The sequence below is a fragment of the Chiloscyllium plagiosum genome, unplaced genomic scaffold, assembly GCF_037043375.1.
Source record: "Chiloscyllium plagiosum isolate Xiang-an unplaced genomic scaffold, Cpla_swu_hap1 HiC_scaffold_25, whole genome shotgun sequence".
Classification (NCBI taxonomy): Eukaryota; Metazoa; Chordata; class Chondrichthyes; order Orectolobiformes; family Hemiscylliidae; genus Chiloscyllium; species Chiloscyllium plagiosum.
Genome location: NW_028270163.1, coordinates 51,224,134 through 51,512,491, shown reverse-complemented (window position 1 = coordinate 51,512,491; position 288,358 = coordinate 51,224,134). Strand labels below are relative to the sequence as shown.

General features: G+C 42.1%; 4 protein-coding genes and 1 long non-coding RNA gene across 19 annotated transcripts in view; 2 read left to right on the top strand and 3 right to left on the bottom strand.

Annotated features, from left to right (window-relative positions):
- LOC122562260 (platelet endothelial cell adhesion molecule-like) overlaps positions 1 to 73,487 on the bottom strand; it is an 85,002-nt gene extending 11,515 nt beyond the window's left edge. Inside the window, exons 1-13 of one of the 8 annotated variants that reach the window (XM_043715023.2) lie at positions 73,351 to 73,487; positions 72,910 to 72,939; positions 51,616 to 51,924; positions 47,681 to 47,971; positions 44,633 to 44,902; positions 43,478 to 43,774; positions 35,386 to 35,673; positions 17,124 to 17,405; positions 14,995 to 15,108; positions 14,866 to 14,887; positions 14,215 to 14,255; positions 10,772 to 10,831; positions 7,312 to 7,353 (exon numbers count right to left, since the gene is read on the bottom strand). In XM_043715023.2, coding sequence (XP_043570958.2) covers positions 7,312 to 7,353; positions 10,772 to 10,831; positions 14,215 to 14,255; positions 14,866 to 14,887; positions 14,995 to 15,108; positions 17,124 to 17,405; positions 35,386 to 35,673; positions 43,478 to 43,774; positions 44,633 to 44,902; positions 47,681 to 47,971; positions 51,616 to 51,924; positions 72,910 to 72,939; positions 73,351 to 73,390 — 2,086 coding nt within the window. In that variant the 5' untranslated portion in view covers positions 73,391 to 73,487. The remainder of the gene's footprint in view (positions 1 to 7,311; positions 7,354 to 10,771; positions 10,832 to 14,214; positions 14,256 to 14,865; positions 14,888 to 14,994; positions 15,109 to 17,123; positions 17,406 to 35,385; positions 35,674 to 43,477; positions 43,775 to 44,632; positions 44,903 to 47,680; positions 47,972 to 51,615; positions 51,925 to 72,909; positions 72,940 to 73,350) is intronic. The other 7 variants (XM_043715024.2, XM_088000722.1, XM_043715025.2 and 4 more) reach the window with 7 other exon arrangements.
- A 23,907-nt stretch (positions 73,488 to 97,394) lies between these two features.
- LOC122562262 (platelet endothelial cell adhesion molecule-like) lies at positions 97,395 to 127,522 on the bottom strand. Of its 3 annotated transcripts, none has more exons than XM_043715033.2 (6): positions 127,347 to 127,502; positions 126,816 to 126,845; positions 114,018 to 114,326; positions 105,583 to 105,873; positions 102,719 to 102,988; positions 97,395 to 97,862 (listed from the first exon to the last, which is right to left on the bottom strand). In XM_043715033.2, exons 1-6 carry the CDS (start codon positions 127,384 to 127,386, stop codon positions 97,774 to 97,776), a joined length of 1,029 nt encoding a protein of 342 aa, XP_043570968.1. In that variant the 5' UTR covers positions 127,387 to 127,502; the 3' UTR covers positions 97,395 to 97,773. The 3 variants fall into 3 exon arrangements, with proteins under 3 accessions (XP_043570968.1, XP_043570967.1, XP_087856851.1); XM_043715032.2 differs by having other exon boundaries at positions 97,395 to 97,865; positions 127,347 to 127,500; XM_088000725.1 differs by lacking the exons at positions 97,395 to 97,862; positions 102,719 to 102,988 and adding an exon at positions 103,000 to 104,897 and having other exon boundaries at positions 127,347 to 127,522.
- Positions 99,538 to 151,163, top strand: LOC122562263 (uncharacterized). 4 transcript variants are annotated; one of them, XR_015761435.1, is made up of 4 exons: positions 99,538 to 99,581; positions 108,424 to 109,036; positions 141,580 to 141,664; positions 150,333 to 151,163. It is a non-coding gene; the product is annotated as an uncharacterized LOC122562263 (long non-coding RNA). The 4 variants fall into 4 exon arrangements; XR_015761436.1 differs by lacking the exon at positions 99,538 to 99,581 and adding an exon at positions 103,860 to 103,980 and having other exon boundaries at positions 108,431 to 109,036; XR_015761437.1 differs by lacking the exon at positions 99,538 to 99,581 and adding an exon at positions 142,491 to 142,580 and having other exon boundaries at positions 107,959 to 109,036.
- rgs9b (regulator of G protein signaling 9b) lies at positions 146,344 to 239,028 on the bottom strand. Of its 2 annotated transcripts, none has more exons than XM_043715031.2 (19): positions 238,899 to 239,028; positions 211,935 to 212,031; positions 204,594 to 204,644; positions 201,658 to 201,764; positions 196,338 to 196,389; positions 196,012 to 196,070; positions 194,104 to 194,180; positions 184,102 to 184,183; positions 183,262 to 183,324; positions 174,347 to 174,376; positions 173,968 to 174,029; positions 171,007 to 171,120; positions 170,722 to 170,837; positions 168,433 to 168,520; positions 164,233 to 164,371; positions 163,502 to 163,587; positions 162,597 to 162,720; positions 150,304 to 150,803; positions 146,344 to 147,915 (listed from the first exon to the last, which is right to left on the bottom strand). In XM_043715031.2, the coding sequence occupies exons 1-19, from the start codon at positions 238,959 to 238,961 to the stop codon at positions 147,759 to 147,761; spliced, it is 2,067 nt and encodes a 688-aa protein (XP_043570966.1). In that variant the 5' UTR covers positions 238,962 to 239,028; the 3' UTR covers positions 146,344 to 147,758. The 2 variants fall into 2 exon arrangements, with proteins under 2 accessions (XP_043570966.1, XP_087856850.1); XM_088000724.1 differs by having other exon boundaries at positions 162,615 to 162,720.
- Positions 239,029 to 249,208: 10,180 nt separating this feature from the next.
- alyref (Aly/REF export factor) lies at positions 249,209 to 258,451 on the top strand. 2 transcript variants are annotated; one of them, XM_043715020.2, is made up of 6 exons: positions 249,209 to 249,750; positions 251,217 to 251,348; positions 254,355 to 254,502; positions 255,564 to 255,627; positions 255,925 to 256,087; positions 258,198 to 258,451. In XM_043715020.2, exons 1-6 carry the CDS (start codon positions 249,475 to 249,477, stop codon positions 258,210 to 258,212), a joined length of 798 nt encoding a protein of 265 aa, XP_043570955.1. In that variant the 5' UTR covers positions 249,209 to 249,474; the 3' UTR covers positions 258,213 to 258,451. The 2 variants fall into 2 exon arrangements, with proteins under 2 accessions (XP_043570955.1, XP_043570956.1); XM_043715021.2 differs by lacking the exon at positions 249,209 to 249,750 and adding an exon at positions 249,761 to 250,831.
- Positions 258,452 to 288,358: the final 29,907 nt, after the last annotated feature.

Sequence of the window (288,358 nt, the reverse complement as noted above, 5' to 3'; positions counted from 1 at the left end):
AATGGAGTGTCTACGTAGCATATGACTGTCAGTGGTGCCTATCCTTGGACGAGGATATTTTATTGATTGGAGTATACCACAGACCTGAACTGTGACCTGTGCAACTGGATCCAGAGTATGAGTATGTTTTTTAAAAATATTTTTATTAAAAACATTTTAAAATCTTATACAAAACATCAATTTCCAAAAAAGGGGATAACACCAAAAAGCAGAAAAGTAGAGGTCGCAAAACAAAGTCATAATGCGACTCTATGAGTAATGAACGACCGACTATTCCACCAGAACAAACATATCTACTCAACCTAAACTAAACTACAAACAAATTGAATGAATATTAAATTAAACTAAATTCAAATAAATTAAATCTCACTAGTTTATTCTATTTCACTCATCATTCACCTCCACTGAGGCTCCCATCCCTGGGAGCACCAGCTATAGTACCCGTATTCGTTTTCCCCAGCCTGCCCCTCCCAGGGCCACACAGGCACCCATACTGATTCCCACAGCTATACCATGGCCCTGATTAATATTGCTGATAAATCTGCGTCAATATAATTTAGAAAGGGCTGCCACGTGTTGTAAAACTGCTCTGTTTTGTGGTGCACCATATTTGTGAGGTGGTCTTGGGGGGAGATGCTCCATCACCAGCCTACGCCACCCCATAAGACCTGGTGGTTTTTCCGACATCCAAATCATAAGAATGTTCTTCCTCACACACTTGGTAGAACGTTACACAGTTTCTTTCCGTGTTCCCACAGAGAGGGCAAATTTGGCAACCCCAAAAGAAGAAATACCAGATCCATGTTAATTTCAATCCCCAGGATGTCCTTTAGCTCCCTTATTATAGCATTCCAGTATCTCTGGATCTTACAACATGATCAGTAGCAGTGTGGGAGAGTGTCTATACTAATGTTACATTGGGGACACCCTGATGACGTTTCTCTCTTAAACTTAGCTAACCTCTCTAGCGCCATATGAGCCCTGTCTAAGATCTTCAATTGCATGGCCTGCGCTCTGTTACATACTGAAATTTTCCTTATATTTCCCCATACATCTTCCCATACTTCCAATGAAATATCTTCTCCTAGCTCTCGATTCCATATCCTACAGGGTCCTTCCACATCCTCCAAAGCACGACCTTTCTGTAAATGATACAAAGTACTAACTGAAAGAGCACCTGTACACCGGAGTACTCCTTTCTCCACTTCTGACTAATACTGAGCCAGGAGTGAGGTCTTCCTCTGTATATAATCCCTTATCTGAAAGTACCAGAAAAGGTCCCTATTAGACAGTCCATATTTATGGCTTAACTGACTAAATGACATCAAGACCTCCCCCTCGAACAAACCTCCCAGGCATGAGATTCCCTTATTCTCCCATAACCTAAAGCCAGAGTCCATTGCCCCAGGTTTAAATTCTTGGGCTCCCACCAACGAAGTAAACGGCGAGGTCTTAGACCAATTGCCCTCGTCTTGCCTCATTATCCTCAGACTTTCACCTTATTTAAAACGATTGGATTCTTATACTGCTCGGTCACGGCTTTCATCTTATCCAGAAATAATAAATTAACTAGAGGACTGCGAGGCTTCAATGTCAAGCCAAATTGACTCTGAATCCCCCGTATCCCAGTCACCAACATATGCTAACAGGGTGTTTATTTGATATTTCTTCAACTCCATAAGATCCACCCATCCCTCTGCCCGCGAAAGCTGCAATTTAGTGAATTTAATTAGAGGGCGCCTGTGGCACCAAATACAGGATCCGAGCCAACTACTGAGCCTCCGTAACACTCGTCTGGATAGCAACAACGGGAGCATTCTCTTGGGGTACAACAGATGATCATCTTAATCAGCGCTATTTGGCCGAATCATGATAACAGTAATCCCCCCCACTGCTGCAAATCCTGTTTTATCCTCTCCAGCAATTGTACGTAGTTAGCTTTATACAGCTGGTGGAAGGAAGGAGTAATAAAAATTCCCAAATACAAAAAACCTTTTGATGACCATCTCAACTGGAACTGCATTCCATCCTTCAGATCAGGTGCCTCCACTAATCCCCCCCACCAGCATGGCTTCCGATTTTGTAAAGTTGATCCTGTAGCCCGAGGAATCGCCAAATAAATTAATTGTTTGAATCAATCGAGGAACAGACTTCTCCAGATTGGCCAAGAACAAAAGGACGTCGTCAGCATATAGGGTGATCTTATGCTCCCCCATTCCCACCCTTGGCGCCACTATTTCAGGATCCCTCCTGATAGCCTCAGCTAATGGTTCAATTGCCAAGGTGAATAACAGCGGTGAAAGAAATCACCCCTATTGACTATCTCACCCAATACTAAGTTATCTGACTTAGCACCGTTTGTAATGACTGCCTTAGGACTGCCACCCATCTGGCAAATAATATCCCCCCCCCCCAGACCAAAGCGCTCTGGGACCCCAAACAGATACGGCCATTCTATTCGATCAAACATCTTTTCTGGGCCTAGAGAGACCACCAAACCTGAAATCTATCTTTGTTGGCATACCTGCACTATGTTCTGTACTCTCCTGATGTTGTTGGATGAGCTACGGCCCTGAACAAAACCCGTCTGATTTTCTTTTGGGGCAAGACCTTTTCCAATCTCAGAACCAGCATCTTGGATAGAATTTTAAAGTCTACATTCAACAGTGAAATTGGTCCATAAGAAGGACATTCATCGGGATTGGAGTATAAAGTAAAGTCTCTTCCATTAGGGTGGAGATACCTCCACATGTCCACTAGTCCCAACTCTTCACACATGTCCCCCAACTGCTTAGATTGCGCGGGTGTTCTTGCAAGGCTCCTTGGCACCCTATCAACTTCGGAATCCATTAGGTGACTAAAATCCCTTCCTATGATCGTGTGACGCACACCAAGATTCATTAAATTTAGCAGCTGCATCAATTAGAAATTTAAGAGGGTGGGGGACAATATACATTCAAGACTCCATATTCTTCTCCATGTATTAGAGCTTTAAGAATGATAAACTGTCCATGTTCATCCTTAATCGGCTCTGTTACCTGAAAAGAGAGGTTCCTTCTTACCAGTATAGCCACTTCTCTACTCTTAGGGCTGAAGGAGGAGAAGAATACCCTGTTATAACCTCCCTGCTGGAGTTTCAGATGTTCCTTATCAGTTAGATGCATCTCTTGAAGTAGGGCGATGTCCACCCTTTCCTTCCTAAGGCTTGACAACACCTTCTTTCTTTTAATAGGGGAATGGCTCCCTTTTATGTTCCAGGTGCATCACCTGAGCAAATTACTAGCCATGGTCATCCATGGTAGCCTGTGGTTTCCCAAGAGGATGAAGCTAATCTGAGGTGTGATGAGCAATAAGGACATTAACTCTATGAAATTTAAAAACTACTCCTATAAAAACTACTACAACTAAAAAACTAATCACTACATTTAACTGAAGCAAACACCCAAGTAACTCCCAACTCACTAAAGATCTTCTTCCTTGCCTATAGGGAGCACTCCTCCCAATCCTTGCTACCATCTGAACTCCCTCTAGCTGAGGCCATGCCCTAGCCCCAGGAAAATAACAGGTTTTCCTCATTTGTGAATTACATTCCAAGAGTTAACAATGGATACCCATCCCTCCCTCCCTCCACCCCCCCAACGCCCCCCCCATCCACTTATCTTAACCACAGATATAGCCACTCCAATACAAAATCAAAAGAACAGCAATAGAAAGGGGCCTTAGATAATACCCAACCGACCGATATATAAAATAATTCTGGTTTTACATCAAGGCAGTACATATAAAGCCAATAACCACAAAAGAAGGGGAGAGAGAAGAGAAAAGAAGGAGCAATAAAAAAGACCCATACCATTGTCTGCAATGATGCCCTCTCCCCTCCCACCCCGACTCAAGTCCTTTAATTCAAAGAATTCACAAAGTCCTTCACCTTTTCTGCGGAGTTGAAGTTATATATCGTTCCCCCCCATGGGCGAAACGCAACATAGCTGGGTACCTCAAGGATTATTGAATGTTCAGGCCCCTTAATTCTTTTTTGACTTCATCAAATGCCCTTCTCTTCTTAATTAGGGCTCCTGAAAAATCCTGAAAAAACATTATGTTTGAGCCTTTGTACATTAAAGCCTGTGAATTTCTTCCCAGTCTTCTTGTTGTTTCAACTATTAACTGTTTTTCTTTATAATACAGGAGCTGCACTAGGACCGCGTGGGGTTGCGGGTCCAACCCCAACTTGCACATTGCGATCCGGTAGGCCCACTCCACACTCACCAGGCCTGACTCCAACTCCAACTCCAGGAACTTTGGGAGCCACCTTCCAGGAAGCCGTTCCTCCCCTCCTCGCATTCCGGAAGACCCAACAATTTTTATTCTCTAGGTCGTTGACTTGTTCCTGAAGGACCAAACCTGGTCTTCCACCGTTCTGATCCTTCCTCGCGAGACCTCTGCCACGGTCTCTGATGCTGCGGTCCTTTCCTCTACTGCCTCCATTCTTTGGTCCAGTAATTGAATTTCCTGCTCATGCTTTCTTAGCATGGCAGATAGTGATTCTACTGCTGCTTTGATCTTCTCTTGGAGTTTGTCAAACTCCGAGAGTAAATGCTGCTGTCCTGTTAGATCCAAAGGGGCCACCACAGGAGTCTAAGCACTGGCTGCAGGCACTCCCAATGTAGTCGGGGAGTGCCCTGTCTGCTGTACTCCTTTAGGCCCTTACCTTTATTTGATTTCATTCTGGCCTTGAAGCTGTCAAACACAATTTCAGCAGCTCCACATGATCAGCAAGTTTAAATTAGTACTTTTTTCTCCTGGGGGTGGTCAATGAGGGTTGTGGGGGGGTGGAGGGGGGGGGGGGGGGGGGGATGGTGTAAAGGTCCAGGTCCACCTTGCCCAGGGGTATGGCACAGAGCCCAGCACAGCAGACCATTCAGACCGCCACCATCTTGGATCTCATGAGTATGTTTAAAAGCCTAATTGAGTGAAATCAACAGTGAAAGATCAAGATTGATTAGGACTGTTGGATTAAGTTTAAGGAGCTCCTCACTTATTTTGAATTATTATCTTAATTGTTCAGTGTACCTATCTAAATATGATTGCTTGTATGGTAAAGATTCTCTTGGTTCCTCCATACATTATGTTCTTTAAGGGATTATATCCTACCAAGCCAGATTCTAACAAATACCGTGCCTGTATTCTTGTATCTAGGTGAACTTTGTTAAATTCAGAACACAGCCATTGTCTATATCATTTTGCATGGCAGGTTAGGTGCAATGTTCCTAGAAGACTGTGAGAGTCTGTTGCACACATTATTCAAATATGGTCTTTTTAAAATTTCTAATAGAATCAGTTTTCCGATTCTTGCATTGTTCTTTCCATCAGGCGTGCCAGACCGAAATAAGCCAAGTTCATATGATTTTGAAAGCGCCTATATGCAAAAGCACTTAGACTCAAGCATATACAGTATATTTATGTATAGCAAGTAATTAACTACTTTTTGCCCTTCTGAGGAATAGTAGTTGGCCATTCAGCCCCTCGAGCTTGTTCTGCCTTTCAGTTAGATCACAGCTGATCTGGGGTCTAACTCCATATACCTGCCTTTGGTCCATATCCTTGCTTAATAAAAAATTATCTATCTTAGATTTAAAATTAACAACTGATTGAGCAGTTTGTGGAAGACCATTTCAAACACCTATCATCCTTTGTGTGTAGAAGTGCTTTCTAACATCTCTTCTGAACAGTGTGGCCCTAAATTTTTGACTATGTCCCATAATTCTAGAATCTGAAATCGATGGAAATAATTCATCATTATACACCTTGTCTTTTCCTGTTAATATCTTGAAGACTTCGATCAGATCAACCCTTAACTTTCTAAATTTTGGAGAAAACAGGATTAATTTGTATAATCTCTCCTTATTATTTAACCCCCAAAGTCTAAGTATTATTCTTGTGAACCTACTTGTATTCCCTCCAAGGTGTAATGTTCAGATCTGCGCAAGTATCCCAAGTGAGGTCTAACTAGGTTATTGTACAGCTGCAGTATTACTTCTACATTCTTGTATTTCACTCCTCTAGATATAAATGGCCAGCATGCCATTAGCCTTCTTGATTATTTTTTGCACTTGTTTGTAAGATTTTAAAGATCTATGTACCTGAACCCCCTCACCCCTCAATCCCTTTGGACATCCACTATAATTAACATCATACCATCTATCCTTTCTCGGTCCAAAATGGATAAACTAACACGTCCTTGTGTTGAAACTCATCTGCCACAGTTTTGCCCATTCACCCAGTCTATCATCCTTTGTAATTTTATGCTATCATCTTCATTGTTCACAATGTTGCCTAACTTTAGCTCATCAACAAATTTAGATATTTGACTTTCTATGCCATTATCTAAGTCATTCATAAATAATGTGAATAACTGAGGCCCTAACAGATATCCTTGCAGAACACCACTGGTCACATCCTGCAAATTTGAGCACCCATCCATTATTCCTACTTTCTGTCAGCAGCCAAGTAACCAATTTTCCAGCTATCTGAGTAATTTGCCCTCAATTCTGCGGCATTCAGAGAAATATATTTGCAAGGACAAACCAGATGGTTTTATCCTGTTGTTTAGCACATCTCATAATAGCTAGAGCTGGTAACGGAGTAGATTAACAGAGCTGGAACAATGCAATTGCATGACTAGTTTATTGATAAAAACAGAAGAAGTATTCAGCGCCTTTCATATAGTTCACTTCAAATGCATCCTGACTATACACTGCAACTCTCTAATTTTGATTTATATAGTTAAAAATCACACAACACCAGGTTATAGTCCAACAGGTTTAATTGGAAGCACTAGCTTTGGAAGCTAGTGTGCTCCAATTAAACCTGTTGGACTATAACCTGATGTTGTGTGATTTTTAACTTTGTACACCCCAGTCCAACACCGGCATCTCCAAATTTTGATTTATATGTTATTGTTTTGCAAAAATGGAGAAAACTTTCCTAAAGAAACAAACAAGATTGCCTGTGAGCGAGGAAGAACTTTAGATTTCTAGGAGTGGAAATTGCCATTTCTTTCTGTCACATTTGTACGGGCCATCCTGAAAATTGACATTGATTTTTTTTTGACAAATACAGTTTTGTTAAAGCTGTAAAATATTACCTGTCGAATGTAACCGTACTAAATGTTAAGTTTAAATGGAAATACTTTAGGAATGTGAGGCAGCCCTTTGTATTATTTCTTGTGTATTCACAGTTAATCTAAGGGTGTTAAGGTAAACATTTTCTATAATTTCTGAAGATCTTAACTGTAAGATGTGATCCATTTACCTTGCTGTTCTATCAGCATGTCAGAATCTGGTTGGTTGAGCTCTGCAAATGTAGAATTTCAGTCAATGCTATTAGAGGAACATTGAAACTCAGTTCGCAATAATTCAAGATCAAAACTAAATATGACTTCTTTTAAAATATCCTGATTGCAGGAGGTTCCACAACATTGCAATACAGTTCAATGCAAAAAAACTTGATGTAGAATTTTAAGTTAAGAACGATGAACCAACCATGCTCTGAATGGAAGACTGTTAAGAAAACTGAGGAACACAGAAACCCAGAGCTTCAGACAGGCACACAAATCTTTAAAGGTGGAATTGTAGATAGAAAAGACAATGAGTATTATATTTGACCAATGTAGTTGATGAAGATGGCTATGATGAGACTCATTTTCCACCAACTGTTTCTTGAATGTCTAACCATATTACATTGAAACGGTTGTTCAAATTCTAAAGTCTGTTTTTTTTTTCAAATCTTAGGCTACTTACATGCTTGGTGGTTTGAAATCTGGTACTCTAACCATGCAGCATTTTGAAACAAAAATAAATTGAACGTGAATGGGAAACATTGAGAAAAAAATATTCAGTTTTCAGTATTGGGAGATGGTGGTCTCATGGTAGTCATTGGACTAACAATCCAAATGTCCAAGCCTGGGGCATGTGTTCAAATCCAATCAAGGCCACTGGTGAAATTTAAATACACTGATAAAATCTGGAAATGAAAGTTGTCTCATGGTCACCATTGTTATCAGCAATCGTAAAATCTGATGTCATTTAGGGAAGGAAATTTGCTATCCTTCAGGTGACTCTTAAACTATTCTGAAGTGTCCTAGCAAGCCACTCGGTTCAAGGGCAATAAATACTAACTTTGCCATTAGCATCTCGATCCCAAGAAAGAAATCTTAAAAATAGCTGTGTGATAACATTATATTTTGTAGGTTTGAATTGGTTGTTCATGGACATCATTAGGCTGCTGCAAGTTGTATCCGGACCAAACTGTGCATTCATTGTAACATGCTACATTATTCTCTTCACTTGTTTAAATATATGTTTATACATTTAGATCAGCAAGTAAATGTAAATTATGAATTCACTATACTGTCCATGACAATCAGTAACAGTGACCATTGCAAAATCCTTATGGAGACAAAGTCCCACCTCCACAGTGAGAATACCCTCCATCATATTGTGTGGTACTATCACTGTGCTAAATGGGACAGACTTTGAACAGATCTGGCAACTCTAAACTGGGCATCCATGAGACGCTGTGGGCCATCAATTGCAACAGAATTGTACTCTGGCAAAATTTGCAATCTTATGACCCAGCATATTCCTCATTCTACCACTAACATCAAGCCAGAGGACCAACCCCATTTCAGTGAAGAGTGCAGGAGGGCATGCTAGCAGCAACACCAGGTGTACCTAAAAATAAGGAATCAACCTTGTGAAGTTACCAAACACGACTATTTGCATGCCAACAGCTTAAGCAGCAAGTTATAGACAGAGCGAAGCAATCCTGCAACCAATGGATCAGATCTAAACTCTGCAGTCCTACCACACCCTGTCCTATGATAGTGGACAATTCTACAATTCTCTGGTAGAGAAGGCTCCACAAATATCCCCAGCCTCAGTGATAGAAGAGCCCAGCACATCAGTGCAAAAGACAAGTCTGAAGCATTCGCATCAATCTTCAGCAGGATGTGCCAAATCGATGATCCATCTCTGCCTCCTCCAATGGGCTCCAGCATCACAGATGCCAATCTTCAGTCAATTTGATTCACTCCACATGATATCAAGAAACAGTTGGAGGAACTGGATACTGCAAAGGCTATGGGTCCTGACAACATTCTGGCAATAGTACTGAAGACGTCTCCTCCAGGTCTTGGCATTCCCCTAGCTAAGCTCTTCCCGAACAGCTACAACACTGGCATCTACCCAAAATGTGGAACATTGTCCAGGTATGTCCGGTACTCAAAAGACAAGACAATTCCAACCCGGTCAATTACTGCCCCATTAGTCTACTCTTGATCATCAGTAAAATGATGGAAGGTGTCATCAATAATGCTATCATGCAGCACCTGCTCAGTGACTCTCAGTTTGGATTCCAACAATAGCACTCAGCTCCTGACCTCATTACAGCCTTGGTTCAAACATGGACAACAGAGCAGAATTCCAGAGGTGAGGTGAGAGTGACAGCCTTTTTGATATCAAGGCTGCATTCGACTGAGTGTGACATCAAGGAGCCCTAGCAAAACTACCAACTAGTTGGACTCATAACTGGCACACAGGAAGATGGTTGTTTAAGGTCTTGTATGAGGCTAGTTATCTCAGCTTCAGTACATCTCTGTAGAAGTTCCTCAGGGTGGTGTTCCATGCCCAACTATCTTCAGCTGCTTCATTAACAACCTTCCCTCCCTCATAAGGACAGAAGTGGAGATGTTCACTGGACCACGTTCAGCACCATTCGCATATATTGCGAATATATCATCAGATATTGCAACAATCCATGTTCAAATGCAATAAGATCTGGACAATATCTAAGCTTGAACCGACAAGTGGCAAGTAACAAGTAACAGTCACACCACACAAATGCCAGACAATGACCATCTCCAACAGGAGACAATCTATGCACCACCCCTTGACATTCAATGGTGTTACCATCACTGAATCCCCAACTATCAACATCCTGGGGGGTTACCATTGACCGGAAACTCAACTGGACTTACATAAATATAGTGGCTACAAGAATGGGTCAGAGACTAGGAATACTGCAGTGAGTAACTCACCTCCTGACTGCTCAAAGGCTGTCCTCCATCGAAAGGCACAAGTCAAGAGTGTGATTATTCCCCACTTGCCTGGATGGGTACAGCTCTGACAACACTCAAGAAGTTTGACACCATCCATGATAAAGTAGCCTGCTTGACTGGCATCACATTGACAAGCATCCACTCTCTCCACCACTGATGCTCAGTAACAGCGGAGTGTACCAAGATGCACTGCAGTAATTCACCAAAGATCCTGAGATAGCACCTACCTAACTCACAACCACTTTCATCTGCAAAGTCAAGGGCAGCAGATACATGGGAATTCCACAATTGGCAAGTTCCCTCCAAGCCATTCACCATCCGGATTTGGAAATATATTGTCGTTCCTTCACTATGATTGAACAAAATCCTGGAATTCCCTCCCTAATGGCATGGGGGTCAACCTGCAGCACATGTACAGTTCAAAAAGGCAGCCCAACAGCACCGTCTCAACAGCAACTAGGACGGGGCAACAAATGCTGACCAGCCAGCAATGCCCACAAGTGAATATAAAATAGACCAGTTATAAGCATTTATTTCCTTCAGTATGTTTAAAAATGATCATTTAACACATTTTTATATTTATTTGGCAGCAAGAACTGATTTTACAAAATCTACTCTTGTGAGGAAGTTATGAACAGCTTGTTATATTCTTACTTGGATGCGTAATGTTTCCAATTTTGCTATAAATAACCTCCATACTTTTTTTCAGAGACCCTGGAAATAAAATGCAAACACATTAGGGTTCCTGCAAAGGAAATGTTTTTGTGCAAGAAGATCTTTCACTGTCATTTCCACAATGAGATTATAAAATTACTTTGACAGTATTCAGTGGATTTTAAAATGTTTTCCACTTGTGCAGTCTAGTTATATTTGTGTTTCTTGGTATCATGTTCCTGTGTGCACATCTTGTATGACCAACGTGCTCAAAAATGAATTGTTCTGTATCATAGAAAAGGATGGTGGCAAGCTGTGCTCATACTGATGTTCCATACTGGTTTCCTTGTCAATTGCACACAATGTGTGCCTCTTCACGACAGGCTAAGTTATATGTCTGGGGACAAGAATGTGAAATATTCACAGAACCTGTGCATCTTTGTCTAGCTTTTTTATTTACACTTTTTTGGTGATATATCATTCACATATATGGATAATGTACAGTGCTGAGGATCAGCTATGGTCAAAAATTAGTGTGTGTCCCCTTTTATTTAATATTTGCTTTTTCTCTGCTGTCACCTGAGTCATACAGCATGGAGACAGACCCTTCGGTCTAACCAGTCCATGCTGACCATAATCCCAGACCAAACTAGTTCCACCTGCCTGCACATTTCTTAATCATCTACTTATCTAAATGTCTTTTAAATTGTACCTGTACCCACATTCACCACATCCTCTGAATGTTCATTTCACACACAAACCAACCTCTGTGTAAAAACAAATTGCTCCTCATGGGTTTTTAAAACCTTTCTCCTCTCAACTTAAAATTATGTGCCCCTAGTTTTGAAATTCCTCCATCTGAGGGAAAAGACATCTGCCATTTACCTTATCTATGCTCTTTATGATTTTATAAACATCTATAAAGTCACCTCTCAACCTCCAACATTCCATTGTAAGTAGTCCCAGCCTCCAATCTCTCCCTTTAACTCAAACCCTCCATTCCCAGCAACATTCTGGTAAATCTCTTCTGAACCCTGTCCAGCTTAATAATATGCTTCCTGTAGCAGGGAGACCAGAAGTGCACACAGAAAATGCCTCAACCAATGCCCTGCACAATCTCAAACTGACGTCCCAACTCCTATACTCAAGTGATGAAGGCAAGCATGCTCAATGACTTCTTTACCATCCTATCTATGTTTAAAGAATTATGTACCTGAACCCCTAGAATTACGTTCTACAAAACTTTCCAAGGTCCTACTTTTACTTGCATAATTTCTTCCCTTGTTTGTTTTATCCAAATACAATATCTTGCATTCATCCAAATTAAACTCCAACTGCCAGTCTTCAGGCCAGTGACCCAAGTGATCAAAATCTCTTTGTAATATTAGATAATCTTCCTCACTGTCCACTATACCACCAATCTTGGTGTCTGTATTCTCATCTAAATAATTTCTCTAAAAGACAAGCAGAAGTGGACCCAGCACTCATCCCTGTGGAACACCACTGGTCAAAGACCTCCAGACTGAAAAACAACCTTCCACCAACACTCTCTGATAAAAACAATTGACTTAAATACAAGAGACTAATTGGCAAGCTCATCCTGAATTCCATGTGATCTACCTTTGCTAATTAGTCTGCCATGTTGCACCTTGTCAAAGGGTTTACTAAAGTTCAAGTAAACACTGTCTACAGCTCTGCCCACATCAATCTTCTTAGTTACTTCCTCAAAAACTCAATGAAGTTTGCGAAACACTATTTCCTTCGCACAAAATCAAGTTTCCTAATCACTCCTAGCCTCTACAAATGCATATAACTCCTATCTTTCAGAAGCACTTCCAACAGTCAGACTAACAGGTCTTCAATTCCCAGGCTTCTCCTTACATCCCTTTTTTAACAAAAGTACAACATTAGCCACTCTCTAGTCAACAGGCACCTCACTCGTAGTTATAGATGATGCAAATATTTATGCCAGGGGCCTTGCAATTTCCTCCCTAATGTCCCACAAAGTCCTACCTGTAGATTTGTCCACCTTCATATTTTCTATGACCTCCAGCATTTCCTCTTCTATAATGTGAACTGTTTTCAAAGTATCAATATTTGTTTCTGAGTTCTCAAGCCTCTATTTCTTTCCCAGCATTAAAAACAGATGCAAAATATTCATTTAATCTCTCTTCCATCTCCTGAGGTTCAACACAAGGACATCCTCTTTGAACTTTAAGGGACCTTTTTTTTTAGATTAGATTAGATTACTTACAGTGTGGAAACAGGCCCTTCGGCCCAACAAGTCCACACCGCCCCGCCGAAGCGCAACCCACCCATACCCCTACATTTACCCTTTACCTAACACTAGAGGCAATTTAGCATGGCCAATTCACCTTACCTGCACATCTTTGGATTGTGGGAGGAAACCGGAGCACCCGGAGAAAACCCACGCAGACACGGGGAGAACGTGCAAACTCCACACAGTCAGTCGCCTGAGGCGGGAATTGAACCCGGATCTCTGGCGCTGTGAGGCAGCAGTGCTAACCACTGTACCACCGTGCAGCCCACTAACTCTCCCTCTAGTTGCTCTCTTGCTCTTAATTACTTGTAGAATCTCTTTGGATTCTCCTTAACCTTATTTGCCAAGGCTATCTCATATCTTCTCTTTGCCTTCCTTACTTCCCTTTTCAGAATGCCCCTATACTGCTTATGCTGTTCAACAGATTCATTTGAACCCAATTGTCTATATCTAATGTATGATTCATTTTTATTCTTGACTAGATTCTCCATATCTTTATTAATTCATTGTACTCTAATCCTATCAGTCTTACCTTTCACTCTAACAGGACATAATGACTTTTGTGAAATTCTGTTTGTACCAACAATGCTTTTCCAGTGAAAAAAGCTTATTTGGACAAGTGTTTTGCAGGAGAAAATGGAAGCCTTGAAGATGTGTCAGGAATCCAGCTATGTCAGAAGTATTCTGCAGGTTCTGTCTTGGTAGGTAGCAGAAGGTCTGGATTCAAGTCCCGCACCAGAATCCATATCATTCCTGACATGGCTTAATGGATTGATGATCAATCTGCTAATCTTGCCAACACTTTCCCACTATTGCCCAAGGGAAGAAAAGTGCATGTTGATATGAAATAAACAAACAAGGTATCCTGTTCTTCGTCCCTTACAACTGTATCTACAGAAGAAGATAGAGATAGTTCACTTCAGAAGACAATCAGTACTCCTGGTGTCTTCTGCTCCAGTTTGTTCAAGAGTAATAAGAGAGTGACAGAAATCTTCCAGGGATATGCAGTGATTCACAGTTCGTCATTCATCACTTCCTCATCACCAATTTTTACACACTGTTTTCATTTTGCATTAAACTCTAGGCCATTATAACCCTTGTCCCACAGCACTTTATGGGTGTTATACAACAATATCACATGAATAAATATAAGTAGGTTTACCTTGATTATGTTGCAAAGGCCCTCTCTGACTTGGTTTAGAGCTGTAATTAAATTTAAAACAAAGAAAACAGGTGATATTTATTGAACTGCTTGTAAGCCCACTGCTTTTCAAGAAACTCCAAAATTTTTGTCATTGAAAACCAAAGGGGTCCGGGTGGGTTATTCTTCAGAGGGTCGGTATGGACTGGTTGGGCTGAAGGGCCTGTTTTCACGCTGTAGGGAATCTAAATCTAAATCTAAATCTAAGTAAGGTCTCTAGTTAGAATGTGGAACCTCAAGGCAAAAGATAAAATGGAATTGACTTTTTAGATTAATATTGATCATGGATGAATACTGGCACAATGTCTCCATTTTTTTTCTCCATAAAATATTTTGTTCTTCCTGTTGCTATATTAAAGATTATGAATTGAAATTCTCTGACTTTCATCTTTTGTGACACCCATATCATCATTTGAACACGATGAGCAGAGAGCAACTTTGCCTGTAAGAATACTGAAAGAGCACAGATTTGCCTTGCTTCTTTGAACAATATATAGAATTCTGTTCATATATCATTCTTCTTACTTTGTTTTTTTAAAGAAATAAGAATACAAATAATTGTTTGAAAAAAATGGACAAAAAGATTCAATATGACTGTTTAAGAAGTCCTACCTTTCATCCTCCTGGTTTATACCTGTTGTTGATTTTTAAAAGAATAGGCAGAATTATTAGACAATCAAGTTGGCAAAGTATTTGAAATAACAAAGAGCAATAGCTGTAACAGTACAAAGAAGCACTCACCTTCATTATTCTTGCACCACTGCTTACAATGTTGAGCTATTAATATTGCCAGTCCTATTATCATTAGTGAAATTACGACTATTATTATGTAAATCCACCATAGAAATCCACCACCTGGAGTTAAAGAAACATGTTTTATTTCACAAGCTTCTCATAACTTCTGTTCAGCTACGTTTTATATTAATAACACATTTGTGGTTGCAGGAACATGTATGAATAAATGAAGAAAATATTGTCTTGTGGCTCTTTTCTCTGTTGCAGACTGAAAATCCAAGGCATATATTTTATACAATTTAATATTACCTATCTATTGTATTCAGTACTAATTTTTTAAATCAAAAAAATGTTGTATATTAGGTCACTTGTTGATCGTTCAGGGATAAAATACTTGAAGCAACTGAGTGGTACATTCAGTAGGACCATCATGGCTAAACAAATAGTCCAACTGGTAGCTTCTGTGAGTACTAACACAAATATTGTTCAAAACAGTTGGAGAAGTTGCAACAAACGTTCATCTCATCAATTGTTATCTTAATGGTCCATTTCTTATTAATATGCAAAGCGAGGCTCCAGTTCTTCTGCCCCTACCGTAAGATGTAGGGGCAGAAGCAGGCCATTCAACCATTTGAGTCTGTCCTGCCATTCAATGGCTGATCTGATATTCCTTCTTTCCCACTTTTTCCCTGTAACCTTTGATTTCTTTACTGATTAAAATTGTCTCTCTTGGCATTGAACATACTTAATGACCCAGCTTTGACAGCTGTCTGCAGTAAAGAATTTCACTGATTCGTTAACCTTTGAGATAAGAAGTCCCTCCTCATCTCTGTGCGACCCCTTACTCTGAAATTATGTCCTCTGTTCTTCCTTATAGGAGAGTACAGGACCAATCTTTCCACATCTGCCCTGCCAAGTCCCCTAAAAGTCATGTACGTTTCAGTGATGTTGCCTCTCATTCTTCAAAATTCCTGGTTAACATTCACTGACACACCTCTAAGTTCATTCCCATTCTCCATAATGCCTGTAATTAAATTTATTCTTTCAAAAATTCTCCTCCCTGTTTCTGTTTACATCCACTCCACTTTTCCTGGCTTCACCATCTCAATTCCCTCTGCCACTTTACTTGACATTCACAGGCACAGTTGTAATACTTAAAAGAAGAGGAAGAAATAAAACGGAGGTGAAAAGCAAAAGCAGAAAGAAAGGGAAAATTAAAAGACAGTGGTACAAATCAATAAAAGATAAAGGGAGAGAACTTTCTGCAGTAGGAGTGAAACCATCGCGAAAATGGAAAGGAGCAAGCAAAGTAAAATAAACTCCAGATGCTGAAGGTCTGAAACCAAAGATAGCAATTGCTGGAGAAGCTCAGCACATGTGGCCAAATCTGGAGAAAGAGTGGAGAACACCTTTTCCAGAGTCACTGGACTAGAAACATTAACTTTTTTTTTTACCCTGTTTCTGCCAGAGCTGCTAAGTTTGTCCATTAATTTCTGTTTTTGTTGTTTTAGATCTCCAGCATCTGCAGTTCTTTGTTTTATTTTGATGCCTCTGAGTCATTGGGCTGTGTGTTTGAATCACATATCAGACATTTGAGTACAAAATCTCAGCAGACTCTGAGACTGTGCTATAGTTCTTGAGGTGCCGGGTTCTAGCTGAAATGTTAAGTAATTTCATTGTGACCTTTCTCAACTAGTATTTTAAGAAAGAGACCAGAAAATTCTACCTATAGTTCTGAACAGTATTTATTTCTCAATCGACATCATTAAACACGATTAACTGGTCCCTATCACATTGCAGTTGATAAAACCTTGTTATTTGCAAATTGGACATTGTATTGCCGAAATTAAAATAGTTTGCTGAAATTGATAGTCTAAAGTCTTGGATGAAGAATGTCTACTTGGGGGAGATGGTAAAGAGTCACCAGGACCACAAACATAATTGTGTCATCATGGTGGACAAAGAGAAACACAAAGGAGAAAACTTAAGTAATTACTTAAGTAATCTAAATATTATTGCTTCTTTATGAACTGGGAAAGCTGTGTTTAAAATGTGAATAAATATTATAGAATGAACACTTCAAATGGCACCTATAACCCAGAATGAAGATAAAGTTACATTAGGCATATACATACGTAAAATACGAAAGGATAATCCATTACTGTGTTCTGAAGAAATTTGATTTTCAGCTTTACAGCTGTACACTCCAGAATGCTCCACTGAATCTACTGTTATGTTAAAGCCTGCTGGTATTGCCTGCATTGTAGTAGCTGATTGGAGACTTGATTGATTCCGATACAGTGTATAAGTGATTGGTAGAGTTCCTGTGCTTGTTACGCAGTGCAGTGTCACAGTCTCCCCTAACTTCACCTTGGTAGAATTCAACAGAGGATAAATCAGTGGTTTGGATACAGGAACTGCAATGAAAAGAAGTTATTGATATGATATATTTTAAATGATATTTCTGTTAACTAGAAAAATAAATTCAAACAGCAGTTGTCACTTAATTACCCCATTAGCTTGGCAGGCCAAATTTATGATATTGTTCGCCAATGGTACAAAACAGGTCATTGTTAAAATAAATGTGTTTAAACTACAATAATTCATAATATGTCATTAAACCAGTTGATGGTCTAATGTTGCTGAGCAAAAAGCATTTATAAACTTGCATTTTTCTCATTGCATTGTTAACACTAAGTCTGTAAATACATGGTTTTATAGCAACAAGAAAATTAATTATTCTTCATCTGCTAAAATATAGGCATCTGTTCCTTTAAGACCAGAAGTATTCTGGTTCGTACTGCATGCTTCTCTGGCTTGTATTAGGAAGCCTAGAGAAGGAAATGTCCAAATACAGTCTGGGGACAACCAAAAGGAATGTAATGAATGTGACAATGTTGTGAATCAGAACCCAGTTCTGACTGCACAAACTAAACAAGTATGCTGTTAAACAGCAGAGGTTCCTTTAGCCTTGCAGTGTGTACTTGCGTCTAACTCTTCCTATTGCTATCAACAATGGCTTCATCCATAGTCCTTAACTACCAAGTGAATCCAAAATCATTTTTCAATTTATGAAATTTGCTCAAACCTTCAGAAGAACAATAGGCACACAGGACATAATGTGAGCAGAATCAGATCTTTAAGCTGTGAGTCCATGTTATGTATGCCAGTGCCAGAGCTATGGTGTATTATCTTTGTGCTACACTGTCCAGTTCTAGGCTTGTTAAACTTAATCTGATGCTTCCTCAGGCTGGTGTTTAAAACATAGAGGTTCTCAAATGAGTTACTGACTGTATCTGTAACTTGGCATGTGAGTTTAGCATTGCCTTCTGACAGTGCTGTCCAGAGTTGGACCAAGTGCACACAAGGCATGATTGTTATAATGTACGTGCCTCGGAACTTGTGTTTTCTAATTCTAAGTAACCGCTGGTATCTAGTGAAGAAGTTAGTCCTTTTGCTGTTGTGAGAGAACACCATCATCAGATCCCCCAGAATGTTAGGGTTAACAGTGGCAGTGGTTCCTCTGGTAAAATTGGAGGAGCAGGGCTCAGATCAAACTTAGCAGCAGGAGAGAGCAGATCGAATTCAGTCAGAGTGGGAGAGGGAGTGGGAGAGGGAGAGGGAGAGGGAGAGGGAGAGGATTGAGCTCAGTCGGAGAGGGAGAGGGAGAGGGAGAGGGAGAGGGAGAGGAGAGGGAGAGGGAGAGGGAGAGGGAGAGGAGAGGGAGAGGGAGAGGGAGAGGATTGAGCTCAGTCGGAGAGGGAGAGGGAGAGGGAGTGGGAGAGGGAGAGGGAGTGGGAGGAGAATTGAGCTCAGTCGGAGTGGGAGAGGGAGAGGGAGAGGGAGAGGATTGAGCTCGGTCGGAGTGGGAGAGGGAGTGGGAGAGGAAGAGGGAGTGGGAGAGGGAGTGGGAGAGGGAGTGGGAGGGGGAGAGGGAGAGGGAGAGGATTGAGCTCGGTCGGAGTGGGAGAGGGAGTGGGAGAGGAAGAGGGAGTGGGAGAGGGAGTGGGAGAGGGAGTGGGAGAGGGAGTGGGAGAGGAAGAGGGAGTGGGAGTGGGAGTGGGAGTGGGAGTGGGAGGGGGAGAGGAAAGGGAGAGGAAGAGGAAGAGAATTGAGCTCAGTCGGAGTGGGAGAGGGAGAGGGAGAGGATTGAGCTCAGTCGGAGTGGGAGAGGGAGAGGAGCGGATTGAGCTCAGTCGGAGAGGGAGAGGGAGTGGGAGAGGAAGAGGGAGTGGGAGAGGGAGTGGGAGAGGGAGTGGGAGAGGGAGTGGGAGAGGAAGAGGGAGTGGGAGTGGGAGTGGGAGTGGGAGTGGGAGTGGGAGGGGGAGAGGAAAGGGAGAGGAAGAGGAAGAGAATTGAGCTCAGTCGGAGTGGGAGAGGGAGAGGGAGAGGATTGAGCTCAGTCGGAGAGGGAGAGGGAGAGGGAAGAGAATTGAGCTCAGTTGGAGTGGGAGAGGGAGATGGAGAGGATTGAGCTCAGTCAGAGTGGGAGAGGGAGAGGGAGAGGGAGGAGAATTGAGCTCAGTCGGAGATGGAGAGGGAGAGGGAGTGGGAGAGGAGTGGATCGAGTTCAGTCAGAATTGCAGTAGGAAAGGTGTGGATCAAACTCAGTCAGAGTATTGAACCTGAATCCTAAGGTGAGGCTCCTAAGGGTCAAAAAGTAACACAGGGCAAGTGGATTGGCTGTTTGGAAACCAGCTTTAGAAACTGAGTGAGTAATACCGGGAGGGAGACACAGTATTGTTTGTAGTTTATAAAGAACTGAGAGGGGGAGAGAGAGAAATCTGCTTTGGTGACTAATGGACAAGGTTGAGTAATTGGTTCCTAGTTTATTGTCTGTAGCAATAAGGTTCACAATGGCAGGTGACCTCAGCTTTGTGAAATGCTCCTACTGTGATATGTCGGAAACCAGGGACGCTTCCCATGTCCATAGTGACTACATATGTGTGTCTGGTGTGTCTGGTTGCAATTGCTGATTGACTTCATGGAGCAACTGGAGCTGCGGGTGGACTCACTATGGGGACATTGTGGTTAGGATGTTTAGCAAATTGGTCACACAATTAATAAGGGCAACATAAATGGAAAAGCATGGTGTGGTGGGGGGGGGGGGGGGGCGGTTGGGAGGTGTATCCACCAGAAAGGTTAGGAAGTGTGGGCAGGTAGGATGAGAGCCCCCTATAGTCATTTTCCTCTCAAACAGAGATACTGTGTTGGATACTGGTGGGGTGGATTCTCAACAATCAGATTTATGGCACAGCAGAGGAAGAAAAAAACTGGAAAAGCTTTAGTGATGGGGGGCTCAACTGTAAGGGAAGCCAAGAGATGGTTCTATGGTAACAAATGAGATTGTTGAATGCTATGTTGCCTCCCTAGTGCCAGGACTGGAGATGGCTCAGAGTGGCTACAGGGCATTCTGAAGGGGGGAGCGCGAAGAAAAGAATTAGGTCCTGCAGCAGAATTGACAGAGTTAGTTAGTTGATTTAAAAAGTTATAATCACCAGCTTACCTCCAGGGTCATACACTACCTCGTATACGAATAGGAAGAGAAGACAGAAGAAGACGTGGCTAAAGAGATAGTGTAGGAGGAAAAGCTTTAGATTTTTGGATCACTGGGACAGCCTCTGGGGAAGGTGGGATCTGTAAAGCTGCTATGGCTGCAACTGAACCAGAATGGGTTCAATATCCTTGCTTGGGAGGTCTTAAACTGATCTCAAGTAGAAGGGGCACAGAATAGATGTAAGTTCGGGAGCAAGGTCCAGTCAGATGTAGGAGGAATGCTAGGACAGTCCAGTATAGGAGAGCACATGGGAGGTCTAGAAAGCTAAATTATATCTATCTAATGCAAGGAGCTTGACTGATAAAGTGATGAACTTAGAGTATTGATCAACGCATGGGAATGTGACATTGTTGTAATCACTGAGACATGGTTGAAGGAAGCACAGGAATGGGAACTCAACATTCCAGGGTATATAAGTTTCAGGTGCAATGGGAGAGAAAGTTATGAGGTGGAGGCATTTCATTATTGATAAAAGAAACCATCACTGCAATAATAAGAGGATGTTCTAGAAGGTCTTCAAATTAGACTATCTGGGTAGAAATGGGCGATTTTGCTGCTGGGATTGTACTAGAGGTCTCCCAATAGTCGGGGGAAGATAGAGAAGCAGATACACATGTAAATCACAGAAAAGTTTAGTTGAAGGAGACTTCAGCTTTGCTAACATTAACTGTGATCACTTTAGTGTGGAAGTGTAGAAGGGGTGGAATTTTCAAATTGCATCCAGGAGAGAGCTCCTCGGATGCTGCCTGAACTGCTGTGCTCTTCCAGCACCACTAATCCAAACAAATGGGGCAAGGCTAAACCTAATCCTAGGCAATGAAGCTGGTCAAGTGGTTGAAGTTTCGGTGGGTGAGAATTTTATGGATAGTGATGATAACTCTGTAAGTTTCAAAGTTATCATAGAAAGGGATAAACATAGTGTAGACGTTAAGTGTCTAAACTGGGGAAAGGCTGATTTCAATATCATTAGACAGAATCTGGCAAACAGACTGGGAGCAGCCATTTGTAGTTAAGTCTACATTTGGGAAGTGAGTGTCTTTTAAAAGTAGTTTGAGAGAGTTCAGGGCCTGTGTGTTCTTCTTAAGAGCAAGGGTAATAAGTCCAGGGTACCCTGGATGTCAAGGGATTTTGAGAGTTTGATAAAGAAAAAGAAGGAAGCATATGTCAAGTGCGGGAGATTAAAAACAGGGAAAGCCTTTCAAAAGTACAGTGTGTAGGAGGTTGCTTAACAAGGAATTAGGAGGGCAGAGAAAGGCCAGGAAATATCATTGTCTGATAGGTTCAAGGAAAACTCCAAAGCCTTTGATAAGTATGTTAAGATTAAGAGGATTACCAGAGAAAAAGTGGGACCTATAGAGACCAAAAAGGCAACCTGTGTGTGGAGACAGTGAACATTGATGAGGTCTTAAATGAAACTTTCTCATCTGTATTCACGGAGAGAAAGGCATTGATTGTATCCAAGGATCTGAGTTGGGATGGTGAGATTCTAGATCACATTAAGATTAATAAGGAAGATATATTAGATGCTTTAGCTGGCATACAAGTGTATAAATCCCCAAGGTCTGATGAAATGTATCCTACACTGCTATGGGAGGCAAGGGATGAGGTTGTTGGATCCCTGACAGATATATTCAATACTTCACTGCCCACAGATGAAGCACCAGATGACTGAAGGATAGTTAATGTTTTTCCTTTGTTCAAGAAGGGCAGCAAGGATAGGTCACGTAAGTATAGAGCAGTTCGTCTGATGTCAGTGGAAAAATTTCTGAAGGAGGAGATTAATCAATATTAGTAAAGCCATTGATTGAACAGGGATATTCAGCATGGATTTGTCAGAGTAGATCCTATCTGACATAGTTTATTACGTTTTTTGAAAAGGTAATTAAATATATTAATGACGTTAGTGCAGTCATGAATGTTAGGGACTTCAATGGGAACCAAGGCATATTGGCAAACTGGATCTAAAATTGACTTACAAATAGGAGGGAAAGAGTGGTGTAGGATTTCTTTTTGTAATTGGAAGCCTGTGACCAGTGGTATACAACAGGGATCAATGCTGGGACCTTTGCTGTTTGCTATATACATTAACAACTTGGATGTGAATATAGAAGGTATAATCCACAAGTGTGCAGATGGCATGAAAATTGGTGGTGGTATTAATGAGGAAAATGGTCTCAGGCTACAGGTTGATATAAATTAGCTGATAAACTGGGCATAGGAATGGCAGTAATCCTAGTAAGTGTGAGGAGATGTGTTTTGGGAGGTTTGATACGGAACAGATATGCACAATATATGCTAGGTCATTAGGAAGTACTGAGGAACACAGAGACCTTGGTGTACATGTACATCGATTCCTGAAGATGTCAGCACAGGTTGATAGCATGGTGAAGAAGGCATATAGGATGCTTGCCTTCATTACCCAGCCATATAATATAGGAGCAAGAAAGTCTTGTTACAACTTTATAAAACATTGGTTAGGCCACAGATGGAATCCCATATACATTTCTGGTTGCCACACTATTGGAAAAACATGATTTTACTGGGGAGGGTGCACAGGAGATGTTGTTAGAAGAGGATTTGTTAGGAGGAGACACTGGATAGGCTATGTTTTTTTTCCCTAAAGCAGAGGATATTGAGGGGGGAATCTGACTGTGGTATACAAAATTATGAGAGGCAGAAACAGATCATGAGAATTTCTTCTCCATGGCAGAAGGTGTCTAAGAGCAGAGGTCATAAGTTTATAATGATGAAGAAGTAGTTTAGAGGAGATCTGAAGAAACAATTTTTCACCCAGGAGGTGATAGACATAAACAGAATGCTGCCTGAGGGAATGAAGAGGCATGTGCTCTCACAACATTTTAAAAGCATCTGGATGAGCACTTAAAATGCCGGGGCATTGTAGGCAATGGACCAAGTGCAGGTAAACGGGAGTGTAGTTTAATATTTGTTGGTCAGCATATTCATGGTGGGCAGAAGGGCCTATTTCTATGCTGTATGGCTCTAAAAAATAGCTAATCTAAATCCTCAGATTTCATTCATAACCTGTTTACAACATTTCTCAGGACGATCTCTGCACTTAAAGATTCTAAAACATTGAGAGGTATAAGGAGAGAGATCGCCCCGAAACTGTCAAATGCTGCTAAAAGAAGAAATACAAAATTAGCAGATAAGGTTGGACATTGATATTCTATTCTTGGAAGCTACCATCTGTAACATTTTGATTGAAAATCTGCCAATGTCTGCACCATCACACAATGCTAAAATTACATCTATCTTTATGAAAGCTTGAACTCTTGGTTCATTAACTGAGTTGGTTCCCCTTATGCAATACATTTCCACTGCTCAAGACCTTTGCTTACTTGTACTCTACGTCTCACTCATTACAATCCCCTCTGATTACTATCTAAATTTCCCTATCTATGTTTCTGTAAGCTGATGATTAAAGGGGACTAGAATGAGTTATGGTTATGACATGAAGTCATTGCAGATCCACAGGCTAAATTTTTGTCACTTGTCATACATTGGGCAAGAAATAGGTGTTTGGAGAACCTGGAAAAAATGACAATGGGACTCATAAGCAGATCTGGGAGACGACTGCCTCTTCAAGGACTTCCACTCCAGTTAGGGATAGCAGGTGGGCTCCTGAGCTTAAAGATCCAATAGGAAGTCATCTGGTGCTAAACAATCAGCCCCATTATCAGATTGTGGATGGCGGTGAGCATGGGGGGCCATGCCACTCAGTTGATATAGGAGCCAAAAGAATTAGAGCCATCTGACATGAGGGAATGCTTCCTTACTATAAGTTGCAGCCGATTACTAGCATGGAGCCTTGTACATGAATTGGAGCATCTAACATCTAGCTGGGACGTCATTACCTATTTGCGGATGACTTACTGGCTTGATGAGCATTCCATTTGACAGTTGGAAATCCTAGTTGGCATTGGGAGACTGCCCATTGGCTTCCCAATCTGTCAAATAATCCAGGTGAGACCACATCTGGATTACTGTATATTGATCACTAAAGTTAAGAAAAGATATAATGTATTGGAAGCAGTGCAGAGAAGGTTTACTAAACTAATATGTGGAATAGACAGGTTCTCTTATCAGGAAAGGTTGGACAGGTGAGGCGTGTATCTGTTAGAGTCTAGGTGAGTAAAATGTCACTTGATTGAAACATTAGATCTTGAGGGTTCTGATCCCTTTGAGGAATAGTTGCAATGAACAATCACACTGTACAGGTCAAAGACATCTTCTGATCTCACAGAATTATCATTGTGAATCTCACGCACTGACCATGTCAACCAAAATTCCTGGGCACAAGTAATCTTGACCATGTCATTGTACAGTACAAATTAATCCTAGTAATGGCTGTGAAGCAGAAATTATGTCAGGTGAGCTATAAATTTTCAAATAACCTCTACAATTCACAGGCACAATTGAAGGTCTTATCGCCTGCATGATGTTCAGGTGCTGTTCGCCTTACACTTTGAACTATAAAATGTGCACAGTGCTGCCTTTTATTGGTAATGTGGAGGCTGGCAATAGAAATTCTTATTCTTCCTACGACGCTTACAATCTCCTACTGCATATGTGCCAAATGGCTTGTGTAGCATACAACTGAATCAGGTCTACGATGTAAAAAGTACATATAGAGGCATCCCATTGACTTCCTTGTTGGAAGCCTCACTGACTCAATGTTTGGAGATGGATGTTGATATGTCATTTATAGATGCTGTGATCACATTATTGAAAAGTTGCTTTGTTCTTAATACTACCTGGATTAGTTCATTGGAATTGATCCATATCAATTCAGGCACACAAATTCAACTCTCAGCAGATATGGAGTGGCCTCCTAACGTAGAGTTGACAACCAAAGATGCCCTCACGATACGGTGAAAGTGGAGACCTATTGTTGTTAATCTATCATGGAATGCCATACAGATGTGAGAAGTACAAACAGGCTGTATACTCTGTATAGAGGTAAGCATCAGGACACCATGTCACAATGTTCAGTTTATACACAATACGATACTTTCATGCACAGGGGCTGAGGGGGTCATGAAGTTCCCATGCTTGTCAGGACTGGGGATTCATTACAGTACGTTACAGACAGAGGGCACTGCTTAATCCTTGGATGCTTTGCTCCAGATAACAGAGCACACAAATCTAAATGATGGGTCATAAAATTCTGTGAGAGCCACAGCATTGTGACAATTAGGAAAATGAGGCTGTTTATCAGAAGGTACATCACCTTCACCATCCTACAACACAACAGTGTCAGCTGCAGTAACCCAGGCAGAACCTCTTTGGCAACTGCTTTCAATGGATCTGCATTGCATTAAGGGCTTTTGCCTGAAACATCAATATTCCTGCTCCTTGGATGCTGCCTGACCTGCTATGCTTCTCCAGCACCACTCTAATCTTGGCTGAAGTCATCCTTCACTGAATGTAAATGCTTTGAAGGTGCAGAGGGCTGCAAACCTCCATTTTAGTTTACTGATTTATTCGTTATTCATTTTTCCTGTTTTATTAAATTCACAATTATAAACTCAAGGAAGCCTTCACAACATGTGATACTGCCTCATCCAATCACATCAAAGTTTCATACTATTATTGTCAAGAGAGGGCTACCTCAGATTACAACAGGATCTGGACCAGATGGGCCAATGGGCTGATAAGTGACAGATAGAGTTTAATTCAGATAAGTGCGAGGTGCTGCATTTTGGGAAAGCAATTCTGAGCAGGACTTATACACTTATACCCCCTAGGGAGTGTGCTGAACAAAGAGACCTTGGAGTTCAGGTTCATAGCTCCTTGAAAGTGCAGTCGCAGGTAGACAGGATAGTGAAGAAGGCGTTTGGTATGTTTTCCTTTATTGGTCAGACCATTGAGTACAGGAGTTGGGAGGTCATGTTGCAGGACTTTGGTCAGGCCACTGTTGGAATATTGCATGCAATTCTGGTCTCCTTCCTATCGGAAAGATGTTGTGAAACTTGAAAGGGTTCAGAAAAGATTTACAACGATGTTGCCAGGGTTGGAGGATTTGAGCTATAGGGAGAGGCTGAACAGGCTGGGGCTGTTTTCCCTGGAGCGTCAGAGGCTGAGGAGTGACCTTATAGAGGTTTACAAAATTATGACGGACATGGATAGGGTAAATAGGCAAAGTCTTTTCCCTGGGATTGGGGAGTCCAGAACTAGAGGGCATAGGTTTAGGGTGAGAGGGGAAAGATATAAAAGAGACCTGAGGGGCAACTTTTTCACGCAGAGGGTGGTACGTGTATGGAATGAGCTGCCAGAGGAAGTGGTGGAGACTGGTACAATTGCAACATTTAAGAGGCATCTGGATGGATATATGAATAGGAAGGGTTTGGAGGGATATGGGCCAGGTGCTGGCAGTTGGGACTAGATTGGGTTGGGATATCTGTTCGGCTTGGACGGGTTGGACCGAAGGGTCGGTTTCCATGCTGTACAACTCTATGACTATGACTCCATGTGTGGCACTGGAAAAGCACAACTGGTCAGGCAGCATCCAAGGAGCACGAGAGTCAACGTTGAGCATAAGCTCTTCATCAGGAATTGCTTATGCTCAAAATGTCGATTCTCCTGCTCCTTGGATGCTGCCTGACCAGCTGTGCTCTTCCAGCATCCCACTTTTTGACTCTGACCTCCAGCATGTGCAATCCTCACCTTTTTCATGCTAATACGTGTATTATAGAAAAGTAACTGTGTTTCTGACAGGGTTAGAACATCATGTAGTGCTCATGATGGCTATCCTGCAGCTAAAATGTCAATTGCTTACACGGTAAACTTGATAATCTGTTTGCAATCAAATTTCACCTGGTGCATCATCAGGCCCTCTCCCAATTTTTATTTTAATCTTCTTTCTACTATACCTAGGTGCTGTCCCAGGTTCCACAACTGGGATGAGAATGTTTACCCTATCCCCTTTTGGTGTTGGAGTTTTGGATGGGCAAGCCTGGATTGTTTGTGGCTAGAGGGCTCAGTAATGCTGTGAGTGTAATAGCCAGAACTAGGTTCATCCTCATCAATTTTAACTTCCACCAGGGTTAGGGATTGCAGGCTGGGTGGAACAGGAGGGGCCAGGCACTTCCAAGAGGAGACTTGCGCGAGCCCTGTTTGTATTTCTACCTCAGACTGGGTATCTCCCAGCACCGGCCTGTGAGCAAGAGGCACCTGGAGTGTGGTCAAGGTCTGTTGTACCCTTATTGCCTTGATATAGGCAATGATTTCAGTGATGGAGTGCAAGTCTATGCACATATCTGTCAGACACTTGGTGTGCTCAACCTGGCTCTTTCATGGAGAGTCAGACACGTGCATCTGCCAGAACCAGCACAGTTCAGATGACATTGGTAGACCTCTCCATCCTTCAGTCCAGTTTCCAGAGTGTCTCTGATAAGCTTCTTGCTGATTCTGTATCAGCTTGTGCATTTTGGCAAAGATATTAATGGCCGACTCAACAGGATATTCTGTCTGCGGCTGAGTAGGCACTTGGTCTGCGGCAGTCCACTGAGTACTAGGGACCTCAGACATTTCTTCCACAGCCAGCACAGAGAAGATACCCTTGCAGAACACAGAAGGACTGTGGCAATTCAGTGTGGCACAGTCTGGTGCTATGGTCTCTGAGACCACCTGTTGGATAGTTGTCTTCTTCACAACCCCATCCACCAGGACCCTGTCTGCAAATCAGAGTGCCAACGTGCCCTTATCAGGAATTTCTGGGGCAATTCCTAGCTGGCAGTATTTGAACTTACACAGCTAGGATTTAAACATAGTGCTAGCAGTGAGAAAACAGGAATGTCCTGGCAGAAACAAGCACTGGTGAGCATGAGAGCAGCATTGAAATTAGTGTTTGGGTAACCTGGTAAAAAAGGACAACGGGACCCATTAATAGTGGAGGAAATTTTCAAGTAGATGGCATACAACCAATTATTCAATGGCATTACTTGACTTTTGTCGAGTGTACCCAAATGAGATATGAATTATTGCTAATCCCAGCGAGCAGATTTCACACAACAATTTAATGGTGAAACTGTTCATCGCATTTATTGCTTGTGGTCCTTCCAGTCCAAGTTGATTTTTAATATAAATTATTGAAAATATTCCTTCTCAAGCCACATACTACCCTGACTTAGAAATATATTGCCATTCCTTCATTTTTGTTGGATTTGGACCTTCCTTTCTAACAGCTTATCTCCAGTCTAAGAACAGCAGCAGTTCTAGAAGGCAGCTCATCACAGCCTCTCTGGGGCAATTAGGGACAGACAAAAAATATTGATATAACCCAATGACACCCACATCTCCATGATCAAATTGAAAAAAAACAACGAACACTCAGAACTCCCGAATTACAGTGTGACAGATGACATTAAAGAATGGAATGGCCATTTTTAAATTTGGATATTGTTTGACTAATGTGACAAAAACGGACATAAGACGTACCCACCCAACATTTTAAGAATACGCTCTGCTAATCAATCTCTCTGCTTCTACACAGGGGGATTCATAATCAAGGGGAGTCTTCAACTTAAATGGCAATAAAGTGAGCTGAGAATAACTGAACTGTAAATTTCAGCTATAAATCTGTCAGGATTTGGATATACATGATATCCAAAATTTATGATATTTATCTTTTTTCATTTTAATATCAGCAACTCTATCTTTGTGTTAATGGCCTAATTTTACTACAATCTATGCTACCCTGTATACTGTAATGATTACGGCAACAACCAGTGATGGTGATGCATTTCACATTGCCGTCATACCTAAATATTCTTGGAATAGCTGCAGACTAATTTGTTAATACTGCTATGATTCTTCTTTCCAACCAAAGTAAATGAAATTTGAAATTAGTAATAACCATCTCTTCCTAGCTACTGTACACTGGACTTGCTACTGTACAAATGCTTGTTTCTATTAGTCAGATGTGTATTACTGGTACTGGTCTCCAATTGTCTCTCCAGTCTCTGTGGCTTCTCCTCCTATTGACCTTTGTATCCTAATTGTTTTTTGGACATCAGAGACTTCAAATAATTGTTTTTCACCCAATGATCTCTCTGAACTTCTGCTTTTACTCCAATGATCACTGAACTGTTGACAATGCATTTTATTTTTACTTTACACAAGTTCTTAAATTCCATTTCCTCTGAAGTACTTTATAGCTGACTGAGTGATTAAGCAATTTGATTAAGGCACAATTAAAGAAATGGCTCTATATAAAGGTGCTTTGGTTCCTTCAGCTGATTAGATCTGAGAATGTGTACAATAATCTGAGAATTCAACAGCACAGAAATACACTTTTGAAATCAAGGCAAGTCCTAAACTACTCTTAAGATTATCCCCTTCCAGAATATTCTTCCTTTTCCAGCTCAAAGATTCCAAGGCTAGAAACCATCAAATAATGCAAAATAATGATTTTCTTTTAGTACAAACAACAAACTAAATCAGGGCACCTGGCCATTAACACTTCAATTTAATGCTATTTTCTGTTCAAATGTAAATGATGTATTGTACCGATTTCCCATTTGCAGTTAACCACTTTACAAAAGTGTTTTACTTGTTATCGCGACATTATCGGGGAAAACGATTGAGATTGTAACCATTAAGTGGCCAGCTCCAATACAATTCATGTGTTGAGATCTAAAATGTACAAGGTACAGCCTGAAATTGAAGAGGTTACTGTGGTGTGCACATAGGAAGCCACCAAAGATCAGCAATAGATTCCCAAATATGTAACCCATGTTCCAAGAATTCACAGCCCAGTTCCCTAACAAGAAGGAAATCTGGCAAGAGTGAGCTAGAATGGTTGAAAGTTAGGGTCAGGTCTGTTCACAATAGATTCTGGTTTAATGTCGAAGCCACAGAGATTTAATATTGTGGGCAGAGATTCTAATAATTACCAAGCCTTCTGGGTGTAAATATAAGTGGGATAGAGCTGTGAATTTCTGCACCACACCCCTCAGATTTCTAAGCAAAAGGTTGATGTTAGTACCAGGTGAGACTAATCAATGCTATATGGAACCAGGGGCCAACTTCTCTGGCTGGAACATCAGGCCTGGATCCCTCAAATTTCTTTTGCATCTGTTTCCTGGGCCACTCCAAGAAAGGTGTTTGGTCACAAGAAACAAAAGGCAGCACAGTGGCACAGTGGTTAGCACTGCTGCCTCACAGCGCCAGAGACCCGGTTTCAATTCCCGCCTCAGGCGACTGACTGTGTGGAGTTTGCACGTTCTCCCCGTGTCTGTGTGGGTTTCCTCCGGGTGCTCCGGTTTCCTCCCACAGTCCAAAGATGTGCAGGGTCAGGTGAATTGGCCATACTAAATTGCCCGTAGTGTTAGATAAGGGGTAAATGTAGAGGTATGGGTGGGTTTCGCTTCGGCGGGTCGGTGTGAACTTGTTGGGCCGAAGGGCCTGTTTCCACACTGTAATCTAATATAATCTAATCTAATAATCTAATCAAAAGTATAATTTTATAGGCAGATGATGGTGGGCTCCTGCATGGTAGAAATCCCACCAGAAGTTATTTGTGTATGGACATGGTGGGGTTTGGGAGGCAGGTAGAATGGTCATCTTGTCTGGTCAGATTACCACTCGTGTGAAGATTGTCATAGTTGGTTTCCCTGAGTAGTACATTCCAAAATAAAAAAAGTACCTTTGATAGCACTGCCCTCAGTTCACAATGTTGAAGTACCTGCAGGAGACTGGAGGAGCAAGCTAAGGGAAGGAGGTAGTGGTTACACCTTCTCCTGGATAGGAAAGTCAGAGGAACAATCAGGATGCATGGAATTGGATTTGATTTGAAGAACAAAACCATCAACTGACTCTAAGCTCCCTGCTGGCATCAATGATTGTCTCATGTCCTTCCATCTACAACTTGCTAAGCACTAGCCGGCGATGGTCATGAGTGCCTCTGCTCCAACCTTTGATGCCAGTGATGACTCCAAAGGCGGCTTTAACTCCATCCTGGTCACCACAGTCACCGACAAAAATCATCATCCTTGGGGACTGCAGTGCCAGGCTTGGAAAGGACTCCCAGCTCTAGAAAGGAATCATCCAAAAAGGAAGGAGTTGACAATTGCAGTCCAGCATGAGCCTCCTCAATAAATGTACAGAACACCTGCTGGTCACCCCAACAAAAAGACAAGTTCAAGACTTCTTGGAGGTCTGGTAGCCCTGTATGAAAGATCAATTGTTCCTCAGTTAGAAGTGGGTGGTGCTGAAGTATATAAAGAGATGCAGACCACCATTCCTGGTGACTATGCACAGATGGAGGATATATGTAGGGCCAAAAGCATTGGCCATGTGGGGGGAGAGGTGAATGTAGCCTCCATCTCTAAAGGCTTCCCAGATGGCCTGTTGACTGGAGAATCCACATAGCATGGAACCCTGAAGGGTATCATTTTCTCACCACAACCAATTGAGCAACCATTCCTGCCATCAACCATAACTTTCCCCATTCACAATACAATGTTTTCCAGTTTTCAGTTCTAGGAGTTTTGTCTCAGTTTCACAAACTATACTCTGGTATATACAAGGGGCTGCGCACTTATAAATTTAAGATTTGAACTTACATTAACCACTTCTGGAAAGGCTTATGTATGGTGTCTGAATTGGAACTAAGTTACCATCACTGTTCTGCCCTAATTTTTACTGCTAACAGGTTGTCACAGAAAACATGCTACAATCTATTTCAATTCAAAAGAAGTTCAGTTGACTGTAAAATAATTAAGCCTTGGTGGTCAATGAAACTATCAGTCACTATTGCTGTGTGAATGATTTAACAACTGATTTCGATTCCACATGGCAAACACTCAGGCTTCTTCTTTGGCAGTCCCTCAGGCTCAATGATTACTTGCTTCCAGTCTGATGAGGAATGGGTTCTGCAGTAGGTGAATAGGTAAAAACAATGACTGCAGATGCTGGAAACCAGATTCTGGATTAGTGGTGCTGGAAGAGCACAGCAGTTCAGGCAGATTTCGAAGCTCCTTGGATGCTGCCTGAACTGCTGTGCTCTTCCAGCACCGCTAATCCAGTAGCTGAATAGTTCAATCCTGGCGTCAAAGATTCTGCCTCTGGTGTGGAAGGTGGTGTTTGATGAAGTAAGTGAATGGAATGCTCTGGATTCTGAACACACTCTCTACTACTTGCACTGGCCTCCATATGCTCTACTTCATTACACTTGGTATGTTCGTTGCTATGTTTGTACATTCAAGGGAAACCCCATACATCAATGGGGATGTTGCATTTGTTTAGGGGGTTTTCAGGGTGTCCTCTGCCCTCTTAGTCATTGCTTCAAGCTTCACAATGGTAAGCAGAGTACTTGTTTACAGAGTATTGTGTCAGACATGCAGATAAGGTGGCCTGCCATCACAAATGGTTGTTCATGACCAATGCCTTTGAACTAGAAATTTTGGTCTGGGAAAATACGCTATCATTGATACACTGATCCAGCCAATGGATTTGCAAGACTTTGTGACAGCAGTTTACTGGTAACTCTCCAAGGATTGGGGGTCTGCTGCACATCATCCATATTTCTGAAGCATCCAGGAGAGTTGTGACCATGGCTGCTCTACAGACGATGAACTTGATGCTTGTTTTGAGGTCTCGGACTTGAAACACTCTGTCCCTCATGTGTCCAAAACAACCTCAATGGCACAGAGTGGATATTAGATTTCATAGTTAACATCTGCTCGTACTGAGAGGAGGCTCCTAAGATATGGCAAACAGTTCATGTCGTCCAGTGACTTGTTGTGGAATTTGAAGGTCAGGGTTTTGGTTGGGGGGGGCGGGTAATGGCAGTGTTACATTAGTCTGAGTTAGTGGTGCTGGAAGAGCACAGCAGTTCAGGCAGCATCCGAGGAGCAGTAAAATCGACGTTTCGGGCAAAAGCCCTTCATCAGGGCTTTTGCCCGAAACGTCGATCTTACTGCTCCTCGGATGCTGCCTGAATTGCTGTGCTCTTCCAGCACCACTAATCCAGAATCTGGTTTCCAGCATCTGCAGTCATTGTTTTTACATTAGTCTGAGGCCCATTCTCACATGCCTTGGTGAATGCATTGACGATGGTTTGTAGCTCAGCCTTTGAGTTTGTGCATATGCAGGTGTCATCTGCATACTGCAGCTCAATGACAGGAATTTGGTGGTCATAGTTCTGCCCTGGAGCTGCTATCCATTCAAGTATTAAATACCACAACTTGCATTTTTGTCTTGTAAGCTACTTTTAAGCAGGTGTTGATTAGAATTGAATGAATTATTGCTAAGCATAGATGGCATATCTGAGTCTGCAGCAATTACTTTATGTTCCTGAATTTCTGGCTCAAATATTTGTAATAGTAATCATTTTAACAGTAGTACTATTATTAATATAACTAACTGAAGATTTTTAAAACATGTAAATTGGTGATGAAATTGAGGGGCTTTATGAAATTCATTGTGCAGTCTCAAATTAGTGACCAGATCCTCAAAATAGCATTGTGGCAGTATGTAGTGTGTTTGAATGGGAAACATTGTAATTGATTATGCCATTGTTAAATTTTGGTAGAAAAATGTGATAGCAGAAAGTTGGATTTGTGGAAAGCATGTCTCTCCTATTCAAAATGTTTACAATTGTTTACAAGTCAAACTGCTATGGGCTTCTGCATAGGGTTATCAAAATCTAGTGAAGTATTCAGATATAGTGGTAAAAGTGGAGGTTACTAAACTAGGATTCACAGGTTATTATCCAAACAACATATACAAGTTATAGCATCTTAGATTTATATAATTGATGTTATTTAACTCTAAATAATACTATTCTTAAACAGCAAAGTAGAGCTGGTTGAAGTTTAGGAGTTTTTGTGGAGTGTTGGTTAAGGTCCAGGAAGATGCAAGCAGAGGTGTATTACTGTATTACTGCTGGTGTAAAATGTACATAGGTGTTTATAATAAGTTTTACACAGACTACTTTCTGTTATAAATGTGGACATAGCAATTTATAATAAAAAATGGACATGTAGTGTTTGCTCTTGTGGGATTTATAATAGATTGCCAGAGAAAAGTCATCTCTGGAAATGATTGGAGGCATTAGTTCAAGGAGAAAATTGGGGCACACTTTGATTATACATTTTGTAAAATATTTCTTCCAGCACTTATTTTCTATTGGATTGAATGCCTTTGATTGTCTTCTAGTCAGTGACATGCCTCCTTCCAGGGAAATATTTGGATTTAACTTGGACAAAATAAAAATTTTGTGCTTTTACTCGAGATCTACAACAATTTATTGCACTTAAGACCTAGTCTTGCTATGACACCTCAACATTACCCAACTATCTAAGTCTGGAATTGAAATTTCAAGTTTGTCATTGTTGGTATTTCTTTCTTTCACTCTTTGAAAGTTTACGCAGTACATAAGATAGTTTCTTGTAATACTCTATAGAAAATATGCAAGTGTCAAAACTTTTTCTGTATTGCCTCATTCCAATTGATGTACTGATCACCAAACATATGCCGCATCCCTTCATTGCGGAGAGATTAACAGCAACCAGCAAAAGAACTCCTTTCCCCTCGTGTTTCCAGGACTGCTAGAGTTTTTAATCACTTTGGCTGGACAGCTACTGGAACAAAAAGAGAATGTGCAAATAATTTTGACACCATAATCCATGTGATGGTAAGATGTACACTATTCTAGAATCTGTTTTAAGAACCCAGTAAACCAGTTTCATGTTGCTGTTCGGACAAACAATGTATTGAGTGCATTGAGGAGGAAACAATTGATCAAAAAGAGAGGAAACCTAGTTGCAATCTCTTCTTTGCATTCTAACAGCTCTGATTGGAAAAAAACATACCTTTTATTGTAATGTTTATTCCTTTGCTGTATTTGGACAAGTTTGGAATTTCATTCTCAGCTTTGCACTTGTACTCCCCGCCATCTTTGGTTTCATTTAAGAGAACTTTAAAAGTTGCAGGCTCTCTATCAGATCTCGAGATCAAGTAGATGAGTCTTTTATTTGAGAACAATGAATAAGTTATAGGAACAGTTCCATTGGTTGACTGGCAAAGCAGGATTACCCATTCTCCTGTTTTATATACATCTTTTAAAGAATTGCATTTTATTGTAGGGTTGGATACTGGAACTGAAACAAAAGCATTGTAAGATATACTTTTAGGAGAGAAACAAATCAATACTTTCTTATAATTTAGTAGCACATTCCATTGCCACAGGGATTAAGAAGACCAGCAAACCTTTAACCACATTCAGTCAATAATTTTCTATCTATTCTAAGGATAAACTATAAGAGGCTGACTTCCCCAAAGGTTTATAGGTAAATACATTTGAGTCATAGATGAAGAAAGCTTCAGATTTGATTCTTGGAGTTTATGAAAATAGATAACCTTACTGAGATAATTTATTAAATCACCACAATATTCTTAATTGTTAAGCAGGGCAAGTATGTATTTCTAATCATAAGGAAAGTCATTGGTGATAGATAGAGAATAGGCTCACATGATATTTCAAAGGCTCTAATAGGCTGCGGTTACTCTTTGTTTTCATTAACATAATGAAGAGTCACCATTCTCCAGAAGATTTTTATTTGGAAAATCATGCAGTCTGTGCCCAAACCTCTAGTTTAGGTTCTAGATTAGAGTGGTGCTGGAGAAGCACAGCAGGTCAGGCAGCATCGGAGGAGCAGGAAAATCGGCGTTTTGGGCAAAAGCCCTTCCTGAAATGTCGATTTTCTTGCTCCTCGGATGCTGCCTGACCTGCTGTGCTTTTCTAGCACCACTCTAATCTAGACTCTGATTTCCAGCATCTGCAGTCCTCACTTTTGCCTTTAGTTTAAAGTTAAAAATCATACAACATCAGGTTATAGTCCAACAGGTTTAATTGGAAGCACACTAGCTTTTGGAGCGACGCTCCTTCATCAGGTGATCAGATGAAGGAGCGTCGCTCCGAAAGCTAGTGTGCTTCCAATTAAACCTATTGGACTATAACCTGATGTTGTGTGATTTTTAACTTTGTACACCCCAGTCCAACACCGGCATCTCCAAATCATGCCTTTAGTTTAGGTTGACTATCCTGATACTGAAGTTAGAATATTGTGCTTAATATATTCATCTTTTTTTCTTTTGATATCTAATCAAATGCATATATGATTCCTTTGCAGCCTCAAAATGTTCCAAGTCAGTTTGTAGTCAATGAACTTTGTCATTTTTGTACTATGGTAGAAATATGATTGGCTTTTAACTGCCCTCTGAAATGGCTGAGTATGTCACTCGGTTCAAGGGAAATGAACGATGGGCAACGAATGCTGGCCCCAATAGTATCTACATCCATCAAAAAGTACAAAAAAGTACTCACACAAACAGCAAATGAGACAAATAAATGGACGACTGTTTTGATGCTGATTATAGGATTAATATCAGACAGAATAATTCCCCTGCCCTCCTTCTATAATTAACTAGGATCTGTTTTTAAAATCCACCTGGGAACACAGTTGAGGTATTTTATCATTTAATTTGAAAGTTTGCACCTCAAGACTCCACTGTGCAGCATTTCTTCTGTGCTACACTAAATATGTCAGCCTAAATTACATCTCTGGAGTGGTGTCAGAACACTCAATGTTCTGACCGAAAGGAAACAGTGCCAAGGCAGACTTGTAACACATGTTGACCAATGATTCAAATAGATCTGTTATTTTAGTACATTAACTGGGGGAAAGAAAGGGATAATTTTCCAATTTGAAGCATTTCATACTATAAATAAACATTTGGAGTATAATATTCACCTGATAACCTGATGTAGAAACTGAACAGAAGGATTACACAGAACCTGCAGATAACCTTGACATATGAAACATTTAAAATAAATGATAATTTATTTTTATTATAAGTGTTGAAATAACATACTAAAGGACAGAAGTACAAAGGATCATACATTATTATGTATATAAAAAAAGGAGCTTGCCACCCTAAATCCCCATTGTTAAAGTCTGAGCAGTTAGTATCATGATTTGAAGCTACATTGAGTGCGCTGTAATTAAATGCGTAACAGAAGTTACTTCTTGAAGCAATAACACAGAACTCCAAGGCAAAACATTGACAGCATGTTAGAATTCACACAAGAATGGCACTCGTTACTTGCTATTGCTTTATGTGATGGTGAATTGGAGAGAAATTGTTTAAGTTGAAAGGAATAATTTAATTTCGGGATGAACCTTTTCCATGCTTTTGTTTCTGATGTAAATGTGATTTATTCTCCCTTTTATCAAGTCATATTGACTGGTAGGGAATCTTCAATAACAGGAAATGACAGTCATGGTTAGAAATGTCATCTCATTAAAAATGAAATACTTGCACAACATTTTTATTTTGTAGCCAATTAGGTTAATTAACCTATATACCATTTGTATTTTGCTGTTAATAAATTCGTATGGTGCACAATGTAGTCTTACAGTAGAGATGGTTCAAGGAGCATGGTTAGAATTATGTTTTTTTTTCAAAAATGTACAATAGTCCAACTACTGAATGATTAGTTTTCAAATATTCTTCCTGGACCAAAGTAATTACAACTTCTATTGTGCAAGTCCAGTTTTTCAGTTGGGTGATGGTATAGAAGATACATCAGTGATATTTGAATATCTATTTAGAAACACAGAAATTAGGTGCAAGAGTAGACTGTTTGGCTAATCTGCCTAACCTGCATATTTCCTGGACTATGGGAGGAAACCAAAGCATCTAGTGGAAACTCACACAGACACAGCGAGAATGTGCAAACTCCACACAGATAGTTGTCCAAGGGGGGAAATCAAACAATCAAGCTGATCTCTTCTCATAGGCCAGTCCTAACAGCCTAGTGAACCTCTGCTGCATTCGCTGTAATGGCAACTAGGAGGCTGAGCAAAACTACATGTAACATTTCAGGTGTGACCTCACCATGGCTCTGCAGTAAAACATCCCTATTTCTGAACTCAAATCCTCTTGCAATGAAGGCTGACACAACATTTGCCTTCCTAACTGCTTGTTGCACTGGCTTCTCAACTTTCACTGACTGGTGTATCGGTGATAAAGATCGCTTTGCTGCTTGCCTACTTATAAGAAATTAGGCCATTCAGCCCATTAAGTCTGCTCTGCCATTCAATCATGGCTGATAGGTTTCTCAACCCCATTCTCCCGCTTTCTCCCCATCACCCTTGATTCTCCTTGATAATCAAGAACATATCTATCTCCATCTTAAATATACTCAATGTCCTGCCCTCCAAAGCCTTCTGTAGCAGTGAATTCCACAGATACACTCTAGCTGAAGACATTTCTCCTTATCTGCATTCTAAAAAGGTCTTCCTTTTACTCTAAAGCTGTGCCCTTGGGTCCTAGTCTCTCCTACCAATGGAAACATCTTCCCAACAGCTACACTGTGCAGGTCATTCAGTATTCTGTAAGTTTAAATCATATCTCCCCTCATCCTTCTAAACTCCATCGAGTATAGACCCAGAGTCCTCAAGTGTTCCTCAAATGTTATATTTTTCATTCCTGGGACCATTTTCATGAACCTCCTCTGAACGCACTACAAGGCCAGTACATCCTTCTTGAGAAATGAGACCCAGAACTGTGCACAATACTCCAAATGTGGTCTGACCAGAGCCTTCTAGAGCCTCAGAAGTACATCCTGCTTTCAGATTCAACTCCTCTCAAAATAAATGCCAGCATTGCATTTTCTTTCTTAACTACTGTCTCAACCTGCAAGTTTACCTTGGAAGTTCTAGTCCAGGATTCTTTCATGTCTCTTTGCACCTCAGACTTCTGAATTTTCTTCCCATTTAGAAAATAGTCCACACTTTGCTTGCACAATTTGTATAGAATAATTAAATTAGGCTGCATACTTGGTCAAGGTGATTTACATAGCTGAAAAGAACTGCGGAAAATGCACCAGTTTCTTGGCTGTGTGCAATCTGCAATAACACAAGAAGTTTGATACCATCTAAAAACAACACTGCATGCTTGTTCAGTTCCTCTGTCATGAATCTCTACGTTCAGTCATTTGGTTACTGAGGCACTGCAGCTGGCGTAGATACACTATCTACAGGATGCAATCTGATAAATTATCAAGTTTTCTGATGCATGATGTTACTCTTAACATCAAACAGTATTGATGTTAAGAGCAGCACTTATAAATTCCCCTCCAGGGCACACATCATGTCGTGTTACGATGCATAATAAAGAAATAGTAGTATATATCTGAATTTGGAACTCCTCATCTGACACCATCATGATCTTTTACAATAACTTCACCCAAGGCTTACTAACCAAGTTGCAACAAGATTCCTATTTAAATGGTTATAGGAATGTGCTTCCCAGATGTATCTGTGCTACTTAAATTTCAGCCAGAAAAATATATGTTTATGGCATGGATCCGATCTTAAAAGACAAATGGGCTGCATTTTTAAACAATATCTTAATGGCAAACCAATGAACCACTCAATTCAATAAGTTAGTAAATCATGTATACAGTCAAATAGAAATGCTTTATCTGCAAACCATTTTAAATTTCCAAAAGTTGTAGAAGCCCATCTAATAGCTGCTAAAACAATACCTTGTCACCAAGTAAATAAGATCAGAAATCAGACGATATCAGGTTTTAGTCCAATATGTTCATTTGAAATCACAAGCTTTCGGAGTGTTGCCCATTCGTCAGAAAGCTCGTGTTTTCGTATAAACCTGTTGGATTATAACCAATTATTGTCTGACATCTGACCTTGTTCACCACAATCCAACACAGCACCTCTACAATCAAGTAAATAAAATGACCTTTAAATTAAAATCAAATCTTAACAGTGCAAATTTAACAGAAAAAGGTTATAATTAAAATAATAACAAACAATATCTGAAACAAGAATATAAAATACTAAAAACATTCATCAAATCAGATAAACGTCTTGGGAAAGGATTAAAAGTTGCAGATGTAGCCCATCAGCATAACCAAACTGAAGTGCAGAACGAGGGCCATGGTGCAGTGGTAGTGTCCCTACCCCCTGCACTGAGAGTTCAAGTCCCACCTGCTCCAGAGGTGTGTAATAACATCTCTGAACAGGTCATTAGAAAAATAGGTTTTCTTTAAAATAAAGGACAGAAGGATGAGCTCTTGTGGTGCAGAGTAGTGCCCCTATCTCTGGTAGGGAGGCCCAAGTTCCAGTCCCACCTGCTCCAGAGATGGGTAAGATCATCTCTGAACAGGTTGATTAGAAAAATAAAATTGTTTTAAAAAAATGTGCAAAAGGATATATCTACTGGGAGGATCGAATATCAGAGCCAGAATTTTAGATTAGATTAGATTACTAACAATGTGGAAACAGGCCCTTCAGCCCAACAAGTCCACACCGACCCTTTGAAGAGCATCCCACCCAGACCCATTCCCCTATATTTACCCCTTCACCTAACACTACGGGCAATTTAGCATGGCCAATTCACCTAACCTGCACATTTTTGGACTGTGGGAGGAAACCAGAGCACCCGGAGGAAACCCACACAGACACGGGGAGAATGTGCAAACTCCACACAGACAGTTGCCTGAGGTGAGAATTGAACCCGGGTCTCTGGCGCTGTGAGGCAGCAGTGCAATCCACTGTGCCACCGTGCCACCCCTTTAATTATTTCAGTGGCATCTGTAAAGATAATTTTGATTCTATCCCAATCCAGGCAGTAAAGATTAAAATATATTTTAAATGAGCTATATATTTTACTTTGAGCTATCAGTATGATTTTCAGTAAATAGAAGCCCACAATAGATCTTTATGTTTGGTCTGAAATCTGCTCTGGTTTAGCTTTGTCATTAAATAACAGATCCTTTAGAAACCAACATGTCCCAGCGCTGCAAAACTGCTATGAGTTCAGGGTTAAAAAGTCGAGGCAGGGGGAAGCTTTAACTATATTTTGTGATACTGATGTGGAAGCTAAAGAGAGAGATAATTCAATTCAGTGGGAATGCTACAATTCATTTGACAACTACATGTTAATTTAATCAGTATTCTTATACAGTTCTTCATCTGGCAATGCATTATACATTGTTCTATTTGGAATAGAGGAATCATGGATCAATTCAAATATCATGACCTGGTATTAATTAAGAGAGGAGGGCATTGTGGAGAAGGGACAAATGTTGGGAGGATAGTAGCCTGTGTACTATCTTTCAAAGTATCAACTGTATGTTGAGCAGAAATGTAGTTGTTGAGAGTTCTGTGTTTATAGAAGCTAGAGTTAAAGAGCAGTGTAGTGTTAGAATTACAAGACTTTAGAAACATTGCAATTCAGTTATTAATTAAATATTAGTAATAACATATGTACATTTTTGCATGGTATTCATGGAGAAATAAACATAAATAAACCCTTTCCATATTCGAATTCTTTTGAAAATCAAATTCTTTGATAACCAACACAGGTATTCCAACATCAGATTGTGAAATATTACCATGCAGTAAATGTTGCAAGAGTTAGATATTCAATTACAAAAGCTCCTCTATTACTGCTGGTAGTAGGCATAATCGTCTTCAATATTAGAAACAGGCTATTAATTTGTCTTTTGCTCTATATATGAAAATACTCAAATAAGTACATAGCTTCAGAATTTCCTGGAATGTTTTAGCTCAAAACTGCAAGACTCCTTCTTTTGGTAAATCTGCATGTATGTAACTGATGTATGTCAGTCTTACATTGAAATATTGTTACTCCCACAATTGTTTGTGCTGCTTCCAAGATAACTTTGTAGAAATTCTCTATCATTCATTTAATTGTTCCAAAGGAACTGGCATAAATTTCAGCATTACTTCTGTGCAAGTACAATCCAGGAAATAACAGACATAAATATTTAACACTGACATTGTTTTGCACTTAATATCAAAAACTCTCTTTTACAACATTCCCTCTTGAGCGAGCGTTCAGAAGTATTTTTTTAAAATACTGCGTTTTCACTTCAGCTGCCCTTCTTAAAAAATATTCTAGGATATATAAAACTCTAATGAGAAAGGACAGCATCATCTCACCTTCTTTCAGAGGCCAGTGATATTTGGTACAAGAAAATTGTTTTTGCTCAATGTTAGTCCCTTCCTACACTTTATTATCTTAGACTACCCAAATGTCATCTCTAGTTACTGTCAACAAACACTGCTCTTCTGCTATTTGAAATTAAATCTAAAAATTAAATAAACTAGTAGTTGCAGACTGTGCTGCTTGCTTGGCAAATTGAGTCTGATTGCTTTTTCATGACAATGTTTTAGGCAATGGGGAACGACCAGCTGCACAAGTTGCAAGCTAACCCAAAAAAAAGGAACAAGGCTTAAATGTATTCCTTTTATTTGCAGAACATGGGGCCCACTTTAAGAATGTACATCAGTTCTAGCAAGAGTAAATACCATACATTACAATTACTACAAAACCTAATCAGATAAGATAGTTTGTTGTGAGATCTTGGAGTAAAAATCTTTTAATCTGTGTACATCAGTGTTGAAATTGGTTGATGTATTGCGACTTTACACACCAACATCTCAGGAATGGCAATGAAAGAGGTAGGAATTTTTAATCCATTTTTGTACAGGCACAAGGGCCAAACAGCTGACTATTTTATATTCATTTTATAAGGTCAACTGGATTATCTTAAATTTGGCTAGTGTAGTTGTTCCCATTGACAAGACATTGCCATATAGAATGCAGAATTCACTTGCTAACCAGTCAGTCCCTTTTTTGTGTACAGTATAAACTGTTGTGATTGTTGAAATTTGGCATTCTTGCATTTGTTCTGATGAATACAAGGCAAAAAGCTTTCACAACACATCTCTCCTTTCAGTAGTACTCATGTGCTGAGCTTCCAGGGAAATATTTAACTTAGTTACTTCAAAAAGATTATCGATACCATTTCTATACAGAAGAAATTACTGAAAAAATTGACCTTACCTCTTACAATTATAGTAACATACTGACTTTTTTTTGTTCGAGTGATTTGATTTGCAGAATTTGATACCTCACAGGAATACTTTCCACTGTGCCCATTCTTAACTGAAACAATATGATGGACTGCTGTGGTCGCATTTAATGTTATTTGATGCAGAGGAATTTTTGATGTATCTTGGTAAAACTTGTAAGTTATTGGATAGGATCCGCCCAACACAGCACATGAAAGATCCAAAGAACCGTCTTCTACCACATTACCACCAATGGGTGTTGACATTAAAGTTGGTATGGAAACTGGTACTGTTACGAAAGAAAACAAATTTCAGATACAGCGATCTTGTTATCTAGTATTAAAAAGAGCCAGTTTTTGTGGCCCAAGATTACCTGGTTAATGCAAAGCTAGCCAAACCTGTTACTACAGCACTTTCTCTCAATGATTGTAGCAGTAGTCTTTTTAGCTTTGTACAGCTTTGGAACAACTCGTGGAGGGAGCTATCGGAAATTATTCAAAACTGCACACAAGCTGCAATTTAAAAAGCATGCAGCCATTTAGAATGCACATGGAAGCAAAAACTCCTTCATTTGAGGGGACTGTCTGAGCAGTTGAGAAGCCAATCCCAGCATTCCTTCCAGTCTGCAGGGATCTTGGCACAAATCAAAACACCGTGTGAAGAAACATTGAGCTGTTGAAATGAGGCTGGAAATTGGGAAAAGGTCCCTTCACTTTTCACCAAGTTATTACTAGGAATAGCACAAAATCTTACAGTTGCGCATTGGGTGGAAGAGCTGATGCAACATGGGCCTGTGACCCTTCATCCTTTTCACTGCATTTGCGATTGACATTCCACAGTTGCCAGGAACAGAAATATTATCTGCTCTGCTGCAGTTATTTGCTTCAGTTTTGTTCTATTATAAATCTTATTTAAAAGTTAACAGTAGACAAGATACAAAACCTCTGGCTGGTGATAAGCCAAACAAGGTAATGTTCTAGGCATGCAGGAAAATTTTGGTGTAAATCGGAAGAAATATTGAGGAAACAAAACCTGCAAATCCAGCTCCACTATATTCTGATTGCTGACACCAAACACCTTAGTTTAGAATCACTCCAGACCATATCTAGGCTGTGTATTTCTCAATGCAAATAAATATCAGTCTTACCTGCCACAGTCACTTGTCTTCTTATAGCTTGAGATACACTGTTCCATCTCGCCATGCACCCATACTTTCCTGTATCAGTTGCATTTGCTGTTTTAGAAAATACCACTGAGCTAGTATTTCCTGTACTTATTGGAGTTGTATCCTTCATAATGATTAATTGAGGTTTTACATGAGGAAGCAAATGCGTAACCCTGCATTTAATGGTGAGTTTATCTCCTTCAAATATTTCATTTGACGGTTCAATTTCAAACATTTGATCTGAAAATGGATCTGAAATAAAAGGTAGATATTGTAAGTAAACAATAGTAGCAGTGTCTGATATCAATATAAATTTTAACGTCTTTAAGACATTGCTATCCCATTAGCTCATTCTGTACCACTTCCTGATCAACAGTACCACTGGTGAGCTTTTCTCACAGTTTACCAGCTGAGGTGAGCTGCTGATTTTTCTTTTAGTATGAGGAATGATACTAGGCCCTGAAAATTAATGTCAACTGCCAGTTTATAAGGTAAGTAGGGGGACATTTCACGTGTAGGGACCACCATTCTGTGACCACTGGTGAGTGACAGGTGAAACATAGAGTGCATGGTGCAAAGGGACATTGAGTATGGGGAAAGATAACCTACCATTCTCCACAAAGTGTGTAGTGTTCTCTCTGTTTACATCTGTATTCACAACTGTAATGGGTCTAGACACGGTAGGTCAGGAAAAGCTTTGCACTACTGAAGGTATGAAGAATAGGGCATAGGTTTAAAGTAATGAATTTGGTTAAAAGTAAAGTAAAAGAGACATCAGGAGAGCCTCATGGAGGTAGGAATGGGGTTGTCAGGCTAAAATTCCAGGTTTTCCCCTTTTAATTTCCTTCCAGTTTCATTGACGAATTGCCAAATAGAAGGTCACCAGACATTCCTTGTGCAAGGAAGATCTGAATGGACAGACAGCATGAAGGATCAAAGCAAAAGACATCTTCAAAATAATCTACTTCATGAATCATTATCCAAGGTCCTGCTGAAGGCAGCTTTCTATCTGCGTACCTTATTGCCTGACTAATGCCCTAAACCCACAAATTCAGAGTTGTTAACTTTTGGTTACCCTATGGTATGTAAGTAGGCTGTAGCAACATTAGCAACTCACACAGAAGCTTAAACTTGGAAGAATGTCACAAAATGGCACATGAAAGCTCAAACTGAAATAATGAAGCGATCAAGAGGGAGATCTCCAAGAGAGTTTGAAAATGTACGGTTGAAGAACAGATATAGGTAAGGAAATGAGAGTGAGAATCGTAATTTGTGAATGTTTGGGAACTAAGAATCAAATAGATTAACAATTCCAGGAGTAATGGGCAAGAGGACTTGGTGCCAGGTAGCATATAGCTAGTGCTTATCTCAAGATGGGAGACCAGCCAAACGGAGTATTGGAGTAATTGATTAGAACAGCTAGAGATGACTCAGGATTAAGGTTTAACTGGAAGATAGGTTGAGTTAAGGAAAGAAACACAGGGAAAACAAAAGATCTAATCGTAGAATGGCTGAGAAGGGAAAAAAAATCAATTTGGAACCAAAAAGGACACTGATTTTGTGAGGAGAAATTCCCGGTGGTGTTCCAATGCATCTGCTGTCCTTATTCTTACACATCTTGGAGGCTGTAGGTTTGGAATGTGGGGTCAAAGGAACCTTAGGGAGTTGCTGCACTGCAACTTGTGTTGGTGTCCAAGGGATGAATGTTTAAGGTGGTGGATACGGTGCCAATCAAGTGAGCTGCTTTGTTCTTGATGGGCTAAGCTTTGAGTGCTATTGAAAAGTATTCAGTCATACTCCTGACTTGTTTTATAGATGATGGATTATCAGCAGATTGGTTATTTATAGTAATAGAGCTGTATAACATGAAAACTGACCCTTTAATCCAATTTGTCCATGCCAACCAGATATCCTAAATTAATCTAGTCCCATTTACAAGCTTTTGGCCCAAGTATCTCAAGATCCTTCTTATTCATATACCCATCCAGATGCCTTTTAAATGTTGTAATTGTACCAGCTTTACCACCTCCTCTGGCAGCTCATTCCATATACACACCACCCTCTGCAAGAAAAAAAAATGCCCTTTAGATCCCTTTTAAATTTTTCCCCTCTCACCCTAAACCTATGTCCTCTGGTTTTGGACTCCCCTACCTGAGGAGTTATTCACCCTATCTAGGCCCCTCATGACTTTATAAACCTCTATAAGGTCACCCCTCGGTCTCTGACGCTGTAGGGAAAATAGCCCCAGCCTAGTCAACCTCTCCCTTTAGCTCAAACCCTCCAGTCCTGGCAACATCCTTTGAAATCTTTTATGAACCCTTTCAAGTTTCACAACATCCTTCCTATAGCAGGGAGACCACAATTGTACATAGTATATCAAAAGTGGACTGCCCAATGTCCTGTACAGCCACAACATAACCTCTCAACCCCTATATTTAATGCACTGACCAATAAAAGCAAGCATACCAAATGCCTTCTTCACTATTCAGTCTATCTGCGACTTCACTTGTCCCAGAATTTACCATCTTTGACCTGCTTTAGTAGCTGTGACATTTATATGACTAATTGTTAAGATTATGATCAATGGTAACTGCAAGGATGTTGACAGTTGAGGATTCAGCCATGGAAAGAGTCAAGAGAAGATGGTTGTATCTTCTCTTGTTAGAGATGGTCATTACCTGGCACTCAATATGAAGTATAAAACAGTCATTAAGTTTTTGCTGGTGCTTAGTATGTCAGGAGTTGCAAAAGGCACTGAACTCTGTACAAGCAGAAAACATTCTCACTCACCACGTTTACTACTCTTTGATGATTCAACGAATTTCCTGTTAGAATTATAGCAAATACAGTACCTGCAGAATATTTGGGGCCATCAAATGTAACTTTAGTGCATGGTTCTCCTGGGTTACATATCTTTGTTAGGTTTGCCCCTGGAGGAGACTAGGAGGACGATTGTGGGAACTTTGGGTGTTTTGCTGTACATAGATTTACAATAATTGAAGATATTTCACGATACCCAAACTAACTTACTTTGTACTGAGAGCTGTACTACTTCACTGTGCTTTGAGACACTCCTGGCTGCAGGCACTTCGATTGTACAACTATAGTTTTTCTCTGTATCTGTTGTCACCCTCAGTTGGTGTGTCGCAGTTTTGTTTTTGCTTGAAGTTTCATGGAGACGCACTGGGTTCAGTCCATTTTTATATGTGTAGAATATGAATGTCAGAGGAGGAATTTCCTCAGATGTACAGCACAACTCAGTTAAATCTCCCAAAATCACCTCTATTGGATGTACGGTGAGTACAGGTGTCTGTAAATTTCCTGAGGTATACAAACAGGGAATAATGAAATAATTTCTATAGACAAATAAGAAAGAAAAAAAATGTTCATCTAGCCTCTGCACTTCCATGAATCATTGTCTCTTTCTATATGACAGTATCGTGTTTTTGCTTCTCAAACCTTTTCCATTTTTCATCACCTGACCTCCATCAACACATTCCATTCCTTTGTGTATCTACTTCGCTTTGTCTTAAGATCATCCACTGTATTTTTCTCTGTGATAGACAATTCCACATTCTTGCCACTGTCTGGGTAAGGACATTTATCCTGAAATCTCTATTGCAAATTTAGTGATTTAGAGTCATAGAGTCATAGAGATGTACAGCACGGAAACCGACCCTTCGGTCCAACTCATCCATACCAACCAGATATCTCAACCTAATCTAGTCCCATTTGCCAGCACTTGGCCCATATCCCTCTAAATCTATCCAATTTCTATGCCCATCCACATGCTTTTTAAATATTGCAATTGTACCAGCCTCCACCATTTCTCCTGGCAGCTCATTCCTTACACACACCACCTTCTGCGTGAAAAGGTTGCCTTTTAGGTCCCTTTTACATCTTTTCCGCCCTCACCCATGCTCTCTAGTCCTGGACTCCCCCACCCCAGGGAAAAGACTTTGTCTGTTTACCCTAACAATGCCCCTTGTGATTTTATAAACCTCTATGAGGTCTCCCCTAAGAGTCCAACGCTCCAGGGAAAACATCCCAGCCTATTCAGCCTCTCCCAATAGCTCAAATCCTCCAACACTGGCAACATCCTTGTAAATCTTTTCTGAACCCTTTCAAATTTCATGACATCCTTCCAAAAGGAAAGAGACCAGAATTGCACGCAATATTCCAAAAGTAGTCTAACCAATGTCCTGTACAGCCACAGCACGACCTCCCAACTGCTGTACTCAATGGTCTGACCAATAAAGGAAGCACCTTCTTCATTATCTTACCTACCTGTGATTCTACTTTCAAGGAGCTATGAACCTGCACTCCTGTTCAGCAACACTCCCTGGGACCTTACCATTAAGTGTATAAGTCCTGCTAAGATTTGCTTTCCCAAAATGCAGCACCTCGCATTTATCTGAATTAAACTCCATCTGTCACTCCTCAGCCCATTGGCCCATCTGATCAAGATCCTGTTCTAATTGGAGGTAACCTTCTTCGCTGTCCACTACACGTCCAATTTTGGTGTATCTGCAAACTTTCTAACTATACCTCTTATGCTCGCATCCAAATCATTTACATAATTGACAAAAAGTAGTGGACCCAGCACCGTTCCTTGTGGCACTCCACTGATCACAGGCCTCCAGTCTGAAAAACAACCCTCCATCACCACCCTGTCTTCTACCTTCGAGCCAGTTCTGCATCCAAATGGCTAGTTCTCTCTGTATTCCATGAGATCTAACCTTGCTATGTTCCCTAGCTCTAGATTCTGCTTGCAAGGGAAACAACAGTACGTCTAGCTTATCAAACCTTTTCATAAAAACCTAATGGCTTCTATCAGGTAAACTATAAGCCTTTTTCTGGATAAATAAATGCCAGCCTGTTCAACCTTATCAGAAATGAATATCATCTCATTTTTGATTATCATTCCACTAAATTTTGTTTTGTTCCTTCTCCAGTGTCTTTATGTCATCTTTTACCATGGAGACCAAAATTGTTTAGTTACACCATCTTTGGATACAAGTCTAACAAATTTCCTTAAAACGTTAGAGAAGTTTCCCCTAGAAAAGAAATTGTCTGTTGTGTTTGCTGTTCCTTATTCATGGGATTTGTGTAACACTGACAAGGTTAGCAGTTTACTGCCTATCTCTGATTGTCTTTGAGAAGACATAGCAGACGGACAGTGTTGTTTAGAGCTGCGTACATCCAAGTAAATGGGGGTGCGCCATCAGACACCTGACTTATCCCTTGTAGATAGTGGACAGGCTTTGGACAGTCAGGAGGGTGTCATGCTATAGGATTCTTAGCCTGAGCCACTGTATGTATATGGTTAGTCCAGCAGTTGCTTGCTGATGGTGAGCCCCAGATGTAGAAAGTGGAGGGATTTATTGATAGTAGTGCCATTGAATGTCAGGTGATGATGGTTAGAATCTCTTGGTGGAAATGGTCATTGTCCAATTGTCATTTTTATGTTGTATGAATTCAATAAAAAATCTGGAATTAAAGGAAGTTGGCCTAATGATGACGATGTAGCCACTTTTAATTGTACTAAAAACACATCTGGCTCACTAATGTCTTTTAGAGAAGGAAATCTCTCATCCTTCTTTGGTCTGACCCAAGTGTGACTCCATATTCTTAACTACCCTCGGAAATGGCCCAAGCAAGCCACTCAGGTTAAGGGGTGATAAGGGATGGGCAATTAAAGCTGGCCCAGCCAGTGACATCCACATCTTATGTACAACAGCAAATGTCATGGATACTGTGTAGATCTTGCTGCATTTGGACTTGGACGGCTTTAAAATCTGAATCATTGTAAATGATGCCAATATCTTGCAATTATATGCAAGCCTCCTCATTGCTGATCTTATGATAGAGGGAAGGGTTACTTCATGGCCACTGAAGAGTTTCAACCCCCCCCCTCCAACATCCCCAATCATTTGCCTTCCTGAAGGGTGAGAAAAGTTGCTAGTTTTCTGACTGACTGCCAGATTCCAGGGTAGGTATTGTCTGAAAGACTGGTGCCGTGGCCCAAGGCAGACCAGGAAACTTAACTATTCTCTACCTATCAACTCATAATTAGCTGACTGACATCAAAAGGTCCAAATTATATCTAGGAGGGAGTGGTATGTCAATCACTTTGTAACATTTCTGTTCCCTCTTTGGTGAGAAATGGGAAAATCCATCTTTTGCTTTGGAAGGATGGTATCCTCAGTTTATTGTGTGTATCAAAGGTAATAATGTCCTACTTATCAATAATTTGTTGTTTAATTTAATATAGTCCAAAGGAGTTCTCCATTTCCATATAACATTCTCCAATAATAATAGTCCAAGATACCTATTTCAAACACCTTGGTTGAAACTGATTTATTACTCACAAAAGTGCCAGCAAAAGTGGTATTGCTCTTACGTCTGGGACAGATGGTAATATGTACCAGCTCAACTCCAAAGTTTGAGGGCACAATCTATCACCAGTGTAACACCAAGATAATGCTGCATGTTTAAATATGCTGTCTTTTACAACAGAAGTTGTGAGATCCTCCCTGCCTTCTATTTCATGACACAATGAAGTGAGCACTTCTCTCTTGTGCCAAGACATAGGAGCAGAAATTGGCCATTCAGTCCATCATGTCTGCTCCATCAGCCAAGGCGATCCTCAGCTCCATTTTTCTGCATTTTCCCTATGACCCTTGATAGATCTTTAATCAGTAAAGCAATCTCAGCCTTGAATACACTTAATGACCCATGTAGATAGGCCTTCTGTCATCTTCCTATAACACAACAGTTTGTCATCACTACACTATCTGTAGGACCTTATGGTGTACTACTTGGCAGTCCCATTGCTTGTATTACAACAGTGGCATAGGTGCCAAAAAATACTTTACTGACTATAAAGTGCTTTGGCACACACTGAAGTCATGAAACTAAACTATACATCTTTACATTCGGTGTTATTAATTATTTCACAGTACCTGTAACTGTTATGAATGTGGAAGCACTTTCCTCCCTTTGACTTCCTGCTGCCACTTCACAACTGTAGTATCCAGAATGTGAGGGTCGAGCCGATTGGATTAGATATTGAGATTCTTGCGCCTGAATTGTAACAGTTTTCAGCAGGACATCTTGTGTCTGTCCCTTATAGAATAAGTATGAAATCTGAGGTGATTGACCAGAAGGTGTCAGGATATCCACAGAACAAGTCAGGGTAATGTTGCTTCCTTCTTTAATGCCACCAGCATCTGCAGGATTATATTTTAGTTTTACACTGTTTATAATCACACCTGAGAGAGAAGAACAGATGCAGAAATTAAGTTCAATTTGTGCAACATTTTTACCCTGTACTACCTGCACAGAAACCATTGTTAAGAGATCATTGTGTATTCATTTTTGGCTACATATTTTAGAGAGAGATTCTTCAGAAAGTTTGGGATTTGCTGCAACAATCAGACTGCTAAATCAATTTACAAGAAGCAAAAGAAAACTACAGATGCAAAGATTCTGAAACATATAAGTTTGGTTGGTCTAGATGAGAGATTATTACAAGCTGATTTTTCCCATTTTTAGTTGACACGTTTATTCCAGTAAGATTCATGATGCACGGTCCACCACAGCTCAGAACGGATAAAAGCAAATTACTGTGGATGCTGGAATCTGAAACCAAAAGAGAAAATGCTGGAAAATCTCAGCAGGTCAGGCAGCATCTGTAAGGAGAGAAAAGAGCTGATGTTTCGAGTCTAACTGACAAAGGGTCAGTTAGACTCGAAATGTCAGCTCTTTTCTCTCCTTACAGATGCTGCCAGAACTGCTGAGATTTTCCAGCATTTTCTCTTTTGGTTACAGCTCAGAATGGTGCAGGGTGACCATAACTGTACACAGGGTTCCAAAAGTGGAGTCACCAACATCCTGTACAACCGCAACATAATATCCCAACTCCTATACTCAATGGTCTGAGCAATGATGGCAAGCTTGCCAAACACCTTCATCTCATTAATTACGCAACAGGGCTCTTTGGCTCTTTTCTCATGGAAAGACACTATTGCTCACCATAGCCAGAACCTTCTGCCATTTGTGCCACTGGTGCCATATTTAAAACCCAAAATACATACCAGTTCTGATGCCATGATTCAGGAACTGGTCTTCATACTGTGGTACTCAGAGGACATGGCTCAAAGGAAAACTGGCATCCTGCTCTGATTGACAGAGATGTGGTGGTATTGGTGGACAATGGGGTAGAGAGGAGGGCAATGCTTTATCCAGGTGACCACCATGGGAGGCTATGTCACCAAACACAGCGAGTGTGGACTGGGATAACAACCTTGGTCAGTTCGATGTCATGGGTAAAAAGGAAAATGCTTACAGGACCAGAACTTGCTTGTACTTTCCTACTACACATACCTCTCACTAAGACTTACAGACTACAATGACTCTCACTATTAATTGCTTCACAAAACAACACATAGAACTGCAGATGCTGGATCAGAAACAAACAGAAACAGAAGTTGCTGGAGAAACCCAGCAGGTTCCGACAGCGTGAAGGGAAAAAAGGAAAGCTAACATTTTGAGTCTGGTGACTCTTCATCAGAACTAATAATAACCAAAATAAAGTTGTAGTTATGCTGAAGGTGAGGTTTGGTGGGGTGGGGAATTGGTGGTGCGGGGAATTGGTGGTGCTGGTGGAGAGAGAGGTGCATGGATAAGTGGAGATGGAGCCCTACAATAAAGAGATGCAAGAACTCCATCCCATTCTCCTAGTTTCTTCATTGCCATTGCATCTGTTCTGATGATACCACATTCCGTAAGGGACCTCAATGTCCACCTTCTTCCTATAGCCCTTCACTTCCCTTCCACAACAATGATAGAGTCTCCCTCATCCTCACTCCCCCATCCAAATGATTGTAAGTTGCCATTTCTATTAACTCCAATTGGATTCCACAACCAGACATACATTCCCATCCCCTGTCAGCATTTCACAGGGACCATTCCCTCTGGGACACCCTGGTCCATTCCACCTCCCATCCCAATACCTCCTCACACTCCCATGTCATCTTGCCATGCCATGTCTGTTTACCTCCTCTTCACAATCCAAAGCTCCAGAACACCTTCCAGCTGAAGCAGTGGTTTGTCTGTACTTTTTTCAATCTAGTCTACTGTATTCGCTGCTCACTGGCTGGTGTCCTCAAGCCTTTTACCCACCACTACACCTGGTCCTGTGACGATGTGGTTACTTTCAGTACAGCCAACACGTTCTCACCCACTCTCATCCCATTCTCACATTACATGGGGTCACTGGTAGCACAGCCTACCCATTCTCTCCTACTTTCCAGTTCTCATTTTCACTTACTTAGCTTCTCTTCTGTCCTTGCTTATCAATAATCCCCTCATTTGCCTACCCCTTTTATCTCTCTGGGCTGTCTCCACTTATCCGTTCACCTCTTCCCATCACACACACACACCTCTCTATCACCAACTCTCCACTTCTACTGCAATCCATTCTGAAGTGTCAACATACTCGAAACATGAACTCTGCCTTCTTCCCACAGATGCTACCAGAGCTGCTGAATTTCAACAACAATTTCTGTTTACATTGTATGCATCATGTCCATCCACCTTCTCTTATCCATCTCATACCCCCCAAAACTGCTGGGTCTTCCTGCTCACTGGAGACACCTCATGTTCTTGTATCACCACTTGTTACTGTTCTACCAGTACCATCAAACTCAATCCCTACCTTTGCCTCCTTGCAAGAAAATTTGGCTGAAGACGAGGCCAAGGGGGCTAATACTAGTGGCAAATGTCAGGATTCTCTATATCCAAATCGATCCAACTATGAAACAGGCTCCCTTAATCCCAGCACAGAAACAGACCCTTCAGTCCAATTTTCATCCATACCTACCAGACATCCTAAATTAATCTAGTCCTGTTTGCCAGCATTTGGCCCATGTCCCTCTAAACCTTTCCTATTCATATACCATCCTGAAAATGTTGTTTCCAGCACTTCCTTTGGCAGCTCATTCCATAGACACACCACCCTCTGTGAAAAAAAATGCCTCTTGGATCCCTTTTAATTCTGTCCCCTCACCCTAAATCTATGCCCTCTAGTTTTGGACTCCCTCACTCTGGGGAAAAGACCTTAGCTATTTACCCTATCCATGCCCCTCATGATTTTAATCCTCTATAATATCACTCCTCAGCCTCTGATGCTCCAGGGAAAACAGCCCCAGCCTATTCAGCCTCTCCCTACAGCTCAAACCTCCAGTCCTGGCAATATCCTTGTAAATCTTTCCTGAATCATTTCAAGTTTCACAATATTGAACACCCTTTTCCAAAAGTGACCTAACCAACGTCCTGTACAGCCACAACCTTCCAATGCCTATACTCAATGCACTGACCCATGAGAGGGAGAGGGGAAAAAGCAACATACTGAGGGCTTATGGTAGGACAGCGACACAATTACATTACAAACAAGAAAAATGAGTAGGCCATTCAATCCTTCGAGACTGCTCCGCCATTCAACAACTTCTCGAAGTATGTCTTCACTTATACTCTTAAAGTTCCTGCTCTGGTATCTTTTTCACAGTTTTATCTGATTATATCACACCGCTGAGATACGTGAGCATCCTGAAATGAACAAGTGTTGCTCCTCTCTCAAAATCAACCGACTGTTTGATTTCAGATCGTCTCAGATGTTACTGTTCTTGAACTGTGATATTGAGAACCACAGCCAAGGCATTACACTTTCATGTGGAGACCAGTGAAGCTAAACAAAATGTAAGGAATGTATGAGCACACATTTTACACCCACAGGGTGAGTGAAAGTACTGTTTTGGTGTTGATCCCACACATCTCAAGATGAAGAGGTTCAGTCTATCTAGCAGTTTTTCCAAGGGAGCATAATGTAATTCAAATTTTGGAGATGTATAATGGGCATGAGTACTCTCCCTCAGAGCACACTGGCCTGCCGGGAAACACTGTACAAAATGCTGCCTCTCACACATTCAACTAGGAGAAAGTGAGGACTGCAGATGCTGGAGATCAGAGTCAAAAAGTGTGGTGCTGGAAATGCACAGCCAGTCAGACAGTATCCGAGAAGCAGGAGAATCGACTGGAATGATGAAGAGCTCTTGCCCAAAACACCGACTCTCCTGCCCCTCGGATGCAGCCTAACCAGCTGTGCTTTTCCAGCACCACACTTTTCAACTCTCGCACATTCAACTCTGTTTTAGGGGATGCTCAAACATTTGAAGATGACTTAGCAATCCATGCGCACCCTCAAAAATTAAGATGTTCACCAATGATGGAACACTCTAAAGGAGATGCCTCAGGACTTCAGCTGCCTATCATGGGAGATTTCACTGCACAACACTCTGATATCATATATTGACTGAAGTCTTAAGAACTAACTAATCTTAGCTTCATGCAATATTAATACAGTGTCTCACTGACTGTTGCATTTTCCTCATGGTTGTGGATGTTGTGATGATACTTGAAAAAGGAAGATCATGCAAAGATATCAAGCATGCAATCAGACAGATCATAAATTTATTCAGCAACACAGAGAGGTGAATGGACTGCTACAACAGCAATGTCTATATGTCCGTTGCACTAAACAGGAGCTGGTTACCTATGTTACCTAAACAGTTAAAAAGTAAGTCCAAACTTGGCTCATGCATAATAAAGAGAAAGCTAGAGAAATTCAGTTGGTCTGGCCGCATCTGAGGAGAGAGAAACCGTATTAACATTTTGAGTTCAATATGTTCGTGTTTGTGTGTGTCTGTGTGTCAGTATGTGTCTGTGTGTCTGCTCGTGTGTGATTCTGTGTGCGTGTGTTCATGTTAAATACTTTCAAACTGTATTGATGCTGCCAGTCTCTTTTGCTTTTCCCTATTTATAAAGTCAATGTTGGTGCTGTGCTAATATAAAATGGTGACTGTTGACAAATCTAAGATATCTGCCTGATGTGGGTCAGGAATGCTTTCAGCAAGGGAGAGGGGGGAATGTGTCAAAAGCCAATTTCCATTCATAGATCCTTGCAGAGGTAGGAAATGGAGACAGCTCTTTGAAGGTGATTAAAATGCCCAAAACATCAATTTTACTGTTCCTCAGATGCTGCATGACCTGCTGTGCATTTCCAGCAGCACTCTAATCTTGACTCTGTTCTGAAGAAGAGTCATGCCAAACTCAAGAATATAAACAGCTGTCACCTGGAGAAAACGGCATCAACGACATCCTAGATGCATTAATGTACAGGACTGCACAAGTTCCCAGTTGCTCCTTGAACCAAGCTGCTGGTTTAAAAATTCAGGACACTAATGACCTTTGGTGTCTACCAGAGCATAAATCTAGGTCTGGCAGAGGTCAGAGTTCGGTGACAGTGGCCTGGGGCATCCTTCATTGGCGCCTGCATTGTTTTTCTGAAAGCTATAGAAAACGACAGTGAGGCCTGTAAATACAGCTTCACATTGTCCTCCTCCACTTCCTTGGTGGATCGTCACCTGGTGCTTCTCCCTCTGGAGGCTGTGCAATAGTTGCTGGAGGTTGCTGTTCTTGCTGACAAAGTTATAATTGCTGTCTCCTGCTACAGCATCTTCACATCTGAAGCAAGGCCATAAGGAGTCCAGCCATGATAAATATCCACATCAGAAGTGTGATCAGATATTCTTGTGGGGAAACGTCAGAGATTGAACTCCTGACCACTGAGATCACAAAGATGTCTCATATTATTTCTGATAGAGAGTGCCATCATTTCATCCAGGAAGTCAATCTCATATTTCGATAAGAAGCTCTGAGATATGTACCTCAAAAAATTGTACACTGTACAAAGAGTTCCTTCTACATTCTGTAGAACTCACCATGATAGAACTTCCATCAAAGTAAAGGAACCCTTGCACATCACAGACCAGGTCATTGCATACCTATAGTTTGGTGTGTGGATGTGGCTAGTGCAAAACATTGTCTTCCAGCAATAAATATGTCTCTGAAATGCCAAATCCAAGTACTGCCTTTAAGTTAGCTTGTTTAATTACAATTGCTTCACTAACATAATAAGGAGGCAATTAGTGTGCACAATATAATAGTCATGATTACTTAAGGCTATAATTTGTACTGTGCACTCTTGGAACTGGGTGCTCTGGTTTCCTCCCCCAGTCCAAAGATATGCAGGTTAAGTGAATTGGCTATGCTAAATTGCCCATAGTGTTAGGTGGATTAGTCAGGGGTAAATATGGGGGGGGGGGGGTTCTCTTTGGAGGGTCGGTGTGCACTTGTTGGACCAAAGGACCTGTTTCCACGCTGTAAGTAATCTAATCTAATTAATGATCTGCTGATGAAGTGCAATGATGTCAGATGGTGAAATGACTAAATCACAGGAGGAATGGTGACTCCAATTTGCCCTGACAGACCTCCAAGTCCAGGTTTTACTTTGACCCTAAAGAAAACATTAGGTTACTTAATCCACTCTGCATGTGGTGGCAGCCATAGAGTCATAGAGATGTACAGCACGGAAACTCATCCAAGCTGACTAGTCATCCAAACCCAATCTAGTCCGATGTGTCAGTACCTGGTCCATATCCCTCCAAACCCTTCCTATTCATATACCCATCCAGATGCCTTTTAAATGTTGCAATTGTACCAGCCTCCATCACTTCCTCTGGCAGTTCATTCCATACACGTAACACCCTCTGCATGAAAAAATTGTTTTTATATCTTCCCCCCCCCCCCACCACCCTAAACTTATGCTCTCTAGTTCTGGACTCCCCCACCCCAGGGAAGAGACCTTGCCTATTTATCCTATCCATGCCCCTCATGCTTTACAAACCTCTATAAAGGTCACCCCACAGCCTCCGACGCTCCAGGGAAAACAGCCCCAGCCTGTTCAGCCTCTCCCTATAGCTCAAATCCTCCAACCCTGGCAACATCCTTGTAAATCTTTTCTGAACCCTTTCAAGTTTCACAACATCTTTCCGACAGGAATGAGACCAGAACTGCACGCAATATTCCAAAAGTGGCCTAACCAACGTCCTGTACAGCCGCAACATGACCTCCCAACTCCTGTACTCAATATTCTGACCAGTAAAAGGAAAGCATACCAAAAGCCTTCTTCTCTATCCAATCTACCTGTGACTTCATTTTCAAGGAGCTATGAACCAGCACTCCAAGGTTTCTTTGTTCAGCAACACTCCCTAGGACCTTATCATTAAGTGTATAAGTCCTGCTAAGATTTGCTTTCCCAAAATGCAGCACCTTGCATTTATCTAAATTAAACTCCATCGCCACTTCTCAGCCCAATGGCCTTTGTTATCAGGCAGATGACTTTAGATTGAAAATTCGAAAAGTTTCAATTTTGTTCTTGAGTGACTTGCAGACTTTGTCTAATGCAAGAACCCCCCTCTGCCATCCTGTACGTTCCCTTTTAAATTGGTATCACATGGTCCCTATGACCTCTCAGCCTGCTCCATTTCCAATTAGCCCCCTTTATATAACTATTAATGTCCTCAATTTGCCGCCAGAATCCATGGTTTTGTGAATTGCCATGCCCTTAATGGCTCTTCACCCTTCCCATGTTGAGGCCAGGGCGATTGTTATCTGTGAGAACTTACCGTTCCAGAGCTCCGATCTCCTCCGATGGTCTGAGGTTCCACATGGTTATTCCAGGAGTTTGGGTATTAATGGTGGGCAAACTTATCAGGGGTCAGTTAATGGTTTCCAAGAGAAAGGAGGCAATTCGAAACGGAGGATAGGGTTAAGTTGCCTGGTTTGGAAGTAACAAGCACGATAGACAAAGGAGAGCTGGTGGATGTGATCGGTTTGGATTTCCAGAAGGCTTTAACCAGGTGCTGCATAGGACGCTGCTAAATAGTATAAGAGCCCATGGTGATAAGGGCAAGGTACTGGCATGGATGGCGGATTGGGTTGATGTGTATGGTGCTGGAAAAGCATAGCCAGTCAGCAACCGAGGAGCAAGTGAATTGACATTTCGAGCATAAGCTCTGGATAGCAGATTGGTTAACTGGCAGAAACGGAGAGAAGGAATAAAGGGGTCTTTTCAGGATGGCAACCAATGACTAGTGGAGTTGCACAGGGGTCAGTTTTGGGGCCACAACTATTCACATTATGCATTAACAATCTGTACAAAGGAACAGAGGGCTTGCTGCTGAATTTGCAGATGACCCAAAGATGGATGGAGGGACAGCTGGTGTTGAGGACAGGTGGAGGCTGCAAAAGAACTTGGACGGGAGAGTGGGCAAAGAAGTGACAGATGGAATACAATGTGGGAAAATGTGAGGTTAGGCATTTTGGTAGGAAGAATAGAGCTGTTGACTATTTTCTAAATAAGAACAACTTCAGGAGTTTGAAGCACAAAAGGATCTCTAAGGGTTAACATGCAGGTTCAGTTAGCAGTTAGGAAGGCAAATGCAACATAAGCATTCATTTCGACAGGGCTAAAATATTATAGCTGGAATGTAATTCTGAGATTGTACAAGACTGCATTTGCAATATTGAGAGCAGTTTTGGGCCCCATATCCAAGGAAGGATGTGCTGGCGTTGGAGGGGGTCCAGATGTGTTTACAAGAGTGATATGGGGTTGAAGGGTTTGTCATATGAGGAGCAGTTGAGGATTGTGGGCCTGTACTCGATAGTGTTTAGAAGGATAAGCTGGGATCTGATTGAAGTTTACAGAATATCTGGAGACTTGGATAGAGAGGATGTGGAGAAGATGTTTCCACAAGTAGGTGAGACAAGGATTCAACAGCACAGCCTCACAGTGTAGAGACAACTGAGATGAAGAGGTATTTCTTCTGCCAGGGGGTGATAAAATTGTGGAACACCTTGCTGCAGAGGCTAAGTCATTGAGTATAACTAAGACAGAGATAGATACGTTCTTTATTAGTAATGGAATCAAGGCTTATGGGAAGGAGGAGAATGGAGTTGAGAAATAGATCAACCATGATCAAATAGTAGCACAGACTCAACAGGGCAAGTAACTTAATTCTGGTCCTCCATCTTATGGTGCCAAAGGATGAAGTGGTGAGAGAGTTGGTCTAAGAACAGGCATGATAATTAGGCAAGGCTAGTGGTTTGCTGCTGCCAATATGATTTTGCATGGAGAAAAGGTCACAGAGGCTGGTGTCCATGACACATGTAGGGACATTGTGGTCTAGGCAGAGTCGAGTGACAGTTGGGACAAGCCTTCAGCGAGTTGCAGCCACCAAGTTCCCACTCTGATCTGCATATTGGGAAGTTGCACCATGTAGTTGCTTGTGAAGGAGAGAAGTGGCATACAAACGATGCAAATTGTGGGGTCTGATGAGATGCAAATATATGAAAATAAAGATTCCCATCACTCAGCGGTGAGATTCGGAAGCCACATTTAAAGGTTATGGAGAAATTCACAATAAGTTTTGCTCTGCAGTCAGAGTCATACAGTGCAGAAACAGACCCTTCAGTCAAACCAGTCCATGCCAAACATAATCCCAAACTAAACTAGTCCCACCTGCCTGCTCCTGGCCCATATCCCTCCAAACCTTTCCTATTCATGTATCTATCCAAATGCCTATTAAACATTGTACTTGTACCCACATCCACCACTTTCTCAGGAAATTCATTCCACACGCGAACCACCCTTGTAAAAATATTTAGTCTCTCATGCCTTTAAAAATCTTTCTCCTCTCACCTTAAAATGTGCCCCCTAATCTTGAAAGCCCCCATCCTAGGGGGAACATAACTACTGTTAACTCTATCTATACCTCTCATTATTTTATAAACATCTACCAGATTGTCTCTCAACCTTTTAAGCTCCACTGAAAAGGTCTCAGCCTCTCTTTATAACTCAAATCTTCCACACCCAGCTACATCCTGGTAGGATTCAGATTGTTTCCAATTTGAGCTGTATAACCATTGCACATGTTTCTTCAGGAAGGGGAAATATTCGACCCTACTCCTTCAGTAGGTTTGAACACTAAGTAATTTAAAGCATATTTAGGAACTATATACAACTTCACTGACATTCATTTTGGCTTCTGCCAGAGCCACTCAGCTCCTGATCTCATCATATGCTTGGTTCAAACATGGACAAAAGAGCTGAATTCCAGAGGTGAGATGATTGTGGTTACTCTGGACATCAAGATTACATTTGACCATGTGTGGCTACAGGAATCTTTGTGGGCGGCATGGTGGCTCAGTGGTTAGTACTGCTGCCTCACAGGGCCAAGAACCCAGGTTCATTTCCTGCCTCGGGTGACTGTGTGGAGTTTGCACATTCTCCCAGTGTCTGTTGGGTTTCCTCCAGGTGCCCTGGTTTCCTCCCAATATCCAAATAATGTGCAAGGTTTGTGAAGGTTTGTAGCTCAGGTTGAGGTTTAGGGTGTAGGTTTGCTCGCTGAGCTGTAGGTTTGATATCCAGACGTTTCATTACCTGGCTAGGTAACATCATCAGTAGTGACCTCCAAGTGAAGCGAAGCTGTTGTCTCCTGCTTTCTATTTATATGTTTGTCCTGGATGGGGTTCCTGGGGTTTGTGGTGATGTCATTTCCTGTTCGTTTTCTGAGGGGTTGATAGATGGCATCTAGATCTATGTGTTTGTTTATGGCATTGTGGTTGGAGTGACAGGCCGCTAGGAATTCTCTGGCATGTCTTTGCTTAGCCTGTCCCAGGATAGATGTGTTGTCCCAGTCGAAATAGGTCAGAATTCCTAGAGGCCTGGCACTCCAACCACAACGCCATAAACAAACACATAGATCTAGATGCCATCTATCAACCCCTCAGAAAACGAACAGGAAATGACATCACCACAAACCCCAGGAACCCCATCCAGGACAAACATATAAATAGAAAGCAGAAGACAACAGCTTCGCTTCACTTGGAGGTCGCCACTGATGATGTTACCTAGCCAGGTAATGAAACATCTGGATATCAAACCTACAGCTCAGCGAGCAAACCTACACCCTAAATCCAAATAATGTGCTGGTCAGGTGAACTGGCCATTCTGAACTGCCCATAGTTTTAGGATCATTAGTCAGGAGTAAATATAGGGTAAGGGAATGGGTCTGGGTGGGTTACTCTTCGGAGGGCCAGTGTGGACTTGTTGGGCCAAAGGGCCTGTTTCCACACTGTAGGGAACCTAATCTAAAAAAAATGGAGTCAGTGAGAATCAAGGGGAAAATTCTCCATTGATTGGAGTCATATTTGGCACAAAGTTAAAATCACACAACACCAGGTTTGAAGCACTAGCTTTCGGACCACCATTCTTTCATCAGATGGTTGTGGAGAATAAGATAGTGAGTCACAGAATTTATAGCAAACATTTACAGTGTGATGCAACTGTATATAACTGTAAATATATTTAAAAAGACCTGGATTGTCTCTTATCTTTCAGAATGACCATGTTGGTTTCAGTTCTTTCATAAGTAAATCCCAGAATTTACTAAATGATAATCATGCTTGACAAAATCGACTGAAGTTTTGAAGGGATGTAACTAGTATAGTTGATAAGGGAGAGCCAGTGGATGTGGTTTACTTGGAATTTCAGAAGGCTTTCAATAAGGTCCCACATAGGGGATTAGGACGTAAAATGAGTAAATTGCTGCTTCATCTGAGAGGAGTGTTTGGAGCCTTGAACGGTGAGGAGGTAGGAGATAAAAGCAAAGTAGTTGCACATTCTGCAATTGCATGTGACGGTCTCTTGGGAAGTGAATGAGGTGTTTGGGTATTGTAGAGTGGACCAGGGTCTTGTGGAGCAATTGATTTCTTTGGAATGCTGCCAAGTGATCAGGGAGTGGAAAATGTATTGGGAGGTGACATCACACTGGAGATGACAGAAATGGGTGCCTCACAGCATCAGGGACCTGAGTTTGATTCCAGCCTTAGGTGACTGCCTCTGTGGAGTTTGCACATTCTCTCCTTTACTGTGCGGGTTTCCTCCAAGTGCTCCGGTTTCCTCCCACGATCCAGAAAATGTGCAGATGAGCTGAACTGGTCATGTTAAATTGCTCAAACTGGGTGGACATGAAAAATATAGGGTTACAGGGATGTGGGGTGTCTGGGTGGGATGCTCTTTGGAGGGTCAGCATGGACACGATGGGCTGAATGGCCTGCTTCCACACTGTAGGGATTCTATGATGATCATTTGAATGTGCAAGTTGATGGTGGAGAAAGAGAGAGCAAGGGGAACCCCATCATGATTCTCTAAAAGGAGAGCGTGTAGAAAACAAATTAGGCAAGATTGAGAGATTGCTGACTACTGTGGGAGGGGAATCCCCAACTTAAAAAAATGTTTCAGAAGTGCTTGTGGAAAACTACACCATCAGAACAGATGGGACAGAAATAGAGAAACTGGGTGAATAGAATGGAGTCCATTCTAGGCTTTGACTAGCAGCTCAATGTTCTGGGGTGTAGAATCTTTCGGCAGGCAGAGGTGATAAGAGTGAAAGTAGTGTTGCAATATTCAGTAACTCAATTATTATAATAAAGGGAGACAATATCTTAGAAATTAGGTCATGTAGATCAAACTTAAAAATGAAAAGGGAACAATCACATTGGGGCTTTATAATACACTCATGCTAGTCAGCGAGAACTAGGAACCACAGCAATGAGAGTCATGCAGAAAAGGAAATAGCGAGTGTGTAGAGCCAACATTCTCCTGTAAACGTCAATGGTGGGGCCAAGAAGTCCATAGAATTCTGGATGTCAATGGATGTACAGGACTGAGTAAGGAGAAAAGCAGAAGCTTATGCCAGAAAGAGGTTCAAAATAGCAGAAGCCCACGAGGAGTATAGAAAATGAAGGAGTTACTCAAAAAAAAAGAAATGAGTAGAGTGTAGAGCAGGTATGAAAGGAAAATCCAAAGACATTTTAAGGGGGAAGGGTACCCAGGGTAAGAGTTGACCCCAAAGTGGCAATGCATGTGTGAAAATGGAAGACATAAGTGAGGTTGCAAATGAGTACATTGCATCTATATTGCTACAGAGAAGGACAACGTACTATAGAAATTAGGCATAGGGTCTGTTATACAGGTGATAAATTAGCAGAAAGGCTATACATACTTGTAGTTTTTGCAGGCTTAAATGGATAAATTTCCAAGCCCGGATGAGATGTCTCTTAATTTGTTTTGAGGGGGTCTGTTTGATTCATAACAGGCCTCAGCTGGAGAACTGGGGCAGCACGGTGGCTCAGTGGTTAGCACTGCTGCCTCACAGCACCAGAGAGACGGGTTCAATTCCCGTCTCAGGCAACTGTCTGTGTGGAGTTTGCAGATTCTCCCTGTGTCTGCATGGGTTTCCTCCGGGTGCTCCGGTTTCCTCCCACAGTCCAAAAATGTGCAGGTTAGGTGAATTGCCATGTTAAAATTGCCCGTAGTGTTAGGTGAAGGGGTAAATGTAGGGGAATGGGTCTGGGTGGGTTGCTCTTCGGAAGGTCAGTGTGGACTTGTTGGGCCGAAGGGCCTGTTTCCACACTGTAAGTAATCTAATCAATCTGTGTGCAGTTCTGCAGGAAGGATGTGATTGCACCAGAACATGCAAAGGATATTTATCAAGATGTTAGTTGGAGCTGGTTCAATACAGTTATGAAGAGAGACGAGATAGGCTGGGATATCTCAGCAGGTCTTTTCTCAGCAGAGAGCGGCGCGAGCTGGGCGGAAGTGAGGTTGGAGCGCAGAGCTGGTCGGGAAGGTAAGTGATTGATATTTGAGTGAGTGTGTTCTATACCCCAGGCCTCCCATCCTCCCTCCCATCCTCCTCCTCTAACCTAACTTTAAAGTTCACAGGTAAGCTACTCAGTGTTCTTGCTTTGGAGACGAAGTGTAGAGTAATGGCAGCGCAGGCAGTGGAATGTTCCTCCTGCCGGATGTTTGAGGTAGGGGTGACCACCGATACTCCTGCCGACTTCATCTGCAGGAAATGCAGTCAGATTCTGCTCCTCACAGAACGAGTTAGGGAACTGGAACTGGAGTTGGATGAACTGAGGATTATTCGAGAGGCTGAGAAGGTGATAGATAGAAGCTACAGGGACATAGTTACGCCAGAGAACAGAGGTAGCTGGGTAACAGTTAGAGGTGGGAAGGGGAGGAAGCAGGCAGTGCAGGGATCCCCTGTAGTCATTCCCCTAAACAATAGGTATACCGCTTTGGATACTGGTGGGGGGGACAGCCTAACAGGGGTAAGCTGCAGTGACCGGGTCTGTGGCGTGAGGTCTGGCTCTGAGACTCAGAAGGGAAAGGGGGAGAGGAGGAGAGCGCTAGTTATAGGAGACTCTCTAGTTAGAGGGACGGACAGGCGATTCTGTGGGCATGGGCGAGACTCTTGGATGGTTTGTTGCCTCCCGGGTGCCAGGGTCCGTGACGTCTCGGACCGTGTCTTCAGAATCCTTAAGGGGGAGGGTGTGCAGCCAGAAGTCATGGTGCACGTTGGCACCAACGACGTAGGTAGGAAGAGAGGTGGGGAGGTCATTCAAGAGCTCAGGGAGTTAGGCTGGAAGCTGAAAGCTAGGACAGACATAGTCGTCATCTCTGGGTTGTTGCCGGTGCCATGTGACAGTGAGGCAAGGAATAGGGAGAGAGTGCAGTTGAACACGTGGCTGCAAGGATGGTGTAGGAGGGAGGGCTTCAGGTATTTGGACAATTGGACTGCATTCTGGGGAAGGTGGGACCTGTACAAGCAGGACGGGTTGCACCTGAACCAGAAGGGCACCAATATCCTGGGGGGTAGGTTTGCTAGCACTCTTCGGGGGGGGTTAAACTAATTTGGCAGGGGGATGGGATCCGGACTTGTAGTCCAGCAAGTAGGCTAGCTGTTTGTCAGGATGTCCAAGTGTGTGGGGAGGCTGTGAAGAAGGTAGCACTGACAGGGTATACTTGCGGACACAGAGATGGGTTCAAGTGCGTATACTTCAACGCAAGGAGTATCAGAAATAAGGTCAGTGAACTTAAGGCATGGATAGGTACCTGGGACTACGATGTTGTGGCCATCACGGAAACGTGGATAGAAGAGGGACAGGAATGGTTGTTGGAGGTTCCTGGTTACAGATGTTTCAGTAGGATTAGGGAGGGTGGTAAAAAAGGAGGGGGGGTGGCGTTGCTAATTAGAAATGGTATAACAGCTGCAGAAAGGCAGTTCGAGGGGGATCTGCCTTTAGAGGTAGTATGGGCTGAAGTCAGAAATAGGAAAGGTGCAGTCACCTTGTTGGGTGTTTACTATAGGCCCCCCAATAGCAGCAGAGATGTGGAGAAACAGATTGGGAAACAGATTTTGGAAAGGTGCAGAAGCCACAGGGTAGTAGTCATGGGCGATTTCAACTTCCCAGATATTGATTGGAAGCTCTTTAGATCAAGTAGATTGGATGGGGCGGTGTTTGTGCAGTGTGTCCAGGAAGCTTTTCTAACACAGTATGTAGATTGTCCGACCAGAGGGGAGGCCATTTTGGATTTGGTACTCGGTAATGAACCGGGACAAGTGATGGGCTTGTTAGTGGGTGAACATTTTGGTGATGGTGACCACAATTCTGTGACTTTCACCTTGGTTATAGAGAGAGATAGGTGCGTGCAACAGGGTAGGTTTTACAATTGGGGGAAGGGTAATTACGATGCTGTAAGACAGGATCTGAGGAGCATAAGTTGGGAGCATAGGCTGTCGGGGAAGGATGTCGTGGAAATGTGGAACTTTTTCAAGGAACAGATACGACGTGTCCTTGATATGTATGTACCGGTCAGGCAGGAAAGAAATGGTCGTGTGAGGGAACCTTGGTTGACGAGGGAGGTTGAATGTCTTGTAAAGAGGAAGAAGGAGGCTTACATAAGGTTGAGGAAACAGGGTTCAGACAGAGCAGTGGAGGGATACAGGATAGCCAGAAGGGACCTGAAGAAAGGGATTAGGAGAGCCAAGAGAGGGAATGAAAAATCTCTGGCGGATAGGATCAAGGCATTTTATGCGTATGTGAGAAACATGAGAATGACGAGAACGAGGGTAGGTCCAATCAAGGACAGTAGTGGGAGACTGTGTATTGAGTCGGAAGAGATAGGAGAGGTCTTGAATGAGTACTTTTCTTCAGTATTTACGAATGAGAGGAACCGTATTGTTGAAGAGGAGAGTGTGAAACGGACTGGTAAGCTAGAGGAGATACATGTTAGGAAGGAAGATGTGTTGGACATTTTGAACAACTTGAGGATAGACAAGTCCTCCGGACCTGATGGGATATATCCTAGGATTATGTGGGAAGCAAGAGAGGAAATTGCAGTACCGTTGGCAATGATCTTTTCATCTTCACTGTCAACGGGGGTGGTACCAGGGGACTGGAGAGTGGCGAATGTTGTGCCCCTGTTCAAAAAAGGGAATAGGGATAACCCCGGGAATTACAGGCCAGTTAGTCTTACTTCGGTGGTAGGTAAAGTAATGGAAAGGGTACTGAGGGATAGGATTTATGAGTATCTGGAAAGGCACTGCTTGATTAGGGACAGCCAACATGGATTTGTGAAGGGTAGGTCTTGCCTTACAAGTCTGATTGAATTCTTTGAGGAGGTGACCAAGCATGTGGATGAGGGTAGAGCAGTGGATGTAGTATACATGGATAGAAAACTGGCTAACCGGTCGAAGTCAGAGAGTGGTGGTAGATGGTAAATATTCAGCCTGGAGCCCAGTTACAAGTGGAGTTCCGCAGGGATCAGATCTGGGTCCTCTGCTGTTCGTAATTTTTATTAATGGCTTGGATGAGGGAGTCGAAGGGTGGGTCAGTAAATTTGCAGATGATACGAGAATTGGTGGAGTTGTGGATAGTGAGGAGAGCTCTTGTTGGCTGCAAAGGGACTTGGATATGATGCAGAGCTGGGCTGAGGAGTGGCAAATGGAATTCAACCCTGCTAAGTGTGAGGTTGTCCATTTTGGAAAGACAAATAAGAATGCGGAATACAGGGTTAACGGTAGGGTTCTTAGTGAGGTGGAGGAACAGAGGGATCTTGGGGTCTATGTTCATAGGTCTTTGAAAGTTGCCACTCAGGTGGATAGAGCTTGTAAGAAGGCCTATGGTGTATTAGCGTTCATGAGCAGAGGGATTGAATTCAAGAGTCGTGAAGTGATGTTACAGCTGTACAGGACTTTGGTTAGGCCACATTTGGAGTACTGTGTGCAGTTCTGGTCGCCTCACTTTAGGAAAGATGTGGAAGCTTTGGAGAGGGTGCAGAGAAGATTTACCAGGATGTTGCCTGGAATGGAGAATAGGTCGTACGAGGATAGGTTGAGAGTGCTAGGCCTTTTCTCATTGGAACGGCGAAGGATGAGGGGTGACTTGATAGAGGTTTATAAGATGATCAGAGGAATAGATAGAGTAGACAGTCAGAAACTTTTTCCCCGGGTACAACAGAGTGTTACAAGGGGACATAAATTTAAGGTGAAGGGTGGAAAGTATAGGGGAGATGTCAGGGATGGGTTCTTTACCCAGAGAGTGGTGGGGGCATGGAATGCGCTGCCTGTGGGAGTGGTAGAGTCAGAATCTTTCGTGACCTTTAAGCGGCAATTGGATAGGTACATGGATGGGGGTGCTTAAGCTAGGACAAATGTTCGGCACAACATCGTGGGCCGAAGGGCCTGTTCTGTGCTGTATTGTTCTATGTTCTATATTTTCCTTATGGAAAAGGCTAAAGAGGGGGATCTAATTGAGGAACATAGGTAGAATAGGAAGAAACTTGCCCCCTTAGTAGTGAGGTCAATAACCATGGGGTATACATTTAAGGTAAAAGGCAGAAGACTTTGGAGGGATTTCAGGACTTTCTTTCCATCCAGAGGGTGGTGAGTATCTGGAGCTCACATCCTGAAAGGGAAGTTGACATGGGAACCATCACAGCATTTAAGAGGTTGTTAGATGAATGGCTGAAACACCATTGCATACAAGGCTTCAAGCAGAGTACTAGAAAATGGGATTAGAGTAGATAGATGTTTGATAACTGGCAGTGACACAGTGCTGCAGGGTCTCTTTTTCTTGCTGTAAAACTTTATGACTAAGTAGTTGAGGTAAGCGATCACTGGTGGGATAGAAGTTAGATGGAAAGGGGAAATATTGTGGTTCTGGGGTGGAATGGAAAGAATAATATCTGAATTAAGGGAATGAAATGGAAATGATCATGGGTGTGTGGTTAATCATAGTAAAGAATAATCCACAATTATAGGATAAAGGAAAACACTCAACAGCATCATCTGAACAGATATAATGGAGGCAGGAGGAAATGGAAGAGCATTTGTTTTGGAAGTGGAGCAGAAGGAATTGTAATCCAGTCAGTTCTTAGGAGTAGCCTTTTGGTGACTGTTAGTCGATAGTCTATCCCCAGAAGTACAGTCAGACAAGTCAAAGACATCAAGAGTGAGAGATGGTCCATTTGAAGGGGGGAGAAAAATAGAAGTTTGAAGCGAAGTAGTTAAAAGTTTCTAGCTCTGGTTTAAAACTGGAAGCAGCATCAATGCAGTCATGAACGTGGCAGAAAAAAAAAGTGAGGGAGGGGAACTGTAAAGAATTGGAACAAAGCACGATCCATGTAACCTATAAAAAGGCATGGATATCTAGAAACATGTAAGTTCCCCAAGTGACAACCTGAAAGAACTAAGTGGTGTCAAAGGACTTGAAGCTTCATCCAGGAACCGGTTCAGCCAGGAGACTTATGTGGTGGATGGTAAAAGAAGCAAGCAGTCTTCAGGTCTTCCTCATGGTGGATGGAGGTAATGGTGTTCCTGGTGAAAAAGGAAATGCTGAGGGAATGAAATAGGAAAGCTGTTGTGGAGGAAGACATCATGGACATACATAGAATGATGGGGTGCCGGATGGAGAAAAAGAATCAAGATTAGAATAAAATCAGTTTGGTGGGTAAACACATGCTGAAATGTAAATTTAGCAGGACAAGCTGCTTGTGGATCCTGGGAAGGAAACTGAAGTGTGGCTATGCAATATTCCGTCCGTGATGTTGGAGATTGTGGAGAGGAGATTATGTCGGTCTGAAGAACGAGATTGTGGTACATGGGATAAAGGATAGGATTCCAGAAAGTTGACTCCTAAAGAACAAAGGACTTCTTGGCAAAACAAAACAGAGCATTGCCTCTGTCAGCAGTTTAATGAAATTACTAGAGTTAGACCCGAGAGAAACAGACTGCTGCAAGATCAAAAATAGGTAGTTTAGAATACACAAAGAGGTGAAAAACTGGAACACTAGTATGGGAAAACAATTGGAAAAATTGCCCATAGTGTGAGGTGAATTAGTCAGGGGTAAATTTAGGGAAATGGGTCTGGGTGGGTCACTCTTCGGAGGGTCGGTGTGGACTTGTTAGACCAAACGGCCTGTTTCCACACTGTAAGGAATCTAATCTAATCCAATCTAAACATAATTTAAGACGTTCAAGTTCATGGAAAAGAAATCTGATGAAATCTGATCCTCCGCTACATCAATGACTGTATCGGCACTGCCTCGTGCTTCCACGAGGTCGTTGAACAGTTCATCAACTTTACCAACACCTTCCATCCCGATGTCAAATTCACCTTGTACATCTCAGAAACCTCCCTTCCTGTCCTGGACCTCTCCATCACTGTCTCTGGCAACCAACTAACCACAGACATACACTACAAGCCCACCGATTCCCACAGCTACCTGGACTACACCTCCTCCCATCCTACCTCCTGTAAAAATGCCATCCCTTATTCCTAATTCCTCCGCATCTGTTCCCAGGATGACCAATTCCACCTCAGAAAGTCCCAGATGGTCTCATTCTTCCATGATCGCAACTTCCCTTCCCACGAGGTTGATGATGCCCTCCAGCTCACCTCCTCCATTTCACACACCTCCACCCTGGAACCCTGCCCATCCCAATGCAACAAGGACAGAACACCCCTGGTCCTCACCTTCCACCTCATCACCCTCCACAAACAATGCATCATCCTCTGCCACGTCCGCCACCTCCAAATGGACCCCACCACCAAAGATAACTTTCCCTCACCCCATCAGTGTTCTGGAGAGGCCTTTCCTCTGCAACTCCCTCGTCAGGTCCATACCCCCCACCAACCCACACCCCACTCCTGGCACCTTTCCCTGCCACCACAGGAAGTGTAAAACCTGTGCCCACATCACTCCCCTCACCTCTGCCCAAGGCCCCAAGGGATCCTTCTGCCTCCATCAGAAATTTACCTGCACCTCTACCAATGTCATCTACTGCATCCCTTGCACCTGTTGTGGTCTCCTCTACATCGGGGAGACAGGACGCCTTCTTGCAGGTCGTTTCAGAGAACATCTCTGGGACACCTGCACCCACCAACCCCACCACCCCGTGGCTGAACACTTCAACTCCCCCTCCCACTCAGTCAAGGACACGTAGGTCCTGGGCCTCCTCTACCGCCAAACCATTACCACCTGACACCTGGAGGAAGAATGCCTCATATTCCGCCTCGGGACCCTGCAGCTACACAGGATAAATATGGATTTCAACAGCTTCCTCATTTCCCCTCCCCCACACTTTATCCCAGTCCCAAGCCTCCAACTCAGCACCGATCTCCAGACCAGTCCATCACTCCCCCTCCCCGACCTATCACCATCTCCCTCACCTTCATCCACCTATCGCTTTCCCCATCCCCCCTCCCATTCACCTCTCAGCCCAGACCCACAAGCCTCATTCCTGATGAAAGGCTCATGTCCGAGATATCGATTCTCCTGCATCTCGGTTGCTGCCTGACCTGGTGTTTTTCAAGCACCACACTCGACTCAAGGAGCTATAAGGCCTTTTTAAATAGTTCGGGCATTTATAATTAATTAACACCCACTTCAATTTAGATTTTGTCTGACGTATGTATTTAAATTGCAGAAAATTTCTTTCAATTCTTTTGTCGTTGATGAAAACCACAAAAATGATAAAGGTACCGGTAACTAACTATATGGTGAAACACTTAATTGATGGTTAAACAAATAATAATTCTCCAACATTTTAAAAATGTCAAGACTGTGTAAAATGGATAATTGTGAGATGGTAACTCAATTCGTAACTTTCACCATTTTATTTTCATTGACTTTCTGTGAAAGTAAACATCTACCCCAATATTTTAAACTCAGCATTATACCTAACAGACGAAAGCAAGAGTCTCAGAACACTGGAATCCTTCATGACCCAGTTTCTTTAATAAAGCAATTGATTTTACACATCTGTAACCGATTCAAACATAGATAAAAATTGCTGAAGTTAAACATGCTACCACGTTGTTTTGGCAGTGACCAAAGGTGAGATAAGAACATTAAAGATTTAGTTTTTAAAATTTCTTACCATTTTCTGACTCTGTTTTACTGGCTTCAACTGAAATAATAAAAACATAAAAGTTTAGATATTCTATTTGCATTTATCTTTAACATTTTAAAAACTAAAATGCTTGTTTTATTTTAAAAAATGATTTTCCTGTATGAACGGCTAATTGTTCAAAGAGCTTTTAGGGTTATATTCTCTGTTGCAAACACTGAAGAATGTTCTAAATTGCACACGATTTACCTGTAAATTTCACACTAATCTCAAAACAAATGTAGGAAATCTGCATAACTATTTGGCGCTTTGTTATGCCTAACGCCCTTGAGGGAAAATTTTCATGCGCCCCTAAATATTAAGACATTTTAAATGCATCTTAATAAAATGGTTCAGTACATAGAAGAACTTTTCTGTCCACGTTCACTTTGTAAAATTCTGGGAATAAAAAAACCTTTATCTTTTACTTACGTAGTAAAAATGACAGAATTGGAAAGATGACTTTCAACATCTTTATAGCTATTATCAAAGAATTGTTTTCCTGTCAGAACACAACCAAGTCACTAACCAAACATCTGAACCTGCTTTGAAACTTTGTTGAAAATCGCAAATAACATTGCTCTAAAAGGGGAACAAGAATACCGTATTTCTCAGACTAAACGCAGACCCTAAATTAGAAGGCAGAAACTCAGTTTGATGAACCCAAGTCATTCAGTTTAAATAGGGATTACATTAGCGCGGTTTTTTGTACTGCACTTGCAATCAACCAGTTGTGAGAGATGAAGATATTTATGGGTTTATTTTATAATATGCTTTACTTTTCCTGGGATTCTGTTTTACTGCTTTGACTGAAATAATTAAAATGCAATTAAGTTTAGACGTTTGGATTTACAGGGGCTAGTATTAAAACAGCATTGCTGTCCTGCGTCCTGGAGGTTAAGACATAAAATGGCAAAGCTGACAGCAAATTGATTATAAAACAGCTCAAATCAATTTAAAACAATTATGAAGCAAACATTGCAGAGAAACAATCTGACTGTGCAAAGCAGTAATAGTGTTTTGCCCCAAGAGATAGGAAAGTAAGCCACCCCAGCTTCAATACTTATACTGAAGCATTGTCTCCAAAGATTAAGTTCTGCGTAATAATGAAGTTCACAGATTTAGAAATTATTAGAAATCAGAGATCTATAGATCTCTAATAGTTTTGTAGTTTGAGATGACTGCCCTAATTTTTTAAAGTTAAAAAATCACACAACACCAGGTTATAGTCCAACAGGTTTATTTGGAAGCACTGGCTTTCAGAGCGCTGCTTCTTCATCAGGTGATTCACCACCTGGTGGAGGAGCAGCGCTCTGAAAGCTAGTGGTTCCAATTAAACCTGTTGGACTATAACCTGGTGTTGTGTGATTTTTTTACTTTGTACCCCCAGTCTAACACCGGCGTCTCCAAACCATGACTAATTTTCAACTCCTACTTGCATTTTTGTTTTGATTTAAAATGCAGAGAGTAAAATGTCCACACCTATACAGAGTATTGGACTAACCCTTGCTTAAAAAGCAGCAGTGTGTCACATGTTGTGAGTCCACAAGTCGCCCAGGGTGTCAGGGGACTGGGCGTACACCGTGTGTTTTATGAATTAAGAGGAAACAGCCAAAGAGCTAGTCACCAAGAGCCACTGATCTGTATCTCTTGCTCATGAGGTTTCAAAGTAACACTTTTATCTACCACACGACTGGTTGAAAATTGGGGAACTCCAGTATTGAATGGCCTACTCCTGCTTCTGTATTCTCTGCTTCTAACTGGAAGGGGAGATACAATATTGGAAAAGGTTGTCAATGGCAGGTGTTTAGAGGAGGGACAATGAGTGAAGACGATTGTTGCAGGTGTCCATGCAGTTTGAAGATGAAAGCATGCAAAAGGATGTTGCTCACATTGAACCAAAGATTGTCATAAAGTTGTAATACATGAACTATCAATTTTTATATTGGCTGTTTTCATACGGAGACTGGTTCAAAAGAAAATCCTTTCAATGAGATTTTACTGGGTTTTACATTGGGTTTTAAAGTAGTCACAGCAGCCACCCAATCTGGAAGCTGGTCAGGGAAGGGAATTTAAAAATTATCACCTGAACAACTACAATCTATCCCCCACCACAATTTCAATAAGATCGAAATAGTTTTGACAATGGCAGATCAAAGCTCCTTCATTACAATGCCTCCATCCTGTGCCAATAGCCAGCTGTTTCATGTTCAAACCTGATCGATTAATTCCTGATGATTTTCCTGCTCCTCGGATGCTGCCTGACCTGCTGTGCTTTTCCAGCACCACACTCTTGATTCTGATCTCCAGCATCTGCAGTTCCCACTTTCTCCATGTTCAAACCTTGTCTGGGAAGAACTAACATAATTATAATATAACTAACATAATTGTCTGTTTGTTACAGGCTCGCAGGAACATCAAAAAGCCATGAAGCATGGGATAATAGCTCAGTAGCTTGCTCTCAATAGTTTTGTCATCATCGAGCATTGAATTTTAAAAAAAAGGAACCTCAAGTTCCACAACACCCATCCTGGGAAAAGGACCAGTTGCAGTTTAAAAGACAGTTGTACTTCTGCTAACAAGCCTTTGTGGTGCAATGATATTGTCCCTATCTCTGAGCCAGGAGACCTGGATTCAAATCCCATCTGCTTTGGGTGTGTCAGAACATCACTGAACAGGTTGGTTAGAAATTAATCCACAATAGTCTCACCACCACCAAGCTTCCAGAAAACTAAAGGAACTTTGGAGTGTAATCTCTTTTTATTACTTTTAACAATCCCATTTCCCTCACACTATAGCATGTTTGTGTCTGCATATTGCAGGCTTTGGGACAGGTTATACCTCTTAATTTTGTTTACACTTTCATTTGCGTAAGCTTCTTTTAAATAATAAAACAGTCTCTTTGTTTCCTAACTTAATAGATCTGGCTTGGTTGTTTCTTCACAGCTTTATACATGGTAAAGCGTATAATAAGTTGAAGAAATGCACATTTAAAAAAAAAAATCTAATTCTGTTATAGTTAACCCCAGCAGTGAAATTGAGAAATTTATTCATACCTCCAGACTTGGCTGTAACTATGTTCTCTGTGTTCCCTCTTGTGGCCAAACTTATTCATTTAAATAAAATTGGCAAACAATTTTTATAATTCTCATGGGAAGAAAAAGCTTTTGATTACTGATCAATAAGTAATCTACTTGTTTAAACTATGCTGTAAAACATAGCTACTGGGATAAGAGGATAACTTGCTGCGAAAAGATGGCTTTTGATTGAGGATTTCTAAAGATTTTGGTTTTGTTTCTCTGCTTTGAGCTTGCATTATCAGAATGTTGTAATTCATTCCTCCTGTGAGCATTTGAGACATTCAATTCCTAGTTCAGAATGAAAGAAATAACTTCTGGCTTGAAGAAGCCAGATAAATGTTTTATCCCAGTGTTGCACATGAGAAGATGCATCTGGAATGTCACAGAAACGTTCACCTTTCTCCATTTTTAAAGTAAATATGTCAATCTTGATGTAGACCTTTCAATATTTGTTAATGCAGGGAAATTGTTGCAACATTCCTTGAAATGACAAGACTAAGGGATATTCAAGGGCTACCAAAATACTATCATCACATCACGGTCAATCCGGTACCAAATAAAACACATGCAACATGCCTCAATGACACACCTCCAGGCAGCTCTGACATCCATAAATAAGAAGTACTTTGAGAAGTTAGTCATGGCTCATGTCAACTCAAGCTGCTTTGACCCTTGATTCACAGAATGTCTGGAAAAGCACAGCAGGTCAGGCAGCATCCGAGGAGCAGGAAAATCATCAGGAATTAATCGATCAGGTTTGAACCATGAAACAGCTGGCTATTGGCACATGATGGAGGCAACCCATTAATAAGGATACCTACATCAGGCTTTAACACTGTAATCCTAACCAAATTCCAAGATGGGTTAGCCATTGTAAATTAGGGTTTACAGGAATAGGATAGAGGAATGGGTCTGAGTGGGCTGCTCTTCAGAGAGTTGGTGTGGACTTGATGGGCTGAATGCCTCTTTCCACACTGTAGGGATGCTATAATTACAGACATTGACACTCAATGGGGATTAAAATCAACTTTCTTCCTGTCTTCTCAATGTAAACGAATGTATTCCTATGGCGAGTCATGATTGAACAATCGAAACCAAATCATTCAAAGGCTAATTGCTTTTGCTAATTGGACTTTGTTTGGAATAGTTCCCAGATCTGATTTAATTACATAATAATTGGAATAAACAATAACTTGAATTACTGGCCATTGGTGAAAGAAGTCACATGACAAACCAAGTTCTTTATGCGTGTTCAAGCATGTAGTTTTAAGTCTGAACAGAACTTACAAATGAAACAAAGCCCCTAAGACATAGGAGCCGAAGTCAACTATTTGGCCCATCGAGAAACTGGAGTGGAAGCTCTTCCTAAACTCTTTTCCTCCAACACAAACTTAGATCCTGTGTTTCCATTCTACAGTAGACAGAACGTCTTTCATAGGAATACTTCATTTCCAAGTTAGTAAGTTTGCAGATGACACAATAATTGGAGTTGTAGTGGACAGCGAAGAGGGTTATCCCAAGTTACAATGGGATCTTGATCAGATGGGCTGAGAAGTGGCAGATGGAGTTTAATTCAGATAAATGCGAGATGCTGCATTTTGGGAAAGCAAATCAGAGCAGGACTTATACACTTAATGGTAAGGTCCAAGGGAGTGTTGCTGAACAAAGAGACCTTGGAGTGCAGGTTCATAGCTCCTTGAAAGTGGAGTCGCAGGTAGATAGGATAGTGAAGAAGGCGTTTGGTATGCTTTCCTTTATTGGTCAGAGTATTGAGTACAGGAGTTGGGAGGTCATGTTGCGGCTACACAGGACATTGGTTAGGCCACTTTTGGAATATTGCGTGCAATTCTGGTTTCCTTCCTATCGGAAGGATGTTGTGAAACTTGAAAGGGTTCAGAAAAGATTTACAAGGATGTTGCCAGGGTTGGAGGATCTGAGCTACAGAGAGAGGCTGAACAGGCTGGGGTTGTTTTCCCTGGAGTGTCGGAGGCTGAGGGGTGACCTTATAGAGGTTTATAAAATTATGAGGGGCATGGATAGGATAAATAGGCAAAGTCTTTTTCCTGTTGTAGTGGAGTCCAGAACTAGAGGGCAAAGGTTTAGGGTGAGAGGGGAAAGATATAAAAGAGACTTGAGAGGCAACTTTTTCACACAGAGGATGGTATACGCATGTGTGGAATGGGTTGCCAGAGAAAGTGGTGGAGACTAGTACAATTGCAACATTTAAACAGCATCTAAAAACTGGATGGGTATATGAATAGGAAGAGTTTGGAGGGATATGGGCCAAGTGCTGGTAGGTGGGACTGAAGATCTAAGACCCCTCATCAAGAGGGACCTCTTGATTCGAGATCGGTCAAAAGAATCGACAAATGCAGTCTGTTCAAAAAGCGAGAGTCATTAATTTATTGAATTAATGTACCTTGACTCAATTCTATGCAGCAACACAGATGTTAAGGCTTCTGTGTTCCGTGGTGAAGTTGCGCAATTACATTTGAAAATTACATTATTTATATGTTTTTTAAGAATAGTACAGCCTTAATTACAAGAAAGACCAATCACATATAATAAGGTGTCATGATTTACAGCAAGTCAATCCAATGATATTTCCTGGGAAAGGATTCTTAATTACAAACTAAATCCAATTAACTGTAATATGGTGACATGATTGACAACAGGCTAATCCAATGGTATTCCTTGGAAAATAAATCTTATTTACATAAATTGTCATGCCGTGTATCAGTTCAAGGTTAGTTTGAATGGTCAATTAATGTGTCAGTATTCATTTTATGAAAACTCTATTGTCCTCTTATCTTTGAATTTCAGTTTAATTCTGCAAATCAGCAGTACAGGGTCACAGGCCATTTTATAGTATTCTTTTAAATTGAGAAACCATTTTGTGGTGAATAAAAATCCACTTATACTTGTTGCCTAAATTCAAATTTTAGATCCTCATTCCCCCCTTTGGTCATTCTATGACCACACCATAAAGGCATGGATCAAATTAATCCAATTCAATGGCAGCAAAAGACTTAACTATAGCAATACCAACAAAAAGACCAATAAAAACAATGGCACCATACATAGCCATATTAATTAGCCAGTTGTACCATGAGCCAAAACCCCAATCTCCCCATCCCACACTTTCGTTCATTTGGTTGACAAAAGTGCAAATATTATCAATATGTCTAGTAATGTTTTTGATAAGATCAGTGACCCTCATTATCAATCAGTGACTAGACTGGATTGGGATATCTGTTCGGCATTGACGGGTTGGACCGAAGGGTCTGTTTCCGTGCTGTACATCTCTATGACTCTATGACCTAGGTTTCTGCTCTGCCCTCTGCAGCTGCATCTTTAACTTCTTGGCCTACAGATCACAATAACTGAAGATAAGCAGCAGTACCTCCTCCATGACAATCCTCAAAACCCATGCCCTGTGAGGCTGTGTACTCAACTCCTTGCAGTATTCCCTGGACACTCTTGGACTATGTGGCTAAATTTCACCCTAACACCATCTGTAAGTTCACTGACGACACCACTGTTGTAGGCCGGATATCAAACAATGGCGAGATAAAATACAGAAAAGAGATAGAGTGCTTTGTGGTGTGGTGTTAAGATAACAATCTCTCCCTCAGCAACAGCAAAACTAAAGAGCTGATCGTCAACTTAAGGAGGGTGGAGCTGAGGTGGAAATGGCCTAGAGCATCAAATTGCCAGGAGTGACAATCACCAGGACAATCTGTCCTGGACCCCCCCATGTTGCTGGGACGGTCAAGAAAGCACAACAATATCGCTTCTTCCTCAGGAGGCTATGGAAATTCAGCATGTCTGAACTCTCACCAACGTTTATATCTGCACCATAGAAGCATTCTATCTGGATGCATCACGGCTTGATACAGCAACTGCTCTTCCAAGGATTAGAAGAAACTACAGAGGGTTGTGAACACAGCCCAATCCATCATGCAAGCCATCCATTGACTCCATCTACATTCTTGCTTCCTCGGAAAGGTAGCCAATATCATCAAAGACCCCTCCCACCCTGGTTAGATTGTCTTCTAACCTCTTCCATCAGGCAAAAGATACACAAGCTTAAACACATGCACCAATAGATTCAAGAACAGTTTCTTCCCCGCTGTTATTACACTTTTAACGCACCTCTTAAATTTCAAATCTAATTTTGATCTGAGTTTTTGTGCATTCCGCGCTCTGATCTTTGTATGGCACAATCTGTCTGTACTGCACACAAAACAAAAACTTTTCACTGTACCTAGGTACATGTGACAATAATAAATCAAATCATACATATCATCATGTATTAGTCATCTCCCCCTCCAAGAGGAAAGTTAATTTTTAAACATTTTTTTAAATTTCTTTTTTTTATTAACTCCCATACTACCACCTAAGTGCGGTAGTGCTTATTTAGGAAAGTTAATATGTGTTTGTTAAAACTTGACCAGCCTCACTTTGGATATATTTTTCTGCAGCACTCAGATAGTCCTAATTAAATTAATGAATTGAATGCTGATTGGATGTGATTTTATGATTGTTCCCTTGAACTCTCTCCAGTTTTGTTATAGGTGGAGCTTAAATCATTTTATACCTGTCCGCCTTTGTCCTACTACATTGACCTGTCCTGTCTTTGGATCACTCTTTCTTATTTGGTTATAACTATAGCATCTCCAATATTTAAGAAAATTGCAGGTGGATTTCCTACAATTTTCATGTGTGTAGTATCTTCTAATAAAGTTCTTCACCACAAGTGGGTTCTTGTAAAATTTCACAATATTTAATTGGCAAGGCTATATGCAAAAATGAGGAGTATAACAACAGATGTTCGGACTTCCTTCTGTGCTGTTACTGTTCTGATCTGTGATTGTGATCTCACATGGGTGAAAGTGAGGTCTGCAGATGCTGGAGATTAGAGTTCAAGGTTAGAGTGGTGCTGGAAAAGCACAGCAGGTCAGGCAGCATCCGAGGAGCAGGAAAATCGACATTTCGGGCAGGAGCCCTTCATCAGGAATGAGCCCTCATTCCTGATGAAGGGCTCCTGCCCGAAATGTTGATTTTCCTGCTCCTCGGATGCTGCCTGACCTGCTGTGCTCTCACATGGGTGGACTAGTTTACCTGAAATAGAATTAGGTCATAAAGACAAAAACATAGTGTTGCAGAATCATTCGCAGGCACAGACAGAAAACCTCTTGATTTTCAATTTAATCAGTCTGTCCCCAGTTCGTAATCAAAACTAGCATTGTTAACTTTTGCACCCACCTTGATGTGAATTATTTCACTAAGAGTCTGATTGGACCTCATAAAAGGAAATAATTCTAATCAGCTGTAGGCAGTGTCTGTCCAGAATGTGTTGGCTTCACTAGAGCTCTTGTGGTGTAGTGACAGTGCCTCTACCTCTGAGCTAGGAAGCCTGAGTTTGAGTCCCACCTGCTTTAGGGTGTGCCATAACATCTCTGGACAGGTTAATTTTTTTTCAAATATTGACTGCATCCAGTGATCCAAGTTAATTTTGTGGCCAGGTAGCCTTTGATTCAGCATTTTTTGTTTGATATCTAGACTGAAAATGATGCTTGGGCTTTGTGGATTTACACGTTTGAATTCTGAACGAGACTTTATATTAAAAATACTATTTGCCTGGAAATTCTGCTGAAAGTGTTCCAAATTCCCACTTTATTGATGACAACAGAATTGCTTTTAAATAGGGGAGATTTTACCCCTTTAAAGCTGCAATCACAAGCTCTTCTAGGCCAGAAGCCTCTTGGTTTGAAACGTGACAAAGTGCCTTTACTTGTCAATGTAGAAAATTCAGATTCCTTTCTTCTAACTGTTCAGTTTGGCATGTCTCCCTCATCCCCTGTGGAAGACTCTCTTGGATAAACCCATTGAACTAATATAGTGGATAGTTCAAACAAAAATTAATTCAAAAGCATTTGGTTCAAACTAAATGACCAACTAACTGCTGATGGGGGAAAGAGATAAAAATATACCACTAAAAATAAATGGAGCTTACACACGCTTTGTTCAAGCACTTCTGAATGTAATGTATGCCTTCTTAAATGGATTGGTACTGAAATCTTTTGCACAACATAACAGTGACAATTTGGTCTCATTTGCATTGATCCACTTATTAACTGATGTACACTAATAATGCCTTGAAAATCTGTATTTCAAACTGAGTCATGGAGAAAATTGGATCAATGGACCATTATCACTGATCTCACAACCTTTACAAATCAACTATTTCCATTTTTGGCTTATTAATGAAACATAACTAATTGAACGTTTGCCTCAGGCAGGTGAAAACGTCATGCCTGAATCAGAGCCAGATTAAGATTTCTTGGGTAAGACCTTCATAGCACCATTGCCTCACTCCAACTTTTCAAAAGCTGTGTAGTAAATTATGTGAGACAATGAACCGTGAACATACCATAATGGTTCAGCAGAGAAGGAGACAGTCTTACTGATCGGAAATGCACCAACTCTTTCAAAGAGCAATACAATTTGTCTGCTGTTTACCCATATGCCTGCATTTTTTCTCCTTTAAGAACTTAACTCAATACTCAACATTGGAGCCCTCCAGGGGTGCGTACTACTGTACTTACTGTATACCCATGACTGTGTCGCCAAATACCAGACTAATGCCATTTACAAGTTCGCTGATGACACCACCATAGTCGGTCGAATCTCAGAGGTCGATTAAACAGACTAACGATGGGAGGTGGAAGACCTGGAAAAATGGTGCACTGAGAACAACCTAGCTCTCAATGCTGGCAAAACTAAGGAATTCATTATTGACTTTCAGTGGGATGTTACTCATGCCCCCCTACACATTAACAGCAGAAAGGTGGAACTAGTGGAGAGTGTCAAGCCCCTGGGAGTGGTCATCCACAACAAGCTTTCTCGGACTCTTCATGTGGACGCACTGGTCACAAAGGCCCAACAATGTCTCTTCTTCCTCAGGCAGCTGAGGAAATTTGGCGTGACGGCAAATACCCTTGCCAATTTTTATAGGTGCACCATCGAGAGCATTCTGTCTGGATGTATCACTACCTGGTATGGCAACTGTACCATTCAAGATCGGAAATGGTTACAGGGAGTGGTGAACTTGGCCCAGACAATCACAAAGGCCAACCTCCCAGCTATAGAATCCATCTACCAGGCCCGCTGTCAAGGAAAGGCCACCAGCATTCTCAAAGATTCATCCCACCCTGGCAATGTTTTTCTACAACCTCTACCATCGGGGAGAAGGTACAGAAGCCTGAACACACGCACCAGCCGGTTTCACAACAGTTTCTACCCTACTGCTGTTAGAATACTGAATGGACTCACAAACTCTTAACATTCGCCTGCACCCATGTTTTCGTTTTTGTCACTGTTTACCTATTATTTACTATCTATGCTACTTAAGTCTGTGATCTGTCTGTATTGCTCTCAAGACAAAGCTTTTCACTGTGCCTCGGTACACGTGACAATAAATTCAATTCAATTCACTTACCTGATTCTCTGTTGATGGCGACTATTGAATTTGTAGCCGTCACTCTAATTGAATAGTGTGTTCCAAACCTTAACCATACTCTCAGATCTTCATATGGCCTCTGATTCCTTTCTCAATTATCTTGAATTGTTATCCACTTGTTAACAATCAAGTGTTGGAAAAATTATTATTTACTCTATTTAAACTTTTCATGATTTTAAGCAACTCTATAAAATTTCCTCTTAGCCATCTCTGCACTGGGGTGAAAAATCCATATTTTTCTAGTTTGCCCATGTTGCTGTAATCTCTAACTTCTAGAAGCAATCTAATAAATCTCTTCCACATCCTTTCCAAAATCGTAACAGCTTTCTGAAAGTGTGATGCCCATAAATTGATACAAAAACCAGATGAGGCTGAACTAGTGTTTTATATATTTATCTAACATACCTTACTGTCTTTTATACTCCTGCCTCCAGTTCAGATGCCCAAGATCCTGTTTCTTTATTAACTGCTTAACCTTTAAAGTTGGTAATTAAGTGTCTCCAGGTTACTCTTCTCACATTCCTTTAAAATTTTACCCTTTAACTTTTAGTGTCCCAACAAAATGAATCACCTCACAGTTTACTACATTGAATCTCATCCATGTTAATCCACCCCCACCAAGAGGGTTCTCATGATCCCCTGCTAAAAGTCCAGCACAAGTGGAGACCGTCAAGCTCCTGGGAGTGGTCATCCACAACAAGCTTTCTTGAACGCTTCATGTGGACGCACTGGTTACAAAGGTCCAACAACGTCTCGGCCTGGACAATCACAAAGGCCAACCTCCCATCTATAGAATCCATCTACCAGACCCTGGGCAGAATTTAATGCTGTCACTGGTGGTCCCATGCACCTGTTGGAGAGTTGATACCAACCCTGGCCATTTCATAGCCATTCTGGATCCCTATACCACCATGTCTTAATACCAATTAGGCACTCAGCTGAAGTCCCTGTTATGTTCAGAGAAATTTCCCACCTCCAAGACCTGGTTCGAGTCAAGGATCAGCATCACTTGGAGCAGAGGCCTCTGTGACTACAACAAGAGTGCAGGCTGTGGGGTCATCACTGGAAACTTGGCAGGAAGCGACTTCACCAGGGTCAGTCAAGATGGCCCTGGGGACGGGGTGTTAGTTTTCAGGCTGATGTGAGCATACTTGTGACTTTTGCTGTTGGCCAGTCTCTCTGTTGAGCATAGGTTGCGAAGGAACTGCAAACCAGGCCAAAGCTTACCAAACAGCATTAACCTATCAGGCTGCCCATATGGGCATATTCCCTGCCTGTCACTAGGCAACCACTAACAATAGCTGAATAAGGAGGCCGTGGTGGTCTTTAAACTGCTACTTAATTTGCCTCTGGTTGGGAAGGCTGTCTTCAACCCTTCCTGTTCAGGATTTCATTGGAATGGGTAGGGAATCTGACTTGACCTCTATTGGTCCACCCCATATTTTCCTGCCTGATTATACAAGTCTGCTTCACCTTCCAACTTACCTCTAGGGAGGGTGCATTAAATTCAGCCCTCCTTTTCGAAAGCATGAATATATATGTACCATAAGGTGGTGCTGGAGTATCATGTAACTTGTTAAAGTAGTTGTCCAAATCATTTCTTGGTATCACGATCCTGTAAATAAATGTATCATGTCAATAGGTAGTTTAACTTAGATTGAAGGAAGTTGGAAAAATAAAGAATTATGTAAATTAAAGTAACTAAGTAAATCTTGGTGAATCGTATCTTTCATTTAATATGGGCTTTAAATAATAGTAGAATCATAGAGATGTATAGCATGGTCCCTTCAGTCCAACTTGTCCATGCTAACCAGATATCCTATATTAATCTAGTTCCATTTGCCAGTGTTTAGCCCATATTCCTCTCAACCCTACCTATTCATATCTCCATCCTGATGCCTTTGAAATGCTGTAATTGTACCAGCCTCCACCACTTCCTCTGGCAACTCATTCCATACATACAACACCTTCTACATGAAAAAGGTACCCCTTGGGTCCCATTTATATCTTTCCCCTCTCACCATAAAGCTACGCCCTCTAGTTTTGGACTCCCCCACTCTGGGAAAAACACTTTGGATATTCACCTTATCCATGCCTCTGCTGATTTTATAAACCCCTATAAGGTCACCCCTCAGCCTTCGACGCTCCAGGGAACGAAAAACAGTCCAGAGACGAAATGAAGTTGAAACCTAGAACTTATGATCAACACTTGTGTTAGGGTATCCAGCTCTCTGTCACCTTGTTGTAATGGCCTGAATAGAGAATGTATAGAGACCGATACTATGGGAGAATCTCAGCAACAGCTTTATCAGATTCAATGCTCATCTGACATTTACAGTGAAGCATCTTCAAGTGAGGCCCTAAAAATTGGTCAGAAGGTTTTTAAAATATTTTAATGGAATATTGGCATTGCTGACAAGGCCAGAACCTATTGCCTATCCATCATTAATTGCCCTTTAGAAGGTGATGGCAAGCTGCCATTTTGAATTGCTGCAGTTATTTACTCTGCTAATAGAAGCTGAAAGCTTAGCTGCGATACAAAATAGACTGGAGATCTTTACATTTAGACTTCTAGCTGTAGCCCACACTTTTTTAGGAGCAGTTCCCAAAATCAATCTGCTTGCAGCTTGTTTGACCTTCATCCGGCCCCAATATTTCTTCTCATAAGGGCTTCTCGGTATCATGTCCTATGGGCACAAATTCTTGCAGTTTTTCTAGGTGCCACGTATCGGCCAGACTTACAGGAGGGAACCCAGCAACTAAATAAGAGACTTGACAAAGTGAAACTGAGGTTGTTCTTGTCTTGGCTCAACTTCCCCTTGAGAGGTTAGTTTTAGTACCACTAAGACAGCTGGTGGAAATGCTGCCACAGCCATGGCCAGCGTGCAAGATGCTGAATTTCAGTCTTCGTATCGTATCTGGGAATATTTGGGAATCTCTCTGGAAGGTTACTTCAAAACCTATTGTTCACCAAAGGGGATTTCTACAGTTTTGGAATCCTGGGATTGAGGGAATTAGTAGTGTCAATGCCATCGTCCTCCAGGCACCCACCTACTGTGTCGCATCTACACTCACAAGTCTGTTCTCTGCATCTTGAGCACCTTGTAGGATACCTTAGAAGTCAAAATGACTGGTATTTGAATGACAATACTCTGTGGCTTGGTGATATTACCACCAAAAAGTGACATCAAGCTAAAGTGTAAAATGACTAGCTAATCTGTTACCCTGTCCTACTCTCTTCCTTTCTCTATCAGGGGAGAAAAGGTCACAGATGTTCATGAAGATGCAAACATCTTCAGCTCCAGGCTGGAAGGTGCTAGAAACATAATATTCATTCATAATGATTGAAATAACTCCACAGAGGGCAGTATTCCATCACCAAGTCACTCTTTATTTACACATGCATGGTACTTGTCACTGATCCAGCCCTCACAGTGACACTCCTGTTCTTATCAGTCAGCCAGGGCTCTCTGATTGGACTAGATTAACAGCCCCAATCAGGGAGCTCATATTCTATAAAGTCCACTTGGCTGACCTATTTACATCCCACCCCCTCTGAGTCCTGGAGTATAGGCCCATTCATTTTCTTGTAGCCTCTCCTGGGCCATTTTTGCGTTGGTTCCATTTCTTCCAACTTGGCCTCAGATACAAGCGCTGGGTACCAGACAGTAGCTCGCCTCTTGCACCCAGAACGTCTCGGAAGAAATTCATCATCTTCTTCAGGCGGTAAAGGCTGCAACATCCACCATGTCGATCTCAGACTCCGAGGTTTCTTCAATACAAAATGCAGGAGAAGAACCCATGGGTTCCCACAGCCTTCTGGCTGTTCGGAGAGGCCAAGTATGTTTTGCTCCTGTCCTGATTACGAGGTTGCAGCTTTCAGGTGGTCCACATGTTTGTTCAGGACCCTCTCACTTACCCAAACTTTGTATGTTGCAGGACCTGACCACACGTCACCCATGCCTCTTACTGTGCAGGAGCATTTTGGCACTAAACGTCATCTCCTGAAGTAAACCTAGTAGAATCTTGTGTCTGGCATTGATGTTCCTGATGCCATTTTAACTTCCCCTCACACGTCCAGGAAGATCAGATTTAACCTGTGCAGAGTCTTCTCCCCATTAGCAACTCTGCTGGAGCTGTCCTGCATTGCATGAGGAGTGATCCGATCATCAAACAAGAGCCCGGAGAGTTTAGTATCTCATGAAGCTGTAAGCTGTTTCTTTAACATTGAAACATGCGTGACTGGAAAAACACAGCCGATCAGGTAGCATTCGAGAAGCAGGAGAAACAATGTTTTGGGCATAAGGCCTTCATCAGAAATGTGGGGAGGGAAAGGGGCTGAGAGATAAATAGGAAGTGGGGGTGTGTGGTATGGGGGGGAAGGTAGCGGAAAGGCGATAGGTGAATGCAGGTGGGGGGTCATGGTGATGGACTGTTTCTTTAAGCCTGCCTTCAAAGTTTGGACTGCTTTTTCTGCCAGACCATTGGATGATGAGTGGTATGGACCTGTTCTTACATGCAGAATTCCATTTGACATTAAGAAATACTCGAATTCCTTGCTGGTAAATGATAGACTGTTGTCTGTGACCAACACCTCCAGGAGACTGTGTATTGCAAAAGATGCTTGCAGCTTTTCTATCATCACCCCTGTGTTTGATGATTGAACTCAATGCACGTCAACCACTTTGAGTGGGTGTTCACAATGACTAAAAACATTAAGCCCATGAAAGGATAGTCGACGTGTAACTGAGTCAGGGATTTACCCAGCCATTCCCATGAATGCAGGGGAGCTGCTAGCAGTATTTTTGAACTTTCTGGCACTGTGGGCACTGCTCCACTAATGTGGCTATGTCTACATCCAGCCCTGGCCACCAGACATAACTTCTCACCAACATCCTCAATTTGGACAGCCCTGAATAACCCTGGTGGAAGTCAGCCAGTATCTCGTGGTGACCTTTCCTCAGGACTAGCACTCTTGATCCTCACAATGAAATGTCATCCACGACAGTGATCTTATCTCGCCTCATCCAGAAAGGTCTCAATCCTGGCAGTGATGGCTCTTTTGTTTCCCCCATCGCCACCAGCTGTTTTAGTTTTGGCAGGGTGGGATCTTTTTGCATCCACGGTCTGATATTGTCAGTGGTGACTGGAAGGGTGTGCAGAAAGTTTAAATGTGGAGGTGCCAGTGTTGGACTGGGATGGACAAAGTCAGAAGCAATGCGACAGAATTATAGTCCAACAGGTTTATTTGAAATCACGAGCTTTTTGTCAGGTGAAGTCATCACTTCAAGTAACCCTGTTGGACTATAACCTGGTGTCATGTGACTTCTGACAGAAAGTTTAAAACCAAAACGGCTCAAGGCAACCGCATTTGCTACTTGACCTCCCGAACGCCATTCCAACTTGTAATTGTAAGCACTTTGAATAAGCGCCCACCACTGAATTCGATGTGATGCTATGGGTGGCACCGCCTTGTCCTTTTTGGGTACCTCTAGCAGTGGTTTACGGTCTGTAACTATCACAAATTTACATTTGTACAGTATTGGTGGAACTTTCTTACACCAAAGATGACTGCCAAACTTTCCAATGATAGCTGCTTCTTCACTTCCTTAAAGGCCACGTCTTGGCTACAAGACCATTTCCAAAGCTGACCCCTTTTAATGAGCAGGTGTAACGGTTCCTGGATGGAGGGCAGGTTACATATGAACTTGGAGGAGAAAGTGAGGTCTGCAGATGCTGGAGATCAAAGTTGAAACTTTATTGCTGGAACAGCACAGCAGGTCAGGCAGCATCCAGGGAACAGGAGATTCGACGTTTCGGGCACAGGCCCTTCTTCAGGAATGAGCAGAGAGTGTTCAGCAGGAGAAGATAAAAGGTAGGGAGGAGGGACTTGGAGGAGGGGCGTTGGAAATGTGATAGGTGGAAAGAGGTCAAGGTGAGGGTGATAGGTTGGAGTAGGATGGAGGCGGAGAGGTCAAGAAGAAGACTGCAGGTCAGGAAGGCGGTGCCGGGCTGGAGGGATTCGGCTGAGACAAGGTGGGGGGAGGGGGGATGAAGAAACTGGTGAAGTCCAAGTTCATCCCCTGTGGTTGGAAGGTTCCCAGTCGGAAGATAAGACGCTCCTCCTCCGACCGTCGCGTTGTTGTGGTTTGGCGGTGGATGAGTCCAATGACCTGCATATCCTCGGTGGAGTGGGAGGGGGAGTTGAAATGCTGTGCTACAGGGTGGTTGGGTTGGTTCGTCCGGGTGGCCCAGAGGTGCTCTTTGAATCGCTCCGCAAGTAGGCGGCCTGTCTCCCCAATATAGAGGAGGCCACACCGGCTGCAGCGGATGCAGTAGATGATGTGGGTGGAGGTGCAGGTGAATCTGTGGCAGATATGGAAGTTTCCTTTGGGGCCTTGGAGAGAAGTGAGGGGGGAGGTGTGGGCGCAAGTGTTGCACCTCCTGCGGTTGCAAGGGAAGGTGCCGGGAGTGGAGGTTGGGTCGGTGGGGGGTGTGGATCTGACAAGGGAGTCGCGGAGGGAGTGGTCTCTACGGAAAGCTGATAGGGGAGGGGAGGGAAATATATCCTTGGTGCTGGGGTCTGTTTGGAGGTGGCGGAAGTGACGGCGGATGATGCGCTGTACATGGAGATTGGTGGGGTGGTAGGTGAGGACCAGTGGGGTTCTGTCCTGGTGGCGGTTGGAGGGGCGGGGCTCAAGGGCGGAGGAGCGGGAAGTGGAGGAGATGCGGTGGAGGGCACCGTCGACCACGTCGGGGGGGAAATTGCGGTCCTTGAAGAAGGAGGCCATCTGTGTTGTACGTATTTTGAACTGGTCCTCCTGGGAGCAGATGCGGCGGAGACGAAGGAATTGGCGCTACCTCGTGCTCCCACGAGGAGGTTGAACAGTTCATCCACTACACTAACACCTTCCACCCCGACCTCAAATTCACCTGGACAGTCTCGGACTCCTCCCTCCCCTTCCTAGACCTTTCTGTTTCTATCTCAGGCGACCGAATCAACACGGACATCTACTACAAACCAACCGACTCGCACAGCTACCTGGACTACACCTCTTCCCATCCTGCCCCCTGTAAAAACGCCATCCCATTCTCCGAATTCCTTCGTCTCCGCCGCATCTGCTCCCAGGAGGACCAGTTCAAAATACGTACAACACAGATGGCCTCCTTCTTCAAGGACCGCAATTTCCCCCCCGACGTGGTCGACGGTGCCCTCCACCGCATCTCCTCCACTTCCCGCTCCTCCGCCCTTGAGCCCCGCCCCTCCAACCGCCACCAGGACAGAACCCCACTGGTCCTCACCTACCACCCCACCAATCTCCATGTACAGCGCATCATCCGCCGTCACTTCCGCCACCTCCAAACAGACCCCAGCACCAAGGATATATTTCCCTCCCCTCCCCTATCAGCTTTCCGTAGAGACCACTCCCTCCGCGACTCCCTTGTCAGATCCACACCCCCCACCGACCCAACCTCCACTCCCGGCACCTTCCCTTGCAACCGCAGGAGGTGCAACACTTGCGCCCACACCTCCCCCCTCACTTCTCTCCAAGGCCCCAAAGGAAACTTCCATATCCGCCACAGATTCACCTGCACCTCCACCCACATCATCTACTGCATCCGCTGCAGCCGGTGTGGCCTCCTCTATATTGGGGAGACAGGCCGCCTACTTGCGGAGCGATTCAGAGAGCACCTCTGGGCCACCCGGACGAACCAACCCAACCACCCTGTAGCACAGCATTTCAACTCCCCCTCCCACTCCACCGAGGATATGCAGGTCATTGGACTCATCCACCGCCAAACCACAACAACGCGACGGTCGGAGGAGGAGCGTCTTATCTTCCGACTGGGAACCTTCCAACCACAGGGGATGAACTTGGACTTCACCAGTTTCTTCATCCCCCCTCCCCCCACCTTGTCTCAGCCGAATCCCTCCAGCCCGGCACCGCCTTCCTGACCTGCAGTCTTCTTCTTGACCTCTCCGCCTCCATCCTACTCCGACCTATCACCCTCACCTTGACCTCTTTCCACCTATCACATTTCCAACGCCCCTCCTCCAAGTCCCTCCTCCCTACCTTTTATCTTCTCCTGCTGAACACTCTCTGCTCATTCCTGAAGAAGGGCCTGTGCCCGAAACATCGAATCTCCTGTTCCCTGGATGCTGCCTGACCTGCTGTGCTGTTCCAGCAATAAAGTTTCAACTACATATGAACTTGCCATAATAATTCATCAACCCAAGGAAAGACTTAACCTCTGGTACAGACATTGGACTTGGGGAATTTTTGGTCACCCTCACTTTATCTTCCAAGGCGTGTAACTTGGTTTTGTCAATACTGCAACCCCAGTAGGTCACTTTCAATGCCGTGGACACACATGTTTTCCCTTTTAAGGGGTACACCCACCTGGGAGAAATATCTAAGGGCTATGCCCAAATTCTCGAAGTGCTCTTTCTTAATCTTCCTTGTTACTAACACTTCATCTAGATAAATAGTGACCTGGGGTGGACCTTGTAAAATGTTCTCCATCATCTACTGAAAAATTACACAGGCTGACGATACCCATATGGCAGACTGGTATATTGGTACAAACCCTTATGGATATTAATTGTGGCGTTCTCTGGGAATCATCATCGAACTGCAATTACAGGTACTCTTGGCTCATGTCCAGTTTCATGAAGCACAGCGCCTCCTGCCAGCTTTGCATATAAATCCTCTCTGTGAGGGATCGGGTCTTTACCCAGCTGTGAAAGGCAGCTTACCTATTGTTTAAAATCCCCACAAAAGTGAACCGAGTCATGTAATGTCCTCCAAGCTCACCGGGCTTCACAGTATGATCACTGCCGCTCAGGATTGGTTTGATGATTCCTTTGCTTCCCAGCCTACTGAGTTCTGCCTCTACATTTGCCAGTCAGGCAATGGCACTGAGCGGGCCTTGTGGAATCATGGAATTGCTTTCTGGTCAACATGTTAGGTGGCCTTGGCTTGTTTGATAGTCCCTAGACTTTCCTGAAAGCTTCAGAGTACTTAATTAGGAATTCACTAAGGTAGCCACCTTCTAATTGAAAATGTCAAGTCAATCAACGTGAATCTTTCTCAACCAAATTCACCCAATCAGGTTTGGGCCCAAGCATTTTACTCCAGTCAGTGGTATCTGAACCAGCTGCTTCTTATACCAGACCGGAACCTAAGTTGTACCCTTATTCAGTCGGGGTTCCCTGGTATAAGTTCTCACTCTGGCTGAGGTCTTGCACAAACTTAAGGATTGGAGTCCACAGTGAATTTAGTTAAAGACTAGTTCTGCAATCACTGATATAACTGCGCCAGTATCAACCTTCATTCAAAACAGGTAACCATTTAACCAGACACTTATTTTGATTTGTTTTGATTTGGATGTTGCTGTTCCATTTTGGACCTTGCTGTTAAATTTAACTCCTCCAAGCCAGACGTAGATGGGCTTTCCAGGTTATGCACTCTCCCGGATACCAGTCAATGAGTTCTCTTACTCAATTCAGGCCTAGTCGGCCTCTTTTGCTGTCTCGAGTCCGCATACTGGCAGCAACTACAATGGCTTGCTAGCTCGATCCTGAAGAAAGTGTTGACCATTTGGCTGAGGCTTGGCTTCATTTTGGGATTTTGCTGTGAATTGATCTGGAGTTCCTCTGTTCAAGATGTGTCCTGAGTGAGGCTATGCAATTGCCTTCACTCATGTAATGTCCTCCAAGCTCAGTCAGACTGATGAGAGTGTTCACTTTCATTAGAATATCCTGGAACTCATATGCTCAACTTGTTGCATTTTCTAATGACAAAGTCAGTTTTGGTTCCTGTTTGAAGTCCAGTTGGGCTTCAACTAGTAGGCGCTTTTGCATTGTTACATCATTAATCCCACATACCAAATGGTCTCTCAGCATCTCATTAAGGGTCAGACCAAAGTCACATGCCTCTGCCAGTCATCTTAACTCGTCAAAAATTCTCTCATGGATCCGCCTGGTTCTTGAACTGCTGCGTAAAGTCAATAGCATCTCAAAATTAGAGGAGGCTCGGGACTGTAATATTTCTTAACTAAATTCACCAACTCTTGAACGGTTTTAATGATGGGTGCCTCAGGAAACATCAGACACCTAATAACTGAAAAAGCTGCAGGTCTACAAGCTGGTGGTGATGGGGAAACCAAAGGGTCCCACAACTAGAATTGAGACCTTCCTGGACCCGGTGAGATCAGATCACTGTAGAAGATGGCATAATATTATTGGGAGCAAGGGTGATTGTCCTGAGCAAAGGTCGCTGCCAGATACGGGCTGAATTTCACCAGGGGTTTCCAGAATGAAGCTTAGCAGTAAGTTATGTCTGCTGGCTAGGATTGGATGCTACATTGGTGGGACAGTGCCCAGAGTGCCAACAGGGACAAAAGTTGTCTCCTACATTTGTGGGAATGGCCGGATAAACCCTGCCAGTCCTTTCATGGGCTCTATGTTTTTAATAATTGTGGACGCTCATTCGAAGTGGTTAGACATGCATAGACTTCATTTGTCATTCCTGAAGAAGGGCTTATGCCTGAAACGTCGATTCTCCTGCTCCTCGGATGCTGCGTGGCCTGCTGTGTTTTACCAGCACCACACTTTTCAACTTCATTTGTCAAACACAGGGATGATGATTGAAAAGTTGTGAGCATCTTTTGCAATAAATGCACTCCCGGAGGTTTTGGTCACAGATAACGGGCCATCTTTTACCAGCAGGAAATCTGAATATTTCCTAAAGTTGATTGGCATTCGGCATGTAAGGACAGCTCCATAATATCCATTGTCCAATGGTCTAAGCTTTGAAGGCAGGCTTAAAGAAACAGCCTACAGCTTCACTCATTACCAAACTGTTGTGGTTCCTGTTGACTGTAGGACTACCCCTCACACAACTACAGGGACAGCTCCAGCATCCTTCCTGCTTAGGGTGTCTAGTCCTGTCTAGACCTGTCTAGTCCTGCTCGAATTTTGTAGGTTTCTATGAGCTAATCCTACATTCTCCTAAACTTCAGTGAACATAGTGTGAACTGATCAAGTATCTCTTCATACATCAGTCCTGCCATGTCAGGAATTAATCTGGTAATTAGTCTTTGTTGCATTCCCTCCATAGGCAAATCATCCTTCCTCGGATAAGGAAAACAAAACTGTGCACAATAGATTAGATTAGATCACTTACAGTGTGGAAACAGGCCCTTCGGCCCAACAAGTCCACACCGACCCGCCGAAGCGCAACCCACCCATACCCCTACATTTACCCCTTTAACCTAACACTACGGGCAATTTAGCATGGCCAATTCATCTAACCTGCACATCTTTGTGACTGTGGGAGGAAACCGGAGCACCCGGAGGAAACCCACGCAGACACGGGGAGAATGTGCAAATTCCACACAGTCAGTCGCCTGAGTCGGGAATTGAACCCGGGTCTCTGGCGCTGTGAGGCAGCAGTGCTAAATACTCCAAATGTGGTCTCAACAAAGTTCTTTACATTCCTGATGAAGGCCTTATGCCCGAAACATTGATTCTCTTGCTCCTTGGATGCTGCCTGACCTGCTGAGCTTTTCCAGCTCCACACTTTTTGACCCTTTAATACTGCAGCAAGACATTCCTGTTCCTGTTATAAAGGAGTAATTATCACTCTCTTAGGATCAACGTAAGAGAAATAGTGGTGGAGTTAGCAGGTTGTGGGGAGAGAACAATCTATGTTTGGTCCCTATATGGAAAACGTCTGCCATTACCAAGTCACCCTTTATTTATCCGTGCATAGTACATGACACTGACCCTGCCAGCTCCAAGCTGGATCCTACCGTGAATAGAACACCTGACACTTTTTTTTATCAGTTCTCCAAGAATCCCGGACTGTGCCAGATTAATAGCCCCAGTCAGGGAACTCTATTCTACGAGGGTTACTTGGCTGAATTCATTCTAATCACTACATCAGGGCAACAGTCTGGTAAATCCTTCTGTACTCTCTCCAATTTAATATTATCCTTCCTTTAGTATGGCGATCAGAACCGCACACAGCTCTCCAAAAGTGTCCTCACCAACATCCTGTACACCCATAACATAATGTCCCAATTCCTATACTCAATGGTCTAAGCAATGAAGGCAAGTGCACTAAATGCCTTTTTTTTTAAGATTAGATTACATTACAGTGTGGAAACAGGCCCTTTGGCCCAACAAGTCCACACCGACCCGCCGAAGCGCAACCCACCCATACCCCTACATTTTACCCCTTACCTAACACTACAGACAATTTAGCATGGCCAATTCACCTGACCTGCACATCTTTGGACTGTGGGAGGAAACCGGAGCACCCGGAGGAAACCCACGCAGACACGGGGAGAACGTGCAAACTCCACACAGTCAGTCGCCTGAGGCGGGAATTGAACCCGGGTCTCTGGCGCTGTGAGGCAGCAGTGCTAACCACTATGCCACCGTGCCGCCCTTCTTAGCTACTCTGTCCAACTGTGATGCAGCTTTCAAAGAACACCTAGGTCTCTTTGTTCAACAACATTACCTAGGGCCCTACCATTAACTGTATAAATCCTGCCCTAATTTTACCAAAATGCAATACCTCGCATTTATTCTAATTAAACTGTATCTGCCACTCCTCAGCCCATTGGCCCAATTGATCAAGATCCCTTTGTAATCTTAGATAACCTTCTTCACTGTTGACTAAACCACCGATTTTGGTATCATCTGAAAACTTACTAACCATGCCTCCTAAATTCTCATCCAAACAACAGTGGACCCAGCCCCATTTCCTGCAGAATGCTGCTGGTCACAGGCCTCCAGTCTGAACCTGGAATCTAAAGTTTCAAAAGAAAAGGATAATCCTGACTAAATCTAAAGCCTTCAGGAGATAAGGTATGGGCCCAGCTTCGAGGGAATTGAAGCCTTTCTAAGGCCTTTCCTGTCAAGCAACTACTTCCCATAATCCTCTGTGACCTTCTACATGTAGTGAACTCTAAGAAGCAGTAGGACATGGGAAGGTGGTAGAGTAAACCAGGACCATTTGCTGTTCTATCTGTTCATTTCCAGTGAGCAGGGAAGGAGTTGTTCTGAAGGAAAATTCCAGTTTGAGCCAGTAATTGGGAACAGACCTTACCATTAAAACCGCCCCTCAGTCTCAGTCGTGATCCAGCCTGAATTTGGATGAGATTGTGAATTAAATTCTCGGCTAGGATCTTTGAATCGTGGCTACGTTGGGGAAATGTTTGCTGTAGCAATTCTGTATTATGTAGAATCCTACTCCCACTCCACAGATTTTGCAGCCATGATTTAAAGATTAATTAATTATCTGTTTATTGTCCCCTGCTATCCCTGTCATGTCAGGTCACTACTATACATTCTCCTGAAAAATATCATTTTCCACAGAGAGTATATTGTAAGTGGCAATATTTTTATAACATTTCTGAGGCAAGTATTGTTACATGCTTGTCCAAAGTAATAGCACAGTTTTTCAAAGCATCTCAAAAACATAATAGTAATTTGTAAACGGTAGATCAGTTGGGCCAATCAGCCAAGGAGTGGCAGATAGAGTTTAATTTAGATAAATGTGAGGTGTTGCATTTTGGTAAGGCAAACAAGGGCAGAATTATGCAGTTAGTTATAGGGCCTTGGGGAGTGTTGCTGAACAAAGGAACCTAGGGATGCAGCCACATAGTTCCTTGAAAGTGGAGTCGCAAGTAGACAGGGTGGTGAGGAAGGCGTTTGGCACGCTCGCCTTCATTGGTCAGTGCACTGAGTATAGGAGTTGAGATGTCATGTTGTGGCTGTACAGGACATTGGTTAGGCCACTTTGGACCAGTGTTCAATGCTGGTCTCCGTGCTATTGGAAAGATGTTGTCAAACTTGAAAGTGTTCAGAATAGATTTATTTAAGATTATTTAAACATTATAAAAACAACATTTTCTTGATAATTACAAAGTAGCTTTTACCTGCAGTGGAACAAAAGAAAGTATTTCTGTGACTATTTCATAAAAGCTGAATGTTCCCATTGCCTTACTATAGTCCTTCTGGATGTGACCTTTTTTCAGAAAGTTGCGGTCCATCAAATTTAACTGATTGCATTTCCAGATGATTTCCCACGCAGCAAAGGGAGAAGGCCTCCAAATTATAGCAATGCAAATATGTAAGGAAACTCCATTTGGTACTGCTCCTTGAAATATTCTCCACATCATTGACATGTTATTCTCTTATCCTTTCAAAATGACCAAAGGTTTGTCTGAGCTTCTTTAGTTGGAGCAGACGGTGCTGACACTGAGGAACAGTGCAGTAGCTAAAATCCAAGCCACCGGGACTGGTATTTCAACTTGAGATGTCACTGCTTAAAGAGAACACAGTAATTGTCATTTTGAACATCCATGATTAGACAAGTGAAGTTGTGATTTAATTATTGACAGAGTAAACAACTTCGCAGCAAACTAAGATGAAGGGAGGGACTTTGTGGTGGCAATTAAAGTCTGGATCACTGGACGAAATCTTTGAGGAGAAAGTGAGGTCTGCAGATGCTGGAGATCAGAGCTGAAAATGTGTTGCTGGAAAAGCGCAGCAGGTCAGGCAGCATCCAGGGAACAGGAGAATCGACATTTCGGGCATAAGCCCTTCCTGAAGAAGGGCTTATGCCCGAAACGTCGATTCTCCTGTTCCCTGGATGCTGCCTGACCTGCTGCGCTTTTCCAGCAACACATTTTCATCACTGGACAAAAGGTTGGTGAGATCCCAGCATTGCATTGTTTTCAAGAGGGCCTGCTGTTTCAAGCACCATCAGGCACTTTATGGAGAATTCCTGTCTACAATTAGAAGTAGATAGGCAGGAAGCTGGAAGAACTCAGCAAGCCAGGTAGGAGCAGGAGGTAGAGAAGTCAACGTTTCGGGTATAATGCTTTTTCAGGACCTGAAATGTTACACCTGAAACGTCGGCTTCTCCGCCTCCTGGTGCTGCCTGGCTTGCTGTGTTCTTCCAGCCTCCTGCCTGCCTACTTCGGATTCCGGCATCTGCAGTGGTTTTGTCCCTCGCCAATCAGAGGCCAGCAGCTCTTCTGTTCTCAGCAACACTATAGCAAAGCGGTGGCTGCTGTTGGGACTGCACTGCTCCTAGCCTCAGATTGTGGAGTGATGCCAGGAAGTGGGACCCATCTTCTGATGTCAAAACCTTCACAATGGATACTGAGTACTATAAAACAAGGGATCCCCGCCCTCCTAGGAGCATAACAGCAATAATGCCACAGTTTCCTGTTTTCAACATGCTGATTCCCCTGTCCACCTCTGGGTTAAAACCAGCAATAGGATAAGCCCTTAAGGATCTCATTTGGCAGTGAGGCAGGAATGCCATTTGTGCCACAGTCTCATTTCGGGTGAAGGTGGGTGTCCCACTCGCCAATCCCCACCTGATTAAATAATCCTCACCACCGCCAAAATCATGAGAGTACTCAAAATTTCCACCCGAAGTGGTGATTAAAGAGCAAATGTGTTGTATATATTGGTAAAAGTTAGAATAAGCTACAGGGAAAGAAAAAAGTCATTTTAATTCACACAACCCTTTTGATGATGTTAGGACATCCTAAAGATTTTCACAACAACAAGGGGCTTTTGTTGTAGTCTTTGTTCTAATCTGGAGAATCATACACAAACGCATTACTGGTCAAGAGTTATGGATATTTGGAAAATGTCTTTTGTCTCGCTGGGGCCATGTTTTCAACTTATTGTAAACTTTTCAAAGTATATTTATAAAGTAATAAAGTATGCACATTCAGGAACTCTTCATAAGTTTGAATGTATAACATGTTGAAATTAAAATAGAACAACATTTTCTATTGTGACCAATCATTGCTATTTACTTTTCATTGCAGTCACACAGTTAAAAGTTTCAAGTGCTGATAGTTGTACTGTGGTAAGTACAACTGTGCTATGCTATGCTATGCTGTGCTATTTCATTCACTTCTAATCTGTATAATTTACACTTCCTGTGTGAGAAGGTGGTAGCATCTGCTAAACATCTGAGGTTTCACATATGCGCTATTAACCTTCTTTCAAAACCACAGTAAGTGCACCAAGTTTTCTTTATTTGAACAATTCTATGAATTTATATTATGTATATTGTTCTCTTCACTGTTCAATTAATGCCACTCATCTGCTCTTGCATTGTTTAGAGTCATAGAATCATAGACGTTCCAGGGAGTTGGGAGGTCATGTTGCGACTGTACAGGACATTGGTTAGGCCACTTTTGGAATATTGTGTGCAATTCTGATCTCCCTATTATCGGAAGATGTTGTGAAACTCGGAAGTGTTCAGAAAAGATTTACAAGGATGTTGCCAAGATTGGAGGGTTTGAGCTATATGGAGAGGCTGAATAGACTGGGGCTATTTTCCCTGGAGCATCGGAGGCTGAGGGATGACCTTATAGAAGTTTGTAAAATCATGAGGGGCATGGATAGGCAAATAGACAAAGTCTTTTCCCTGGGGTAGAGGAGTCCAGAACGAGAGGGCATAGGTTTAGGATGAGAGGGAAAGGCTTTAAAAGGGACCTAAAGGGCAACGATTTCATGCAGAGGGTGGTGCGTGTTCGGAATGAGTTGCCAGAGGAAGTGGTGGAGGCTGATACAATAGCAGCATTTAAAAGGCATCTGGATGGGTATATGAATAGGAAGGGTTTAGAGGCATATGGGCCAAGAGCTGGCAAATGGGACCAGATTAGGTTAGGGTATCTGGTCATCATGGATGAGTTGGACCGAAGGGCGTTTCTGCGCTGTACATCTCTATGATTCTAAGTACTGCTTTTGTCCTTTCAGCTAATGCATTTCACATTGCATAAAAAACAAAAAATATTATCTTTATTTATCTCCTGGAACTTTTTTTTGCCAATTGTCTTTAATCTGTGTCTCTGGTTACTGACCATCCTCCAGGGAAAGTTTTCCAAATCGATATTGTCAAAACTGCATAGAATGAGCGTTGGTCAGTGGGCAGGTAAATGTACTCAAGCAAGATGTCGGGGTCACTGTGCTCAGGTCAGAGGGCAGGGTCACGGTGCTCGGGTCAGAGTGTGTGGTCACTGTGCATAGGTCAGAGGGTGGGGTCACTGTGATCAGGACAGAGGGCGGGGTCACTGTGCCCGGATCAGATGGTGGAGTCATGTGCACAGGTCAGAGAGTGGGGTCACTGTGCTCGGGTCAGATGGTGGAGTCATGTGCACAGGTCAGAGAGTGGGGTCACTGTGCTCGGGTCAGATGGTGGAGTCATGTGCACAGGTCAGAGAGTGGGGTCACTGTGCTCGGGTCAGATGGTGGAGTCATGTGCACAGGTCAGAGGGTGGGGTCACTGTGCATGGATTAGAGGGTGATGTCACTGTGCTCAGGTCAGAGAGCGATGTCACTGTGCTCGAGTCAGAGGACGGTTACAATATGTTGGTCAAAGGGTGGGGTCACTGTGCAGGGTTCTGTGTGTAGGTCAGGGGGCAGGGTCACTGTGCTCTGGTCAGGGGCGGAATCACTGTGTTCAGGTCAGAAGTCAGAATTATCTTTCTCGGGTCAGGGTGCGGGGGTCACTGTGCTCAGATCAGGGGGTTGGGTTACTGTGCTTGGGTCAGGGAGTAGGGTCACTATACTTGGGTCAGAGGGGAACATCGTTGTGCTCAGGTCAGGGAGCAGGGTTAGTGTGCACAGGTCCGGGCAGGGTCACTGTGCTCTGGTCAGGGGGCAAGGTCACTGCTCGGGACAGTGGTCAGGGTTACTGAGCCTGGATCAGAGGGTGGGATTACTGTGCATGGGTCAGATGGGTGATGGTCCATGTCAGGAGCATCACTGTGTCCGTGTTTCCCTTATCTGGCCCTGAGGATCAGCAGGAAAGGCCTCAGGCAGCCTGCCTGTATTTTAACCTAGTGTGATCCATAAGTTGCCAATTAATGGCAACTTAAAGGCTTCATTTTGTCTGTGCTGTCATTTTACCTGCGTCAGGGCGTGCTGCACCCAGGCTGGTAGCTAGCTGCAGGGGTTGGGCAAGAAGTGGAACTGTGGAGCCATGTGCCCTTCGGAGCAGCTTTTAAAGTCAGGTGTTCCCCTCAATTTGGGGGGGAGGAGGGGGTGGTGGGGGTAGCGGTGGGACGGGGCACGCCTCTCACTGAAGCAATTAAACCTGCTCTTTGCAGTGGCAGACCTTTGACATAATCATTCACAATTGCTTGGGCAGCTTTGCCTTTGTAGAAAAAGCTTAAGAAAAAAGAATTACTTAAAACTACATATAGACTGCAATTTAAAGGGATGAGCCATTTAAAGGTAAATAATGGAGGCAAAAATTCCTTAGTTTGCACAGAATTTTTGAACAGCTGAGAACCCAAGCAAGGTGCCAGTCAATCCTTCTGGTGGGCAGGGACCTTGATATAAGTCCCAATACTTTGAGCTGTTGAATAGGACTGAGAGTCTGGAAGTTGGGAATTTTCCTTCTCACTTTATACCAGGTTAACCAGAATCTTATAGTTGCACATTGGGATGGAGAGCTGAAATAGTGCGAGCCTCTGACCTTCTCACTGCTTTGAATTGACATTCAACAGTTTCCGGGAAGCGAAACTGCACCGAGCCCGCTGCAGTTATTCACTCCAGTTTTTAGTTTGCATTACAAATCTCATTTAAAGGATATCTGGCTGGTGATAAGCTAAGCAGCAGGTAATGTTCAGGAATATTTATTGCATGCATGAAAATAGAGGAAATTCCCTTCAGTCTTCGCCTGCTCCACTGCTATAACTTCAGTAGGAATCCAGAGACCAGGCGAAACAATGAGGAAACATGGTTGGAGCAAATCCAGCTCCACTATACTCTTTGGTTCCTGACTCAAACAACAGCGCTCAGTTTAGACCATTTTTAGGCTACGCATTTATAGATGGTTCAAAGTTAAACACAGTGGCTGTCCTGGGATGGGGTGGGGAGAATTTCGGGGGGAGGGTGGAGTGGGCTAAGGTGCATTGGTCTTTAAAATGCCACAAACAAGTACGGAAAATTACCCAGCACCCTAATGGCATGCTGGCCTTTATATCTGGAGGACTGAAGTGCAGTTAACAAAACCCTGGTTAGATCCCACTTGGATTACTGTGAGCAGACCTGGGAACCACACCTTAGGAAGGATGTATTGACCTTGGAGCAATTGCACAAAGTTTACGAGAGTGATGTCTGGTCCTATATCAGACTTACCTGTTACTGTCACTTGGCTTTTTATATTTCGAGATACACTCTTCCATCTCGCCATGCACCCATATTTTCCTGTATCAGTTACATTTGCTGTTTTAGAAAATACCGTAGAGTTTGTAATTTCTGCGTGTATTGGAGTTGTGTCCTTCATAATGATTAATTGAGGTTTGACATGAGGAAGCAAAAGTGTAACTCTGCATTTAATGGTGAAGTGAGCTCCTTCAATTATTCTATTTGATGGTTCAATTTCAAATTCTGGATCTGAAAATGGATCTGAAATATAAGGTAGATGTTGTGAGTAAATAATGAAAGCGGTGTCAGATATTACATAATTAATGCCTTTAACACATTGCTTTCCTGTTAGCTCATTCTGTACCACTTTTTGGCTGGTGAGCCTTTCTTTTGATCTTTGGTAGCTGAGCAGAGCTGCTGATTTTCCTTTCTGTGTAGAAATGAAGGCATTCCTAGGCCCTGAAAATTAATCTGAGCCATAACACTTATGGGTTAAGTGGAAGGACACCTAATTTGCAATGGCACAGATGGAGCTGGAAAATCTGGTGAATGGTGGGGTTGGCATGGGAGTGGGTCTCAGTCTGTGGGGGAAAAGAAGTCTGCCACATTTATACACCCAGTAGCATTGTTATAGTTCCTCTACCCTCTATGTCAGGATCTCTATTGCTAACCTGACCAGCTCCAACCTTGCTGGGGCTTGCTTCTGCATATGTACATTTAACTTGGTGAATCACTACAGGCACATTACGAGGTAGGGTAGTGGAAAAGGTCAGTGCAGTGTGTCTTCATGTCTGGAGCTGCTTGCTACCACAAAAATTAAAAAAAGAATATTACCTGGGAGAAATAGTGGAGAATTAGAGAGACATTTCTGCATAAAGCAGAGAGAAAGAATGGGATTCTTGGACTGCAATCCTCGGTTTTCCCAATAAATTTCTTCCAGATTCATTGGAACAATGTCAAATTGAAGGCCACATTGCAGGACTAGCACAAGGCAGATTTAAGTTGGGCAGACCACAAAGCAAAGGAGGTCTTAACAGTATTTTTAATCAAAATGCAAAGTCTTGCTGGTGTTAGCTTTGTATCTGTGGCATGTTTGGCTGCACTAATGACCTGAAATTCTGTAACACTTCAGGTTACCATCACTCTCTAAATGTGCATACAGCAGCAACAGGAGCTGCATTCATCAAAACAACTGGAGTATTTTCTATCCCACTTCAGATTTCTGCCCTCGATGATGGACAGTCTCTGTGGAGGTAGGAGGTGAATTACTTGCTGCAGAGCCCTTTGTCTCTCACCTACTCTGACAGCCAGTGAATGTATATGGATAGTCCAGGTGACTTTCTAATAAAGGGATACACCAAAATGTTGACAGTTGGTATTCAACATTGGTAAACCTGCTGAACATCAAAGGGAGATGGTTCCATCTCTTGTTGGAGATAGTCATTACCTGGAGTTTATATGACATGAACGTTAACTCCATTTGTCAGCCTAAGCCTGAATGTTTTCCAGGTCTAGTTACATGCATTGACTGCTTAAGCATGCAAGGAGTTAAGAATAGTCTTGAACTCTGTACAAACATCAGATAATGTCCCAATCCCACATCCTCTATTCTTTGAAGATTCTATCAATTTCCTGTGAGAATTATAGCAAGCAGAATACCTGCAGAATATTTGGGCCATCATATTTAAATACTTTAATGTACAGTTTTCTTGGGTTTTATTTCTTTGTTTGGCTATTTCACTGTCTGGAGTATAAGGATGGAGTTATACAAACCCTGGTTAGATCCCACTTGGATTACTGTGAGCAGATCTGGGAACCACATCTTAGGAAGGATATATTGACCTTGGAGCGATTGCACAAGGTTTACAAGAATGATGCCTGGACTACTCCGGTTCCTATATCAGACTTACCTGTCACTGTCACTTGTCTTTTTACAGTTCAAGATATCTCATCATGCACCCAGATTTTCCTGTGTCAGTTACATTTGCTGTTTTAGAAAATACCACAGAGCTAGTATTTCCTATTCTAATTGGAGTTGTATCCTTTATAATGATTAATTGAGATTTGACATGAGGAAGCAAAGATGTAACTCTGCATTTAATGGTGAATTTATCTCCTTCAACTATTTTATTTGATGGTTCAATTTCAAATTCTGGATTTGAAAATGGATCTGAAATATAAAGTAGATGTTGTGAGTAAATAATGAAAGCAGTGTCAGATATTACATAATTAATGCCTTTAACACATTGCTTTCCTGTTAGCTCATTCTGTACCACTTTTTGGCTGGTGAGCCTTTCTTTTGATCTTTGGTAGCTGAGGAGAGCTGCTGATTTTCCTTTCTGTGTAGAAATGAAGGCATTCCTAGGCCCTGAAAATTAATCTGAGCCATAACACTTATGGGTTAAGTGGAAGGACACCTAATTTGCAATGGCACAGATGGAGCTGGAAAATCTGGTGAATGGTGGGGTTGGCATGGGAGTGTGTCTCAGTCTGTGGGAGAAAGTAGTCTGCCACGTTTATACACTGCCACATAAATAAAAAAAACAAGAATATTAACTGGGAGAAAGAGTGGAGAATTAGAGAGACATTTCTGCTTAAAGTGGAGAGAAAGAATGGGATTCTTGGACTGCAATCCTCAGTTTTCCCAATAAATGTCTTCCAGATTCATTGGATCGATGTCAAATATAAGGCCACATTGCAGGACTAGCACATTTCACTGGCTTGCCCCTGGAGTTACAGGAGGAGACTAGGAGGATGATTGTGGAATTTTGGACCTTTTGCTGTACATAGATTTACAATAATTGAAGCAGTATTTATAAATCTTCAGATATTTCACGATACCCAAACTAACTTACTTTGTACTGAGAGCTGTACTACTTCACTGTGCTTTGAGACACTCCTGGCTGCAGGCACTTCGATTGTACAACTATAGTTTTTCTCTGTATCTGTTGTCACCCTCAGTTGGTGTGTCACTGTTTTGTTTTTGCTTGAATTTTCATGGAGACGCACTGGGTTCAGTCCATTTTTATATGTGTAGAATATGAATGTCAGAGGAGGAATTTCCTCAGATGTACAGCACAACTCAGTTGAATCTCCCAGAATCACCTCCATTGGATGTATGGTGAATACAGGTGTCTGTAAATTTCCTGGGGTATACAAACAGGGAATAATAAAATCATTTTTATCTATAGACAAATAAGAAAGTAAAATAAGTTAATCTAGCCTTCTCAACAGTCCATATTCTGCACTTCCATGAACCATTTTCTCATGCTATATAGCGGTAAATGCCATTCAGCCTAGCTGATCCATGTTAGTATTTTTGCTTCTCACAAGCCTTTTCCATTTTTCATCACCTGACCTCCATCAACACATTCCATTCCTTCATGTATTTATTTAGTTTTGTCTTAAGAACACACACTCTACCTTTTTCTCTGATCTGGAGGTGCCAGTATTGGAGGTGCCAGTCAGAAATCACATAACACCAGGTTACAGTCCAATAGGTTTAATTGAAATCACAAGCTTTTGGAGTGCAGCTCCTTAGTATAGATAATTCCACATTCTTACCACTCTCTGGATAAAGAGGTTTCTCTATTGGAATTTTTTTGTACTACATTTTAGTTTAAAATGTAAGGAAATTTTAATATTAAAAATAGGATTTTTAATGTTCTCCAGTTCTAGTTTCTGCTTACAAAGGAAACAACATTATGTCTAGTTTATCAAACTTTTCATAAACTTAATAGCTTCTATCGGGTAAACTTTTTCTAGATAAATAAATGCCAGCCTGTTAAATCTTTTCGGAAAGGAATGTCATCTCATTTTTGATATCACTCCATTAAATTTTGTTTTGCACTTTCTTCTGTGCCTTTTTGTCACAGTATTCCAAGAATGATCTAACCAAGAGCCCATACTATAACTTCTCTGCTTTATAATTTGATTCCTCTAGAACCTAACTCGTCTATTTTGTTTGCTTTTTTCTTATTCATGGGATTTCAATGGTGTATTGCCTGTCTCTAATTGCCTTTAAGAAGATAGACCTAAGTCACCACCTTGAATGTAAATGAGCAGCTTGGGCACTTCAGAAGCCAGTTAAGAATCAATCACATCGCTGATGGTTTTGAGTCACATTTAGGCCAGGTTGGATAAATAAGACAGATTTGTTTTCATTAAAAATATCAGTGAGCAACAATCTGGTATTTTCAGGTCCACCATTATTAAAATTAGAATTTGTTCCAGATTTATTTCATTAATTGAAATTAAATGGAGTTACAATGTTGTTCTCCTTTACATATTGGTAAGGATAATAGTCATAGAGATGTACAGCATAGACACAGACCCTTCGGTCCAACTCATCCATAGCGACCAGATATCCCAACCCAATCTAGTCCCATTGGCCAGCACTTGGCCCATACCTCTCTAAATCCTTCCTATTCATATACCCATCCAGATGTCTTTTAAATGTTGTAATTATACCGGCTTCCACCACTTCCTCTGGCAGCTCATTCTATACATGCACCACCCTCTGCATGATTTGTATGAAATGAAAAGGCTGATCCCTAAACTGCTCAAAATCGCGAGGTGTTTATATGAAGCAGTTGAGAGGGAGAAATTGTTCTTATTGGCAGAAGGATTGAGAAACAAAGGGCACAGATTTAAAACAATAACAAAAAGAACCTAAAGTAATTGAAGAGCCATTTTAAATTGCAAGAAGTCACGTTCTGAAAAGTACTGCCGTTCAAAGCTATGAACTGGAAAAAGATCTCAAGGGCAACATACTGCAGGGCTGTGTGGAAAGGCAGGAAATGGAACTGTATAAATTATTTCTACAGTGAACTAACTTGGGGGAATTCAGAAGATTTTGTTCAATTACAATTTCATTATTTCAACAGGCTGATTGGCCTCCATTTGTGCTCTAACATTTCTGTTTGTGAAACGGTTATTTCTCTTTGTTCACTGCTTGTAGCAAAATCATGAACACGCTATTTATGAATGATTTATGATTGAATATAATATAGTCCACAGCATCCTCCCTTCTGTCATATGTATCTACAACAATAGTAAACAAAATTATCGATTGTGAAAGCCTTACTTAAGGTCATGTCATGGATCACGGAGGTGTTAGCTGTGGCTCAATCCAAAGTCTGTGTTCATTGTCAATGCCATCACTAAACAGTGCTGCAACAGTGCACGTGCAGATTTGAAGTGCCGTGTTACTGCAGGATGGAGTCAAACACCTCAGTGTTGGCACACTGTAATCAATTTTCTGAGCATCGTTATAGTATGGCAGATTGGAATGTTCAAATCCATGCCCAGTCCAATTGCTGACTTTTGATTGCAGCTGGAATAACAGTTTATATGAATCAGGAGAAAGATTTCCTTCACCAATGTCATCTTGACAAATGCATCATGGTGAAGAAGGCTCTGTTGCAACAGTGTGATGTGTGCACGTGCAGACAGTGACATCCATCTCTGCCAGCCACATTCACATTAGCAACACACTCTCCACAATCCAAAATGCGAAACCTCCAAACTTCAGCATTTTATCAGCGATTACTTTCCCCAGTGTTGGGTTCAAGCCCACTCCAATGCCTTGGACACACTATGTTGCTGGCAGCAGTGCAACACTAAAGAAATATTGTGTTTTGGAGTTGCCCCATTTGGATGAAATGTTAAATCAAGACCCTTTCTACCCTTCTGAGGTATCAGGTGGATATAAAAATAATCCTATGGCACATTCAACGAAGAGGAGAGGAGTTCTCCGTGATGTGGTACCCATCAACTGACAGCTCCAGCAGATGTTCAGCATAATTGGTTTGTGTTTTGATTCCACTTTTGGGTCCTATTTCAAAGTCTCTTCTGGTAAATTGTGGTCTGGTATATATTAGGAAGATGACAGACTGTAGTCTGACTCTGGTAGGTTTCTGCAAGGCTTATTTTATTTACAAATGTTACTGTGTATAGTATACTATAAAGGCTGTATGACTCTCTGGTTGACTGCTGCTATTTTATTCTCAGAGTCTAGTTGTTACAGCATCATTTATATTACTACCATATTATTCTACATCTCTCACCAAGTAGAGTCTCAATTTTATAGTAACATTGTTAAACCATTTTTTAAACTGTATTTTTAATTATTTGCCTTCTTACCATTAGTCCTGCCCATAAAGTCTGAACTTCATAAATCAAATGTTTGTGCTACTTCTCTCACTGATCTTATTCTTATGGCCACTGATTGAGGGGAAAGTTGTTCACTGACTGGATCACTGTTCTGACTGGCAATTGAGTGGAGACTTCCTGCTTGTATCATCATGGGTAAGTCCATGTGACAAATTACTATTTTTTTTTCACTGAAGAACGTCTTATTTCAAACACCAAAGTTCATATGTTGAATTAGGCGTCAAAGACTGTCAGAGCTATAGAAAGGTTTTATTGTAAATCTTTAGGACAGTACAAACATCAGTTACCATCGTTCCCTTCTGGTCATTTCTCTGTCATGATGTCTCCCCCCATCTCACAGAGCTGCAGGGGAAGAACTCAGCTTTTCCTTGTATAAAGAAACCCACTACCAATTGACCAATCATCAAGTGAACAAATAACAAACACTGCCTATGGGGGCAGTTAAGCAATAACAAAAAAAATCAAAAAACTGAGAGGAAAAGTTTTTTTTAACTTTAAGTGTTAGCCAATCACCCAATACAAACACCACCCACCAGGGGCAGTGTGACGATAACAACATCTAAGAAAGGGGAGCAAACAGGAAAGGGGATAAAATCAAAATAAGTTGTTGGGGGAGGGGGAGGTTGGAATAATGGACCCGAGCCCCCATGGTGCCTACATCTCCCTGAATGCTTTGTGGCTACTGGTGGATACTGCCTGCTCCCAACCTAAGGACAGCTGAGCACAATATAAACATGGAACAGAGGGAGATAACTTTACACCCACCATCAAGTTATCTAATCAGCCAGTGGAAGATATAGTATAAACTCAATCAGATGTGACTGTCCCAGGTGGGTCTTGAACCCAGGCCTTCTGACCTGAAAAACTCAACTCTATTTTTTTAAACCCACCACCAAATCACCCAGTTAACAAGTTTTTAAAAACCAACAATTTACTAGCAGTGTCCACCAGGTGTGGTGCTACAATAATGACAGTGAGGAAAAGGTAGGACAAGAGGTAGGGGACTGAACCAAAATAGTGTGGAGGGGGAGATAACGTACTCCAGGCCCTGTGGTACCCACTTCTCTCTAAATGCCACAAGAGTGTTGATGGACATCACTTGCTCCCTCTCCAAGGACATCTAGACACGAAGATAGCCATGGAAGAGAGGCAGGGTTAGAATTTGTGACCGTTAAGAACTTAGCGTTTTAGATTGTTTTAATCAACCTGTTCAGATATATTATGACAGACATGTGGGGCAGGTGGAATTTGATCTACAAGTAGGGACACTACTACTGACCCAAAGGGCCCTTACGGACTCAGCTCTTTTCTTTAATATTTTATAATCAACTTGTTGAAAGATATTAATACAAACCTCTGGAGCATGTGGGACTGGAATCCAGATTATCTGACACAGAAGTGGGGACACTATCACTGTATTCTTGCTCAAAGAAATATGAAGTTCAATGAGCATCACCTATCTGTCTCAATTCTGAAACTGATCCCTTTGATCTTTAAAACGTCCTGTATTTCTAACTCTGACAAATATGGTCCACTGGAATATCTCTGGAACTGATGAACTGCCAAAGGGAAGATGGTTAAAGCAGAATTGCTTCAATGGTGAAATGAATGTTGTTAACAGCCTGGCCTTCTGCTTGAGGAGTATCTGCCAAAACCTACTATTTGTGTCAAACTTGGTGAAGGTGCTGTTGGCAAGTTTTGCCAAACTGAAAACAGTAGATAGACTTCTGTCTGGACTGTTTCATTTAATTGCGTCAGGTTTACACAAAGTCTGAAGTGATTCATTCTGAGTCATTCAGCTTGGGATCCATCATGAACTTTGAACCTCAGCTAATTGGCTCTGTGATTGGTGGTACAATGCCTCCACGTAATTCTGTCCAGCTCTTCCATAATTCTGTCCAGTAATTTGTGTGGTTCCATCCTGGGAGTGTATATTTGTTTAGCACGTGGAAGCAACATAATGTAATATTCACGGTTGAGCCTACCAAACATTTGAAAGAGCTGTTCGAATTTAGACGAGATACTGTCCTATTATCTTGTTGCCAAATGTCATCTACTACTTCCAGTAAACATAGTTGTATACATGGATTTATGCTAAGGAATGGTGTTCTTTGATTGTGTAAAATGTCAAGTCTTACTGATCTCATTCTCCTTGTGACTGAGTGTGATGGTAATCTCACCCTTTACTTGAAGAGGTTGCCACATGAAACTGGCATTTTAATTCTTGGTGGCCTAATAGCAAATGAGGTTACCATGAAGGACTCTCTCTCTCAAGCTCTCCCATTGCCTGAGGTGTGATGAACCTAAGGTTAAAACACCATCAGTCATCTGGCTCTTTAATGTGACAGCAAGCCTATGAGTTGTAAGACTCGGATGACTTTATCTTTTTACTGCTTTAAGCCATTTCAAATGGTCAGCCAGGACTGTAACACCTGAACTTTGAATTATGTTTTGAATTCTTTAATATCCAGACTAATGAGACAGAATTTTTGATCTGGATTTTTTTAACTTAAAATCTGTATTCTTGATTGCTTCCTCATTTGCATTTCCTGAATTTTATAGTTTTCAAAGACATTTTCTTTGGTTTATTCCTTTATGTGTGTGTTTAGATTTGCAGGGCTATTTGAAGTGATTTGTCTTTTCACATTAGAAACACTCTGCATCCATGCTGGGCAATTGTGTCCTGTGTGGTGCTTTCGAGCTCCACAAGGTGAGTAACTCAAAATGGTGACTGCAGATTTTCCTAACTTTTTCCCCAAGAGTGTGAGAATGCTGCTTTTTGGCTTCCCTGCTAAAAGGCCCATCTGAAGCCTCAGTATTTCCAAAGATTATTGTCAAATTTTGTACATTTTATTCAACTTGCTTATTGTGCTGTAGTATTAGGCCAATGTTTATCTGCAAAAGCTCTGACAGCTTTGTATTGTGTACTCTGATGACAATTCAGTTATGATTGAGTTCATCCTTCCATGCTCTATACCCACAACAACTAACCTATGGATGTCTGTAAGAAACAACTTGATGGACCCCTCTGGCCTTTGGGATGTCTGGTTATGTCATGCTCACACAATTATGAGGTTCCATTTTGGGCAGAAGTGAGCATTGAATATAGGACAGCTTCAAAATCTGGAAGGTCTCTTCTATCACTCGTTATCTCATGAGGACATCATCTGCAATGCCCATTGCATGGGGGTATGTACTAATCTGGTGCTTCTGCTCATTGACATGTATAGCTGATGCAGTTCACTACCTCTGGAAATGCTTCTTCCACAATCCAACATTGTTGTCTCCTTGGACCACTGAAGTTCTCAATGGCTGTGGAAGGGACAGTGACACAATTAAGCAAAGCAGTTTCAGGGAAGATTTCATTATATTGTAAAATAGCGATTGTAACTTCTTTATTCAAAAAGATCTGTTAGTTTAACATCTTTCATAGGGAAGATATTGGAAGCTATTTTGAATCAATATTAGATTGGCACTTCATAACATTCAATGTAATCAGGCAGAGTCAACATGGTTTTCGGAAAGGGACATCATGCTTGACCGATCTGTTAGAGTTCTTTGAGAAAGTAACAAGTACTATGGATAAAGGGAAACAAGTGAAGGTCTTGTACTTAGATTTCCAGAAGTTATTTGATAAAGTGCCATATAAAATGCTATTGCATAAAATAGTTTATAGTGTATGGGATAACATATTAGAATGGATCGAAGCTTGACTAGCTAACTGGAAAAAAATGGACACTTCACTGGTTGGACAGATGTAATGAATTAGAGATTAGTGCCAGGGTCTCAACTGCTTACAATTTATATCCATGGCTTGGATAAAGAAACCAAAGTTCTGGTTGCTATGTTTGCTGATGACACAAAAATAGGTAGGAAAGCAGATTATGAAGAGGACATAAAAAGGCTACAAAGGTTGAATGAGCAAAGATCTGGCTAATGGAATATAAATGGAAAAATGTGTAATTATCCATTTTGCCAAAAAGAATAAAAAAGCATATAATCTAAATGGTTAGATATTACAGAGCTCTGAAATTCAGTGGGAACTGAATGTCCTGGTGCACGAATCACAACAGATTAGTGTGCAGTTTCAGCAAGTAATTAGGAGAGTCGATGGAGTGTGTAAAACAAATAAAAAAATGAATACAAAAGTTGGGAGGTAATGCAGCAGGGCAAAATATACAGGGCATCGGTGAGACCACATGTGAGACACGTACAGAGCTGGTCTCCTTATTTAAGGAATAATTCAAATGCAGTAGAAGCAGTTCAGAGATGTTTCACTGGAGAAATATATGCAATTGGAAGGTTGTCTTATGAATTAAGGTTAGACTTGCTAAACCTGTATATATTTGAGTTTGGAAGAGCACAGATGACTTGATTGAAACATGCCAGATCCTGAGGGGTCTTGACACAGTATGTGTGGAAAAAGATGTTCCTCTTGTGGGTGAATCTAGAACTAGAGGTCACTGCTTAAAAATAATAGGTAGCCATTGAAGACAGTGATGCATAGCATCTTTTTATCACAGAGAGCCCAGTGTCTTTGGAACTCATCTTAGAAAGGCACTAGAAGTCTTTGAATATTTTCAGGCAGAGGTAGATAGATTTTTGATACACAAAAGAATGAAAGGTTTATGGGGACTAGGCAGGAAAATGGAGTAATCAGATTAGCCATAATTCTATTTAATGGTGGAGTCAGCTTGAGGGGCCAAGTGTTCCTAGTTCCTCTGTTCACAGGAGGAGTCTTTCCTATGGTCTGAGTCTAGTAGTTTCTGCAAAACATTAGTACCTGTACATACTATTCCGTTAGCTAGTACCTCTCTCTTTGGTACACAGTGATGCTGCTCTCCACTCAGAATTTAGCTCATAACTGCTGATGTCAATGATGCATAATCATTTCCACCATTCTATCATTACTCCACAATTAATACATTACTGTTTGTGGGATTTGCTGTGTATTAGATGACAATCTCACTTCCTACATTACATCAGTGACATAGGCTCCAAAAGGTACTTCACTGATTATAAAGTGCTTTGGCAATTGCTGAAGGATTTAAAAATAAACTATATATCTTTCCTTTTATTCAATGCTATCAGTTATTTGGTTCATTTTTTACAGTACCTGTAACTGTTATGAATGTGGAAGCACTTTCCTCCCTTTGACTTTCTGCTTCCACTTTACAACTGTAGTATCCAGAATGTGAGGGTCGAGCCGATTGGATTAGATATTGAGATTCTTGCGCCTGAATTGTAACAATTTTCAGCAGGGCATCTTGTGTCTGTCCCTTATAGAATAAGTATGAAATCTGAGGTGATTGACCAGAAAGTGTCAGGATATCCACAGAACAAGTCAGGGTAATGTTGCTTCCTTCTTTAATGCCACCAGCATCTGTAGGATTATATTTTAGTTTTACACTGTTTATAATCACACCTGAGAGAGAAGAACAGATGCAGAAATTAAGTTCAATTTGTGCAACATTTTTACCCTGTACTATCTGCACAGAAACCATTGTTAAGAGAACATTGTGTATTTATTTCTGGTTACATATTTTAGAGAGATTCTTCAGAAAGTTTGAGCTTCACTGCAACAATCAGACTGCTAACTCAATTCACAAAAAGTAAAAAAACTACAGATGCTAACATTCTGAAACATATATTATACGTTAGGTTAGTCTAGCTGAGAGACTATTATTGGCTGATATTCCCCATTTTTAGTTGACACGTTTTATCCAGTAAGATTCAGAGCACACAGTCCATGAGTGACATTTTCCATGCAGTGTCAAAGACCCTTACCATTCATCTTATCTGAGCCCTCGTGATTTTATAAATTTCTCTACAACCAATGCTCCAGTGAGGAAAAATCCCAGCCTATCCAGCCTCTCCTTATAACCAAAACCTCGAGTCCTGGCAATATCCTGGTAAATTTTTTCTGAACCAATTTAATGATATCCTTCCTATAGCAGAGCAACCAGAACTGTGCACAGTATTCCAGATCAGGCCTCACCAACATCCTGTACAACCTCAACATAACAATCCCACTCGTATAATCAGTGGTCTGAGCAATGAAGGGAAGTTAAATGCCTTTTTTTAGTAAATATTTTTATTGAGAAGAAGATTTTGAATTTTTTACAGAAAATATAAAATTACTACAAAATAATAGAACAATCTTGCAATATAACAACAATAACAGTAAACAAACTACTCCACAAACAATTTAGGAGAAAGAAAAGGCTACACAAACTACAATTCAATAAATAACTAATTCAAAACAAAAAGAAACTAAATGAAACTGAGTTGAACAGTTAAAGGCAAATTAAATTAAATTACGTTAAGTTACAACACTCAGCGCAATCCCACCAAAGCTTCCCATCACCAGGAGCATCAGTTGGCATACCCATATTTGTTCAGAATTCCTCCTCCCAGGGGCTTCCAGGCTGGCAGACACAGCTCTCATGGTTACACAGAGGCTCTAACCAATATAGGCAATAGCTCCGCTTGTATATAGTTCAAAAAGGGCCGCCACATCCTAAAATAAAGTTCCTTTTTCTGGTGCCCCATACTTGTAAGGAAGTCCAGGGGGATGTGCTCCATAACTAACCTACGCGATCCCGAGAGTCCCTGGGGATTCTCTGACACCCAGCTCATCAGAATGTTCTTCCTCGCACAGAATGAAAGAATACTCAGCAATTTCTTCCCAGGCACGTCCAAAGAGGGGAGATTCGGCAAACCCAGGAGGAGGGTCACCTGATCTACCTTGGTTCCCAAGATCCCTTCCAAAACACCCGCTAAAGCTCCCCAATACCTATGAAGCTTGTGGCATGACCACAAATAATGAGTAAGAGTACAAACATCTATTTTACATTTGGGGGACATTGGTAATGCCCCTGTCTTAAATTTCGCAGGCCACTCCAGTGCCAAATGGACTCTGTAGAGTACCTTCAAGTGCATAGCCTGCATCTTATTGCAAATCAAAATCTTCCTTACATTCTCCCAAATATCCTCCCACTCCCCTGGTGAGATCTCTATCCCCAATTCCTGAGGCGAGATTCCACACAGCCGCTCAATGTCCTTTGGGACACTACCTCCTAATAAGTGACAGAGTGTGCTGACCAAGAGAGTGTCTGTGGACCAAAACACTCTCCTCCCATATTTGACTAACCATTAATGTAGAGTTTTTCTGAATAAAGTCCCTAATCTAAAAGTAACTAAAGAGGTCCCTCCAAGATAGCTCATATTTCTGACTCTGCTGCTCGAAAGACATTATGACCTCCCCTTCAAATAAATCTCCCAAACAGGAAGCTCCTCTGGACTCCCAGAGCCTAAAGCTGGAATCCGTCGATCCCAGCCGGAATCCTGGCATCCCTACTATGGGAGTAAAAGGGGAGCTTTTTTGTAAATTGCCCTCACCTTGTTGCACTATTCTCCATGCTTTAAGGACAATCGGACTTCTGCAATGGTCCATAGCAATCCTCAACTTTTGTCCATGAACAACAGATAAATGAGGAGACATTTTGCCTGGGAGGCCTTGGTGTCCAGCTAAATTGACAGTGGGTCCTGGCAGGCCCAGTCAGCCACATAGGATAGCAGGGAACTTAGTTAGTTTTTCTTAAAGTCTGGAAGACCCACATGCCCCAAACCCTGCAGAAGCTACAATTTGGCGAGCTTAATAAAAGGCTGCCTGTGACGCCAGATAAAAGAGCCAAGCCAACTGTTAAGCCTCCGTAGTGCTTGCCTGTGCAGCATCAAAGGGAGCATTTGCAAGAGGTATAATATATGAGGAAGATCATTTATTTTAACCAGAGCTAATCTACCCAGCCAAGATATTAGAAGATCCTCCCAGCACTGAAGGTCCTGTCTTATTTCCTCTAGCAACTGCACAAAGTTAGCTTTATGTAACTGGTCGAAGGTCGGGGAGCTAAAAATGCCTAAATACAGGAAACCTTCCTGTGACCACCCGAAAGGGAATTGGATTCTACCCCCAAGATTGGGTACTCCAGTAAGACCCCCAACAGGCATGGCTTCCAATTTTGTAAAGTTGATTTTGTACCCCGAGAAAGAGCCAAATCAACTGTATTAAAAGGGGCACAGGTATCGTCAGGTTAGTTAGAAAGAGAAGAACATCATCTGCGTGATCTTATGCCTGCCTGACCCCACCTCTGGGGCAGTTATATTGGGGTCCCTCTGGGTGGCCTCTGCCAATGGCTCAATCACCAATGTAAATAGTAACGGTGAGTGGGGGCACCCTTGTTGGCTGCCTCTGCCTCTGCCAATGCTAAAATTGTCAGACCTTATACCATTAATGAGAACTGCTGCTTTAAGATCAGTATATAACACTGCCGCCCACCTGGCAAAAACCCCTCCAAGGACAAACCACTCCTGGACATAAACGAGGTATAGCCATTCCACCCGGTCAAATGCTTTCTCCGGATCCAGGGAGACTACCAAGCCCAGAGTCGATCCTTGCTGGCACATCTGGACCATATTTAGCACTATCCTAATATTATTAGAGGGACTGTGACTCCTAATATATCCTTTCTGGTCCTCCTTTACGATGGAGGGCAACGTCAGCCTCAACATCAGCATTTTTGACAAAATTTTAAAGTCCACATTTAATAATGGGCCTATACGAAGTGCAATCCTCTGGGGCTTTCCCTCTCTTGAGAATAAGAGAAATATTTGCTTCTCTCAGAGAGGATGAGAGGCAGTCCTGTTGTACGAGTATTTGTTTATATCCAACATTGGCCCGGTCAGCATGTCTATAAGCCCCTTATAAAGCTCACTCCAAAATCCATCTGGACCGGGCACTTTGCCACTCTGGATCTGCCTCACCACCTCCTTGGATTGTCAGAGGGGCATTCAAAAGAGACGCTTGCTCTGAAGTTACAGCTGGGAGGTCCAAGGTCTTAAAAAAGGACTCCATCTTTGCCAAACTGTCCTCACAGCCCTCCGACTGATAAAAACCAGAGTAGAACTTCGTGAATGCTGTGTTAATCTTTTTGGAATCACAGGTGATAGTACCAGCACACCCTCCAATGGATGTGATAGATTGAGGGGGCACTCTTCTTTCTGGCCAAGTATGCAAACTACCTACTTGGTTTGTCACCATACTCGAATAACCTCTGTTTTGCAAAGGAAATCTCCCTCTTTCTGTCTGGGTGAGCGCATCATTCAAAGTAGCCCAGAGGGCTGTAATCCGCTGCAATTTAGTTTCAGACAGTCTGTCAATCTATGTTGTTTCGGCTGCCTTCAGCCAAGCCTTGAGCAAATGCTGCTGCTCTCCCCTCTGCCGCTTCCGAGTCGCCAAGTAAGAAATAATCAAACCCCTTACTTAGGCCTTGGTAATCTCCCAGAGCACCGACGAATTACTGGCCATACCCGAATTAATGTCCCAGAAAATTTTAAACTCCCATGAAAAATACTCAATGAACTTGCTATCCTTCACAAGGAAAGGATCCACGTGCCAACACCGCAAGCCTGTCCCATCGGCACCGACCTTAACCTCCATGTACACTGCCCCATGATCGGAAATGGCTATGTTCTCAATTCTGCAGGACAACACCGAATTCAAAAAGGTCGAGGGGGCAAAAAACAGCAATCCTAGTATAGCATTTACGTTGGTTAGAAAAAAAAGGTGAAGTCCCTACTCTCAGGGTGAAGACATCTCCACACATCCACCACCAACTCCAGTTCCCTGTTCAGGTCCACCAGCTGCCTGGATTGCGGAGATATCGTCGCGGGACTCCTAGGTATCCTTTCCGCCTCAGGGTCCACAAGTGGTTAAAGTCTCCTCCTATAATTGTATGATGCGCCCGAAGGACCATCAATCTGGAGAGTGCATCCGGGAAAAATTTGAGGCGGGGGGAGGTGTGCCGGGGGGAGGGGAGCGCAATATACATTCAAGATCCCATGTTCCTCTCCATGTATTAAAGCTTCATTTGGTCTAACAACTGAAATGTCTTAATTTGGTCTAACAACTCCTCTGCTTTTCGAATTAAAGGATGAAGAAAACATCAGGCCGAACCCACTCTGCTCTAACTTTAAGTGCTCCTTATTGGTTACATGTGTTTCTTGCAGCAAGGCCACATTGACCCTTTCCTTTCTAAGGATTGAAAGTATCTTTTTTGTCTTAATCGGTGAATGACTCCCGTTAATGGTCCAGGTGCACCCATTTAAATGAGTGGCTAGCCATAGCCATCCAAAGCAGCCCGTGACTCCCAGGAGGAAGAACCCTACTCATAGTGTGCCGTGTGAAAACAGTAAGCCTTGAAATTACAACTACAAAAACTACCAAATCAAAACTTCTAACAATTACTTCTGCAATGACCCAACATATAAAACAACTCAGAGGTGACTTCCCCCCCACCTTGCTCATAGGGGGCGCTCATACAACCCACGAACCCCTCAATACTCCTTCCGGCTGGAGCCACACCCCAAACCCAGACAAAACAAAATACAAAAAAAGTCACATGTGTATAACAACAAGAAAATTAAAAGTGGGCACTCAACCCACCCCAGACATAGTTTGACTCTAGGCAGTCCGGGTGAAAAACAGAAGAGCCCCCTCCACCCCACCACACCCTCCCGGTACTAAGAGAAATGAAAAGGGAATGATAGAAAAAAAAGGCTAACGGGAGGGGAGAACGAAGGGAGAGGAGAGAGTAAAAGAAAAAGGGAGACCCCCACATATTAGAAAGACAAAACCAAGTAAACCAGGCAAACTACAGGAAATAAAAACCAAAGCAAACACTATTGTCCACATCATTTGAGCCAGCCGGTCTATTATAAGGTTGCAGGAAGTTGTTTGCCTTTTCTGATTAATCAAAATTAAACACGGACCCTCTGTGGCTGAAATGTAATATTGCCGGATATCTTACAGAGTACTGAATATTCAAGTCCCTCAGCCTCCTTTTTACCTCAATAAAAGGCCTTCCTGTCATGGATCACGACCGCAGAAAAGTCTTGAAAAATATAATTCTTGATTGTTTATATATCAGAGCCTGTGGATCCTACCCCAATGCTCTAAAAGCTTCCAGCACCATTTGTTTATCTCTATAATGCTGGAGTCACACTGGGACCAGGCAGGGGCACTGTTCCAATCTGGACCTGCACACTGCGACCTGGTGGGCCCACTCCACCCGCATCCGGCTTGCCCCGACTTCCAGCTTCAAACACTGTGGGAGCCATTGCTCCAAGAAGCTGATAAGCTGGCCTTCTTCTTCCTGTTCCGGCAGCCTGATCAGGCGGATATGCTTCCGATGGCCTTGATTTTTGAGGTCAGCGATCTTCTCTACCAAGGCCCGTACTTGCCGTTCCAGGCCCTGAACCTGGCCCCCACGGAGGATTCCGCCATGGTTTTGGGAGCCGTGGCCTGCTGCTCCACCTCCACGATGCGCTGCCTGAGTCACTGGATCTCCTGGTCATGTTTCTGCAGAATGGCTGAGATCGGTTCCAACCTGGTTCGGGTCTCCTCCATCGCTGAATCAATCTTCTCTCGGAGTTTTACGAATTCCAAGATCAGGCTCTGCTCCACAGGTAGGACCCCAGAGTGATCAAGGAGGCCGACCCCGCAGCCACAAGTGTGTCCTGTACTGTCGGGTAGTGCCCTACTTGTTATGATCCTCATGGTCCTTTTTCCTTAGTCTTTTTTTTACTTACCTTTGAAAAAAGAACCACTGAAACTAATAAATAGCCGTTGTAGGGTCTAGAACCAGTGAATTGCACCACAATGGGAAGAAAGGGAGTTGCACTTTCTCTGGGACTTTAGGCAGAGCCCAACAGGACAGACCTACTGGATCACCGCCATCTTGGATCTCCCTAAACGCCTTTTTAACCACCCTGTCTACTGTAGTGAGCATGTACCTTCCGTGCACATCAATAGATTTGCAAAATCAAAGGAACTTCTGGAAGATGACTGCCACATTCTCTTGCATGGCTTGGCACTTCACAGATGTTCTACCTGAATTAAGACTTTTTAAGTATTGATGGAACTGTGATTATTAGATTTAGTCACTGTCAAACTAAATAATCAAGCAGTGAAAATAAAGGTAATAATTAGAAATGATGGGTTACCCAGCGTTAACATTTCAGGTCTGCCTGAACAGGACCAGAAAGTCCCTGTGAAGCTGCGGGAACAGCTGGTGGATCAGTCTTGTCAAATAGTGAACTTTAGAAAGTTGCCACCCAGGTAAATAGTGCGGTGAAGAAGGCATATGGCGTACTGGCTTTTATTGGTAGAGGAATTGAGTTCCGGAGTACTGAGGTCATGTTGCAGTTGTATAAGACTCTGGTGCGGCCGCATCTGGAGTATTGTGTGCAGTTTTGGTCGCCATACTATAGGAAGGATGTGGAGGCACTGGAACGGGTGCAGAGGAGGTTTACCAGGATGTTGCCTGGTATGGTAGAAAGATCGTATGAGGAAAGGCTGAGGCACTTGGGGTTGTTTTCATTGGAGAAAAGAAGGTTTAGGGCTGACTTGATAGAGGTGTACAAGATGATTAGGGGTTTAGATAGGGTCGACAGTGAGAATCTTTTTCCACGTATGGAGTCAGCTATTACAAGGGGACATAGCTTTAAATTAAGGGGGGGTAAGTATAGGACAGATGTTAGGGGTAGGTTCTTTACTCAACGAGTCGTGAGTTCATGGAATGCCCTGCCAGTAGCAGTGGTGGACTCTCCCTCATTATGGGCATTTAAGCGGGCATTGGATAGGCATATGGAGGATAGTGGGCTAATGTAGGTTAGGTGGGCTTGGATCGGCGCAACATCGAGGGCCGAAGGGCCTGTACTGCACTGTATTCTTCTATGTTCTATGTTCTATCATTTGGAGGTAATGACTTACAGGCAACAGTTCTGAGAGTCAACTGATCAGTTTATCAGTAATGTAACAGTGATAAGGGTTGGGATTGTGGTTTTGCAGAGGCTGAGCTGTCTGAGGAGATAATAGGATTTCACCACCAAAGCTTCTAAAAAAAGATTGTTGGAGAAGAGAGAAGTTGCAACATTAACACACTGCTGCAAGATGGCAGGATGTATGAAACCATTGCAGGTGGCCTGTAACATCTGCAAGCATTATGTGCAGCTACTGGTATTGACATGATAGCCAGAATATAAACAGTAAGCAAGTTTGCGGAAAATGTGTCTGCTGCACCTATTGCAAAGTTGTTCTATGTTCCAAGTTCTTGAAAGAAATGTCTATGCAAAAAACACGGTTCCAGAGCTGCAATCCCAGGGTACAATAGGATGCAAGCAAACAAATACACCATGTTGGTGACAACACCGAGTGTGAGCATGTATATAAGGCCTGGATCCAGTTGCAGCTCTTCCAGGGGTGCCTCATGAACAGGTTGATTAGAAAATATTAGAAGGATGGCTTGTCACAATACTTGAGATAACAGACACTTTCAGATACTGTTAGCCATTCAGAGATGAAATAGGTACTTCAAGAGACGTAATTTTTAAAGTGAAGCAAGGGCTTCTACCTGAAACTCTTTGCACAAGATTTCAACACACTTCTAAGACAAGAACACCCAAGTGAAAAGTCTAGATCTCAGGAAGGTTATGCAACCATGAGATCTGGGGGAATTGTCAATAGACAATTGTCTGTGTAATACAGACTCGCAAACTTGTAAATTCTTCAGTTCTTATTTCTACATAAATAATTTGCAGCTACTCTAATGAACATGTCTTTTTATTCTTAATGCATGTGATTTTACCTTTGGAAAAAAATTGATGTTTTAATATTAGCTTAAAGAGTGAATACATTACTAGACCAGTAACCAGGATGTAGACCATGTGACCAATAGTCACAGTCAATTCAGGTTCCAGTAAAGATGTGTAACTATATTTTTTTGTGACTACAAGTATTTAACTCCTGTATCAAATCTATCAGATGCGTAAACATACCTACAATCTTTATATGAATTGAACCTATGTCATTTACAAATTCTGTGAAGAGATTGGCAACTTTGCATGAGGAAAATACATGAACAAAATCCATTCCACCTTATCTCTCAGTCATTCTTCAACTTTGCAGATGTAATTTGTTAGGGGGCTTCATGACTCTCCCTGAACGTGTTCTTATTGAACTTGGAAGATCAGTCTTGTTTTTTTGTTACTCTTGATTCTTCAGTTGGACGTCTCAGATGGCCAAGTGCATTTTCTCCATTTCATGACATCTGTGTGATCTTCACGAAGTTTTACAAAGATATTTTTGCCGAGAATGAAACTGGAACAACTAACCTCTAGTAAGGCTATAAACCACATTAAAGTCTTGATAAAAGATTTTCATGGCTACACCAAAATGGCCATTTTAGTCAAACCAAGGAGCTAATTTTCATTTAGGTGACTGAAACTAATTATATCACCAGTTACTTTGTCTGCAGCACACTTTATAGAGAAAGCTTTATAGAGAAAGCTTTATAGAGAAAGCTTTATAGAGCTTTATCCTATTTATCTGAACATTCTTGTGATGAGCAAACAGTTGGAAACAGTATATTAAAGTTGAATCACTTGGGGCGAGGAAGTCATGGCTAAAACAAGTTGTTTAGATATAAGCTCAGCAAAGCTCCATTCGCAATAAACTACTGATTCTGAAGCTCCTGATCAGAATTGGATAGAAACCATGTGACCAGTCAAACTTGGTTTGTGGTCACTGAGGACAGTGTTTTGCTGAAGAGCACCAGCAACTTCAAGAGGAAGCCATTGAGGATGGCACACTATCTGCTGAATTTGATTATTTCTACATTCTGCAAGCAGACAGAGAACTATTAAATGTGGATTTCAATGCCCAAAACAGATTTTTGAAAAGATGTTATTGGCTGTGAACTTAATCTGCAGGTGAAGATCAAAACCTTTGGATAGCTACAACCAGTCACTATATCTAGGGAACATTCACTTAGAACATAGAACATAGAACAATACAGCGCAGAACAGGCCCTTCGGCACTCAATGTTGTGCCAACCTGTGAACTATTCTCAGCCCATCCCCCTACACTATCCCAAAATCATCCATGTGCTTATCTAAGGATTGTTTACATCTCCCTAATGTGGCTGAGTTGACTACATTAGCAGGCAGGGCATTCCATGCCCTTACCACTCCCTGCGTAAAGAACTTGCCTCTGACATCTGTCTTAAATCTATCATCCCTCAATTTCTAGTTATGCCCTCTCATACAAGCTGACATCATCACCCTAGGAAAAAGACTTTCACTGTCTACCCTATCTAATCCTCTGATCATCTTGTATGTCTCTATCAAATCCCCCCTCAGCCTTCTTCTTTTCAATGAGAACAGACCCAGCTCTCTCAGCCTTTCCTCATAAGACCTTCCATCCAGACCAGGCAACATCCTGGTAAATCTCCTCTGCACCCTTTCCAATCCTTCCTGTAACGGGGTGACCAGAACTGTACACAATATCCCAAGTGTGGCCGCATCAGCGTTTTGTATAGTTGCAGCATGATATTGCGGTTCCGGAACTTAGTCCCTCTACCAATGAAACCTAACACACCGTATGCCTTCTTCACAGCACTACCCACCTGGGTGGCAACTTTCAGGAATCTATGCACATGGACTCCAAGATTCCTCTGCACATCCACATTACCAAGAATCTTTCCATTGACCCAGTACTCTGCCTTTCTGTTATTCTTCCCAAAGTGCATCACCTCACATTTAGCTGCATTGAACTCCATTTGCCACCTCTCAGCCCAATTCTGCAGTTTATCCAAGTTCTCCTGCAACCTGTAACATTCTTTCAACTGTTCACTACTCCACTGACTTTAGTGTCGTCTGCAAATTTACTAATACATCCACCTATGCCTGCGTCTAAGTCATTTATAAAAATGACAAACAGCAGTGGTCCCAAAACAGATCCTTGTGGCACACCACTAGTAACTGGACTCCAAACTGAATATTTTCCATCAACCACCACGCGCTGCCTTCTTGCAGAAAGCCAGTTTCTAATCCAAACTGCTAACTCACCATCAATTCCATGCCTCTGCATTTTCTCCATCAGCCTACCATGTGGAACCTTATCAAAGGCTTTACTGAAGTCCATGTATACCACGTCAACTGCCCTACCCTCATCTACATGCTTGGTCACCTTCTCAAAAAACTCAATGAGGTTTGTGAGACATGACCTGCCCTTGATGAAACCATGTTGACTATCTGAAATCAAATTGTTGCTTGCTAGATGATTATAAATCTTATCTCTTATAATCCTTTCCAAAACCTTTCCTACAACAGAAGTAAGGCTCACTGGTCTATAATTACCTGGGTCATCTCTGCTGCCCTTCTTGAACAATGGCACATTTGCAATCCTCCAGTCCTCAGGTACTAAACCTGTAGACATTGACGACTCAAATATCAAAGCCAATGGCTCTGCTATCTCCTCCCTAGCTTCCCAGAGAATCCTCGGATAAATCCCATCTGGCCCAGGGGACTTGTCTACTTTCATTCCTTCTAGAATTGATAACCTCGATCCTTTCTAGTCTAATATCTCGTACCTCATTCTTCTTCTCCACAATATTCTCCTTTTCCTGAGTGAACACTAATGAGAAATGTTCATTTAGCACCTCTCCGATCTCTACAGGGTCCATACTCAACTTCCCACTTCTGTCTTTGATTGGCCCTATTCCTACCCTAATCATTCTTTTATTCCTCACATACCTATAGAAATTAGTTTTGCAACTGAACTTTAAGTTCACCGAAGTTATCCTCTTGGCTTTGTAATTAGGTTTTATTTCATGTGTTTGGGTTAAATATTTTTGGGTTTGCATGGCAATTTGGAAGTCAGAACATATTTTTACATTTTTAGTATTTTTACTAGGATGAGTTTTAGCCTAAAAGTATAACCCCTTACTTTGTTAAGCTCAACCTATCTGTCTAGTTCTGTTTAAACCACAAATAAACAGATAGGGAAATGATAAATTGACAAATATATCTTTTCAAACTCATAACCCTTTTGCAATTAAGAGTGAAAACAGAGGATTTATTTAACCCTTCCTTAGCTGGTCAATACAGATGTCTAAGCAAGGTTAACATAACAGCTCTCCTTTTCAATGTAATTTATCTAAATGACTTCAAACTTAAAAAAACAAATTGCTTTTTAAGTTTTGTTTTCTTTTTTATTACTTAACTAACCTGTATCACTATTTTTATTGGTCTGTATAAAGGTCTTCACTCAAATCCTTCTGTTTCTTTAGATACTCCGTTTTCAGGGATAGTATGGACTCCTTATTCTTCCAACTGAAATATATTGCCTCACATTGAAGTTCCTTTGCCAATGACAGAGCAACAACTGCTCATATTTACATAGCCTCTTTAACATAGTAACATTTCACAAAGTGTTTCACAGGGGCATTATTAAATAAATTATGGCACTTGAGACAAATTACAGCAGATGACCAGAAATTAGGCTAAAGAGGTAGGTTTTAACAAGTGTCTTAAAGAGGGAAAATATGGTTGAGAAGGAAAAAAGATTGGAAAGTGAGTTCCAGGATTTAAGGCCTTGGCAGCTGACCACCATGGCCACCAAATAGAGCTGTTCAAGAAGTTGGAATTGTAGTGCAGATCCTGCACTTTTGTTAATGTTTTCCAATATTTTGTCACAGACCTCTACTATGCCAACTATCTCTCTCAATTTTGGGTCATTTGCAAGTTTTGTAATTTTACTTCCCAGATTAATTCCCAAAGATACACTGTGCTTTTCTGTGAAGCTTTGTCAAACATCCTGTGCATTTCTTCTTTTATTATTATTAAAGCACATACAGAATACATGGGAACAATGTATATTCCCTTTTTCCAATTTACAGAGAGCATGTGCTTTCTACAGCATAAACTTTCTTGCACACTCTTTCCATTATTCTCCAGTACAACTTTACAGTGAGAGTTCAGAGAATTGAAGGATTAATGTTAAACATGTTCTTACCTGAAGCCCCCATTGTCTTAATAACGTGAACTGAAACAATGAAAATACAGTAAAAGTTAGGCACAGGAGCTTCAAATCTAAAAGTAAACTTTCATGATTATCCTGAAGATATATATTCTAATTTTAAAATTTCTTTGTGTTAAACTCATAATTAATACAAACTTCCCAAATTAGTGTTAAACTCTCACATTTACTGTGATATTCAGTTTAGCTTTACCATGTTCTTTGTGGAATACTGATTGTACTGTCACAACTTAAAACATATGTCAGATATTTAGGAGCAATGTATATCCTTTACTTGCACTCCGTGTTCCCCTCCCAATTACATCCTGTTTTCACCACAAGGTTTGTGGCCCAAGCAAGATCCTGCGAGCTTGCTTAAAGGGAGAACTCCCTTTAGAAAAATGTCACCCCAAATTCTGTAATCCTGCATACAATCTAAGCACACTGATATCACATATTCTGTCCCTGATTCTAATGTACACCTCATAGGTTGTGGTTCATGAAAATTGATTAAAGATATATACTTACATAGCAGAATAATCCAAAGGAAAAAGTTTGCTTTCAACATATTTGTTTTGCTGAACAGGGTTGATCTGAAAGAAAGTTGTTTTCTCAGTAATATTACTTAGCTGCAGATAAGCATATGTGTATAAATTACAGCTAGTTTAGATTAGGGTGTTCTTGCCATTACGTCAAAATTTCCTTCCTCATTGAAAGTGGAATCAACAGCGGTAGTACAACATCGTGAAGTATTGCACAGTAGTCAAGCCAAATTGATACCAACCATGCATTAGATCAAATAGAGTCATAGAGTTATACAGCACAGTAACAGATCCTTCAGTCCAACTCATGCAGATATCCTAACTTAATCTCGTCCCATTTGCTCGCACTTGGCCCATATTCCCTCTTAAACCCTTCTGATTCATATACTTATGTTTGGTCAAAGAAGCAGATTTTAATGATTGTCCTCAAGTGAGGCTAAATTTTGTATTCTGCAAGAAAAGAAATTTTTTGGTTAGATTAGAAAGATAGGAGACAGGATTAACCGGAATAGGCTGGTTTTCTTTGCAGGTATTTGTGATGTATCAGTTTTTCCCAAACCGTTTCTCGATATGACCCCACTTGAGTGATGGAAAATTGCAATCAGCCCAAGTCTCTGAGAGCAGAGGTTGGAGAGAGGGGATCCTCTGGGAGTAGAGGGGAATGGGGTGTTAAGGGATCTCTGACAGCAGGAGAATAGGTAATGGAGGGGGTCAGAGGCCTCTGAGAGCTGGAGGGAGGAAGATGTTTATTCCACAGAGTTTTAATGTAAAACATTCTTACTGTTCTGCTGTTTTTCAGGATGGAAATCAGACCTGGGAATCAGCAAGATAGGAAACTTTGACTGTTCAAAAAAACTGAAAGTAAATGGGCCACACAGCTCTCAGTCAGAACTGCACAGCAACCTGTATTTGTAATTGTAATTTAGTTTAATATGGTTTCTACATTTTTTTAATCAACGTGTTACAGCACACACCTGGAGCAGGTAGGGACTGTATCACAATCCGGTTTGCTGGAGAGGAACTGAACACAGCTCAGCAAAGATCTGCCAAGCTTCAGATAAAGCAACTGCATTAGCGCAAACACACAGAGAGGGCAGGTTTTTAACCGCGGCCTGCCCACTGAAGTGCAAGACTGCTGTTTACCATTGAACAATATTTGAAATGGCCATGGATGGCAACATCAAACTGGTTTGAAAAAGTTCAACTTCAGGCCTGAGTATCCTAGCTAGGCAAGAGTGATCTAGATCTGCAACTTAACTCCGTGAGGTACAGAAGCAGCAGGAGGCCATTTGACACATTGACTTTTATTAGATTACTTACAGTGTGGAAACAAGCCCTTCGGCCTAACAAGTCCACACCGACCCTCCGAAGAACAACCCATCCAGATCCATTCCCCTACATTTATCCCTTCACCTAACACTACGGGCAATTTAGCAAGGCCTATTCACCTAACCTGCACATTTGTGGACTGTGGGAGGAAACCGGAGCACCCAGAGGAAACCCACGCAGACACGGGGAGAATGTGCAAACTCCACATAGACAGTGGCCTGAGGCAGGAACTGAACCCGTGTCTCTGGCACTGTGAGGCAGCAGCGCTAACCACTGAGCCACCGTTCTGCCATTCAATTATATTATGGCTGATCTGATTATCGTCAACTTCACTTACCTGCTTTTTCCACATAACTTTGCTTCCCTTAATTTGTCTAGGTTTTGCCTACTCACATAACCTCTCTATATCCCTCATCAATTGCCTTCCCATATATTTTTGTGTCATTGGTATTCTTGGCTATAGTACACTTACTTTCATCATCCAAGTCCTGATTACATATTGTACATAATTGTAGCACCAGCTCTGATCCAAGTGGCACTGTACTGGTTTCAGGATGTCAGTCTGAAAATTCTCCCCTTACCCTGACCCTCTGTCTTCTATTAATTAACTAATCTTCTATCCATGCAAGGAGACCAGCTCAAATATATTACAGCTCCTGCAACAGCAGCAACACACGCTGCCATCACTATCAGGCTTTACAGAACATATTGTAGTCCTGAAAGAAGACAGCATGTCCCTTGCCCGTTGCTGTACCTCAGTGTTCCCAGTGCTCTAAACAAGAGCCTTAGAGTCATTTGCACAGAAGGAGGCCAATTGGTCCATCGCATCCATTCCAATTCTCTAGAACAGGTGGTTAGCACTGCTGCCTCACAGCGCCAGGGACCTGCGTTTGATTCCAGCCTCGGCCGTCTGTCTGTGTGGAGTTTGTACATTCTCCTTGTGTTTGCGTGGGTTTCCTCTGGGTGCTCTGGCTTCCTCCCACAGTCCAAAGCTGTGTAGGTCAGGTGAATTGGCCAGGTTTCAGGGATGTGTAAGAATAGGTGCATTATTCAGGGGAAATGTGAAAAGTAATAGGGTAGGGGAATGGGTTTGGGTGCAATACTCTTCAGAGGGTCGGTGTGGACTTGTTGGTCCAAATGGCCTGTTTCCACACTGTAGAGATTCGGTGAACAATTAAGTTAATTCCATTCTGCCATTTTTTTCTCTGTTGTTCTGTAACTTATTATCTTCCAGTGCCTATCCAATTTTATTTTGAAATCATTGATTATCCTCCCATTCCATTAGCTTCCTAGGCAGTGAATTTTATGATTACTCACTACACAACAAATTGCTTCCTCACATCCCGCCTATATCTCTTACTTAAAACCATGCATCTATGTCGCTACAATCCTTGTAATAATAAACTTTTCGTTGGTTACTTTATCTAAACTTTATCAGTGGGCGGCACGGCGGCACAGTGGTTAGCACTGCTGCCTCACAGCGCCAGAGACCCGGGTTCAATTCCTGACTCAGGCAACTGACTGTGTGGAGTTTGCACGTTCTCCCCATGTCTGTGTGGGTTTCCTCCAGGTGCTCCGGTTTCCTCCCACAGTCCAAAGATGTGCAGGTCAGGTGAATTGGCCATGCTAAATTGCCCGTACTGTTAGGTAAGGGGTAAATGTAGGGGTATGGGTGGGTTGCTCTTTGGCGGGTCGGTGTGGACTTGTTGGGCCGAAGGGCCTGTTTCCACACTGTAATGTAATCTAATCTAATCTAAACTTGTCATAATCTTCTATATTCATGAATTCTCGTCTCAAAAGCAAACTGCAGCAACACCTCTGAATGGAGATTACAGAGAGTTAGGCAGAAAATTTGAAAGGAGGTCCTCAAGGATTACTCCCAGTGCTACAAGCTAGTGAGGGCAGGAATAGGAGGATAGAGCAGATGAATGCATGGCTGAGGAGCTGGTGTATGGGAGAAGGATTCACAATTTTGGATCATTGGAATCTGTTTTGGGGTAGAGATGACCTGTACAAGAAGGACAGATTGCACCTAAATTGGAAGGGGACTAATATACTGGCAGGTAGATTTGCTAGAACTGCTTGGGAAGATCTAAACAAGTAAGGTGGGGGGGGGGGAACCCAGAGAGATAGTGAGGAAAGAGATCGATCTGAGACTGGTACAGCTGAGAACAGAAGTGAGTCAAACAGTCAGGGCAGGCAGGGACAAGGTAAGACTAATAAATTAAACTGCATTTATTTCAATGCAAGGGGCCTAACAAGGAAGGCAGATGAACTCAGGGCATGGTTAGGAACATGGGACTGGGATATCATAGCAATTATGGAAACATGGCTCAGGGATGGGCAGGACTGGCAGCTGAATATTCCAGGATACAAATGCTACAGGAAGGATAGAAAGGGAGGCAAGAGAGGAGGGACAGTGGCATTTTTGATAAGAGATAGCATTACAGCTGTGCTGAGGGAGGATATTCCCGGAAATACATCCAGAGAAGTTATTTGGGTGGATCTGAGAAATAAGAAAAGGATGATCACCTTATTGGGATTGTATTATAGACCTCCTAATAGTCAGAGGGAAATTGAGAAACAAACTTGTAAGGAGATCTCAGCTATCTGTAAGAATAATAGGGTAGTTATGGTAGGGGATTTTAACTTTCCAAACATCAACTGGGACTGCCATATTGTTAAAGGTTTAGGTGGAGAGAAATTTCTTATGTGTGTACAAGACAATTTTCTGATTCAGTATGTGGATGTACCTACTAGAGAAGGTGCAAAATTTGACCTACTCTTGGGAAATAAGGCAGGGCAGGTGACTGAGGTGTCGGTGGGGGAGCACTTTGGGGCCAGCGACCATAATTCTATTCGTTTTAAAATAGTGATGGAAAAGGATAGACCAGATCTAAAAGTTGAAGTTCTAAATTGGAGAAAGGCTAATTTTGACGGTATTAGGCAAGAACTTTTGAACGCTGATTGGAGGCAGATGTTCGCAGGTAAAGAGACGGCTGGAAAATGGGAAGCCTTCAGAAATGAGATCACGAGAATCCAGAGAAAGTACATTCCTGTCAGGGTGAAAGGGAAGGCTGGTAGGTATAGGGAATGCTGGATGACTAAAGGAATTGAGGGTTTGGTTAAGAAAAAGAAGGAAGCATATGTCAGGTATAGACAGAATAGATCGAGTGAATCCTTAGAAGAGTATAAAGGAAGTAGGAGTGTACTTAAGAGGGAAATCAGGAGGTCAAAACGGGGACATGAGATAGCTTTGGCAAATAGAATTAAGGAGAATCCAAAGGATTTTTACAAATATATTAAGGACAAAAGGGTAACTAGGGAGAGAATAGGGCCCCTCAAAGATCAGCAAGGCGGCCTTTGTGTGGAGCCACAGAAAATGGGGGAGGTACTGAATGAATATTTTGCATCAGTATTTACTGTAGAAAAGGATATGGAAGATATAGACTGTAGGGAAATAGATGGTGACATCTTACAAAATGTCCAGATTACAGAGGAGGAAGTGCTGGATGTCTTGAAATGGTTAAAGGTGGATAAATCCCCAGGACCTGATCAGGTGTACCCCAGAACTCTGTGGGAAGCTAGAGAAGTGATTGCTGGGCCTCTTGCTGAGATATTTGTATCATCGATAGTCACAGGTGAGGTACCGGAAGACTGGAGGTTGGCAAACATGGTGCCTCTGTTTAAGAAGGGCGGTAAAGACAAGCCAGGGAACTATAGACCTGTGAGCCTGACCTCAGTGATGGGCAAGTTGTTGGAGGGAATCCTGAGGGACAGAATGTACATGTATTTGGAAAGGCAAGGACTGATTCGGGATAGTCAACATGGCTTTGTGCGTGGGAAATCATGTCTCACAAACTTGATTGAGCTTTTTGAAGAAGTAACAAAGAAGATTGATGAGGGCAGAGCAGTAGATGTGATCTATATGGACTTCAGTAAGGTGTTCGACAAGGTTCCCCATGGGAGACTGATTAGCAAGATTAGATCTCATGGAATACAGGGAGAACTAGCCATTTGGATACAGAACTGCCTCAAAGGTAGAAGACAGAGGATGGTGGTGGAGGGTTGTTTTTCAGACTGGACACTTGTGACCAGTGGAGTGCCACAAGGATCGGGCCCCCTACTCTTTGTCATTTACATAAATGATTTGGATGCGAGCATGAGAGGTACAGTTAGTAAGTTTGCAGATGACACCAAAATTGGAGGTGTAGTGGACAGCGAAGAGGGTTACCTCAGGGTACAACAGGATCTGGACCAGATGGGCCAATGAGCTGAGAAGTGGCAGATGGAGTTTAATTCAGATAAATGTGAGGTGCTGCATTTTGGGAAAGCAAATCTTAGCAGGACTTATACACTTAATGGTAAGGTCCAAGGGAGTGTTGCTGAACAGAGACCTTGGAGTGCAGGTTCATAGCTCCTTGAAAGTGGAGTCGCAGGTAGATAGGATAGTGAAGAAGGCGTTTGGTATGCTTTCCTTTATTGGTCAGAGTATTGAGTAGAGGAGTTGGGAGGTCATGTTGCGGCTACACAGGACATTGGTTAGGCCACTGTTGGAATATTGCGTGCAATTCGGGTTTCCTTCCTATCGGAAGGATGTTGTGAAACTTGAAAGGGTTCAGAAAAGATTTACAAGGATGTTGCCAGGGTTGGAGGATCTGAGCTACAGGGAGAGGCTGAACAGGCTGGGGCTGTTTTCGCTGGAGCGTCTGAGGCTGAGGGGTGACCTTATAGAGGTTTACAAAATTATGAGGGGCATGGATAGGATAAATAGGCAAAGTCTTTTCCCTGCGGTTGGTGAGTCCAGAACTAGAGGGCATAGGTTTAGTGTGAGAGGGGAAAGATATAAAAGAGACCTAAGGGGCAACATTTTCACGCAGAGGGTGGTACGTGTATGGAATGAGCTGCCAGAGGATGTGGTGGAGGCTGGTACAATTGCAACATTTAAGAGGCATTTGGATGGGTATATGAACAGGAAGGGTTTGGAGGGATATGGGCTGGGTGCTGGCAGGTGGGACTAGATTGGGTTGAGATATCTGGTCGGCATGGACGAGTTGGACCGAAGGGTCTGTTTCCATGTTATACATCTCTATGACTATGACTCTATGACCAGCTCTTTAAACCTAACTTTGTGGTTTAAGCAGAGTGCAGAAGTAAGGTTACAGTTTGCATCCAGTTTGCAGCTTATCTTCAGACTGAACAAGCTAGAACCCAGAGTCTACACCACAATGAACTCAGCTTCCACTACAAGGTCAATTACCTAGAGCCCTACTACTATAAAACCATAAGATTTTGGAGCCGAATTAGGCCATTTGGCTCATGATATCTGCTCTATCATTCAATCTTGGCTGATATGTTTTCCAACCCCATTCTCCCACATTCTCCTTATGACCCTTGATTCCCTTACTAATCAAGAGCCTATCTTTGTCTTAAATACACTCAATGACCTGATCGCCACAGTCTTCTGTGACAATGAGTTCTACAGATTCTCCACCCTCTGGCTCAGTTCTAAAGGGTCATCCCTTCACTCTGAAGTTATACTCTCAGATACTAGTCTGTTGTACCAGTGGAAACATTCATATTTGTTCTTTCCAGTCTGCTCAGTATTCTGTAAATTTCTATCAAATCCCCACGCTCTTATCTTTCTAAATTCCTTCAATGTAAGACCCAGAGTCTTTATCCACTCCTCATATGACAAGCTCTTCATCCCCAAAGTAAATCTCCTCTGGATCCCTTCCAATCTCAACACGTCTTTCCTTAGATATGTAGCCCAAAACTGTGTGCAACATACCAAATGCAGTCTGACCAGAGCCTTATTCAAGCTCAGCAGTCCATCGCTGTTTTTGTATTCTAGCCCTCTCAAAATTAATGCTAACATTGCATTTGACTTCCTAACTGCCAACTGAACTTGCACTTTAACTTTGTACTTGCAAGGACTCCCACGTTCTTTTGTGCTTCAGATTTCCCAAGCCTTTCCCCATTTAGAAAATAATCTATGCCTCCATTCTTCCTACCAAAGTGCACAACCTCATGCATTCACACATTTTGTGTATTGTGTGCAACATTTTGCTCACTCTCCTAGCCTGTCCAAGTCCTTCTGCAACCTCCTCACTTCCTCCACCTATCTTTGCATCATCTACAAACTTAGCAACTATGCCCTCAGTTCATTTGTCCTGATTGTTAATGTATAGTGTGAATAGTTGTGGTTCCAACACTGACCCCTGCAGAACTCTACTAGTCACCAGCTGCCCTTTATCCCCACTTTCTGCCTTCTGCCAGCCAGCCAATCTACGATCCATGCCAGTACCTTGCCCCTAACAACAATGGCTCTTAACTTCTTTAGCAGCACCTTGCCAAAGGCCTTCTAGAAATCCAAATTGATCACATTCTCCTTTATCTAACTTGCTCATTACATCCTCAAAGAATTTGAACAGACTTATCAGGCGTGACCTCCCCTTGACAAAGCCCTACTTTATCAAACACTTCCAAGTACTCTGCAATCTTGTCCTTAATAATGCACTCTAAAACCTTACCAATGATCGAGCTCAGGTTAAACAGCCTATGGTTTCCTGTCTTTCGCCTCTGTTCCTTCTTAAACAGGGGTGTTACACTATCCATTTTTCAGTCCTATTGGAACTTCCCTGTCTCCAGCAATTCCTAAAAGATCACCACCAATGCATCTACTATCTCCTCAGTAACCTCCTTTGGAACTCTGGGGTGTAGTACATCTGGCCTGGGCGATTCATCTACTTGCAGACCATTCAGCTTCCCCAGCATCTTCTCCTTAGTGATGGCCACTACACTCACCTCTGCCCCCGACTCTCTTGAAGTTCTAGTATGTTGCTGTTGTCTTCCGCTGTGAAAACTGAAGTCCCTGTCCAGTTCCTCTACCAGTTCTTTGTTCCCCATTACTACTTCTCCAGCCTCATTTTCCAATGGTCCAATGTCACTCTTACCCTTTTCTTATCTTTTATATATCAAAAAAACTATTGCAATCTCTTTTTGTATTACTAGCTAGCTTACCCTCATATTTCATCTTTTCCCTCGGTAATTTTCACTACATTGCGTGCTTTTCCTTTCGCTCTTACGCTGTCCCTGACATCCCTTGTCAGCGATGGTGGCCTGGTCCTCACCTGAGTATGTTTCTTCTTTCCTGGGGATATATACTGGGGATTTGGAGTTGACCACATCCTCCATGACTGATTGATTCAATGCCACGTGAGATGACCTCACAAATAGAAGGTGGAATCCTCCAGTACCGTACACAGACCTCCTGGTAGACAATCAAACTCTTTGACCATTTGTAGGTGACCAGCCATCAGTCTTTTTCAACAGAATCCTCCTATTGGATCCCACATGAACACTCATACACTTCCACTACAATAATAGGGCCAGCCATGGCAGTTTTTTGATTAGATTAGATTACTTACAGTGTGGAAACAGGCCCTTTGGCCCAACAAGTCCACACCAACCCTCCGAAGAGCAACCCACCCAGACCAATTCCCCTACATTTACCCCTTCACCTAACCACTACAAGCTATTTGGCACAGCCATTCACCTGACCTGCACATCTTTGGACTGTGCGAGGAAACCGGAGCACCCGGAGGAAACCCACGCAGACACGGGGAGAATGTGCAAACTCCACACAGACAGTTGCCTGAGGTGGGAATTGAACTCGGGTTCTGGTGCTGTGAGGCAGCAGTGCTAACCACTGTGCCACCGTGCCGCTCATATTTTCACATCCCTGTAATTATCCCCAGGGATGGGGAGTTATTGTCATGCGCCTCTGCCCATCATTTCTCTTGAAGTTCTTCATAACTCAATGAGGAGGCTGCTGGAAATGGTAAAGACCTAGAATCAGAGAACCATAGAATCCCTACAGTGTGGAAACAGGCCCTTTGGCCCAACAAGTCCACACCGACCCTCTGAACAGTATCCCACCCAGACCCATCCCCCCTACCTTATTACTCTTCATTTACCCCTGACTAATGTACCTAACCTACACATCCTGACCACTCTGGACAATAGCATGGCTAATTCACCCCAACCTGCACATGGTCAATTCACCTGACCTGATGTATCTTTGATCTTTTCGGGGCCAATATATCTCAAACAGGGCATTCATGGACACATAGAAACTCAGAGTAGAAGTAGGTATTCGGCCCTATGACCCTTCAAACCTGCTTGGTCATTCAATGAGATCAATGCTGATCCTCCATCTCAATGCTATATTCCTACTTTCTCTCCATTCCCCTCCATGTCTTTAATATATAAATTATTATCAGTCACTTTCTTGAATATACACAATAACGCAGCCTCCACAGCTTTCTATGATAGCAAATTCCACAGGTTGATGACCCTCTGATGGAAGAAATGTTTTCTCAACTCAGTCCTAAGTGGCTTACCCGGTAGGAAAATTACATGTCAAGCCATACGCTGGCACCATCAGTAAAAAGCAATTATCCCAGTAACGTGCCATGGAGGGAGAGAAAGCGGAGAGTGTGGAAGGGAGAGGTGATTGCAGGCAGTGAAGGAAATGGTACAGTGGAAACGGATTCACCAGTAGCATTGAAAATGAAATTGGATGAGTGATTGAGAAGAAAGATAATTACAGGGATGTGAAGAAAGAGCAGAAGATTGAGATGAACTAAACTGTTGTTTGAAAGAGCCAGCACAGCTTCAATGAATTTTTTCTCTTATGGCAACCTGTGTCCATTTTCTTTTTGTAATTTTTGATCATTTTTATGTCCTTTCGGGAAGAATTGATAAATTCAATCTTTCCCCACCCACGTTTGACAAAAAGAGTGAGTTCCTCTTTATAAGTCAGCTGCTACTTGCTATATTAGACTGTCTACATTAATAGAGTGGTAGAGTCATACAGCACAGAAACAGACCCTTTGGTCCAACTCGTCCAAGCCGACCAGGTTTCCCAAACTAAACTACTCCCACTTGCCTGCATTTGGTCCATATCCCTCTCAACCGTTTCTATTCATGTACCTAAATGTTGCAACTGTACCTGCATTTACCACTTCCTCTGGCAATTCCTTCCACATACAAATCACCCTGTCTGTGAAAATGTTGCTCCTCAGGTCCATTTTAAATCTTTTTCCTCACCTTAAAAAATATGCCCTCTACTTTTGAATTCACCAACCCTAACCATGTATCACATAACAGGCTGCTGGGGTTATTTGGCAACATATCACTGACCACACTCTTTCCTCCTACTAGATCCAGCTCAAAGTATTTAAAGGCTTAAGGGCGGTAAAGGTTTAAAGGCTTAACCCATTTGCTGTAACAAAGGCTGATATCTTGTTCAGTTTTTTTTAATGGTACTTGCCTGCACCCTATCGGAAATATCCCCTAGTGATAGGGGATTCTTCAATCAGTGGAGCAGTTTCTGCAGAATGGTGTTGTGGTTCCAGGGTCAGGGATATCACTGAATGGCTGCAGGGTATTTTGAAAGGAGCGAGTAATAAGTTAGAGGTCATGGTACATATTCATATCAACAATATGGGCAAAGTGAGGAATGAGGTCTTGCTTCAAAAATTCAGGAAGTTGGCAGTAGATCAAAAGCAGGACCTTGACGGTTGTAATCTTTGCATTACTCCTGGTGCCATGTGCTAGAAATAAGAAAATAAGACAGATGAATGCATGGCTCAAGAGTTGGTGCAAAAGGGAGGGTTTGAGATTCCTGGATCACTGGGACAGTTTTGGGGAGGGTGGGACTTGTACATATGGAACAGTCTACGCCTGAACCACATTGGGACCAACATCCTTGCAACTAGTGCTGTTAGGAGGAGTTTAAAGTAGTCTGGCAGGGGGAGAGGATGCAGAATATTGATGAAATAAAGACTCATTTTGCTGCAGCAAAGGAAGCAAGTTCAGAGTGAGTTCAGCTATGTTGAGTGTCAAGAGAGTAAGGCAATGGTGGATGGTCTTTACTTTAATTATACATGTGTAGTAGGTAAGATTGGCGAGTTAAAGGTTTGGATTGATACATGGGAGTGTGATGTTGTTCCCATCACAGAAACATGGTTGAGAGAAGAACTGGACTGGCAACTCAACATTCCAGGGTATAGGATATTTAGGAAAGGGAGGAGGGTGTAAAAAGGGTGGTGGTGCAGCACTATTAATTAAGAAATTAATGGGCGGCACGGTAGCACAGTGGTTAGCACTGCTGCCTCACAGCGCCAGAGACCTGGGTTCAATTCACGCCTCAGGCGACTGACTGTGTGGAGTTTGCACATTCTCCCCGTGTCTGCGTGGGTTTCCTCCGGGTGCTCCGGTTTCCTCCCACAGTCCAAAGATGTGCAGGTCAGGTGAATTGGCCATGCTAAATTGCCCGTAGTGTTAGGTAAAGGGTAAATGTAGGGGTATGGGTGGGTTGCGCTTCGGCGGGTCGGTGTGGACTTGTTGGGCCGAAGGGCCTGTTTCCACACTGTAAGTAATCTAATCTAATCTAAAAATCAATTAGTGCAATAAGGAGAGATGATATCTTAGAAGGTCCTCAAATGAGGCTTTTAGGGTGGAATTTAGGAATGGTAAGGGGGCAGTCACATTACTGAGAGTGTATTGTAGGCCTCCAAAGAGTCAGTGGGAAATAGAGGAGCAAATATGTAGACAATTCACGGAGTGTACAAGAGTAAATATCAGGTAATTATACTAGAGGATTCAACTTTCCTAACATAAACTGGGATAGTCATAGTACAAAGTGTTTAGAGGGGCAGATTTATTGAACTATATGCAGGGGAGTTTTTTTGTATCAATATGTAGGAGGCCCAACAAGGGATGGCACAGCGCTGGATCTGGTTCTGGGGAAAGAAGCCAGACAAGGGTTCAACATGGCAGTGGGGGATCATTAGCGATCACACCACAGTATGGTTTAAATTTGTTTTGGACAAGGGAAAAAGATAGCTTTGGGTTGAGAGAAGGAAGATTTTATTAACATAAAGCAGGGTCTGGCCAAAGTTGACTGGGAAAATCTCCTTGCAAGTACATCTACAGCAGATCAATGTGGGGGTGAAGATCTTGACCCCCAGGTGGGTTCTCTCAGTTCCGTGATTGGTCAAATAATCAACAGGAATGTAGTCTGCTCCAGCAAGATTTCACCATTTATTTCAACGCTGGGCACACGTTTGTCCAGCAACACAGAGGTTAAAAGCTTCTGTGTTCCTTGGAGAAACTGCACAATTTTACTTCGAACAAAGGCAATTTTTAATATGTTTCTTAAGAAATAGTACAGCCTTAATTACAGAATAAATCCAATAAAATGTGATAATTGACATAATGGACAGCAGGTTAACTCAATGATATTTTCTGGAAAACAAAGTTGTTTACTACACATTTATCTCTTCCCACCTGCATTTCAAGGTTAACTAAAATAGTTAGTAACATCCAATCTAGCTTAGTTAATTCCATGCTGTGAAGGCTCCGTTGTCTGCTTTATCTTTTATTCAGTTAGTTCAGCAGGGCAGGAATGCAACCTGAAGCCATTTTGTTATATTACTTTGTATTGAGAAGCCATTTTGTTGTTAATAAAAACATGCATAAAAAAATGATTACTCCTGACAACAGTCTAATTCCAGATTTTAGATTCTCATCTCCCCACTTTGGTCATTCCATGACCACACCATAGGATGTGAGGGCATGGGTTAGATTAGTCCAACTGAATGGAAGCCCAAGACTGCCATATTTCCTCCTCCTCCAGGGAGGAAGCAGGGATAGGCAATGACACCTCCTCATCTTCAACTGAATGGAGAAGAAGCATTTTCTGGGTAGGACCGATGCTGTCAATAGATGCTAATATTTTAGCAGTAATACTTTAACAATAGCAATACCAACAAAAGACCAACTAAAACAATAGCAGCATATTGATCAGCCAATTGTACCATGAGCCAAAACCTCAATCTCCCCATCCTGCACCTTCAGTCATTTGGCTGACAAAAGTGCGGATGTGATCTATATGGCTAGTGATATTTTCGATGAGGTCAGTGACCACCATGATGCATTTGCCTTTGACGATGGTGCAAACTCCTCTTTTCTTTGCCAGTATGTAATCGAGGGGTAATAGGCGTAGTTCTGAAAGTATGTCCCTAATTCCTGCCAGGGCAGCAGCAATCTCATTATTCGAGAGGGTGAGACCGCAGATGAGATCATTTCAATTTTGATGGCTGGTAATTCCTGCAGATCCTCCTAAGGTAAAGGTACTAAGGAATGCATACCCCAGAGAGTCAGTCTTAGTGGAGCTCAAAGTCTTAGCTTTTCTCCAATGTGCGCAAAACTCAGGTCAGACAGGACGTTTAACAGGGAAATCCCAATCCCATTCCCAAGTAATCAGACAGGGAACCATGGTCGGAAAAAGTGTTCCTGCATTTACAGCACAGGGAGTGCCTATTTCATTAAGGACATCTTTGCCTTGGCTGAAAAAGATTAGTAACCAGGTTTAGTATAGATAATGGAGGGAGCTTCCCAATAAGAAGTGGCCCTGTCTTTGTGATTTCCTTGAACATATGGGTAGTCCATGGCTACAAAATATGGCTGTCTTGAGTGTTTATAAAGTCGTTTAATAGAAAGAGGTGGGTCTTTCACTAAGAGATGTGGTTATTATCCCACAATGGTTCCTTCCCACAATTGGGAAGATGTGGGTACCAATAGTGGTCTCATAATGAAGGTGGGGATAGATAATAATCAAAAGAAATATTATGTCCCGTAAATGCTTTAGTAGCCTTCCATACTCCTTCATTGGGATTCGGGAGGGGAAAAGGGGCCAAAAAGTCTTTCGCTGAAGTCAGGGCGTAACAGATCACTTCACCCTGCCAAATATTATATTGTGACTTTGGAGAAACAAATTGTTAGTTAAAGATAACTTTTCCTCTTTTGCTCTTTTGCAGTGTGACCTATTTGAAAGGGGGCAAGGCGCACCAGGGTCGCCCATAGCACAACTGAAATCAAACTGGCACACAACACCTCGACCGGGTAAAGACCATTTAGACTTGTTCTGTAAATGAATTGTTCAATCTTTTTGATGCAGTTGACCACTGCAACAGTAATTCTTGGTAACGTTCAGTTTCTCGGCACACAAGGGTTTTTTTTGGCATAGTTGGTACACAGTTGCTGGTTGCTCAGGATCGCACAGGTAAACTGTCCCTTCTTGTGCACCAATGCTGGCAATGGCAAGTCCACACAGCAGGACAATTTCAATCTTCATCATCTCCCCCCTTGCAAGGGGCTCATCTGATGAACTTGCAATGATGGAGATGAACACAGGTGGAATATTCGGCGATCTTAGCAGCAGTTGGGGTGGTGAGGAGGACCTGGAAGGGTCCTTCCCAACGAGGTTGGAGACTCAGAGAGCCCATTGTAATAAAGTATAAACCATTTCCCCCTTGCCCAAGTGTATACAAAATACACATAATCAATTAAAATAGGCAGCAGCAAGGAAGGAACACAAACTTGTCCAATAGGGGTCATCCACATTCTGTTTTATGTATTGAAGAAGTACCCTATTTAAGGCCATAGTTTGTGCTCTTCAGCAGGGGCTTCCCCTGTGAATTCTGTACCTTACCCAGGTCTGGCATACCCATCCTTATACTGTGTCTAACCGGGTTTTGCTGGGGGACTAGAAGTTTGGGGTGTAAGGCTGCCTGCTTTGTAGCTGCATTTACTTGCCCACTACTTTAGAAACAGTATCAGTTTCATCAGCATGAGCCGAACACCTTGATTACTGCCAGATTGATTGGACAAAACAGCATTACTATAACGCTGCCCCTCGGTGGTTAAAAATCTTCAATGTTCCCACAAGGTTCCAAAATCGTGGATCATATTAAAAGCACGATGAAGAGTCCCTTTCGCTAGGATGAAAGACATGTTGATTCCCCACATCAGCTCCAAGGTAACATTAAAGACACGTCACTCCCTAGTGGCCACATTTCAAAAGTTAAAGCAAGGGCCATACATTTGTCCCTGGGGGATTTTGCTGTCTTATTCCCAGTCTCAAAGGTGAAATGATGGGGCCTGCCTGTCCCCATTCACAGGGTCCCCTCGGGAAAAGGTTGCCCAGCAGTGGTCTTCGGGTGGGCCCTGAGGTAGGTTCCGCCCCCAGTGGATATCCTGGTTCAAATCAATCATATCTGATCCGGGAAACGGCATTTGGGATCACGAGGGCACTGGATATAATCAGTTTTACCTGTAACTTGCATTGTGGTTCAGTCTGATTCTGGCCATCCCAATAGAAAATCACTGCTCATCTCATTTGCGACTGGAAATTCCTGGACTGGTTCGTACTATTGGTCTGGATCATGTCAGCAACTCCAGGGGGAAAACATTGCAGTAGCATAGGGCTAAACAGAGGTAATTGAGCTTCTTGATTATTGTTCAGTTGTATATCACTTCCGTCAGGCAGATAGCCACATATTTCAGTCTTGCAACACAAGCCACTCGTACTCAGGCTACTGCCAGAATTTCACTGCATTTACATTTATATTACCTTTGGACATATTGAGCAAATTGGGCCGGTTTTATCGGCTATGAAGAATGGATGCTTCATTGTCAAAAGAAGGAAAGGTTTGCAATAAGTGGATGGTGTTCTGGGGACAATTAGGAGATGTTAGAGGCTCAGTGGGTATCCAGGAACAAAATCCCCATCCTCAAAAAGGGTCGGTGTGCCAGACATAGGCTCGGGATTCCTCGTAGAATCTAAGTTCTCTATTTTACAGTATTGTTGCTTTAATCCTGTTGGTGTATTTCTCAACCTTAATGGCCTTACACATTTTCTTATGTTGCTTTTTTTTTCGTATACCCATTCACAGTCACCTTCCAGCTTTTGGGAGTTCCATTTGCTAATATACCTCTATCCACCAATCACACGCAGAATTTCTTCAACTGGCCAGTAAGGTAGCTTTCCATTCTTTAGTTAACAACAAATTAATGCAGCCATGCTTCAAATTAATCATGAGACAATGAGACAGGTCACTGACAATGTGTAAAGGAATAAAAACGAGCGATCCTGCCAATTAATTTTGATTTTGTGATTCGGGCTAATACAATTGACTATTAAAAATAATAAATAAATAATAATCTGTAATTCAGAGCTGGAAAGTGAACAAGCAACTAAGACATTTTAAAAGTCATCAATATAAATTGGAAATTAATTTATTCAGTATTCAATTTTTAAAATGTAAAATGTATACAGTTTCCAACTTTGAAATCTACTATAATTACCCAGTTCTAGTCCCTTAATTCAAATCCAAGATTAGGTTCCTTAACTGGTCCTGACCAGTCATTGCTCATTTACAATGCTATAGATGGTAACAAAAAAGCTTCTAATGCATGAATAACGGCTGAATCCAAAGACACAGATATTTATCATAGGATATTAATTTTATCACATGATTTAACATAACCTAATGTTAAATTGAAACTTCAATTGTCATTGAGGGAGGGGGTTCCCTCAATAAAGCTATGACTCGCACATCATAATCATCAATGAAACACAGCAGTCTTAAAATTAATGAAACAAATGAATCTGAAACAAAAAAAAGGTTATAATCTTGTCTTCCTCTGTATGAAACTGATTTGAAATTGAATAAGGTAAGGATCCTTTCATGTAAGGATAAAAGAGATTAGTTAGAAACTGACAATAGGGCAGTCATGGCCTGGAAGAAGAACAGGAGTTAATATTTAATTTCATGATCACTGAAGGGTCCTTACCCTTAAAAGGAATCATGTTAAATTTCCAAAATGTAAATCAAATCCAAAACCTTCTTCATATCTCAGGTTTTAGCTTTTGTTTATTCCTTTGTTGTAAGGGTAATGAGGCCCTCACATTCCAGAACAGTCAATGTTAGGGCATTTAGTCTCATAAATCCTGGCTGTGGCACATAATTGCTTAACCAAGTGTGCAAAATCTAAATACCTCTCAGCCTTTGCACTTGCAATTCTAACAATATTTTCAAGGCAAGTTTTTCATGGCTCTACATTCGCCCACAACGCAGGGGAAATACAACAGAGTCTTTAATAGTTGCCCAATGTGTCATGTATGCCAAGTTCATTAAAGTCTGGACATCCTGAAGCAAGCAACTATAATTACAGCAGATTTGTGCTAGCCAATTAAAACTAATGTTGGGCACTCGAATGGATCGGGAGCATCTTGAAGCATGATGCGGATCTCAGTGTGGGTCCAGAGCTTATCAAATGGGGTATCACTTGTCATAACCCTGGGGCAAGCAAATTCTCTACTACTAATTTTGTAAAGATGCTTTCAGTAGAACTTTCTGTCCGGACACTAGGACCCTGTTGAGTACTTTGTGGCCGAGTAGCAAGAATTGTATCTGCATTTCTAAAAGCATTTTTGTCCCTGGCCAGCGATCAGTCAAATAATCAACAGGAATGCGGTCTGCTCCAGCAAGATTTCACAGTTTATTTCGACGCCAGGCACAAGTTTGTCCAGCAACACAGAGGTTAAAAGCTTCTGTGTTCCTTGGAGAAACTGCACAATTTCATTTAGAATAAAGGCAATTTTTTATATGTTACTTAAGAAATAGTACAGCCTTACAAGAAAAGGGATTGTGAGGATCATTACACTGCTTGACATAGGAAATAGGAGAGATCGGAAACTCTGTTGGACTTAAGAATGGACAAATCTTCTGGCTTGGATAAATTGCTGTGGGAAGCAAGACAGGAAATTGCAGAGGCTCTGGTCCAAATTTTTAATTTTTCTCTGGATGCGGGGGGAGTGCCAAAGATGGCTAACATGGTTCCACTTTTCAAAAGGGGTGGTAGAGATAGAAGATAGAACATAGAACAATACAACGCAGAACCATGAAATTAAGACCAGTGAGTCTCACATCAATAGTAGGAAAACTGTTGGAGAAAATTATTACCCATATAGAAAGGCATAGTTAACTAAGGACAGTCAGCATGGCTTTGTCAGAGAATTTGTTAGAATTTTTTGAAAATGTGATCAAGTGCATGGATGAGGAAAGTTCAGTTGATGTAGTTTATGTGGATTTTAGCAAAGCTTTTGACAAGAACCCACATGGAGACTGATTGAGAGAGTTAAAGCACATGGAATTCAGGAAAACTTGGTGAGGCAAATCAGAAATTGGCTTAGTAAGTTTGCACATTCTCCCCATGTCTGCATGGGTTTGGTCTGGGTGCTCTGGTTACCTCCCACAGTCCAAAGATGTGCAGGTTAGATGGATTGACCATGCTAATTTGCTCATAGTGTCCAGGGATGTGCAGTTTAAGTGGATTAACTATGGGGGATTCTGGGTTACAGAGATAAAGGCGGGGGGGGGGGGGGGGGGGGGGGGTGGATTTGGGTGGGTTTGTGTGGACTTAAAAAACTGAATGGCCTGTTTCCACACTGTAGGAATTCTATAATTCTAATAGGCAGCCGAGACTGGGTGAATGTTGAATGGGAGAGAGGCTGGAGGTGAGGGATGGACAGGCAGAGTCTGTGGCGGGGAATGGCAGGGGCTGAAGGCACCTGGCTACCTTCATCCTGTAAGGTATTCCTCCATGTGAGGTCTCCAGGAAATCTGGCTTCACAATATATCAGATGTCTACATGGTGGGTGAGACAGAATATTTAATAGTTCCACTGATTTCAATAAAATTTGTCAAAAAACATGAGACCCACACTGAGATCACAAACACTTTGAAATAATACTTTTTAATTTATCACCAGACTACCTTACAAACAGGAACACTTTTAGGAGCAACTCAATCTGAAGTACTTGCACTCACACTGATTAAGAAATAAAGAGGATATAAATTTACTAAAATCACAATAAATAAACTCTCTGTTTAGGCACTTGTACAATAGAATTACAGCATCAGGACTAGTAACAGAAAGCATAGTTTACATTCTCAAATTCATTCATAAAATTTGGACTAATTGATGCTTACAAGCATCTTCCAGATGTTAATAGATATTTAATTATGCTTACAAATGAGTAATCTTGTCAATACATTCACATGATTTCATAAAGATCTATTGTTTTGTTTTATTTCTACTAATTATCACCTACTATATCAATATCACATCATTGTATAATGTAATCGGTGGACTTCACAGGTAGTGCTGTTACTAACTACGTTTAGACTCATACCTTTTGCTTTCAAATAAAGTCAGAAAATAAACTGTGCATAATTTTGCTTTTGTAATTCAGATTATTAAGTGTCGCATGTATGCTAGAACATCCGAAAGACTCTGGTGTCTTAACAAGTTACAGCATTGGTCAATGCCAAGTATATCATGTTCATACACTTTCACATATTATTTGCAATGTTACAATAGTGACTATCCTTCAAAGCACTGTGTTAACTGGAAAGCTCTTTGGAACATCCAAACATTGTGAGCTATATAAGTGCAGGTCTTTCTTTTTATTTATAAAAGTAGAAATGTATATAATAAAAATGCATATGACTTAAACAGTGCCAATACCAGCAAGATCATAACTGATCCCTTTATACAGGAAGATTACAAATACATAGCTGGAACCAAATCTTTTAGTTCCATGTACATTCAGAGCAGGTATAATCCTTAAACAATAGGGCACTCAGGATTATTATTATCCAAGAAATACTGTGATATATAAATTGAACCTCAAAGGAAAATAAACAAAGAAATGAAACTATTTTTATTGCATTGCAACATTTCACTCTGCAATTATTATATCCATCCCTATGCTGCTAGACTGTCCAGGTTACAGTGACATTCTTTTCTTGGGTGGAGTTTTCCAATTCTTATTTTTAAATCTCACTTCTATAGGGTCAATGTTCTACTTTGCGCCTATAGTTTTAGTTCCCCACAGCTCGTGGCAGAATTCAGGCAACCTGAATGGTCTAAGTGAGGGAACAGAAGTGCTCTACTAAGAGAAATGGAAGTGAAAATTTGTCATTAATAAAAGAAGGAATTTAAGAATGTGACAAACAAAATACCACTATCACGTTGAGTGTTTCTTTAACAGCTTTTGCTAAATTAGCAGAATAGCTGCTTTCTTCACACTAAGACAACTCAAGTACTTAGGTATCTCATAGTCCATTGGTCTTAAATTGAACTCCCATTATCCTGCATTACTTTCCTCTGCCACGCTCTCCCAGGGACAAATGACTTCATTCACAGAATCCTTGTAGGTACGATGACAATCTTCATCCTCGTCCTCAGAATCTATGGGGTAAATTCTGCACTCGGATGGCATATCTACTTTGATTTGGAAAAAACTAAAAGAACAGAATAAAATATAATAAACCACTTAAATTTATTTTTAAAAGGTCATTGTTGTTCTAGGCTTTTTAATTGTTTAACGATTTGCCTCTAATTTCACTATGTGATCTTTTCAGCAAGCACTAACTCATGCTGAGAAACTGTTAAATGGGCACTAATGCTTTCCAAAAACTGAACCAAATCTATTCTTCATTGTTCAGTCAGATCATGGTAATGGATGTTGGTACAGTGCCAAACACAGGGATCACTGTTCAGACCATTTCTGTAGACCAGCTAGACTCCTTTGTTATCACTCTGAGGGAGGATTGTGTGGGGAATCAAGCCTCATGACTTCACAAACTGTACCAAAAGTGTAAATATTTTATTTAATCACCAAAATGGTTACTGGAATAATTGCACAGTAGACAATATCCCATCACCAAGTTGCCCTTTATTTACTTATGCACAATACATTGACTGTAGCCAGCCAGCTTAGAGTCAGTCCCCTTAACTGAGGGGATGCTAAATTCACTGTTAATTTTTTTTTCTCTGCGGGTGCAAGGGACACCATACGTTAGACAACAGGCAGGGCAGAGGCACTGTCCAACTGGACAGGGCAAGCGGACGGATGGAGGCTGAGTGGGGTGGGAGGAGAAAGACAGGTATGGGGGGAAACTGGCGCGAGGGGAGGGAGGGGGAGAATTCACTGTTATTTTTTTTTCTTCTTTTTTTTTAGTGAAAGACACAAAGTGCACCAATCTTTATTCAATTTCCACCACCAGGAAGATAGGAAATCACCCGGGTGGCCAGTGACAAACACTGCCCTTCACATCAAAGGGCAGTGCTGTGTGATCAAAACAGTGAAGGGGAGGGTAGGGACTAAATCAAAATAGAATTGGAGGGAGAAATTCACTGTTAATTTTTTTCTTTTTTTTTCTTTTTTTTTAAATATTAACCCCCTCACTACCACCTAAGTGCGGTAGTGCTTATTTTATCCCCAGCACCCATGGTGTGTGTGCGCAGGTGTGAGACACAGTGAGAGACACAAGGTGCACGAATCTTTATTCAAATTCCACCACCAGGAAGATAGGAAAACACCCGAGTGGCCAGTGACAAACACTGCCCTTCACATCAAGGGACAGTGCTGTGTGATCAAAACAGTGAAGGGGAGGGTAGGGACTAAGTCAAAATAGAATTGGAGGGAGAAATTCACTGTTAATATTGGTCAGCCAGGGCTTCCTGATTGGCCTGGGTTAACAACCCTAATCAAGGATCTCATAGGCAATAAGATCCAGCTGGTACCAATCACTACAGTTACTTCATGATTGTAACCTAGAGCAAAGGACATTTCTCCAAGTTTGTTTAATAAAGTCAGAAATAACTCATGTATTAAAAAGGGCATATTCTTTAAACAAGTTGTTAGCACATAAGCCACTGGTCAGAATTAAACTTAATCCTAAATATACACATTCACACATGATAAGAAGATAATGCAGCTCTGTAGAAATTTTATGGGTTTTTAAAAAAGGGTGCTAATGTCTTTCCATTTTCAGTTGTAAGTCAAAGAATTTAAAAAAAGAAAGACTTCTCATGACTCAGACAACTTCCTGTTATCAAAGCTGCAACGTGACTGTTGTAGAATTTAAATGTTGTTCAAATCAGACTTCAACTCAAGTCGAGTTGGTTATAAATGTTTCAACCGTAAGAGATCTTTGCAATTGATTCTGTTTTTGATTTTCTGCTATTTTCCAGAAGAATTAGAAACCAGCTTTTGCAGCCTGGAGTCTTTCTTCAACTTTCCCAACACAATTCACTGGGAAACATAGGAACTGCAGTTCAGAAACTGTTGCTGGGTAAACTTACACTCAGGGCCCTTTCCACCAGTCTGTCTAGTAATTAAATTAATAAAACCTGTCTTGTCTCTCAAAAGCTTTGATTCTCCACTTGATGTTTTGTAAGCATAAAATGAACTAAATTCTCATTGACCTTTGTGATGTTTTGGTTTCGAGAAATCACATGATAAAACATCTTGAACCAGATATGTCTAAACAGGTCTATATTCCAGTTCCTCATAGTCTGTAAATAAAACGTATTTATAACACTTTCTTAATCCAGAAATGCCAATGACATTTATAATGTCTCCATCACTGATTTCCTTTGCACGTGCTAATTTATTATCGCATGTGCCATCCCAACACACTACCCTGTTTTCACAGGATGGACTAGAGATTAGGATATCAAGGTTAATGGGACAAATATGAAGAAGTTAGATTGAATTATAGATCAGCCTTGATTTAATTGAGTAGGAGGAACAGATTCAATGATCTGACTGGCTTACAATTATTCCTAAAACTCTTCAAAGTGTCATCATTAGCTGAGAGCGGTTGAAAAGTGAAATTGCTTACTTGGACATTCTTCTTGTCTTTTGTTGTAGCTGCTTCTCTGCCCCATTCAGAGGTTGGATTTTTCGATTGTTCAATGAGATGCATTTGGGAGACAATGTTGCAAAGACTGGTGAATTTGAAAATCCCCGTTTCAAAAACCTGCTGAAGGACAGAGTCATTTTGGATTTCTGAGAAGGTTTGGTTTCCACGGGCCCAGGTATCTGGTTGCAGGTGCTTGATTCAGATTCAACAGACAACTCAGTATTTTCAGCAACTGAGGAAAATTGATTAGAGACCAAATGATTTTGCTGCCATTTTCTTCCCGTTGTTGGGGTACTGTCTAATGCGACACTGATCGGTGAGGGGCAGAAGGCACTATTTGCTACTGGGATGTACCTGGGTGTGCGGAAGGGCAGATCACTGTTGGCAGGATTGGATAAGGATGGACTCAGGGAACAAGGTGAGATACATAGGCCTGTGTACACCGTCAGGTGGGAAACAGGTGCAGTAAACCTACATATCTATAAAAATATAAGAAAAATGATTTAGAGCACAAGAACATAATAATAGCAGCAGTAATAGTCTATTTGGCTCCTCCAACCTGCAAGGCCATTCAGTAAGATCAGGGAAATATATACTGATCTCAGTCTTGAATTTACTCAATGACTGAGCATCTCTGAGCCTTTCTTGTACCATTTTCTGGTTGCCACCAGCACAACCCTTTCAATACAAAAAAACCTTGAAGCCTGACAGACACCAGGATTATGTTGAAACTATAAAAGAGAATTTAGAGAATAATGCATTGGATCACACAATTGATTCTTTTTGTCTGTGTAGCGAGTAAATTAAATAAAAGAAACCATTTTTTATTTGGAGTTATGACATTGCAGGAATAAATTTCCTTTCATTTGTTGGGGGACTTGTTGGCCATAAGATCAAATTGAAAATGTGTTGCTGGAAATACGCAGCAGGTCAGGCAGCATCCAGGGAACAGGAGAATCGACATTTCGGGCATAAGCTGCGCATTTCCAGCAACACATTTTCAGCTCTGATCTCCAGCATCTGCAGACCTCACTTTCTCCATAAGGTCGAATTGTTTTGAGAAGTTGTTCACCAGTAGCTGTTGTTCATGGTGTACTCCATAGTGCCTTTTATGACCTGTTGCCATAGCTGCAGGGTGAGGAAATCGTGATCATACTTTGTATAGAAATATATTGGGGGTTGCTAAATCTACATCCATTTTGTCATTCTGCTGTCGTGAGCATAGTGAGAATCCACTAGAAATGCCTGTTTCCACATTGCAAGCCTGGAATTCCAAACATGGTCTGTGCATTCCAGTTTGCAGAAGGCCGTGTGTTACCAAGAGAAGGCCATTGCTATAAGAGCGGGGTGTTGAATGTTACTGTTACCACTGCCTCAGTGAGTCGTCACTATAGATCTTTCTGATCTCTATATCCTGTGAAAGCTGCTAAAGCAGCTGCTTGCACGGTGCCGAAGAATGGTTACAGAGAGAGAGGCCATTTGTTCATCAGGTGTGTGTAAATTCTCTACAACAGCAACTCATTTAATCCCACTTCCTCATCTTTTCCCCATTGCCCGACAAATGATACTCTACAAACAGCAATCGAATCCTGTTTGAACTGATTCTTTTCATACGCATCCTTTGTGGGGATTCTGGGTGATTTTTCTTTCTCTCTATAAATGGAAGATCTCGCTATGATAAGGTCAGAAACAGAGTACTTTTCATGATCCCAAAATGCATTGGAAAATTCAGTATGAATATGACCCAGTGTGAAGTCAAGAGAGATGATTGACAAGCAGTGGTTGTGTACTTTGTCATATAATAAGCACTAACTACTGATGGACATTTATGTGTTCCATCACGTGAGGTTTCTGGTCAGAAATCCACTGAACGTTAAAATGGGGGAAAATATATAATGAATGTTACCATCACTCATTTCACACTATCACATAAAGTCCCTCCACTGGCAATTGAGCTCTATTGATACGTAATTCTGAAAGCAGTCTGAATAAAAAGAAGAGAAATGTAATGGATTTGAATGTTGGTTTCTAACATTCAAATAATTACAACATCCTTCTGGACTGTTTATGTAGCATGTAACCTTCTGTAGTGTTAATCTACCAAAACTGATCAGTAACTAGGTATTTGTAATTGATCCAAAGATTGTAAATTAATGAAGGAACTCAAACATCATAATCTGCCTATAGTATGTGAAAGGATTATGAATTCCGAGAGAGAATTGTTACTCTGCACTCAGTATCTATGTATTTTGTCAACAGTTAGCTATGAATTTGCTATTACTTTATATCGCACCAGAGTAGAGCAGTGGTGGAGGTTCATGAAGTGTAGAGATGCTTAGGAGGAGTAGGGAGGTTGTGGATCATTGGAGGAAGGCTTGTGAAGGACTTGGAAAGGTATTCTGAAAAGGGTTAAGGAGATTGAGTAGTAGTTAGGGAGATTGAGGAGTGTTGGGGATTTCAGGAAGAGTGAGGAAGTTGAGGAACTTTGGGAGTTGAGGAGAACTATGGAAGCTAAGGAGCTTTGGGGGAGGAGGTAGCAGAAAAGTTGGAATGTTGAGGAAGAGTGGGGAGTTGGGGAGTTTTGGGGGGGTTGGAGGAGCATGGAGATGTTGTGGAGGAGACAGCTAGTTAAGGAGCATGTCTCAACTAGTGAAAACATCCTCTCTGCATCTAGTCTGTCCAGCCTGTTAGAATCCCCTCTCATCCTTTTAAATTCCAGTGAATACAAGCCAAGTCGAACCAATCTTTCCTCAAAGGGTAGTCCTGCCATCTATAGTAGCAGCCTAGTGAACTTCCACTGCACTCTCTGTGTGGCAAATATATCCTTTTTTACACAGGGAGACCAAAACTCTGTGCAACACTCCAAGTATAGTCTCACCAAGGTCCTGTCCAATTGAAGCAAAACCTCCCTACTTCTGAACTCAAATCTTCTTGCAATGAAGGCCAACACACCTTTCTAATTGCTTGCTGCACCTGTCTATCTATTTCCATTTACTGGTGTGCCAGAACACCCTAATACCTTTGTACTTTCACACTTTCCAATATATTATCATTTAAATGATACTCTTCCATTTACAGTATTCTGAAGTGTACACCTGCATGTAGCCATGTTGTACTGCATCTGCCATGTGTTTCTCACTGACTCAACTTGTCTAAATCACCATGACGTCTCCTTCCAACCTCCTCATAACTCATAATTCTGTCCAGTTTTATGTCATCGGGAAATTGCAATTTTCAAATATATTATGAAAAGTTTGGGCCCAAGCACCGATCCTTGTAGTACCCCACTAGTCACTGCTTGCCACTCAGGAAAAAAACTATTTATTTCCCACTCTTTGCCTCTTGCCTGTCCACCAATTCTTAACCCATGAAAATATATTACCTCCATTCCATGTGGAACATAGAACATAGAACAATACAGCACAGAACGGGCCCTTCGGCCCACGATGTTGTGCCGAACATTTGTCCTAGCTTAAGCACCTATCCATGTACCTATCCAATTTCCGCTTAAAGGTCACCAATGATTCTGACTCTGCCACTCCCACAGGCAGCGCATTCCATGCCCCCACCACTCTCTGGGTAAAGAACCTACCCCTGACATCCCCCCTATACTTTTCACCCTTCACCTTAAATTTATGTCACCTTGTAACACTCTGTTGTACCCGGGGAAAAAGTCTCTGACTGTCTACTCTATCTATTCCCCTGATCATCTTATAAACCTCTATCAAGTCACCCCTCATCCTTCGCCGTTCCAATGAGAAAAGGCCTAGCACTCTCAACCTATCCTCGTACGACCTATTCTCCATTCCAGGCAACATTCTGGTAAATCTCCTCTGCACCCTCTCCAAAGCTTCCACATCTTTCCTAAAGTGAGGCGACCAGAACTGCACGCAGTACTCCAAATGTGGCCTAACCAAGGTCCTGTACAGCTGCAACATCACGACTCTTGAATTCAATCCCTCTGCTAATGAACGCTAATACACCATAGGCCTTCTTACAAGCTCTATCCACCTGAGTGGCAACTTTCAAAGAGCTACGAACATAAACCCCAAGATCCCTCTGCTCCTCCACCTCACTAAGAACCCTACCGTTAACCCTGTATTCCGCATTCTTATTTGTCTTTCCAAAATGGACAACCTCACACTTGACAGGGTTGAACTCCATCTGCCACTCCTCAGCCCAGCTCTGCATCATATCTAAGTCCCTTTGCAGCCGACAACAGCCCTCCTCACTATCCACAACTCCACCAATCTTCGTATCGTCTGCAAATTTACTGACCCACCCTTCGACTCCCTCTTCCAAGTCATTAATAAAAATTACAAACAGCAGAGGACCCAGAACTGATCCCTGCGGAACTCCACTTGTAACTGGGCTCCAGGCTGAATATTTGCCATCTACCACCATTCTCTGACTTTGACCGGTTAGCCAGTTCTCTATCCAACTGGCCAAATTTCCCTCTATCCCATGCCTCCTGACTTTCCGCATAAGCCTACCATGGGGAACCTTATCAAATGCCTTACTAAAATCCATGTACACTACATCCACTGCTCTACCCTCATCCACATGCTTGGTCACCTCCTCAAAGAAGGTGTTTTAACTTTGCTCATTAACATCTTATCAAAAGCTTGCTGAAAATCCAAACAGATCACATCCGATGGTTCTCCCTTATCTATTAGACCTTACATCTTCAAAAATTTTTGAAGTTATATCCTCAAAACACTCCAGTAGATTGATTAAGCATGATTTGCCTTTCATTAACGTTTGCTGCCTTTATCCATTTTAGCTTCTGTTTTCTTACGCATTGACAAAGATTATATTACTTGATACTACGTAAAAGGAAAATCCCTTGCATTCTTTCATTCTCTAGTTTAGTTTTACATTTTTAGAGGAAATCTATTTCTGGCACAGCCATTAAAAGGAAAACAAGTTACACACAGCTCAGGACAACATCAGCTCACCAAATTGTGAACAACAGGATATAACAGCAAAAACCACTTCCTACAAAAAAAACCCATTGTGGCAGGACAGGGCCACAAGTGCATCTGATTGTAGAATGGCATAGGCACATTCTTAGCATCAGGCGTCCTTCCTTCCTTAAAGCCAAGATATTGGGTCCCAAAACAGTCCAGTCACTCACCATATCATCAGTTGGAGCTTTCTAATCATTTCCAGCTTAGTGCAAGATGAAGGCATACTAAATACTAAGTCAACCACTGATATAGGCAATATCAGAGCCTGCACAAAAGGGTTAGGAAAATGTTTCTGCTAAGAAAAATGTAGGTGTTAGATTTTCAAATAGAGATGCAAAAAGGCATCAGATCAAGATCAACTACAATGGTGGCATTCATGGAATGAAAAGAATCTTTGATCACCAGTGCGTGAAAGACACAATGAAAATGAAGCAGATTTGAAGTGATTTAATGCAACACACAACAGCAAACGTGAATAAACCTGAGTTTGACGCAACATCATCCAGACGTAACAGAAATCACACAAAGCAGATGTGCAATGATTGATACGACTTTATTTTTATTAAATGAACATGAAATAAGATCTGCAGACAAGAGACGTCATTCTGAAAATCCACCTCACACTCTTTCAGAGGAGCTCTAATTTGTGGAATTTAGTTTTTAAAAGTACCATGTGTAGCATACGTCCAGTGTTTATCACATAATGTCATTTAGGACCAAATAAAACAGAGTGCTGGAGAAACTCAGCAGGTCTGGCAGCCTCTGTGGAGAAAGCAACAGAGTTAATATTTCGAGTCTGGTCTGACTCTTCGTCAAAATTCAGTTCCCAAATTCAAACCTAAAGAAGAGTCATACTGGACTCAAAACGTTAACTCTGTTTCTCTCTCTACAGAAGCCGTTGGACTTGCTGAGATTTTCCAGCATTCTCTGTGTTTCTTTCAGATTTACAGCATTTTGTTTTTAGTTTTTAAGACCAGAACTAGGTTAGATGTCAGAAGGTGTTTCTTTTGTCAGGGGTTTGTGGGCCTGTAATTTGTGGAATTTCTTCAGTTGAGGGTTGTTCCTATTGTTGGCTGGGTCAGAGATCATCTTGGATGAATACAATAATCAGGCCCAGACTGCTCTCTTGAACCATTTGCTATTTCCTAAGAGAAGAATTTTCCACATTTTTCAGCTTTGTTGAACTAAGTTTATATCATTATTTTGCCTCCCCCATATATATATACGTAGTGAGGCACAAAGCATCATAGTTACATGGGACCAGTATTGACCAGTTGATCTTTCGTATTCAGTGTTTGTATATTGAACTCGAAGGGGGGGGGGGGGGGGGGACTGCCTCCTTCTACATCATTAGGTCTCTGGGATGTTTTCAGATTTTTGATGAGAAATTTCAGCTTGTGTTACTGTCACTAATCACTATAGTTATAAATACTCCTTCAGTTCTGATGAAGGGCTTTTGCCCGAACCATCGATTCTCCCGCTCCTCGGATGCTGCCTGACCTGCTGTGTTTTTCCAGCACCACACACTCGACTCTAAACTGCAGCATCTGCAGTCCTCACTTTCGTCTATTTTACCTTGTTGCTGGAAGATGGAGCCTTTGATAACAGTGGTTAGATTGTTTGCAGCATACCCGTGAAAATAACTGCAATGTCATTTCTTGTTTGCAACATGCAATGAAAACAAGAAATTACCATGGCAGTTTGAAGGATATATCACAGTAGCAATCTGTTTCAATAACCTTGTGTAACTGTCACTTTGGTATGAATCATGTGGGATACTGGAATTCCAGTTACTTGTCCAAACCCTTCATTCTCCTATTTGTTTTACTAATGCCAATTTTGGCTTTGAGGAAACCTGTCCCCAGGTGGTTGCTCTGGTTAAATTGGGCTTTGCAAGAAAGCAACTCAGGGACTGGCTACTCTCCAATCTCTCTGGTACGGTGGGCTCTGCGGCTCCCTCCCACGCCACAGTGACCCAGCTGTAACCAGCAATTACATGGTATATGGATCACAAAACCAACTTCTCCCTGTTCAATAACACCCTGATTTAGTCTCATACTCCAGCACGTCATCACTGCAGCTGAACCAGTAATACAAGCTGGATTGACTAGTTTAAAACTATAAGATTGTTTACTGCACAGACAATTAGACTGGAATAAAATATCTCCAACACTATAAGTTCAAACTTGCCTCAAAACAGGTTGTAATGATGCAGGTAAATTACTTGAGCCTGTTTCTGGAGTTTGTAAAACTGAATGGATGCATTATAACAGACTCTTATCTGATAAATAGCCTCCCACATCTTTTGTTGCCTTGTAGGAAGCTGTTTGCTGTATTGTATATAAAGCTCTTCATGACCTATGGATTATACTCTATAAAGCCTCCTATTACCACTGTGTTATCTTATGTATAGCTTCCTTATGTGTTTTCTTAGAGGCAATTCATTCTTACTGCATGTTCTGTAGTTTGTATGTGGGACAGTATACTACCCTATAATTTGATTTACTTTTATTTTAGTGAATCAGTATCATGGTGAGCTTAGTTTACTTTGTAAAGTTTGCAGAACCTCTTAACTATGTTATATGATATTTTCAGAGCAGATTGTGACTGAGAAACTAACAACATTGCACAAAAAGTAAAAAACAAAGATGTAAGACTGTTTATGCATATCCGACGGGAAGATGACAGGGCTACCTAAATAACAGCAAGGGACAGAAATGAGACCAACACAATGACCTTTTCAAAACAGAAGCATGAGAGAGGCTGCTGAAGCCAGAGAGTCTTTCCTACTGATGGTGAATAATGTGTACTGTCACGGACTACCCACGGGAATATGCTTGAGATGAAAAAACTTGATATAACTCTTTCCAGACCCTCTTGCTCCCAACCAGATGTTTCAACCACAATTTCAGGATACCCAAACCAACGTCATATTCAAGTACAAAGATCTTTTATAACAAGAATAAATTATTTTAAACGATTTCCAGAAACAAAACACAATTGCGATTTGAGGTGGTGATTTGATTCTATCAAACAGAAGCCCCCTGCTTTCTCTAGAACTAGTCTATTTATATACAATGGGTATAAAAATTATTGGATATTAGGCAGGAGGGAGAAATAAACAAATTAAATTCCCTCAACAATTATATATTAAAGACTTCAAACATTCAGGGCTGTTGGCTTACAATTACAAGATAATTTAAACTGTTCTCAAGCCATATCTTTTATTAGTACAACCACTTATATAGTAATTACTGCCTAAATAAAAGTATTCATAGTGCAGCCAAGAAGAAATATTTTAAAACAGCAGCAACAAACAATGCTGTTAACTTTAATATCGCTTTGGTTCCTTTCTGACGTACATATTGAATCATTTTACTTAAAGAATGTGGGTTGACAGAGTCATGAGACACATACAGTGGAAGATCTGAAGATATGTCACTATAGAGACGGTTGCTGATAATCTCTGATGGCTTAAGTAGTCTTCCCTCACTCACCGCAGACAGTTCACACTCTCAGTACAGCAAATGTCCAAAATTCTCAACACCACTGCAGGGACAATGGAAAATGTTCATGCAAAGTTTGAGGAGTGTCAGCAGTGCCAACAGTGCCTCACACCCACCTGAACATCAAACTACGCTGTGAGGTTTTGTGTGAAGTGGCCTCTGTACAAGAGCAGCATTTGGTTGCTCTGGTTTTGTGCTGAGTTTCCATGATCATGAGGCAAAAACCTGAGTACAAGACTGCCATAACCTATGTTGTTTCAGCTTGTTAACTTATTCTCACTGTGTCACAGCTTTAGTAACTAACAGACAGAAATTATCTAAAAGGTATGACTGAAGTTGTTCATAGCTAATTTTCGTAAAACAAGCATTTATCTTGACAGCAGCATTGGGATGTTAATAAACTTGACACAATTTCACATTTAAGACTTGAGATGGGCTAGGTAATTAATCTACACCTGTATTTATATTGCATTCTGTCACTAGATTTTTAAGTGCAATTGTTATTCTTTATTTTTATGATTTTTTTTGGAGAATATTTTTCTGCTCCCCTTCTCATCAGCCCTTGAGACCTGGTACCCATTACTTTACAGCTCCCCTGAGATGTCAATGAGCCATGTGACCAGGTTGAACTTTTCCATACATTGGAACCAGAGTAGGCCATTCATCCCCTCAAGCCTGTTCCACTGATCTGTGGCCTAACTCCACATACCTGCCTTTGGCCCATATCCCTTAATACCTATGCTTAACAAAAAAAAATCCATCTCAGATTTAAAATTAACAACTGGCCGAGCATTAGCTGCTGTTTGTGGGAGAGAGTTCCAATCCTCTACCTCCCTTTGTGTGTAGAAGTGCTTCCTAACATCCTGCCTGAATGGTCCAGCCCTAATTTTTACATTGCCCGTTCCCTAACTTTGGAATCCCCAACCAGTGGAAATAGTTTATTTTTAACTGCCCTGACATTTCCTGTTAGTATATTGAAGACTTCGAACAGATCACCCTTAACCTTCTAAATTCTACAGAAACCAAACCTAATTTGTACAATGTTTCCTCACAACTTAACCCTGAAGACCTGATATCATTATTGTAAGCCTACATTGCTCCCTCCAAAGCAATCCTTCCTAAGTTGTGGTGCCTAGATCTGCTCACAGTATTCCAATTGGGGTTTAACCAGCATTTTTTTTAATAACTACAGCATAAATTCTGTGTCCTTGAACCCTAATTATCTAGATATAAAGGCCATCTATTAGTCTTCTTGTCGCTAAGTTGCCTGTCCAGCAATGTGTGTGAGGAGTAGATTTGTAAAGACCCACCTTCAGAATCCCTCCACCCACCAATGCAGGGTCTAAAATAATGAGCTGAAGACACATAATATTAGATCTCACCAATAAACAGCAAAATCTTCAGCTTGTACATCAACTATCACTGGCTCCTGTGTTTTCAGTAGCCATTATTTAAATTTGCATAGACATTAACTGGTATGGTTTCAGATAGGCACATACTCAGGACTCGAAGGGAAATGTAGAAATATGAGATGGTGATGGGCTTGTGATTGTGGAGATTCTTGAAAGCTGAGGTGTGTCATGGTATGGTTTATGGGAGGGGATGCAGGCCGGTATGCGAGGTGGTTGGATAGACAGAATGGTGGTGTAAGGAACTGGGAAGGTTGGGCTACACATGAAAACCAATAGAAAACCAAATGCATCAATCAATCTCAATGAACAATTTGATAATGGGACACTGCTTGCATGAAAATAATTCTTTGACAATCCCTGCAAAGCAAATTATGCAGCTGAAATCTAAATGACATGTTGTTGGTGCAGTTGTACTGAGAGCAACAACTTGTACTTTTAATTTTGTTTTTACTGAGGGTAAAACATACCAAGGTGCTTCACATAAAAGTATTGTCAAGCAAAAGCTAGCATTAAGGCTGATTTTGCAGCCTTCCTGCCAATATACATCAGGCAGAAAATTACTTGCACAGAACCTGTTTCTAAAGGACAAAGCTCTGTGCTGGGACCTCATGCTTAAAAAATTACCGTTTAGCTTCAGCTGGGATCACAGACTCTTGCTCCTGAGTTTGGGTTCGAGGGCTAATCTAGTCCTTCAGGTGAAACTGAGGCCCAGTCTGGCCATTTCAGTAAAGGTTAAAGAATCTCAGTGAATGGAATCTTTTCAGTGTTGTGGCAAAGGTTTAATGACCAAAGAATGAGTGAAATACTCATTCCTCTTACTGGCCTTTGCAGGATATTGTTGAATGCACAATGGCTTGCTGCCTTTTTTCACATACTAACAGTGACTGCGTTACATAATTACTGTAATCACTTATAACAGGTGCTTTGAGATGCTTTTGTCAGACGAGAGGAGGTATTTTATAAGTATACAATAATTAACCTGGAATCCACTGCTCAAGGCAATCACCGGGAATTTCCCGAAAGCTGATTCTCTTCCTCCCCTGTCAGAAAGCCTGTTGACCTGGGCAAACACTTTTCCAAAGGCAAAGTGACATTGAGTATATTCATCGCAGAATGGCATTTGGGCTGGGTGGTAATAAAACTAATAGATGCCTCATTTCATTGAGTTGGAGGTCAATAAGGTTCCTTGTGTAACATAAAGGGCTAAGCCTCAGTGACACTCAGTCAAAATCTTGTAACTTCCTCCCAAATGGCATTATGGGTCAATCTACAGCACATGGAATGCAGTGGTTCAAGGTGGCAGCTCACCCACCACCTTCTCAAGGGGCAATTAGGGATGGGCAAAAAATGCTGACTCAGGTAGCGACAACCATGCCACATGACTGAATAAATAAATAAAAATAAATAGATCCCCACTGCCTATATGTATTTGCTCTTAATGGTGAAAGGATTTATAACTGGTAACTGGGAATGCTGTGGATCTTGTAGTATGTTAAGAAGAAGTTTTCCACAAAACTGTTTCATGCAAGTGAAGTGATGATGCACTTCACCATAAATGTGGATGGAGACAGCCTAGTGGTATTCATCCACAAACCTAGGTAATGCCTTGGGACCTGGGTTCAAATCCCAAATTAGCAAATGGTGGAATTTTATTCCAATTAAAAATCTGGAATTAAGAGTCTAATGATGACCGTATTGCTGATTGTCAAGGAAAAAGCCGTCTGCCTTCTAGGAAACCAAACTGCTGCCCTTTCCCAGTCTGGCATACATCTGACTCCAGACTCACAGCAATGTGGTTGACTGTTAACTACCCTTTTGCATAAGGAAGGTTGGGCAATAAATGCTGGCCTGGCTAGTCACATCCTGTGAGTGAGTTTTTAAAATCGTGATTGGCAAACAAGAAATATAAAGGATTAGCAAACAATTTTATCCCGTGTGAACAGTGTGTCATTTACAAACAACACCTGAGTGAAATTGCCTAGAATTTTCCTTACCCACTGTGGGGTGTTGCACAGGAAGGTGGGGCTGAAAGGCAAGAGGGGGGCAAGAAGGGAGATGGATGGGAGGTTGGAAGGAGTGGTATGAAGGGCAGAGGTGGGATGTGAAGGGGAAGAGTTTGGTGGAGCAGAAAGATGGGCAGAAAAGGAGATGCTGGAGGGGAGGGGAGGGATGTCACAATGAAACAATATGACAGCTCAGCAAGTGCTAGTGCCCCATCCTCTCATACTTCGAGTTCTGATTAAATGCCCTGTCTGTGTTAAGTGGTTAATTTGTTAGACATTTTGCAGAGGTGATGGTTTAGCATTTCCTGAAGGTCTTTCCTATGCTTCTTGTTTGGAAGGCTCCTGTTTCAGCTGGTTCCTGCGATCTAACTTGCTCATAACCTGTGTAATATCGACCACCTTCGGGCCACTGGCAGCTGCTTTCGCTCTGGCCTCCTGCTCGAGCTGCCGCAAGATGACAGGACTCGGACTGGAGCGTCTGTGTCTCTTCATGAAGGGAAAGTTACTGAAAACAACAAAATATCATCATTTAACAGGCATGAAAAATCTCATTGTTCCTTCTGTGTTTGTACACCTATTTATGACAGATAAACAACTCAGCCCACTGCCTGCACTGGTGGGAGTTAGTTAATAATCGACAACTATGGTATATACATCAGAAATCCCTGGCCTCTGGTATATTCATCGAATTGAGCTGCAGCTGTGCAAGAATAAAACAAAGAACTACGAGGATCTGAAACAAACAAAAACAAATTGCCAAAGAAACTCAGCAGGTCTGGCAGCATCTGTTTCAACTCTTATGATCCTCCTTCAGAACTAGAAACAACAGAGAGAGAGAGAGAGAGAGACAGAGAGAGAAAGAGAGAAAATAAAGGATAAGCAGACAAATGACTTGTTGATAGGCCTTTTATCTCAGCCCTCTTGGCACACCAGCCTCATTCCTGAAGAAGGGCTTATGCCTGAAACATCGATTCTCCTGCTCCTCGGATGCTGCCTGGCCTGCTGCGCTTTTCCAGCACCACGCTTTTCAACTCTGGTCTCCAGCATCTGCAGTCCTCACTTTCTCCTTGTTGATAGGCCCATCAACCTGTAATAGTTCTTTGAAAGTTATTCAATTTATCCCACTCTCCCTGCTCTTTGCCCATAGCCAGCAGATTTTAAAAGTTTTCATTTGTAAGTTTCTACTAAACTTGCTTCTATTGCCCTGTCAGACATTGTATCCAAAATCATAACTCAATGCCAGTTTAATGTGACTAGTCTAAGAGTGGAAACACTGCGATACTCACCTTTTTGGCTTGGTCTCTTCAGGAATAAGAGCCTTACTCTGCATCTCCTTATAAATGGGGGATCTTAAGAAACGAGGGTATGAATCCTGTGTATGAGAAACAAGGAGTAGTGAGGCAAGTGTGTCAGCATGAAATTCAACTTACTGCAGTTTAGAACAATGAGGGGTGACCTTATGGAAACATGTAAGATTCTTAGAGGACTTCACAGGGTAAGCACAGAGAGATCGTTTCCCCTGTGGGATAGTCTGGGACTCAAGAGCATAATCTCAGAATAAGGGCTCACTCATTTAAAACAGAAATGAGGAGGAATTTCTTGTCTCAGGAGGAAGTGAATCTGTGAAACTCCTTACAGCAGAGAGATGTCGAGGCTGGGTCATTAAGTATATTCAATCCAGAGATAGATTTTTAACCAGGAAGAGAATCATGAGTTGTGGGGAAAAGGCAGGAAAGTGGAGTTGAGGATTATCAGAGCAGCCATGATCTCATTGAGTGGGGGAGCAGACTCAATGGGCTGAATGGCCTACTTCCACCCCTACGTTGTATGGGGTCTTAACCTGCTCATCAAAAAGCTGCCCTTTTGTTCACCTTGAGATCTTGATCAGGAGTTATGTTATTGAGAAGAAAATGGGCAATACTGATGCATCTGCCTACCCGTTAAAACTGGGTACTCAGGGGTCACAATATGACAAGACTGGAAAACCTGCCAAGAGAAAGACAAAAGAATGGTTGACCTTTTTCATCAGCATGTAGATGTGAGTCTGTGCAGCATCCAGCACATAACGGTGTGGGTGTTGCAGGCCTTTCACAGTAATCTCCATGGTTCTCCCATCAATGTTAATCCAACGCCTTGCACCCTGTGCCAGGAATGTTCTAGAGTAAAAGAGATCTACATCAGTGAGTTTTTTGCAAGTCATAAGAAACATTTACTGCAGGCTGCTCGTGTTTGTTAACATGCTATCATTAAGTTTAGGCTGTGGGCTAAGAGGTGCAAGAAAGAAGGTGATATTTCCTGTGCAGAAATAATTGCTGCTCCTGCAATCATTAACAACTCAGCAAAGTCCTCTGAACCCTTTTAATAAGGCTTACAGAAACGAATAGACTGGCCACTAATCTAATACCTTAGTTCAACAGTTCAACAGTTCAATGATTACTGCATCTAAATTGGCTTATGCTTTCCTGCATAATGTGTAACTATTGTTCCTTTCTCAAGAATATGCTATTGGTGCACATTAGCAGATATCAGGACAGCCTTTCCAAGAGCAAATGGTTTTGAAATGCTGGAAATACAACAGCCAATTTGAGCACATATAATTCTCACAACTCCCCAATCTTACAACGTGCTGTGGAATCTTTTACATTCTATTGAGAGGACATATGGCATCTTGATTTAACATCTCAATGTGACAACCAGAACCTCCAACAGTGCAAACCTCCCTCAGTCCTACACTACAGCCTAGACGTTGTGCTGATACCTCTGGAGTGTTGAAACTTTATTGCTGGAACAGCACAGCAGGTCAGGCAGCATCCAGGGAACAGGAGATTCGACGTTTCGGGCACAGGCCCTTCTTCAGGCCATTTCTGAAGAAGGGCCTGTGCCCGAAACGTCGAATCTCCTGTTCCCTGGATGCTGCCTGACCTGCTGTGCTGTTCCAGCAATAAAGTTTCAACTTTGATCTCCAGCATCTGCAGACCTCACTTTCTCCTACCTCTGGAGTGTGACTTGAACATTTGACTCAGTCAAGAGACTAATCCCTCCGTTATACTTTATTCTTCCTTATTAGTTTAAAATTAATGTTATGCTATTCTTTATCCTTTTACCCTCTGCCAGGTTATGATTGTCTCTCTGGCAGGATTTACACTGCAATTTTTTCATTGAAGCAAAGTAATTCAATATAAGTACCTCAAGTTCCCACTTCAGCATCATTAATAAAGTAGCATCAAAACATTAATTTAACTGAAAGAATCATGGATGCTGTAAATCAAACAAAAACAAGTTGCTGGAAAAGCTCATCAAATCTGGCAGCATCTGTGAAGAAAAATCAGAGTTAACATTGCGGGTCATAGAGTCACAGAGATGTACAGCACGGAAACAGACCCTTCAGTCCAACTCATCCATGCTGACCAGATATCCTGACCTAATCTAGTTCCATTTGCCAGCACTTGGCCCATATCCCTCTAAATTATTCCTATTCATATATCCATCCAGATGCTTTTTAAATATTGCAATTGTACCAGCCTCCACCACATCCTCTGGCAGCTCATTCCATACACGCACCACCCTCTGTTGAAAAAGTTGCCCCTTAGGTCCCTTTTAAATCTTTCCCCCCTCACCCTATGCCGTCTAGTTCTGGACTCATCCACCCCAGGGAAAATACCTTGCCTATTTACCCTATTCGTGCTCCTCATGATTTTATAACCCTCTATAAGGTCACCCCTCAGCCTCCAATGCTCCAGGGAAAACAGCCCCAGCAAATCCTCCAATCCTGGCAACATCCTTGTAAATGTTTTCTGAACCCCTTCAAGTTTCACAACATCCTCCTGATAGGGGGGAATCCAGAATTGCACACGACATTCCACAAGTGGCCTAACCAATGTCCTGTACAGCCAAAACATGACCTCTCAATCCCGATACTCAATGCTCTGTCTAATAAAGGAAAGCATACCAAATGCCTTCTTCACTATCCTATCTAACTGCAACTCCACTTTCAGGGAAGGATGAACCTGCACTCCAAGATCTTTTTGTTCAGCACACTCCCCAGGAGCTTACCATGAATTGTCTAAGTCCTTCTCTGATTTGCTTTTCCAAAATGCAGCATCTCACATTTATCTAAATTAAACTCCATCTGCCACTCCTCAGCCCATTGGCCCATCTGATCAAGATCCCATTCTAATCTGAGGTAACCTTCTTCACTGTCCACAACTCCAATGTTGGTGTCATCTGCAAACTTACTAACTATATATCCTATGTTCACATTCAAATCATTTACATAAATGACGAAGAGCAGCGAACCCAGCACCGATCCTTGTGGCACTCCACTGGTCACAGGCCTCCAAACTGAAAAGCAACCCTCCACCACCACCCTCTGTCTTCTACCTTTGAGCCAGTTCTGTATCCAAATGGCTAGTTCTCTCTGTATTCCATGAGATCTAACCTTGCTAACCAGTCGAAAGATCTTGTCGAATACCTTATTCTAGTCCACATAGATCACACCCACAACTCTGCCCTCATCAATCCTCTTTGTTAGTTCTTCAAAAAACTCAATCAAGTTTGTGAGAAATGAATTCCCATGCACAAAACCACACTGACTAGCCATAATCAGTCCTTGCCTTTCCAAATGCATGTAAATCCTGTCCTTCAAGGCTCTCTCCAACAACTTGTCCACCACCAATGTCAGGCTCACCGGTCTATAGTTCCCTGGCTTTTTATTACCACCTTTCTTAAATAGTGGCACCATGTTAGCCAATCTCCAGTCTTCTAGCACCTCACCTGTGACTATCGATGATACAAATATCTCAGCAAGGGGCCCAGCAATCACTTCCCTAGCTTCCCACAGAGTTCTAGGGTACACCTGATCAGGTCCTGGGGATTTATTCACTTTTATGCATTTTGAGACATTCAGCACCCCTCCTCTATAATATGGACATTTTTCAAGATGTCCAGTGACCCTTCCCCAAAACCCTTACTAGTTCTGAGGGTCACCGAACCCGAAACAGTAACTCTGATTTCTCTTCACAGATGATGCCAAACCCACTGAGCTTTTCCAGCAATTTATGTTTTTGTTATTAATTTAACATTGTTTTTGCTTTAATATGACTTGTCACAGACCTGCTGCAATGCGTATATGACCTCTTCCCCAATGTTTCCATTCCTACTCTCAGTCTTACAATCCATCTCTCCTACCCTTCCCCATCACCCATTGCTGGTTCCTTTTAAAGTTCCCAGAGTCTGTTGCAAGTACTGGGATCTTCAGTTGCTTCTCCCACTCTAGCTTCACTCCCCTACACCCCCACCCTTGGTTCACTGCCTGTCTTTTGCCCTCACCAATGTCTTCCCTTACCCTGGTTGAGTTCTTAGCTGATGTGTCCCACTATGAAGTCCTGGCCTGTATCTTGATAGACATTAGTCGGTGCAGCTAATCTTGGTCAGCTGGTCACCTGCACTGACAAATGTCTACCAATAGATGGAGACTGGTCAATCTAAAAGTACAGAACAATAGGTGAGTATTTTTTTAATAAATACTGTAACATATTGCAGAGATTCATTTTATTTTACAAGTTATTTCAGCTGGAAATATACTGGATATGCATGGTGCAGTTTCCCAACCTGAACCCAACTCTGGCTTTAACATTGATTCTTATGCAGAACCAACTTTCATTTAAAGTTATTTCATTTAAAGTTGCCATTTTCAGGAACAGAGCTGCAACTTTAAGTGAGGACCTGCTGTAAGGAGTTAGGTGACTCCTGAATAAAGTGCACTGCGACCTTCTTTTCCAGCATGTCACACAGCATTTCACTCCAGGATCAAATTGGGCTTCTGTGATCCTGAATTCAGAAACCTTTCTGAGACAATCTCCCCTTTTGTAACTTTCTCCAGTCCATAACTCTCTGAGATCTTTGTACACTTCAATTAATGCCTCTGAAACGGTCCATTACTCCACCATTGACTCCCATTCCTTCAGATACTTAGGCCCTAGGCTCTGAATTTCTCTCCCTCAAACTCTGCCTCTCTACATCACTTCCTTTAAAATGCTGCTGAAAGCCTACTCTTTGACCAGGATTTTGTTCATCTGACTTAATAACTCCTCATGTTACAGTGTCAGAGTTTGTTAAATAAATTTCCTGTGGAGTGCCTTGAGATGTTTCACTCCATTAAAGGTGTTATATAAATGCGAGTTGTAGTTATTGTTGAGGATGTTTCCCAGCAACTCACTTGTAAATCTCCTCAGCTTTTTCTTTAACCTTTGATTGTTCTCCATGCTTTAAATCTTCGCACGCTTCCCAGAATGCCAAGTTCTCTCCTAAAATGTAAACATTAAGATTCACCAATCTGTCACGCCATAGATATACACACAAGATAACTCGATATTGTTCAGAAGATAATAAGCTATTTTAAAATATGAATAATATACAGCTCAAACAATCAACAGCAAATCCATTGGCCCTGCCTCATGCCACTCTTTCTCAGCTATCTCTCTGTCACTATAACCCTGCCTGTCCTTCTCTCCTACAGGTTTAGATTCTCCTTAAATACACCTACTCAAATCACCTCAATTATTCCCTGGCAGCGAATTCCATGTTCTCAAAACCATTTGAGGCATTGCTTCTCAATTACCATTCTTCCTAGAATTCGAAATTACATATATGAAAACTTAAATTTTAAATTGGGAGTGCTTAGACCTTGGAGACATTGTTTAAGAGTAAGAACTTATGGAGTAATGACACGTGATTGCCACATGATTATGTTGAGATCTGGAAAGCGGCAGAAGCTCCACCAGAGTCTGTAACAGGAGGTGTTTATCCACTATGCTGCATGTAAAGAGTTTTGAGGAGAGCATCTTGGACTCATGGTCAGTACATAGGAGATTAAAGCTAAAGGGGGAGATGGTGGTATCACTGGACGTGGAATTCTAGGCTGATGTTCTGAGGAAGTGGGTTCACATTCCAATGTGGCAGATAACAAAACCGGAATCTAATAAAATATTAGCCTCATGACGATCATGTAACTACTGTTGATTACCATAAAGGAAGGGTGTTTCGGCCCTAGAGGGAGTTCAACATAGTGTTACAAGGATGACAAGATTAGACAAATTAGGCCTTTATTCTCAAGAATTTAGGAGGTTAAGGGGATGGTCACATCGATGTCTTCAGGATATTAACAAGGAGAGACAGGATGGATAAAGATAAATTATTTCTATTTGTTGAAGATTCCAGATCCATTGGGTATAGTCTGAGAATGAGGGCAGGAGAGAAATTAGAAAGCACGTCCAAACGCAAGGAGTAGTGGAAATTTGGAACTCTTTTCCTCAAATGGTGGTCAATGTTTCTTCCATTGTTAAATTTAAATCTGAGACAATCTTTTTTCTTAAGCAAGGGCACAAAGAGATATGGGCCTAACATAGAATATGCAGTTAGGCCACAGATCAGCCATGATCTTATTGAATGGTGGGACAGGCTTAAGGGTCTCAATGTCCTACTGCTGTTCCTATGTTTCCCAAGTTCCTATAAAAACTGATTTGGTTCACTAATTTCCTTCAGGGAAGAGAAGTGGCTGTCCTTACCTGGTCTGGCCTATGAATGACTCCAGACCCACAGCAATAATGCCCTCTGGGTAATTAGGCATGGGTAATAAATGCTGCACTGGCCAGCAAAAAAAATGCAAACATTTTAAAAAATTAGACCAAATATACAATAAAATGGAGACAAAGATAATTGTTTTCCCTGATTGGTCTGGGAAATTCTCTTCTCCAGAAAGCAGTGGAGGTTGGGTTATTGTCCATTTTATAAGGCTTGACTTCGATGGTCTCTTGACTGACAAGGGAGTCGAAGATTATGGGGGGTAAGCAGGAAAGTAAGATCACAATTAGATCAGTCTTATGTGGGGAGCCCAGAAGTAGAGGGGATATGTTTAAAGTGAGAAGGGAAAGATTTAAAAAGAATCTAAGAGGCAACTTGTTCATGCAGAGGGTGGTGCATGTATGGAATGAGCTGCCAGAGGAAGTGGTGGAAGCTGGTACAATTACAGCATTTAAAAGGAATCTGAATGGGTACATGAATAGGAAGAGTTTGGAGGGAAACGGGCCAAATGCTGGCAAATTAAACTAGATCTATTTAGGATATCTGGTCGGCATGGACGAGTTGGACCGAAGGGTCTGTTTCTATTCTGTACAGCTCTGTGACTCTAAATTGAAGGTCAGGCTTGAGGGGCTGAATGGCCTACTCCTGCTCCTAAGTCATATGTATAACATTATTCACCCTAACACTTTGTAGTCCATATCCCAAGTCTTCCCACCTTCTTTAACAACATGAGAAACAGAGACCAATAGGAAGCCATTCCTGCTGCACTTGCTGCCTCACCAGTTTACAACCATCTTTCCCAATTTCATACCCCAATGGATAGACCCCTCAAATAAATTAACCCATCAGTCACCAGACACTCAGAGAACATCACATCCCATTATGTATGTTTGAGCTAGTCCTGACAACATCTGCCCTCACGTACCGCTGAATTCCTTTTTGAGGAACAGCTCAAAATTCTGACGGCCTCTGAGATCCCTCATTAGCTCCGCGAAGCTAAAGGTCCAGCGCTCCACTCGCAGCTTTGTTGGGTTATCCGCCCTGCAGCCGAACCCGACAGCAAAACAAAAGGTGGCAGTTATCAGTCACCTCTGAACAGCAAAGCAAGTCCCCTCTTTGGAAAGGATTAGATTGCTGTGCTATAATGCAGATAAAAGGAAGCATCACTTTCTAGGGTTTCTAACTTTAGCATGACAGCCTGAGCACTTACATTGGAGTGTTGAGTTCCCAAAATGTTGTGTCATCAGTGAGCCAAGGATTGCTGGGGAGGCATCCTGACATTATAGGGTCATGGGTAAAATACTGCTCACAGTATTTCATCATTCTGGAGGAAAGGATTTTATAAAAAAATTGATGTTTAGTGCAACATAATATAATAAACACTATAGATATTGTAGAGACAATATGTAGAATATATACCTGTGTTAAATATTGTGCAAATGTACACAACTTGTTATCATGTTTTTTGCATCAATTTTTCACCTGGGTACATGAATAGGAAGAGTTTAGCAGGATAGGGGCCAAATCTGGTAAATGGAACTAGATTAATTTAGGATATCTGGTCAGCATGGATGAGTTGGATCAGAGTCTGTTTCTGTACTGTACATCTCTATGGTTCTATAAATGTGTATGTGTATGGTTATAGAGTGATTGTCATAGAGTCATAAGGCATGGAAACAGATTCTTTGGTCCAATCAGTCCATACTGACTATAATCCCAAACTAAACTAGTCCCACCTGCTTGCACTTGGTTCATATTCCTTCAAAGCTTTTTTATTCATGTATTTATCCAAATGTATTTCAAACATTGTAACTGTACCTGCAACCACCACATCCTCTGGATGTTCATTCCACACACAAACCACTCTCTGTGTAGAAAAATTGCCGTTCATGCCTTTTTTAAATCTTTCTCCTCTCACCTTAAAAATGATCCCCCTCGCCTTGAAACTCCCCCATCAAGGGAAAAGACACCTGCCATTCACTTTATCTATACCCCTCATGATTTTATAAACCTCTATAAGGTGACCCCTAAAATGGGGAATGTCTAATTAAATCCACAGAGGTGACAGTTTTGAGGGACACGCCACCGAGAACAAACCCCCTGCAGTGACCTTCGATTGATCAGACCTGGAAAGCAACAGGAATGGGGCCATGGGCCCCCCCTTCATCACGGGAGCAAGAGGGAACCTTCAGATTTTGTTTGGGGGGGGTGTGATAAATCCTACAAGGCCCAATGGGGAAAATCACTAATCACCATGGAGCTCATTGAGTATGAGTTGCCTTGGTAACAGGCAATGGTCCACCCACTGGAAATCATCACCAGAGCCCATTATCCTTGAGTGGGGGGGCACTTTTGTGGTTCCTACCTCCTGGATCAGGAGGCCCAGATTCAGGGCCTATGTGCTCTAGAGGTGTGTAATAAAGTTTCTGAATGGTTTGATTGGAACAATATGTTAAATAAAAGAAAATTGAGTCCTCTTTGTGGCACAGTGGCAGTATCCCTATCCTTAGACTAGGAGGCCCAAGTTCAAATGCCACCTGCTCCAGAGGTGTGTATTAAAATCTCTGAACAGGTTGATTACAAAAATAGATTAAATTTAAAATAAAATCTTAAATTGTATAAAGCAGACCGAAGGCTTTTATGGTGTAGTGGTAGTGCCCCTACTCTAAGCCAGGAGGACTGGGACCCATCTGCTCCAGAGATGTGTAGTAACATCCCTGAATAGATTGATCAGAAAATATCCATAAAGCAGACCCAGTTATGTAACTATAAAACGTGTGTATCAAATTGAACTTTAACCGACATCAAAAATAACAGTTTGTATTTACGTGACACCTTGAATGTAATAAATCATCACAGGAGTGATTGTCCGGCAAAAAAAAATGGTACCAAGCAACACAAGGAGATGACCGTCCAAAACCTTAGTCAACGTGGGAGATTTTAAGAAGAGAATTGACAGAAGGAGAGACACGAAGAGGTTAAAAGAAGAAAGTTGAAATGCAGGGGTGCCTTGGCTTCTCCAGAAATATAAGACCTTAAAGCAGACCCAGAAAGCTCTTGTGGCACAGTGATTATATCTCACATTTTGAGCTAAAAGATCATATTCAAGTCCCACCTGCAGCAGAGGTGACTCAAAGTGCATCTGAACAGAATATATAAAGCAGACCAGGGGATGGGTGTGTATGACTACCTTTCCCCGACTGGGACTAGCCGACATTCACCATGAGAAGTGGCTCTATCTTGGTGTTCAACAATAAACCATGTTCCTTTCTGGTCAGGCTTCCTGAGTTATTACAAAGAATAAGGAAAGAATGTAAAAATTTAAACAAGAACTGATTTATATTTCTGCTCCCTGGTTGATTGCTCCTCTCCTCTATGACCTCATTTTATGTGAAGACTACACCTGGTCTTGTCTGCAATGCAACACCAAAAAAGCTACAACCAATAAATCATTGAACCCTTCTGTTTATCATAGAATCCCTACAGTGTGGAAACAGGCCATTTGACCCAACAAGCCCACACTGATCCTCCAAAGAGCAACCCATCCAGACCCATTCTCCCTACACTATTAGAGCTTAAAAATGTGTTGCTGGAAAAGCGCAGCAGGTCAGGCAGCATCAAAGGAACAGAAGAATCAACGTTTCGGGCATAAGCCCTTCTTTCCCCTACACTATTACTCTACATTTCCCCTGACTAATGCACATAACTTACACATCCCTGAACACTATGGGCAATTTAACATGGCCAATTCACCTAACCTGTACATCTTTAGACTGTGGGAGGAAGCCAGAGCACCTAGAGGAAACTCCACACAGACAGTCATCCGAGGCTGGAATTGAACTCAGGTCCCTGGCACTGTGAGGCAACAGTGACTGAGCCTCTGCTGACACAATGTCCTGGCGACAAGGTGTGGCGCTGGAAAAGCACAGCTGGTCAGACAGCATCCAAGGAGCAGTAGAGTCGATGTTTCGAGCATAAACTCTTCATCAGGAAGCGCGTTGATGAGGGGCTCCGAAATGTTGACTCTCCTGCTCCTCGGATGCTGCCTGACCTGCTCTGCTTTTCCAATGCCACACATTTTGACTCTGATCTCCAGCATCTGCAGTCCTCACTTTTTCCTTGTTTCATACCAAGACAAACACTCCACGGTGATACATTCTGTAGGACATACCCTCCTAGGGAGACAGAAGACTTCACCCTGGATCTGACCAGGGCCTGTTGATAGTACAGAATCTACAACAGAGAAACAGACAGTTAAACACAGCCCAGAGATCTATCCACGTGTACAATCAAGCAAATGATCGAGTGCTTCTTTTGTAAACCTACAAACATCAGTCCACCAAGTGAAGTTGACTTTCACATCAGATGTTCCAAATCTTGTGATATGGAAATAGATTTATTTTAAAAGAAACACTGACCAGAAAAAAAAATAAATTTTGCAATTAAAGTATTTTAGAATGGGGTTTTATTTCAAATTTTTTTTAAGAGTAAATGGAATCTTGCAGAAAATCCATCCAACTGAATCATGGACATGAAGCTACAATATTTACCTCTCTCCTGTAATAATCATATGTTTTCTTCTGTTGAAAGAAAAGGTACAAGAGAATGATCAATACTTTTTAAAATCAAAGTATCATGTCATTGTTAAGTACTATGTACAGTGGAGTTCAGATTTAAGACGGAGCCACTTCTGCTTGCTTAGTTAATGACATTTGTCAAGGTTTCTTACATTTTTCCATTTGTAATAAGGACCAGCCAACGAGTGAGCACTTGCAATGCTGATCTCTCAGTGCGAATTTAAGTCTAAAATGACGATCACTCTCTAATCACTAGGGATTATACAGAAAAATTGCTGGTGTGGATTTAAGAGAGTGTTCTCCCATTGACTAAAAAATGTCTGGGCGACAGTTGGCAAAGGACCTGATATTTATAAAATTAAACATTGTCAACAACAAGTCACATTTCGAAAGCACTTGAAATCTTTGAAGAGATAATGAAGGGAGGTCAGGATATTGTGCCATTCTTGGTGTCATAAAATGGAACTCTGCACCATTTCCATTTTCTCTCTTTTTGCCTTTTCCCATACAATTGTAATTACAATTGGGGCGGCACTGCTGCCTCACAGTGCCAGAGACCCGGGTTCAATTCCCGCCTCGGGCAACTGTCTGTGTGGAGTTTGCACATTCTCCCCATGTCTGCGTGGGTTTCCTCCTGGTGCTCTGGTTTCCTCCCATAATCCAAAGATGTGCAGGTCAGGTGAATTGGATGTGCTAAATTGCCCATAGTGTTAGGTGCATTAGTCAGGGGTGAATGTTGGGGAATGGGTCTTGGTGGTTGCTCTTCGGAGGGTCGGTGTGGACTTGTTGGACCGAAGGGCCTGTTTCCATACTGTAGGGAATCTAATCTAATCAATTCCCAGCACCAGCAATGTGCATGCATTACCCATTTGAATTAATGGCTGCTTCTCATTGGTAAACCTGAGTCAGCTGACAATGCCCTATCAAGAACAGCCAACTAAAGAGTCTCTCGCTCAGAGACAGACACACTGCCACTGCATCACAAGAACCCACCACATTCCAATCCACTAGATGGTGTACAACAGGTTTCTGTTCAAGATCTGCCCAAACCATGTACTGTACATAATGCTGTGTGCAGCAGATTTCACAAAATGCATCATCTTTTTGGAAAATTTATGAAATTCAGGTTTAACACAAAATCAAATGGAATGGAAAAGTCTTTCTTGTAAAATCATTTGAAATATGTTTGCCAAAAACAAGTGACTAACTCTCATGCCTTCAAAATACTTTTACAGAGTGATTCTGGGCATTAAGCCAAATTATTTTACAGCAGCTGACAACTGCTTTTAAAAATGCAGAAGTGTTTCCTAATTAATGAGACTGAAAAGACTCGGGAAAGGCCAAGTGAGTGACAAGCAAATATGCTTTGGCTGCTCTGGTCAAGTGTGTTAGACAGAATTCAGCAATCGCAAATGATTCTAAATAATCCAGTTGCCTTTAACCTTGATAGAATCATAAACACCCTACAGTGCGGAAAGAGGCCATTCAGCCCATCGAGTCACCTTTGAAGGACATCACAGCCTCCTAATTATCATGGCCAATCCACCGACCCTGCACATCTTTGGACAATGGGAGGAAACTGAAACACCCAATGGAAACCCACGCAGACACAGGGAGAACGTGCAAACTCTTCGCAGACAGTCACCCAAGGCTGGAATCAAACCTGGGTCCCTGGCGCTGTGAGGTAGTAATGCTGACCACTGAGCCTCCAATCCAGCCAACCATTTTTTTTAGATTAGATTACTTACAGTGTGGAAACAGGCCCTTCGGCCCAATAAGTCCACACCCACCCGCCGAAGCGCAACCCACCCAGACCCATTCCCCTACATTTACCCCTTCATCTAACATTACGAGCAATTTAACTTGGCCAATTCACCTAACCTGCACATTTTTGGACTGTGGGAGGAAACCGGAGCACCCGGAGGAAACCCACGCAGACACAGGGAGAACGTGCACAGAGAGTCACCTGAGGCGGGAATTGAATCCGGGTCTCTGGTGCTGTGAGGAAGCAGTGCTAACCACTGTGCCACCGTGCCGCCCACATTTAGATTAGATTACAATATAGTGTGGAAACAGGCCCTTCGGCCCAACAAGTCCACACTGCCCCGCCGAAGTGCAACCCACCCATTTACCCCTTACCTAACACTACGGGCAATTTAGCATGGCCAATTTACCTGACCTGCACATCTTTGGCAACAACCTGTTGACAACTTCCCATTTCCAAATTTGAGAATATGCAGAAGCTAATTACACCATGCTGTTGTGATGACAGATCACATCTCAAAGTACTTTCAGTCGGTTTTTAGCCTCTAATTCCAAAGTGTGTTTCTCTTTACTCCAACACCTACTCCTGAAAACTATATGCTGTGGGTGTAAATCAGTGACTATCTCACAAAGCCCAGTGGAAAGCCAAAGGAATGTTGCTTTAATGTAAAGAATGAGAGCAATTCCAAATCAGGAGAGACTGAACTGAAGGGCTGACAATATTCCCATGTCAGCAGAAAGTCACCTCTTTCAGATAATGATGTGGAGGTACCGGTGTTGGACTGGGGTGGTCAAAGTTAAAGGTCACACAACACCAGGTAATAGTCCAATAGGTTTATTTGGAAGCACTAGCTTTCAGAGTGTTGCTCCTTCATCAGGTGGTTGTGGAACATGACCATGCAACACAGAATTTATAGCAAAAGGGCTACAGTGTCATAGAGCTGAAATGATATATGAAATTGTTTAATTGTTTCTTTTTTCTTAATTGTTTCTTAATTGTTGAGTTGTTTAATATATCATTACAAATCATGACACTGTAACCCTTTTACTATAAATTCTGTGTTGTATAGTCATGTTCCACAACCTGATGAAGAGGCAGCACCTCAAAAGCTAGTGCTTCCAAATAAACCTGTTGGACTATAACCTGGTGTTGTGAACTCTTTATGTGTTACTAGCCTGAAACCCCGATGTGTGAGTTGGAGTGTTGTGAGGGATACAGTTTTGAGAGCAGCCATTTAAACACTGCAGATCAAGTAAAGAGGGGTTCCTCACTCTCTCACTGAGTGCTACCAACTAGTTAAAAAAAAATTTCAATCACAAAGCCAAGAATCTTGAGATTGACAGCTCAACTGCCAACATCAACACTACCAGTGCCATCCAATCACAGCTGCAGCATCTACCGCTCTGCTCTTCTCAAACAGTTCAGAGACTGATCTGCATTTCTTTTGGACTTACCTCTTATTCCTACACTGTGTATGTATCAATATTGTGTTACTATTACTTCTCACGCTCAGTAATTAATAAATTCGCTCAAATGTTTAATTCAAGAAAGCCGAAATAAATTGCCCCTTTTTAAAATGTAAGTTCTTCTGAGTTCAGGTGAGAAACATTCACAGGGAAGGGAACCTTTTTAAAATAAACTTGCTGCAACCGACCAAGTGGGATGGAGAGGAGTGGGGGTGGGAAGGTGGGAGGGGAGGCTGTTGTTGATGAGTGGGGTGGGGGAGTGCACATGAAAACTAAGAGGAGGCAGTTCATTGTCCTCACCCTTTAGCTTTGTGGGTTTGAGGTATCCTGCCAGGAACCTTATCGAAGAACTATGGAACTACAGTCAAAAAACATTAAAGTAAGGTTTTACCTCTGGGGACAGCTGCAACTAAGGACAATTCTTAAGAGGATTAGCATACTTTTGAATGGTCCCTACAGAAGTAAATAATTTTAAGATTGATGATTCTTACAAAAGAATTTTATTCTTGAGGGACAAAAGTAAACCTGAGTGTATATGTAGTTATAAACTGTATGGTTAATAGTGCTCATTTATTTGAAGTCTTTTATATACAATAAGGTTTGTGCTTTCACTAAAAAATGAAATTTTGTGGCATTGTGTTGGCAGGTGTTTGAATTTCTGTTTTAATGTTAATGGTCTCTATCAGGTTCTAAAGTTCCCACTTCCCAATTTACTCCTAATTTCCATGGGGTGCGTTTTTAGATTCAAAATAGTTTTCATTTTTAAAAGCAAATGCAATTCCCTTCCAACCAACTTTTTTAATACAAGTAATATTCAACAAAAACTGGACAAGTATGATAACTCAATACCTGTGGCTCCTTGGAAATCCAATAAAAAACACCTTGGGGAAACCTCAATCCTCTCTTAAACTAAGAGAGTACAAATGGAAGCATTTCTCATTTCCCCAGTGCATTTCTTTTCCTGTTTTATTTTGTGAAACATCTCAACAAGGTTATAGTAAATGAGAATGAAAATCTAAAAGAGTGGAGAGGGATTGGATAGAGAATAGGATAAGGTTAGGGACAGAAATAGAGATATAGACGGCGAAACTGATGGAGACAAGGGTAGATTATAGGGATTGGTAGAGGATAGGGATGGAGGTTATGTGCAGAGTGAGAGACATCAGGACTGGGGCAGAGATAAAGATTTGGAAAAACAAAGTATGTCGCAGTCTTCTGACTTACGACAGATCCATGGAGATAGACAGTCATAAGATACTAATGAACAGGATAAATCTGAGTGGAAACAAAAAAGAGAAAAATGAACAAATTTAATTGGTAACTATACTAGAGGTTACATTATATTAATATATTTTACACAGAACTTAGAAACACAAATCTTAAACTGGGGAGAGTGCCTGAATATTGAAGCACTGACAAAATTGAGAACAGAATAAAAATTTGTGATCCAGGAAGGAATGTCACACACAGGGAGCACTGATCAGAATATCATACAGTGTGCATTTTCCCATACACTTAGGTAAATCAGGTTTGAGTACCATCCGTTCCAGGGGTGTGTAAGCACGTCAAAACACCATCCTGTTCCCTGGCCAACATCTTTGTCCCAGGCCTGCTGCAGTGCTCCAGTGAAGCTCAGTGCAAGCTGAAGGAACAGCACCTCATCCTCTACCTAAGTACCTTACAGCCCTCAGGATTCAACAACCGGTTTATCAAAGAGGGAACACCTCCCTCCACGTCCATTCCCCATCCCCACACCCCCAAGTCCTGCACTGCCTCTAGCAGAGTCGAAAAATGTGGCAGTGGAAAAGCACAGCAGATCAGGCAGTATCCGAGGAGCAGGAGAGTCATTGTTTCAGTCCTTCAGAGCCAACCCATTTTCAATCATTTGCATTTCCCATTTATACCCATTCACCGCTTACATCTGACAGCTTATCATCAGTGTTTGCCTCTCTTCTCTGTCCCTGGGCAATGTAACCCCACACTTGTCACCAGTAATGCACCACCATCTCCCAGCTGCTTTCAGTTCTCAGGTAGTCATACCGGACTTGAAACATTAACTCCGTTTCTCTCCGCAGACGCTGCCAGACCTTATGAGTTTCTCCATCACCTCCTGTTTTTGTTGAGGAAATATTAGGACAAGTTCCCCTCTAAGCCACTCACCATCCTGACTTGGAAATATATCAGTGTCACTGGATCAAAACTCTGAAACTCCCTCCCTAACAGCATCGTGGGTCTATCTACACAATAAGGACTGCAGCGGGTTCAAGAAGACAGAGATCACCACCACCTGCTCCAGGGCAATTAGGGATGGGCAACAAGTGCTGGTCCAGTTAGCAACACCCAAACCCTGTAAAAGAATAATGGGTCAGGTGCTGAAGTTTGGGGATGGGAGAGCAGAGAAGGAATTGCAGAGTTGGGGGCTCAGGTAGCTGAAGGCACAGCCTCCAATGTTACTGTTCCCACTTCTCACCAACGCTCATGTTCTACCACTCTCACTGATGTCTGCAACATATTCCTTCACTCACTCCTCATGTCCTCTTGTGCTGGCTCATCTCACTCAGGACACCTCTCCACCTCCAACCTACAGTAATAGCTCAGTTATCCACTTCCATCTCTTATGACAGCTGCCCCCCCCCCCCTCATCCCAGAAGGAAAACAGCCCACAGGAGCGGAAAGGGTCACGGCAGGTAGTGACCTGCCCAGCATTGAACTCCTCACACCTTGTGAGGACAGATTCCCGAGTCTGACTGCTCTGAATGGCTGACTATGTCCCAGCTCCCAAGCCTGGTAACAGAGGTAGCCCTTGATTAACAGTGTTGGGACCCCTGAATATAGGCTATTCCCACCTTGATTTACCTGAGACCTGCTGACAACCACAACAAGCTTCTGCCTTTGTATCTCCACTAAATGGCAAGGAAGGTGTAATATGAGCTGAAAATGTGTTGCTGGAAAAGCGCAGCAGGTCAGGCAGCATCCAGGGAACAGGAGAATTGATGTTTCGGGCATAAGCCCTTCTTCAGGAATGAGGAAAGTTTGTCCAGCAGGCCTGCGGCCTGATCTCCAGCATCTGCAGACCTCACTTTCTCCTCAAAGGTGTAATATGAGCCTGGTATCTCTGGCTGAAGGAGAGAAGTATATAGAGCAGGGATGCCTCCAGCCAGGCTCAGGGTGAGTGAGTGCTATGACAGTGAGCAAAGAGCCCAGAGACACAGCCTGGTCCAGTCCATGAATCCCTGAGCACACAGTGTCCTTGCTGCAGTGTTACAAGGAGACTTACTGGAGCAGCCCAAGGTGCAGCATTGAAGTGCACAAGTGTCCTGGAAGTGGATCGCAGATGTACCTCGAAGGCTCTCAGAGGCTGGCACATATCAGATGCCAATGTCTGTGGATGTGGGGTACACACAATTGGTGCCTGTGTAGCATACCCTGAGATTCTAATACCCGGGGGAGTCCTTCAAAGCAAGGACCAGCTAAGTCCACCAAGCACTCGCTCTGACTTCCATTCTGAGAACTTCTGATGTCTAACTTGTCTAGTGTGTTTCGTGAGATAGGAAGCTGACTAATAGCGAGGTGAGATGGACCATTAACAAAGTGTTCAACAAACAAAAATCTCCCCCCGCCCACTCTTAATTGTTATCTCACCACTGCCTAGTGCAGAAGTCAGTGTGCTGCTGGTTAAAAGCATAAAAGATGGACTGAGATGTTTGTGATATCAAGATGGGCCTCACTGGACTTCTCATCCAATTCTGCCATAATCCAGTTACAGTCTGCCTCACCCAGACCCCCATAAGACTCCATCCATAGTTCCAAAGTGGGACTGAGAAAGCGTGGTGTGTCCTGGAGAGGGAGGAGGGGAAATTATGAGGCTGCAGGAAAGAGAGAGTTGGTGGGCTGGGGGTGGGGGAATGCCCCCCCGAGAGGTGAGAGGTCAGATTAAAGAGTCTGCCGATGCCCACTCCAAATGGACATCAGCCAATCCACCTTCTCTACCCCAACCTGTCAGGGTCAGAGTGGGGTCAGGATGTTTAACTTGCAATTCTGACTCTGTGAAAAATCTTAATTTAAAAAATGAACAATTTTTGACTTAATCAAAGAATGATTATAGCTGGGAGTCAGGACCTTTCAATGATTAAATGTGAAGAAGTGATCCAATTAAACTTCTGATTAGTGTCAAGCCTCCTGTGACTGGAGGGTGATAACATTACAGCTGGAATATTAATCCGTGCAGACAGGAAGCTGATCAAAGGAAGTCAGTCCCAGGAACAATCAGAGAAGCTGCAGCCTACAGCTCACTTTATTAAATCTTTAAATGTTGTTTTCACTGAAACAGATTGAAGGGGAAATGAGTTTCACAGTGTTTGAGGTCTCCTCATTGCTTCTTGGTGACAGGCAATTCTTATTTTAGTCACTGTCAGGCTACCTCCCAGAGGAATGTTCCAGATGCTGCTGCTGCTACTGCACCATGCACAGCATGAAACCCTGGCAGCCTCTTCTGTTCACGTTACCCATGGCAACGATCACCCCCACAAAGCTTTTAGCGTCGATCTGTTGCTAAGAGTCAAGAGATCTGATAAACTCCTTGAGAAATAGAAAAATCTCAACATTCAGCAGGGCTGCAGGGCTATGGAATTAAAATCAAAATACTGCAGATGCTGGAAATCTGCGATCAAAGTCAGAAAGTGCTAGAGAGCAGATCTGGCTGGAGAGAGAAACAGAGTTAACGTCTCAAACTCTGTGTGACTCTCGTAGGAGATCTGTTTCTTGGATTAAATGCTAGTAGATGGTGATGGTCGTTGACCTGAAACATTAACACTCTTTCTCTCTGTTTGTGGCCTGCCCTGCTCAGTAGTCGCTCCCTTTTCTCTTTTTATTTCAGATTTCCACCATCTGCAGTAGTTTGCTTTTTGTATAGGTTGATGAGATTTATAGGAACATAAGGATTGGGAGCTGGAGTTGAACTGCTTGAGGTAGCTCTGTCTTTCGGTCAGATAATTTTCTTCACACTTTCATGTGATGTGAGCAAAGGCTGCATTTGTTGTTCCATCCCTAATTGCCCTGGAGAAGATGATGGTGATCATGGTTGGTCTTTTACAGCAGCTTCACTTTCCTGAACTATTCCCATCTCCTGCCATCTTGGTTTGGACAGTTCCTTGTGTATAGATCTCATCTAGCACTCCATGTTGCTGCCCTGTGAGAAAACAGCCTTCATTCTCATTAGTAACAATAGCCTACAACTCCATCCTGCTGACACACTGTAAGGCTATAGGATTGTTCACCACTTGGCGCAGGAAGATCCCAGCTTTCCGCAGTGAAGAGATACCGGCAGCAATTGTAGAGCTGCTGTGATCAACTTTGGCTCTCAGTGGGTAGTCCCTCCCCACTTCACAGTGCAAGAGGCAGTCAGCAGCATGATCAGGTTGTGATGCTTCCTGCAGTTGAATAATGACAGTCCGCAGTTAAACAGGGACTGCTTGGGAGGTTTGCCCAAAGTGAGCACAATGTACCACATTGGCCATGGAGTGGCCGTGCCCCTGGGGAATGGGGGCCAGGACCACCTCAGGACCCACAAACAGGTGACTCCTTCCTGGAGACACCGGGAGAATCCGACCAGTCAAGGCCCTGACAGCAGGCGCTGCAGCTGGACTCACCTGCTCTACCTTATCTGCATTCGGGTCTGTTGCACGGTTAATCCCATAATCGAGGACGTCAAGAGTTCCCGGCTGTTAGAAAAGTCCCAGAGAAGAAAGAACTTTAACAAACAATGTAAAGGTGACAACAATTTCTTGGCATTTCGTTAAATGAGAGAATTCTGGGTGGGACATTCAAAACTTGTTTCTTTTTACTTCGAGAGAATTGAATCAGAGATACGAGAGGAGGCCATTCAGTCCAGGCCAGCTGTGGTTCAGTGGGGAGTCCTGTTGCCTTTAGGTCACACCCCAGAGACACTGAGTAAAAACACAGACCAACACTTGCAATGTGGTACTGAGTGAGTGCTGCATTGTTGCTGGTGCTGGTATTTGAATGAGGAGTTAAGTCGAGGCTCTGCCCATTTTGTTGGGCTAATATAAAAGATCTTATTTGATTTATTATTGTCTCATGTATAGAGTGAAAGGTATTGTTTAGGGTGTACTTTCCAGACAAATCATACTTACAATACTACATCAGGCTAACAGAACAGATTGAAGTGTTACTTTGAACGGAATAGGAGTGTTCCCTGTCATCCTGGTCAATATTTATGCCACATTCAATGTCACTAAAGACTGGAGATCTGATCATAGTCACACTGTTCTTTAGGGGATCTTGCTGTGAGTAAATTGATTGCTGTTTTTGTTATCTTTCACAACAGGGATTACATGTTTGAAATACATCATTGGTTGTGAACTGCTTTGAGGCATCCTGATGTTGTTAAAGATGCCAGAAAAATACAAATCTACCCCTTTAAAGGGATTAGTGAACATATTTCCTTGACAAATCACTGATACAAGGTTAATACTCACTGCTGGTCTGTGCACTAGCCAGTACGCTCGCTCCTGACAATCCAGAACAAACCTGTCAGCCTTTTTACGTTCTTTACCAGCCCTGGTGTAGGAAACATAAAAGGAGCAATTTGTAGAACAAATCCGTTCTCAAACACATTTGATCATCATCATATCCAGGGTCAATATTGTGAAACTGTATCCAGGGTCAGTATTGTGAGGCTGTATCCAGGGACAGTATTGTAAGACTGTATCCAGAGTCAGTATTGTGAGACTGTATCCAGGGACAGTATTGTAAGACTGTATCCAGGACAGTATCGTGAGACTGTTTCCAGGGATAATGTTGTGAGACTGTATCCAGGGACATTGTTGTGAAACTGTATCCAGGGGCAGTGTTGTGAGACTGTATCCAGGACAGTATTGTAAGACTGTTTCCAAGGACAATATTGTGCGACTGTATCCAGGACAGTATTGTGAGACTGTATCCAGGACAGTATTGTGAGACTGTATCCAGGGACAGTATCGTGAGACTGTATCCAGGGACAGTATCGTGAGACTGTATCCAGGACAGTATCATGAGACTGTTTCCAGGGATGGTGTTGTGAGACTATATCCAGGGGCATTATTGTGAGAGTGTATCCAGAGGCAGTAGTGTGAGACTGTATCCTGGACATTATTGTGAGACTGTATCCAGGACAGTATTGTGAGACTGTATCCAGGGACAGTGTTGTGAGACTGTATCCAGGGACAGTAGTGTGAGACTGTATCCAGGGTCAGTATTGTGAAACTGTATTGAGAGGCAGTATCGTGAGACTGTATCCAGGGACAGTATTGTGAGACTGTATCCAGGGTCAGTATTGTGAGACTGTATCCAGGGACAGTTGTGTGAGACTGTATCCAGGGGCAGTAGTGTGAGACTGTATCCAGGGACAGTATTGTGAGACTGTATTCAGGGTCTGTATTGTGAGACTGTATCCAGGGACAGTATTGTGAGACTGTATCCAGGGACAGTAGTATGAGACTTTATCCAGGGACAGTAGTGAGAGACTATCCGGGGTAGTAGTGTGAGACTCTATCCAGGGGCAGTAGTGTGAGACTGTATCGAGGGTCAGTATTGTAAGACTGTATCCAGGACAGTATTGTGAGACTGTAGCCAGGGGCACTATTGTGAGACTGTTCCACATGTATTCTCACTGATGTCTGAGTGACAGTTAAGTTGTGATTTCACCATAGAACTGATATTATTCCAATTCATATTAAAATTTCAATGCAAAATGCAATTTTAAAGGTTTATGGTTTTAATTCCTCCCTCCTGACATCTCTTAATGGTTTAATCGTTTATGTTCTTTATGTTATTGGGGCTGAAGTTTCAGGTTTGGAAGCAGAGCTGGCAAAGGGTCGCTGGCTCCAAACACTAGCTTTGCTTTTCTTGCTGCAGATGCTGTCAGACAACTGAGTGTCTCCAGCACTTTCTGTTTCATCTCTGCAGGAGCTTCTCAGGGGAGTGTCCTAGGCCCAATCATCTTCAGCTGCTTGATCCATGGCATTCCCTCCATCATTAGGTCAGGAATGAGGATGTTCACCGACAATTGCATAATGTCAGCACCATTCACAACTCCTCAGATACTGAAACACACACATACTTAACTACAGAAGCAATCATCGCAACACCCATAAATGGAGCTGCATCAGGACATTATTTAAATGGGCCAAAACACACTGCAGCACCCAGGAACTGTGAGCAGCAGATGAAAAGTACCTATACAGCGTATTCAAGAAGAACAAGTATCTGATAAACACAGTCTGCCGATGCTTAAACAACAAAACCAAACAAACGAACAGAGCACAGCCAGAAACTCTAGCCACACTACCATACATCAAAGACATCTCGGAGATGACTACCAGACTACTCTGACCCCTTTGGCATCATGGTAACCCACAAACCTACCAACACACTAAAACAGCTACAGATAAACTTAAAAGGACCCTGTACCAACAACCAGCAAAACTAATATTTACAAAATACCATGCAAGGACTGTAACAAACACTACATTGAACAGACAGGCAGAAAACTAGCCACCAGGATACACGAACACCAACTAGCTACCTAAAGACATGACCCACTATCACTAGTATCCTTACATACAGATGAAGAAAGACACCACTTCAACCAAGACGACACATCCATCCCAGAACAGGCTAAACAGAGACATGCACAGGAATTCCTACAGGCCTGATACATCAATTTGGACCCCATTTACCAACCTCTAAGAAAAAGAACTGGAAATGATATCACCCACCTTAACAGACCAAGACACATAAATAGTGAGTTTCATCGGAGGCTCACTGATGATGTTACCTAGCATGGTGACAAAACATTTGAAAACAAACCTGCCAGCTCAGCGAGCAAACTTACAACCTGATTCAATGTTGTTAACATCGCTGAACCCCTACAATCAACATCCTGGAAATTACCATTGACCAGAAGTTGAACGAGACTAGCCATATAAATACAATGGGTACAAAATCAGAACATACTGAATCACCTCCTGACTCCCCAAAGCCTGTCAACCATCTACAAGGCACAAGTCAGGAGTGTGATGGAATACTCCCCACTTGCCTGGATGGGTGCAGCTCCAACAACACTCAAGAAGCTTGACACCATCCAGGATAAAGCAGCCCCCGCTTGTTTGGCACCACATCCACAAATATCCACAACCTCCACCATTGACCCTCAGTAGCAGCAGTGTATACTATCTACAAGAGAGTGCTTCAGAAAGTCACCAAAGATCCTCAGATAGCGTCCTCCAACCCCACAACCACTTCCATCTAGAAGGACAAGGGCAGCAGATACATGGGAACACCACCAAATTCAAGTTCCTCTCCAAGTCACTCACCATTCTGACTTGGGAATATATCGCTGTTCCTTCACTGTTGCTGTGTCAAAATCCTGGAATTCCCTCCCTAAGGGCATTGTTTGTCAACCTACATTAAAGGAACTGTAGCAGTTCAAGAAGGCAGCTCACCATTACCTTCTCTAGGGGCAACTGGGGATGGGCAATAAATGCTGGCCCAACCAGCAATACCCACATCCTACAAGTGAACTGAAAAAAAGAAATGGTTGCAATAGCAGCTTAACTTCTGCTCTTAATTGGTGGTCTTAAGTGATGCATTCTACATGGAAGTTGACTTCAGTTTTTTTTTGAAAATCATGGAATCCTTACAGTGTGGAAGCAAGCCATTTGGACCAACCAGTCCACACCAACCCTCTGAAGAGCATCCCACTCAGACACATCTCTTACACTATCCCGGTAAACTCTGAATGTCCCATGGCCAATTCATCTAATCTGCACATCTTTGTACTGTGAGAGAAAACTGGACCACTTGGACAAAACCCACGCAGACACGGGGAGAATGTACAAACTCCACACAGACAGTCACCCGAGGCTGGAACTGAACCCAGATCCCAGTGCTGTGAGGCAGTAGGGCTACCAACTGAACCACCATGCCACCCAATCAACTCTATAGTAAGACAATCCATCTAATAAATACAGTGGCTCTGAGATTGATGCCTTATTCCTTTGGAAGCACTTTGTACAAGAAGTATTCAACTCAAATAAGTTAGTACATACCCTCTGGACTTGGGTACTTGATTGCTCTCCTTTGCCCTGCATTATTAACTCTCCAGTCGTAAAGCCCACCTTTATATTTCCTTTCCCCATCTCCCCCACCCAGGCTTTCCAAGGCTGTATCCAGCCTTTACATTGAATTGTATCATTTCCTTAACTCTTGTTCCATTAGGAGCATCAACATGTTGGCTCCTTTATTCTGGAATTTTCTCTATAATATCTCTGCCGTATCTCCTCCAACAGCCTTCTAAGAATCCTTCCTAATCTGCCCCCAGCTCCTCTGCTTCCCTTTCCTCCCCCTTCCTTGTGTCAGTTTTCCTGCCACCTCCAGCAGGTAGCACACAAATGCAAGGAGCCCGAGGGAGCTCCCTCGTGTTGTCAGGATTAATAGCAGAGCACATCCAGATGGCCAGCTTAATGTGCTGGGGAACAATAACCAAAATCACTGGAGAAACTCAGCAGCATTTTGGAGAGAGAAAAACATTGTTAACTTTTTGAGCCCTTCTTCAGGATGGATGCTCTGAGGATATGGGCTCAAATCTCACCATAGCAGCTGACGAAACTGAAAATCAATGGGTAATAAATCTGGAGGGTATGAAGCTAGTCTTGGTATTGGAGCTATGGAACTAACACTTTGTCCTCATTTACTAATGCCCTTTAGGGGCAAGCCACTCAGTTCAAAGAACAAAGAATAAAGAAAGTTTACAGCCCAGGAACAGGCCCTTCGGCCCTCCAAGCCTGAGCCGATCCAAATATACTGTCTAAACCTGTAGGTCAATTCCTAAGCATTTGTATCCCTCTGCTCCCCACCTACTCATGCATCTGTCCAGATGCATCTTAAATGAATCTACCGTGCCTACCTCTACCACCTCTGCTGGCAACGTGTTCCAAACACCCACCACACTCTGTGTAAAGTACTTACCACATGTATCCCCCTTAAACTTTCCATCTTTCACTTTGAAAGCATGACCTCTCGTTATTGAATCCTTTACCCTGGGAAAAAGCTTGTCTCTATGCACCCTATCTATACCCTTCATGATTTTGTAAACCTCAATCAGGTCCCCCCTCAATCTCCATTTTTCTAGTGAAAATAAACCTAACCTACTCACCCTTTCTTCATAGCTAGCACCTTCCATACCAGGCAACATCCTCGTAAACCTTCTCTGCACCTCTCCAAAGCGTCCACATCCTTTTGGTAAGGTGGCGACCAGAATTGTACACAGTATTCTAAATGCAGCCGAACCAATGTCTTGTACAATTTTAACATGACTTGCCAGCTCTTATACTCAATACCCTGTCTGATGAAGGCAAGCATACTATATGCCTTCTTGACCACCTGTGCATCAACCTTCAGGGTACAATGGACCTGCACTCCCAGATCTCTCTGCCCATCAACTTTTCCCAAGGCTCTTCCATTCATTGTATAATTTGCCGTAGAATTAGACTTGCCTAAATGCATCACCTCACATTTTTCTGGATTGAAAGCCATCTGCCACTTTTCTGCCCAGTTCAAGGGGAGATTAAAGATGAGTAACAAATTCTGGCCTTGCTAGGAAAGAATAAAGAAAAATAAAATTATCTGGAGAGTGTACGGCAGTGAATTAAAATATTTAAGGGAATGCAGCCCTAGAGTCATGGAGTCATACAGCACAGAAACAGACCATTCGGCCAACTAGCCCATGCCGACCATATTCCCAAACCAAACCGGTCCTACCCGCCCAGGCCTGGCTCATATCCCTCTAAACGTTTCCTTTTCATGTACTTATCCAAATGTCTTTTAAATGTTGTAACTGTCCCTGCATCCACCTCAATATCTGGCAGTTCATTCCACACGCGAACCACTCTCTGTGCTAGAAAGGTTGCCCCTCATGTCCTTTTTAAATCTTTCTCGTTGAACATTTAAACATTTATTCACAGGATGAAGGCTGGGCCAGTGCCTAGAGCGCAGATAAGTGTCAACCACATTGCTGTGGGCCTGGAGTCACCTCTCGGCCAGATCAGGTAAAGATGGCAGTTTCTTTCCGTAAAGGATATTAGTAAACCAGATGGGATTTTCCATTGACAGTGGATTCATTAGACTTAATTCCAGATATTTATTGAATTCAAATTCCACCATCTGCCATGGCAGGATTCGGACATGGGTGACCAGAACATTACCTGGGTTTATGGATTAACTGTCCAGTAATAATACCACAAGGCCTTCCATTAATTGTGTAATTCACGCTGTCCACACTTTAACTTCCTTACAGTCAGGCTCAGCAACCATTCCAATCCAGTCTCTGTGACCAAAGTCAGGGTTTGCCAGTTAAATGGACACATTTTTTAACAATAGGCAGTGAAGGATGAGACAAAAGTTGACTTTGGGAACAGGCTGAGAATACTGACTCTGCCTCACCATTCCAAACCAAACACTGACTCAGCGAAATGCTATCACAGTGGGGATGGATTTCAAACTGTTACAAATCCTGAAGCCCAAAACCTTTCTCAAGTTTCACTCTGTGTCTTAAAGCTTCTTCTACACCAAAAGAGAAAATGCTGGAAAATCTCAGCAGGTCTGGCAGCATCTGTAAGGAGAGAAAAGAGCTGACATTGTGAGTCTAACTGACCCTTCTTCTACACCATACAGGTGGAGAATCTTGAGAAAGAGTTAGAATTCCTACAGTCTGGAAGCAGGCCATTCGGCCCATTGAATCTACTCCACCCCTCCAAAGACCATCCTATCCAGACCCATCCCTATCATATCCCTGTAACCCTGCACTTCCCATCGCCAATCCACCTATCCAAACATCTTTGAACTGTGGGAGGAAACCAGAGTACCTGGACAAAACCCACACAGATGCAGGGAGAACATGCAGACAGACACCTGAGGCTGGAATCGAATCAAGATTCCTAGCACTGTGAGGCAGTAGTGCTAACCACCGAGCCACATAACACCCACATGGCATAACTATGTAGTATTTATGTAATGAAGAAGGGTAATGAAGTGAAGAAGGTGTTCTGAAGAAGGGTCACTGGACCTGATACGTTACTTCTGATTTCTCTCCAGAGATGCTGCCAGACCTGCAGAGATTTTCCAGCAATTTCTGTTTTTGTTTTTGATTTCCAACATCTGCTGTGCTTTCAGTTTTTTATTTCGTATTTATGTAGCACCTTTTGCAACCTTGCAACGTCACAAAACATTTTCCAGCAAGGGAGAGCACTTTCTGAAGTGCAGTCAGTGTGGTACAGTAATTCAGAAAATCGAAGCAGCCAATCTGCATGCAGTAAGCTCCCACAAACAACAGTGTGGGAAAGACTAGATAATGTTGTGACATTGACTGGGGGATAAATACAGGCCGAGTCACTGAATAATCCCCTGCTCTTCCTCAAAATAACACCGTCCAATTGCTTATGTCTCGCAGATAGAGCCTAAAGTCTCATCTGAAAGACAGAATCTCTGACAGTGTAGTGATCCCTCTGTATTGTCAGTGTGGATTATGTGCCCAAATCTCCAGTGTAGAACTGCCACATAGCATATTTTATTAATGATTACTTTAATTATATCAGTGGGGCTAATGTTCCTGTCATTAGATAAAGGTAAAGTCACCATCAGAGACAGACAACTGGTAGGTGATTTAACCTGAGGGTTACTACACCATCGGTGAGGGCTAAGGTTGAGAAAATGGACCCCTCATTGTAACGTCAGACAGCATGGGAATTGAACCCACACTGTTGCCGTCACTCTGCATCATAGGCCAGATGTCTCGCCAACTGAACTAACCAAACCCCAGCCCTCACAGCCGTGGCTAACCAAAACCTCAAACAGACTGAGCAGGGCTGTCTCTGGGGACCCATCGGGTTTCAGAATTAATCCTGAAGCCTCTCAAGGGTTTTAATCTGTGACGGGCTCTTTCTGAAAGGACTCAGATCAGAGACAGCATCAGAACAAAACACCTTCACAGCTTCCTGCCACAGCACTCTTTCAGTCAGTGATGTCTGGGTTCAAATCCCACTCTAGAGACTTCAGTACGACAATCCAGACTGACACACCAGTGCAGGACTGAGGAAGCACTGCTGCATTGTCAGAGGTGCCATCTTTGTGGGTGAGACGTTACATAGAAATCCCATCTAGGTGAAGAAAATACCATAATAATGTTTGAAGAATAATTGGCAAGTTCTTCTGGTGACTTGAACAATGTTTTTGGCACCTCAATCAACATCGCCAAAACAGATTATCTGGTCATGCACTCATTGCTGCTTGTGAGACCCTCCTTACTGTGTGAGTATTGTGTGCCAATTTTCCAAATAACAACAGAGATTTTTTAAACAAAATCGTTAGTAGGATGAAGTAATTCCATGGAGGCTGGTATCCCATCACCAAGTCACCCTTTCCAGGCCCAGTACATGGACTCTGAGCAGCCAACTCAGAATAGTTCCCTAAAGCAAGGAAAATGCCTGCCAGCCTGGGCTCCCTGATTGAGCCAGGTTAACAACCCCAGTCAGGGATCTCTTACTCAATGGAATCCATCTGGCCAACTTGTTCCAATCACTACATAGGGGTATTGGAGATAACTAAAAGGATGTGGAGGGTGCTATACAAATGTGAACATTCTTTCCCATAAGGTTTTAAACTTCAGCAGGGTCATGGTATCTCCACAACACAAACTTGAAGCTACAATGCATTGTTTTTACACTGACTCAGCCCTCCCCTCTACTGGACATGGTTAATATTACACATACAGGGTGATGTGCACGTTAACAAGGCAAAAGTGAGGACTGCAGATGCTGGAGATCAGAGTCGAGAGTGTGGTGCTGGAAAAGCACAGCAGGTCAGGCGTATCTGAGGAGCAGGAGAATCGATGTTTCGGGCAAAAGCCTTTCATGAGGAAAGGCCCTTGCACATTAACAATCCTGGTGAGGAGTCACACTCCCCTGCACCCCCAGTCACATGCTTGCCCCCACAGTTTTCTTCTCTTTAGCATCACAATCTGCATCTGGGTGGCATCCCAAAGAATGGCAGGTTCGTGCAAGAGAAAACATTACTCTCTAGTCCCAAACCAAAATATAAGGGTGGAAAGGAATTGTCAGCACTCTATAACCCAAGACTTACAGGTCTGTGTAGCTGACACTCCCACTCCCTACTGCCAGAACAGCCTCAGTGACCTGGCTCAGTAAGTATCCCTGAACAATATTACTAAGAAAAGGTTTTGGACTATAACCTGGTGTTGTGTGGTTTTAACTTTGTCCACCCTAGTACAACACCGGCTCCTCCACATCATGACTAAGAACATAAACAGAGACTCAGTCCCCTTGCAGACAATCCCATGGGATTATTTTGAAGAAGAGCAGGGGAATTACTCCCAGTGTCCCAGTCAGTATTTATCCTTCACTCACTGGATACAAATAAACAAAATACCGTGGATGGTGGGAAGCTGGAAAAAGCTGGAATGTGCTGGAAACACTGAAATACATCCTGTTAAAAGATCATCAACCTATGACAACTCTGTTCCAGTTTTATAGATGGTTTCTGATCTGCAGTGTATTTCCAGCATTTTGCAGTTTTGTTTCGCTAAAGTACAGGCTGTCTGGTCATTAATATCTTTCTTGATTATGGCCACTTGCTGCTTGCAAATTGGCTGCCACATTCCCTACGTAACAACAGTGAGTAGAAAGCACTTTGAAACACTTTGAAATGGAAGTTCTTCCATTTTTATTTAACTAGCCCATAGTGCAATTTTGTGTGAAGACTTCAGGACCCCAGAGCAACCTTCTGATGATGTTACGGAGCTGCACATCACTGTGCATAAATAGCTTAATCTTATTTTCTTCACATTTTCATGTCCATGCTGTAGTCTGACCAGGTATGTCTTCCAGACTCTCTTAAATCCTATCTGGATCAGTGGTGCTGGAAGAGCACAGCAATTCAGGCAGCATCCGAGGACAGGCAAAATCGACGTTTCGGGCAAAAGCCCTTCATCAGGAATAAAGGCACAGTGTGGGTGGAGTTAGAACACACTAGGATTTAAGAGAGTCTGGAAGACATACCTGGACAGACTACAGCATGAACATGAAAATGTGAAGAAAATAAGATTAGTCTTCATCTAATGTAATTATAAGTCAGCTCCTAGTCTGTCTACAATTGCCATGTACAGCAGTGTTAGTATTCATGTATACAGTAATAAATTGTGTTACTTTGAAGTTTAGGCCTAAAAACAGTTCCTGACTTAGCCTGCTCCCGGACCAATCTGTAAAGAACACAAAATCATAGCGCGGCAATAATCATAGCGCGGACACGATAAAACAATAATCTAGAAAACTAGATCCTGTTGTCATTTCTGCTGTCACTAATTCTCAAGCACCCAGTGCCTGCTGTGTAAGGAAGGTTGGAACACTGACAATTTCACCTGAACTTACCGATATTGTTCCTTTGCCTGCATGATGATAAAATCCCACTTGTGGTTGATCTTCATGTTCAAGTTATTGTAATTTTCCTTAAAGAAAAGAAATAAAGTCAATGCATTAATCCTTTTGGTCATCCAATAAAATGCCCGTGTCCTCATTCACCAAAAATCACCAACATTCTGTCCCATTTCACCCACATTGACACTACGGTCAAGAAAGCACAAAAAAACCCTACTTCCTCAGGAGGCTAAGGAAATTTGGCACATCCATAAAGACTCTTAAAATTTTTTATAGATGCACCATAGAAAGCATTCTATCCGGATGCATCACAGTTTGGTACGGCAACTGTTTTTCCAAAGACTGCAAGGAACTACAGAGAGTCGTGAACACAGCCCAGCCCATCACACAAACCAGCTTTCCACCCATCGACCTCACTGCACTAGTAAAGCAACCAACATAATCAAAGACCTCAACAGATTCAAGAACACCTTCTTCCCTGCTGCTATCAGAGTTTTGAATTGACCACTTTAATGTTAATGTTGATCTCTCTCTACCTTCTCAACAGCTGTAACACTATATCCTGCATTCTGTTCTGTTCTGTTACCCTGATGCACTTGTATAGTACCGTCTGCCTATGACGCTTATAAGACAACACTTTTCACTGTACCTCCGTACACGGGACAGTAATAAATCAAACCATATCATTCTCCTGACTATACCTTTTAAGAGTGGTGTCTCTCAGGGTTGCCAACTTTTCTGGTGTCTTCGGGGTTAAAGCTGATAACTTTTAATAGGAAATTGGGGTGGGAAATAATTTGTATTCATTTAAAAAAAAGATTAGAAATGGGTCAATAAAGTCACAAAGGCCAGATAACGAGATTAGAGGCAGGATAATAGATGAAAAACTGCGAGGAATATGTTCATTTGGAGTTGGCAACCTGGAATCAACAGGAGATTATAACAATTGTGCAGGTTCAATTCCTGCATTGGCTAAGGTGAAAGACTCCCCTTCTCATCTTCTCCCCTTGCCTGAGACATGCTGACCTGTAGGTTAAACCACCACCAGTTCTTTCTGTCTGATGGGTGACTTCACCTTTTATTTACTGATGAACATTTCATAATGACAGTGCTTGTAATGGTCAGGAATGCACTGTCTGAAAGGGCATAGTAAATAGTAAATTTTGAAGAGGAACTGGATAAATATTTGACATGGGAAGTTTTGAAGGATTAAGAGGAAAGTCCTGTGCTGAGGCTAATGGGATAACTCTTACAAAGATCTCCCACAGACATGATGGGCTGAATGGCCTGCTCCTCCTGCGCTGCCCCAGTCTGACAGACTATGAGGAAAACATTGAAATGCTGGTCCTGCATGAAAGCGTACTACATATTTGCGAGCAATAGACATGGACATCTGGGGGAGAGTGGACTGTGATATTGTGGAAACTATGAAGAACAAAGTTTGTGGGGCTTTGATGATCAGGTTCCTCAGGAAATGGTGAAGTGTCTCCCCATTGTGAATCTCACAGGTGTTAGACTTAAAACTGAGATGGTTGAGCTGTCCAGACACAATCCCAGAGCTCTGTTTCCAAGGTCTCACATTTATCTTGTGGGCATGTAACTAGGAGGAAGTCAGTTAGCTCGGTTGGCTGGACTTCTGGTTTATAATGTAGAGTAATGCTGACATTATGGGTTCAATTCCCACATAGGCTGAGATTACTGTGAAGGACACTCCCTCCCTTTGAAGGGTGGTGACCGTCAGATAAAACTATCACTAGGTTTCTTCCTGCCTCTAATGGGAGAGCCACGCTACAGCCTGTTAAAACTGCAGAAACTTTATATATTGGGGACTGAAAAGAAACATGCTTACATCACACAGAAAGCAGGAAACTCTTGGGTTAGAGCGGCATTGAAAGATCTCACCTTCTCATATTCTTCCAATAAACCTTTCTTGCATATATTTTTCTTTGCCAAATAAATTGCTGTTAAACACAAAAAGAAAATTCATCAATTAACTACTTCATTGCAGAATGGAAATAGTGTCTCTACATTACAACAGGGACTATACTGCATTGGCCTTAAAGCACTTTAAAATGTTCTGAGATTGTGAACGGCGCAATATAAATGCAAGGTTTTTCTTGTGTTTTAATTTAAACATTTTGCTGATTTTTCCCACTGCTAGTTATTTGAGAGTTGGCACATTTAAGGAGGAAAATGATCATGTGAACGACGTTAATAAATATACTCACCATAATCTGTGTCTTCCGCTGGCCATTCCTGAGTGGGCCAGAAGTAAGGAGTCTGTGTAGGATTTAAAGAAAAAAGAACAATAAAATAAATTCTTAGATCACAGGAAATACATAGAGATAGGAGGCTGGGATATATGTAAGCGTGTAAAAGCATCTTAAAAAGGATAAGGGGTTATCTTACTGAAGCATACAAGATTCTGATGGGGTTTGACAGGAGAGATGTTGAGAAAATGTTTTCAATAGTGAGGGAATCTCAAATGGGGGTCATAGTTAGAGAATAAGGGACCGATTCTGGAATTCTCTACCCCAGAGAATTGTGGAAGCTAGATTACTGCAAATATTTAAAGAGTGGGGTAGACAGATTATTAAAATTGCAAAGAGTTTAGAGCTCTGAGGAACTAGAAGGAGAGCGGAGTTAGGGCCTGGGGCAGATGAGTTTGGATCTTTTGGGATGGTGGGGCAAGACTGAGGGGCCAAATGGCTTACTCCTGTTCCTATTTCCAATGTTCTTAACTTGACATTGAAGAAATATACCTTTGAACAGTTAATATTGTGTGCATGTAAACTTGAGCTCATCCAAAATATTGTTGCCTGTGTCCTTACTAACACTAAATTCACTTGTCACTTTTGTGCTCACTGGTGTCCTGTTAAGCGAGCTGGCAATTGGGAAGCTCACATTTATGTTTTCAAACCTCACCATGTTCTCACTGACTCCTGATCTCTATAAGCTCCTCCAGCCTCACAGCTTTATCTGTATTCCTCTATATGGTTTGTATGGTCTCACACTTGTCTGATTTCCATCACCCAGCCATTGCTGGTCATATAATAAGGTGACCTAATAAGCCACAGGTGAGGTACCAGAAGACTGTAGGTTGGCTAATGTGGTGCCATGATTTAAGAATGTGGTAAGGAAAAGATAGGGAACTATAGACTAGTGAGCCTGATTTCGGTGGTGGGCAAGTTGTTGGAGGGAATCCTCAGAGACAGGATTTACATGTATTTGGAAAGGCCAGGACTGATTAGGGATAGTCAGCATGGCTTTGTGCATGGGAATCATGTCTCACAAACTTGATTGAGTTTTTTAAGGAAGTAACAAAGAGGATTGATGAGGGCACAGCGGTGGACATGATCTACATGGACTTCAGTAAGGCGTTCAACAAAGTTCCCCATGGCAGACTGTTTAGCAAGGTTAGATCTCATGGAATACAGGGAGAACTAACCATTTGGACACAGAACTGACTCAAAGGTAGAAGTCAGAGGGTGGTGGTGGAGGGTTGCTTTTCAGACTGGAGGCCTGTGACCTATGGTGTGCCACAAAGATTGGTGCTGGGTCCACTGCTTTTCATCATTTATATAAATGAATTGGATGTGAACACAGGAGGTATGGTTAGTAAGTTTGCAGATGACATCAAAATTGGAGGTGAAGTGCACAGTAAAGAAGGTTATCTCAGATTACAACAGGATCCTGATCAAATGGGCCAATGGGCTGAGAAGTGGAAGGTGCAGTTTATTTTAGATAAATGTGAGGTGCTGCATTTTAGAAAGGCAAATCAGGGCAGTACTGGTAAAGCCCTGGGGAGTATTGCTGAGCGAAGAGACCTTAAAGTGCAGGTTTATAGTTCCCTGAAAGTGGAGTTGCAGAAAGATAGGATAGTGAAGAGACTGTCTGGTATGCTTGCTTTTATTAGTCAGTGAACTGAATATAGGAGTTGGGAGGTCATACTGCAGCTGCACAGGACATTGGTTCGGTCACTTTTGGAATACTGGGTGGTACAGTGGCTCAGTGGTTAGCACTACTGCCTCACAGCACCAGGGACCTGGGTTCGATTCCAGCCTCAGGCAACTGTCTGTGTGAAGTTTGCACGTTCTCCCCGTGTCTGCGTGGGTTTCCTCTGGGTGCTCCGGTTTCCTCCTACAGTCCAAAGATGAGCAGGTTAGGTGAATTGGCCATGCTAAATTGCCCATAGTGTATGTTAGTAGTCAGGGGTAAATATAGGGGAGGGAAATGTGTCTGGGTGGGTTACTCTTCAGAGGGTCGGTGTGGACTTGTTGGGCCGTAGGGAATCTAATCTAATTCTGGTCTCCCTGCTATAAGAGGGATGTTGTGAAACTTGAAAGGGTTCATAAAAGATTTGGAGGGTTTGAGCTATAACAGCTGGGGCTGTTTTCACTGGACTGGCAGAGACTGAGGGAAGACCTTAAATAGGTTTATAAATCATGAGGAACATGGATAGGATAAATAGACAAAGTCCTTTCCCTGGGGTGGGGGAGTCTAGAACTAGAGGGCATAGGTTTAAGGTGAGAGGGGAAAAATTTATAAGGGACCTAAGTGGCAGCTTTTTCACACGGAGGATGGTGCATGTATGGAATGAGCAGCCAGAGGAAGTGGTGGAAGCTGGTGCCATTACAACATTTAAAAGGCATCTGGATGGATATATGAATAGGAAGGGTTTAGAGGGATATGGACCAAGAGCTGGCAAATGGGACTAAATTTATTTTGGATGATTGGTTGGCATGAACAAGTTGAACTGAAGGGTCTGTTTCCAGGAATCTATTTCTGTACATGTACATCTCCAGGAATCTATTTCTTCGCCCAGAGGCCCACTGAAGATGTTACCTAGTAGGGTGACAAAACGTCTGGAAATGAACCTTCCAGCTCAGCGAGCAAACCTACATCCAGAACCTCAACCTGAGCTTCAAATCTTCTCAGTCTATTTCTTCCCTAAAACTCTTCACCTTTCTCTTTCCCTCTCCTTATTCCTTAAAATCCACTGCTTTGACAAGCCTTTTAGTCACCTGAGGTAAAATCTCCTCAACAAAAAAAAACAAAGAGCCATGGATGCTGGAAATCAGAAACAAAATCAGAAATTGCTAGAAAAAACTCAGCAGGTTTAGCAGCATCTGTGGAGAGAAAGCAGAGTTAATGTTTTGGGTCCAGTGCCTCTGCTTCAGAATCTTTCACAGATACTGTCAAACCTGCTGGGTTTCTGCGGGTTTTTCAGGGTTTGTTAAAAATTTAACTTTTGGTCGTAGTTAAGTTGTTCAAATATATTCTAAGCCAACGCAAGTTTTTCTTAAGAATGGTCACCAGACCTGAAACATTAACTGTGTTTTCTCTCCACAGATTCTGTCAGACCTGCTGAGTTTTTCCAGCAATTTCTGATTTTGTTTATAAAAGCTCATTGCCTGACTTTAATACTGTTTTCTCAGAAAGATCTGGCGATGTTTTACCACATTAAAGACAACAGAAAAATAACTCTGGACTTGAAACGTTAACTCTGTTTCTCTCTCCTCAGATGCTGTCAGACTGGCTGAGTTTCTCCAGCGTTCTCTGGGTTTGTTAAAAATTTAAGTTCTGGTTGTAGTTAAGTTCATCAAACATATTCCAAACTAACAACAATTGTCGCTTGGTTAAAGTCAAGCTATTTGCAGACCGGCTAGCTTATTTATTAATGATACTTCATTGCCAAAAGATTCAATGATTCCATCCATGGGTTTTGATTTGATCTGAGTCCTGGTGATATTCTCAGGTTAGCCCTAGATTTCACTAAATACGCATTTAATAGACCCAAGTAGTATCATAGAATCGCTGCAGGGCAGATAGAAGCCACTTATAGAGTATAGAGTCATAGAGATGTACAGCACGGAAACAGACCCTTCGGTCCAACCCGTCCATGTCAACCAGATATCCCAACCCAATCTAGTCCCACCTGCCAGCACCCGGCCCATATCCCTCCAAACCCTTCCTATTCATATATCCATCCAGATGCCTTTTAAATGTTGTAATTATACCGGCCTCCATCACTTCGTCTGGCAGCTCATTCCATACCCGTACCACACTCTGCGTGAAAAAGTTGCCCCTTAGGTCTCTTTTATATCTTTCCCCTCTCACCCTAATCCTATGTCCTCTACTTCTGGACTCCCCCACCCCAGGGAAAAGACTTTGTCTATTTACCCTATCCACGCTCCTCATGATTTTGTAAGGGACCTAAGTGGCAGCTTTTTCACTATAAGGTCACTCCTCAGCTTCCGATTCTCCAGCCCTGGCAACATCCTTGTAAATCTTTTCTGAGCCCTTTCAAGTTTCACTACATCTTTCCGATAGGAAGACGACCAGAATTGCACGCAATATTCCACCAGTGACCTAACCAATATCCTGTATAGCTGCAACATGACCTCCCAACTGCTGTACTCAATACTCTGACCAATAAAGGAAAGCATACCAAACGCCTTCTTCACTCTCCTTTCTATCTGTGATCCACTTTCAAGGAACTACGAACCTGCACTCCAAGGTCTCTTTATTCAGCAACAGTCCCGAGGACCTTACCATTAAGTGTATAAGTCCTGCTAAGATTTTGCTTTCCCAAAATGCAGTAGCTCACATTTATCTAAATTCAACTCCATCTGCCACTTCTCAACCCATTGGCCAATCTGATTAAGATCCCATTGTTACCTGAGATAACCTTCTTTGCTGTCCATCAAATGTGCACCAACCCTCTAAACAGCATCCAATCCACCACCATAACCCCACATTTCCCATGGCCAATCCACATAGCCTGCACATCCCTGGACACTATGGGCAACTTAGCACAGCCAATCCACCTAACCTGAACATCTTGGACAGGAGGAGGAAACCGGACCACCCAGAGGAAACCCACGCAGACACAGGGAGAATATGCAAACTCCACACAGACAGTCATCGAGGGCTGGAATCAATCCTGGGTCCCTGGCATTGTGAGGCAGCAATGCTAACCACTCAGCCACCAGTCTGTACGTGAATTAGCTGATAGCAGCATCTTAATACGTGTCATCCAAGCCATATCATGAAGTAATTCAGACCTTGCCCAGGAGAGAAATGTGGTCAATGAAAATTGCTCCATTTAACTGTAGCATAAAATCTTGCTATCCTAAAGGAGGCCATTAAGGCAACCATGTTTGTACCAGCTTTCAATAGCTCCCAATTAATCTGAATCCCTCACCTTTTCCACCCAATTCTCTTTGAATTTCATGTTTTCCCACATTTATACAATTTCCTTTTGAAATGTATTCTTATCTTTACTCCCAGCTCCCTTACAGGCAGCACATTCCAGGTCACAACTCACTTCATCCTTTGGTTTTTCTGCCAATGTTCTTAAATTCTGATGACTGACCTATCTGCACTATTGGAAACAATTTTCCCTGTGTATAGTGGTTCAGTTTTGTATTAATACAGTGTTTGAAATGTAAACAACTCAGGAATCAAGATTAGTGAGCAAATTCCACATGTTCACCCAAAACTGTGTGATTCATGTTTGACTAGTGGCAAAGCCGGGTTACCTACCTGGAACCTGTAAAGACTGTTGTCATGCTTCAGGACCAGGTTCCTGGGCTCCTGTAAGGGGTAAATGTAGCCAAGCTTCACAATCATATTCCCCAAGATGTAGCTTTCTGGAAAAAAACATGTCATTTCAATAAAAACCCAACAGCGGTTTAGTTAGAGTGAAGTTATTGAAATAAAAAGTAATTCATAAAACAGGTTCTATAGATATATATACATATGTGTAAAGACATTACAAATAATATCATATACACTACAACGCACACATTCTGGTGGCCCTGTGGCTCAGTGATTAGCACTGCTGCCTCACCAGCACCAGGGTCCCAGGTCGATTCCAGCCTCGGACGACTGTCTGTGTGGAGTTTGCATATTCTCCCCATGTCTGCAGGCCAGGGGTATTGGCCATGTTAAATAGCCCGTAGTGTTAGGTGCATTAGTGAGAGGGAAATGAGTCTGGGTTGGTTATTCTTCGGAGGTCGGTGTGGACTTGTTTGGCCAAAGGGCCTGTTTCCACACTGTAGGTAATCTAATCTAATAATTCTACACAGATACACATGTATATTTGTGCATTAATTGCACATATTATGAAGTGTCAACAATGGACCAGCAAATCACACTCTCAGCTCATTCAAATCCCAATCCAGAATCAAGAGCATTCTGTTGACTATTTGAAATATGCAACTTCTAATTATGCACAATCAGTCCTTGCTTGCAAGCCTCAATAAAGTATACTCACCATTTATTGTAATTGGAGGTAATTTATTAAATAATCCACACACTGCGCTAAACATTAGGCTGGAAGCCAATTTAAGATCCTTGGTCAGGTTTGCAGTATGTGCTAGAAGCTAAATCCATAAATACTGTCTTTTTTATGTCTTGTCTTTTTTAGGCAGAAGGAATTTTTACATACATTTCCATAAAATAAAGGGTCATGGATTTAGCCAATCTCTGCTACATCCCCATGGCAACACCGTGACTAATCAGAATCTATCTGCCTGGCTTGAAAATTAAGATTGACAGTTAACAGTTCTTGCTATCAATGATGGCCCAGCCAATCAGCACCCCCTTCTCATGCTCTATAAAATGGTGCCTAGAAAGGCCCTGTATCGATTGCTGCTGCACACCATCCACCTCTTCTCCCTCATCCACCGTCCGGACACGCCTTGGCGTGCCCATTTGCCACTGGGCGGTGGGGATCCCCACTGGAGGGCTCTCTACGCGGGAGTCCTCCCCCTTTCTCTCGGGGATCTGGGGTGGAGGGTGCTGCACGCAGCAGTCCCCTGCAACCGCAGATTGCGGTGGTTCACGGACTCCCAGCCCAACTGCTTGTTCTGTGGCGCTGTGGAGTCCGTGGACCATGTATATATTGGGTGTGGGCGTTTGCACTCCCTTTTTGATTTCCTGAAAAACCTTCTCCTCTGTTTTTGGCTGCACTTCAGTCCCACGCTCCTGATCTTTGGGCACCCGGTACGGAGGAAGGAGGGCAGGTCTGAAGACCTCCTCGTGGGTCTGCTCCTGGGCCTGGCCAAACTGGCCATCAACAGGTCCAGGCAGCGGGCCGTGGAGGGGGTCGTTAGGGCCGACTGCCTGCCCCTCTTCCGCGGTTACGTTAGAGCCCGGGTGTCCTTGGAGAAGGAGCACGCGGTGTCCACCAACACCCTGGAGTTGTTCAGGGAGAGGTGGGCGCCGCAGGGAGTGGAGTGCATCATTTCTCCCTCCAATTCTATTTTGATTTAGTCCCTACCCTCCCCTTCACTGTTTTGATCACACAGCACTGCCCTTTGATGTGAGGGGCAGTGCTTGTCACTGGCCACCCGGGTGTTTTCCTATCTTCCTGGTGGTGGAAATTGAATAAAGATTCGTGCACTTTGGGTCTCTCACTGTGTCTCACACCTGCACACACACACACCATGGGTGCTGGGGATAAAATAAGCACTACCGCACTTAGGCGGTAGTGTGGGGGTTAAAAAAGAAGAAAAAAAAAAAATAAATAAATAAACAGGAGTGTCAACATGATGTTCTGGCTTAGTTGGTTAAAGTACTAGCTTGGTAAACAGTGAAATTTGGGGTTCAAATAAAAGAAAAAAAAAAAAAGAAAAAAATAAAAAAATAAAATAAAATGGTGCCTCCTTTTTCAGGCCTGCCTCTTGTGCCCCAGTTCTGATGAGTGCAAGATGAAAAGCTTCAACTTCTTGTCTCCTTTTCGCAATGCCTGTATTTGTTGTGTGAAAGTTGGCTGTTGGGTTTTCTGTGAAACCTCAATAAGTAGCTGTGAAGTTCTATTGTAATGTCCTGCGGTTGTGCTATATAAATGCAAATCTTTCTTCTGTTTAATATGTAACGTAAGCATGCATAATTTATTATATGTGTACATGTTTATATACAGAAATACTTCACAGTTTTCTCACCAAATCAACCAATTATCAAGCTTAATGGAATCTTTCACCTTCCTTGAAAATATAAAATCTAGCATGATGCAATCCATTCTAATAAACCTGAAGGTCTGTGTCACAGCCCATTAATTTAGCACTGTCATTGTTAGAGCCCTGATCTGATCCACATGAATTCAGAAGAAGAACAGGAACAGAAATGACAAGTGATACACAACTGCTTGCTGACCATCGAGGTTGTTAGTCTAACAATTCAGGTGGTGCCTGTATGAGACCCACTTTCTGATTTCAATGCTAGCAGCTGCTGTTTGGGTTTTGGGGCTCCATGGGAACCAATGCCTCATGGCATCCTCAAACGGAGAGTACAGGGGAATAATGTAATCACAGCAAGCTAGGAAGAAACAATTGCCCATCAGTTATTGATAGGAGTAAGAAGTTGAAGATGCTTTATAGGACAAAGGATTGATGGAGGTATAGAGGGTGGAGGTAAGAGAAACTGTTTTATAAAATTTGATCCAATGCTGCATAGCTAAGAGTTTGTGCTCTTACCTTCATCTGTAATTTGCAGGCGCTGAATCAGCCATTCCAGCACATCTTGCCCTACAAGAGAACAGGCAGCATCATGAAGATACCCAAATGCTGGGAATGGTTATAGGGAAGAAAATAGGGTTGAAATTGTGTCAACTTCCTTAGACCCATCTCAATAGGCTCTTCTCAATCTTGGGCTGTTCTTTCCTGAAGAGATTTTCTTTCTGCAAGTGTGGCTATATTCTACTGACTCTAGAGCAGGGACCCTGTAAACCTACACATAGCTTTTTGAAATTTCAAAAATATACCTTATTCATTAAAAAAAACCTTTAGATACATACTGTTATTGACAGGACCAAACACCCTAAAATATATTAATATTAAGACTGCAATTTTATCCTATTTTAAAGGCAAGTGTAAGGCATCATGTTCCAGACGTAATTTGATTGGTCAAAAGACTAGGCTTGAAGCAAAACACACTTTATTCTTACACTATAGTTAAAATACAAAAAAAAATAGAATTGGAATAACTTAGCTTTATTGAAAAACGTAGCAGAATAATAGATTGCATAACTATTAAACAGCAGCTGGTCAAATATAGTGACATTGCATAAACACACCTTTGGCAAAGGCAAATTCAGTAAAATCAATAGTCTCTCATGCATTTCTCTAGTCCAGGAGGAAAGAACATCAAGAGAAAACTCTTGAGTGAGAGAACGCAAGCATTTTGCTGTAGCAGGGAGACATGTTTGGCAGCTTCCAAACCCCAAAAGCATTTGAAAGTTAAATTAAAATCCTGGTTCTGTGGGAGCTCCACCACAGCCTTTCATGCTGCTTCTATTGTTTGAACTCTTTTAAAAAAAAATCTAGTTGCACAGCTGGGCACAGTGCAGAAGCTTGGCTCCAGGTTTACAACACTTGCTTTCAAGAGAAACAGGACAGAACAAAACCCTCTTAAAGGCACATCTTACCATAATACATAGTCACTAAAACAATTTGGTTATGCATAGTCTCAGCATATTGAGAACAACAAACATTGGAGTTTGACTCTCCTGACAGTTCCAAAAGGCCAAGGCATTTCTTAATTATGTAAGATACAATTTACATGTATTTGAGGCATTGGGATGATTTGATAACTGAATGGAACCCCCATTATACTTTGGCAGAAAGACCTTAGAAGATGGTCTTTCCCCACTGCGCCTTGGTGGCAGCTGGCCCAAGCTTTAGTGCATCCCTTAGCATATAGTCCTGGACTTTGGAATGTGCCAGTCTGCAACATTTGGTTGAGGTCAATGCCTTGCTCTGGAAGACCAACAAGTTTCAGGAAGACCAAGCTTGGTTGATCTTTGTCTCGGTGTACATCCCAGGGAACAGACGAGAGGGCAGAGTCCTGTGAATCTACACATACCATTTAGCTATTACTAAATTTGGGGTGGGTGATTGCAACATATCAGGGTTGATGATTGTTGCTTCCTTGTTTTGCAAAGTGGTGTCACTGTTTCAATGTCTGCAGTGTGAATCTGTCTGCATTTCCCGTCTTCATGGATTGGGCTTTATATGGTGACACTGCAGATTGCAGGCAGATAGGAGATGTTAGATTATTCTGGCCAAGAGACATTACTCCTGTTAGGAACTGGCACTGATCTTACCCACATAATTTTCATTGAACAACACTCTTCCACTCATGGCATCTTCTCTGGAGAAGTAGTTGTGCTGTAGTCTTGGTCAAGACTCACAGATACACAAATTGCACTGCCTGCCTTCAACTCACTGACTGATAAATTGGTGTCAATGTTCACATCTGTTCTTTAAACAAAAGGAAAATATATTCACAAGTGTAACTTTACACTCAACTGAATCATGTCGCAATTCAATGACAAACATAGTCTTCCTGAGCTTAAAAACTAGTTTAGCAGGACAGTCACTACATGCAACTGGCTCAATTTTGCCAATTAAATTGGAAGTGTAGATTCTGAATGGCAGCTTTTCTGGCACAATTATGGTGTCCCTGCTTCTGAGTCAGAGGTTCTGGGTTCCAGTTCCACTTCAGGATTTAATGGCTAAGGAAGGTGTCCTCATAACATGACCGAACAGGTGAGTATCCACTTGTTAAACTTTCTAACACATGTCAATGGCAGGTGGTGAGAGTGGGACAAACTTAGCCATTTGAAGCCTTTACCATCAATGTCCATAACTCCAAGTTGCATGTAAATGTGTACATTGCTATAGAACCTTGAGCCTCTTGGAGAGTTGGTTAGCTCAGCTAACTGAAAGTCTGGTGTGGGTCAGATTGGTGTCAAGAGCAAGTAGTCTGATCCCTGTCTTGGCTGGAGAGGATTTGAGACTTGCCTCCTTGTCCCCCTCCCAGGTTGAGTTTCTGGTGCACTGGATCAGACCAGCCTTTGGGGACAGGACTGAAGAGGAGAAGGATTCTGAATGCTAATTTGTTGCCAGATATAAAAGCATTATCCTAGCCTAGAATCTATTGCAACATGAGAAATTCATTGTTGACATTAAGAAAGAGTTTTCAAAATCAATCCATCAGTGAGTGAACACCTACTGTATGATTCTTAATGAATCCAAACACAGAAAATACAGAAAAACATTAAGAAAATATTTTATCTTAATTAAAACACACATAATCAAATTTCATATTAATGCTATGCATTCTAAATTAAATGGTTTCTACACGCTACCATCTAGTTGCTTTACCAGTAAACTGAACTATTCAATTATTGATCTTCTGCATTGTTGATTAGGAGAGTTGACAAACCTCAAATGTCCATGCTTTGGGTTACTGGCTATTTTGAGTTTCCATATGATTCCCATTCCAATCTCGCTCTACCCTCAGCCTCCTATGCTCTTCCGGAGTAGTTCAATAGAAATTTGAAGAACAGCTTTTCAGATTGAACAGTGAGTTTAACATTTTCACATCCTAGCCAGTGTTATCATTCTTTCAGACCACAACTGTTATCCTGCTGTTGTCATTTACATTCCCCTTCTGACCAAGCTTTGGTTTCTTTGCTTGTTCCATTACCTTCTGGCTCGCACCATCAACCCTCAACCCTTCTGATTCCCATCTTTTCCCTGTTTATCTTTCCTCCCTAGGCACAGCCTGGAAGTGGTTATTGGTGGAGTGAAGGGAATTGAGATGGGGCAAAAAAGACACAATTTTATGAATGCAAAGATTTCAGACAGTGTTAGCTCTGGGGGGTTACCGTCAATCCTTCCTCACGTGGGACAGAGATGAAAGAACCATAGCTTCAACAAGGGCTGCTCTCCTTTAGGAGAACAAGGTCTTAAATTGAGCAGTGTTGCTATTCTAACCCTGTCTACCAGCAAAGATCACAAAGGACACTTCATGATCAATAAGTTCTCCAGCCCTTCAGTCTCCTGTAGGTGTCAGCATTTAGTTTATATAATCCTCTTATTGTCAGACCAAGTAACCTAGCAACAGACTGAGATAATGAAGGGATGAATCATTGGCATTATTCTTTAGCTGATTTTGTTTTATCTCCTAAGTGTAGCAGATGAGTGGCATCATAGTACTGTACAATGTGGTGTTTAACAGCAGAAATAGTTAACAACCATATGACAACTAGCAGAGAACTTCATTGATGAACAGGAATTTGAGAAATGTAGAGAAGGCTCGACTTCACAGCAAAGGTTACATTGTCAATCATATCTGAGTTAATCCTATTTCTCCCTCTAACACACTGCAATAAACCTCCAATATCACTGTAGATCAAACTGCAGCACTTCAGATTAAATCATGCATTGCAAATGAAATGGTGTAGATTGGGCTTCAAGAGCTGAAAGCATTATCCAGAAATGAAATGATGCCAGTGAAAACAGCTATTTATTCAGAGATGAAAAGAGACACAGTGTCAGGAAATATGAAGGATAGAAATTCACAACCAGTGAATCAAACACCATAACAATGAAAACCAGCTCAAATTTACAAGTAGGAATTAAATCCCATGAAAGGTCTTGTTACGTTTAATGTTTTACCTAGTTGTTTCCTCACATACTCTAATGGTAGTGTTCCCAGGTTTTAATGTTAATGTACAATGGTAAACTCTAACACAGAAGGAGGTTTAGTGCCTCATTGTACCCATGCAGGCTCTCTAAAGAAGCTATGTATCCTCATATTGTTTTAAGTTATTCATTTTAAATTTTATTTCTTAAGATTTCCTTTGCTTTCAAAAAGCTGCTTTAGATTCTGTTAACTTCACTGTTTCTGATCTGACATTCCAGGTCTCAGTACAATGCCATCCATTGACCTTGGCAGGTGACAGGCTGTAGCTGTGGTGTTTGCCAATTCTGGACTTAACACCGTCTGTGTGACTGTCAAAGGCCTATTTCATGGGTAACAGTCTCTCCCACCACAGGCTGAATGAACAGGTTGGTCTGAGGTTGGTTGAGGTTATTTTGTTTCCTTCCAGTGATCTTTACTTTTTCTCCATCTGGTCATCTATCGTGTGCGCTGATCTTTTCTTTCCCGCCCTTTCTGACTTCTCTCATCCAGGAACTGGCAAGGATTTCCCATGCACTAACTCCAATCCTGGTCAACCTGAGGTCTTGCTTGCTGACATCTTTGCACGCAGGCCTGGTGGATTTCATGCCAATAGCAAGCTCGCCGGAGAGATGTCTTTGGGGATGCAGTCACCATCCATTTGGTACATGTGACCCAGTCAAAGAGGTCAATGCTGATTCATCAGGACAAACTTACTGGGAATCCTTACACACTGGGATACGTCTGCGTTTTGCACTCCGTCTTTTGCCAGGAATCCCCGACATTCATCTGAAACGCGGAAGAGGTGGAGTTCTGAAGAAGACCTGAAACATTGACTCTGTTTTTCTCTCTCCACACATACTGTTAGACCTGAAAATGTGTTGCTGGAAAAGCGCACCAGGTCAGGCAGCATCCAGGGAACAGGAGAATCGACGTTTCGGGCATAAGCCCTTCTTCAGGAAGGGCTTATGCCCGAAACGTCGATTCTCCTGTTCCCTGGATGCTGCCTGACCTGCTGCGCTTTTCCAGCAACACATTTTCAGCTCTGATCTCCAGCATCTGCAGACCTCACTTTCTCCTCCATACTGTTAGACCTGCTGAGTTTCTCCAGCATTCCCTGTGTTTGCTTCAGATTTTCAGCACCCACAGTGTTTTGCCTTTATCCGAATTAGAAACTGTTCAGCTATTTTTCCTGGCTCCTGTCAGTTGTCCATTCTTTGCTTCTGTAAAGGAAGGGGCTGAAAATACAAGCCGGGCATATTTTGGAATTGGATTTTTTGGTCAGTTTCCCTGTTGGTACGCACTCAACTTCTCAACTGTGACTTCACAGTTATAGCCTCGCTAATCCTGATATTGATTTTGGCAGTTTTATTTTGTAATTCGATTGTGGGACATGGACATAACTGGCTGGGCCAGCATTCAGAATCATGGAGGTGTACAGCATGCAAACAGACCCTGCGGTCCAATTGTCCATCCCAAACAGATATCCTAAGTTAATCTAGACCCATTTGCCAGCACTTGACTTGTTTCCTTCTCAACCCTTCCTATTCATATACCCATTCAGATGCCTTTTAAATACTGTAAATATACCAACCTCCACCACTTCCTCTGGCACATCATTCCACACATGCACCACCTCGGCACAGAAAAGTTGATCCTTAGGTCCCTTTTAAATCTTTCCCCTCTCACCTTAAACCTATGTCCTCTAATTTTGGACTCTCCTACCCTGGGGAAAAGACCTTGTCTATTTACCCTGTACATGCCCCTTATTATTTTATAAACCTCTATAAGGTCAACCTTCAGCCTCCGACACTCCAGGGAAAACAGCCCCAGCCTATTCAGCCTCTCCCTGTAGCTCAAATCTTCCAACCCTGGAAACATCCTTGTACACCTTTTCTGAAACCTTTCAAGTTTAACATCATCTTTCCTATAGCACAAATTGAACACAGTATTCCAAAAGCCTCAATGTCACATCCTCTAAAAATCGTGTATGTTTCATTAGGGTCATCTCTTGTTTTTCTTAATTCCAACAGACTCAAGCCCCATCTACCTTCCTCATAAGATAGACCCTCCATATCAGGTATTAGCCTCATTAACTTAGTCATAGAGTCGTAGAGCTGTACAGCAAGGAAACAGACCCTTTAATCCAACTCGTCAATGCCGAACAGATACCCTAAATTAATCTAGTCCCATTTGTCAGCATTTTTATGATTGAGATGCCTTGAAAAGGTGGTAGTGAGCTGCCTTCATGAACCAGACCATGCAATCAGTTGTTACTGGTGATTGTTGATACAAGGTATGCAAAGGTCATAGAGTCTTAGAATCAATCAGCACAGAAACAGAACCTTTGGTCCAACCAGTCTATGCAGAACATAATCCCAAACTAAACTAGTCCCACCTGCCTGAACTTGGTCCACATCTCTTCAAACATTTCTTATTCATGAACTTATCCAATGTCTTTTAAATGTTGTAACTGTACCGTTTCTACCACTTTCTCTGGAAGTTCATTCCACACATGAATCACTCTCAATGTAAGACAGTTACCCTGCATGTTTTTTTTGTAAATCTTTCTCCTCTCACTTTAAAAATACACCCCTAGTCTTGAACTCCCTCACCCTAGGGGAAGACGTCTTCCATTCACCGTATCCACTCACCACCACCCCTCCATGATTTATAAGCCTCTATAAAGTCACGTCTCAACCTCCTACGCTCCAGTGAAAAAGGTTGCAGCCTATCCAACCTATTTTTATAACACAAACCCTCCATTCCTGGCACCATCCTGATAAATCTTTTCTGACCCCTCTCCAGTTTAATAATATTGTTCCTATAGCAGGGTGACCAGAACTGCACCCAGTACAATAGAAGAGGCCTCACCAGCACCCTGTACAAACCTCAACAGTGACGTACCATCTCCTAAACTGAAAGGTCTGGGCAATGAAGGCAAGTATGCTAAACACCTTCTTAACTACCATGTCAGCCTGTGATGTAAACCTTGCTGCAGGACATTGTGGATTCTGGATTGTGTAGCACATTATGTAGACGGACACTTCAGTAGTTTACTTTACTTTCATTTTCGGAAATAAGTAATTGGCTGGGAAGCACTTTAGGTCATCACAAGGTCATGAAAGCAAATACAAGCTCTTGCATTTAAAAAAAAATCATTTTGGTTTCAGTGCATGTGTAATAATTTACAAATTGTTAGATCACTCATCCACACCTGATAACTGTGGTCCTGATGGAAAGATGTTGCGGTGCATTGTAATGAAGATTTTTAAAACCAGTTTTAAGAAGTAAATGCAAGAATAGCAGCCAGAATCACCACAGTGGAAGATTATTAACTCGCTTACCTGTCATCGCATGAGGGATTGTAGTTATTATCAGCCTCTGGGTTTGGGTTTTAATTCCAGTATTTGGATCCTGCATCTCCTTTATCAGAGGCTCAATCTAAACAGAGAAGAGGTGAAAAGGAGAGAATGGGCAATCAATGTAAAAACTGAAGAACAGAAACTAAACATATTATCTCAACTTGTATGGGGCTATGCTTATTCAAGATCTGCTACCGTGTAGTTTCACACCAGTGAGACTGAGAATGTTAATCTCCTGATCACATAAATGTACAAATGCTCATTGGAAAGGATATCCCGGAGCATCAAGCCGGACAATCATCTTTCTTCCTATTTCAGAGAGTGCCTCCCTATCCCATAAAACTGTTTAAGGCATATGTCAGGGCGAGAGCAGATGCTCTCCACTTGCCTGGGTGAGTGCATCTGCAAACTTCAAGAAGTTCCACACCATCCAGGACTAAGCAACTTGTTTGATTGCATCACATACATTGACCAATGCATCTTGGCAGCAATGTGTGCCATTCACAAGATGGACTACAGTAACCCAGCAAAGCTCCTTGTCTGCACCTTTCAAACCTGTCACCACCCAGAAGGACGAGGGCAGCAGGTGAATGGAAACACCACCAACTAAAAATTTCCCTTCAAAGCCACACACCATCAGAGCCAAAACTAAATTGTTAATGCTTCAGTGTCACTGGGTCAGAGACTTGGATCTGCCTACCCAACAACACTGTGGTATATCTACACCACACAGACTGCAGCAGTTCAAGAAAGCAGCTCACCAGCCCCCTCTTAAGGGAAAATGAGAATGGACAACAAATTCTTGTCCTGTTATGACCTCCCATTAACTATAAATAAATCCTCCACTTTCCTGAGCCTCAAACAGACAGTTGGATGTACAACTGGGCTACTTGAAACCAATTTGTATCTTTGCACTTTCTCTCCATTCACATTGTCTGGCATTTCTTCCACTTCCCCGTTCTCCCACTTCTCCAGCCATAAAGTTGAGTACTTGCTGATGAATACAATAAATCCATTTTAACCTTAGAAACATATAATATCACATTTGTCCAATATTATCTTTAACTGGCCATATCCCTTTAAATTTGACTGTAGCAGGACTGCCTACCTTTTCATATTAAGTCACACAGACTAAAATAGACAAGTCTTAGAGAATTGACAAAGAGATTTAATGATCTGCTTTGGTGGAGGTAACAGTTTGTAATTCAATCCAGCCTCTAATATACTCTAATAATTGAATTAGTTTCCCTTGTGTCAGGTATGTATTTATCTAATATAGTCACAATCTTTAATCACTATAATTATAACACAATTTATATGATCCTGTTTGGTAATTACTGCAGGTAAAATAGTGTTCTCTGAATTAAAAAAAATTGCTCACTAAATCAACAATGGAACATAATTTCAAAACCAGGTTTAATATCTGCACTGACCAGACATCCCTAAGCAATCTAGTCCTATTTGTCAGCATTTGGCCCATATCCCTCTAACCCTCAAACCTTTCCTATTCATGTACCCATCCAGATGCTATGTAAATGTTGTAATTGTACCTGTCTCCACCACCTCTTCCCTTCATTGGTCAGTGTATTGAGTACAGGAGTTGGGATGTCATGTTGCAGCTGTACAGGACATTGGTGAAGCCACTTTTGGAATACAGCAATCAATTTGGTCGCCCTCTATAGGAAAGATGTTAAAATTGAGCAGGTGCAGAAAAGATTTACAAGGATATTGCCAGGACTGAAGGGAGAAGCTGAATTGGCTGGGACTATTTTCCCTGGAGCATTGGAGGCTTAGGGGTGACCTTATAGAGGTTTATAAAATCATTAGAGGCATGGATAGGGTGAATAGACAAGGTCATTTTCTTGGGATGGGGGCGGGGGGGGAGTCCAGAATCAGAGGGCATAGCTTTAAGGTGAGAGAGGAAAGATTTGAAAGGAATCTGAGAGATATCTTTTTCATAGAGAGGGTGGTGCATGCATGGAACAATCTGCCAGAGGAAGTGGTGGAGGCTGGTACAATTACAACATTTAATAGGCATCTGGATGGGTAGATGAATAGGAAGGTTTTGGTCCAAATGCTGGCAAATGGGATTAGGTCAGACTGGGATATCTAGTTGGCATGGATGATTTGTACTGAAGGGTCTGTTTTTGTGCTGTATGAATCTTATGACGCTGTAACAATCCTCTGGTTGAGATGCAGTGTTAAAAAGCCATAAGTGCCAGGCTAGCAGCGCACAGAAACTTCTAGAACTTGCAGACAGAAAGCGCCCAGCTCTCCTTTTTTCTCCTTCTCTCTGGGAAAAAGACAGAAAACAAAGAAAGCTTCAAAGAGAATTTTAAAACCAGGAGAGACCTAGGTCCACCTGATCAACCATCAAATTGAAGAGCAATCAACAGACAACAGTATGTCATTATTGCCACCATCAAAAAGACAGTGAGAAAATAAAATTTGACCTTGTCCTTTAGACTTTGACCTTGGGAATTTTGTTTATCCTATCTATAATAATGATTTCCCCATCTATACAGAATATGTTTAACCGTTTTTCTTAATTGTGATTGTGTGTGTGTGTGTGTATATTTGGGAATTTTAATGGGTTAAGTTGCATATTAGCTGATTAGGAATCCTTTCTTTGCTCTTGTTAAAGTCAAGGGTCTTTCAATAAATAGAGATTTTTTTTTAACTGTTACTGAAAAAACATGATATGAATTACTATTGTCCTGATTAGCAGTCAGTCAGGAAAACTGGTCACCTTAGCGGCCTTTTTGGGATTTCATACATCTTGTGACAGCTTGTACAGCAGTAGGGCCCAATTAGCAACATACTTTTTCCGGTTAAATCACTAAAGGAGTAAAATCCCCAGTTGAAATTTTTTCCATCTGAGAGAACTAAAGGAAGGAAGGACCAAATTACCTGTTTTGATGGTTTTAATGATCTGTCAGGGCAGCAGTGAAAGCCACACACCCCCTGCCCCCCACCCTCCAGTCCTTCTTTAAAACAATGCTCTGGGATATTTTACGTGCACCAGCTGGAGCCTCAGATTAACATCCCATCTGAAAGGTAACATTTCCGGGCACTGTAGCATTCTCCAAGTATTGCACTGGAGTGTCAGCCTTGAGTATTTTTACTCAGTAAACTTGAACACTCAGATGACCCAGTAATATCCACTGAGTGACACAGAAAGGGGAAGCATTCAGATATCCCACTCCTGGCCTGGTCCACCGACCTGGTCACAAAAATGGATGTGCTTATTTGACCGGACCATAGTGCTCCCTACTATTGTATGGTCTGCACACAGTCAAGTTTCTAGGTTTCAAAATGAAGGGTCAGCACACCACTGAGGTCTCAGGGAGAGGCCATCACCCAAAAAGCTGTGATTCCACGTGGGTCAATGCCAACCAAACAAGTTAGCAGGGGAATCACATGCAACCAATTGTAATTTAGGTAAGCGAGGAAATTCTTACAAAAGGAGATGTGTATATGTCCTTGAAGATTCCTGAACAGTGATTACCCAGTTCTGGTATCTGGTCAGCATGGATGAGTTGGACTGAAGGGTCTATTTTCATGTTGTACAGTTAAATGACTCTACCATCTTAAACAGTTATTGACTATAAAATGATTAGTGTCCAATGTTGTGAATTTAAGTTTCTTGAGACCATAACATTAGACAGTTGGGAGAGTTCCAAAGAAAAAATGGAATGTGTTGCTTGTGGATTTTATAAGGAACATTCTCCATGAATCGCTTTAGCTATGCTAAGTATATCTTCACAAATATCTCGTCAAACATAATCTAAATTTGGTGAAGATTTCAATTCATCGATGCCATTAAAGTGACTTTGCCACCTCACCAAGAAACATCTGGACAATTTTGTCCTGGTGTAGGGTTTTACAGCTGGAAGATTGATGCACTGAGGTTCATTTTAATTAGATATGCTACTTCTATCACATCGAATTATTGCATTGATTTTATATTGTTCACAGGTTCATATTCCTGGAGTGAATACTGAAACTGCTGAATTAAAAACAAAATAGCTGGAATCCAATAGGGTTAACCACCACCAGCCTGAAGTCTAACTGTATCCTTCCTGGGAGATTGTGAGCAATTTATTCAGATTTTCAAACATCTACATGATCTAATTTGGACTGCAATATCCTAGTATGGTTGCTTATTAATGGATGTTTCCTATTGAATCATAGAATCCCTACAGTGTGGAAGCAGGCCATTTGGCCCATCGAGACCACAACAACTCTCCAAAAGAGCATCATAACCAGACTCACCTCTTATCCTATCCCTGCATTTCCCATGGCTAATCCCCATAGCCTGCACATCCCTGGACACTAGGGGCAATTTAGCATGGCCAATCCATCCAATCTTTGGACTCTGGGAGGAAACCAGAGCACTCAGAGGAAACCCAGACAGACAAAGGGAGAATGTATACATACAAAGTCACCCAAGGGGGGAATTGAACACAAGTCCCTGGTGCTGCGAGACAGTGGCACTAACCACTAAGCCACCCAATACTGTGATCATGGTAACTTACCCAAAGAGCTAGTCAATCATATCTCAGATTGACTATTCACCTCTAACTTTCTGATCATTAGACCTGTGCTCCCTTGAATGTAGAGGATTAAGAAGTAATCAAACTGAGGTTTGTAAGGAGATTGCTGTTACATTTATCTTCTTCTCGTGCTGATAAATGACATGGCATTAAACACATAAGGGATTGGTCAACATAAATGCATATTGGTTCATTTACTAAGCATTTGACAAATTGGCTGTGAAACAGTTGAAGAACTTGCCTTCTTGTCTGAATTGGTACCTTCCTCAGCACAAACAAAGATTAAAGGCTGCACATTAAATGCCTTGGGGGGGGGTGTGTGGTTTTGGTTGGGAACATGTGATATAAGGCAGATGCTTAACCTACCACTACTGAGTTCATCCTATAATACAGAGGCTGGTTGTTACGACATGGGGTAAACCCTCCTGCTTAATTTAAACCAGCAATACAGAAAAGATTTATCCCACGCAGTAATCTGTGAAAATTCGAGAGGCCAAGAACTATTTAAAGTACAAATTAACAACTTTATTTCTTAAAGTATAACAGAGAATAATTAACTAACAACTATTTGCATCTCCTTCCTCTAACCTATCTTTTACACACCCTTCTATGATACAAGTCCAATAAAACCTCCACCCCCAATTAAGATTTACCAAAATTCCAAGTTTTCTAAACCAGCCAGCTGCGGAATCCTTTGTTTGGATCTTCCTGTGTTTTCTTTTCTTCTTCTTAGGGATTATGCTTCATAGGTCACGGATATAAAAAGGTACCTTTAAGACAGCTATTCTCCAGGCTGTTTGCAGATGTCGTTGGCTTGGCAGTTCTCCCCCCAAATGTTCAATTTTCCCTGGATTTATACCCCCAAAAGCATTACCTTGTGTCATTGGCTTTTACGGTTGTCAATATACTAAATTCAAACTGGATTGGAATTTGGTATTTTTTGGGGTATAATTTAAATTGATTGGCCTAATTTGAATCTGTTTTGTCGTTACCAGGCAAGCCAACTAATCTAGCTTTTTCCCAAGTGTTATATTGTTACCTTATTCAGAACACTTGATGCTGTCAGGTAGTTCTGTTGACTTTAACTCTCTTAAAGGTAGAGTTCACACCCATAACTTCATAACACCTTCTCCTTAATAAAAATTGAACCATCATAATGGCTTCTTATTTTTCTCTATTCTTTAAACACATTACCCAAACATACAGATAACTTTAATCTAAGTCCACATTAACTTCTTCCCATACAACTGTATGTATGTGTATAACATTAAAAACAAATTTCATCTAAACTTCATCAGTTAAATCCATGATAACGCGTCTGCAATTACATTCTTATGACTTGAATATGAATGATTTTTAAATTAAAAGTCTGTAACATAAGACTCCAACAAAATAGTCTCACATTTTTGTCTTTAAAGTGTTCTAAGAATGTAAGCGGATTGTGATCCGTGTACACAACCATCTCTGACACATTGTTCATGACATACCCATTAAAATGTTGTAAGGCCAGGACCAAACTCAATAGTTCGATCATGGAGTATTTCCTTTGGTGGATGTTGATCTTCTTCGAAAAGTAACCAACTGGCAGTTCAATGCCATCCTCATCTTAATATAGTAGTATCAACTCCAATGTCACATCAATGGCAACTTTAAAAGGTTTTGAAACATTTGATGTAGCTAAAGCTGGTTTGGTGGTTAATATGGCTTTCAAACGTTCGAATGCCTCCTGGTATGGTTCTATCCACTGAAACTTTGTGTTCTTCTTCAGCAAATCAGTTAACGGTGCCACTACACTGCTGAAGTTTGGAACAAACTTCTGATAGAATCCGCTGAGTCCAAAGAATCGAAGCACCTCTTTCTTCAAAGTTGGTTGTGGAAGTTCCTCGATGGCCTTTGTCTTTGCGTTCTGTGGAGTCAACCTTCCATGACCGATGTTATGTCCCAAGAACGTCACCTCTGCTTTTGCAAATTCAGTTTTATTTAAGTTTATCACCAGTTTTTCTTCTCGTAGTCATTCAAAGAGCTCTGCCAATTGTACCATGTGATCTTTCCAGGACTGACATAAGATCACTACATCGTCCAAATAGACTGCACAGTTTGTTAACCCAGCCACCACTCTGTTCATGAGTCTGTGGAATGTGGCAGGTGTGTTCTTCATTCCAAAGGGCATCACTTTAAACTGATATAGCCCGTTTGGGGTTACAAACACATAAATTTCTATTCCTGTGTCTGATAAAGGTACCTGCTAGTAACCACGCATTAAGTCCAACTTGGTGATGTAACTGGCTTGTCTGACTTTCTCGATACAGTCCTCCAATCTAGGAATTGGGTATGAGTCCGATTTTGTAACGGTATTGACATTCCAATAATCCACGCAGAATCCTTGAGTCCCATCCGGTTTGGGTACTAAGATGATCAGTGAACTCCACTTACTCTGGCTTGGACCTTGTCGAGCATGGCCTCCACCTCCATCTGGTTTTGAAAGGATTAAGCCGATAGGCGGGTGTTGTTTTATCAGAGCAGTATTCCCTACATCTACTTCATGTACAATAGCATTAGTCATTCCCATCTGATTCTCACATATGTCCTTGTACTGCAGTAACAAATCTTTCAACTGTGTTCTATGCTCCTGAGACAGATAGCTTACTAACCTACCCCAGTCCTCAAACACTTCTTCATTTTTTAATCTATTTTGAGGCACATCAAAATCCACATCATCTGGATTTGATTCCTCACTCTGCAGGACAGTAACTAACACCTATTTCTCCAGTTCTTTCTCTCTAGTATAATACGGTTTCAATATGTTCACATGACATATCTGATACATTTTTTTTCTATCTGGCATTTTTACTAGATAGTTCACCTGACTCAACTTTTTCTCAATTTGATAGGAACCACTAAACCTGGCTTTGAAGGATCTCCAATCACTGGTAACAGGACTAACACGTCATTCCCTTGCGGAAACGTCCGAGTCTCAGAGTTTTTATCTGCTACCTGTTTCATTCTATTTTGTGCCCTCTTTAGGTGCTGTTTAGCTAACTCACCTACTTGACTTAATCTCTCCATCACCTCCAATACATAATCTAAGTGTGAGATCTCCAACTTTAGTCCTGACAATTTTTCTTCAAATAATTTCAAAGAGCCTCTTACTGAATGACCGAATATTAACTTGAAGGGAGTGAATTGAGTAGATTTGTTTGGGGCATCTCTCATGGCAAACAATATGAATGGGACACCTTTATCCCAATCATTCGGGTAGTCCTGACAGTATGCTCTCAACATGCTCTTCAAGATCTTATGCCACCTTGCTAAAGCTCCCTGGGAGTTAGGATGATACACACAGGATTTAAAGTATTGTATACCTAAACTATCTGTAACCTCCTTAAACAGCCTAGCAGTAAAATTTGACCCTTGGTCCAACTGAATCTCTCTGGGTAGCCCATACTGTGTGAAGAAAGCTACTAACTCCTCTACAACTTTTTTTGCCTGGATACTCCGTAATGAAATTGCCTCCGGAAATCTGGTAGACACATCTAATGTGGTTAACAAGTACTGGTTCCCACTTTTAGTTCTCAGGAGGGGACCTACACAAGCAATTATAATCCGCATGAAATGTTCTTCAAACGTGGGAATTGGCAACAAAGGTGCTGGTTTTATTATCTCCTGTGGGTTATCTACCATCTGGCATGTATGACACATGCTGCAAAAGGTGACCACGTCCTTGTGCATTCCAGGCCAGTAAAAATGTTTTTGTACCTTAGCCTAAGTCTTTCATATGCCTAGGTGACCTCCAACAGGTAGTTCACGTGCTACCCATAATAATACCTGTCTGTATGATACCAGCAACACAATCTGGTGCACTTTTTGGCCCATTTTTTTCTCTGCACTAACCTGCCATGGTCTCCATATCCATGTTAGGATTGTATCTTTCAGATAATAAACTCTGGAATATTCTCTGACTCCTTTTTGGAGTACATATCTACATACATATCTTTTATCGTCTTGTCTTGCTGTTGCAAGTCTCAGTCTTCCAGGAGTAAACACTTCTGTCTGACCCTCTGCCTGTACAGGTTTTTTCTGCACCATTATGTCAATCAGGGTATCCGTTAACCTGAACCTCAACTCGTTCATCTTTCTCTTTACTTTTCACATCATGCTGTGACTTATGATCGTGGGATCTGGTTACCACGCAGTCTGGGAAAATACCAGAATATTTCTGTTTTAACTCCTCAGTTTCTTGATCTTCCTTGGGCTTCTCCACAACAAGGGGTGTCACTCTCCCCTTGGATTCTGCCAATCATTCCCAAGAACAAACTGAATTCCTGGAACAGACACTCTGTCAATCACTCCCGCTGGAACTTCCCCAGTCTTGAGTTGGCACTCCAACCTGATCTTACATGGGGGAACGCTAAAATTCTGCCCATCTAACCCACAAATTACCACACTCTTGGGTAATAGATCAGAAAGAATGCATAATCGCTCATCCCTTACCATCAGCGACTGGTTAGATCCTGTAACTCTTGAAATTATAACTTCTTGTCCTTGTTCTTTCTGAGTAAACTTTACCCACAGAAGCGAACTCTTTGTAGAGATCAGGTACTAACTCCATAACCAGCCCCGGCCTAGGCTGTGCACTCTTCTGCAGTTCCTCAGCTCTTCTTGAGGTCTCCTTTACGACCTTCACTAATGCCACTGTCTTGGCTTCTTTTACCACATCTTTTGCCACAGTGCCTTTCTTTAACAACCAGCGCTGTGACTCTACATGACCGACTTTACCACAGTGGAAACACCTGGGGCCTTTCACTTCCTTTCCACCCCCTTGGGCTTCTTTTTTATTCTGTGGTAAATTCTTACAGAGCTCTCTACTCTTGGTTTCATGGTGTAGGATCTCCCCTTCTCCCAACTTCTATCCCCCACAGGACGAAATTCTGGCCAGAAGCTTGTCTTATGCACCAACATGTACTCATCTGCTAATTCTGCTGCCCTTCTCATTTCCTGAACTTACCTCCACGTGAATTCTTACCATTTCTGGAAGTGAGGTTTTAAATTCCTCCAGCAGAATAATCTCTCTTAGAGCATCAAAGGTCCTATCTATTTTCAAAGCATGCACCCATCAGTCAAAATGACTATGTTTAATTCTTTCGAACTCAACATAAGTCTGACCTGGTTCCTTCTTTGTGTTTCTGAACCGCTGTCTACATGCTTCTGGAACCAATTCATAAGCACTTAAAAGTAGCCTGTTTAACCTCTTCATAATCTCTTGACCCTTCATCTGACAGTGCGGCAAATACCTCATTAGCTCTGCCTACCAGTTTAGCCTGAACTAGCATTACCTGTAATCCTTGGACAACTCCATCTGTTTAGCCAATTTTTCAAATGAAATAAAGAACATCTTTCTCATCAAAATGTGGCAGAGTTTTGACATATTTATATTTAACACTACCTTCTCTTTTAATCTCCATTCTGTTAAGTTGACTTTGCTGACTAAGTTGCAACTTCTCAAGTTCAAATTCTCTCTTTCTCACTCTTCTCTCTCTCTCTCTCTCCCTTTCTTCTCTCTCTCTTTGCTCAGCTAAGAACCTTCTCTCTCTCTCTTTTACTTCCCTTTCTCTAAAGTTTAAATTCTAACTCCATTTTCAATTGTAATTTAGGTTTTTTTCTACCTCCACTGCACTTCTGTTTCATCCCGATGAAGGGCTTTTGCCCAAAACGTCGATTTTCCTGCTCCTTGGACGCTGCCTTTCTGCTGTGCTTTTCCAGCACCACTCTAGACTCTGATCGCCAGCATCTGCAGCCCTCACTTTCACCCATTGGGATGAAGGGCTTTTGCCCGAAATGTCGATTTTCCTGCTCCTTAGATGCTGCCTGACCTGCTGCGCAGCATCACTCTAATCTAGACTCTGTTTCTCTGACACATCTAAATGTTTGAGTAATTTCCTTACAATTTCAGCTTTACTTTTGTCCTTCATCAACCCCAAATCTAATTTATTTTCCAATTCTAAAAGCATGGCTTTTTTCTTTCCTTCTAAACTTTCTTGGCAAATTTGAGAATCATCTTCAAATCCCAGAAACTCTTTAGCAATTTTAAGGGCCTTTCTCTCACTTTTAATTTAATCAACCACAAGTCACTGAAATTAAACAAATTGTCTCACCTATGTTTTATTTAAAGATCTAGGACACTAACTGCAAGTGTTTAAATCTGCTGGAATTTTTCATATTCCCAAATGTATTCAAATATGTCTAAACCATTTCAAATCCCGGATAATGAGCTCCCAAACTGTTATAGGATAAATCCTCCTGCTTAATTTAAACCAGCAACACAGAAAAGATTTATCCCGTGCAGTAATCTGTGAAAATTCAAGAGGCCAAGAACTATTTAAAGTACAAATTAACAACTTTATTTCTTAAAGTATAACAGATAATAATTAACTAACAACTATTTACAACTCCTTCCTCTAACCTATCTTTTACCTTCCCTTATATGATACAAGTCTGATAAACACCCCCCAATTAAGATTTACCAAAAATTAATGTTTTCAAAACCAGCCAGGTGTTGAATCTTCTATTTAGATCTTCCTGTGTCTTCTTTTCTTCTTCTTAGGGATTATTCTTCACAGGTCACGGATAGATAAAGGTACCTTTAAAAGAGCAATTCTCCAGGCTGTCTGCAGATGTCGTTGGCTTGGCAGTTCTCCCCCCAGTTTTCCCTGGTTTTATACCCCCAAAGCATTAAATTGTGTCATTGGCTTTTAAGATTGTCAATTTACTGAATTCAAACTTGATTGGAGTTTGGTATTTTTTGGGGTATAATTTAAATTGATTGGCCTCATTAGAATCTGTTTTGTCATTTCCAGGCAAGCCAACTAATCTAGCTTTTGACCAAGTGTGACACTGTTACCTTATTCAGAACACTTGGTGCTGTCAGGTAGTTCTGCTAGCTTTTAACTCTCTTAAAGGGACAGTACACCCACATCTTCATAACAATGTACACTGAGAGGATAACCACACCCACTAAAAGGTGATCACCCCTTTGTTCATCTGATCTACTATCTGCTGCAGATTGATGAAATAACTCCATGAAGTCAGTAACCTGTCACCAAGTCACCCTTTATGTACACCTGCATAGTACATGACACTGACCCAGCTAGCACAGAGCTGACTCCTAGAGTGATCAGACCCCCGACACTCTTGTATATATCTGTCAGCCAGGGCTCCCTGATTGAACCAAGTTAACAATCAGGGAACTCACATTCTATGAGGTCCACCTGGCTGACCTTGTTACAATCACTACAACTAGCTTGGTATCTTGATATCTGTGGGCGGCACAGTGGCACAGTGGTTAGCACTATCTGCCTCACAGCACCTGAGACCTGGGTTCAATTCCCGCCTCAGGCGACTGACTGTGTGGAGTTTGCACGTTCTTCCTCTGTCTGCGTGGGTTTCCTCCTGGTACTCCGGTTTCCTCCCACAGTCCAAAGATGTGCAGGTTAGGTGAATTGGCCATGCTAAATTGCCCGTAGTGTTAGGTAAGGGGTAAATGTAGGGGCATGGGTGGGTTGCGCTTCGGCGGGTCGGTGTGGACTTGTTGGGCCGAAGGGCCTGAATCCACACTGTAATGTAATCTAATCTAATCTTTAAACAAGTAAAAGTCACTGAAGTCACAGAGGACCATTAGAGTCCTCTCTCATTTAGAGAGAGAGACAACTGCTGATGGGTTTAATTTGAGGGTCAATGCACTTCGGGCTAGGGGTAAAGTTGAGGAGATTGGACATTCATGGCTACTGTAAAACATCTAGAAATGTTTCATTGTATTTAAGCTGTTAAATAAGTATCAGTAGTCGGTGTTAGCATTATGGCCGATAGTTTATTTTTATCTAACCTATTTCTTTTCTCTGTTTGCAGAGACCAGAATAAAAGGGGATAATCCTAAAAGCCCTTAACAAGCTGTTGAAATAGATAGATGTTGGTTAATGGAGGGCATTTGAGGGTTAGGGAAATGGAGTTGATACCGATTACCCACAATCTAACTGAAATCCAAACTGGCTCAAAGGGCTTAAAAGCTGACTACATTTATTGGCTATTGGTATTAGGCAGTGAAAACATTGATATTAATTGTTCTCCATGGAGAAATAACAAATAAAAAAAAAACAAGAAAACATCATAGCTTGCTGTGGCATTGCATAAATTGCTGTTCAGAAATAAAACTATTTTTGGTATTTCTCAGCTGGTTTCTACCTTGCTGGTCAGACGTGAACTTGGCTTGTCAGCACATACTTTGCCCCAAGAGTTTAAGATGAGATGAGCTTCCTGCGTAGACCAAATCTTACAGACAGCAGCATCATTAACTAAATGAGAATAATCCCACGTGGAAGGGAGGAACATTGCAATTACAGGCTGGAAGTTCCTGTGTGTCACATTTCCTAATTATTCTAGGAATAAAAATAAAAACTAATTGCCAAGTGGCCTGTTTAGCTGAATACAGAACACTGTTCCAACTAGGTTAAGAAACAGCTGAGATGTACTCAATATAATTAAACATAGAATGCATCTTACGATGATGGAGAGGTTTCATCACTGGATTTTTTGTTCTTTTATTAAAATTGTTTCCAGTAAGTGAATAGATATACAGAATACTAATATTAAGGTTTGGTTTTTGGTTCTACACCAAGGCAAACTTGGTCAAGTATCTATCGCATTAGAAAAGATAATGGGGGAAAGGGAAGTTCAGTGGGATAGATTGTGCTGATCCTTAACCTAAACACACTCTTTGGTCGACTGAAACTTGTTGGTCTTCCAGAGCAAGGAGTTGACCCTGACCAAGTGTCGCAGACTAGCACATTCCATGGTCCAGGACTACATGCTGAGGGATGCACTAAATCTTGGGGCACATGCCACTAAGGTGCAGTGGGGAAAAACCATCGTTTGAGGTCTTTCTGCCAAATTAAACTAGGGTCCAGGTATCGGGCTTTCCTGGTGCCCCAAATGTATGTAAATATAGTCTGGTTCAAGTAAGAGATGTCTTGGTTTGTTTTTTGGGTAGAGTCAAATTCCAATGTTTGTTTGTTTTCTTCATATGGTACTGTGCAAAACCGAACTGCTCTAGTGACTCTGTGTGTGTGTGTGTGTGTATGCATATTTACGTACAGTATATACACTTTTTATGATAAATTAAAAAGAATTGATTGCCTCAACTCAAAGAAAGCAGAATAAAAGATGGGTTGGAGTAGAAACCTCAGGGGTTATAGCTTCAGGGTAAGGGGTCAGCCCTTTAAAACTGCAATAAGGAGAAATCTCTTCACTCAGAAGATGTCAATCTCCTACCTCAGAGGAGTACGGATGTTAAGTGGTTGAGTATGTTCAAAACTGAGATTGGCAGAATTTTGGGGATGAAAGAAAACAAAGGATAAGAGAATAAGTCAGAGAAGTAGAATCGATATAATTGAATGGTGGAGCCCAAGACTTATCACTGTTTCAACGTATCTTCTTTAAAGTGCAAGGGAACCATATTGATGTTCTGTCCATCATGGATTATTGATGGATATAATCTTGATGGATGTACAACGCCCAGGTGCTCTACCCTCAGGATCGAGACAGCCAAATGTAGGAAGTCTTTTTGACACAAGCTCAATCTGAGCAGAACAGCCAGTTCCATTTAGTCCCATATTGCTGGCTAATCTCAAAGGACTGTCAGTTAGCCGTATTGTTAAATTGCAGTTAACTTGCATCAATACAATGTAAAAGCTCAATTGGTGCCAGTGTAACTTGTGTTGTTTGAAAGCAGAGTGAGACGGTCACTCTCGGGTACACACTACATTCAGCAGCAGAGTGAAGCCACCTCATAGACTATTAGCAGAGAAGGAAACTGTTGTTCATCTGCTGGCTCTTTGAAAAAGATAACTAATTATTCTAACTTCAATGCTGTTTCTTACAAATACTTTCCTTTCAAGTATTGTTCAATTAACTTTGGAAATTAATTATCTGCTCCTCCTCCATTTTAGACGGTACTTCCCAGGTTGTAAGGAAAGGTAAAATTGCTGTCATCGTACCAGACCATAGGGCTGCTATATCTCAGTAGAGAGGGGCGGCGGGGGGGAGACTGATGGTGGTTTAACCTGAGGCAAGGTGAGAGGTTAAGAAGGATAGTCCTTCTTGGTAACCTGAGTGGGCAGAGGAATTGAACCCAAGCTGTTGGTGTCACTCTGCATCACAAACCAGCCTCGTCTCTTTCATCTCTTCAGATCTGTAATAACCTACTCGACTGTAAAAACAAAACTCCCAATAACTCTCCCGCTTCCAGTTCACCATGCACACCTGAATATTTTAAATATGTACCTGCTAATATTCATTTAACCCAACAGTAAGAAAATTGGGCAACCTGTTTCTAGGTGATTCCATCTTTCTGAGCTCCTTCCATATGCTGGGCTAGTGCAATCCTTTGTACCCAGGAGCTACAAGACACGAACAGACCCATCTGTCTTGAACAATTTATAGGACAAGCTGTCTGCAGGTAAATGATCTTCACAAACAGAACTTCAATATCTCCTGGCTGCCACCACCACAGTCATGTCCCCCTTTAAAACTGAATCAAAGCTGATTAATTTGGAAAGAAAGGTCAGTCACAGACTCATGTGGAGATCAGGGAAGCCTAAAAACTGAATGAATTTAGGTTGTTCCAAGACTGACAGCTATAGAAAGCTTAATTACAGTGTTTGAAGCTGCGCTAGATTATATTTAGAAACAAATGTTCTTTTGAACCCAAATGTTGTTCTTGCTATAATGAATGAGTCTGGAACCTGGGTGTAGACTAAGAATTGAATAATACATTCTTCTGAGTAATAGCTACTTTACAGAGCTGATGACATGCAGAGCTGGCCTGAGTTGGATAGAATATTTTGTTCATCAGCATCCACATAATGCACTGATTGAGGGTTCTGGGGTAAAAGCAGGAAAGTGAAGTTGCGGTTTACCAGATAAGCTATGATATCATTGAATGGCAGAATGACTTGATGGGCTGAATGGCCAATCTGCTCCTTTACTTTATGGTCTTACCTGCTGCATTTTTCACTTAGATTCATAGAAAACACAATGACAAGTTTTTTTTTGTCATTTGCCAGTTTGTGTTGTCTAATGTCAGAAAATTTCTGTTGTTGCCTAATTTCTTAAAAAGAGAACTGTAATTCACAAAAACAGACATTACAAAAAAATTGTTTTAATGTCTCTTCAACACACATGCTCCATCTCCTCGATGAAGATCTGTACTTAGAGTCATAGAGTCATAGAACATAGAACATAGAAGAATACAGCGCAGTACTGGCCTTTCGGCCCTTGATGTTGCACCGATCCAAGCCCACCTAACCTACACTAGCCCACTATTCTCCATATGCCTATCCAATGCCCGCTGAAATGCCCATAATGAGGGAGAGTCCACCACTGCTACTGGCAGGGCATTCCATGAACTCACGACTCGCTGAGTAAAGAACCTACCCTTAACATCTGTCCTATACCTACCCCCCCTTAATTTAAAGCTATGTCCCCTTGTAATAGCTGACTCCATACGTGGAAAAAGATTCTCACTGTCGACCCTATCTAAACCCCTAATCATCTTGTACACCTCTATCAAGTCACCTCTAAACCTTCTTTTCTCCAATGAAAACAACCCCAAGTGCCTCATCCTTTCCTCATACGATCTTTCTACCATACCAGGCAACATCCTGGTAAACCTCCTCTGCATCCGTTCCAGTGCCTCCACATCCTTCCTATAGTATGGCAACCAAAACTGCACACAATACTCCAGATGCGGCCGCACCAGAGTCTTATACAACTGCAACATGACCTCAATACTCCGGAACTCAATTCCTCTACCAATAAAAGCCAGTACGCCATATGCCTTCTTCACCGCACTATTTACCTGGGTGGCAACTTTCAAAGATCTGTGTACATGGACACCAAGATCCCTCTGCTCATCCACACTACCAAGTATCCGACCATTAGCCCAGTACCCCATCTTTTTGTTACTCTTACCAAAGTGAATCACCTCACACTTAGCTACATTGAACTCCATTTGCCACCTTTCTGCCCAGTTCTGCAGCTTATCTATATCCCGCTGTAACCTGCCACATACTTCCTCACTGTCTACAACTCCTCCGACTTTCGTATCATCCTCAAACTTGCTCACCCAACCTTCTAATCCCTCCTCCAAGTCATTTATAAAAATGACAAACAGCAATGGTCCCAAAACAGATCCTTGCGGAACACCGCTAGTGACAGCACTCCAAGATGAACCTTTGCTATCAACTACTACCCTCTGTTTTCTTCCAGCCAGCCAACTCCTAATCCAAACCTCCAACTCACCCTCAATGCCATACCTCCGTATTTTTTGCAGTAGTCTACCATGGGGAACCTTATCAAACGCCTTACTAAAATCCATATACACCACATCTACCGCTTTCCCCTCGTCCACCTCCTTAGTCACCTTCTCAAAGAATTCAATAAGGTTTGTGAGGCACGACCTGCCCTTCACAAAACCATGCTGACTATCCTTGATCACATTATACCTATCCAGATGTTCATAAATCCTACCCTTACAATTCTCTCTAAGACTTTGCCCACAACAGAAGTGAGACTCACCAGCCTATAGTTACTAGGGTTATCCCTACTCCCCTTCTTGAACAAGGGAACCACATTTGCTAGCCTCCAATCTTCTGGCACTACTCCTGTAGACAACGAGGACATAAAAATCAAGGCCAATGGCTCTGCAATCTCCTCCCTTGCTTCCCAGAGAATCCTAGGATAAATGCCATCAGGCCCAGGGGACTTATCTATTTTCACCCTTTCCAGAATTTCCAACACCTCTTCTCTACATACCTCAAAGCCATCCATTCTACTTAATTGTGACTCAGTATTCACATTGACAACAATGTCCTGTTCCTGATTGAATTCTGACGAAAAGTATTCATTCAGTGTCTCCCCAATCTCTTCAGCCTCCACACACAACTTCCCACTACTATCCTTGACTGGACCTATTCATACCCTAGTCATTCTTTTATTCCTGGCATACCTATAGAAAGCCTTAGGGTTTTCCCTAATCTTACCAACTAAGGACCTTTCATGTCCCCTCCTTGCTGCTCTTCGCTCTCTATCATAGAGATGTATAGCATGGAAACAGACTCTTCGGTCCAACCCATCCATGCCGACGAAATATTCCAACCCAATCTAGTCCCACCTGCCAGCATCCGGCCCATATCCCTCCAAATCCTTCCTATTCAAATACCCATCCAGATGCATTTTAAGTGTTGCAATTGTACCAGCCTCCACCACTTCCTCTGGCAGCTCATTCCATACCTATACCACCCTCTGTATGAAAAAGTTGCCCCTTAGGTCTCTTTTATATCTTTTCCCTCTCACCCTAAACCTATGCCGTTTAGTTCTGGACTCCCCGACCCCAGGGAAAAGACTTTATCTATTTATCCAATCCATGCCCCTCATGATTTTATAGACCTCTATAAAGTCACCCCTCAGCCTCAGATGCTCCAGAGAAAACAGCACCAGCCTGTTCAATCTCTCCCTATAGCTCAAAACCTCCAACCCTGGCAACATCCTTGTAAATCTTTTCTGAACCCTTTCAAATTTCACAACATCTTTCCAATAGGAAGACCAGAATTGCACGCAATATTCCACAGTTGCCTAGCCAATGTCCTGTACAGCTACAACATGACATCCCAACTCCTGTACTCAATGCTCTGACCAATAAAGAAAAGCATACCAAATGCCTTCTTCACTATCCTATCTGCCTGCGACTCTACTTTCAAGGAGCTATGAACCTGCACTCCAAGGTCTCCTTGTTCAGCAACACTCCCTAGGACCTTACTATTAAGTGTATAAGTCCTGCTAAAATTTGGTTTCCCACAATGTAACACTTCACATTCATCTAAATTAAACTCCATCTGCCACTCCTCGGCCCATTGGTCCAACTGATCAAGATCCCGTTGTAATCTGAGGTAACCTTCTTTGATGGGAGAAAGTGAGGACTGCAGATGCTGGAGACCAGAGCTGAAAAATGTGGTGCTGGAAAAACACAGCAGGCCAGGCAGCATCCAAGGAGCAGGAGAATTGACGTTTCGGGCATAAGCCCTTCTTCAGGAACCTTCTTTGATGTCCACTACACCTCCAATTTTGGTGTCATCTGCAAACTGTACACTGATTAGATGGCTGGATTTGAAAGCACAGTTTTGCAGTTTTAGTAAGGGAGATGTGGACCATTTTTACCAAATATTTGTATAACTTTGCAAAAGTTCCCTAAGAACTCTATGACATAAACAATTATCATTGACTTCAGTAGTTCCTATAATTCCATCATTGTTCCCAAAACATTCCAATGTTAAAAAGAGTCGGAGATTTGCAAATCTGAACAGGGAGAATGTATCTTTCAAAAAGAAATCAGCTTTTATTCTGCATTGAGCATTTGCAAGTTGTATGGAGCTTAAATGATGGCTGTTAACCAAATGTTTGAGGATTATGATGTTTAACATAGGTCTTTGGGAAAATGATAATGAATGCTATTGATAACTTGCTGCAATTCCTTTGTATTCACAAATTAAAATGCACCTCCATGCATCAGTGTCTCGGTAGCTCTGCAACATCTATGCAATTGTAAAGGGAGTTTGACTGTTTCATTGTGTACTGCATTGTCAATTGGCTGACTTATTGTAATAATACTGTAACAGTGTACACGTGAAATCATTAATGTGAGAAATGAAAGCATCCATCAAGCTTTGTATAGCTTGAATGAACCCGAAGTACACAATATCAAAATTCCCCCTTGCCCTCCCATTGATCAGAGGGATGCCAAGAAGCAATGTCAATTTACCTCACATCTCACCAAAAGTAGGAGAACACATTTTTTAAAAATGGGAATATTTCATGAAGAGTTTAAATAGAATAAATGCAGAGAACCTGGGGTTCCCTGTGGCTGATGTGTCTATAATTAATAAGCACAGATTTAAGATGAATGAAAGAAGACCCAGAGGGGTCATAAGGATTATTTCATTTTATTTGCAATGGATGATTAAGATTTTGAATGCATCACCAGTTGAATACAAATTCAATCATTCCCTTCAAAGAGAGTTGAATAAATACTTAAGGAGAAAAATTTCAGGGATATGGAGAAAGAGCAGGGAGAATGGGATTAACTGAACTGCTATTTAAAGAAAGCAATGTGGACTGGACAGGCTGAATGGTGCCCTTTTGTGCTACACTAATCTATGATTCTTCAGTGCTAAATGACTTGACAGGCAAAACTAACTGGGGGATCGGTAGATGGTAGGATTTCAATGCAGCAAAGAGCAAATTACTACAGATACTGGAATCTGTACTGAAAACAAAAAAAATCAATAGTGGGTCAGATAGCATCCATGGAGAGAGAGCAAAATAATGTTTTGAGTCTAACTGACTCTTCATCAGAGCTGATGTGAATTGTGGAGGGGGCAGCATTTATGCAATGTTAGACAGCTTAATAGCACGGTGTAAAGGCAATAATTTCTCTCTCAATGTCAACAAAATGAAGGAGCAAGTCATTGACTTTAGGAACTGGAGTGGAGGATGCCCCTGCACGTATCAATGGTGCTGAGATGGAGGTGGTTGAGACCTTCAAATTCCGAGGAGTAAATATCACAAATGATCTATCCTGTTCCATCCATGTCAACACTACAATCAAGAAAGTGCCTCTACTTCCTCAGAAAACTAAGGAAATTTCACATGTCCACAATGACTCTTACCAATTTTTACAAATGTGCCATAGAAAGATTACTATCCAGATGCATCACAGCTTGGCATGTCAACTGCTCTGCCCAATTTCACAAGAAATTACAGAGAGTTGTGAACACAGCCCAGTCCATTATGAAAACCAGCCTTCCTTCCATTGACTCAATCTACACTTCCCACTGCCTCAAGAAAGCAGCCAATATAAGACAGGATTTGGTGATTAGAGTTGAGCATATTGGTTTGGAAGAGGATGTTCCTGTTTGCCCATCTTTCTTGTTACATGATTTGGAGGATCTTGTAACAGTACCATTGGTGGTGCATTAAGATCCCTAGTGTTGCTTTGTGGTAGCCTGCTGTGGGTAGTTCAAACCTTTGAAGCACATATAGAAGTGCAGCTATCACCATTGTCTGTAATCCATCACCTTAGTATTGAGTTTGAAACATTGGTCTTCAAATGCTCTCATCATCAAATCGTTAAGTTTGAGGTGGCATATTGAAGTTAATGTTGAATTTCAGCATTGATATCCGCTTTCATTATGCAGGGATTTGAAAATTTGGAGAATTCAATTTTAGTAAAGGTCTTTTCCCCAGGGAAGGGGAATTCAAAAATAAGGGAAATATTTTTAAAGGTGAGAGGAGAAAACTTTAAATGGGACCTGATGGGCAACTTTTTCACACAGACAATCGTTCATATGTGGAAATGAACTGTCAGACGCAGTGGTAGATGCAGGTACAATTACAATGTTTAAACAATATTTGGACAGGAACATGAATAGGGAAGGTTTAGAGAGATATGGGCCAAATGCAGGTAAATGAGACTAATTTAGTTTGGGAAACTTAGTCAGCATGGACAAGTTCGAGGCAAAGGGGTTTGTTTCCGTGCTGTATAACTGTATAACTCTGATCACAGATCCCTCCCACTCCAGTTATACTCTCTTTCATCAGAAGGAAGATACAAAAGTTTGAAGACACTTATCAACAGAAACAGCTTCTTCCCCACTGTTATCAGACTTCTCATGTGTTAGAGTTGATCTTTCTCTGCACCTTCTCTGTAGCTATAACAGTATATTTTTGCATTCTGTTCTATTACCCTGATGTACTTGTGTAAGGCAATGATTTGTCTGGTTAGCACACAAAACAATACTTTTCACTGTATCTTGGTACATGTGACAATAATAAATCAAATGCGTGCATAAGAGGTACAGTTAGTAAGTTTGCAGACACCAAAATTGAAGGTATAGTGGACAGTGAAGAGAGTTACCTCAGATTACAACAGGATCTTGACTGATGGGCCTATGGGCTGAGAAGTGGCAGATGGAGTTTAATTCAGATAAATGCAAGGTGCTGGATTTTGGGAAAGCAAATCAGAGCAGGACTTATACACTTCATGGTAAGGTCCTGGGGAGTGTTGCTGAACAAAGAGACCTTAGAGTCCAGGTTCATAGCTCTTTGAAAGTGGAGTCGCAAGTAGATAGGATAGTGAAGAAGGCATTTGGTATGCTTTTCTTTATTGGTCAGAGTATTGAGTACAGGAGTTAGGAGGTCATGTTGCGGCTGTACAGGACATTGGTTAGGCCACTGTTGGAATATTGCATGCAATTCTGGTCTCCTTCCTATCAGAAAGATGTTGTGAAACTTGAAAGGGTTCAGAAAAGATTTACAAGGATGTTGCCAGGGTTGGAGGATTTGAGCTTTAGGGAGAGGCTGAACAGGCTGGGGCTGTTTTCCCTGGAGCGTCTGAGGCTGAGGGGTGACCTTATAGAGGTTTACAAAATTATGAGGGGTATGGATAGGGTAAATAGGCAAAGTCTTTTCCCTGGGGTCGGGGAGTCCAGAACTAGAGGGCATAGGTTTAGGGTGAGAGGGGAAGATATAAAAGAGACCTAAGGGGCAACTTTTGCACGCAGAGGGTGGTACGTGTATGGAATGAGCTGCCAGAGAACAATTGCAACATCTAAGAGGCATTTGGATGGGTATATGAATAGGAAGGGTTTGGAGGGATATGGGCCAGGTGCTGGCAGGTGTGACTAGATTGGGTTGGGATATCTGGTCAGCATGGACGGGTTAGATCGAAGGGTCTGTTTCCATGCTGTACATCTCTATGACTCTATAAATCAAAGATTTCAATGAATGGTGGAACAGGTTCAAGGGGCTGAATGGCCTACTCCTGTTGCTATGTTCCTATGTAGACTCAGTTTATTCAGTATCGTAGCACAACCTTCGCATCCTGGGGACAAATCGCATGAACATTCGTTGTACTGATTCCAATTCACTTATATCCCTCCCTAAATATGGAGACCAGAATTGAATACAATATTCCAGGCATGGGTCTCACTAAAACCCTGGACATTAGAAGCAAGACTTTTTTTATCCTTCTACTCCAATCCCCTTGCATGAAAGACCAACATGGCAGTTGTTTCCTTAATCTCCAAACTGTTGGCATGTTGTCCTTCTGGTTCTTTGTACAAGTTCAGCTAAGTCTCTCTGATCATCATTATTTCAAAGTTCAATGTCTTAAGAACTGAAGCAGTATTTTACCCTGATGATGCAATCTCCACTATGGAATCCCAGTATTAATCTGGACGTGATACAGAAAAATTCTCCCTTCACAAACACTACTGCGTTTTTACCAGCCCTTCTTTAAACCCAATAAAGGAAAACATTAGTAATGATGTTACAATAATAGCAGTGCATGAAACTCTTGCTGGACTCCTTCTAATATTGACCTCAAAAACAGCACAATTATAACTGTTTTAAATTTTAAAACCTAGGACAGCATCAGGTGAAAGCAATCCCAAACTCAAACCCAGATTCTATTACTATTTCTAAATGACTTAAAACCTTGTCATTTTTTGGTTGGATGCTGTATTCATTATTCTAAATAAAAACCTTTGATCTGGACAGTAACTTTGTGGATCCTCCCAGGTGTTTATTCCACATATTTATAACAGTGTGCATAAACCAGTTGACTTTGACCTGTTTAGGTAATGACTTTGTAAGTATTTCATGACACAGATCATTCACCCTTTCTTGTCTGTACATGTCAAGCGAGACACATCTAGCCTAATTCTGCTTTCCAGCTCTTGATCAGTAGCTCTGAAGGTTATATAGGTCAAGTGTATATCCAAGTTTTTTGGGATGAAGGTTTCTGCCTCTAACAGTGAGTTCCAGAACTCCGCTACCTTCCAGGTGAAAATAATTCTCCTTCAGACAGGCAGCCTTCGAGTCTTTCAGAAGAGAAAGAGGCCCTTCAGCCTATCATGGCTGTACTCATCATCAAACACCTATCTATTCTAATCCCATTTTCCAGCACTTGGCACACAGTTATGTATGCTACGGAGATTCAAGTAATCTTCTAAATACTTCTTAAATGTAGTAATGGTTCCTGTCTCTACCACCCTTTCAGAAGTAAATTACAGATACTCACCAACCTCTGAGTGAAAAACATCTTTCTTAAATCCTCTCCAACCCCTTTCCCTTTAGCTTAAATCTAATAAGTCAATAATTGTTGTTTCTTCCTAATTGGCCTATCTATGTCCCTGATTTTGTACACATCAGTAGGGTACCCCTCGGCCTTCTCTGCTCTAAGGAAAGCAAACCTAATTGATCTAGTATCTCTTCATAGCTGAATCACTCCAGACCAGGCAACATCCTGGTGAATCTCCTCTACGCCTTCTCCTGTACAATCATACTCTTCCTATAATGTAGTGATTAGATCCACACACAGAATTCCAGCTGTGGCCTAACTAATGTCTTATGCAGCTCCATCATAACTTCTTAGCTCTTGGACTCAATGCCCTGATTAATAAAGGCTATATCCTATATTCCTTCTTATCCACCTGCCCTGTTGCCCTCATGAATCCATGGGCATGCACACCAAGATCCCTCTGATTCTCTGTATATCACAGGATCCCACACTTCATTGAGTACTCAGTTGTCTTGTTTGTCCTCCCTGAATGAATCACCTTACATTTTTCAGAATTAAATTCCATTTTTTCTACTGTTCTGCTCATCTGACCAGGCTATCTATATCATCCTGGAGTCTCAAGTTTCCTGCTCGCTATTACCCACTACACCAATGTTTGTGTAAAAACCAAAAGTATTCTGTGGAAGGGTCACTGGACCTGAATCATTAACTCTGATTTCTCTCCACAGATGCTGCCAGCCCTCTGAGCTTTTCCAGCAATTTCTATTTTTGACACCAATGTCTGTGTCATCTATGAACTTTAGGAGAATTGACTTTTCGAGCATAAGCAGGAATGGGCTTACACTCGAAATGTCGATTCTCCTGCTCCTTGGATGCTGCCTGATCTGCTGTGCTTTTCCAGCGCCACACTGTTCGATTCTGATCTCCAGCATCTGCAGTGCTCACTTTCTCCTCATCTATGAACTTGTTGTTTAAATCTCCTACCTTCATGTCTAGACAATTCAGGAATATGGAAACAGAACTGGAGTAGGATGAATAGTCAGAAATCCAGCATCTACAGTGCTTACTTTCTCCTAATTGAGTAGTCAAAAATGCCAATATTCAATCAAGTACCAAAATTGGGCTGGACAGTGATTTTCTAAATTGAAACCTCTTTGAAATGCGTTACAATATATCTTTCCCAACTCAAACTTCTCTTCCTCCCTTTCGGAACCAGGGACTGTCACTTTTGACCAGCTCATTCTCCTTAATTTGCTTAAAATCTCTTAGTAGATTTCCTTTGCATTGCAAGGCTGCCACCAACAACAACATGATAATGACCAGAAACTCTGTTTCCAGTGATACTGACCGAGGGGACTTCTCCTCAATGGATCTGTGAGACCAGCTACGAGAGCAAACCAGGTCTGGGTTTAACACAGTCCACCGGGAGTGTCAGCCTCGATTTTTATGTTTGTGTGGGACTTGAACCCACAACTTTCTGACTCAGAGATGGGAGAACGACTAACTGAGCTTGGAGCTGACGTCGAGATGCGGGGGAGGAAAAATGTATGAGTCTGATCAAACGTGAAAATGCAGCAAATTTCTCCGAAACGTCGCTCCCTCCAACGGTGTGCATTTCAATGACGCTTCCAGCTTCGATTGCTTTACTATTCCAGAGGCATCTATGAGCGAGATTGCATTTAATCCGAGGACTGCGAGGTGGGGTCTACCCAAAACTGAAATGTAACTGCCCACGCACAGATCACCAGCAGCACTGTCTCAGAGAGACAACTGGGAAGCGTGGCTCACCAGGGTCAACGAGACTGCAAAGAACATTTCATTCCCAGTAACCAGTCTTTTTTTTAATACCTGCACTCACTTTAATGTCTTCGCCTCCAGTGAACCATTTCCAGTCCAGAATTGAAGATGGGTTACTGGACCTGAAATGTTGACTCTGGCTTTCTCTCCACAGACCCGCATAGTTTCTCCAACAATTCTTCTTTTAATGCCTGCACTCTTAATGTTCACTGACAAATTGACTGCTGGAATACTGCTTATTTAGAAATCATGAAATTGACAGGGTAAACCAAAATAAAAACAGGGAGTACTGGAGAAATTCAGCAGCTCTGGCAACGTCTGTAGAGAGAGAAAACAGAGTTAACGTTTCCAGTCTATATGACTTTTTTTTCAGAAACCCTCCGTTCCGTTCATAATGGACTCGAAACGTTAATTCTGTTCCCCTGTCCACAGACGCTGCCAGACCTGCTGAGCTTTTGCAACATGCTCTGTTTTTATTTGGGATCCCCAGCATCCGCAGAACCTTATTTTGTTTAATGAGCACAGAGAGGCAAAATGGAAAATGCTGAAAATAGAAGACTGTGACAAAGAATGGGAATTAGGTAAAGGGATGAGAGAGTACATGCTTAAGTGAGATTTGTGGAAATGTCCCGTGTTAAATATTGATCGTTATTGCTTAATTTGTCGTTTTAGCATAGGCAATACACTACTGCTGAGCTCGACAGTCTGATTGAGGAATGTTTTAAGTACGAGGTGTGCCAGTCACTCTCAGTAAAGCTAATTCTACGAAAGCGGATAAGCGACCGACAAGTCTCCGACTGCTTTAAATCCCGATGTGACCCAAACATGCTCTGCCTGCTTGTTTTTTAAATTGTCGATTGGTTCCATCAAGATGATTTTACTTAAGTTTGTCTTAAACGGGCGATACTGAGCTATGCAAGAGACGCAGGGAAGCATTTTGCAAAAAAAAATTAAAATGCATCTTCTGAAACGTCTCATGATTTCAGCACAAAATTCACAGGGCAAACGAAAAATTAAGTAGATGGTGAATGCCAGGCTGGTGCAGAGATCGCACAGTTCGCGTTCTGCATCAGTGAGTTGAATACATGCAGACCGCTAACTGCTCTAGTGCAGGACTGAAATCTGTTGCTCATTCTCATGTAGGCGAACTGGGCTAACATAAATAAACAAACCCTAAATAATACGGGCACGTGTGTATGTGGGAGAGAGACGTTTATACCCATATGCCCAAATTTCACTATTCATAACATTAATTTGCACTTCAAAGAGGAGGAAAGCTCCAATCTCCAATTTTTCCTTCACGGATCCAAGATCTTAGCTTTACAAAATTGTCTCACTAAATACGAAACGGCTGAGCAGGACTGGTACAGCTATTAATACAACAAAAAAATACAAATTCTCCCTTACCTTACGCAGGAAAGCCATTCGAGGCCGGTATTGTTGCCCTTGATTGAAGTTTCTGATGGTCATGTTTGTCTCTCTCTCAGGTTACAATGTCTCAAGCTTTCAGAACGAACTGTATCCAACTGATGCTCGGAGAAGGGCCACTGCGCAGACTCGCCCTCACCCGCCACACGCCACCCCCGGCTGCCAAGGCAACGGGCGGCGCGCGCCGGGGAGTCTGCGCACCAGCGAGAGGCCCGGCCCGGCACCATGCGCAGTCCCGCCGGCGACGGAGCAAAAGGCAACAACAACTTGCTGAATTTAAGGGGAGATGAGGGTTCAAGGGTCATTGTCACAGGGCTAGTCATCAGACCACAGTCTCACATTACGGGGTATGGCAGATGAAGGTTGAATTCAAAGAAAAAAACTCGAGTTTTAACTTCATTTGTGAGATTTGGGTGTCGCTGACGAGACCAGCATTTATTGCCCATCCCTAGTTACCCTTGAGAGGGTGGTGGTGAGCTGCCTTCTTTAACCACTGCAGTACTGTAGTGATCTGCGCATATTAGAATCCTCACAGCTAACTGGAAAGAAACTTTAGAACCTTGACCCAACCACACTTCAAGAATGGTGATAGATTTCCAAGTCGGGGTGATGAATGGCTGAGAGGGGATCTTGCAATTTTTGTTCCCATGCATCTGCTGCCAATTTCCTTCTATATGGCAGTGGTTATAGGTCTGGAGGGTGCTGTCGAAGGATCTTTGTGAATTTCTGCAGTTCATCTTGTAGATAGTACACTCTGCTGCTACTGAGCATCGGTGGTGAGGGAGTGGATTCTTCTGGATACAGTGCCAATCAAGCAGGCTGCTTTGTCCTGGATAGTGACAAGCTTCTTGAGTGTTGTTAGAGTAGCACTCATCCAGACAAGTGAGGAATATTCCATTACACTCTTGACTAGTGCCTTGTTGATGGTGAACAGGCTTTGAAAAATCATGAGGTGAGTTACTCAGTGCAGGATTCCTAGCCTCTAATCTGCTGTTGTGTTCACCATATTCGTATAACTAGTTCAGTCCAGCTTCTATTAATGGTAAACCCCAGGATATTGGTAGTAGTGGATTCGGTGATGATAATGGAATAGGACAATGGTTTGATTTTCTCTAAGAGATAGCCATTGCCTAGCATTAATGTGATATGACTGTTACTTGCCACTTATCAGTCAAGCCTGAATGTTGTCCAGGTCTTGCTGCAATTGCACATAGATTGCTTTTACTTTGAACTTTATGATAGAGGAAAGGTCATTGACGAAGCACTTGAAGATGGATGGCCCAGGGACACTACCTTGAGTAACACATGTAGAGGTATCCTGGAGCTGAGATGACTGATCACTAACAACCACAACCATCTCCCTACGTGCCAGGTATGACTTCAACCAGTGAGAGTTCACCTTTGACTCCCCTTAATTCCAGTTTTGATAGGGTTCCTTGGTGTTACACTTGGTCAAATGTGGCCTTAATGTTAAGGCCAGTCACTCTTACCTCACCTGTGGAATTCAGCTCTATGTTTTGTGTAAAACTGTAATGAGGTCAAGAGCTGAATGGCCTAATGATAAACATGTTACCAGTCTTGAGTGTTGTAATGTCTGGTTTATTAATGTCCTTTAGGGAAGGGAGCCTGCTGTCTTTACCTGGTCTGGCCTACATATGATTCCAGACCCATAATGTGGTTGACTGTTTACTGTCTTCTGGACAATAATGCTGGCCTAACTATGATATGCACATACCGTGAACGTGTAAAGAAATAGTTTCAGACCCCACAACTAGACCGAATCACAGCCCTACTCAAAAAACTTCAGAAATCTGGACAAGTAAATTAGACTGACTTCCAAAAAATGAAACCAGACGGACCCAACACACCACGCTTCTACTGGATTACCCAAAATTCACAAACCAGGAGCCCCCCTCAGACCCATAGTCTCACTGCCTGGAACACCAACTTACATATTGGCCAAGGAGCTACACGAAAGACTAAAACACTGAGTAGAAGTCTCACGCCACTCCATCCGCTCCATTGTCCTATTCCATTATCATCACCGAATCCTGCAGACCATCAAAGATACTAAGATAGAAGAGGATGAAATAATGGTCTCCTTTGATGTAACAGCCCTGTTTACTTCAATCAACATTAACCTGGCCAAGGAAATACTGACTACACTATTAGGAGACCCAAAGACACATACACCAAACACAACTAACTTCATTAACAAGGAGAATATCATCAAGCTAGTGGACCTATGCCTTACCACCCACTTCACCTTCAACAACAAAACTTACAGACAAACCAATGGAACACCCATGGGATCTCTGATATCAGGGTTCTTAGCAGAGGCAGTAATCCAGAGACTTGAGCAAACAGCTCTGCCAACCATCACTAAATGAAACAAGTTAGAGGAAACCTTCAAAACCATCAATAATACCCTTACTAGCATAAAATTCACTAAAGAGGAGGAAAACAACAACAAATTGCCATTCTTAGATGTCACAGTAGAGCGAACAGCCAATGGGGAACTTCAAACAAGCGTCTACAGAAAAATAACACATACAGACCAAATACTGAACTACAGAAGCAATCATCCCAACACTCACAAACAAAGCTGCATCAGAACATTATTTCAATGAGCCAACACACACTGCAGCACAGACGAACTACGCAGAGCAAAGGAAAATCACCTATACTGTGTATTCAAAAAGAATGGATACCCAATGAACACAGTCCGCCGATTTCTCAGCAACAAACCAAAACAAGCAAACAAAACACGTCCAGAAACCCTAGCCACTCTCCCCTATATCAAAGACATCTCGGAAATGACTGCCAGACTACTCAGACCCCTTGGCATCATGGTATACCACAAACCCACCAACACACTAAAACAGCAGCTAATGATCTTCAAAGACTCTATACAGACAATGAGCAAAACTAACGTCATTTACAAAATACCGTGGAAGGATTGTAACAAACACTACATTGGACAAACAGGCAGAAAACTAGCCACCAAGATACATGAACACCAACTAGCCACAAAAAGACATGACCCTCTCTCACATACGGATGAGGAAGGACACCACTTCGACTGGGTCAATAAATCCATCCCAGGACAAGAGGAAACAAACGCACGAGAATTCCAATAAGCATGGCATTCCAATGGAAACTCTTATCAACAAACACATCGAGTTAGACCCCATCTATCACCCCCTGAGAAAAGGAATAGGAAGTGACTTCACCACAGGAAATAACTTCACCAAAGAAACCCAAACATATAAATAGAAAGCAGGAATTTTCAGCATTGCCTCGCATGAGGTCCACTGAAGATGTTAATGAAAGGTAATGAAACATCTGGAACTGAACCTTTCAGCTCAGCGAGCAAACCTACATCAAAATAGTTTCAGTGCAGAGGGAGGCCACTCAGCCCTTTGTACATGTGCCACTTTCTAAATGAACAATTGACTGATTGCCTTTCTTCCCCCTCCACACTCACTTTCCCTTTGCAACCCTGCAAATTATTCCTTTCCAAACAACTATTGAATGCTTTGACTGAGCTTGCCTTCATTCCAGATCTTAACCATTTGAGGTGTGTGAAAATGCTTTTCATCCTTCATATCACTTTTAATTTTACTTCCTTTTTCAATTATTTTAAATTTGCCCTATCATTCTTGGTATTAAATACCAGGAAAATCTGTTGACCCTGTGTAGTTCATGTAAATTGCACAGGACATGCACCTATTATGAAAATGTCTGAATGGAAAATGAAGGAGGGAAACCTTGCCAAGTATATAGACCTATAATGCAATAAACTCAGATGTCCCAATGGTGCATACCAAATAAAATATTGACACTCAGCCACATGGAGAGGAATTAAGACAATTGACTCATTGCTAGACTTTACGGAGAGTTAGAGGTTAGAAACAGTGTCGTCAATAGATATTTTTCAGAGGTTGGTTTTTGGTGAAGTTCCCATATGTTCATGAGCTCGATCTTGGTGCAGGGACAAAGTTTGCAGATGACATGAAACAAGGGACAATTGTAAGGTGTGAGGAGGATGGTGTGGAACTGAGGAAGGACATTGACATGTTAGTGGTTGGGTGGTTAGGTGACAGATGAGATTCAATGCACAGAAGTGTGAAATATTGCACTTGATAGGAAGAATACTGAAGGACCGTATAAATTGGAGGTAAAATTCTAAAGTGGTGCAGGAATGGATACACTCATGGCCATCATTGCATAGATTTTGAAGATGGCAACACAGGTAGAGAGATGAGGTAAAAACAAGGACTGCAGATGCTGGTAGAGAGATGAGTTATAAAGCATACAGTGTCCTTGACTTTATTAATGGTTGCATAGAACATAAGAGCAAGGAGATGATGTTGAACCTGTAGAAACCACTTAGACTTCAGTAGAAATATTGTATACAGTTCTGGGTGCCACATTTTGGAAAGATGTGAATCCATTGGTGACAGTTCAGAAGCGATATACAAAAAGGTTCCAGGGATGAGAACCTGAAGTTATGAGAATAGATTGAAAAAGTTGGGACTGTCTTCCTTGGAATAAAAACAGCGGAGAGCAGATTTGATAGAGGTTTTAAAAATCATGAGCCTGCTGGATAGAGTAGACAGAAAAAGCTGTTTTCACTCTTAAAAGGAACAAGAGTGAGAGGGATAGATACATAGTAATGTGCAAAAGAAGCAAGGGCGATGTGAGAAAGAACTTTTTCACACAGTGAGTATTTAGGGTGTGGAAATGTGATGGAGACAGGTTCAATTGAGACATTCAGTAAAGCATTGGATGATTATTTGAATATAAATAGTGTGCAAAGTTATGTAGAAAAGACAGGAGATGAACAGTAGATAATCATTCCTGATGAAGGGCTCCTGCCTGAAACGTCGATTTTCCTGCTCCTCAGATGCTGCCTAACCTACTATGCATTTCCAGCACCACTCTAATCTTGACTAGATAATCATGTTTGATTGAAGAGCTGGTGTAGGCACAATCTGTCAAATAACCTCTGCATCGTAACAATTTTGTGATTCTGAGAACTCTACATAGAACGTATAATCTGAAGAGTGACAGTCAGTCCTGCACTGAATCTATTCCAGTAATCATCGGGCCAGTTACCTTGCACTGTCTGTTAATCAGAGCACCCCAAAAGTATGCAATCCACACTCTAATTCACATCAAGTCCCATTCATTCATCAGACTTGTGTTTGCTGACCTATATTAGCTTCTGGTCCAGTAGTGTTGCAATTTTAAAGTTTGAATCTGCTTATAAATCCCATTTTCTGGATTAGTGGTGCTGGAATCAGAATCTGGTTTCCAGCATCTGCAGTCATTGTTTTTCCCCTTATAAATCCCATTGTCTCACTCTCCTCTCTCTGGAACCACCTCCAGCCTCTAAGATCCCTATTTTCCTTTAATTCTATCCTCATGTTTGCCTCCGTTTTCGTTGTTAATATATTAGGACCCATGCCTTCAACTGTGTCTGGAATTTCTTTCCTAAAACTCTCCAGGTCTCTCTTTAAGACTCTTCTCCTGTAGAACAGTCAGTGGTTAGCACCGTGGCCTCACAGCGCCAGGAAGCCGGGTTCAATTCTACCCTCAGGCAACTATTTATGTGGAGTTTGCACATTCTCCATGTGTCTGTGTGGGTTTCCTCCCACAGTCCAAAGATATGCAGGTTAGGTAGATTGTCTATGCTAAATTGTCCCGTTGTGTCCAGGGATGTGTAGATTAGATGGATTAGCCATGGGATATGCAGAGTTACTGGGATAGGGTAGGGGCTGTTTCTGGGTGGAGTGCTCTTTGGAAGGTAATTGTGGAGTCAATGGGCCAAACGGACTGCTTCCACAGTGTAGGGTTCTGTCTGGTGTAGTGCTAATGTCACTAGATTAGTAATCTAGAATCCCAAACTAATATTCTGGGACATGGTTCAAATCCCACCATGGCAGATTTGAACTAATAAAAATGATGATCATCATAACAACCTATCTTGGGCATCCAGGTGACTGAAGACCCACAGCAATGTAGTTGACTCCAAACTGTCCTATGGACAATTGAGGATAATCTATAAATGCTGGTCAGGCCAGTAATGCTCACGACCCATGAAGAACCTTATTATATAAAAAACAATTTGCGACATGGAAACAGGTTATTAGGAGAAAGTGAGGTCTGCAGATGCTGGAGATCAGAGCTGGAAATGTGTTGCTGGAAAAGCGCAGCAGGTCAGGCAGCATCCAGGGAACAGGAGAATCGACGTTTCGGGCATAAGCCCTTCTTCAGGAATGAGGAAAGTTTGTCCAGCAGGCTAAGATAAAAGGTAGGGAGGAGGGACTTGGGAGAGGGGCGTCGGAAATGTGATAGGTGGAAAGAGGTCAAGGTGAGGGTGATAGGTCAGACTGGGGTGGGGGCGGAGAGGTCGGGAAGAAGATCTCAGGTTAGGAAGGCGGTGCTGAATTTGATGGATTTGACTGAGACAGGGTGGGGGGAGGGGAAATGAGGAAACTGGTGAAATCCGAGTTCATCCCTTGTGGTTGGAGGGTTCCTAGCCGGAAGATGAGGCGTTCTTCCTCCAACCGTCGTTTTGTTGTGGTCTGACGATGGAGGAGTCCAAAGACCTGCATATCCTTGGTGGAGTGGGAGGGGGAATTGAAATGTTGAGCTACAGGGTGGTTGGGTTGGTTGGTCCGGGTGTCCCAGAGGTGTTCTCTGAAACGCTCCGCAAGTCGCCAGCCTGTCTCCCCAATATAGAGGAGGCCACATCGGGTGCAGAGGATGCAATAGATGATATGTGTGGAGGTGCAGGTGAATCTGTGGCGGATATGGAAGTTTCCTTTGGGGCCTTGGAGGGAGGTGAGGGGGGAGGTGTGGGTGCAAGTCTTGCACCTCCTGCGGTTGCAGGGGAAGGTGCCGGGGGTGGAGGTTGGGTTGGTGGGGGGTGTGGATCTGACGAGGGAGTCACGGAGGGAGTGGTCTTTACGGAATGCTGATAGGGGAGGGGAGGGAAATATATCCTTGGTGGTGGGGTCCGTTTGGAGGTAGCGGAAATGACGGCGGATGATGCGCTGTACATGGAGATTGGTGGGGTGGTAGGTGAGGACCAGTGGGGTTCTGTCCTGGTGGCGGTTGGAAGGGCGGGATTCAAGGGCGGAGGAGCGGGAAGTGGAAGAGATGCGGTGGAGGGCATCGTCGACCACGTCGGGGGGGAAATTGCGGTCCTTGAAGAAGGAGGCCATCTGGGTTGTGCGTTTTTGGAACTGGTCCTCCTGGGAGCAGATGCGGCGGAGTCGAAGGAATTGGGAGAATGGGATGGCGTTTTTACAGGGGGCAGGATGGGAGGAGGTGTAATCCAGGTAGCTGTGGGAGTCGGTCGGTTTGTAGTAGATGTGTAAACAGGTTATTAGACCCATCAGAGCCATGCTCCACATAAGCCTTCTCCCTATCAACATATCCAAACATTTCTTCTATGTCACTTTTTCATACTCTATTCATGTTCTTCAGTACCACCATTCTTAAAACCCTCTTCCCATAATTTACATTGAAATGTTAATATTTATATTAAGAATCTTTCTTGAAAATCAAACCAATTTAGTTGGAAAATGGAAAATCATAATGAGCCATAATGACAAATGTTGTTACAAAATGGAATAGTTTTTAATCCATTGAACTGTTTATCATAAACAAATGCAGGCATTGTAAGGAACAGCTATTTATAAATCTGACTTTGAGAAACATACCAGCAGTAAAAGACGAGAGTCTTAAGATTCTCAGACCAACCTGGTAGCAATTGTTCAAATGCTAACACATAAAGTATTAATTTATTTATCAGTTATAGGCCTTATTACGATATTTATAGCACTTTATTTCTGTACAAAAAAAATCAATGATAATCATCAATACAATCAATTGTGACCAGGCAGGTGTGTCCTCATGTTCTTTGACTAATCCCTTAATTGGTTGCAGTGATTTTAACGCCGGAACCTTATACAATCCATGAAGGATATGTTCACTCTTGATGGTAATGTAACAAGGAAATGACAATTTTCAGCAGATGAGACACAAGAATAATGGTTCCTGGGGGGATAGTGACTGATGCCAAGCACAACTAATGAATTTCTGAATGTCAAAATTTCAAACTTGATGTATTTGTCCCCATGGGCTTCTTACTGTCATCTTACTCTGAAGGACATGATGTGCAGAATCATAAATAACAACCAATAAAATACTGCGCAGGTTTTCCACAGTTATACCTTTGAAACAAGTTAGCCTGTTTCAGACTACTCAGCAGTAAATCCTTTCAAGTTATAAATGGATCTGCAAAGCTCAAATACAACTATGTATTCAATGAAATGCCTTCAAAATAGTTTGACATTTCCTTTTCCCACCCATCATCAACATTAACAGTATTCCTTATTAATTACCCCTCATTTCAAAGTCCAGTTTTAGAAAGGAACGCTCGCAGCAGAGCTTAACTCTAATGGGATTTGAACCAACAAATCCTGATTAAAGTTTAACAGTATTCATTGCATCACCAATCCAATTGCATTGACTAACTAAAACGAAACAGGAACAGAGTGCGAAAGAAACCATCTCACAGTACTGATCATTGCAACTGCTTTGTTCGATTTCCATCACATTAACTGGGCAAATTGTGGTAATGTAAGAAATGGGAATCAGCAATTTGGAAGAGAAAGAGAGTGAAATGAAAGATGTATGCTTTGAAGCAAGGCAAGAGATTATCACTGAGGTTGGGCATGGATTTGAACTAGGAAGGAAGACACATAGTTCTTGGAAGAGTACAGCAACATCTTGCTTTTAGTGGTAGAAATGTCTCAAAACACTTGACAGGGCTGATAATCAAACCAAACTCGGAACCTGGCACATGAGGAGGAGCCAAAGAGGTACATTTGAAGGAATGTCTTAAATGAGTAGAGAAAACTTGAAGAAGTTTAAGCAGGGAATTTCAGTGCTTAGAGTCTAGGCAGTTGAAAGCATGGTGGAATAATTATAATTCAGGAAGGTCAAGAGGCAAATCCCTCCCACACAAATCTCTCCACATCCGCTGCTCACAAATCCCCCATCCCTCCCAACAAATCACTCCTCCAATAAATCCCACCACCACAAATCCCCCATTCACACAAATCCCCCTCATGTCCTCCCACACAAATCTTCCCACATCCAACCTCCACCACAAATCCCTCCTCCATATCTCCCGTCCATAGATCCTCCCCACATTCCCAACAAATCCCTCCCACACAAATCTCCCCACATCCCTCACACATTCTCTCCCTGCCAAATCCCCCCCACATCACCCCTCCACAAATTCCCCCACAATTACCCCAAACAACTCCCCCCCACAAATCCCTTCCCCACAACTCCCACAAATCCTGCACCAATAAATCTCTCCCCCACAAATCCATCCCCAATAAATCCTTCCCCCAAAAAAGCACCCCACACAAACCCCCTCTACAAATCTCCCCCCACAAATCCCTCTACTACAAATCCTCCCTCCACAAATGCCCCCACTCAAATCTCCACCCCTCCACAAATCCCTGCCCCTACAAGCCCCTCTCACAAATCTCTCCCATATCCCTCCACACAAATCTTCTGTCCACACAAATTCTCCACAAATCTCACCCACACAACCCTCCTCCACGTTCCCCTCCATAAATCCCCCCAACAAACTAGTGGGCATAGGTTTAGGGTGAGAGGGGAAAGATATAAAAGAGACCTAAGAGGCAACTTTTTCACAGAGGGTGGTACGTGAATGGAATGAGCTGCCAGAGGATGTGGTGGAGGCTGGCACAATTGCAACATTTAAGAGGCATCTGGATGGGTATGTGAATAGGAAGGGTTTGGAGGGATATGGGTCGAGTGCTGGCAGGTGGGACTAGATTGGGTCGGCATGGACGGGTTGGACCGAAGGGTCTGTTCCCATGCTGTACATCTCTATGACTCTAAACCTCACCCCCAATAAAAATCCCCCCTCCCATCCCCTATGGGAGTTCCGCGTGTTTCTCAATGAACGAATGCTTCTCCCAGGGAGGTATCATGTTCTGCATGACGTCAGTGCGCGCCATCACCAGGGCGACGGCGCGGGAGCGGGGGAGTCCTGCACGCCCGCAGTTTCTGTGAATGGACCCATCCTGGCCACGCCCTTCCTTCCCGCCCTGCACGTTCATTGGGCGCGTCCCCCAGACGGTATTGGCGGTGACGAGCGCGATTGTGACCCGGCCGAGGCGGGCGGCGCGTGCGCAGTGGGCGACTTTCGCGCCGGCCCTTCCCCTCCCGCCCTCTCTTGTCCTTAAAGCCGCCATTACTGTGTTGGCGAGTGCGGCACAACGGAGCGCTTCAACAATAAAGAAACGTCGCAATCGATTTGTTTTGTTCTTTTTTGAGGGAAAAAAAATACGCTTTTCATCTCCATCTTTTTTTTTTCCCTGTCGATTAATCGAAAGCAGAGCCCTCCGTCGTGAAGAGGCGGTTGTTGTGTGTGTGTGCGCGCGCGCGGGGCGGGATAAAAGTTTTATTGAGAGAGAAGGAAAACAAACAAAAAATGGGCGACAAACTCGACATGTCCCTGGACGATATCATCAAACTGAACCGACAGAAAAGCCCGGGCGGCCGCGGAGGCAGAGGTGCCCGCGGCGGAGGTGGAGGAGGCGGCATGGGCCGCGGAGCAGGCCGAGGCGGCGGGGGCGGCCTAGCCGGCCGAGGAGCAGCGGGAGGCCGCGGTGGCGGTGGAGTTGGGGCGGGAGCCCTGGCTGTAGGCCTCATGCGCAACAGACAGAGTGCAATCCGGGGAAGAAACCGACCGGCTCCGTACAGCAGGGTAGGAAGCGACCGCGGTTTTAACAAAAAAAAACAGGAATGATAGGGGAAAAAAATGTGTTTCATTTAAATCCTGAGAGAGAGAAAGGAAAAACAAATCATTGTAGATTTTTATTTTGCCTTTTTTTCTTCCGAAAAAGTGCATTTTTTAAAAAATAAAAACGATCGGTTTGAATTTTGAACCGAGCGGCGCCATATTGGAGCCGTTGTAGATTTTTTTTTAATTTTACAAAAAAAATCTCTTCCCGTTAATTTTAAAACAACCCCCCGGGCCCTCGTTGGCCGCGAGTTTTTTTTTCCCCTGTCCCACGGAAACGTCGACGAATCGAGGAAGGATTGCAAACGCCTCGCCATTTCTACCCAGGAGGCCGGCAGCGGGTTCGCCCCTCGTTCTTCGTTCCCCAACCCTCCCTCCTCCTCCTCCTCCTTCTTCTAAAACGTCGGTGTAAAATGTTTTTTTAAGCTCGGAGTGTGTTGGAGGCGGTTAACGGGCGGAACCGCGGCTGAATTCAGCGGGAGCTTAAAATGGCGGCTCCGAGGCCGGAGCACGAAGATGTCGGGGAGGAGCGTGGGATCAGCTACACTGCGGCAGCAACCATCCCCTCGCTCCCTTTTGTGCTTCACATGGACGCTTTTACAAAGCATGGACTGCCTTTCCACTTCTACCACGTCAAAAGTTCGATTTGTGCCGCATTTCTCGACAGCACCTTCACATCTTCGGAGTGATCGGGACTGCAACGAACTGCCTCTTTTGTTTCTCTGGACTTTTCATTAAAACTGTGAACATTTCGTACACTCGGTTGGGTTGCCTGGCAAGTGATGGGATTTCTTTTTATTGAAGGACTCTTAATCCGTGCTATTGAAATGAAGTCAGCCGATGCAAAATGCTCTTTGTTTTGGACTCTTGCGCTGTTAAGATTTGTGGACAATGGAATGCACCCACTTGGAAGAGGTGGAGGCGTTGTAGCTGTTTCTGCCGGAGAAGCTGCCACCAGCTGAGGAGAATTTCACACCAAAGTATCTGGCTAGTGGCTATTAGAAGGAATCCAGGCTTTAGTTCGAGATGTGCTGTGGAAACAGTGGTAGGATAATAAGTGAATTCATTTCTCACCAAGTAAACAGTTGCATCTGATTTTCTGTGCTTAATTTTCATCTATCATTGTGTATACAGGAGCACTTTATATGTTGCTAACTTAGTGAACATAGTGAAAATGATGTAATTAGATACTAAGTTATATTCATTGCATACACTCATTATGTTAAATAGTTAACCCATTTCAGGTAAGGTCAGTGTCCTTGTGTAATGAAACTCCCACGAGAATTGCTAAAGCAAGTGATTCAATCTTGCCTATGTATGTTGTAAATGTAGGGTGGGATTGAGATAGGTAGGGTGGACATGTGAATTAACCAATGTATTGGGGTGCAAAATGTAGGAAGTCAGCGAGGTGTATCTCTATTTTCTTATAGCCGAAACAACTCCCAGACAAGTGGCAGCATGACCTTTTTGACAGTGGTTTTGGCGCTAGCGGCGGTGTTGAAACTGGCGGAAAACTCTTGGTGTCCAACTTAGACTTTGGTGTGTCTGATGCAGATATTCAGGTAAGTGAAGTGCAGGATGTTGACTCTGTTTTCTGGTCCTGAATTGTGGGTTGGAAATGTTTTAGGGTATTCTAGTTTGGGTAGAATTGAACTCTTACTGCAAGGGATAGAACAGGATGGTGTGAGAGCCTATTTTCAAATAGTAATGCAATAGACAATAGGTGCAGGAGTAGATCATTCTGCACTTTGAGCCAGCACCACCATTCATTATGATCATGGCTGATCATCCTCAATCAGTATCCTGTTCCTGCCTTATCCCCATAACCCTTGATTCAATTATCCTTAAGAGCTCTATCCAATTCTTTCTTAAAAGTATCCAGAGACTTGGCCTCCACAGCCTTCTGGGGCAGAGCATTCCACACCCACCACTGTCGAGGTGAAGTAGTTTCTCCTCAACTCTGTTCTAAATGGCCTGCTCCTTATTTTTAAACTGTCCTCTGGTTCGGGACTCACCCATCAGCGGAAACATGTTTCCTGCCTCCAGAGTGTCCAATCCTTTAATAATCTTGTACGTCTCAATCAGATCCCCCCCTCAGCCTTCTAAACTCAAGGGTATACAAGCCCAGTCGCTGCAATCTTTCAACGTAAGCATGGACTACTTTCTAAACGGTGGGAAAATTCGTAAAGCCAAAGTACAGAGGGATCTGGGAGTGCTAGTTGAGGATTCTCTAAAGGTAAACATGCAGGTTGAGTCCGTGATTAAGAAAGCGAATGCAGTGTTGTCAATTATCTCAAGAGGGTTGGAATATAAAAGCACCGTTGTGCTACTGAGACTTTATAAAGCTCTGGTTAGGCCCCATTTGGAGTACTGTATCCAGTTTTGGGCCCCACACCTCAGGAAGGACACTGGCACTGGAGTGTGTCCAGCGGAGATTCACACAGCTGATCCCTGGAATGGTAGGTCTAACATATGAGGATCCTGGGATTGTGTTCATTGGAGTTTAGAAGATTAAGGGGAGATCTAATAGGAACTTACAAGATAATACATGGTTTGGAGAGGGTGGATGCTAGGAAATTGTTTCCGTTAGGTGAGGAGACTAGACCCGTGGACTTAGCCTTAGAATTAGAGGGGGTAAATTCAGAACAGAAATGCGGAGACATTTCTTCAGCCAGGGAGTGGTGGGCCTGTGGAATTCATTGCCGCAGAGTGCAGTGGAGGCTGGGACGCTAAATGTCTTCAAGGCAGAAATTGATAAATTCTTGATGTCACAAGGAATTAAGGGCTACAGGGAGAATGCAGGTAAGTGGAGTTGAAATGCCCATCAGCCATGATTGAATGGGGGAGTGGACTCGATGGGCCGAATGGCCTTACTGCCGCTCCTATGTCTTATGGTAAGAGAGTCCCGCATTTCCGGGAATTGCCCTCGTGAACCTACGCTGCACTCCCTCAATAGCCAGAATGTCTTTCCTCAAATTTGGAGATCAAAACTGCACACAGTATTCCTGGTGAGGTCTCACCAGAGCCCTGTACAGCTGCAGAAGAACCTCTTTGCTTCTATACTCCATTCCTCTTGTTATGAAGGCCAGCATGCTATTAGCTTTTTTCACTGCCTGCTGTACCAGCAGTTGGCCTTGCTATTCTATTTTTCCCCCTCATTCTTCTCCCTGAAGAACGTGTTTTATTATGTTACATGTTTTTTGGCTGCTCTTTTGAATATATGTCCAACACCCCATCTGCAGGTTACAAACCTTCCCACTTTGGCAAACACATCAATTTAAGGTAACTTGGTTTGATTACAATATGTTGATACATTGAAAATTCCTCTGCTTCCTCTAAGTGCATTACATCAAACTACTACTTCTCTCCCTTGGGAGAGCAGTCCTCCTCAAAATACATCATCTCGTTTGAATAGTGTTGAATTTCATGTAACAATTCCAGTACATTATTCACCTTGTCCTTGGACATTTGGTGTCTGACTATTACGCTTCCAGATTTTGAATTGTCTCCAGACCTCAAACTTGTCTTGTAGCTGCAGGTCTGGGTCATTAATGTGCCTTCAGAAATCAAACTTGATTTAAATGTTATTTGTTGAATTGAATGCTGATTGCTTTGCCCTGAGCTGTCCTGCAGTTCTCATCTTCATTTTCCCAGTTTACCACAGCTGGCATTAGCACAGTCCATACTGTTGATAATCTAATCCAGGGAAGCTAACCATTCCCCTGCTTTTAGGTATTGCATACTAAACAATTGGCTTGTGAATCTCTTGCATACCTGCTACATGAGACTGATTCTCTGAGCTTCATTTTATTTTTTTGATTTTCGAACTGTTCTGATTTTTATTTTGGACAATGATTTCATCCTTGATTTTGATCACACCAGTGCCCTAAACTCTGGAAGTTTTCTTTAAACTGCTGTGTATATCAGAAAACTCCCAAAACTTAGTTCTTTGACCACACTTGGTTTCCTGCCCTAATGTTGTTAGAGATGTCAAAATTTAACATTTGTGAAATACTTGGGATGTTTGGCAATGTTAAGTGTTAATGTTGTCTGCAGATTGAACAGCTGACATAGCTGATATCAAATGACGTAAAACTCCATTTCCTTTTGTAATAAGCAAGGGATTTTTCTTTCGGAATTTTGTCACTTAAACAGAACTATTGAGCAGCATGTGTTCACATTTTAGTCTTTTTTTATTGTAGTTTGTTTAAAACTAATTATTGTATGTCAACACTTCCCAGTCATCCCTGGTGGTTTAATTCACTCGCCTTGAGTGAGCTATTAGCAGAAAAAAAAATGCATGTTCACTATCTACTGGCATTTGAGGGGTGCCAAAACCAAGACACATTTCTTGTGCTTTTGTTGGCTGCCTTAAAATCACAAGTTATTCTGAGATAAATGTGAAATACAACAGGAGAGGATAGGGAATAGGAAGTGCTGAAAGCTAGTATCAAGAATTTTGAGTTCATTAGAATAAATTTTGTCATGTTAGTGCCTCTAATCCAGAGACACAATGCACGGTCTACTCTTTGTAAAGCACTTGAATTGTGCTGTTTTTAATTTTTCAGGAACTTTTTGCTGAATTTGGGACATTGAAGAAAGCAGCTGTGCATTATGATAGATCGGGTCGCAGCCTAGGGACGGCAGATGTACACTTTGAGCGAAAAGCAGATGCTCTGAAAGCTATGAAGCAGTATAATGGAGTACCTTTAGATGGTAATTTTAGACATGGATGATAGAATCCTTGTGAATTGAATAAAACAAGATTGTAACTTAAGTTGAATTTAACTTAAAGTTATTAGCTTAACAACACATCAATCCTGAAAACACCTTCACATAGTGAAATTTACAGATGTATGCTGTTATAAATGTTATAAAAACATGTAAAGCATTATTCTGTTCAAGGTGCAACACAACAATTATTCAATCATTCTTCTTCCAGGTCTCCCTCAATGTATACTTTCAGGATTTAACTGTCTTCGTGCAAGTTGCAATTAACTGATTAATGCAGCTCAGTCCACATTTTCCTTGCATTTTGATTCCCATATCGACACAAATGTACACTTGCGATGGTGGGCACACATACCAGCAACATTCTGGGTTACCTTTCGGGTTGGGGGAAAAGAACTTCCTGTTTAGCATCTTTATTTTTGCTTTAACCTGAACAGCTGAAGTTGAGTGTTGATTTGTTGCCTCTAAATGCTAACTTTTTAATCTCCTAGCTTTGTAGCTACTTCTCTTGGGTTTGTTAATTGCCTGGGCTGCTTAATCACAGATGTCTCACTACTCACCTCTGTCAATTATTGTAAAAAGCCATCCTGTTCACTATATCATTTTTCTAGGGAAGGAAATCTGCCATCTTTACATCTGGCTACATGTGATCCCAGTCCCGTAACAATGACTGACTGTTAGCTGCCCTTTGATAGGATTTCATAAGACACTCAGTTCAAGGGGATTTGGGAATGGGCCACAAATGTTGGCCTGGTCAGTGATGCGTGAATTTTACCCTCAAAAATTAAAATGGAGCGATCTCTGTGACCTAGTAACTTTTTAAATATAATTTGTTGAATGTGAGTGCCACCAGTAAGGCTGACATTTATTGTCTGTTCCTAATTATCTGTGAAATGATTGTGTACTATAACGAGCAACAATACTGCTCGAATCAGACTCCCTGAAAATATAGCTTTTCTGTAAATGGTCTGATTTTACTTTGTTCTTTGTTCACTGTTAAAATTGCCAACTGAGAAATTTTGTTTCTGTCTCCTTGTGGGGTAAAGGACGACCAATGAACATTCAACTGGTTACCTCACAAATTGATGCCCAAAGGAGACCACTTGTCAGGTGAGTTTTTTTTTCTCTTGATCGCTACCTTTGTTACACTTTGGATTTTTATGATATGACATTTGCGTGAGTTTAAAATTATAAGGAAGGCACTGAGTTAGCACTGAAAAAGTGTTGCTGGAAAAGCACAACAGGTCAGGCAGCATCCAAGGAGCAGGAGAATCGACATTTCGGGCATAAGCACTTCTTCAGCATCTGCAGTCCTCACTTTCTCCTACTGAGTTAGCACTGTCAAGTTGGTTTTTTGGAGTGACAGTTTTAACGTGTTTCACTTGTTTTTCATTTCCATTATTGTAGTGGAAACAGAGGATTAAACCGATCTCGTGGTAGTGCTTTTGGAGGTGGAAGCAGGCGATCCAGAGGCAGCAACAGAGGTGGGAGAGGTCGTGGGGGAAGGAATCCAAGGCAGCAGCTATCAGCAGAAGAACTGGATGCCCAATTGGATGCTTATAATGCCAGGGTGAGTCCGGTGTCTCTATTATTGAAGCAGCCTGGGATTTGTAACACTTCATTGTATAGTTAAGATTAGAATGGTGCACAGCAGGTCAGGCAGCATCCGAGGAGCAGGAAAATAGACGTTTCAGGCAAAAGCCCTCCTTCAACTCTGTTATTGGTGTGATTTAAATCTGTCCCTAAGAGTCCCACCTGTATTATGTTTAGGCGGTCTATTTTGTTTTTTATAAAATAATTGAAATCACTGGCTGTGCTGATCAATTGCACCATACGCACTGAGGCTCCCGGGGTTTAATTGGTGTGTGCTGCTTGCTTGGGGGGGTGGGGGGAAGTGCCACTTGGCTATATATAAGTGGAGTAGAAATTGTCACAATTCAGAGGAAATTGAAGAGTGATCCCTCAGAGAAAAATATGGTTGAGGTTGGACTAACGGTTATGGGAGCAAATCTATTATCTGGCATCGGAAAGCTTGGTGGAAAGGCCTTCACTTATTATATTTGAGAATGCAAAATGTTTGACTTGAAAGTGGCAGTGATGAGACTTTGTGAAAAGCTGTGAATCAACTATATCTCACGTGTAGTGTACTTTAATTTCTTGTATGCTTTTATTTGGGAGATTTTGAAGCTGAACTGAAGAGTTTAGAAAATGGATTGAAACAGACGGTGCACTACATTGGGTAGATAATCCAGTGCTGAAAATGTGTTGCTGGAAAAGCGCAGCAGGTCAGGCAGCATCCAAGGAACAGGAGAATCGACGTTTCGGGCATAAGCCCTTCTTCAGGAATCATAATCCAGTGTACATGAAAGAGAAGTTGAATATTCTGGGGTGGGAGATGGTTTGTTTTTGAGCCACCCCTTTGTTAGTAAAGCCTGTTTCAGGATTACTGGAAGAAATGTGTAGCAGATTGAAGTTTATGGGGTGAAAAATTGTATTTTAAGTTGTGTACTTTTGGATAGAATTAATTTTGTGATGAATATGAATAGCGTGAGGAAAGGTCGTTGAATTGATTTGGCATGTGGAAATGAAAGGTAAGATAAAAGTTGTGTAGCTGAGCAGATAAGGCATTAACAACCAAGTCAGCAGGGATTCTGTTTTTAAAAAGTAACTTAGCATGCCTTTATTGTTTATAAGGAACCTCTGGCATAACCAGTTCAGTGCATCTGGTAACTAGCTTCGCAAGCTGATATACTTTGGAGTGGAGGCAGGGGCATGAGCTAGTTGTACCATGTACAGAGGAACCTCATTTTTCTGAACAAGATGGGCTGGCACTATTTCGTTCAGATAATTATTTGGTTAATGGATTCAATGCCTCTCTTCTAGGGCCTCGGGTGTTTTCTGAAGTTTCCTTTTTCCTCGCTCTGCCTGCCTTACTCCCTCTTCTGTCCGGGTTTCTGAGCAGACACACCCTTGTGTGTAAGGGACCTGCAGCATTGCTGAAACCTCCCTGACCCCCAACATCAGTTCAATGGGATTAACACATCAAGCAGTTAGGTCTGCTCCCCATTCAGGAGACTAGGCAGCAGCACACAACACCTGAGCCCCTGCCTCCCACAGCCCCGTCCAAACCCTCCCCACACAACTTTTTACTGCAACGATTTGACATGTTCCACCTTTACCCTGTACAGGACAATATTGGATAGATTATCTGGGGAAGAGGGGTGGTTTAGGATGCACCCCTGTGTAGTACTCCCGGGAAAGTGTGGGGGGAGAGAGGAGGCCAGCGGTCAGTCATTTGGACACAGTGCCTGGGCTCCCATCGATGACCAGGACTGTTCTCTGCAGCATTCCAGTAAGCAGAGTTCACTTTTAATCTTTGTAAACAGAAGATGCGATCAGTGTTCGAAACACCTCTTTGATATAATGTTTCTATCGGGACCTTGGGATCATCTTTGCATAATCCAAAACTTGGATAATTGGTATTCGGATGTGATCAAGGTTCCTCTGCTGTTTCATGGAGCCGAGGCTTGTAAATTTTCAGATATTCTGTCTATATGATTAAATAAAAATTGTGATTTACTGCAAACTGTTGTGTGGGTCCAGCTGAACAGTCTGGAAGCTTTTTTAATATTTGTCTTAAAATTGATATGCTGAACATGTAATTGTTTCATTTCTTTCAGATGGACACAAGTTAAGTGACCTTGAAATTGACTCGCCAGTGGCTGATTTTTTTTTTTCCTTGTGGGAGGGACATGAACAATGTAGTCTAGTAACTCCGTGAAATAGGTTTTTAAATATATGTAACTTTTTAAGTCACAGTCCTGTTTTGTACTGAATGTTTTCATTTTGGGATACGTTTTATTGGTTGCATGTCGTCATGGGAGGATGGACTTGCCCAGCCAGACCATGAAATAAATGCGCATTGTTAACTGAATGTATCTGGCTTTCTTGTCTCATTATGCAATTTGGAGGGCCATCTATGAATTAAAGTTGCTGTAACAGCTTAATGTAAGATGCATCTTTGTAATATTTGAATGTTAGGCAGTGAAATATGGTGTTTGGCTAAAGATTTGGTTAGTTATCCAGTTAACACTAAATTTGCTAACAAGGGGTTTTTGATATATTGGAACCAGTTAGTCAAGCTAAATCTGGAATTTGTCAGAATACTAATGTTCAAGTGTGATAAGAACATGGGTATTTAAACTTGAGTTCATTTCATTGATCATTGTTTGAACATCCGTTTCTAACTTGAATCTTGCACTCTGATGAATTGTAGAAACTTCAGCATCAAAACCTTTCAAATGTATAAATGCAACATACCCAGAGAGTACTCCTGGGGTTTTCATTACGTATGTTGATGTTTCTATATTAACTTGCCAATGCTCACCTTTTTTTAAATGTCAGGATCATTTTTGTTGGAGCACGACAACTACAGATTTTTAAAATTAGCTGGTTACGTTTTGTTCTTGAAATAACTTTTTTTTCTTGAAATACGAAAGCCCATGTATTCCATGTATTTTCTACCTGATCTGTATGGGGGGGGGTTTTAATTGGTCTCTAGCAGGTTGATGCTGGATAAAGTTAGACCTGGTTTGATTCCTCCATAAAGCTGAAAGCACCAACCATTTTCTAAATGTGTTATAATCTGTCCAATTTGCCTCATTTTGGGTATAGACAGAGAATCAGTATTCATATGCAAGATATCCTCACTGATAAACCATCAGCAAAAAGGTGTATCCTTTTCTTAAGTTTGTTTTGAATGCAAGTTGTATCATTTGAAGAACTTTATGAAGTATTTGTACTCAAACTGCTTTTTGATTGATCTGTACCATATTACAGCGTAGTATTTCCATCATTTATTGGTATGTTAGTGTTCTCTTGTTCTGAAATCTATGTACACTTCAAGATGTCTGCAGTAACTCAACCTGCAAAATGGCTGAAGTTGATTTAGTTAACCCCAGTGTCTCCCACTTGGCAGGAGATCAGTTGCATATTATTTTACTCATTAAGTTTAGAACTTATAATCTATTTTGCCAAAATATTTGGGTCATAAACTGCCCCCATGTCCTCCAAGCACTGGGGAATTGAGTTCTTACACCGTCACTGTTTAATCACTTGGCAATTGTTTGCCTTGGCAAAAAAGCAGAGGATTTCTGAAACACAGTATTCAACAGAGGTATTTCCAGCATTTTCTATTTGGAAGGATTGGAAATGAAACATGTGACAAATTCACAAGCTTACGCTGGTAAATGTGCTAACTATGATACTTGCTCATTCCGGCTAAAATAAATTTCATAAGTTTTCTTTAAGTTGGATGTTTGTAGTATGACTGTAGAATGTCTCTACACTACGCTGTTATAATTGTATGCTGTCAGTGCATCGCAGCGAATGTACACTTCCACCCCCTCCATTGTTGGTAATATATAGTGGTGATTATAGACATGCAGAGTGTAAAGGGCATTAGCTAAAGGGGAGAGCTATCCTAATGTGTTCAGAACAAGAAAAGTAAGTGAGACACTTTGTTTCTTTGTACCAAACCCAGTCCAATGCCTTCATATCTCTACCCATGCTTTGAGAGTTTAAATATCTTTTGCATTGTGACTGTTAATCCATATTAGGTGTGAAAATTATGGATTGAATGGTGAATGCCTTGTTTAAGTTGAGGAAATGTTTAAACTATCATGTTAGGTAACAACTCCTATAAATTCCAACCTTTGTCTCTGGTAATGGAAATAAATTGAGCACCGGGGGATCTCTGGCCAGTTATCTAATCAGAAGGTCATCAAAGATGTAAAAAAAAGACTAAGACCGAAGATTTCCAAACCATGAATGCGGGGAGCAATCTGTACAGAAGCAAAAACAGTAATGCAGCATGTGATTGTTACTGACTTGTCCTCTTAACTTTCAATAAGTGATGGCAGTGAATTATTCCTGGGATCTGGTATGGAAAAATACTTGTTTCCTAATATCTGTACTGATTGGGTAGTAGATGCATCTTAGAAGATGATGCATCTGAGGACTTCATTCATAATGAAGACTGGATATCTTACTCCTAATGCCTTTGATCTCAGATACATTTTATTGGTGTGTGTAACATGTAGCACTCTTGTTATTTGAGTTCAGGTTCCAGACAATCCAGTGCAATATTGGTAATCCAAGATGTTAAGCTAAGCTATTTTACACTGTTTTAAACACAAAACCATGGCACTATATTTTAAAGATCAGTGAAGCTTCCCTGGTGTCATGGCTAATATTTAATCCCTCATTCAATTAGAAATGTTCAGGTTAATGTCACATTGTAGAAGTTTGCTGTGCCAGTTGGCAGCCATGTTTGCTACATTACCGCAGTAGCTACAGTTTAAAAAGTATTTCATGCGCTGTGAAGTTCTTAGAGGGTGACCTGAGCACATGAAAAGTGGTGTAAAATGCAACTCTGATTATAGAGTCATAGGGATGTAGAGCCCGAAAACAGACCCTTCGGCCCATGCTGACCAGACATCCCAACCCAATCTAGTCCCACCTGCCAGCACCCATCCAGTATCCCTCTAAGCCCTTCCTATTCATATACCCATTCAGATTCCTTTTAAATGTTGCAATTTAAGTAGTCTCCACACTTCCTCTGGCAGCTCATTTCATACATATACAAAATAAAGTAAATGTAAGTGATGGATTAGTGCAAAAGCCCAACTGGCTAATGCCCTTTTGAGAAGGAAACCTGCCATTCTCTCCCAGTTTAGGCTTCAAAGTAGCACTAGTTCTTCATCAACATCATGGACTCTGAACTGCCTTCTGAAGTAGCCCAGTGCTTTCTCCTTGCAGCAGTTAGGAGAAAGTGAGGACTGCAGATGCTGGAGATCAGAGCTTAAAAATGTGTTGCTGGAAAAGCGCAGCAGGTCAGGCAGCATCCAAGGAGAAGGAGAATCGACGTTTCGGGCATTAGCCCTTCAGGATTCCTGAAGAAGGGCTTATGCCCGAAACGTCAATTCTCCTTCTCCTGGGATGCTGCCTGACCTGCTGCACTTTTCCAGCAACACATTTTTAAGCTGCTTGCAGTAGTTCAAAGGAGCAGGTCCCTACTAGCTTGTCAGGGAAATGAGATGAATGACAATGCTAGCCCATCCAATGATCGCATATTATTAATGTATTGATAATACAGTAGCCAATTCAAATTCACTGCAAAGAATGAAATCCAAGTCTTTTTAAAAATGGCACCTCACTACTTACCTCCTAAAATTTTCCACTTAATGCTTAGATGGAATTCCTCTTTGTTGAACAATTTCAGGCCTTTCATCAATGAACTCTGCCACCACATTGGCTTCATCATTAATTGATACTGTTTTCTAAATTGGTAAATAGGCACTGCCTTGAACATTTTAAAGTTGTTTAAACTAGCTATTAAGGCCATGAAATGATTTAATGTCCTGAGATATATAACAGCAGGTTATTGGCTGCAATGCTTGCTGAAGCTCGGCTATCCTTGGTCTGGCGAGAATAGACCATCAACAGAAAGTGCTTGACTTTCACTTCATACAAACTGGTTGTTTAAGACATTCATGTGCAAGTCTGCAGACACTTTTGGAACTGGTTATACAAACTCGGGTGGTAGAGCTCCCTGTTAATTCACTAGATGACCTCAAATGATCTAAAATAATTCGATCAGGTGATTTCAAGAAAATGTACTTCAGTCCTGTCTGGAAGAAATGCCTATATTGAGTTTGACTGCCAAAACTAAGTCATTACAATCTGAAGGTAGTTCATTCTGAATGTGAAATGTATTGCCAACCTCTGATATGATTAAAAATCTTTGTCTCAATTTGTGTTAACCAATTTATCTAATGTAGTCAAAGTACAGTGGTATTCAAATGTGCTTTAATTGAGAGGGAAAGCTAACAGTTTTTAAAAACGTTGGCTTAATCACTGCTCAACACAGCATTAAAAATGTTTTTGCATTATATGATCTCACCTAGAGAATTTTGGATCTTTTGGCTTTCACAAGTTGAAGGATTTTCTTGTTTAGTGACATGCTTATACTATGTTACACAATTCTACAGATCTGTTGATACTCTGGGCAAAAGTGTGTTTGTTTCCCAATCTGTAATGAAGAGTAGGATTCAGTTGGGCCAAGTTTTGCTCTATTGCTGCTTAGTCCTGGTTCCAGAATGGACCTCAGTGCTGTTAATTGATAAATGTGTAATAAAAGAATTCTCACTTCAATTTGGTACATAAATTTGCATAGACACTAAACAATCTATCAATCAAAGCATAAACAGTCAATCCTTCCAGAGGCCACTTTTGTTCTCTACTCCCCCCCCCCCCCCCCCCGGTTTGATTTCTAAGAAGCAAGGCACTTTTTTTTCCATCTGAGTAAATGGTGAACCCAGACATGTTGTACGTGCAGTACATTCCAGATATATCTAGTTCTTTAGAAATTTTTCCTTCCAGATTTTGGCTCTATTTGTGTTTGGAAGCTAGTTTTTTTTTTTAAGTAGAGAATTGTCTACTGAACTGACTTAATTTGGCTGTCTGTCTGAGCTTTGTGATTATTAAGAAATATTCCTTGCAAACCATGTAATTTGTACATTGGGCCAGTCTGGCATGGTGTTTAGAGAAACAATGTTCTTTGTTTCCTTCCATTATGGTAATAAACTTTCAAAATATCAACAATATGTTTTGAAGAACTGGCACCTCTTGTTCTTCCAGAAGGTATTGATATTAAGGGGACTTTGTAATTAACTTATTTGTAATTCATTAGTCTGTTCTGAACTTGGGTACTTTCTCTCCCACCTCTTTTATGCACTTCACACAGCAAGTTTTGCTTTATATAATTACTCTGGTTGCTCAGTGCTACAGTCTCTACAGAGACTAATAACACTTAAAGATGCTGACATTTCCAGGGACTGGCTAGAAGGATTACTAAATCTTTTAACTGAATGCTTTTTGTCATAGGAAGGTATTCCCAATTTAAGAATTTTGCTATTTTAAATGTTAAATTGGTCTGTTTAAGGATCATTGAGTGGACCATTTAACTCATCTGCTCTGCCATTCAATTAGATTTTTATTTAGCTGCCTCAGTTATTCTGTTATCACTATATCGAACTTTTTTTTTCTGTGCTTTTAGTATTTATAGTCATCAACTTGCTTGATGACTAAGTTCCCCAGCCATCTGGCATAGAGTATTCCAAGGATCTACCAAAATGGTCTGTTGCTTATTCTGAGTGTCTGTCTTGTTCTAGACTTAGCAGCCAGGGGAACCATCCTATCTTAGTCGCGTTGTCCCACCCAATAAAAATTGAAGGATTTTTAAAATTAGATTATTCCTTAAAGCTAGAAAATATAGATTTTAGTTTCTTCAATCTTCATTAATTAATCTCACCATCTCCAGGAATGAAATGTAGTGAACCTATGAAGTACACCCTCTAAGGCAAGTATATTCCTTTGACACAAATTACACCATAGACAATAAGACGAGAAGTGGACTATACAACCCATTCAGTCTGATCTGCTATTCAGCGAGATAATGGCTGATCTGAGCATTCTCACTTGCTTTTTTTTAAACTTGATTTGATTACTCTTTAAAAATTGGTCTCTCTCCACTTTGAATATGTTGAATGACCCATCCTCAACAGCCCTGTGCAGTAAAGGATTTCCATAGCCTCACTATCCCCAAATTTCTCTACCTTTGTGGAAACTTTAGATCTGAGATTTAAGCCGTCTGGTCCTAGAGTCTCCCATTAGGAGAGACGACCTCTCTATGTCTCCTTGGTCAAGTGTCCTGAAAATCTTCAATAAGGTTACCTGTCATTCTTCCATGTTTCAGCTACACAAGCCCCCAGTCTATTTAATGTCTCTTCATAGAACAGTCCCTCCATAGCTGGGATCAGCCTAGTGAACCTTCTGGACTGTCTCCAATGCTAGTACCCCACCCCCTTTCAGATAAGGGTCCCAAAACTGTTCAGTGTTCCACCTGTGGTAAGATTTAATGCCTTGTATAGATTTAGCAATACTTCCCTTTTATATTCCATTCTCTTCAGAAATGAGTGCCAGCTATTTACCTTGCCTGTTACCAACACTTAAATGCTAACTTTGAGATTTATGGGCAAGAGTTTGCGAATCTTCCTACTTGTTTTCTGAAGTCATAAACGTTCAAATAATCAACTGTATTCCTACCAAAGTGCATAGCGTTGCATTTTTTCCTGCATATTCCATCTGCCAGAATTATGCCCACTCAACCCCTGTAGATCCTGTCATCCTTTCCACCTGCTTTCCTATTTTTGTCCTGTAAATTATTTAGTCTCTTAATGACTTGGATGCACAGGACTCGTGCAATTTCACAAATGCAACAAGGCATCTTAGCTTTCATCACAATGCATTGATTACTGGAGCATTACCAACTGACCTGTATAAAGGGGATGTGTTTCCTTTGTTTGGCATCTCTTTTGACTCTACTTGTGTGCCTGCAAAGACGGTCAAAGTGGTCACCTAGCTTGTACAGGCTTTAATAAACTTTAACTGTTTGCAAAAGTTGGTGTGCGTGAATTGCATCTTGTGTGAAACCTCAAACTGACCCAGTTATTTGTACTGTTTTGTCTTCTGACCATTTCTCCATCAGGTTTGTCAAATGTCTTCCTGGTTTTGCCAAATCATTGTTTTCTAAATGTCTACTTATGTCCTTTTAATATGGATTGGGGCAGGGGAATCGGCTTTTCGGGCATAAGCCCTTCGTCAAGAATGAGGCTTGTGGGTTGAGGCTGAGAGATAAATGGGAGCAGATGGGGGCAAGTAGCTGGGAAAGCGATAGTGGATCAAGGTGAGGGAGCAGTGATGGACAGGTGTGGAGGGCAATGCCCAGTTGGAGGCTTGGGACTGAGATAATGTAGGGATTATTTCAGAGAACTTAACTGGGACACCTGCACCCACTGCCCTGTGGCTGAACACTTTAACTCCCCCCTCCCACTGCATCAAGGACATGCAGGTTCTAGGCTAGATCTTTACTACCTGATGCCTGGAGGAGGGATGCCTCATAATCTGCCTTGAGACCCTCAACTACACAGTGGATTTCAACAGCTCCCTCACTTCCCCTCCCCCCACATTATCCCAGTCCCAAGCCTCCAACTCGGCACCACCCTCCACACCTGTCCATCACTGCCCTGATGTCCACCACCTGACCTATTACCTTCTCCCTCACCTTGAGAAAGCGATAGTTAGATCAGCTATGTTCCCAACCCCACCCCCTCCCATATATCTCTCAGCCCCGACCCACAAGCCTCATTCCTGAGGAAGGGCTTATGCCCAAAACATCGATTCTCCTGCTCCACGGATGCTGCCTGACCTATTGTGCTTTTCCAGCACTATACTCGACTCTGATCTCCCACAATTTGCAGTCCTTGCTTTCACCTAGTTAATGCCATTCAGATTGGATTGGAAAAATACAATTGTCCCATTCCTTCTCAGTTTCCTTGTTTAAATTAAAGACCCTAGTTTAAGAATTTAACTCACTTTCATATTTAGCTTTTTAAATTACATTGTCGCTATAAAGGACCTTTTACAATAAGGTTATTAATTCTTCTCAATGCAATACTGGAGCTACAATAAATGGGCATATCATTCTCTAGGATGCTTTCGAAAGCTATTTTAAACTGAAGTCTTTGTTTCCATTCTCTTCTAGCTAGCTGACTTCTAAATACCCAAATAGACCTTCACAGTGGGGGGTTACTTACCCTGGAGGTTCCCCCTTTTTAGCTAAAGTTAACCAAACTTATCTTTTTAATTTGTGTGCAAAATTACTTATATTGTGTTCTAAACAATGGAAGTTGACTGCTTTTCTGATTCTTAAATATTGACTGTATTCTATATAGGGACTTCTTTGAACTGCTTCCTTCCCCAAACTGCATCCATATGGCCATTTAATCATATGGTCATCAATAGCAAGGGAAAAGGTCATTTGGCACATCATGTCTGCACCGGTCAAAATCAGCTATCTAACTATTCTAATCCCATTTTCCAGTATTTGGTCCATAGCATTGTATGACTTGGCACTGTAAGGATACATCTAACTACTTTATATCCTTAGTGGCAGTTGATTCCTGACAGTGAATTGTTTCCCTCCTCTCAACCATCTTCCCTATACCCTTTAAATCTATGTACTTGATCATCTATCCCTCAATCAAGGAGAAATGTTTTTTCCTGTTAACCCTATATGGTTCTCAAAATTTTAATATCTTAATTATGTCCCCTCTCCATCTCCCCTGCTATCAGGAAACCAATGTTAGTCTGTTGAATTTATAGCTAAAACACCCAAGCTTGGGCAATATCATGGTTAATCTCCTCTGCACCCTCTCCAGTACTATCACATGTGTCCTATGATATGGATTCTGGAATTGCACACAGAACTCTAATTGTGACCTAGCTAAAGATTTGTGCAGTTCCAGCATTGTTTCCCTGCTTGAAAATTATGCCTTACCTAATAAAAGGCCAAATATACCATGTGTCACCGTAGCTACTCAATCATGCCACCTTACAGAAGCAGTGTACGTGCACACCAAGGTACCTCTACCTTCAGTCCTTCCCAGGGTCGTAACATTCTTCACGTGTTCTCTTGTTTGCTGTACCTAAGTGCATCACCTTACATTTATCTAGATTTTATTTGCCATCCATCAGTGTCAAAAAGTGTGGTGCTGGAAAAGCACAACAGGTCAGGCAGCATCCGAGGGGTAGGAGAATTGATGTTTGGAGCATAAGCCCTTCATCAGGAATTTGGGGGTGATGGTGGTTGCGGAGAGAAGGGGACTGCTGGGCAAAGGTAGCTTGGAAGGCAATAGCTAGATGCAGGTGGGCAGTGATGGTGATAGGTTGGAGTGGATAGGTGGGAAGGAAAATGGGCAGGTAGCAGAGTTCAAGAGGGTGGTGCTGAGTTGGAGGGTTGGATCTGGGATAAGGTGAGGGGAGGGGAGATGTGGAAACTGGTGATGACTCATCTCCCCTCCCACCACACAGTCAGCCAAGGCAGCAGTGTAAACTTCATATAAGACAATAAAATAATTCTTCTTCGATGTGGACAATCATCCAAGCAGCTTCATACAGGTGCATTTGAAAAAGTGTTAATCCAAAGGGGAGACAATACTTGAAGGGATGATGTGGTTTTGAGGACAGTTTTAAAAGTACAGGATGACTGAGGGTGCAAATTTCAGACTTTAGAATTCAGAATTACATTAAGTCAAACATAACTGAATAAAGATCAAGACAGAATCTACTTTTATTATCTAATCATGGGATGACAGTAGTGTTGGCTGGGCTAACATTTATTACCCATTCTTAATTCCCCTAGAGAGTATGGTGCTGAGTTACCATTGTGAAACTTTACGGTCTTTATAATGGTGAGTGCAGTGACACCCATGAGGGAGTTCTAACATTTTGATCAAATGATATTGAAGGAACAGCAATATATTTCCAAGTTAGGATGCTGTGTGCCTTGGAGATGGTGGGGTTCTGTGCATCTGCTGCCCTTGTCACCGGTGGAAGAGGCCATTGGTTTAAAAGATTCTGTCTAAAGACCCTTGCTGATTCATGGCAATGCATCTTGTGCTGTTCAAGGGGGCTGCTTTGTCCAGGATGGGTGCTGGTTGTTTTGAGTGTTATTGAAGCTGCAATCATCCATTGCAAGTTGAGAGTATTACATGCCAATCCTGACTTGTGCCTTGTCAATGGTGGACAAGCTTTGAGGAGCCAGGAAGTATGTTAATCACAGAAGAGGTCCCAGTCTCTGATCTGCTCTTGTAGCCATAGTACTTTCATGGCTGGTTTAGTTTCTGATCAATGATAACCCCAGGATATCTGACTTAATGCCACTGAACATGTGATTGGTTGGAGATGGCCATTACTTTCCACTTGTGCAGTGCAAGAATTACCTGCCACTTGCTATCCCAACCATTGAATGCTAGCCAGGTCTTTCCATTTGGATAGGGACAGGTTCAGTATCTGAGGAGTTGCAAGTAATGCTGAACATTGTAAAATCATCAGTGCTGTCCTTAGAGGGAAAATTGTTAATGAAACAGCTGAAGATAGTTACTGCCCTGAGGAACATTCCAACTCCATTTTGATTTAACCCTCTCCCTACCTCCCCTTCTCAACTTCGATGGTCTGCATTGTGCTTAACAGTCTTTGCGTGTAAATTTAATCAACTGGAAAACCTGTGATTTACCAGTGGTCGTTTTGGTGTTATGAGAAAGATCCCCTGAAGAACTGAGATCTCTTGCAGTGTATAGTAGTAGTATCTCTATCTCTGAACCAGGATACCCAGGTTCAAGTCTATCTGCTCCAGAGGTGTGTAATAATATCCCTGAACAGGTTGATAAAGAAAATATCTTCAAAGTTTGTGCGAAGATTTGTAGCTCGGGTGCTCGTTGTTGTCGCCTAGCCAGGGGACGAAACGTTTGCAACAAAAACTTCCAGCTCGGCGAACAGAACCACAACAAAGAAAATATCTATCCCAAGGAACTGAGGCCTCTTCTAGAATTGTGGTAGTGTCCCTACTTTTTGGCTTGAAGGCCTGGTTCCAAAAAGCCACCTGTTCTGGATGTGAATTGTCTGAACAGTTAATTAAAATATCTACCCTGAGGAACTGTGACTCTCACGGAAGCCAGTTGTTGCATAGTTTGGAGGGAAAACAGCTGCCATTTCAAGTCCTTGAGTGTGCAATGTCTAATTGTAATTGAAATGGAATCTGTTCTATATATGCAAACATTTTCTGTTTATTGCCTGTTAGTCAATGTTGCGATTGTTACTACAACCAATCCAATCAGATCTAATAAAGCAAATTAAGTTGCAGAAAATCTGGTTCATTTGTAGAGCTCCCATTTGCTTTCACATTGCTCCTTTGTTACTTAGCAACAGGTCACAATATCCATGTTTTCCATTCAATGAGGGCAACATCAGCTGCTTTTAAAGATGATTAGAAGCAAGTGAAAACGTGACAACCCCCAGTGCATGTGCCAATTTAAAAGCTCTCAAACTGACCATTTGAATAACAACTGAAAAACAGCGTGAGCATAGGTTTACCCTTGGAACCACTGTTTTGCATTGACAGAGTAAGCTAAATATAAAGACTTCGAGGATGTGTGTGTGATCTTGCTCCACATTATAGACTCATTTCTTCTTAGAGCACCGTCATTAATGATTATTCAATGTGACTCTGAGTAGTACACTTGCTTCTGAGTCGGAAAGGCGTGGGTTCAAGAGCCATTTCAGGAGCACACAAAGCTAACAGTCTGGTGCATTATTGAGGGAGCATTGCTGTGTTGGAAGTCCTGTGTTTTGAGGATCACGGGGTGCTATTTGAGCAAGAGTGGAGTGGTTATCCTTGTCATCCTGGCTGACACATCGCAAAACAGATCATTATCACATTGTTTGTGTGAACTTAATGCAAAATCTACTGTGATACAAAAGCACCTCACTAGCTGTAAAACACATCAGCACATCATGTGATCATGAAATGCAGGATTTTCTTTCAAATACAATGAGATGCAATCCTAAAATTATCAATCTAATACATTCTGTATACTACAGGGAGAAACTCAAATAGACAAATACTTGGGGACAGTTCAGTGGCTCAGTGGTTAGCATTGTTATCTCTCAGCAGTAGGAACTTGGGTTTGGTTCGATCCACGGTTAACTGTGTGGAGTTTGCATGTTCTCCCTGTGTCTGTGTGCGTTTCCTCCCACAGTCCAAAGATGTGCAAGTTAGGTGGACTGGCTATGTAATTTACCCTGTAGTGTCCAGGAATGTGTAGGTTAGATATAGTTAAAAATTACACAACACCAGGTTACAGTCCATCAGGTGCTCTGAAAGCTAGTGCCTTCAAGTAAACCTGTTGGATTATAATCTGGTGTTGTGTGATCTTTAACTTTATCCATCTCAGTCCAACTTTGGCTTCTCCACATCATGCTAGATATGTTAGCCATAGGAAATATAGGATGGGGGTGGATGGGTCTGTGTGTGATGCCCTTCTGAGGGTTGATGTAGACGTGTTGGGCTGAAAGGTCTATTTCCACACTAGGGATTCTATAAATATTTGCAGTGAACAACTGAGAAGCTTGTTAAGGGGAATGATTTTGGTGCATTTCTTCACGTTTTGTAGTGTGGTGTGGCTGTTGTCCCAGTGTCCTGGGCAATATTTACACTAATATTCTGGTCACTTTAAAGCATTCTGTTTCTGGGACCTTGGCCATTTGTAATTTGTCTTCTATAAACCATTACCTCATTCACAATGTGTTTTCACATCAAAAGTACTTCATTACTTTTGAAGTTCTCTGAGGGATCCTAAGGACATGAAAGGTACTATATAGAATCCCTACAGAGTGCAAACAGGCCCTTTGGCCCTACAAGTCCACATTGACCCTCCGAAGAGTATCCCACCCAAACCCATTCCTCTACATTCATCCCTAACCTACGCATCCCTGAACACTATGGGCAATTTAGCATGGCCAATTCACCCAAACTGCACATCTTTGGACTGTGGGAGGAAACTGGAGCACTCCGAGGAAACCCACACAGACACAGGGAGAATGTGCAAACTCCACAGAGTCGCCCAAGTCTAGAGTCTTACCCGGATCCCTGGTGCTGTGAGGCAGCAGTGCTAACCACCCTGTAAATGCAAGTTTGTCCCTCCTGTAATTTTAGCCTTTGAAGCACAAGTATTTTGAAAGCTTATGGATAATTAAAGTATAAAATCAAGTATTCTTTGAAATACCATGAATGTTTTTATGCGTTTGCCATACATATGGTCAGAGGCAGTTGTTTCTGGTAGTAATACAGGAATAGTTTAATATATAGTAAAATATATACTCATTATCAATGTCAGTCCCTTGAAATAAGCAATGACTCTGCCAAGTTTCATGTGATCTCTAGTGACTCTGCAAACTGAATGAACAAGTCTTTGGGCAGAGAAGATGAGAGTTGTCCTGAGGCCAAGGTCCAACATTCTTTTTTAAATTTTGGTTCTTAACTGACTTAGTTGCAGCTTGTTAGTTGAGCTGCAGACATATAGTATAGTTTGTGGCACGTTCCTTCCAGCTCCCAATGTCAATGTACTGCCTTTTTGATAAGACCTTCAGCGTTTCCTCAAAATGTTTTCTGTATCCTCAAGATCATGTGCCATTCTTAAGTTATGAAAGCAGAATCTGGTTTGGAAGCTGATTTGTCAGCCTGCCAACCACGGGAGCTAATTTCACATGATCGTGGTTATGATGCTGGAGTTTCTTTGCCCTTCTTATCTCTTGACTTTAAACATTCTGCAGAGACACTAGTGGAACTTCTAAAGTGCCCTGAGGTGCCTTTGTTAGGAAATCTGAGGCTCTCTGCCATGTAGAAGGTGATAATGACTGCAGTGTACACTTAATGCCTTACTGGACGAATGTTTAAAACTCAAGCAGCACAGGTATCATTGAATAGAGACAATTCATTCCTTTACTGAACTGAGTGTGAAATGCTTGGAATTCCACCAACCTCTTTCAAGGCAGACAAATCTTTACATTTTTGCACAACTTTATGACAGTAAAAACAAACAATGAAGTGACTTGTTAGAACTACTCAAGCTGATGGATTTTTAAGAATAGTTGAAAAAAAATCCTCCCCACCTTCCCCAGGCTCAGTTTTTGTGTCAATAAACAGAAGTTATGGATTTAAAATTCTTGGTGAAAGATACTGATGGGAGGTTTTCTCTGGATATGCAACATTCAAGGAGAAAGAAAGAGTGGAGGAAATTTATGTTGTGCACAATTTCACAAGGGAGTTAAATTTGAAGACAATGAACTTTAAAGATTGTGGACAAACTTGGGATTGAGATTAAGCGCAGCTACTCTCATAAAGAGATTAAAAAAAGGCATAATAGACTAAGTGACTTCCTTCTTTGTTAAGTTAAAAATCACACAACATCAATTTATAGTCCAACAGGTTTATTTGGAAGCGCTAACTTTCGGAGCACTGCTCCTTCCTAAGGTGGTTTGTCCACCTGACAATTATCTGATGAAGGAGCAGCACTCCGAAAGCTAGTGCTTCCAAATAAACCTGTTGGACTATAATCTGGTGTTGTGTGATTTTTAACTTTGTACTCCCCAGTCCAACACCAGCACCTCCAACTCATGTCCTTCTTTGCTGCACACCTGTATAATAAATTCTCATCCCAATAAATGATTATTGAGGCCCACTTTGAACAGGAGTGACAGTAAGTCAGATGAAGCTGCCATCTTAAATCTCACTTAGCACAAACCAACCCAAACCATAACCAGGAACTACACCAGGCCAACCAGGGAATGCAGCCTTAAGAAGGACCATTAACCTGACTGGCAAGGCCAGGAGTGAACTAAAATTTCCCCATACTATTTGAATTCCAGAAATGAATATATGTTTGGAAAGAATAGATGAGCCAGGCCTATGAAAGATCTGGTTTGTGTCATAGAGTCATAGAGATTTACAGCACGGAAACAGACCCTTCGGTCCAACCCATTGTGGAAAAGACATTTTCTACAAAAAAAGCATAAGCTCAATGGGCTTCTGTGCTATTTACTAATATTGAGTATTAACAAAATTTGTCTTGCTCCCAGAAACAAAACAATTGGATCAATAAGTGCTGAGAGGTCTGCGACGCCAGGATTGACAGCATTCCCAACTGGCAGTGTCACTGGCCACAAAGTGGTTAAAAATGAAAATTGCAACTCCAAGGAGGTCCTGCTTTATTTAGTTAAGGGACATCTAAGGAATAGGTTTCCGGCTACTGAAGAAATAGTTCCTTTGTAGTAATACTATCCTGTCCTCTACTGTGTCCTATCAGAAGGATGTTGTGAAATTTCAAAGGGTTCAGAAAAGATTTACAAGGATGTTGCCAGGATTGGAGGATTTGAGCTATAGGGAGAGGCTGGACAGGCTGCTGCTGTTTTCCCTGGAGCATCGGAAGCTGAGGGGTGACCGTATAGAGGTTTTTAAAATCATAAGGGGCATGGATACGGTAAATAGACAAAGTCTTTTCCCTGGGGTGGGGGAGTCCAGAACTAGAGGGCATAGGTTTAGGGTGTGAGGGGAAAGATATAAAAGAGACCTAAGGGGCACCTTTTCCACGCAGAGGGTGGTGCGTGTATGGAATGAGCAGCCAGAGGAAGTGGTAGAGGCTTGTACAATTATAACATTTTAAAGGCATCTGGATGGGTAAATGAATAGAAAGGGTTTGGAAGGTTATGGGCCGGGTGCTGGCAGGTGGGATATCTGGTTGGCACGGACAGGTTGGACCGAAGGGTCTGTTTCCATGCTGTACATCTCTATGACTCTGTGTGAGATACACACAGGATTTACTGTGTACAGAATGAGGAACAGTCATTTCAAAGATATTGAAGCTTTTTCTTGAACTTTTTTTTAATAGTGGAGAGTAAACTAAAACAACCCATAACAATTATTTGAAAGTGATTGGTTACATTCCCATCAAATCTCTTGGCCTCTGATGCTGTCCTTCCCTATAGCAAAATGCCTGGCCTCCCCTCAACTTAACAATCAGTGCCATCAAAATCACAAAAGCAAATTTGCACCGAGCCATTTTCCAAGGTGGGCTGCTGCCATGACTGTATGGAACAGAGAGGCTGTACAGCTGCTGTTTGAGTCAAGGCTAGACCCTCTTTGGTCCTGGGCATATCACCTGCAAGTGGTTAGGAGGTAAAAGAAGGAAGCATATGTCAGGTATAAACAGGATAGATCGAGTGAATCCTTAGAAGAGTATAAAGGCAGTAGGAGTATACTTAAGAGGGAAATCAGGAGGGCGAAAAGGGGACATGAGATAGCTTAGGCAAATAGAGTTAATGAGAATCCCAACAGTTTTTGCAAATACATTAAGGACAAAAGGGTAACTAAGGAGAGAATAGGGTCCCCCAGAAATCAGCAAGGCGGCCTTTGTGTGAAGCTGCAGGAGACGGGGGAGGTACTAAATGAGTATTTTGTATCAGTGTTTACTGTGGAAAAGGACATAGAAGATATAGAATGTAGGGAAATAGATGGTGACATTTTGAAAAATGTTCATATTACAGAGGAGGATGTGCTGGATGTCATGAAACGCAGAAAAGTGGATAAATCCCCAGGACCTGATCAGGTGTACCCGAGAACTCTGTGGGAAGCTAGAGAAGTGATTGCTGGGTCCCTTGCTGAGATATTTGTATCATCGATAGTCACAGGTGAGGTGCCGGAAGACTGGAGGTTGGCTAACGTGGTACCACTGTTTAAGAAAGGTGGTAAGGACAAGCCAGGGAACTATAGACCGGTGAGCCTGACCTCGGTGGTGGGCAAGTTGTTGGAGGGCAGCCTGAGGGACAGGACGTCCATGTGTTTGGAAAGGCAAGGACTGATTAGGGATAGTCAACATGGCTTTGTGTGTGGGAAATTATGTCTCACAACTTGATTGAATTTTGAAGATGTAACAAAGAGGAATGATGAGGGCAGAGCAGTAGATGTGATCTATGTGGACTTCAGTAGATGTTCGACAAGGCTCCACATGGGAGACTGATTAGCAATGTTAGATCTCATGGAGTACAGGGGGAAGTAGCCAGGATACAGAACTAGCTCAAAGGTAGAAGACAGAGGGTGGTGGTGGAGGGTTGTTTTTCAGACTGGAGGCCTGTGACCAGTGGAGTACCATAAGGATCTATGCTAGGTCCACTAGTTTTTGTCATTTATATAAATAATTTGGATGTGAGCCTAAGAGGTATAGTTAATGAGTTTGCAGATGACATCAAGATTGGAGGTGTAGTGGACAGCGAAGAGGGTTACTTCAGATGTGCCAATAGGCTGAGAAGTGGCAGGTGGAGTTTAATTTAGATAAATGTGAATGGTGCATTTTGGGAAGGCAAATCTTAGCAGGCCTTATACACTTAATAGTAAGATCCTGGGGAGTGTTGCTGAACAAAGAGACCTTGGAGTGCAGGTTCATAGTTCCTTGAAAGTGGAGTCACAAGTAGATAGGATAGTGAAGAAGGCATTTGGTATGCTTTCCTTTATTGGTCAGAGTATTGAGTACGGGAGTTGGGAGGTCATGTTGCAGCTGTACAGGACATTGGTTAGGCCACTGTTGGAATATTGTGTGCAATTCTGGTCTCCTTCCTATCAGAAGGATGTCATGAAGCTTGAAAGGGTTCAGAAAAGATTTACAAGGATGTTGCCAGGGTTGGAGGATTTGAGCTATAGAGAGAGGCTGAACAGACTGGGGCTGTTTTCCCTGGAGCGTCGGAGGCTGAAGGGTGACCTTATGGAGGTTTATAAAATAATGAGGGTCATGGATAGGATAAATAGACAAAGTCTATTCCCTGGGGTGATGGAGTCCAGAACTAGAGGGCATAGGTTTAGGGTGAGAGGGGAAAGATATAAAAGAGACCTAAGGGGCAACTTTTTCACGCAGAGGGTGGTGTGTGCTCATGGAGACTTGAACTTGGGCCTCATGGCTCAGAGGTTCGGTCACAATACTGGAAAGATGGCTACCCCTTGGCACTGGTGAACGTGTATTCAGTAGAAGAAAGTTGTGGAGAGATGGAAAGTGCAATATTTCAACTGATTGACACACGGCGACAAAGTTTACAAATCCTCTCCTTTATTCCTTTTGGACTGTAGTCTGCATTATAATTATTAAAAGGAGGAGTATTTTGCATCTGTGTTTACTAGGGAGAAAGACATGGAAGATACATAATGTGGGGAAATAGATGATGACATCTTGAAAAATATCTAAGTTACAGAGGAGGAGATACTGGATGTCTTAAAATGCATAAAGGTGGATAAAACCCCAGGACCTGATCAGGTGTACCCTAGAACTCTGTGGACAGCTAGGAAAATGATTGCTGGGCCTCTTACTGAAATATTTGTATCATCGATAGTCACAGGTGAGGTGCCGGAAGACTGGAGGTTGGCTAACGTGGTGCCACTGTTTAAGAAACGTAATAAGGAAAATCAAGGGAACTATAGACCAGTGAGGCTGACATCAATGTTGGGCAAGTTGTTGGAGGAAATCCTGATGGACTGGATTTACAAGTATTTAGAAAGGCAAGGACTGATTAGAGATAGTCAGCATGGCTTTGTGCGTGGGAAATCATGCTTCACTAACTTGATTGAGTTTTTTGAAGAAGTAATGAAAAGGATTGATGAGGACAAAATGGTGAACATGATCTACATAGACTTTAGTAAGGCATTCGACAAAGTTCCTCATGGGAGACTGGTTAGCAAGGTTAGATCATATGGAATACAGGGAGAACTAGCCATTTGGATACAGAACTGGCTTGAAAGTCGAAGACAGAGGGTGGTGGTGGAGGGTTGCTTTATATACTGTGACCAGCAATGTGCCACAAAGGTCGATGCTGGGTCCACTGGTTTTTATGATTTATTTGGACGTGAATATAGGAGGTATAGTTAGTAAGTTTGCAGATGACACCAAAATTGGATGTATAATGGACAGCAAAGAAGGTTACCTCAGATTACAATGGGATCTGGACCAGATGGGCCAATGGGTCAAGGAGTGGCAGATGGAATTTAATTTAAATAAATGGAGATGCTGCATTTTGGAAATGCAAATCAGAGCAGGATTTATAAACTTTATGATTAGGTCCTGGGGAATGATGCTGGACAAAGAGACCTTGGAGTGCAGGTTCATAGCTCCTTGAAAGTGGAGCCGCAGGTAGATAGGATAGTGAAGAAGGTGTTTGGTATACTTTCCTTTATTGACCAGAGCATTGAGTACAGGAGTTGGGAGGTCATGTTGCAGTTATACAGGATATTGGTTAGGCCACTTTTGGAATATTGTGTGCAATTCTGGTCTCCTTCCTATCAGAAGGATGTTGTGAATCTTGAAAAGATTCTGAAAAGATTTACAAGGATGTTGCCAGGGTTGGAGGATTTGAGATGTAGGGAGAGGCTGAATAGGCTGGGGCTGTTTTCCCTGGAGCGTCGGAGGCTGAGCGGTGATCTTATGGAGGTTTACAAAATAATGAGGGACATGGATAGGGTAAACAGACAAAGTCTTTTCCCTGGGATGGGTGAGTCCAGATCTAGAGAGCATAGGTTTAAGGTGAGAGGGAAAGATATAAAAGGGACCTAAGGGGCAATGTTTTAATGCAGAGGATAGTGTGTGTATGGAATGAGCTGCCAGAGGAAGTGGTGGAAGCTGGTTCAATTACAACATTTAAAAGGCATCTGGATGGGTATTTGAATAGGAAGGGTTTGGAGGGATATGAGCTGAATGCTGGCAAGTGGGACTGGACTAGGATATCTGGTCAGCATGAACGTATTGGACAGAAGGGTCAGTTTTCATGCTGTCCATCTCTATGACTCTAAAGTGCAAAGATTATAGAATCCCTACAGTGCAGATACATGCTATTTGGCAATTTAAGTTTGCACTGACCCTCTGACTCATCCTAACCCCATAACCTCACATTTCTCATGGCTAATCCACCTAACCTGTATTTCCCTGGACACAATTGGGTAAGTTAGCATGCCTCCATTCAACTAACTGTTGGCCTTGATGCTGGAGGTGTATTTGCTCAGACTCTTTCTGTATTTTAAGTAACATGCAAAGTCACAGTATATTATCACAAGAGGCTATAAAATAATTTTGTGTGTGTGGCATTGCCAGAGGAATATAGAAGTGGGCACTGCTTGGAGGGTATATCGAGAGAAATTATTTCCTCTGGTGGGAAAGTCCAAATAAGGAATTAAAACCAGGAAGATTGATAGAATTTTGTGAGGAAAGGGTATTATTTTAATTGCATAACGCTGTGATCTTTTGCTATAAATTCTGTGTTTTATGATCCTGCCCCACTTGTTACCTGGTGAAGGAGCAGTGCTCTGAAAACTAGTGCTTCCAAATAAACCTGTTGAAATATAACCTGGTGTTGTGTGATTCTTAACCTTTTCAGAGAAAATTAAATTGTGCCACAGACTATCTTTAATCTGAAGACTGAGGGTTGGTGTTTTTCTCCAGAGATTTAAGCACAAAGTCTAGCTTGGTACACCATGTGTATTTCAATGGTAGTCCTACACTATCAAAGGTGCCATCTTTCAGATAAGTTAAATTGATGCGCATCTGCCACCATTGTTAGGTAGAGTATCCCACTGGATAATTTTAAAGAACAGCAAGAGAGTTCTCCCCAGTGTCTCTCAATCAACATCAATGTCACAAAATATATGGTCATTATAACGTTGTTGTTTGTAGGAGCTTGCTGTGTGTAAATCAGCTGCTGTGTTCCCTGTTACAACAATAACTGCACTTCAAAAGACATTCATGTGTCATTCGTGGAGGGTAAAATATAAATGCATTGAACTAAAACCAAACCTTGTTAACAAGGGTTAGCAGCAATCAAGGTGGCAATTTAGTGATCCTTCAGGTAATAGTTCAGGGGTCAACCTTCGACTCCAGAGCTAAAACTAAACTGGCCTCATTTCTGAGGACACATCTTGGCTCCTTTGATGGCTCTTTATCAGTCAAAACGTTTTGAGAAAGTTCCAACATGTGCTTCTGTTTCATTTTCTTTATTAATTCCTTGTTTATTGGTTTATAAAAAACATAGGAGACGGAAAAGAAAACTGATAGTCAACAACGGGGTAATGAAGAGTTTGTTGGATTTCCAATTTTCTTTGGCAGGGGGTGCCCTCTGACAATGGATGTGTTGGATGACCTGGTGGCGAGAATGTGGTCAGAATGGGGCAGAAGATAGCAGCAGATCATGTGATGACACCTTCAGCAAATCTTTCAACTAAAGTTGGCAACAATATTCCCAGATGGGACGTGCTCTGTCCTTTTTGTGAGTTTGTGCCCCATTCTGTATTAGATGAATACTTATGGAAGCCATGGATAACAGTCCATAATATTGTGAAGAGTGTCGTCAAACTAAGAAGCAAAACTTGTCCATCTTGATCTTAAAATGTACTTTGCACTTGTTTCTGCTGTTCAAGGTATAAAGTAAGTAAAACAAGGAAGCAGGAAGACTGCAGTCCTTCAGCAGCCTTGGCTGTTAGAGATTTTCTTTTTCGGCTGGTCATTTTGGATGATATGTCCAGTAAACAGGCAAACAATGCATTAAAAAATCCAAAATTTTTTTATAATGTCAAGTTAACATTTTTAACAAATACAAGATAGTGCTGATAATCGGTGGGCCCCATGAGTCACTGATCAGATACAAAACAGGAACTACATTGTGATGCGGCACATCAGTTAAAATACAGGAAGTGTCTGAGCAAAAATGACTTCAGCACCAACGTGGATGGTTAATTGAATAGGGGCATATGTTGCACTTATTTTAGCAGGTTTTAAGCATGTTACATTCCATTAGACATAAAACAGCAACTGTAAAGTCTGTGGCTGTGTGTGTTCACTAGCCAAAATAGTCTTTTTCTCTCAGACTCATTCATCAGTGCCAAGGGGTGACCAATCCTTTGTGTTGTGCCCAGGGTACAATAATCCTGGGCAGTGACTGTCAGCAAGCTCCCTGGGAAGACTAGAATAGGGCTAACCTGCGGGCAGCAGTGTAGCTGTGTCCTGCCATTTGCTGCGCTTGTCTGGCACTAGTTACTGAGCAACAATCAGGAGCAGAAAAGCTTGGCTCAGTTCTCCCCTCCTTAATTCGCTCTGTTTCTACCAGGGCTGAGGCTGGTACCAAATAAACTCAGAATGGTCTGAGGGATTGAACCTGGTGTCTTCTCACTCTGTACTTTACAGGAAGGACACAATAGCTGGAGAAAGAGAGAATGCAGAAGAGATTTACAAGAATATTGCCCAGGGCTTGAAAATTGCAACAGTGAGAAAGTATGAGACAGAATCATAGAATCCCTACAGTGTGGAAACAGGTCCTTCGGCCCAACACAGAGTAACCCACCCAGACCCATTCCCCTGCCTATTACACTACATTCACCCCAGACTAATGCACCTAACCTACACATCGCTGAAAACTATGGGCAATTTAACATGGCCAATTCACCTAACCCACGTATCTTTGGACTGTGGGAGGGAACACACACAGACATGGGGATAACATGCAAACTCCACACAGTCACCCAAGTCTGGAATCAAACCCAAGTCCCAGGCACTGTGAGACAGCAGTGCTAATCACTGAGCCATCATGTACAGTCTGGGGTTGTTTTCCTTTGAACAGAGGAGGCACTCAGGTGACTTAAGTGAGGTGTACAAAATAATGTGGGGCTTGGACAGAGTGGGCAGGGAAATCTGTTCCCTGGAGTGGAGAGGTCACCTACTAAGTGGTCCAGATTTAACAATTGATAGAAGTACGAGGAATGGGGGAGATACTAAATGAATATTTTGCATCAGTATTTACTGTGGAAAAGAATATGAAAGATATAGAATGTAGGGAAATAGATGGTGACATCTTGCAAAATGTCTATATTACAGAGGAGGAAGTGCTGGATGTCTTGAAATGGTTAAAGGTGGATAAATCCCCAGGACCTGATCAGGTGTACCCGAGAACTCTGTGGGAAGCTAGAGAAATGATTGCTGGGCCTCTTGCTTAGATATTTGTATCATCGATAGTCACAGGTGAGGTGTCGGAAGACTGGAGGTTGGAAAAAGTGATGCCACTGTTTAAGAAGGGCGGTAAAGACAAGCCAGGGAACTATAGACCAGTGAGCCTGACCTCGGTGGTCGGCAAGTTGTTGGAGGGAATCCTGAGGGACAGGATGTACATGTAGTTGGAAACACAAGGACTGATTAGGGATAGTCAACATGGCTTTGTGCGTGAGAAATCATGTCTCACAAACTTGATTGAGTTTTTTGAAGAAGTAACAAAGAGGATTGATGAGGGCAGAGCAGTAGATGTGATCTATACGGACTTCAGTAAGATGTTCAATGAGGTTCCCCATGAGAGACTGATTAGCAAGGTTAGATCTCATGGAATACAGGGAGAACTAGCCATTTGGATACAGAACTGGCTCAAAGGTAGAAGACAGAGGGTGGTGGTGGAGGGTTGTTTTTCAGACTGGAGGCCTGTGACCAGTGGAGTGCCACAAGGATTGGTGCTGGGTCCTCTACTTTTTGTCATTTACATAAATGGTTTGGATGCGAGCATAAGAGGCACAGTTAGTAAGTTTGCGGATGACACCAAAATTGGAGGTGTAGTGGACAGCGAAGAGGGTTACCTCAGATTACAACAGGATCTGGACCAGATGGGCCAATGGGCTGAGAAGTGGCAGATGGAGTTTAATTCAGATAAATGCGAGGTGCTGCATTTTGGGAAAGCAAATCTTAGCAGGACTTATATACTTAATGGTAAGGTCCTAGGGAGTGTTGCTGAACAAACAGACCTTGGAGTGTAGTTTCATAGCTCCTTGAAAGTGGAGTCGCAAGTAGATAGGATAGTGAAGAAGGCATTTGGTATGCTTTCCTTTATTGGTCAGAGTATTGAGTACAGGAGTCGGAAGGTCATATTGCGGCTGTACAGGACATTGGTTAGACCACTGTTGGAGTATTGCATGCAATTCTGGTCTCCTTCCTATCGGAAAGATGTTGTGAAACTTGAAAGGGTTCAGAAAAGATTTACAAGGATGTTGCCAGGGTTGGAGGATTTGAGCTATAGAGAGAGGCTGAACAGGCTGGGGCTGTTTTCCCTGGAATGTCGGAGGCCAAGGGGTGACCTTATAGAGGTTTACAAAATTATGAGGGGCATGGATAGGATAAGTAGATAAAGTCTTTTCCCTGGGATCGGGGAGTCCAGAACTAGAGGGCATAGGTTTAGGGTGAGAGGGGAAAGATATAAAAGAGACCTAAGGAGCAACTTTTTCACACAGAGGGTGGTACGCGTATGGAATGAGCTGCCAGAGGAAGTGGTGGAGGCTGGTACAATTGCAACATTTAAGAGGCATTTGGATGGGTATATGAATAGGAAGGGTTTGGAGGGATATGGACCGGGTGCTTGCAGGTGGGTCTAGATTGGGATGGGATATCTGGTCGGCATGGACGGGTTGGACCGAAGGGCCTGTTTCTGTGCTGTACATCTCTATGACTCTATGACCCTATGACTCTAGAAGGTGGTGGCAGTCTGGCCTTTGTTGCCACATTTGGAAATTGGGGCAGAATCTCACAACTCATTTGAATGGAACTGGGAGCTGTACCTGAAGCAGTGTAACCTGCAAGGCTATGGACCGATTTCTGAAAAATATGATTAGAATGAACAGCAAGTTTATAAAGTTAGTGCAGGCACAATGGGCTGAGTTACCTCCTCCTGTGCCATAACCTCTCTGCAGTTTTTAGATGCTAAGAGGCTGTTTCCTGAGCTGATAATCACAAATCTGGGGGCCACAGTCTTAAGATGAGGGGGCAGCCACTTGGGACTGAGATAAGGAGACATTTCTTCAATCAGAATTGCAAATTTGAGAGAAAGCTACAGGTGCTCAGTCATTGAACACACTCAAGGCAGAGAAAGTAGATTTTTGGGTTCTTGTACATATTAAGGAAAATGAGACTAGAGAAAGAATGGGGAATTGAGAAGAAGGAGAAGGATGGCTTTTGATATTCTTACAGAATGCCAGAGCAGCCTCAAGGGCTGACACAGCTGATTTCTGCTCCTAATTCTTTGGTTCTTACATTTTTATTTTTATTTTAAATCTGTATTCCTGTAAAAGAGGATTAGAACAATGGTTGATTGATGCATTATTGCAAAGGATTTTAGATGTTGTTGAACTCAGTAGGATTTGCAAATTGTGAAACACTGGCGTGACTGTCAATTTTGAACATTACGTACACAATGGAAAAAGTGAAATCAGTGAGCGCCATGTGATTCCAGTCTTTGCCAATCACCGGAACAGTGTGACCTATCACAACTCTCCTTAATCTTAGTTCTGTTTTACTAAATTATATACAGTACAGAGATCGGAGAGTCAAACTAAATCAGCTGACAGTTGGGAGCTGATAATATTCAGAGTTCAGTGACCAAGAATTTCTCTGGTTCCTGGAATCATTATACTTTTGATGTATTCATCCTTCCCACACTCAGTGAGTCAGCTTCAAACCTGTTTTTTTGTCTAATTTGAATACTCTCCTTGCTGCACAATGATTCATTGTTCTGAAACCAGAGGCCAGAGTCTCCACAGAAAAGACATACAGTTGGTATTGGGAGAAAACCGTTTCTGAGTGGAAAAGACTGCATAACGTAAGAGCAATTAAATTGAGCGAATAGATAACATTTTCTTCATCGTGAGCCCGTGAGCTCTATGGCTGCGAATTCAAGTTCCATCTGGGATTTGGGAGTAGAATGTCAGTGTGGCAGTAATGATGATGGGATTCTTCATTAGAGTCATAGAGTCATAGAGATGTACAGGCCCTTCGGTCCAACCCGTCCATGCCGACCATATATTCCAATCCAATCTAGTCCCACCTGCCAGCGCCCGGCCCATATCCCTCCAAACCCTTCCTATTCATATATCCATCCAAATGCATCTTAAATGTTCCAATTGTACCAGCTTCCACCACTTCCTCTGGCAGCTCATTCCATACACATACCACCATCTGTGTGAAAAAGTTGCCCCTTAGGTCTCTTTTATATATTTCCCCTCTCACCCTCTATGCCCTCTAGTTCTGGACTCCCCGATCCCAGGGAAAAGACTTTGTCTAATTATCCTATCTATGCCCCTCATGATTTTATAAACCTCTATAAGGTCACCCCTCAGCCTTCGACATTCCATGGAAAACAGCCCTAGCCTATTCAACTTCTCCCTATAGCTCAAATCCTCCAACCCTGGCAACATCCTTGTAAATCTTTTCTGAACCCTTTCAAGTTTCACAACATCTTTCCGATAGGAAGGAGACCAGAATTGCACACAATATTCCAACAGTGGCCTCACCAATGTCTTGTACAGCCGCAACATTGTTAAACTGAGGTTCTGTTCAGGGACAGGAATCTGATCTTCTTCATTTTAATCCTTCCGTTAGGATCAAGGATATGTTGTCATTCGGGGTTTGTTGGCTTCTGAGATGGGACTGCGGTATGCGTATTCACAGACCCCTGAAGCTAACAGGCAACGTAGATAAGAAGGTTACTAAGTCCAATATGTGATCCGCTCACTCTGCCACATCTGGGGCATGTGATGCTTGAAGAATTGGGTAAACGGATTGATTGGAGATTTTGTGCTCTCTCTGACACCTCAATGTCACCTCTAGACATTCCCACAAAGTCTCTTGAAGCCTTCCCAAATGAACCTTCTCCATTTCAGTCAGTCATTTTTATTTATTCGTTCATGCGACGTGGGCAAAGCTTGCTAGGCCAGTGTTTGTTGCCCGTCCCTAACTGCACAGAGAGAGCTAAAAGTTAAGGATGGAAGATTTCTTTCCCTAAAGGGCATTAATGGACCAGCTGGATTTTATACCATTCGACAGTCATTAAGTGGTCACCAATAGGCCAACTTTTTACTCAATATTTTTATGGAATTCAAATTTAACCAAGTGTCATGGTGGGATTCAAACCCATTTCCTTTGTACATTAGCCTGGAATTCTGTCATTAGTGATATTATGACTGTGCCTCCCCGTAATGAGGAACAGCCATGAGTTGGTGAGGGAATGTTTGCCTTCTTCAGGGAGGACATTCCTAAGGCATTTCTTCTCCTCTGGTGAGGTTCCTGCAGTCACTGAATTCCCAGCAGAGTAATTACTTCAGGAATGTAGCATCGGGGAAAGGAGCAACATGGCCTACCCAGCAGATTTTCTGATTCAGTATGTAGATGTATCTACTGAATCTTGATCTACTCTTAGGAAATAAGGCAGGGCAAGTGACTGAGGTGTCAGTGGGGGAGCACTTTGGGGCCAGCGACCATAATTCTATTAGATTTAAAATAGTGATGGAAAAGGATACACCATATCTAAAAGTTGAAGTTCTAAATTGGAGAAAGGCCAATTTTGATGGTATGGCGTCACGGTGGCACAGTGTTAGCACTGCTGCCTCACAGCGCCAGAGACCCGAGTTCAATTCCCGCCTCAGGCGACTGACTGTGTGGAGTTTGCACGTTCTCCCCGTGTCTGCGTGGGTTTCCTCCGGGTGCTCCGGTTTCCTCCCACAGTCCAAAGATGTGCAGGTCAGGTGAATTGGCCACGCTAAATTGCCCGTAATGTTAGGTAAGGGGTAAATGTAGGGGTATGGGTGGGTTACGCTTCGGCGGGTCGGTGTGGACTTGTTGGGCCGAAGGGCCTGTTTCCACACTGTAAGTAATCTAATCTAATCTAATCTAAACTTTCAAAAGCTGATTGGAGGCAAATGTTCGCAGGTAAAGGGACGGCTGGAAAATGGGAAGCCTTCAGAAATGAAATAACAAGGGTCCAGAGAAAGTATATTTCTGTTAGGGTGAAAGGAAAGGCTGGTAGTTATAGGGAATGCTGGATGACTAAAGAAATTGAGGTTTTGGTTAAGAAAAAGAAGGAATCATATATCAGGTATAAACAGCATAGATCGAGTGAATCCTTTGAAGATTATAAGGAAGTAGGAGTATACTTATTTTGCATCAGTGTTTACTGTGGAAAAGGACATGGAAGATATAGAATGTAGGGAAATAGATGGTGACATCTTGAAAAATGTCCACATTACAGAGGAGGAAGTACTGGATGTCTTGAAATGCATAAAAGTGGATAAAATCCTAGGACCTGATCAGGTGTAACATAGAACTCTGTGGGAAGCTAGGGAAGTGATTGCTGGGCCTCTTGCTGAGATATTTGTATCATCGATAGTCACAGGTGAGGTGCCGGAAGACTGGAGGTTGGCGAACCTGGTGCCACTGTTTAAGAAGAGTGGTAAGGACAAGCCAGGGATCTATAGACCAGTGAGCCTTACATCAGTGCTAGGCATGTTGTTGGAGGGAATCCTGAGAGACAGGATGTCCATGTATTTGCAAAGGCAAGGACATATTTGGGACAGTCAACATGGCTTTGTGCATGGGAAATCATGTCTCACAAACTTGATTGAGTTTTTTGAAGTAATAACAAAGAAGATTGATGAGGGCAGAGCGGTAGATGTGATCTATATGGACTTCAGTAAGGCGTTCGACAAGGTTCCCCATGGGAGACTGGTTAGCAAGGTTAGATCTCTTGGAATACAGGGAGAACTAGCCATTTGGATACAGAACTGACTCAAAGGTAGAAGACAGAGGGTGGTGATGGAGGGTTGTTTTTCAGACTGGAGGCCTGTGACCTGTGGAGTGCCACAAGGATCAGTGCTGAGTCCACCACGTTTCATCATTTATGTAAATGATTTGGATGTGAGCATAAGAGGTATAGTTAGTAAGTTTGCAGATGACACCAAAATTGGAGGTGTAGTGTAGAGTGAAGAAGGTTACCCCAGATTACAATGGGATCTTGATCAGATGGGCCAAAGGGCTGAGAAGTGGCAGATGGAGTTTAATTTAGATAAATGCGAGTTGCTGCATTTTGGGAAAGCAAATCTTATCAGGACTTAAACACTAAATGGTAAGGTCCTAGGGAGTGTTGCTGAACAAAGAGACCTTGGAGTGCAGGTTCATAGCCCCTTGAAAGTGGAGTCGCAGGTAGATAGGATAGTGAAGAAGGCGTTTGGTATGCTTTCCTTTATTGGTCAGAGTATTGAGTACAGGAGTTGGGAGGTCATGTTGCAGCTGTACAGGACATTGGTTAGGCCACTGTTGGAATATTGCGTGCAATTCTGGTCTCCTTCCTATTAGAAAGGTGTTGTAAAACCTGGAAGGGTTCAGAAAAGATTTTACAAGGACGTTTCTCAGGGTTGGAGGATTTGTGCTATGCGGAGAGGCTGAATAGGCTGTGGCTGTTTTCCTGGAGCGTCGGAGAATGAGGGGTGACCTTATAGAGGTTTATAAAATCATGAAGGGCATTGATAGGATAAATAGACAAAGTCTTTTCCCTGGGGTCGGGGAGTCCAAGTTTAGGGTGAGAAGGGAAAGATATAAAAGGGACCTAAGGGGCAACATTTTCACACAGAGGGTGGTATGTATATGGAATGAGCTGCCAGAGGAAGTGGTGGAGGCTAGTACGGTTGCAACATTTAAAAGGCAACTGGATGAGAAAATCCAGTATTCTATCTTCTGTTTATGTGGAAACCAAGCAGGCAGACCCCAGTACTCTAGAGGGTCAATGAGACCAGTCACTGCTGGCAACCCCATCCTTGTTCATCTCGATTATCCAGACTCAAGCTATTACCGCAGTCTGAATTCAGACCCACCCCCATCATTTATTTGTACATCCTTACTGGAAACTGTTGACCAAACCACAATCAGCTTGTCTGATGAAGTGTAACCTATGGTTTTAGTGCTGCCTGCAGAATGGTTAGGTCAGGATTTACACCATTGCTGGCTCAGGACCTAGCAGACTGAAGTCAGTGGGAGTCAAAGGAAAATCCACTGTGCAGAAGGACAGACATATTCACCAACGGCTAGTCATCATCACTTCAGGATATTACTGTAAGAGTTCCTCAGTAGCAACGATCATCAATATTAAAGGTACTTTCTCTGATCTTAGCTGACATGGTTAGAACATTAGAAGCCCCTCTATACTAATTGCAGGTATGAAGTGTAGTCAAAGTGGAATCTGCAGGCGTAGTTCTTCCCATCCTCACTGGGTAATTTCCCCAAGGAGCCTACAGCATGTGCAGACAGAGAGACCTACTCACCCCAGCCCAGCCCCTCTTTCTGTCTTCTTTCTTCCTCAAAGAATGTTTATGAGTCTGGCAGATAGGAGATCACTTTCCCAACACTTTCCCTTCACTCAGCTCTGATGAAGAGTCATCGAGACTCAAAACGTTAGATTGCTGTCTCTCCACAGATGCTACCTGACCCACTGTGATTTCCATCATTTTTTTGGA

Coding starts and splice junctions, on each gene's coding strand:
- alyref (XM_043715020.2), top strand. CDS start 249,475: ATGGGCGACAAACTCGACATGTCCCTGGACGATATCATCAAACTGAAC. Junction 249,751..251,216: donor GACCGGCTCCGTACAGCAGG/GTAGGAAGCGAC, acceptor ATTTTCTTATAG/CCGAAACAACTCCCAGACAA. Junction 255,628..255,924: donor CAAAGGAGACCACTTGTCAG/GTGAGTTTTTTT, acceptor CCATTATTGTAG/TGGAAACAGAGGATTAAACC.
- LOC122562262 (XM_043715032.2), bottom strand. CDS start 127,386: ATGTTGAAAGCAAACTTTTTCCTTTGGATTATTCTGCTAT. Junction 126,846..127,346: donor CCTTTGGATTATTCTGCTAT/GTAAGTATATAT, acceptor TCATTGTTTCAG/TTCACGTTATTAAGACAATG. Junction 114,327..126,815: donor TAAGACAATGGGGGCTTCAG/GTAAGAACATGT, acceptor CTTCTCTCTCAG/GTGTGATTATAAACAGTGTA.
- rgs9b (XM_043715031.2), bottom strand. CDS start 238,961: ATGACCATCAGAAACTTCAATCAAGGGCAACAATACCGGCCTCGAATG. Junction 164,372..168,432: donor AAAGCTGAGGAGATTTACAA/GTGAGTTGCTGG, acceptor CTTTTACTCTAG/AACATTCCTGGCACAGGGTG. Junction 147,916..150,303: donor AAGACAAGAAGAATGTCCAA/GTAAGCAATTTC, acceptor CTGTTCTTTTAG/TTTTTTCCAAATCAAAGTAG.